The sequence below is a fragment of the Phoenix dactylifera genome, chromosome 2 (genome assembly GCF_051530095.1).
Source record: "Phoenix dactylifera cultivar Ajwa chromosome 2, Ajwa_hap1_PhDact_Kaust_v1.1, whole genome shotgun sequence".
In the NCBI taxonomy this organism is placed as follows: Eukaryota; Viridiplantae; Streptophyta; class Magnoliopsida; order Arecales; family Arecaceae; genus Phoenix; species Phoenix dactylifera.
The window spans coordinates 33,207,128-33,493,831 of NC_143191.1; the positions used below are offsets into that span (position 1 = coordinate 33,207,128).

General features: G+C 38.2%; 18 protein-coding genes, 3 long non-coding RNA genes and 1 other non-coding gene across 59 annotated transcripts in view; 8 read left to right on the forward strand and 14 right to left on the reverse strand.

The window, feature by feature from the left end:
- Positions 1-14,828, forward strand: part of LOC148714696 (pyrophosphate--fructose 6-phosphate 1-phosphotransferase subunit beta) — a 16,780-nt gene extending 1,952 nt beyond the window's left edge. The window contains exons 4-16 of the mRNA XM_088715980.2: positions 1,548-1,601; positions 1,756-1,862; positions 2,008-2,113; positions 6,415-6,478; positions 7,148-7,236; positions 9,674-9,805; positions 9,938-10,108; positions 10,216-10,331; positions 10,561-10,672; positions 13,422-13,506; positions 14,233-14,277; positions 14,381-14,449; positions 14,552-14,828. Of these exons, the coding sequence (XP_088572106.2) occupies positions 1,548-1,601; positions 1,756-1,862; positions 2,008-2,113; positions 6,415-6,478; positions 7,148-7,236; positions 9,674-9,805; positions 9,938-10,108; positions 10,216-10,331; positions 10,561-10,672; positions 13,422-13,506; positions 14,233-14,277; positions 14,381-14,449; positions 14,552-14,628 (1,227 nt within the window). The 3' untranslated portion in view covers positions 14,629-14,828. The remainder of the gene's footprint in view (positions 1-1,547; positions 1,602-1,755; positions 1,863-2,007; positions 2,114-6,414; positions 6,479-7,147; positions 7,237-9,673; positions 9,806-9,937; positions 10,109-10,215; positions 10,332-10,560; positions 10,673-13,421; positions 13,507-14,232; positions 14,278-14,380; positions 14,450-14,551) is intronic.
- Positions 14,829-56,572: 41,744 nt separating this feature from the next.
- Positions 56,573-58,252, reverse strand: LOC103713857 (uncharacterized). Its single transcript, XM_008800901.6, has 3 exons — positions 58,013-58,252; positions 57,845-57,911; positions 56,573-57,685 (listed from the first exon to the last, which is right to left on the reverse strand). The coding sequence occupies exons 1-3, from the start codon at positions 58,070-58,072 to the stop codon at positions 56,850-56,852; spliced, it is 963 nt and encodes a 320-aa protein (XP_008799123.3). The 5' UTR covers positions 58,073-58,252; the 3' UTR covers positions 56,573-56,849.
- A 1,238-nt stretch (positions 58,253-59,490) lies between these two features.
- On the reverse strand, positions 59,491-62,357 carry LOC149768288 (uncharacterized). 10 transcript variants are annotated; one of them, XR_016399243.1, is made up of 5 exons: positions 61,864-62,356; positions 61,124-61,181; positions 60,592-61,003; positions 59,970-60,334; positions 59,491-59,769 (listed from the first exon to the last, which is right to left on the reverse strand). It is a non-coding gene; the product is annotated as an uncharacterized LOC149768288 (long non-coding RNA). The 10 variants fall into 10 exon arrangements; XR_016399241.1 differs by having other exon boundaries at positions 60,592-61,020; XR_016399236.1 differs by having other exon boundaries at positions 60,592-61,338; positions 61,864-62,357.
- LOC149768289 (small nucleolar RNA Z196/R39/R59 family) lies at positions 61,629-61,713 on the reverse strand. The gene has a single exon (XR_016399698.1). It is a non-coding gene; the product is annotated as a small nucleolar RNA Z196/R39/R59 family (small nucleolar RNA).
- Positions 62,358-66,208: 3,851 nt separating the features above from the next.
- Positions 66,209-72,396, forward strand: LOC148714697 (uncharacterized). 4 transcript variants are annotated; one of them, XM_088715984.2, is made up of 6 exons: positions 66,209-66,478; positions 66,831-66,995; positions 69,292-69,449; positions 69,565-69,633; positions 70,034-70,096; positions 71,479-72,396. In XM_088715984.2, exons 2-5 carry the CDS (start codon positions 66,842-66,844, stop codon positions 70,046-70,048), a joined length of 396 nt encoding a protein of 131 aa, XP_088572110.1. In that variant the 5' UTR covers positions 66,209-66,478; positions 66,831-66,841; the 3' UTR covers positions 70,049-70,096; positions 71,479-72,396. The 4 variants fall into 4 exon arrangements, with proteins under 4 accessions (XP_088572110.1, XP_088572107.1, XP_088572109.1 ...); XM_088715981.2 differs by lacking the exon at positions 70,034-70,096 and having other exon boundaries at positions 71,479-72,390; XM_088715982.2 differs by lacking the exons at positions 66,209-66,478; positions 70,034-70,096 and adding an exon at positions 66,503-66,733 and having other exon boundaries at positions 71,479-72,395.
- Positions 72,397-73,928: 1,532 nt separating this feature from the next.
- Positions 73,929-97,865, forward strand: EMB25 (DEAD/DEAH box helicase). Of its 4 annotated transcripts, none has more exons than XM_088715985.2 (16): positions 73,929-74,517; positions 75,924-76,099; positions 78,243-78,356; positions 78,794-78,902; positions 78,994-79,080; positions 81,321-81,439; positions 84,920-85,091; positions 85,266-85,865; positions 85,954-86,232; positions 88,355-88,561; positions 91,671-92,027; positions 92,568-92,804; positions 93,614-93,834; positions 95,001-95,100; positions 95,200-95,346; positions 97,518-97,865. In XM_088715985.2, exons 1-16 carry the CDS (start codon positions 74,032-74,034, stop codon positions 97,614-97,616), a joined length of 3,510 nt encoding a protein of 1,169 aa, XP_088572111.2. In that variant the 5' UTR covers positions 73,929-74,031; the 3' UTR covers positions 97,617-97,865. The 4 variants fall into 4 exon arrangements, with proteins under 4 accessions (XP_088572111.2, XP_088572112.2, XP_088572114.2 ...); XM_088715988.2 differs by lacking the exon at positions 73,929-74,517 and adding an exon at positions 77,663-77,754 and having other exon boundaries at positions 75,958-76,099; XM_088715989.2 differs by lacking the exons at positions 73,929-74,517; positions 75,924-76,099 and adding an exon at positions 77,825-77,946.
- Positions 97,866-103,784: 5,919 nt separating this feature from the next.
- FH8 (formin 8) lies at positions 103,785-107,704 on the reverse strand. Its single transcript, XM_088715990.2, has 2 exons — positions 106,295-107,704; positions 103,785-105,254 (listed from the first exon to the last, which is right to left on the reverse strand). Exons 1-2 carry the CDS (start codon positions 107,536-107,538, stop codon positions 103,913-103,915), a joined length of 2,586 nt encoding a protein of 861 aa, XP_088572116.2. The 5' UTR covers positions 107,539-107,704; the 3' UTR covers positions 103,785-103,912.
- A 17,078-nt stretch (positions 107,705-124,782) lies between these two features.
- On the forward strand, positions 124,783-130,657 carry LOC148714700 (seed maturation-like protein). 2 transcript variants are annotated; one of them, XM_088715991.2, is made up of 5 exons: positions 124,783-125,324; positions 125,420-125,693; positions 127,498-127,596; positions 127,687-127,895; positions 130,316-130,657. In XM_088715991.2, the coding sequence occupies exons 1-5, from the start codon at positions 124,861-124,863 to the stop codon at positions 130,389-130,391; spliced, it is 1,122 nt and encodes a 373-aa protein (XP_088572117.1). In that variant the 5' UTR covers positions 124,783-124,860; the 3' UTR covers positions 130,392-130,657. The 2 variants fall into 2 exon arrangements, with proteins under 2 accessions (XP_088572117.1, XP_088572118.1); XM_088715992.2 differs by lacking the exon at positions 127,498-127,596.
- A 1,739-nt stretch (positions 130,658-132,396) lies between these two features.
- Positions 132,397-134,760, reverse strand: LOC103709999 (putative galacturonosyltransferase-like 6). Its single transcript, XM_008795555.6, has one exon. The coding sequence runs from the start codon at positions 134,612-134,614 to the stop codon at positions 133,499-133,501; it is 1,116 nt and encodes a 371-aa protein (XP_008793777.4). The 5' UTR covers positions 134,615-134,760; the 3' UTR covers positions 132,397-133,498.
- Positions 134,761-142,089: 7,329 nt separating this feature from the next.
- On the reverse strand, positions 142,090-143,458 carry LOC148714701 (uncharacterized). The gene is made up of 3 exons (XR_015975342.1): positions 143,317-143,458; positions 143,093-143,158; positions 142,090-142,363 (listed from the first exon to the last, which is right to left on the reverse strand). It is a non-coding gene; the product is annotated as an uncharacterized LOC148714701 (long non-coding RNA).
- Positions 143,459-143,542: 84 nt separating this feature from the next.
- LOC148714702 (zinc finger BED domain-containing protein RICESLEEPER 2-like) lies at positions 143,543-150,130 on the reverse strand. The gene is made up of 4 exons (XM_088715993.1): positions 149,895-150,130; positions 144,268-145,893; positions 143,860-144,172; positions 143,543-143,783 (listed from the first exon to the last, which is right to left on the reverse strand). The coding sequence occupies exons 2-4, from the start codon at positions 145,867-145,869 to the stop codon at positions 143,674-143,676; spliced, it is 2,025 nt and encodes a 674-aa protein (XP_088572119.1). The 5' UTR covers positions 145,870-145,893; positions 149,895-150,130; the 3' UTR covers positions 143,543-143,673.
- An 8,694-nt stretch (positions 150,131-158,824) lies between these two features.
- Positions 158,825-161,828, forward strand: LOC148714704 (uncharacterized). Its single transcript, XM_088716002.2, has 3 exons — positions 158,825-158,978; positions 159,171-159,259; positions 161,543-161,828. The coding sequence occupies exons 1-3, from the start codon at positions 158,937-158,939 to the stop codon at positions 161,688-161,690; spliced, it is 279 nt and encodes a 92-aa protein (XP_088572128.2). The 5' UTR covers positions 158,825-158,936; the 3' UTR covers positions 161,691-161,828.
- Positions 161,829-162,916: 1,088 nt separating this feature from the next.
- Positions 162,917-166,968, reverse strand: LOC148714705 (E2F transcription factor-like E2FE). Of its 2 annotated transcripts, none has more exons than XM_088716001.2 (10): positions 166,707-166,968; positions 166,493-166,613; positions 166,304-166,381; positions 166,143-166,190; positions 165,904-166,015; positions 165,708-165,781; positions 165,525-165,597; positions 165,360-165,421; positions 164,872-165,274; positions 162,917-163,301 (listed from the first exon to the last, which is right to left on the reverse strand). In XM_088716001.2, exons 1-10 carry the CDS (start codon positions 166,796-166,798, stop codon positions 163,183-163,185), a joined length of 1,182 nt encoding a protein of 393 aa, XP_088572127.1. In that variant the 5' UTR covers positions 166,799-166,968; the 3' UTR covers positions 162,917-163,182. The 2 variants fall into 2 exon arrangements, with proteins under 2 accessions (XP_088572127.1, XP_088572126.1); XM_088716000.2 differs by having other exon boundaries at positions 165,360-165,433; positions 166,707-166,963.
- Positions 166,969-170,390: 3,422 nt separating this feature from the next.
- EMB1030 (Alanyl-tRNA synthetase, class IIc) lies at positions 170,391-186,400 on the reverse strand. 6 transcript variants are annotated; one of them, XM_088715995.2, is made up of 13 exons: positions 185,999-186,400; positions 183,861-183,971; positions 183,554-183,762; positions 180,748-180,926; positions 179,146-179,228; positions 177,258-177,388; positions 177,004-177,153; positions 175,870-175,980; positions 174,833-175,753; positions 172,991-173,263; positions 172,486-172,695; positions 171,057-171,211; positions 170,391-170,981 (listed from the first exon to the last, which is right to left on the reverse strand). In XM_088715995.2, the coding sequence occupies exons 1-13, from the start codon at positions 186,132-186,134 to the stop codon at positions 170,645-170,647; spliced, it is 3,006 nt and encodes a 1,001-aa protein (XP_088572121.2). In that variant the 5' UTR covers positions 186,135-186,400; the 3' UTR covers positions 170,391-170,644. The 6 variants fall into 6 exon arrangements, with proteins under 6 accessions (XP_088572121.2, XP_088572120.2, XP_088572122.2 ...); XM_088715994.2 differs by having other exon boundaries at positions 177,258-177,392; positions 179,150-179,228; positions 185,999-186,399; XM_088715996.2 differs by having other exon boundaries at positions 177,258-177,392; positions 179,150-179,228; positions 186,008-186,398.
- Positions 186,401-187,436: 1,036 nt separating this feature from the next.
- On the forward strand, positions 187,437-197,162 carry LOC148714707 (zinc finger MYND domain protein). 2 transcript variants are annotated; one of them, XR_016399245.1, is made up of 9 exons: positions 187,500-187,932; positions 188,975-189,115; positions 189,203-189,568; positions 189,942-190,184; positions 194,362-194,454; positions 195,367-195,567; positions 196,105-196,358; positions 196,461-196,590; positions 196,775-197,162. XR_016399245.1 is itself a non-coding variant. In XM_088716003.2 (7 exons), exons 1-7 carry the CDS (start codon positions 187,570-187,572, stop codon positions 196,315-196,317), a joined length of 1,620 nt encoding a protein of 539 aa, XP_088572129.2. In that variant the 5' UTR covers positions 187,437-187,569; the 3' UTR covers positions 196,318-196,437. The 2 variants fall into 2 exon arrangements, 1 of the variants encoding a protein (XP_088572129.2); XM_088716003.2 differs by lacking the exons at positions 196,461-196,590; positions 196,775-197,162 and having other exon boundaries at positions 187,437-187,932; positions 196,105-196,437.
- Positions 197,163-198,496: 1,334 nt separating this feature from the next.
- Positions 198,497-209,344, reverse strand: LOC148714709 (betaine aldehyde dehydrogenase 2-like). The gene is made up of 15 exons (XM_088716005.2): positions 209,077-209,344; positions 208,831-208,973; positions 208,286-208,366; positions 208,051-208,199; positions 205,720-205,812; positions 205,522-205,645; positions 205,339-205,404; positions 205,077-205,143; positions 204,712-204,788; positions 200,708-200,821; positions 199,976-200,053; positions 199,749-199,900; positions 199,588-199,648; positions 198,962-199,068; positions 198,497-198,872 (listed from the first exon to the last, which is right to left on the reverse strand). The coding sequence occupies exons 1-15, from the start codon at positions 209,183-209,185 to the stop codon at positions 198,782-198,784; spliced, it is 1,512 nt and encodes a 503-aa protein (XP_088572131.2). The 5' UTR covers positions 209,186-209,344; the 3' UTR covers positions 198,497-198,781.
- LOC148714710 (uncharacterized) lies at positions 201,554-201,937 on the reverse strand. Its single transcript, XR_015975344.1, has 2 exons — positions 201,798-201,937; positions 201,554-201,648 (listed from the first exon to the last, which is right to left on the reverse strand). It is a non-coding gene; the product is annotated as an uncharacterized LOC148714710 (long non-coding RNA).
- Positions 209,345-215,954: 6,610 nt separating the features above from the next.
- LOC148714711 (TORTIFOLIA1-like protein 5) lies at positions 215,955-222,012 on the reverse strand. 3 transcript variants are annotated; one of them, XR_015975345.2, is made up of 5 exons: positions 220,862-221,954; positions 220,637-220,760; positions 219,642-220,213; positions 216,461-217,074; positions 215,955-216,312 (listed from the first exon to the last, which is right to left on the reverse strand). XR_015975345.2 is itself a non-coding variant. In XM_088716006.2 (5 exons), the coding sequence occupies exons 1-5, from the start codon at positions 221,672-221,674 to the stop codon at positions 216,303-216,305; spliced, it is 1,977 nt and encodes a 658-aa protein (XP_088572132.2). In that variant the 5' UTR covers positions 221,675-222,012; the 3' UTR covers positions 215,955-216,302. The 3 variants fall into 3 exon arrangements, 1 of the variants encoding a protein (XP_088572132.2); XR_015975346.2 differs by having other exon boundaries at positions 216,402-217,074; positions 220,862-221,818; XM_088716006.2 differs by having other exon boundaries at positions 216,617-217,074; positions 220,862-222,012.
- A 14,114-nt stretch (positions 222,013-236,126) lies between these two features.
- Positions 236,127-238,310, forward strand: LOC148714712 (B3 domain-containing protein Os03g0212300-like). The gene is made up of 4 exons (XM_088716007.2): positions 236,127-236,251; positions 236,805-237,082; positions 237,209-237,422; positions 237,933-238,310. The coding sequence occupies exons 1-4, from the start codon at positions 236,165-236,167 to the stop codon at positions 238,185-238,187; spliced, it is 834 nt and encodes a 277-aa protein (XP_088572133.2). The 5' UTR covers positions 236,127-236,164; the 3' UTR covers positions 238,188-238,310.
- A 499-nt stretch (positions 238,311-238,809) lies between these two features.
- Positions 238,810-246,417, reverse strand: LOC148714713 (enhanced ethylene response protein 5-like). The gene is made up of 9 exons (XM_089928039.1): positions 246,274-246,417; positions 245,850-245,930; positions 245,744-245,801; positions 243,547-243,650; positions 243,363-243,419; positions 242,461-242,519; positions 242,203-242,290; positions 239,498-239,908; positions 238,810-239,394 (listed from the first exon to the last, which is right to left on the reverse strand). The coding sequence occupies exons 1-8, from the start codon at positions 246,415-246,417 to the stop codon at positions 239,846-239,848; spliced, it is 654 nt and encodes a 217-aa protein (XP_089784165.1). The 3' UTR covers positions 238,810-239,394; positions 239,498-239,845.
- Positions 246,418-250,754: 4,337 nt separating this feature from the next.
- Positions 250,755-266,214, forward strand: LOC148714715 (chromatin remodeling protein EBS-like). 12 transcript variants are annotated; one of them, XR_015975347.2, is made up of 6 exons: positions 250,767-251,148; positions 251,261-251,603; positions 251,715-251,783; positions 255,503-255,760; positions 256,039-256,177; positions 260,521-261,587. XR_015975347.2 is itself a non-coding variant. In XM_088716011.2 (6 exons), exons 1-6 carry the CDS (start codon positions 251,076-251,078, stop codon positions 260,100-260,102), a joined length of 687 nt encoding a protein of 228 aa, XP_088572137.1. In that variant the 5' UTR covers positions 250,767-251,075; the 3' UTR covers positions 260,103-260,227. The 12 variants fall into 12 exon arrangements, 10 of the variants coding, with proteins under 10 accessions (XP_088572136.1, XP_088572137.1, XP_088572139.1 ...); XR_015975348.2 differs by lacking the exon at positions 260,521-261,587 and adding an exon at positions 259,140-259,857; XM_088716011.2 differs by lacking the exons at positions 255,503-255,760; positions 260,521-261,587 and adding exons at positions 259,950-259,972; positions 260,063-260,227.
- An 82-nt stretch (positions 266,215-266,296) lies between these two features.
- On the reverse strand, positions 266,297-283,154 carry LOC148714716 (TAF RNA polymerase I subunit A). 2 transcript variants are annotated; one of them, XR_016399246.1, is made up of 10 exons: positions 282,497-283,154; positions 282,235-282,351; positions 281,362-281,441; positions 278,362-278,798; positions 276,412-276,587; positions 274,515-274,600; positions 272,644-272,777; positions 267,438-267,740; positions 266,567-266,915; positions 266,297-266,476 (listed from the first exon to the last, which is right to left on the reverse strand). XR_016399246.1 is itself a non-coding variant. In XM_088716008.2 (9 exons), the coding sequence occupies exons 1-9, from the start codon at positions 282,878-282,880 to the stop codon at positions 266,710-266,712; spliced, it is 1,923 nt and encodes a 640-aa protein (XP_088572134.2). In that variant the 5' UTR covers positions 282,881-283,154; the 3' UTR covers positions 266,297-266,709. The 2 variants fall into 2 exon arrangements, 1 of the variants encoding a protein (XP_088572134.2); XM_088716008.2 differs by having other exon boundaries at positions 266,297-266,915.
- Positions 283,155-286,704: the final 3,550 nt, after the last annotated feature.

Consider the following 286,704-nt stretch of genomic DNA (forward strand, 5'->3'; position numbering starts at 1 on the left):
CGCGGCCGGGCCCCTATTTCGCCTCCGCTTCTTGCCTGGGCGTCGACCTTCTACGGTCCTCTGCCGGCCCTCTACTGGCTCTCCTCGCGCCCTCCATCCCCTTCTCGTTCTTTCTTTTCCTCTCTTTCCTTCTCCTTCTCCTCCTCCAGCAACGGATTTTGTTTTCGTTGCCGAAACCGTCCCAGTCCGCTGCTGGGATGACTTGGTACGACCGAAACCGTCCGGTTTGGGACGGTTTCGCTGACCCTGCTATGGAGGTTTATGGATTGACAACACACTGAAATAAGTAGAAAATAGAACAAGACTGCAGATTTTTTTGTTACCCACTAGTTGGAAGACTTATTTTGGCATATTGTAATCAAAAGGGATGTGAACGATCACCTTGAGTAGCTTGCTTGACCTGATCCATAAAAGGTTCTAGAAGTCATAAAGCAATCAACAAGACAAGCACAACAGCAAGCCATCAATCAATGGACAACTTTTCTCAAGAAAAATCAACACATTTATGAGCAAGAAAGGTAAAAGGAGCATGATTTGTTAGCCGAAATTATGAATAAGATAAATTACATTTAGTATCATTGAATAAATTAGATTCATATTCCATGATTATACACTTTGGAAAGACTATTCCAAGCAGTATGGCAACCATAACCACAACCATCAAGCCTTGGTCCCATTTTTTTCTGATAGGCTTTGTGAATCCTCATTTGCCAAGCATTTCTATTGAGGACTACCTCTAGATAAATGAAGTGATGCACTTCAATTGCGAATATCAAATTTGGATCCATTTTATGGTTTGAAATTTTTTTGCAACTTGTCGTCAGCCTAATGCAAACCTTTACCTTTTTTAATCAGGGTTTGGGACTGGCCATGATTGTTTTAAGTTGACGTGGAATGTGAGTATTGTTGTGAAAATCAAAGTGGCTAGATAATAAACGGTGAAGACATGTGAATTAATGGGTGCTTTTGGTGGAAAAAAAGGTAACCATGCATTCAGATGGAGATGAAGGGAAAATACTAACCCGTGGATTGGTGAAAGTTATTGTTTGCATAGCAAAGGTCTTTGAGAAGGTAGCATGAAAATTAAACCATTAAGGTGTAATAGAAGGATATTATGTATTCATAGCCAAGGTAAAACTACAAAGTATCAGAATAGCAAATGTTCTCTTGCATTATTCAACAGTCCTTAAATCATAATTGGCCTATCTTAATGTTGCATAACATTAATTGTAGTGATATTGCATATTTGTTCATGTCTATTTGTGCTAGTGGTTCTTATGATACAGCACCATGTGCTACCATGCTACGAATGCTGCTCAGTTATTTCATTGTTTAGATACAGTCTATTTGGTGGCCTATGCATATAACTTTGCCAGGTGTTCTAGGTGGGTGACACCTAGTATGTCCTAATTCTTTTTGCACTTGTTTCATGCAAGCAATTTCTTAAATAGTGATGAACTTTTATGCAGTTTATAATTGCAGCTTTTTTTTTTCATTTGTGAAGTAAATTTTTTGACTTTAATTTTGTGATTTTGACATGAGAACAGGGTGGATTTGATATGATCTGCAGTGGAAGGGACAAAATTGAAACTCCAGAACAGGTGCTTATTGTCTATATGTATCTAAGACTACATCTTAATAATGTGATGCCTATTACGAATCATTTGTTCCCTGTTTATATGATTTTAAATTTATTTTATTCTTCTTGTATCTTTTTCAAAACTGACTGTAGTCTCTTATGTCTATATGCATCAGTTTAAGCAAGCTGAAGAGACAGTCTTGAAACTTGATTTGGATGGACTTGTTGTGATTGGTGGTGATGACTCGAATACCAATGCATGTCTTCTTGCTGAAAACTTCAGGTACAGTCTTAGATATCACATTTCAGTGGACTATGCTATTTCATTCATTTTTCACATGCTTGATTAGTAATATTGGTGTCCTAATTCTCTGTTTTTATTGTTCTTAATGTGAACTTTTGACCATTTTTGTTGTGTGATTAAATAGGGCAAAGAATATGAAAACTCGGGTTATTGGATGCCCAAAGACAATTGACGGAGATCTCAAAAGCAAGGAGGTTCCAACAAGTTTTGGATTTGACACAGCTTGCAAGGTCAATTTCTTTTAACCCTCCCCTTTTTCCTTCTCTCTTTCAATATCTTGATGCTATAAGTTTCTAGTTATCTTCTTCCAATGTGTGTGTTTGAGTGTCCATTCCCTAGTTGCCTGTTATAACCAGCATTTTGAATTGATTGGCATGATGCTTGTGACTGAAGTTGAATATGCTACCAACTTCTGTGGCCTTTCTTCTGTATACAGTTTGATGCTTATAGTCTTATAGTTACTATATATCTATATGTATATCCTTTGATGAGCTGTCTTCTTGTTTTACTCTCATCTGGGGTCCCTACTATTTTGAATAGCATAAGTTGGAGTTCTTAGGTCTGTCATTTCTGCTCTTGGTGCAGTTTTGACTCACCTGCTTATTAGAGAACTTTACTAAATGAGCATATTTTAAATGAGCATAGCTGGAATTAGGTGACTCTACTATTGTCTCCTTCCTTTTTCGTGATTAGAAAATTTTCTAAAGGAGTTAAAAATGGAGTCACAACTTAGCTTTTAGTTCTTTTTTTATTGTTATCAAAAATAAATATTGTCATAATCCATCTTTCCATAAGCATATTTTTCTGTTATTGGAGTCTTTTCCCACCTTGTTTCTACAGCTCAGTAAGTAACACATGCATTAGACCATCCAATTTACTATTTTTTTTTTAAAGTATGAACTGACAAATCTCAGTATCAATGATCTGTACTTGTATGAATTAACTATAGCTACAATACATGAAAAAATATTGCCACTATGATCTAGAACAGATGATGGCATGTGCATGCTACATCTGCTATGATGTGTGAATGATTGCATTTTTTTTTAATAGAAAATCATTTATGCTTTGTCAAAGAATGAACCAAATGCCATCTGATCAGGTGCAATAAGCACTCACCAATTAGTGATAAGAACTAGGTTTTTAGTTTTCTCCACAACTCTAATATGGCTCTAAACCCTGCTAGAGAGGGGAGACTTTAAGTTCCATGGTGGGGCAATGCACAATACATGAAAGACCATCTGTATGAAAGGTGATGGTAATTTTATCATCCTAGGGCCCTGTGTGAATTTCAAAGTCCACCAGGGATTCTGGTCAAGCTAGATTTCTCTGTGCAATGGTCCTAAACCAGACCCTCTCAAAATTGTTTCTAAATGTTTCTCTTTTAGAGTTAATCATAACCAATATTTGTTTTCAAGTTTCAGCCCTAAGAGTGCCAAATATATTCTAGAGTGAGTCATGAGGATTTGTAAGCATCATGAAGTTGTGTTCTAAAAGATCGTAGGAAGAAGAAATATTTTAATGTAAAATTGGCTATCCTAAAATCCAGATCTCGTAGATATTTATAACATATATTACACTTAAATGTTAAGTGCAACAAAAATTCTTTTAACAATTTTTTAGGATATGCCATTTCTAGTATTTCATTTTTCTTTTATTGTTCCATTGTCGAACCTATGAACCAATACACTCAAAGGAGGCAACGTGCACACAATACTACAAAAGAATGCCTCGTTTATTTTCTTGACTTTTCTCTTTCGTCAGTTTATTTTTTTCTAAAGTTTTGACATTTATTTTTTTCTAAATTTCAGCTGGAAGTATGAAAATAAACTACTATATTCGCTGAAGCTGAATTCATTTTGGTCAACTGAAGTTGATGCTAATGCCGATTTCATATCTTAGATAAAATCCATCAATCTATTACAAATTTATGACAACGGACTGTTTTCTTTTTTGGTTGTTTGGGCTATAATATAATTCTCAAATATAGATGCATGTTCCTATATTCAACTTTCTGTTCTCCCTCCAGTTATAGACTCTTTTTAAGTTTAAGAAACTTCAAAGGGTTGCTTCTTAGTTTTATGAGTGCGAATTTCATAATTAACTATTAGACCCTTACTTGCCAACTAGTCTTTTAAGTCTCCTTGTATAATCCTCATTGACAGTTGCGTTGGTTAAGAGTATAAAAATAATTTATATAGGCTTGCACAAGTCTTTGCTGATCACAAAGCATTTGCAAACTAGATTTTATCACAGATGATCGATAATGTGGACTTTGGATAGATGGGATAAAGCTAGTGGCTTGAGGTATCATAGAATGGCCATCAACCAGATGGAAAGTTGTTAAACACATAAAATGAGCTTTGTATTGTCAATATTGAGTTGGCATAATCTATATTTTTTTTGTATAGGGCTGGATCTTCTTAAAAAGGAAATTCGCGTTGTATCATCTTTCAACATTCTTCCAAGCTTTCTCTAGTGTCTTCTTTTTTGATCACCAAGATTAGGGAACCCTCCTCATAGGGACGATTCTGGCCTACATTACGCAGATGTAGACCATCTTTGAGGTTTTTTGCTCTCTTTAATTTTTATCTATGTTATATATTCTTTTTTCAAATTAATTACATATCCACCTCAACATTTTAATCTTGTGCTACATTTACATGCACTCTTTTTTGACCAACTTTGACCAACTTTGGCAGAGTTGTTGGCAGTAGAGCTTTTATAAAAAGCTATTTGTTGTTTGGTAGCTATATTTCTAAAGTACCATGGAACTTTAACATGTGTTTGGTAAATAAATTGAGAAAGTACTTTTGGTATGATAAAATAATCATAAAGGATATTGCATAGCATTATATAACATAACATAATAAAATATAATATGTATTAATACATAAATATATGATATAGTATAATATTACTGTAATGCAATATATTATTGTTATAATATAATAATATAATGTTGTATACTATAGCATAATAATTTAATATATTATTAAATTATTTAACATGACATATCAATGTATTATGATATAATATAATATAATATTATATTTATAGTATAATACAATAATAAAGATATAAAATATTATAATTATCAGTGTAAATTAATTTCTCATAATATAACATAATATTAAATTATTTAACATAACATATTAATGTATTATGATATAATGTAATATAATATTAAATTTATAGTATAATACAATAATAAAGGTATAAAATATTATAATTATTAACATAAATTAATTTTCTATAATATAACATAATATTAAATTATTTAACATAATATATTAATGTATTATGATATAATGTAATATAATATTATATTATAGTATAATACAATAATAAAGGTATAAAATATTTTCATGATTGCAGTATAATATAATATAACATTTTTATGATTATAAAGGGATATTTTATGTAATTATTATATTTTAGTATGGGCATTTTGGTCCAAAAAGAAAAAAATTATAACTCAAAACAACTTTTCGAAGGGCCTAAAAGTACTTTTTCGGAGAAGCTCCAAAATGGAGCTTCTTCCAAAAAGTTGTTTTTATTTTTCTGACAAAACTAAAACAACTTTCCAAAATTTTTACTAAGCACCCCTATTTTATCTAAAAATATTTTTGTAGGGCTAGAAAGTGCTTTTTGGCCCTCCAAAAGGTTCTGCCAAATGGGGCCTGAGGCCCGTTTGGAAGAGCTATTGGCAGTACAACTTTTGGCAGTAGAGCTTTTGGAAGTAGAGCTTTTATAAAAAGTTGTTTGCTGTTTGGTAACTACATTTCTAAAGTGCTGTGGAACTTTAACATGTTTTTGGTAAACAAACTGAGAAAGTACTTTTAATATGACAAAATGACCATAAAGGATATTACATAGTATTATATAGCAGTGCATAATAAAATATAATATGTATTAATACATAAATATATGATATAGTATAATATTAAAGTAATGCAATATAATAATATAATATTGTATACTATAACATAATAATTTAATATAATATTAAAATATTTGACATAACATATCAATATATTATGATATAATGTAATATAATATTATATTTATAGTATAATACAATAATAATATCAACGTTAAGTATTGTCCTCTTTTAAAAAAGGCGTCATGCTCTTAGGAGGTGAATTTGTGTAAGTGAGCATAAAAGGCAGAATCTGCTCAGGAGGCGGATTTGTATAAGTGAGCACACTTCTTTCCACTTCAGCATGCTTTTCATACTTGTTGTATTTGTCTTTGTGATCTTTCTGGTCCTCAGCCTTCCATATTGTTGGTGGCAAATGAACTTAAAGGCATTGACTGCTTTGTTTTTGTCTTCACTTATAGATGCATGAGCATATGCATGTGTTGTCACATAGTTGAAAGTACTGTCTCAAATTCCATCATGATTTACCTTTCATTACTTCAACTCTGCAAAAACAATCCAAGACTCATGGCTGTCTTCTTGTGTTTTAGTCACATTGTTGATGTCTTTACTAACTGCATATTGTGGGGCTTGTTTCTTGCCTTGCAGATATATGCTGAAATGATAGGAAATGTTATGACAGATGCTCGGTCAACTGGAAAATATTACCACTGTAAGCTTCTTGATTATTGATATTTACAAATTAATAATGTGCTTTTCATGCTGCTTTGGTGCTAGCTGCTGAAGCATTATCAAGATATGGCTTACTGCTTGTAGGTGATTTATAGCATTACTGCAGATGGACCTTTCTTGATAGGAATTAATAGCTAGTAACATATGGTCTCATAGTTAGGACTGGTTATGTCTATGTTCTTGATTGTTATTGCTGTACGTACACGTCATATTGAGATGTTTGAGGATAATGATTTTTATACAGCAGAATCATATGAGGTAGAAAATTCCCATTAAGGCTTAAATTAAGTATCCATCTTTCCTTAGCTTGGGCTGATTTGAACTGCTACATGCAGAAGTTATTCAAGGTTTTGGTAACTAGTTAATTAAGCAATTGCGGTGCTTTTTAGCTGCTTATATTAAGCTAGTCTTTTCAGTCTGATATATTTCAAATTCCTCATGCTATTAGTATCTTTTTTGTGCTTATGCCTTAAGACTTTTACTCCATTTAACAATATATTTTCAGCAGTAAAAAACTGCTGAAAGTAGATTTGCTGGATTTTGCAACAGTTTTCATGTTGTCAGGGTTATTTGCAAATGACCGGTTTTCTATGCTGAATATTCGCTAAGCCAGTTATTTTCTTCTTTGAAATTTTTATTCCTTCTGCAGTTGTAAGGCTTATGGGACGTGCTGCTTCTCACATCACATTGGAATGCTCTTTACAAACACATCCAAACATCACTATCATTGGAGAAGAGGTGCTTTTATTGTTTTCTTGCAGATTTATTTTAAGTGAACTATTTGATAATCTTTAACTTTACATCATGATGCTCCTTGAGTAGCTTAAGCATATGCTTCATGAAGTTGGAGAAAACATGCAATCCTTTTCTGTTATTATGCCACAAGTTTTCACCATCGGTATCTAAACTTACATGGGTCCAATCAATGTTTATCTTTGAGGCTGTCTCACCTCATGACCTGATGCAAGGCACTTGTAACTGTTGCTAGATCTTCGGGTTAGGCTGTATGAAGTGAAGCAAATATATAGAAAAAGCTTTCGGAGTTCATAAGCTGTATTTAATGCATGTTGTATATGCATAAAGCTTTGATTACTATTACAACTTGTCTAATGAGCAAGTCTTATTTATTTTTCATGATGTTTTTACATTTATGAAGATACAAAATTTTGCTATTGGGGAATTTGGAGCTGTATGTGTTTCATAAGAATTTTAGAATATTGTGATATTAAACAAGAGGCTACTTTTTGATATACTTCTTAATTTTTGTGGAATTATGTATTGTTGATACAAAAAAAACTTGGTGAATATCCCATCCATGCATATGACCATCATATTTATTATATGTTTTTACTAACCTAAATATTTATCCATGTACATGTTTAAGGCTTATTTGCCACCACCTTTTCGAACATAATTTTGGCTGTGTGGACCAGAGTCGGTAGAACCGTCCCGAACCGGACGGTTCCAGCAGTTTTGAGCTGTACTGGCGGCTCACCGGTATGGTTCCGGCAATAGAAATGAAAACCGTTGCCAGAGCCGGAGAAGGAGAAGGAGAAGGAAAGAAAAAGCGAGCAGGGAGGGAGAGGGAGAGGGAGGCCGGCGGAGGCTGCGGGAGGCAAGGCCGCGGTCGGCCCTTCACCAGCCTCCGCCATCGTTCGTTGGCCTCCTTCTCTCTTCCTCCCTCCCTCTCTCTTCTCTCTCTCTCTTTTTCCTCTCTCCCATGGTTTGCGTGCCCTCTCCTCTGTCGGTATAAGCCCCACACGACGCAGGCCCGTACTGTCTTGCCGCCAGAAAATTGGTGCCCGTTACCGGTTTCGCCGACCTTGGTGTGGACTAAATTATTTAAGTTGAGAATGTTTTCCCCTTTATTTTGTCATACTTGCTAGCAAGCTCTCATCACATAATTTACAATTTAAGCCAAAGCTGTCAATTATTTTAATTCAACTTTCTTAATGTCATGGTTCTTAATTTATTCTTGCTGTATCTCAATTCTTTCTTGATGCCTGATTGGAGTGTTTCTTTTGCCCATGTTTACCTCTTATTCATCCTTTTAATTGATCAGAGATTTAAGCTTTGCTGATATCTCAGATTTCTGGTTCATGACACTTTTGACATTCCTCACCAATTTTATGCTAAACATTGATAGATATTTTATGCACTGGATGTTTCTTTGCAGCCCCTTATTTATAGCATGTATGATGCATGCGATGACTTGGTACCTAGTGTCTGATCTAATAGTGAATTCATGTATTTCAACGAGGGTTTTCTATCTTAACAAGATGGCTTAATCCCTGTGTTTTATGAGACAGTTTATTGAAATTATTTGTTTGTATAACTATTTAATTAGCATTTCCCGAACTCAAAACGAGGGTATTGTAATATGAAATAATATGATAATGTTTAGGTTGGCAAATTTTCTTGTACCAAAATTATTAAAGTCATTCAATCTGTATTAGACCATAATAGTGCAACAGTATCATTTAATTTTTTTGATGTTTCTGTAGCCAATCAATCTAGGGAATTGCATTTCTGGAATAGAATGGAGACAGCTAAATAAAATGAAGTATAATAAGTCACATCCTTTTTGGGACAGCAATGCAAAGTGTCCAATATTCTCTTTTTCCGTCTGCTGAAACTTGATGCCATACTTTTAAAAAATTTGTTTTGGAAAATTTAAGCATGAACAATCAAATGCCCAATATTCTCATTTTCAGGCTTCTGGATATGGCTGGTAAAATCCATTTTCATTATTGATTCTTATGTAGAGCTTTTGACATTGGGCATCTGAGTATCATTATGTGTAATTATTTGTTATTCTACCTTTTTCCCTTCTCAAGGTTTATCTCTTCTAGGATCCTCTATATTGTATATAGATGCCCTAACAAAATCTGTTTTGTGCTCGCTCACTAAATGCTGTTTCAATGACTAATGTGATGCCATCTGTCCAATGAATTCCATTTTTTAACTGTTTTCCATAATTCATTCTGGTTGGTGGTTGCATTAGTACAAAAGTGGCTGCTCATCCTACATGGCTTATGTGATTAATCATTTAAAATATGCACATTTATGGATTTTAAATGTCTGATCATGATTGTCCTGTCAATTATTTTATCAGGCATCTCTTTTTATTTTTTTTTACAATCATATGAACTATGAAGTTTATCATTTGTAACAGGTGGCCGCCAAGAAGCAAACACTGAAAAATGTCACAGACTACATTACTAATATTATCTGCAAGCGTGCAGAGCTTGGTTACAATTATGGAGTCATACTTATTCCAGAAGGTTTGATTGACTTTATTCCAGAGGTATGCCATATTTTACTTTCTTTAGTTTTCTTGAGTCTCAGATTGTCTCCAAAGGCCCCTTGGAGTTGCCTCGCTTTATTAATAGATTGGCAGTTACTACATCAGAGAATGATGGTATTCTGCTATTTTCAGGTTCAGCAACTTATAGCAGAACTAAACGAGATCTTAGCTCATGATGTTGTTGATGAAGAGGGGCTGTGGAAAAAGAAGCTCGGACATCAATCTCAGCTTCTCTTTGAATTTCTACCCCAAGCAATCCAAGAACAACTGTTGTTAGAAAGAGATCCACATGGAAATGTACAGGTACTTGAATTATTTAAGTTTCTTCTTTAGTTTCTCATCCTTGTGAATTGTGTGAATCAAAGAGTCATGCCTATTGTTGACTATGCCTTTTCATTTGAAATGGTTAGGTTGCCAAGATTGAAACTGAAAAAATGCTTATTTCTATGGTTGAAACTGAGTTGGATAAAAGAAAGTCAGAGGGAACATATGCAGGGCAATTTAAAGGCCAATCCCACTTTTTTGGGTAACCATAATACAGTGGCTGTTCCTTTTTTTTTTCTCCAGTTATTATGGCAGTCCATGATAAATATTACAAATATTCTCTTTTATTTTTAACTGTCATGTATCTGATCTTCAAATTTTGTAATGATAGATTTGGAGCTTCTTATCAATTTCTTTCTAAATCCATGTAACAGAAGTGCCTTTGTCCATCTTTCTGCTTCTGATTTTTGGAACGTGAACTTTAATTGCAGTTATGAAGGAAGATGTGGTTTGCCAACAAATTTTGATGCTACATATTGCTATGCATTGGGTTATGCTGCAGGAGCTCTTCTCCACTCCGGAAAGACTGGCCTCATTTCTTCTGTATGTTACATCTGTCACCTATTATTTATTGTTGTTCAGTTTAATAGATTTGCATATAATATTCTTATATTTGTATTCCTTTGCTTCATGCAGCCATCCATATTTTCTGAGACCTGGCTATACCATTTCATGAAAATAGCCATTTTCACTGCACTGTTTGTCTTTATTGGAACAAATTCTTCATCTGTATGTAAGAAGTTAATTAATGAAGAAGAAGTAGTAAATATGAAAATTCTTTTGTAAGCCTACAGTTGGAGAATGTTATGCTGTATCTTGTAGCATGGAAGAATGTACCTTAGTCGCTAGAATTCTATGGTTCCACCTTGGGTGCTGCACCTGCTTAAGGGCTCTCATGAATCTCTCTCATATCTTCCTAGTAGGCTGTTTTTTCCATAAATTATTCTAACTTTGTCATTTTCCCTCCTGCGGCTGAATCCGCTTCCTAAACCTGCTCCCACTTCAGGTAACTAAGCAATGCATGTTCATTCACCATGCTGTCTTCCCTGCATTTGGTTGTAAGATCAATGTGCACAGTATTTGATGTCATAATCAATGTTACCATTTCCTTGCACATAGATGTGGATTAACTTTACAGTGTTGATGGGAGACATATGTTATCAGAAAGTTCAGCTCACTGGATTTCAGACTGCTTGCATCAAAAAAATTTTCTTTGAACTTCTCTTAGCAGGTTGACTTATAAAATAGTGAAGAGGTAGGAATGAAGTATGGCCGTATTAGCTGTCTGAACTTGTGTAATCCTATCATTATTCTCTTTTAGCATTTTTTAGAAATATCATTGCCTTCTAATAATAATTTCATTGTTCTTTATCAGTAGTTTACCATTTTCACTCCATGTATTTGGCGTGATCTAGATTCTACCTTTTATCTTATTTTTGCCACCTGGATGATATCTTTCTCGACCCTCCTTTGAATTCAGTTTCTGATATATTCTGAATAGACTTGGGCATCGGGCCGTGCCGGGCCGGCCCGGCCCAGGCCCACCGGGCCAGGGGTCTAAACGGGCCGTGCCTGGCCCGGCCCGCTTCGTTAGCGGGCCGTGCCGGCACGGCCCGCTCAGCAGAAAACCAAAGCCCGGCCCGGCCCCAGGCCCGTCGATTGGCGGGCCGGTCCCGGCACGGCACGAGACGGGCCGTGCCCGGCACGGCCCGTCTCGGGCGCAAACGGGCCGTGCCTGGCACGGCCCGTCTGGAGAGGGGGGGGAGAAAATAGCCGTTTCCAACAGCTATTTTGGGATTTTTCCAAAAATGCCCCTCCCAACAGTCCAAAAACGGCTAAATTGAGGGGTATTTTGGGCTAAATTGAGGGGTATTTTGGGTATTTTAATGGAGACGGGCCGTGCCTGGCACGGCCCAGGCCCTTATGGGCCGTGCCGGGCTGGCCCGCGGGCCGTGCCGTGCTTGGCCCGCGGGCCAAGAAGCGGGCCGTGCCAGCCCAGGCCCTAATGGGCCGTGCCGGGCTCGGCCCGCGGGCCAGAAAACCGTGACCCAGCACGGCCCGGTACTGTAGCAAGTGGGCCGTGCCTGCACGGCCCGCTTCGTGCCGGGCCGGGCCGTGGGCAGCCCGGCCCAGTGCCCAACTCTAATTCTGAACACTACATATTTTACTTTAATGACCTCTTAGCTTCACTTTCGTAATTTTTTTTCCACTCATTGCTTTATTCTTCTAGTTGCCATTTCCTAGGGCACAATTATGTTCAGTGTTGAATGTTTGCTTGCTATGAAAGATTTCTAGGTTAATTCATTGAAAAGTGAAGTTTGACAATAAGATACAAAACGGGTACCTCAATCTTGTCACAAAGCTTCTTAGCGTATTTTTGCCTATCAAAAATATATTTGGAAATTTGATCCTTGCCTAGAAAACTCAGATCTGATCTTATCCTGGTGTTGACCCAACCTATAGAAGCATATGAGTTAAGTCTCAAGCCCATCCTTGACCTGAAGCCAGACTGCATGAGATCTGGGTTTGGTGACCTGATTTTCTTGCTCTCTAGGCTGGATTTATTATTTGGCCTTGTTTTGCATTCTTGGATTTATTATTTGGACCTGTTAATTTTGATATCTTGGATAAAGGTATTTATTACTTGGTTTTCTATTCTTCCACCAATTTATTATTGCTATTTTCTTGATTTTGTATTATTATGGAATTTATGAGGTATGGGTAATACCGTACAAAACTTGGCTTGATCCAGACACGTCCAACCCATCAAGCGAATGGATTGGTTTTTGATCTGATTTAGGACTTGTAGCCAAGATTGGTGATAGCTTGGGCTTGTTAGATCAAGACTGACTTGCATTTAGGCCAAATCTTTTATGTGGACAATGATGCATACTCTGCAATCATGCCTATTTATTTACATGATCGAGAGACACTTATGATTCTGTTGCGTCACCAATTTAGTTTGCTATATACTTCATATTGTCACATTGTGGCAAGATTAGTCATCTCAGATGTAAACACCTTCTGCTTTTTGGAAACACCTTCGCTCTTTGTAAGCATGACTTGAAGAAGCTCCCAACAACCTTATATTGGATTGCTTTAATATAATTGGAGAAGACTTGTGCTTGAATTATGATGGTGGCATATCTTTATTCACATTTGCAATTTTATCCATGTTAATTGGATAAAGATATTATGTATTTATTCGTAAGAATAATAAGCACTACATATTCAGTGGACATTTTTATAATTTCAGTAATGCTCTCTCCTTTTTTGGCATCATTACTTCTAGGTGGGTAACTTGTGTGCCCCTGTTGAGGAATGGACTGTTGGAGGAACTGCACTGACCTCATTAATGGATGTTGAGAGGAGACATGGTATGTGATAAAATATCCTTATTCCTTTTATTGTTTTGTGAATGTGCGACTTTCTTCCATTTTTATTCTATTGGACTTTTCTTTCTTTTCTTTCTAATTAGGAGTCGGTGAAACAAGTTGGAACACAAGTATTTTTGTTTATGTGGAAGCAGATATTTGGTTTTTGGGAGATCGATAAAATTTACAACTTTCTAATTAGGTCGATGATAACTTTTGTGAGCTTTCATGTTCCAAGTGCTAAAGCAGTTACAAGTAACTGTGGGCTGAACATGCATGGCAAGCATTAATGATTGCCTGTCCAACTCTTTGTACATGGTTTGTGTATAAACTTTCCCTTGAAGTTACCCTCCCTGTGTAAATGCCTTGACTATGATACTGTTGAGTGTATATAGGTACTTAGGCAGTATGCCATAGGAATAGATTTATTTTTTTTCTAATCTATTGAAGCCAACTAAATTTTATTGGGTTTTACTTTGTCTTGCTTTCCACTTTCTTAGGGTGCTATACATGCTAAGAATAAACGGTTAGTTCACATGTTTGAGGTATGAGGTTGCCAAACTCCATGTCATATCTGGTTTGAGAATCCGCTACAGGAATAGATTGTCCGTTAAGTATATATGGCGTGTTTGGTTACATTTAATTATAGAAGCAATTTTAGAATAATGTTTTCAGTGTTTCTGTTTTTCTGTGGACTGTGAGTTACTCGACTTGTGAATTTGTGTACAGGTAAGTTCAAGCCTGTGATAAAGAAGGCAATGGTGGAGCTTGAAGGTAGATGTGCTGCTCATGCCAACACACCCAAGGCGGCTCCAATTGTTTCTCTTTTCCTGGTCTGTTGTTCGGTTCACCAACTCTTTTTGGCTTGATCTTTCAGGTGCACCTTTTAAAAAGTTTGCGTCCTTTCGTGACGAGTGGGCCCTCAAGAACAAGTATATCAGCCCAGGTATGTTATGTTCTTCCTGCTTCCATGATCCAAATCTCTTGCTCCGCGGTGTGATCTGGATTGCTTTAAATTAAATGTCCTTTGTCGTTTATCTCTCCACAGGTCCCATTCAGTTTATTGGCCCTGGATCCGATGACAGCAATCACACTCTACGGCTGGAACTTGGAGCTTGGGCATAGGTATCTCCAATATTGCTAGGCTGCTTTTTATGAGGAAGGAGATAGCTCAGACCGAGTTTGCGTTTCGACTGAGTCCGTATTTTGATCATCATCTTTCAGATTTTGCGAATAATAACATTTTTTCTATTTGTAGAGTCGCGGATTCAAATTGATTTCTTTTGTTGACTGATGTTTTTGCATAAATTATCCCTGTTGCATCATTCATGAAGCAATCTAACCGATGCACAACTCTTGATTTGAAAATCACCCTCCCTCCTCCCCGCGCCCCCACCCGGCTGGCTCAATTACCTGATCCGACCTGATTACCATTGTCTTTAGCCTACCTATAACGGCTGAGCAGCATTACCTATTGTCTACAGCCTATGGCCACACTGCACCATATTGCAATGAATTGCACGGGCTATCTCATTTTAAGATAGCGAAAAGGATTGTCCTTGCCACCAATCCATTTATTGTATCATAAAAAGGGCACTACGTGATTACGTATACATATATCGCTGTCCATGGTGAACTTTCTGCCTGTTCTTTCAAGTATGCTGCAGTTGCTGTATTACCACTAACGACACGGCAGTCTCAAGTGGCGGTATGTACAACCAGGAGACAATCTTTGGTATGCTTCACGTTGCCTCTTGATGCATCAAAAATAAAACGTTTTCTAGGACCCGACAACTCTACCTCCATTGATGCCTGCATTCAGAGGAATCAAAGCTTGACTTTCTACCAATCAGTGGTGGTGAAATTTGTATTGGTTGCAAGGTTGCACGCTAGATTTCAATTGATGGACTACCAGGTCCAGCAGCGATTGGTGAGAGCATTACTTCTGGAACCTTGAGCGTACATCGACCCCCTCCCTAAGCCAATCTGTTATAGGTAAACTGTGGAGAGGAGCATGCCCCGGACTTGAGGACGTGTTTAGTCTCATCAACTGTGCATAAGGACATCTTTAGTACCCACATAGGACCAAGAAATTCATCCCTCTATTTTAGATAACAATGTTAGAATAATGTTAGAATAATCTAGTCAGCAAGTCTTTGATCTTTGGAAATTTTCATCCCTCTCGTTGCTTCAGTTCTTAACATTTCCTTGGGTCATTAGAATTTATAACAACGAGATGCTAAAAACAAAGTCATCAAAATGCACTCCTTCAAGGAGAAAATGTGCAAGCTACCTTATTGAAAATGGAATAGAAGTGGAGAAAGTATTCCATAAACATATTGTTTGCATAAAATGGATTATTGCATGATCATGCCCATGCAGGGATATGATGCTGCCTGCATCTTGGATATGCATTTATCACAGCATGTAATCACATTCTTTTCTGATATCGCATGTAATATAAAGATATAATGGAAATAGATGCTGTTCCCCCTCCCTGGCCTTCCTCCAAGAAAAAACTGTGACAAACAAAAGCTCATCCCTAGCATTAAAATGGAAGGGCTTAAATCCAAGAAATAATTATGGATAAAGGTCCAATGAGACATTACTATGGTTATTAAACGGATGTCATTAAACTACTTGTGACTAAGATGAATCGTAGTTGTCTATCAGAAATTTGTTCGCGCTAGTGTTCAACTAACCAAAAGATGGGCGAGCAGTAGATTGCCAGAAATACTTTCTGACTTGACTATTATTGTACCAAAGAGATGAATTACGGCCCAATCAAAGAACAAATTCATGTTGATTTTAAAATGGTACAAAGAGTATATTTAAAAATATTCCCAATCCGGTTCTTAACTCATGCTTCAGAGCTTTATGATGCTCAACATGAAAGAGATTATTACCTTGGGTCCATTTACTGTTTTCACTTTGATTAGCACCTTCTTGTTTTGGCTCGTTAGAAGCTAGCTACCAACAATCTAATGAGGCAAGACCAATAAGTTAAAACTTAATTCTATATATCCAACATAATATCATTAAAGAAAGGTGTTTTTTTTAGCGTTGCAGTTCCTGAAACATTTTACCAGAACTTTTTTCTTCTCTCTCTCTCTCTGTTTTTTTTTTTTTTTTTTTTTTTTTTTTTTTTTAAGAACTAGGATGTGAGAAATCACAACCAAAATTGGAGTGAGGGTAGGACTCAAACCCAGGTCCCCAGTACCAACCTCAATTCTTACCAACATTTTATTCATGTAGATATCTTATGGGCAGAGCTAGAACATCAATCAAATTCGTGAAACTTTCCAGCTTTATTGGAGGTTGTTAGATCTTGCTACTACCAATACCACTTGTGACTTTTATTCTAAATTAGTGAACCACAATCTCACTTAAATGGCCATTATAACACAACTAGCATGATTTAGGATAATGATGAAAATTGATTTTTCACATACATATAACACTGACACACATGTAAAATATATTATACATCCATATACAAATATTGTGTGCCACTGATAACATTGTTATAACCTGCTGCAAAAATGCTTAGCGAGCCATCAAGTTCGACATCATTTATTACAATCTACAATGTCCAAATGCCTCGAAACCAAAATATAATTCGTCACTGCTTTTTATTCATGCATCAAGTGGTCATAAAATGGACAATTTCCAACAATCATGTAAATGTCCTACGTATACACTTACATAAATTAAATTCCCCAAGGACTTATCTATTACATAACCCTTTGAACATATTTTTATCTGAACAAAATTTTCAAAACTCATAAAGAATCTGAAATCCCATAAACCTAAAATTCTCTATAAAGCTAAATGATTAAAAAATTTAGTTGATCACCTAAGGTTTCAATCATTCTTCTACTCATTGGGTTGTACCATCATGACCCAAACTTATATTTGTTCACTGTCAATTCCTTTCTTGATGAAGTTTTTAAATATTAAAGACCAATCTTCAGATGCAATATCTAATAATTTTCTCGTTACATTTTGTTTCTTTAGTTTAACAACCTTGCTATCTCTTTATGGAGGAGTAAAGAATTGAATTGTGGGTTATCTGCTAAATATATAACACCTGCTACCATATATGAATCTCAACATATTGATATTTCCTTGAACAGAATTACCTTTGTGTGCACCAATGACCAATATTTCAGAAAATAATTAAACATATATTCACATCACATATTGACATACTGTGATAGAGACATGAAGGCCTGTATTCTACCAGGGTGACACACGTTAAAATTTTCATGCCTAGGTTACAGCAGAAGAGTATGAGATATTGATATGTATCTATGAAATATTTGCATAGCATGGTCTAGCAAATAACAAATAATAAAAGGAAATGAAGTATGCTGATAAGTGCTGATCAATTCTTTCCTGCAGCTACAACTTTCCTTCAGCCCTTTGAGAAACGGGAAACATCTTTTTGAGTATGTAATATGTGAAATGGAATTTTTTCAACTCAAATGGCAGGTTCCCCTTCAACATGGGAAAGAATTTTGTACTTTGCTAGGGTTCTATACAGCTTGGACTTGATTGCTCAAATCTTACTGATCCTTTCAATAACATGCATTTTCGAAAAAAACTGTGCTTTACAGCTGCATGATGAAATCTATGCTAAGATTGGATATCTGTTGGTTTCTTTAGTAATCTTAGGTTAAAGAGTTCCACCAAAATATAATTTGGAGTACTGATCATATTATAGTATCAATCAGGATACTCTAAAATTAATAAGAGTTCTAAGTCAAAGAGTTTCAACTTATGAAACTTTAAATATCAATTTTGATACTCTAAGATCAATAAGAGTTGTAAGTTCATGAAGCTCTATACTAAAACACAATCATTATGATACTCTGAAATTACAGAGTCAAAGAGTTTCCGCATATGAAACTCTATTTGGAGTATCAATCATGATACTCTGAAAGTTAGAAGAATTATAGTTCCATGAACCTTTGAACTGAAACAGTATTTTTTGTGAAACACTTGAGTCAGACAATTTCAATTTATGTAGCTCCAAATTCAGAATATTAATTAATAACTCATCACATTCTATACCTGATGGAATTTCAATCTTATGATACTTTAATAAAAGAGCATCACTATGACATCTTTAAGTTGAAGTTTCTCATTTTGCAAAATTCTAAAATGAATCATGTTATTTCAAGAAGCTGATAAAGCTTCAACTTCACAAACTAGAATTGGAGAAGGTTTTAATTTTGATGCTCTCAAAAAAATAATATTCTCAAGAAACTTCCATTCAAGAGTATCAATCATGATATTTATAAAATTAATAATGTTTCGACTTTAATAAACTTTAAATCAAGAATAACAATTATGATACCATGAAGCTAAAGAGCTTATCATCTTGTAAAATACTAAAACAAGTTGTGTTATTTATTATAAAAAAACCTAAAAAACTCCATCTTCATGTAACTTGAATTGGGAAAAAAGGGGTAGTTGCGATACTCTCAAACTAATAATATTCTCAAGAAACTTTCAAGAGTATCAAATACCAATCATAATGCTTATCGAATTAATAAAATTTTGGCATTATGAAACTTTAAACTCAAGAATATCAACTATGATGCTCATGGATTTCAAGATCTTCACTGCATAAAACTCAAAAAATTGAGCTTCAGCCATGATACTCATCAAATAAAACTATTATAGTTTTCAAACTATAAGAAATCTATCATGATGTTCCTGAGTTTAAACAAGTTTCACCACATGGAACTCATTTTAAGAGTCAGACATGATATTTGATTTATCAATAAAATTTAACTAAAAATTCATAGATTAAGAATTTCAGCTTTTGAAATCTCACATGAAACCAAAATTGTAAAAGAGTAAAATGATATTACTTGAATTGATGAAATTTCAAGTTCTATATAATTCTAACTAAAGAGTGTTGATTAGATATTTTGTAAGCTAAAAAAATCTAATATCTAAAACCTGCTATTGAGAAAATAAGTGCAAAACTTGCCATTCATTTCACACTCTCACATGTGCAGACATGCTAGAAGGTAGTAGTTACGTGTATTGAACATATCTATCCATATGCTGGTGTTCATAAATGACTGAAGAGTAGAATGCTACTCTAAGTGGATGATAGAGGTATGAAGGTTACACTCCCGCAGGAGTTGCTCAAGATAATTAAACTTTTACGGAACTTTTTTTAGAAAGTCTTGACACAAAGGCAAAAAATGAAGCACCAATAAAAGCATCATTATTTCATAAGAAAGATTTCAGCAAATCAAATTGATCAGCTTACCACAAGTGGAAAATACAATTAAACATAGAAAGTTGGAAAATTCTTGATAACAGGGTTAATGCACAACAAAGTTGTTGGAAAATTTCATCTTAAAACTAATGTCCAAGTTAATTTCCCAAGTAGTAGTCATAAGGAATCGAACATAGGAAAAGTCACCAACCTGCTCAACAGTGAGGCCCATCAGCCCAATAAATATCACCAGCTGAATATGCTGACAAAAAACCCAACACTTACTGGTGCATGAGGTCTGAGGATAGCTTGGCTAAGAACAATGCAAAAAATTGCAACAATATATGATGAAAAACATGTGGCTCTTCATGATTAAACAAAACTCAAATATATTGACTAAAGAAGATTTGAATAGACATTTATCTATGACCCCAATGGGCTGACAGAAGATGTTTATTCAGACATATAACATCCAAATAGCCTCCATCAATTAATTAGAAATCCCACTTATGATACCTAGTAACATAGTGTGTCACCATAAAACAAACCAAACATTTGAAGCTAACACCTTGAGACTTATAAAAGTCTACATAGCTGGCCCCCCGAGTATAAAGAAAAAACAACTTTAAAACAAGAAGTATTAATAAGTTTTGCTTGATCTACAATTAAACCAAGGAATTTATCCACAACAATATAGGTACTTAACTCCTACTATGCAATAAATAAAAAATATAATGGAAGGACATCATACCTAACTATAGAAAAATGTCCAGATGACATAAACATATCTCAAAAAGAATGATGTGTGTGTGTCTATATATATATAGAGAGAGAGATATTATATAACATGAGCCTGCATTAAGCAGATATCTTTAGTTAAAATATATTATCAAAGAGAGCCACTATATATGTTTAAAGTTATTGGCTTTTACATAAGAAATGATATTTGAGTTTTTCACAATAGATATTACACAAAATAACAAGTAAAAGACAAGCTTTAGTGCAATAAGAAGCTCCAGTCAAGGTGATACAAATAAATAACCATATTTTGTGCTAAAATCATAATTGAATTGAAAAAGGATCTTTCAAACTTTTAAAATAACCACATGTCTGAAATTAAATTCAGCCGGATTGCTACTCATAAATCTCAAACTACTTTTCAAATCTCATGGTAACATTGTAATCATCAAAATCAACTCTTACCTTAGAGTCAAGAAAACAGGATACATAACTGTAGCACATGTGGGTATTACACGAAGTGACAAGAACCTACAAATCATGTGAATTAAACAGTGTTTTAGCTATAAAAGAAGGTAGGATAAGCACCATATAAAAGACGATTAGGGCAGTGCAGTGAATAACTGAAAAAAGCAAAGCATGTGAGCAAAAAGTTGCACCAACTAAAATGAGTTAATAAAATGACACAAATCAAACATAAAGCTGACATGGTAATTGTACCCAAAAAATAAATAAAATGAAGACATGGTACAGTTAATGCTGTTATATATAAGAATTCACGAAACTCATTGCCGTTGTAATATCGACAACATATGATATCATTAAAGAGATGTATGTATCAGGAACCATGATGAAATAATCTGTTTGATTGTGCATGTACAATGAAAAATCACAGAGAAATAACCAATGTAACATCCAAGTGAGAATGGTAGATTGTGTGTGGTAAAAAAGGGTAAAAGAAAAAACACTGTAAAATTGTAGCTGAATATAGGATAACAAGAATCATGTTTATCACAGATTCACTCACTGAACTTTAGACTCCTTGCAGCAATTTTTGATTTATCAGCAAGTAGAGACTGCTGAGAAAGCCACTGATCATTAACCAGTATAAATGCTATGATTGATAATTAAAGTAGTGAAAGTATTTCATGGGGCATGCCCTTTATAAAATGACATAGATTATTGACCTTATTGTAAATAACTCTGATGGAGGAAGACAATCCTAAGTTAATTGAACAAGAGAAACTATTCATCAACCAGACTGAGTAAATAAAATCATATTTATCTTCATTGAGTAATGAATACTTTGTTTAATAAAGCATGTCTCCAAACATAATTATAGAGGTGCACAGCAACATATAAAAGTAGGCATTAACTGTTTGTTCTAATATTTCAGAGTAGTCATTGCACAACAAAAATCGATGCTATATAATAACAACTATATGCACCAATTAGCAAAAATAGAATATCTAAATACCAACCTGATAATTCCCGATTAGAAAAGGGTAAGTTGAATTTGATGTGGAATACAAATGAACTTACATGTTCAAGAAATGAACTTGTGATATGCCAACTTTTTAACCATGTAAGCAGCAAGAGGAAAAACAGGTAGAGTGAGATGTTACTTACAAACATTAAAAGAAATGCCAAGTCAGAAATATGAATATATAAAAACAAGTTGAATATTTGAGTGACGATTCTCAATAAAATCAAAAAAAAATAAGTTAAGATGCATTAACTACACATAAGAAGTGGCTGATCTCTCAGAAATCTTGAACTGAAGAGAAGCCCACTTCCTATTAGTAAATCATACTGCAAAAGAGAAAACAAGAACTCAACATTACTCTAATGGAGCAGAGAAAAATGAGGAAGATAAGAGGATACTTAATTTGGCCAGAACAAGATTTGGAAATTTGGAAAATCTTCATCAAGTTCTCAATAATATTTGCAGTTGACTGCAAGCATAATTACCATACAGAGGTTGTAATCACTAGACTCAGTTGGTCCGGCTACTCTTGCTTCAATCGTTATTCTTCATTCTCCCATGCTCTAGCAATTGCGCTCCCTAGACCACAACCATGTAGTTAGGTAGGAACAATCAATCCATAGTTACAGTAAAAGCTATTGCAGCTATCCATGCAGCAACTTCACTACTACCAAAAAAGTGGCTGGGTGGTCAAAGGTCGGAGCTTTTTTTTGGTGGTATAAGTGCTGCCTAAAAACTTTTGGTCCCAATTATCGAACTGGATCATCCTCCTCTACTTGTTCGACAAAACTACTTGCTTAATCAACTGATAACTTTTGGAACTACCCCGATCTAGCCTCTGCAGGTAATGAATCTCTTGGATCACTCCTACTCACAACTTTTGACACCTATCGTGCTTCATGATTCGGATTAGGAGCTCTAACAACTATGAAGCAATCATTTTTTCTACGACGCTTGTTGGTCGCAATATTTACCACCTTGAATACTTCCACTTGCCTACGCATCTCGCCCTCACTTATTTGCTCTTTAACTCGCTTCACTCACACTACTCGCTGCTCACAGGCGCCTTGTCCGGCTTTGCTATAAATGGCATTAGATAATTAGGATAACATTGTGATTAGATAGGCAATATATCATATGAACAGCAATATATTTCGTCAAGAGGCTTAACAACAGTCAGTAATGACAGTCATGCATCATTAATTTAGTCAAAAGTAATTAGACTCAAGATTTTATAAAAGCACCACCTTCATTTCATACCATCCACTTGGTGATTTTATCAAATCACTACTTGGCCATCAAGAAAAGCCTTAGATCATGCTTCATGACCTGGGCTAACTTGAACATGAATCAGTAAAAAAATAAAATTAATTGATCTGGTAAACAATCATCAATTATTAACTCTTAGACCTGTCATAAATGCTTATTTGATTTCAAGATGTGCCAAAAATTCTATGTATTTTAAGATTTAAGTGTTCCAAATGCTTCTTATCCCTAGTAATCACAATATTTGACTTCAAGTACATAATAAGCTCTTCATATAGGGGGCAGATGCACATAATATCCTGAAACATTTTACCAGAACTTTTTTCTTCTCTCTCTCTCTGTTTTTTTTTTTAAATTTATTTAAAGAACTAGGATGCGAGAAATCACAACCAAAATTGGAGTGAGGGTAGGACTCAAACCCAGGTCCCCAGTACCAACCTCAATTCTTACCAACATTTTATTCATGTAGATATCTTATGGGCAGAGCTAGATCATCAATCAAATTCGTGAAACTTTCCAGCTTTATTGGAGGTTGTTAGATCTTGCTACTACCAATACCACTTGTGACTTTTATTCTAAATTAGTGAACCACAATCTCTTAAATGGCCATTATAACACAACTAGCATGATTTAGGATAATGATGAAAATTGATTTTTCACATACATATAACACTGACACACATGTAAAATATATTATACATCCATATACAAATATTGTGTGCCACTGATAACATTGTTATAACCTGCTGCAAAAATGCTTAGCGAGCCATCAAGTTCGACATCATTTATCACAATCTACAATGTCCAAATGCCTCGAAACCAAAATATAATTCGTTACTGCTTTTTATTCATGCATCAAGTGGTCATAAAATGGACAATTTCCAACAATCATGTAAATGTCCTACATATACACTTACATAAATTAAATTCCCCAAGGACTTATCTATTACATAACCCTTGAACATATTTTTATCTGAACAAAATTTTCAAAACTCCTAAAGAATCTGAAATCCCATAAACCTAAAATTCTATATAAAGCTAAATGATTAAAAAATTTAGTTGATCACCTAAGGTTTCAATCATTCTTCTACTCATTGGGTTGTACCATCATGACCCAAACTTATATTTGTTCACTGTCAATTCCTTTCTTGATGAAGTTTTTAAATATTAAAGACCAAACCTCAGATGCAATATCTAATAATTTTCTTGTTACATTTTGTCTCTTTGGTTTAACAACCTTGCTATCTCTTTATGGAGTAAAGAATTGAATTGTGGGTTATCTGCTAAATATATAACACCTGCTAACATATATGAATCTCAACATATTGATATATCCTCGAACATAATTACCTTTATGTGCACCAATGACCAATATTTCAGAAAATAATTAAATGTATATTCACATCACATATTGACATATTGTGATAGAGACATGAAGGCCTGTATTCTACCAGGGTGACACACGTTAAAATTTTCAGCAGAAGAGTATGAGATATTGATATCTATCTATGAAATATTTGCATAGCATGGTCTAACAAATAACAAATAATAAAAGGAAATGAAGTATGCTGATAAGTGCAGATCAATTCTTTCCTGCAGCTACAACTTTCCTTCAGCCCTTTGATAAATGGGAAACATCTTTTTGAGTACGTAATATGTGAAATGGAATTTTTTCAACTCAAATGGCAGGTTCCCCTTCAAAATTGGAAAGAATTTTGTACTTTGCTAGGTTTCTATACAGCTTGGACTTGATTGCTCAAATCTTACTGATCCTTTCAATAACATGCATTTTCGAAAAGAACTGGCTTTACAGCTGCATGATGAAATCTATGCTAAGATTGGATATTTGTTTGGTTTCTTTAGTAATCTTAGGTTAAAGAGTTCCACCAAAATATAATTTGGAGTACTGATCATATTATAGTATCAATCAGGATACTCTAAAATTAATAAGAGTTCCAAGTCAAAGAGTTTCAACTTATGAAACCTTAAATATCAATTTTGATACTCTAAGATCAATAAGAGTTGTAAATTCATGAAGCTCTATACTAAAACACAAACATTATGATACTCTGAAATTACAGAGTCAAAGAGTTTCCGCATATGAAACTCTATTTGGAGTATCAATCATGATACTCTGAAAGTTAGAAGAATTATAGTTCCATGAACCTTTGAACTGAAACAGTATTTTTTGTGAAACACTTGAGTTAGACAATTTCAATTTATGTAGCTCCAAATTCAGAATATTAATTAATAACTCATCACATTCTATACCTGATGGAATTTCAATCTTATGATACTTTAATAAAAGAGCATCACTATGACATCTTTAAGTTGAAGTTTCTCATTTTGCAAAATTCTAAAATGAATCATGTTATTTCAAGAAGCTGATAAAGCTTCAACTTCACAAACTAGAATTGGAGAAGGTTTTAATTTTGATGCTCTCAAAAAAATAATATTCTCAAGAAACTTCCATTCAAGAGTATCAATCATGATATTTATAAAATTAATAATGTTTCGACTTTAATAAACTTTAAATCAAGAATAACAATTATGATACCATGAAGCTAAAGAGCTTATCATCTTGTAAAATACTAAAACAAGTTGTGTTATTTATTATAAAAAAACCTAAAAAACTCCATCTTCATGTAACTTGAATTGGGAAAAAAGGGGTAGTTGCGATACTCTCAAACTAATAATATTCTCAAGAAACTTTCAAGAGTATCATATACCAATCATAATGCTTATCAAATTAATAAAATTTTGGCATTATGAAACTTTAAACTCAAGAATATCAACTATGATGCTTATGGATTTCAAGATCTTCACTGCATAAAACTCAAAAAATTGAGCTTCAGCCATGATACTCATCAAATAAAACTATTAAAGTTTTCAAATTATAAGAAATCTATCATGATGTTCCTGAGTTTAAACAAGTTTCACCACATGGAACTCATTTTAAGAGTCAGACATGATACTTGATTTATCAATAAAATTTAACTAAAAATTCATAGATTAAGAATTTCAGCTTTTGAAATCTCACATGAAACCAAAATTGTAAAAGAGTAAAATGATATTACTTGAATTGATGAAATTTCAAGTTCTATATAATTCTAACTAAAGAGTGTTGATCATTTTGGGCTTTGCTCTCACCGAAGCTATTGCATCGTTTGCCCCGGTGATGGGGTCTCTGATCTCATTCGTACTCAGATCGCAAAAAGGAAAGAAAAACCAAGTAAAACATGATCTACTCAAAGAAACTGGAGAATGTTGTTACATTTCAAAATCTATTTATTGTCTTTCTTGTTTCACTAGCAAGGCAAGGACAAAATTCTCATATGTCTATTTCGTTATTACAACCTTCTTTTCTTATGTCAAAGACAAAAAGCTACACGCAAATTCTAATTGGATCTCAGAAGGAAAAGTAGTTAAGCACTTGGATTCCACTTTTTATTTATCTGGATCTGGATACTAAAGAACTAATGGCTTATGGATGGTAACGACGTTCTAGCTTCTTATGTCACTATTCAATCACTTTTCACCTCTCGCTTGCTTTATTAACTCGCCTTTTGTCTTAAAGTAATATTAAATGAACTTTTTGCTTGTCATCATGATATTGGATATAGTACAGTTGACGGTTCACTACCGACTTAAACCCTAAGACCAAACTTGTGCTTAGGATATCTTTCTTTATAGTCACCTTGAAGGCATCGATTATTTGTTTCTCGACTGCTTGTCGTGCAAAAAATGGAATAGCTGAGTTAAAAAAGGGAGTCCTTTTAACTTTCTGTTCATCTTCAGTGCCCCAAACCGGTTTTGAAAGGAATGATTTGTCAAATCCACCTGGTAAGGTAGATTAAAAAAATGGGAGAAGGGGGGATTGATAGCTTTCAAGAACCAGGGGAAAGGAAAGAGAGGTCTATGTCAATTTAGGGCAAAAACTTCTCCGTAGGTCATGGACTCGGGTTCTGGTTCTCGTGAACTACTCGTTTCACCAACTTGACCATAAGCAAGGGAGTGGTAGCCCATGATTGTAACCGACTTAGTTAGTTGTCTGACCAAGAACTAGTTCAAATTGTGGTGATTCCAGGTATGCTTGGATGAATTTATAGAGTTTTAAAAAGGAATTGCAGGATGATGTCCTCAAGAAAGAGTAAGAAACACAATTTCCGACTTTCATTTCCTTGTCAGAGAAAGATAAGACTTTAGGTGCCTTCATGAGATTAATCATGGTGTCCAGCATTTGGGGCTCAACCTCTTTGGAAACATGTACCTTTTGAAGGAATTTCAGAAGACAATCACGATGCTTGGAAGATTGTAAGCTAAAAAAATCTAATATCTAAAACCTGCTATTGAGAAAATAAGTGCATAACTTGCCATTCATTTCACACCTTCACATGTGCAGACATGCTAAAAGGTAGTAGTTACGTGTATTGAACATATGTATCCATATGCTGGTGTTCATAAATGACTGAAGAGTAGAATGCTACTCCAAGTGGATGACAAAGGTATGAAGGTTACACTCCCGCAGGAGTTGCTCAAGATAATTAAACTTTTACGGAACCTTTTTTAGAAAGTCTTGACACAAAGGCAAAAAATGAAGCACCAATAAAAGCATCATTATTTCATAAGAAAGATTTCAGCAAATCAAAATGATCAGCTTACCACAAGTGGAAAATGCAATTAAACATAGAAAGTTGGTATTGAAAGCTTCATAACTCTATGGAGAATTCTTGATAACAGGGTTAATGCACAACAAAGTTGTTGGAAAATTTCATCTTAAAACTAATGTCCAAGTTAATTTCCCAAGTAGTAGTCATAAGGAATCGAACATAGGAAAAGTCACCAACCTGCTCAACAGTGAGGCCCATCAGCCCAATAAATATCACCAGCTGAATATGCTGACAAAAAACCCAACACTTACTGGTGCATAAAGTCTGAGGATAGCTTGGCTAAGAACAATGCAAAAAGTTGCAACAATATATGATGAAAAACATGCGGCTCTTCATGATTAAACAAAAATCAAATATATTGACTAAAGAAGATTTGAATAGACATTTATCTATGACGCCAATGGGTTGACAGAAGATGTTTATTCAGACACATAACATCCAAATAGCCTCCATCAATTAATTAGAAATCCCACTTATGATACCTAGTAACATAGTGTGTCACCATAAAACAAACCAAACATTTGAAGCTAACACCTCGAGACTTATAAAAGTCTACATAGCTGGTCGCCGAGTATAAAGAAAAAACAACTTTAAAACAAGAAGTATCAATAAGTTTTGCTTGATCTTCAATTAAGCCAAGGAATTTATCCACAACAATATAGGTACTTAACTCCTACTATGCAATAAATAAAAAATATAATGGAAGGACATCATACCCAACTATTAGAAGAAAAATGTCCAGATGACATAAACATATCTCAAAAAGAATGATGTGTGTGTGTGTGACTATATATATATATATATATAACATAAGCCTGCATTAAGCAGATATCTTTAGTTGAAAAGAGAGCCACCATATATGTTTAAAGTTATTGGCTTTTACATAAGAAATGATATTTGGGTTTTTCACATTAGATATTACACAAAATAACAAGTAAAATACAAGCTTTAGTACACACAAGAAGCTCCAGTCAAGGTGATACAAATAAATAACCATATTTTGTGCTAAAATCATAACTGAATTGAAAAAGGATCTTTCAAGCTTTTAAAATAACCACATGTCTGAAATTAAATTCAGCCGGATTGCTACTCATAAATCTCAAACTACTACTCAAATCTCATGGTAAGTTGGTAACATTGTAATCATCAAAATCACCTCTTACCTTAGAGTCAAAAAAACAGGATACATAACTGTAGCACGTGTGGGTATTACACGAAGTGACAAGAACCGGCAAATCATGTGAATTAAACAGTGTTTAGTTATAAAAGCAGGTAGGATAAGCACCATATAAAAGACGATTAGATCAGTGCAGTGAATAACTGAAAAAAGCAAAGCATGTGAGCAAAAAGTTATACCAACTAAAATGAGTTAATAAAATGACACAAATCAAACATAAAGCTGACATGGTAATTGTACCCAAAAAATAAATAAAATGAAGACATGGTACAGTTAATGCTGTTATATATAAGAATTCACAAAACTCATTGCCGTTGTAATATCGACAACATATGATATCATCAAAGAAATGTATGTATCAGGATCCATGATGAAATAATCTGTTTGATCGTGCATGTACAATGAAGAATCACAGAGAAACAACCAATGCAACATCCAATGAAGAGAGAATGGTAGATTGTGTGTGGTAAAAAAGGGTAAAAGAAAAAACAATGTAAAACTGTAGCAGAATATAGGATAACAAGAATCATGTTTATCATAGATTCACTCACTGAACTTTAGACTCCTTGCAGCAATTTTGATTTATCAGCAAGTAGAGACTGCTGAGAAAGCCACTGATCATTAACCAGTATAAATGCTATGATTGATAATTAAAGAAGTGAAAGTATTTCATGGGGCATGCCCTTTATTAAATGACATAGATTATTGACCTTAGTGTAAATACCTCTGATGGAGGAAGACAATCCTAAGTTAATTGAACAAGAGAAACTATTCATAAACCAGACTGAGTAAATAAAATCATATTTATCTTCATTGAGTAATGAATACTTTGTTTAATAAAGCATGTCTCCAAACATAATTATAGAGGTGCACAGCTACATATAAAAGTAGGCACTAACTGTTTGTTCTAATATTTCAGAGTACTCATTGCACAACAAAAATCAATGCTATATAATAATAACTATGTGCACCAATTAGCAAAAATAGAATATCTAAATACCGACCTGATAATTCCTGATTAGAAAGGATAAGTCGAATTTGATGTGGAATACAATTGAACTTACATGTTCAAGAAATAAACTTGTGATATGCCAACTTTTTAACCACGTAAGCAGCAAGAGGAAAAACAGGTAGAGTGAGATGTTACTTACAAACATTTAAAGAAATGCCAAGTCAGAAAATTGAATATATAAAAACAAGTTGAATATTTGAGTGACGATTCTCAATAAAATCAAGAAAAAATAAGTTAAGATGCATTAACTACAGATAAGAAGTGGCTGATCTCTCAGAAATCTTGAACTGAAGAGAAATCCACTTCCTATTAGTAAATCATACTGCAAAAAAGAAAACAAGAACTCAACATTACTCTAATGGAGCAGAGAAAAATGAGGAAGATAAGAGGATACTTAATTTGGCCAGAACAAGATTTGGAAATTTGGAAAATCTTCATCAAGTTCTCAATAAAATTTGCAGTTGACTGCAAGCATAACTACCATACGGAGGTTGTAATCACTAGACTCAGTTGGTCCGGCTGCTCTTGCTTCAATCGTTATTCTTCATTCTCCCGTGCTCTAGCAATTGCGCTCCCTAGACCACAACCATGTAGTTAGGTAGGGACAATCAATCCATAGTTACAGTAAAAGCTATTGCAGCTATCCATGCAGCAACTTTCGCTACTACCAAAAAAGTGGCTGGGTGGTCAAAGGTTGGAGCTTTTTTTTGGTGGTATAAGCGCTGCCTAAAAACTTTTGGTTCCAATTATCAAACCGGATCAACCTCCTCTACTTGCTCGACAAAACTACTTGCTTAATCAACTGATACTTTTGGAACTACCCCGATCTAGCCTCTGCAGGTAATGAATCTCTTGGATCGCTCCTACTCACGACTTTTGACACCTATCATGCTTCATGATTCGGATTAGGAGCTCTGACAACTATGAAGCAATCATTTATTATACGACGCTTGTTGGTCGCAATATTTACCACCTTGAATACTTCCACTTGCCTACGCATCTCACCCTCCTTATTTGCTCTTTAACTCACTTCACTCACACTACTCGCTGCTCACAGGCTCCTCGTCTGGCTTTGCTATAAATGGCATTAGATAATTAGGATAACATTGTAATTAGATAGGCAATATATCATATGAACAGCAATATATTTCATCAAGAAGCTTAGCAACAGTCAGTAATGACAGTCATGCATCGTTAATTTAGTCAAAAGTAATTAGACTCAAGATTTTATAAAAGCACCACCATCATTCATACCATCCACTTGGTGATTTTATAAAATCACTACTTGGCCATCAAGAAAAGCCTTAGATTATGCTTCATGACCTGGGCTAACTTGAACATGGATCAGTAAAAAAATAAAATTAATTGATCTGGTAAACATTTATCATAAATTATTAACTCTTAGACCTGTCATAAATGCTTATTTGATTTCAAGATGTGCCAAAAATTCTATGTATTTTAAGATCTAAGTGTTCCAAATGCTTCTTATCCCTAGTAATCACAATATTTGATTTCAAGTACATAATAAGCTCTTCATATAGGGGGCAGATGCAGACCCACCAGAACATAATTGACAAACATCCTGAAACATATGTCTCACATAGCCGCATCCTCAAAATCTTGTCAGAGCTCTTCCTTGTGGATCCTCAAATATCAAAACATATAATGCTACTTGCTTGAACCTTTCCATGAATACACTAATTTGGTGCTCCAGCTTATGTTTGATATGCACCTTATTTGTGCAGATTCCACCTTAAAATATATAGCATCTCCTGGCTATTTGCATACAGGGGCACCAATGGCACCAATGCCGATAAGCAACAATTGACAGTATCCCATAGACCAATGGCAAAGGCATGCAAGCAGTTGAGATAGCCTTGACAATTGATGGAGGGGAAAAGAAGGGGGAGATAATAACCAATCTTAAAAAGCAGAGAGAGATAGAGAGGGAATGTAAATTGAATAACCAATAAAACATCACACATGAGGTAAACGTGTAGCTTGGACCATTAAAGCTTCATGTCTTTAACTTTATGTAGAAAACTTAAATGCAAATCCTGTTTCATAGATCCTTATCTTTAAGCACTGCAACTTAAAGAATTTCCATTATAGGACGTTTTTTAGAGGTCTCCAAAAAATATAGTATAGAACTTTTAGAGTTTCATTCGAAAAGAACCTAAGATGCAGCACACTAAAATTTTCAGTGAAGCGAGGCACTATCATTGACATCTTTTAAGTGTATAATTGGAAATTAAGTTTGACCATGAAACTTTTTATCCAAGAAAACACCACATTAGAGCTGCCTCTCTCTCTCAAGTAGATAGAAGGTGATAAAGGGTCTAAAAGAATCAGGAGAATACAATCCCGAATGAGCAGTGCGGCCCTCAGAGTGCAATCCATGATGATGAACATTCAACCAAGAAATCACAGGTTATTGATTCAACGCATGCTGAACAGCAATTGCAATGGTATTTGGCTGACTAATTGGAACTGAAAAGCCTAATGCAGAGAAACAGAAATTCTTTACAGCACTAAAAGAAGAACCCAAATATCCTACCCAAGAAGAAGAAGATGATGAAGGGAGGAAAAAACAACTAACAATATTGCTGTTGATTGTCAGAATAAAACAAGGACCGAATGACCACATTTACCGTAACCGAAGGCTAAAACTCTGCGTGCATGGAGCCGAAGGCCGGTCCACGAAACCCCGACGAACCTCACCGCTCCCTACCCTATCTCCTGAACTCGCCTTCTTCTCCTCACCAAGATCGTTCCCCTCGCGACAACGATCCTTCGGATCGCCATTGCCTATCTCTCCAGCATTAGAATCGCCCTACGACTCCCCGCTCGAGTTCTTGTTGATGGAAGAGCTCGTTCTTGAAGACGAGTCCTGCACCGCCGGCACGACGGCGGAAGACGAGGCCGGCCTCCAGCGGAGATCCGAGGTCTTTGACAGTTCTTGATCCGGAGCTAGGGTTTCTGAATTCTTGGAGAGCGCCGTAGCGGGGGAAGTGGAGACGGAGGTGACGATGGGCGTTGAATGGCAGTGAGGGGGATCTTTAATTCCAGACAGGGCGGTTCCCCTTTTATACAATAGAGATGGGGACCGACTTGCGGGTGGTTCTATATACACCCCCCCTATTGCTAAGGACACCCCCCAAAAACCAAAAAAAAAATACCCAAACTAACCTTTAGGGTAATTACCATATTGCCCTTGAAATTTTCTCAGTACACCCCCCTTCCTCCTCACTGCCGCCTCCTCCTCCTCCTCCTCCGCCTCACTGCCGCCTCCTCCCCTCCCCCTCCTCCTCACTGCCGCCTCCTCCTCCTCCTCCTCCGCCTCCGCCATCACCCCTCCCCCTCCTCCTCCTCCTCCCCATCCCCCACCTCCCCGTCCTCCTCCTCCGCCTCCTCCTCCTCCTCCTCCTCCGCCTCCCCCATCACCCCTCCGCCTCGTCTTCCTCCCCCCCTCCCCCCTGCGCCCACTTCCTCCTCCTCCCCATCCCCCACCTCCCCGTCCTCCTTCCTCCTCCTCCCCATCCCCCACCTCCCCCCCTCCTCCCCTCCACCTCCCCGTCCTCCCCTCCACCTCCCCCTCCTCCTCCTCCGCCTCCCCCCTCCTCCTCCGCCACCTCCTCTCACTCCTCTTCCCCCACCTCCCCGTCGTCCTTCCTCCTCCTCCCCATCCCCCACCTCCCCCTCCGCCTCCCCCCGCCTCCCCGTCCTCCTCCTCCGCCTCCCCCCTCCTCCTCCGCCGGCGAGGTGCTCGTTGCTCGGGAGATGGCCGGGGAGGTGCTTGAGGCGAGGTTTTTTGAGCGGAAGGGAGAAGCCGGCGGGTGTTTTGGAGGGGAAGAGCGGGGTGGGGGGTTTGGGGGGTGTATAGAGCAACTTAGGTGAGGGGGCGGGAAGGGTGGGGGGTAATTTAGGAATTTTCAATTTTTTAGGGGTGTCCTTAGCAATTGGGGGGGGGGGGGGGGGGGGGGGGGGGTTGTAGAGAGTATTTAATTATTTTTTAATTTTTGGGGGGTGTCCTGAGCAATAGGGGGGGGTGTAACAAGGATTCCCTCAAAAACCAAGTCATCCTTTGATTTGAGAGTATTTACGCCGTGAACCAGGAAAGCACGGGTGCGGTCGTCTTTCAAATTAGAGACACGTCACCATATGTGACCGTTAAGGAATAAAATCAGATAATGTACCAAAATAAAAAATAAAAAAATAAAGTCAGATATCTCATAATATTTGAGGGAATGAAGTCTCTAAACTTTTGGATGCCGTATCCCGTTAAAATTATTTTGAATGCATCCCGGTTGCATACTTACACATCGAAGTAGCTAACGTTAATTTGTTAATTGCTCTATTTTTGGCAGCTAGGAGTTAAATTCTAGAATATGTTAATTGCTCTATTTCGGCAGCTAAGGTTATTTGGAATATTTTTTCCCCTTTCATCTCAACAAAATTATACCGTTTAGTTCAATTTTGCAAGGCAATCGCAGAGGAAGATGAGCTTTTTTTGTGAACTGTTATTTGAGAAAATATCTGTTATTTTCATATTATTTATTTGATATTAAAAAAAATTCTTGATGAACTTCTTGGGTTTCTCCCAACAAACTAAACTAAAGATTGCACCAACGGATGCATATGTTCACGATAGGAGTACACAACAAATATAGTGCCAAGCTTTGGAGTCTGTAATATAATATACAAAAAATAATATAGTAGATATTTTTCTAGAAAAAAAAGGTGATCAATATGATGTTAAATAATGGTTAATACAATACCGTGCATGGAAATAATTTTGATACAAGAAATATAGCTAAACAATTGATTCTTTATCAGCTTTTCTAATAAGGCAGCAATCTCAGTAAACTTGACCTACTGACTACGTGATGTTCAAGTTATATGGTTGGTGTTCAAGCTCGCAGGTCTGAGGTCACCCATATATAAAGAGTGCAAATGTGGTGTTGCTAATTTGTCATCTGATGAGTGCCTTCAATGAGTTCAACATGTACTTGGGACAATCATTTTCCAAATATCTATTTTTGAGTTAGTCAAGATGGATAGGAGGCCTTTTTAGTTTTGTAACGTTAGGAATAACAAAAACAACATCAATAACAAAAAGAGAAAAAAATCAGATCATGAATTCCCATCCATTAAAGGAAACATGACAGAATGCAATGAAAACCTGCAAAAGATGAAATAGGGCTTACTCTAATTATCACGCCCCACCGAATAGGAATTAAAAGATTTAGATCTAATTTTTCAATGGTACGTCCACAAAGCTCTAGACCTAGATAATATAATTCGAGTAGATTTTTCTCTTTTTCTCTCTAAAAAAATTCATACCATCAGAGAAAAATTGGCTTGGTTTCGCTTCTTAAACTTCAAAAACCGAAAGCTTTCAGACGGCTCCTAATCACCTTGCACAACCAAATCTCACCATCAGATATCCCCTTGATGTGCTATCAGGCCTTTGTCACACCCCTTTATATATGAAGGCACTTCATTCATAGACCAAAGAACAAGAAGCTATAGTTTCGTGCCTTCATGTAATCTCTCCCAGCATGCCACTATACTTCCAAAATATTCATTTCTTTTTGTGAGCTCTAAACATGCCTCAACCTACTAATCATCTACCAATTATCGATGTCTCAGAGAATCAGGTCTAGTGTTTTTATTTTGCAAATACACATCTAAATTAGATACAAATCTTACAGATTTTTCTCTGATTACAAGGACACGGTTGGGAAATTTGTTCATTGGTGGACCAAGTTGAAAACAGTCTCATTTTCCCATAGTAGAAAGTAGAGTTGCTCTGACATACCTTCAGTTACAAGTACTGCCTCCAGGAGTGCTCTGGGAAATTGTAGCGAGTCACAATCTGCAGTTGCCTGGGAGAATTAACTCCTGTCCAATTCGAATTTCAAAAGACTCTCAAATGTGAAGGAGGCATTTGTCCTAGTTATTCATTCCTATGGGCAGCAATCATCTCCACAGCAGACTTTGCCGCATTGGATCAAGGGCCTAAGACTGAACCAGCAGCATCTGCATCCTTCAACAATCAAGAAGAAACAGTCATGGAAGTTTCCAGAGCAAGTAAACAAACTAAGTACATCAACAATTCGATCTAAATATCCTTCGAAGTAAAGAGCAGACTAGCAGCTTTGTTTGAAGAGGCTCCCAACCTTTAGAGCAGGTGCAGCACCTTAAAAAGAAGGTTTTTTTGGATGAAGTTTAGTGGTTATTAGGCTTTAAACAGTGATATAGAGTGGTCATCTTCTTTTCTTTAAAAAAAAAAAAGCTGTTCTGAGGGCCAAACCAGTAAAGACCAGGCAACGTTGTATATGTACAAGAAAACAAAGGTTGAATACTTACATGTAGTTAAAATGAGGATGCGAATGTAGATGAGTATGTTAGGAGCATCAGAATGAGGATGAGAATGAAGATGAGTGTGTTAGAGGAAGTATGGGACTTGCACGAACAGAGAACAAAATGTGAAAAACAAATAGAGACAGAATGGTGATCCAAGAGAAAAAACTTGTCATACAAGAGGATCATTAGTAATTGCTCAATGTGAAGTCACTGGTATAAATGGATGGCAAAGAATTAAAAATGTTTTCTTGCTTGGTTTGATCTTAAAAAACTTCAAAAATTTAAAGGCTAGCAGAATCTTTTTATAGTTTGCATGTTGCTGTCAATGAAAGCTATAAAGATAAGGTGGTAGTCCAGGAGAGCAACTCGCAACAGCATTACCAATTCACCATCAAATTCTCACACGTAGTTATATTTTATCATCTGCAGATTCCTAGCTTTTTGATTCCTATGGCTTCTGAGCCAATACTATAATACAACGTGAAACTGGTGACTCATCAGCATAACCAATTTACATATTAACAACATTTTCCATGTGCTTGGCTTGTGCCAGAAACATGTTGGACCTGAACTGGAGTTATTCTTTTTTGAGAATATATATTATAAATGACTTAATCAAGCAAGAAAGCAATAATACACAGCCTAGTTGATACAGGAAAAGTTCCTAGTCGGTGGAATTCCTGTGAAGAGTGGAGAAAGTGGATTTGCTGGAGCGTCAATAATGTTCAGTAGATTAGACAACGAAATCCCCAGAGAACTAGATGAGCTGCAAGCCATGAAAGCCTGTTTATTTTCAAGACAAAAGAGGAAGCAATAACATATTGGCAGACCGGTGGATGTGCTCCTTACAGGTATTAAAACTCAGCTGAAAGAAGTTTCTGTACTTCACTCAAATTGACAACCCACCAATAGGGCTGGAAGTGGGCCAGGCCGAGCCGGGCCATGCCCCTACCTGAACTTGGCCTGAATTTTTTCGAGCCAGGCTTAGGCCCAAAAAATTTTGGATAATCTGGGCCCGAGCTCAATTGGGCTGGCCCAATTATCCGTTTGGGCCAAAAATAAGTCTAGCCCAAACTCGATTGAAGTTTAATATTTCATAATATTGCTTCACAAGTAAATAGACCAGCTAAAAATTAGGCTCTCTCCTATAACACAAGTAAATGATACACGATACATTATTCTCAGCTAAACCCATTTTAATTTGTCCTTTACATCCTTATTATTCTCTCTAGATAACAACATATAGAAACAAAATAATTCGGGCTTGAATTCAGGCCTAAATTCGGCTTGATTTCGGGCCTAAATTTGGGCCTTGTTCGAGCTCGCGCCGAGCCAATGACATACCTGAGCCCGGCCCAAAAAAACAGACGGGCTCTACATTTAAACCCAAACCCAATCTAAACTCTTTCAAACTGAGCCTGAAGCCCGGCCCAAAGCCGATCCGGCCCGATGGACCTCGGGCCAGCTCGAGCCCATTTCCAGCCCTACCCACCAACCTGCCACTAAATCTTCCCTCTTATATACTTGTAAAAACGCACCATAAAGGTAAGCTTATTCTTTAGAAAGATAAAGCTTGAACAAGAAAGCTTTGAAACTAAAACTACGCAATTCTCAAGGGAAGCATGTGGTCAGCATCCATGATCTAGTATCTAGACGCTTCTTATAACAGATAAAATGGCTAACTGATCATTTTACAATGTCACGGCCCCCATCAAAAAAATAAAATAGAAATTTCATAACACAATCAAAGCCTCATAAATTGAAGAACAATAAGAATTCCAAATCTGATATAGACAATATAAGGTATATGATAATTTACTTTCATCACCAACAGGGGCGGCTCAATATATTTGTGGGCCTAAGGCGAACTCACTGAAAGAGGCCTTTTTTGATATTAATAAATGTAAAATACTTTAAAAACGGTCGAGATTCAAGAACACCCAGGATGCAAACTATTCAAAAACAATAAGATAAAACTAATAAATCTATAATTTTATATTGAAAGATAAGGATAACAAAAAAATTTAATGTTCCAATTAGTAAACCATGGTAGGAGAAATTTGTTATAATACTTTGTGACTTCTCCCCATGGCAAGGAAACTGAGAGCAAAATGTCAAAATTTCAGCTAGAACCAATCCAAAACTTGTGCTGTTTTCGAATTTCCAAGTAAAACAAACTAATGGGGCTATTCAAACATTCTGTTTTCAAAAAGTATAAAGTTTAATTCTTTAAGCATGATGCCATCAGATATATTAAAATAGTTGAAACTGGATCTAAAACTATCAAACCAATGAGGTGAAATAAGTGATTTTCATATTTAAACAGTAGTGTTTCAATACTAAAAAAATTCTACAATAGACTTTTTTTTGGGGGGGGGGGGAGCGGGGCGGGGAGGTGCGGAAGAAATTGAGATGCTATCTCCAAAGGAAAGATATACAGGAAAATATTGGGTGAATTCAAACAGTCTTATGTTTAGTGGATGAAAGTAATTTTTGCCCCATGAGAGACAATAAATCTCTAAACTCCAATAAAAAAAGACAGAAAAAGGGTGTTCAACTTCTACTTGTTGACAAGGCTAGAGAAAGGAACTTGAGAATTGAGCTCTGCTTCTAATGCTAAGAGCACCAACACAAGGACAATGGCACAATGCAAGATATAAAAAAATAAAACTGAAAGAATCATCCTATCCAACATTCACCCAGAAAAGATAAGGAAGGCTGCTTGTAGATCAAATCAATAAGTACATTAGAAGCAAGGAAGCACCAATTTCAAGCAAGGCTGGACAAATGTTTCGGTGAGTTCCTATGAGGGAGGGGGAACCGGGGAAGCAGCATGATTTCAAGATCGGCATGAACTTGCAAAAGGTAATGCCACTCAAATAAATGCAGAATGTAAGTGCGATTATCAACTTCACGGCGCATGACCGAACTACTGCTGTAAATGGACTGGAGTGACCTCAACGGCTCAACCAATAGACATCTAATGCCAAGACAAACAAACTACGGAATTAGGCACACAAATTTTCATAGGCATTTTCTCAAACATCTTTCTTGTCCATATAGAGAGAGAGACTTACAAGTGCAGCGGGCTGACGTGAAGAAGATGGGAGTCAGGGACTTAGGCCTCAGTGGACGGGAGAGAGGCAAGGAGGTCGCGGGACGGCAGGAGACAGAGGAGACGACCTCGCCGGCTCGCCGGCGTGGCGGCGCCCTTCGGCCCTTGTTGGTCATGACGAAGACGAAGACAGAAGAGGGTGGTCGGTGAAGCAGAGCTGCAGAAGAGGAGCTGAGGAGGACGATGAGGATTGAGGAATGAGGAGTGGAGGACCATGAGGATTTTAAAGAAAGGGACGATGGGCGAATGGCGATGGGATTGCCGGATTGGGATGGCGTCGCTGCAGAAGACTCACCCTCAGTCATCTTGTCGAGGGAGCCGTTGGCTCTACGAGAAGGGGGGAAGGAGTTGTCCGTTGCTTGTCTTGTCGGCTATCCATTGTCGTAGGCAGCTAGGCGCCAGGCGGTAGGTTAGTAGCTACTGCCACAGTGCCACTGCTGTGAAAACTGCGGTGCAGCGCAGCAGCAGGGTCTTCTTTGGGCAGCGACGCAGCGCGGCGCGGTGCGGCGGCAGCAGGGTCTTCTTTGGGCAGCGACGCAGCGCGGTGCGACGGCAGCGGGGGGCCTTCTTTGGGGCCGGGGGCCTTAGGCGACCGCCTCAGTCGCCTAGGGCTCGAGCCGGCCCTGATCACCAAGACTATAAGCATATAATGTGATCCCGTAGATACTGTCATAAATTGTTGCAAACTTTTTGGGTTATTTCGTATTTTAACTAGGTTTACTTTTCCTATTTTTCCTACTTTTCCTATTAGAATTAGGTCAATGGTTATTAATTGCATGTTCCTTTTAGAATTTGGATACCTACTTTGGTTAGGGGTCTATCTCTATATAAGCGTAGATGCCATATGGCTTTTTCATCATTGAATAAAATTTCAAACTCTTGTCTTTTGAAGCTAATCATCCTCGAAGTGATTGTTGGAGGCCCGACCCTTTCGAAGTGGTCATGCCAAAAATTTTCTTCTACAATACAACCTGGTTCGTAATCTGGCACCAAAGCCACAGCCTTGGGGATGCATGCTCAAGTTCAAGCATGAATGGAGAACGAGATTGTCTTTGAAAGAGACAATGGAAAGGTACATGGCGGAGATCCAAGAGATTAGGGAAGCCACTGATAAAAATGCCCGCACCATGGATGATTTGAAGAACTTGATCACAGCCATGGATCTCACAATCAATCTGCAACGAGTGAAACATCAGCAAGTGGTGGAAGATTTGGCTATTCTAATCATAGGGAGGGACTCAACCCCCAATTTGAGTCGGGGGGATTGAACCAACCATGGATTTCACGTATTGAATTTCCTCATTTCGATGGGGAGAGGATCCTGATGGTTGGCTTTATCGAGCTAAGCAATCTTTTCGATTTAACCTAACCCCAGAGGCACAAAAGGTTCCCTTAGCCTCCTTCCACCTCAAGAATGAAAAACTCTAGTGGTACCAGTGGGCTGAAAGAAGCCGAGGTATAGTATCATGGAAAGAGTTCATGAAAGGGCTATGCACCTATTTCGACGCAACCATGTATGAGGATTAAATAGGAGAACTCACCAAGCTCCGATAGACCTCCACTGTATGTGAGTATTAATCCCGTTTTAGGCAACTTGCGCACAACGGGATTAACCAAGGAATTCTTTGTGAGTTGTTTTGTGAGTAGGCTCAAGGAGGAACTAAAGTATGAAGTTCATATATTCCATCCAACCACTATGATGGCGGCTATTGGACTAGCCAGACTTAAGGAACAATTATTCGCTTTATGCAAACAGAAGAAGGTAATTCTGCACCTTTTTCCAATCCTATGCCTAACCCTCGTCCTCCACCTGCAGCAATTAAGTGATTAACACCATCTAAGGTGAAGGCTAGAAGAGAGAAAGGATTGCACTATAATTATGATGAGAAATTTGGTTCCGGTCATAAATGTAAGACCTAACAATCATTTCTTATTGACAGAGATTGGTCATATGATGAGCAAGAAGAGCTTGAAGGAAAGGAGGAAACATTTGGAGACTTGCCGTTGGAAATCTCTATGCATGCTATCACTGGAACCTTGTTTTTTCAAACAAAGAGAATCAAAGCAAAGATCAAGAAGCAACCGATTACCATTCTTATTGACTCTAGGAGCACACACAATTTCATTCATCCTGATCTAGTCAAGCACCTCAACTCACCTCAACTTCCGGTTCTTTGACGACAAAGCTCTTGAAGTCATGGTAGCAAATGGGGAGCGTATAAGAATACAAGGTATATTTGATAATCTTCCTATGTCTATTCAAGGATTTAATTTTACATCCAATTTCTATATGCTTTTACTCCATAGGTGACGTGGTGTTAAGGGGCATATTGGCTTTGCGCCCTAGACCCTATTTTATCATATTTCTTTAGACTTTTGATGCAGTTTAAGGTTCAAATGACAAAAATACACATTGAAAGGCTCTAGAGATCCTCTCACTCAGATTGTTAGCAGCCATGCCATGGAAAAGATGGTAGCCAAGGGAGGAACCACTATATACATGAACCTGTATTCAGTGGAACGCAATGAGCTGAAAGAAGACTTGTTCCAGAATTTGTAGCAATTATTACAAAAAATTGAAGATATTTTTGCTACTCCTACTAGATTCCCACCTAAGTGTTCGCAAAATCATCGTATTCCTCTCTTGCCTGACTACCATCCTAATATCTGGCCTTATTGGTACCCTCACATTCAAAAGGGAGAAATAGAATGTCAATCCAGAGAAATGTTAGAGAGTGGGATTATCCAACCAACCAACAGTCCATACTCATCGCTGGTGTTGCTAAAATGCAGAAACATGATGGCTCATGGCGGATGTGCATTGAGTATAGAGCACTTATAATATCACCATGAAGGACAAGTTTCTAATTCCTACAATTGATGAATTATTGGATGAACTCTATGGTGCTGCTTATTTTTCCAAGTTGGATCTTTGATCAGGCTATCATCAAATTCGTGTCCATGAAGAAGATATTCCAAAGACTGCATTCCGCACTCATGAGGGCCACAATGAATTCTTGGTTATGCCTTTTGGCTTGACTAATGCTCCTACTTTCCAAAGCCTCATAAATACCAATCTTTCGTCCATATTTGCGGAGGTTTATCTTGGTTTTCTCTGATTACATCTTAATATACAACCTAACTTGGAAGTATCATCTTTCTCATTTGGAGGTAATATTTAAAATTCTTTATGAGCATAAACTATTTGTCAAATGATCGAAGTGTATTTTTCGTCAGGTGCAGGTGGAATATTTGGGTCATATTATATCACAGGACAGCACTGCCATGGATCCTTGGAAGGTGACTAGCACGTTGGAATAGCCTACACCAAAGACATTGAGTTCCCTCGGGGGTTTCTTGGAGCAGGCTACTACAGAAATTTTGTCAAGAATTATGGAAAGATCTCTGCACCCATGACTACCTTATTGAAGGACTCGTTCTGGTGGAATAATAATGTTGAGGCAACATTTAATCTTTTCAAGAAAACCATGGCGTCTACCCATGTTTTGGTTCGTTCAGATTGTTATAAGTCAATTGAGGTTGAGTGTGATGCCTGTGGAGTTGGAATTGGAGCAGTCCTTATGGAAAGAGGGAGGCCACTAGCTTTTACTAGTAAGGCACCATCAGAAAAGCATCCAGGGTTCCCCACCTATGAAAAATAGATGTTAGCAATTTTGTATGTAGTTAATAAATAGCAATGCTATTTGATAGGCTGGCATTTCATCATCTGTACAGACCATCGCAGCTTAAAGTATCTAAAGGATCAAAGACTCTACTGAAGTACAACAAAAATGGACGGCGAAACTCATAGGCTATGACTATGAAATCAAGTATAAAAGAAGCTTTGAGAACCCTGCAGCAGACACCTTATCTTGAGAGGAGAGCTATATGCTATTTCATATTTGCTACCCAATTGGGTGGATCAAGTTCGAGCTGAGACAGAGGCGGATGATTCTTTACAGACTATCATGCAGCAAGTTCAAGAGCAACCTAATGATGCTACTCATTACATCTTTGTTGATGGCCTTTTGTGGTACAAAAGCAAGGTGGTGCTAGGAAGTAATTCTAGTGGTGGCATAATATTTTACAGTAACTGCATGACTCTTCAGAAGGTAGACATTCCGAATGTCATAAGACCTACAAAAGAGTGTCTAGAACATTTTATCGGAAAGGGAAAAGGATGAAAAAGAAATCAACATGCGGCAACCTGTGATTAGTCAAAGGAATAAGAGGGAAATCTTTTGCTCCACTTGGTCTTCTCCAACCATTGTCTATTCTTGTGAGCAAAGTCGGCAAAATGCCAGAACCGGTACCAGGCACCGTACCAATTTTCCGGAGGTACGAGTCGGTTTGGGCCTCCGCCGTGCCATGCTAAGCCTATACTGATAGAGGAGAGGGCATGCAAACCATGGGCGAGAGGAAAACAAAGAGAGAAGTGGGAGAGAGGGAGGAAGAGAGGAGGCCGGCAGACAATGGCGGAGGCTGCGGGAGGCAAGGCTGCGGTCAGTTCTCCTATTTCGAATGAAACAAGGGTCCGGCCGCGGCCTAAAAAAATCGTAATTTTTTTAAGCGATTTGCCGACTTCACTTAAAAATCGTAATTTTTTTAGGCAGCGACTAGACCCTTGTTTCATTCAAAACATGAGAACCAGCCGCAACCTCGTCTCTCGCAGCCTCCGTCGGCCTCCCTCTCCCTCTCCCTTCCTCCCCCGCTCGCTCTCTCTTTTCTTCTCCTTCTCCGACTCCGGCAATAGTTTTCGTTTTCGTTGCCGGAATGGTACCGGTGAGCCACCCGTACGGCTCGGAACGGCCGGAACCGCCCAGTTCGGGACGGTTCTGCTAACCCTGCTTGTAAGAGTTTGGACTGATATGCCCCTGAATTTTATTGAGGGCCTTCCTTCTTCTCATGGAAAAAATACCATCATGGTAGTAGCAGATTGGCTTTCTAAGTATGTTCACTTCATCACAATGGCTCACCCTTACATAGCCTCTTGGATCGCCGAGTTGTTTATGAAGAATGTTTTCAACCTACATGGTACGCTTATTCAATTGTTAGCAATCGGGATAAGGTATTCATCAGTAGGTTTTGGAAGGAGCTATTTTGTTTACAGTGGATAGTTGTTTACAAGCTCTTCCTATCATCCACAGGCAGACAATCAATCTAAAGTCGTCAATAGATGCTTAGAGACTTATCTCAAGTATTTTACAGGACAGCAACCAAAAGGGTGGTCTCAGTGGCTTCTATGGGCAGAATGGCAGTATAATATCTCTTTCCATATCTCTACCAAAATGATTCCCTATACGGTTGTATACGGTCAGCCGCCTCCAACCATGCTATCCTATATTCCAGGATCTACTAATGTCCATCCGGTGGATGTTGACTTAAGGGACAAAGACCGAATTCTTCATCTACTAAAGGAGAACCTAGAAGCAGCTCAAAGCCGAATGAAGTATCAAGTTGAAAGGCACAAAACAGAAAGGTCGTTTTTGAAGTTGGCGGCATGTTTACCTGTGGTTGCAGCCATACCAACAAACAACAGTTGCTGTGCAGCAATATGAAGCTTTCTCCTACATTTTATGGTCCTTTTAAAATTTAGGAGAAAATTGGTTCAGTTGCTTATAGACCTGATCTGCTACGAGATCCAAAATTCGTCTTGTTTTTCATACGTCCAAATTGAAGTGGAGAGTGGGTCCTGAAACAGCAGTGCCTACACAAGTACCAGATTTGTAAGAAAATGGTGAGCTCCAAATTCAGCATGTTGCAATTTTAGATCGCAAGATGGTTAAGAAAAATAATCGATGCATGACTATGATGTTGGTCCATTAGTCAAACATTGCCCCTGAAAAAGCTACTTGAGAATATTTATACAAATTGCTAGAAGAGTTTCCGAATTTCCAACCTTGAAGACAAGGTTGATCTCCAGAATGATGAGGTCCCTTAGGTTTACTTTTCTTAACCTAAGGCACCTCATCATAAATTGTTGCAATCTTTTTGAGCTATTTCCTATTTGAACAAGGTTTACATTTCTTACTTTGCCTATAAGAATTAGGTCAATGGTTATTAATTGTATTTTCCTTTTAGAGTTAGGATTCCTACTTTGGTTAGGGTTTGATCCCTATATAAGTGTAGATATATAAGTGTAGATGCCGTATGGCTTTTTCATTGTCGAGTAAAATTTTAGACTCGTCTTTGGAGGCTACTCACCCTCGAATTGATTGTTGGAGGCCCAAACCCCTCAAAGTGGTCATTCCAAAATCTGTTTCTTTTACAATACCACCAGGTTCGTATCTGCATAAAGCCTTTTATAACAAGACTACCAACATAGAAAGCATCATCATTAGACACGTATTTACAATGTGTACTTAGATCAACCATGTACTGAATATTGTAGAGGTGTTAGCACACTCAACCAAAGTGTTCTAAGCAAAGTGATTTAAATGCCTGAATCTCATATAAAGACACAGATTTAGTGTTCATGAAAGCTTCTGAGCATCAATATATCTTAGTTGTGATTTGTCTTCCACAAACATGGCAAAGTTGCAAACCTCTCCCACAGTCATAGCAAATCTTTGAATAACCAAATTAGTTATGACACTTCCTCAGTAAGTGTCTAATCATAACAGTAGTTCAACAGATTGTATCTTTCAATTCCTAACCTGGAAACTATCAAAAGCCTCAAACTCATGCATCATGTCCCCAGTCCACACCAGCTCCAACCAGAACAACTGATAAGGGATAATCACTAAAAATATTTTAAAAAGGGATGAGAAAATGCTAATATAAAATGGAAAAAAAAAAGGCAAAGCTTTTGCTTATGATATTTGATAACTACATAGCTTTGACTGTGGCAATCATAGTATCTAATTCACACATTTCATTAAGGGTAAAGCATGTTACCCTCAAATAACTTGAAAAACTTAAAAACACAAACCAAAAACCAACAAAAGATGGAAAAGTATTGTTATTCACTTGCATGGACAATAAAAAACACATGGACAGATTTAACATGTCCACAACAAAAACTCCATAAGCAGATAAATACGGAAATGCCAGGACGAAAGAAAAAGGAAGAAATCTTGAATAAAACCAACTGACCATAGCTTTTGCTTATGATATTTGATAACCACATAGCTTTGACTGTGGCAATCATAGTATCTAATTCACACATTTCATTAAGGGTAAAGCATGTTACCCTCAAATAACTTGAAAAACTTAAAAACACAAACCAAAAACCAACAAAAGATGGAAAAGTATTGTTATTCACTTGCATGGACAATAAAAAACACATGGACAGATTTAACATGTCCACAACAAAAACTCCATAAGCAGATAAATACGGAAATGCCAGGACGAAAGAAAAAGGAAGAAATCTTGAATAAAACCAACTGACCTGTCTATCAGCAATTATAAGAAGAATATGGTACTGACCACCAGTGCTATCTAAAATGGCCATGGCTTTTTCAAACATTCAATTACTGGTGCAAAGGATGCTGGCCCTGTTTTGCATGAGAATATTAAGAGTTCATTCAGAACAATTGAGAAACTTACATAACTAAATATACGAAAATATATTCATAACACTGACCAGCTAGCCAGACGTGGAACTAGCTCTCTGTACCTGTGTAGTGCTTCTTCCAAGCCATTACATGGTCAGTTATCTGGATAGAAATTGAATACCTCTTGATTGTGGGTGGAGGATACACAGTAAAGACAAAAATGTGCTGCCATCTTATCAATTATAAGTAGATTCAATTTAACTCTAGCTTATAAATTTAATTCAAAATAGGGCATGATACAATAGATTAATAAACAGGTTGTCTGAACCAGAATAAGAGTAACCATCACCAAATCCAAAGCAAGGAATAAGGTTATCCTCATCAAAAGCAGGAGTCCTTCTGATGACATATATTGCCTGCTCATATGGTTTTGGAGTATTTATCGTATCATGCAAAGTTGCAAACACCAGCTATTGAAGAAATTTTACCCTAGAACAACAAGAACCAAGAATAAAGTCAAGGTTCATATCAACATAGAGAAACTAGATATTTGCAAAATATTTTTTTACTCAAATGTCTGTGAATGACTGAGTTATGAGCAAAACCAAGCATTCAGATAACACTTTTACTTCTAAGAAATACCAATGTATAAACCACTTGGTATAATCGATTCTATATTTGGTAAGAAGCACATGCAGCTACATCACAGAAATGGATATGTTTAATATCTAAGTAATCTAGCATCAAGTCATCTAATACACAGAACAGCTCTATGTTCAAGTCTTAGAACATAAGTCGCTAGTATATCACAAGGACTCAAAAAGGAGAAACTTTTTCTTAAGATGTCATGCAGATAGGATCATTAACAATGTTTCACATAGTTCAATAAACGTGCAAGCTATTACTAACAGGAGCCATTGAAAATTGAATACCTCACCCCATCTGTATGGGTTTGGTCAATTCATTAATAATGCAATGTTCAAAAAGCAAATAGTACAGAATTATCGTACAAGTCCGTAAGAATAACCAGAAGATACATCGAATTTTTTAAGCGAACCTGTCCACTCATTGCTCTTTGTGAAATCAAATCCCACAATCAGATTAGAAGATTCAAGACTTGGTTGTGCAAAAGCATCCATCACCTAAAATTAAAGGAGAAATATGTAAATCAGTGTACATTTCACTTGCATTTTAAGATTACGATGACTTTTAAGTTTCAATTCCTGCATGCTTGATGATTTGAGACAATTGACATTGATGATTTGTTTCTTACAATTGAAAGGAGTTAGCACATAAAACTAGAATACAGTAGAATTCACTATAACACTATGAGATAAGCAACAATATTATCCAAATACATTTTTCAACTTATTTGCACAAGCAAGCATAAAATAGCAGCATTTTATCTTTTTTTAATTGATAAATATAAAAAGGTTTCTCGTCATTTATAAGAAGAGGACACCAGGACTCACGTGTCTGGTAACTATAGAAATAAAGAGGTATAACTTGACCATTCCTCCAGTGAAATTAACAAACCAGAGGAAAAAGTGTGAACAAAATAACAATGAGCACTGCCATATGTGAGGGGGAAATGCTGATCAAAGCAAAAATTGAAAACAGCAACTATGCAAATGCTCCTTCAGACGGGGGGACCCAAAAACCCAGGGGGAAAGAAATATAGCAGTATAGACTATGAGAATATATTCATTATTGAAATAGAGAGAGATAATAGACAAATAGACAGACAGACAGACAGACAGACAGATAGACAGACAAAGAAGCATACTAAATAAGAAAAACCACTCAGAGAACAGGATTTGGAAGAAGCAGAAAAAGTTGAGATGGCTGGTAAAAACTTGAAAGAATAGAATGAGAAATAAGCATACTAGAGGAAGTATAGAAGTGATAGAACAAAGTACAGAAAAATGACTGAGACAACATGAACATGTGCAACAGAGATCTAAGGAAGCCCTAGTTGATGATGGTTTAAATACGCGTTGAAGGGTCCTAACTCAAAATAGAGGTGACAGGATCCTAGAATGAACAGATTGTAATAAAAACAAAGTAATTTCATATAGTTGGGAAAAAGCTTGATGGCTGTGGTTACAGTTTTGTTTGTAAATTATGGGGAGAAAGAGAGACTGGGGTGTGGGAGGGCTTAAGCTACAAACCTACCAGCACAGGTTACATGATTGGCCATATAAAGTGAGAACCCATGTTTTTAATCAAATTGCATAATTTCTGAAGTTGTAAGACCCTAAAAACCAAAAAAATCAAATATCATAGCAGTCTCTCTAGCTAGTGTTGGGTGGTCACAGAACAAACGATTTCAACAAGAAGTGATATTCTTTGCATGAAAATCACCCAAATAATTATGACCCACACATCTTGCAAATATAAAACAAAAGTGAGCTACCAAATACTTCTAACCTGAAAAGTGAAACTTAAAATTGAAATCTAGTCATTTTGTGACCAGTCATTGCATATGTAAGAAACCTGTGACAACATTATATTTTGGTTTTAGGCATGTAGATTGGGCAATGATATAGATGATAGTTATTGCATGTAGTGTGTACTGCACAGTGCATGTAGGGTATTCTATTGCTTGGATCACTAACCATTTTCTTTCATGATGCTACTTTGAAAACTTTGAAAAGTCCACAGAACATGAGGAAAAAGCTCAAACCTAATCTCCTTGACCTTCTTGCTCACCCTCACTCTCCCTCTTCCTCAGCAAAATATGCTGGCATCTCTCCCTCTTTATTTCGTTCTTACTCTCCTATTAAAAGCTGCAGCAGCAGCAGCCTACCAGTATGTGATGTTACAACAAGATTTAAGAAAAAGTATGGATTAAGAGATTAAATTTGTCTTATGGAGAGCTAGTAAGATATAATAGAATCTGGTAATAGAATCTGGAGACTTTGGATGTAATAGCAGAGATAATTTAATGAGAATTAAAGAAATAAAAAATATCATTTAAATAAAAAAAAGGATGAAATTGAGATCAAAGTGAAAAAAATAAAAATCATTGCTGGAGACGTTTTCCATAAGGTACAATTGGAGGAGCTAGGAAGCTTGTATAAGAATGTGAGCTTTCTAAGGATGTTATTTTAACTGGGTTTGTTTTATTTTAAATTGGTTTTCTTTGCCAACACAATAGATGATATTGTAAAAATGCTTGCACTTCCACCATGACTATTGGTTATTAGATAAATCTCTCTAAAAGAATTTTCAAATATATCAGTTTAGCAAACAGGACATCTGAGATTTGAGACATTAACATGTCTCCATGGAAGCGGATTTGGAGATCTTGAAAGAGATCTTGAAAAGAATAGCTGCAGTGTTTCCAATCAACAACATCTTTTGTTCTCTGCATACCCTTCAGGAATTTTCTCTTTTCAAAATATATGTCACTCTAGCTGGACTAAGATTTACCTCTACTACAGAAAGTCAACTTCATATCCAACAAGGGCATCTACGAGCTTGCCAAGAACACGGTATGGCATTAAGGCAATAGACCATATTTTTTGTCAAAAACATGCTCATTATTCTTCAATAATGTGTTAAATGCATTCTTTATTTACACCAATCCACATTGACAATTATCAGTATTATCTATTGGTCTATTTATTTAAAATAAGCTAAGTATGTTATTCATTAATCATTATTCATTCGTTAAATGGCTTTGATTCTTAATAGATAACAAATGTTTTAATTCTTAATAGATAACAAAGATAGTTTATCAATGTTCAATAAAAGATGTTCAATGTTTAAATTCTTATAAAAAACATGTTAAATAGAAACAAAAAAGCTTTGCTTAGATCAAATAGTTAAACATGACAATTCAAGCATTTAAATCAATAAATTAAACATCATTTTCAGATAATTTGGCATTGAAACATTGAAAGGCAAAGAGGCATATTGGAGGTCAAAATATGTCTAACCAAGGGTTATGCCGGCCAATACAGTCTTTAATGCAATACATGGAACACAACATACAATACTGACCAAGGACTGGTACCAGTCCTCAAGATCTGAAACCTTGGTTGCATGCTAGATATGTATGAGAACTTCCTTATATAAATCCAAAAGAACTAGATACGAGAATTCAAATTGATAAATTAATAATTTATATATAGTAGTGAAATATGCATATGAAAACAAAAATTAAACTATATTAACATGTCTAGCTCATACAACTATAATAAATCTAACAAGATAGTTCTTCAGTAAAATAATAAGAAGGTTCTTAAATATAGAAAATAACTGTTTCCTCAAATTGATCTAGTAATTTGTTAAGTGCCACATGTTAAGTTAATGTTACAAAATCCATCTAAGCCAAGTTTAATTTTTTAAGAAAAACCTTCAAAAATCTTAGCATGGATTGACAATTAAATAGATGTATTGAAGCCATTATCGTGATTTTGAACCCCACTGAAAAAAGTGATTTTTTTAATGCTAGGTAAAATTTAGCAACAGATCAAAATAATAATACGAATATAGTGGTAAATGATCTAGGTATTGATAGTAATCCATGAGTCAAGTTGAAGTGTCGCAGCCTAAAATCGTTTCATAGAATCCAAGGTCCATATAAAAATTAAAAAGAATAACAATATTGACGAGGACGATTCTAGATAATTCTTTTCTTATTGGAAACAAGGTGGAACTATCTGAATTTATTAAAATCCAAAATGTTTAAATACAAATGAATCCTAAACCCTGACAAAATTGAAAATAATTGTTTAAGAAACAACAATGATCTATGTACATAACATGAATCCTCACACAAAAGAATGATTCAATGTTGCAAGAATAAGAGTCTACCTTGATTTGGTTATACACAACAAGTAAAAAAATAAATAGTTTGAAATTTAGAGCTTGTATGTGTCCGGAGGTTTTACATCGATTCAAAATCATGATGCATATGTGGACAATTTCACTCAAGTGACGCCCCCCAATGCTGCCTAGTGCATTATGTACAAGACCAAGTATCAACTTCACAATAAAACTGCACCCAAATCTCAAATCCTTCAAACACCTTCCTGATTCAGTTCCAATCGTCATGAAATATTGAAAGGTTCGTGAGGAGTGAGCACCAACAAACTACTAAAAATTACCTATGCATAAAGATATTGTGGAAAAAAGAAAAACCACAGGATCCAAACATGTGTCATATTTTCCATATGGTGTTGGGAGTGTACTATTTGATGGGGTTACCCATCCTCCTAAATCCTATACTACGACTCCCACTGACATCCTAGCCTACTAGCACTATGCATCCTTGGACAAACAATCAGGTCAGGTCCACCACAATTGTTGCAAGAGGTCAACCCTCTTTATTAGAACTTAGAAGCAACCCGGAACCATGTCCTTCCAAGAACAGGATACTGGAACAAGCACTTGTTTGGCCAAAAGTGCAGTTGCCTTTGAGAAATGGAATTAGGAATAGATGAATCTGGTTCTTCAAGAGGCATTTTTTTAAAAGCTTCAAAAGGCAATTTGATCATCATGATTAGGAAAATAAAAATGTTAAACTTTCTAGAAGCATGATCACTTTCAGAACCTGGACAGACTAATGAACATGAATAGGGGAAGTTACTATCATGGTGAAAGGGCAGTTGCCAAGAATTCTAATCAGTTTAGAATAGGCACATGTGATCATATGTAGAGATAGAGAGTGATTAGATGGTAAATTTTTTGGTTAAAATTTTAAGGCCGTGATTTCTAATGGACAAAAATATTACTCTTATTTCTATATATAGTATAGATAGTAAGGCTTTAGATACTAGTACCAAACGCTGCACAGTTTTTCATCAATGCCAGTATGGTACTGGCACGGTATTAGTACCGAAGGTACATACCAAGGTAGGCCGAACCGGTACCGGTAGGCATACCAGTTCGGGCCGAACCGAACCGTTACCACTGGTTCGCCCTGGTTTCTGCTTCCGCACGCTTTTTTTTGGAATTCTCTCTCTTTTCCATCTTTTTCTATGAATTTAAATCTAATCTAATATTTTTTTAATTATTTTTTTGATTTTTTCACGTTTTCTGATATTTTTATAATTTTGGTTTAAGCTAGATGAAACATCTTATTGCTTTCAAATAATACAAATCATAAAATGAACAGCATAAAATATTTTCAAATCAAGATATAATCAATTACATACTTTTAAAACACTATCGGATATCTAAAATTGGATCGAATGGCGATGCCTATCGTAGATATCCGGATCATCAGTATAATTAGGAGGCAGATCAACTCACCCCTCTAACCAAGTGGCATTGTAGTCTTGTATGCTCAACCCATGAAGAACGCGCGTCGGATTATAAGCACTCTCGGATCTCTCACTGAAACTCTGACTCTTAGAGGTGTCTTCTGACTGTGGAGAGATCCATTCGAATATGGAAGCGGCAAAATCCGACCCATAAGATGTTCCGGGTTGCATAGGATAGTATACACCGGAAGATGACTCCGACGCACCATATCTATATCCGTATCTGTATGGATCATAGACTGCCTAAGGCCGTGGATAATAGGATCCAGTATACGATTCGAAACCTGATTCGTTTATGGATCCTACTCAACATGCGAGGCTATCTGCAGCTACATCCTATCCTCCTGAACGATCTCGAAGAGCCCGTCTTCAGCCAATATCACACTCTGGAAGTTGGTTTTCCTTGATGGCTCCATTCCTACACGATATTTTTTAATTTTTTTATTCATTTTTATATTTTAAATAATTTTTAGTTCAAAAAAGTTTATTTATTGTAAATAGAAAAAAGAAAGCATACCTTAATTAACCTTTGGTCTTCCTTCTGATAGCCTTTGGCCTGAATCAATTTTTTTCCTCTAGCCTCTGCTAAATCAATTTTATAGAATATTCTCTTCTAAAAAACTAAGCGGTGCCGTTCAGCTTTTATAGCCGAACATTTACGCCCTGTGGCCAAAATGGCCACATGCACGGGGCGACAGTGTGCACACGTTGTCGACCACAGTGCGTGCGCTGTGGCAAAATGATTTCGTACCGGACGAAACTGGGTATCGGCCAGTTTCAGCCCAGTACCCCTTGGTTCCAGCCCCATGAGGGCCAGAACCGTTTTCCACCGCCAAACTGGACGGGTCAGAGACCGAACCAGTTCGGTACGGACCGATTCAGCATACCTTGGTACATTACTAAATTAACAATTTCAAAAAAAATTGAAAAATCATCGGTACTAGCTAGTACCGTCAGTATGGTACAATCGAAATATAATGACCTAGAACCTCATCCAAAAAGGCTAGCTATAAGGTACTTTTTGGATTTCTTGACCCTATATAAGTGCCCAAAATCCTCGATGCACTATCAATGTGGGACTAAACTCACTTGCACAAGTCCTCACCTAATTTCCGTATTTAAGTCTTAGCATCCTTGGTAGGCTAAGGGTTCAAATTCGATAGAGTCTAATTACAAACACCACGATCTATCCGTGGTCAGCCCCAAAAGGGTCATCCTATAATGTCTCTTAACCACATATGGAGCATGGACCAGATCCACTCTGATACCATTTTTAATGACCCAAGACCTCATCAAAAAGGCTAGCGAAAGGTATTGTTTAAGTTTCCTAGTCCTGTATAAATACTCAGGATCTACCTAGTGCAGTACCATTATAGGACTAAACACACTTACACGAAGCCTCACACAGTACATCCTAGGATGGTTAGTACAATAGGTATGTATAAATACAACTGGTTTCAGCATATCGGTACCCATAATTGGTTTGTCATACCGGTTGGTATCGGTGTGTACCAACTGTACTATACTGATGCCGAACTGGTGTATCGTATGGAGGGCATACCGAGCATTGGTACACTGCACTGGCCCCGTACCAGACGTACCAATACAATAATACTGGTATAGGATAATACCGGTATAGGATTCGGTACCGAGACGGCACACCTTGATGCATACCAATGCCCATTTCACATTGGAACGATATAGTACCAATAATACCATCCTAATAGTTTTTGAAACCATGATAGATCGATTTATCTCTCCTTTTAATCATATGGACTTGTAACAAGTCCATGTAATTCAATGCACCATCACTTGGTTTACCGCCAAATTTTGGTTTAAAATCTTAGAAGTGCAAGAAAAAAATCCATAATCTGGTTTGCAAAGTAGAAGCCTATATAGAGGGAAAAGGCAAATAAATTTAGAACAAAACAATAATCTAATTCAAACATGCAGCCAATTAGCCATAAACAATCAAATGATTGCATGGACTTTCAAAGTATATTTCCATTTTCTTCTAACAACTGGAATTAGGATTAAAGACCTACAAGTCTAGAATTGTTTTAAGAATATCTTGTAGTCACACACAATTCTTTTCACGATTTTACAAATAGATTTATTTGATGTGATTTTTAATTATATTGGGTTCTTAGGATAATAAAGGATCTTACTTTATTTAGTTTCAAGATAGAAAATGCAATAAAATATTTATAAGAAAATAAAGCTCTAAAAGTTTATTCCCTTGAATGTTAAGAACACATATGATCCATGCACATTGATTTAGTGGTTTGACATTTTCTTCCACCTTTTCTTATTTTTTCTTTATTTGAGGCACCCGCATGCACGCACTGTTTGAAATCCTATTGCCACAATCAATCATCAATCAAATCTATTTGTTTTTTTGAAAAGATGCATACATGAACATGGATAATTCATACATAGGAAGGTCTATAATCTAATTGTCATGCTGAAAGGTCTAAATGAGTAGAAACGTTGCATAATATTATTAGGTCAGAAAATTCAGAAAGTATATGCATGTAAAAATTCACTTTATCTCAAAGCATGATCAGGAATTTGCTAGTTGGCACAATTATGACACACAAAAATCAATCTAATATAATGCAGCAACTTCTAAGAAAGCTAATCAGATAAACAGTAAAAGGTGTTTACTTTAAGGAGCGATATATACCTTCTTAACCATTCATATGCTCTAACTAGGCAAAGAAAATCACAGGAGGTGCAAGCATAACACTCGAGTCATTTAGGTACCAATAGAAAGAAAGCCACCTGCAGACTGGACTTGATAGGGATAAGTTACATATCAAATTTGAAAAGAACACCTAGCATTCAAAAGAGTGAAACTAAACAAAATAAATAAAAGATCATTCTTTAAGCCAAACAGAAATTTGTTTTATCAAAAAAAGAATCCACAACAACAACACCTCAATTAGTGAGTCAAATACATGTAGAGTCAATAAATAAATCAATCAACAAATATCCACATAAAGTGAGGGAAATAAATAAGAGCATCAAGAATAAACATCAACAGGCTTCACTACCAGAAAGCATAATGAGAATATCATTATTGCATCATATAATTCATTTATAATCCATAAGAATAATATGGGAGTAACAATTGGTCCACTGAAGTTGAAATTATAATCAAACAAACACCTTAATGAGAAAACCAAGAGAAAATGCATAAATGCATAGCAAAAGCTTACATATAGTGCACCAGAACTCATTGTAAGTAGTATTTATATACTTCAAACTATTAACAACCAATTGTCCTCTACAACAACATAAAGATCGCATGTCTTGGAAGAAATGAACTCAAAACACAGACCCAATTTGCTGGAAATTGTCCTATGGAGCCCCTAATTCTATGCTATATTTACAGTACTTTCTTCTAGGATATCAAAATTTGTGCAGTGATTGGACATTTATAACATCTCCCAAATGACTTTATAAGAGCAAGGAAGAGTGATTAAAACTGGAGAACAACTATTCCCTGTTCGAAGATCTCAAACTCATGCTACAAGAACGGGATAACTTTGGCACCCCTCCACTGTCCACACCCAACACCACACCCATTGTGTCATACCGTTTCCTGCACCCAGGACAACGACCATCTGCCTCAAGAATCCTGTTGTGGCAGAAGAGGCAGAGGCGAAAGCCACATGAACAGGGAAGGAAGCTCGAATCCGTGGGGTCCAGGTCCTCGTAGCATATGGGGCACGGGGATGGCAGGGCAAGGATGCCTTTTTGAATGGAATGCCGCTCCATGCTCCCAGGGAAGCTCCTCTGCTTTGAGATACTGGGCAGACTCTGTGGCCGGAACACATCATCCGGTTTCCAAGCTCTGGGAGTTGGCCGAATAGGCTGCAGCGTTGTAGTGGCTCCACAAAGTGCTTCATTTCTGGTGCCAGGGAAAGCAGCGAGCTCGGTGGGGGAGACTACAGGCGGATGGTTGTTATCATTGTCAGCGGACAAGGCATCAGCCACCGCTTCCCAATCATCCAATACAGCATTTTCTTCTTCTCTTCCATCCGGCTCCTCCTCCTCCGTGTCGCTGACGCTTCTTGAGGTGGATTCGATGCTGCTTCCACTGCTGATGCTGTTGGAAGGGCAGCCCTTTCTTGATGAGTTCCCAGATGTGCTTGAAGTGTGGCTGTGGGTCGGGGAGTCCAAATCACTGATGTTGTGCTCTTCCCGCTCCTCCTCCTCCCTCGACCTCGTCTCTGAAACTCTCTTGCCCGACCGAGGGAGGGGTGGATGGGGAGGAGAGGAGACATTGGGGCCGATGCCCATGCTTGGATTTTTGCCATCCTTATTCTTGCCTGCCCCAAGAAAACAAAAGTAAAAAAGATTCAAATTTAACAAAAAAAAAAAAAAACTTAAACAGGAATGATCGAATCAAACAAGACTCCCTATGACTACAAAATTCCGAGATTAAATCAAGAAAACACAAGAATCGCCAAAATCGGAAGGCTTGAAACCTTGAGATAGCCATTGCTCGCGCCTCGCATCAAGCTTGCATTGCTTCAATTTCGCCGACCTGTTGGCCTGCAGAACAAATCAAAGAACGATTTCTTTTTCTCAATCAACCTCTCAAAGATATTCCAATCGATTCCGTTCGATCCCTTCCGATCGGAATCGAATCTTACCCTCTTCTTCTTGCCGGCGTCCCTCGACGCGATGGCGGGCACCGAAGCGTCATCGGCCATGGCGTCGAAACCCACGCTTGACCTCCGTCGTCTTCCACCAAAAACCCTAAGAGAGAATAAAAAGAAAGAAAACAGCAGCAAGCCGAAACGGATAACAGGAAGGATTTGCCTTTCCTCAGTTTTTCCCCTCTCTCTCTAAAATTTGCAGCGGGGAGGAAAGAAGGCAACCCCGGACCCCAAAAATATAAATGCCAGATTACGAAAATACCCCATATCTACGACTTATTTACCGAGTCCACCTGGTTTAAAAATACCGACCGTTATGACGGATTTGGCCCCTCCGGTTACCTTCTAATAACGGTAAAAAAAAATACCGAGTCCCTTGGTACCGTAACCGTCCGTTATAGTACAAATAATAGCCAGCTGACATTTCTTTATAGGATATCTATGGCACTTGAAAAATAGTTATCCATCATATTATATAAAAGGTGATGTAGAAAATAATGTCATTATTTATTACATGTATTATTTTTCATCGCAGCATTACGATAGCTTATGTAACAATTTATTTAATATTAAATAACTTCAAATCCCACGGAATGTGTCAAGTAGGCTGCTATAACAGTTACAACAGTGGTTAGTAACCGTTTCAGTGGCGGGGCGTTACAAAAAGAACGCCGTTATTCTCTTTCCCGTTTTTGCCGGATGAGAATCGGACCACCAATAGGCCATTGTCCCCGATCGAGCCTCGCTAAACGACATCCACCGTTGGATCGATAAACTCCGTTCGAGGCCACTGGCGTTCCGATTCCGGGTGGGCTGAGACGGGGTCACGGGCGTACCGGCCGTTATGTGATACGCCAGCTGGGGACGGGGAGAAAAATTGGAGAAAAGGGAGGGGCTCGGACCAGGACACAAGTAGGGGTGGCAATCGGGTCGGGTCAGGCATAAACAGGTCGGGTCAGATACAGATCGGGTCAGAAAATCATAAACCTGAACCTGACCTGTTTATTAAACAGGTCAGAAATTACAACCTGAACCCGACCTGTTTATTAAACAGGTAACCCGACCCGACCCGTTTAACCTGTTTAATTAACGGGTAACCTGTTTGCCCAACCCGACCCGACCTGTTTAACCTGTTTGCCCAACCGACCCGTTTAAACCTGTTTAACCTGCCCAACCCGACCTGTTTAACCTGCCCAACCCAACCTATTTAACCTGCCCAACCCGACCCGTTTAACCTGTTTGAACCTATTTAACCTGCCCAACCAAACCTGTTTAATAAATAGGTAACCACTAACCAATAACCACTTAGGCTCTTAGCCTTAGACCTTAGCCCAACCCAATCCGATCCAACCTGTTTTATACATTAAGCAGCACAAGAAAAAAAAGAAGGTAAATTTAGAAAACATTACAAAAATCTTGTCCCAACATCATTGACATTAAAAAAGCATTCAATCTTTACAAAAAGCTGAACATAAGGAATACAAGTATTTATTCATTCATCTAATACCAACAATATTCAAAAAATATTTAATCTTTACAAAGATAAGGAATACAAGTCAAATCATCCAAATTTACATATGGAATAGCCCGAAAAGAAAATTTGCTTCACATAGAACAAATATCAATATACATGATGGCCTCTGATGCTAGGAAAGCATGGTACTTCTTAGCAAGCTTTTTGACCAGCTTCTTGTTTTTATTCATTTTTTTAGTGCTTCAACATCCATATAGTCAAGCCCTATTTTCTCTGTCTGCAGAAGACATAATCAAGCATTAGTATAATATTTTGTTGCTGCAAATTGTAATTAATGAAAATGAGCTACTAGATGTTTTCATTTTTCTTCATACATTGTTCATCAACAGATATAATGCAGATGTAGTTTAATGATCTTGTCCCTAAGTTATTTAAATCAATAATATGTATTTCACAGCTTACAAGTGATGAGCTTACCAGTATAGGGCCTATAGGCGAGTGATGAGTCGCAATTCCTCCGGTTCCAAGAATGCTTGTTGAATTTGAGCTCTGGCATGCCTTTTTGTATTAAGAAAGGTCCAAGTTCCTCTGCCTCTCCATAGACAATAGAAGAACAACCAGGCCCTGAATTCAAATGCATTGGACAAGTTATTTGTATGATGTTTGCCATTAAAAATTATATTAGGTAAACATAAGATCTGCTGAAATGCTTATCTTTTGGGGGGTCATAGTTTTTCAGACCAATTTGTAGCTCAATGGTTTCAGTAAAATTGCGCTTCTTCTCTCGAGAATCATTTGCAATCTGAGAGATTGCTTCCCTCAAAACATCACTCTGTAACTTACTGTAGAAATGGTGAAGAGAACAGGTAGTCAGTTTTCAATCACAAGAATATAAACACTGACAAAAATGTGGCTGCTAAAACACGATATTTCTATAACCCAGAAAGCAGCAGCGTATCGTAGAAAAGAGCTTGTATCGCAAAAAAGTTGATTAATACAACTTGATTAATACAAATCAAAGAGCTCGTATCGCAGAAAAGTTGCGATAATAGATGTCAGGAAATTAATGAAAAGATAAGGAGAGAAAAGAGTTTGGTACCTCAATATAAGGGGACAAAAGTTATGTGATCGAACAGATCAAGTACCAGCTGCCTGCACCAACTTCAGATCACAATTTAAGTTCATATCGGGCACAAGAGAGCAATAGCAAAGAGCTGAACAGCATTGCATACAACCAAGAATATCAAGTACCAGTTGCCTGCACCAACTCCATGCATCCCTAACAAACAAAGCCAGGCTAATAGAACTACAACCAAGAATCACAGACCCAGATCATCAGACCAACTGAACACCTAATATCTCCACCTCTTGTCCCTCTAGGGATGGCTATTAGACTATTATTGAATAAAAATAAAAACAGCATTGCATACATCAAGATGAATTTCCTTTTGCTTGGCAATCTCCAGATGAATTTTCTTGCTATCCCAAAGTTACAAACTTACAATAGCAACCTGTGCAAAAAAAGAATCTAGCAAAAGAAACTATCAAATAGCTATATTGAATAACATAAGATTATAAGAATGAAGCTATGTGGAGATAAATCATGAAAAAATCATCATGAAAAAGCACACCATAAATGTTCAGCATCAACATCACCCTCATGTAAAGCAGCTGTCCAAACAAATCAACCTCCACAAATGTTGAAATTAAATGAGAACCCTTTCAAAGTATATCTAATTGCAAGCAGCCAAAGGTAAAGAATAATCATTTGCTAGATTGAGTGGAACAAATCTAGGGGAATAACCATCCTGAAACATTAACATTTAGGCCAATCATCAAAATTTACCTGCAAGAAAAGATTTTTTTCTCAAAATTCTTACTGATTTTGGTTAATTTTCTTCAACACCTCAAACAATTTTCTAAAGGATTCGAACAGAAAGATGTAAGCAGGGTAAAAGTAACAGGAAGCTCATGGAAGAAGAGCAACTAGTGTCGCAAGACCTGTTCGTCTCCTTATCTGTCGCTCTGGCGAGAAGCACAGCCATCGATTAGACTGAGCATCAGATACCTCATGGCATTCATATTTTATCTATCGGACTAACAAATCAAAAATAAAAAAAAATAGCAAAACGTTTATGCAATCTCAGCCGAAAGATGGTGATTAATTTGATGAATAATCATTGCAACTCAGCAATAAACAACAACTTCATCACAGATTGCACAACTATCGACAAAAATCCTTGTAAACGAATTGGAAACACCTTAACAAAAGAACAAGGTCTGACTTTTTTAATTAAGTTCTTTGAGAAAAAGAAAAGAGGAAAGACTGAAACATTAAAGGAAGAAAGAAGAAAAGATAGATCTTTCTTACCTCGGTAGAGCAGAGGATCCGAGCCGCCACGGTCGCCGTCGATGGGGAGGCCGAAGTTGTCGGCACAGGGGAGGAGAGGGCGGAGGCAGAGGTCCGGAGGAGAGGGCTCGGGAGGCGAAGAATCCGAAGGAGAGCAAAGGGGAGAGACTCGAGAAAGACTGAGGGAGGGAATAGAGCTCGGGCGGCACACAAACCCTAACCCTAAGTCCCTAACTAAGGAGAGGTCGCGGATGGTGGAGTGTGGTCCTCAAGCCGCCACGATCGCCGTCGACGGGGAGGCCAAAGTTGTCGGCACAGAGGAGGAGAGGGTGGAGGCGAAGGTCCGAAGGAGAGGGGAGAGGCTCGAGAGAGACTAAGGCCTGACCTGAGGGAGGGAATAGCCAAATGGAGCTCGGGCGGCGCAGCACAAACCCTAAATCCTAACCCTAAGGAGAAGAGTAGGAGACGGGAAGTCGGGAACTCGGGCAATCGATAAGTCACGGACTGTGCCTTGGAGTTGGAGACTGTGCGGACGCGATAAATATTAAATTGGGCCAACGCGGTGTGGTGGGCCGAGGCAACTAAAACGGGCTGAGGCGGGGAGTTGGGCCGGCCCTAGGCTTTGTGGGTTGTGGCCCTTGTCTATCAGCCCAACAATTAAACGGGTTAAACGGGTTACACGGGTCAGACATATAAAACCCGTATCCGACCCAATTAATAAACAGGTTTAACGGGTCAACCTGTTTACGACCCGAACCTGTTTAGGCCAAACCCAAACCTGTTTATGGCGGGTCGAACACGGGTCGGGTTGGCGGGTCGGGCCACATTTTGCCACCCCTAGACACAAGGCAACTTCTAGTTACGCAATGGAAATATCTCTGAAAAAAGTTGCCCTCTACACTACAGGAAGAAGGGATTGGGTGAATGGGATTTGGGAAGGCTCAAATTGAGCGTTCAAATTCATTATATTCTATGGATATTAGGCCCAGATTGAGAGTTCAAATTTAAACTCCATGTTCATATTGTTTTTCCTTCCTTTTTCTTTTTTGAGAACAAGGATGAGAGAATAAGTGGCTGAAAGTCAAGTGAATGCGAGACTTTTACTCCAATCATTGGTACTTGTTGCTGCCGAAAATCGATCCAACCAAGACGCCGAGCTAGCTGGGCTACTAGAGTGCTGAATTGTAAGTTGTTCAGATCACGAAGAATGACTGAAGATCACGACTCGTCTCCACGGCGGTAATTCGATGGTTGCTGTACTTGGGTGATGATAGCTCTGATGCCAGTAGCTCTCGAAGTGGCGTCGAATGGTGGAGATCTTGCTTGAATCTTTGCTCCGACGTGGCATCCGACTTGAAACAACACATATAGGAAAGTCCTCTTGCTCAAGAGTGTCCAATGAGGAATCTTCCGATTCTAAGTCAGTCTAACTCTCAAGGAACAATGGAGGTGTTGTGAAAATAGTAGAGTGGTAACACAAAGAGATAAAGGAGCATGAGAGCACTCACTTGGAGGATCTCTGGGAGTTGTTTATATATACAAAGTTTGACACCCATCGCCAAGGAAATCGGATGCATGGATCCGCTATTTTTGATAACTGATCGCATGTTCCAAAGATCAAGCATGAGCATTTCGCTCACACATCTCGCTCCGTGCATTTTTTTTGTTCGTTGCATGGTTATGGAATACAATTGTGGCTGAGCTATCACCAGTTGTGGGGGAAGTTTGAAATTTGAGGAATTCTCTATGCGCCTCTAGGATCAGCCCCAAGGCAAGCTTTGACTGGTCGACTAGAGGCTTGTGGGAAGCTCTCACTAATCGGCTTGTCATGTCGGTTCTAGTCAATTTTGAGGTGTATTGGTACTAATTCTCACCCTCCTCTCATGTATTATGAAAGAACCTTTCTTAATTTATAATACGAAAAATTACAGAAACAACCTTTTCGAGTTTGGGTTAGTCATACTTAAATCCCCAAAATTTAAAATGTTTCAATTAACCTTCATTACAATATGGCCAAGCCGTCTATTTGGATCCTGACACCATGGATAGAGTGAGAAAAAAAGATAAAAACACCCTTGGTTCAGAGAGTCGGATTGTGGTTTTCACACGATCCCAAAATGCTCTATCCTTTGTCATCCATCCATCTGCATATATCTTAAAGTGTTCCATCATCCATCATCCATCCACTTGCATAGATCCCAAGGCTCTCCATCCGTTGTCATCCATTCACTTGCACATGTCTCAAAGCATTCCATTCTCTATCATTCATCCATCGATATGGATCTCAAAGCACTCCGTCTTCACCCATTCGCCTGTATAAATCTCAAAGTGCTCCATCCTCTATCATATGTTTGTTTGCAAAGATCTTAAAACATTCTATCCTCTATTATTCATCCATCTCCACAGATCTTCAAGTGCTTCATCCTTTATCATTCATCACTTGCATAGATCTCAAAACGTCGTATCCTCTCTCATCATCCACCTATACAGATCTCAAAGCGCCTCATCCTCTATTATCCATCCATCCACACCAATCCCAAAGAACTCCATCCTCTATCATGTATCCACCTGTATGGATCTCAAAGCGCTTATTTGTCCGTCATCCATCCACTTATATAAATCTCAAAGCACTTCATCCTCTATCATCCATCCTCCTATATAGATCTCAAAGCACTCCATATTTTATTCTAAAACATTTTGCTTAAAGGTGAGGAACCGGTCCATATGTTCCCTAGAGAAATTTCAGGCAACCTAACCGCGTTCTGCATACATCTCGCATCTATTTCGAGTAAAATGTCATAGCAAATAAGTGATACCACTTGACCGTCTTTTCAATAAGCAAACTCAGCCTTATTTGCACACAAACCTGGTATAAAAGCTCCTACCTAAGTTCAGAAATGACATCAGTTTCTTGCGAAGGAGAGCCTCCCAAGCTGTTTCTTTTCTTTTTTATCTTTGGATGCATGCGTGTTCGCAAATTGGTTTCCCATCATATTCATTTAACTTGGCCGCAACAGACTGCACCTGTATACAAGACGTGCATGATTTCACGCAGGGCCTCAAAAGAAATTTTAATGGGGCAGACGTGCAACAACCGTGGAAACCTTGGGTTAAGAAAGACAGTAAGGCTTAAATTTCCAACAAAACTTTAGTCATACCTAATGTAGCCTTGTATTCTAATCTAATTTTCATAGAAGATCAATTTCTGATCAGCTTAACTTCTGAAATGTCGCATGTCCTTACTGCGACAACCAAAATCCACACACATCGATGATCAGAGGAATCAATAAGCATTTTCATAATTCAGAGCCAATGTTAAATAAAGAAAATGATCCTTCCAAGTATCAGAAATGAACCATAACACAGCCACGCAAGGAAGAATATCACCTAATATTTCTTCTAGATAATTTGCTTGCTGGAGGCAAAATCTTCATAGAATGTCATTAAAACAGAAACACAATAACAAACAACATCAGGGTGAGTGTTCAAAAAAAAAAGGTACAATGATGACTACATGAGGTGTTATGTACACCCTGAAGAAATTGTTAGCCAATATGGTTTTAGATAAAGATAATAATCTACATATTATATTTATTATAGAATAGCAAAAAGGAGTAAAACTTTGTGCAAGAAAACTGCCCTCTTGATATGTCGTGCCATACATATCTACTTACCTTAATATGTCTTACATATTTGTTTCTTGAAAGAATCATCTTCTCTGGTGCCAACCAAGGTACTTGCATTCAAGTCTTAAGGCTTCTTATTGTTTGTAGTGCATACATATTAACAATTATTCTCATATTATTTTTCACATTATTGTACAGACAATATAAAAAAAGATTTTTAATACCATGCTTCTTGCTGTCTTGTTAAAATGCTATTTTTTTGAAGGTTCTGTATATGTATTTTTTATTTTTTACTATAATATGCGATTCATACTATTTTAATATGAATATATTCAAAAAAAATAGAAAACATCTAATCCTAAAAAATTCTCCGCAAGTGCACCTCACCGGCCCAAAGAATCTCACCAGAATAACCTATCACAGAAGAAGCCATTCAATCCGCTGCACTATTTGTCTTCCTATAAATATGCCTCAAAGAGGATATTTATATTATTTTTTTATTTCAGATCTAAATTATTAAAGAGAAGTTGGACAGGAAGTTTTTCAAAACTAAGGTTTACTAGATTTCTCATTTATCTAATGCTTTCCGAAGGTAACTCTGGTTCGGGCGGGAACGGATTAATTCCGGGTTGGTTCTAATTGCAACCCTAAGTAGGGGCGCGGTGCAGCGCCTCGACGCTATGATCCGGTCCTTCTTTTTTTTTTGGGTAAATAATAGGAGGGAGGGGGGAGGAACCAGTCCACCTGCCTAGTAGCCTTACTATGGAACCTCCTTTCCATCAGGGGATGTTCGATGGAGGTCTAATTGTTTGAGTCAATGACTGGGCCGGCGTAAAATAGAGGAAAAGAGGGAATAAGGTCGGACCGTTGGTTCACAACCCGGTTGGGAAAACAATTCTACTTCGTCTCTCCACCTTAAACCCAACAACCCGAATTCCCTTTCTATCGCCTCCTTCTCGCCCTCCCCTATTTCCCGTCTCAGTCACTGACTTCCATCCAAGCCCCTGGTGGTAAAAATACGGAAACCTTTCCCATTCGCTATTCCAAAAAGTGTTATTGTTCTTTTCCTTTCTCATTTATATTTGCATTCACAAAGTTTTCTAGCATCACCATAGTCATAGAAGCCCTCCTTTCGGCGTTATTTGTGTGCAAAAAGATGGCATTTTTTTTATAATCAGTAGGAATCGCCGCCAACTGCTGTCGAGATATTGGGATGTAATCCTGAAATTTCAATCTGATTAGTGAAATGGCATAAATGGGTTAATGTAATTAATTAATTATTCCACGAGTTTATTGCATGCTGTCATACAATATATTATACGGTTTGAAGCTTGATTTATAATGTGGAAACTTGTGATGCAGACACCTGGTTCATGTTCATGTCCCGGGTTTTTGGGAGAGTGCTGTATGCTGCAGCCAAAGCAGAGTCCTCTGCTGCTTCGGCTTCAGCTAAGAAATTGCACAATCCTCTTGAGGAATTTTTTGAGGTGGATAGAAGAACAGATGAGGAAAAGCCTGTTGTTTATGGTATATCTCTTATCCTCTTTCTTTTAAAAAAAATGGCGATTTCTCATAAATTTTCCCTCACTCTCTCTTAAAAGATTGATGTGGTATTCTCGTTCTATATTGGCACACTTTATCCATGTCATCCCTTATTACACCGCTCTTCCTGTAAAGTTATAAATTGAAAGTACCTGTGGTGGCTAACTTTTATGCGATATGAATCTTAAAAACATTTTTCATCTGTTTGGTGAAAACTATCTGATGGAATATGGAACTGCTTCAATTTTGTGTTTAACCTAGCTTCACATCTATCAAAATGGTCAAATTCTCAAGAATCTGAGTTAGGAGATAAATTTTGATTATTGTTTGCTGGTGTTGGGATTAGCAGAACTCCTGAAGGGATGAAGGATTAGACTTGGTGATCACTGCGATACATAGCATCATAGAAAATTAGAAATTAATGCAGTTTTAGTGATGCTTCCTTATTATGTTGTATTTAATTGTTAGAAGTTAGAACACTTGGATATATTCAGAATTTAAAACAAAAGACATACCAAACTCTTCCAGAGTTAGCAGAGAAGAGGTGATGAGGCCTGATTCTCTATATCATGGATTGTAGTTTCTCCTTGAACTATGATACCAAAAAGGATGAAACTTTTTCGTTTCAGCCTGGACCACCCTGGTTGATATTGGGATCAGTCTGTGTTTTGGTTAAGAATAATTTATGAGGCTAGATTAAGTGTATATGTGTGCTATTTTCATTATTTCTTTGCTCTTATTTTTTGTATTTATTTAAATGTTGGGAAACATTTGTTCTAAGTGAAGCTTACATTATATGAATTTTTGGAAGATACAAGACATGCATTTTTAGGTTTCAAGAGCCAAGTAATATTTTTTTTTAGTTTTCAAAATTTTGACTGTTTTCCTTGAAACCATTGAAAACATACATTCAGAAGTCCCCGAATTAATATAATATCTTTGAAATGATATCTAACTTATTTTCTTGAACCATTTTTTTTGATTTTGCTTAATTTTGGTTGATCCCTTTTTTTATTTTTTATTTTTTATAATTTCAACTAAAGCTAGACCTGAAACCATCAAAATTGCTGAAACAACTGAAATTTAAACTTATTTGGTTCATCCAAAATGGAAACCAAGTTTTGCACCTTGCTCTACATGCTTTGATTGTGTTTTCTTCTTTCTTCTTGGTTCTATGTCTTTCTTGTTTGGGGAATGTGGGATGTGTCACAAAGGTTCTTATTGATTAGATTCAAATGCGACATAATGGGGATGGGATATGAGCCCAACAACCTGGTACAGTTAGCCTAAGCACAGTAAAAGGAAGATATAATGGATCCCCTTGGGTGGCCTATATTTTCTTTTGGCTGTCTCTCAACCGATACTCTAAACTCGATGATATGATTCTCATAAGTTTAGTGGTTGTCTCTCATCCACCCAAACACTAAATTGTTGGTCGACAAATGTAAACATTCTTAATTGTTGGTCTATCATTGGGGTTAGTGGTTGATCAAATATATGTCGATGCAATTTAGCAAACTCATTGTGTTGTTGCAGTGTCCTGGCATGTTCTTTCCTAGTCACGGTCCAAAATGTTTTAGTTTGAAAGCCTGATTTGGAAAATATGTTGAGCTTATCTGCGGTGATTTGCCAGAGCTATATCACTTAGCTGGCTCATTGTTGATTAGAGGCTGTCTTGAATATATAAAACTACAGAGCTTAATGGTATTACATCAGAGGTTTAAAAGCACAGTTTATCGGTTTCTGGGTGCATACTTTTGGTGATAATAACTTTTCTTTTATTTTCTGAAATTTTCTGGCTTCGTGAGGTATGGAATTTTATCTTACCCTCAGAAATAAGAGTGAATGCCATTTTCGTTTTAACTTAATTGCAGGAGTAATTCAATTCTGTTTTCTCTATTGCTTCTCTCTTTCTTTCTTTCTTTCTTTCTTTTTCCACCTTTTTTAAGATATCTTTCTTAAGAAAAACAGGCACTGGGCATTAGCAATAACCAACATATGTAATTCTGTACATCTGTAGGGCTTCTAGTCAACTTTATGTTTTCAGATTTCGTCTTCTTATAAATGCTGGCATCTGATTGCATATAGAAATTGCATAGTACCATTTTATAGTATCAATAGAAATAGTATGATCCTGCCATCTTTCTTACTTGAGCTTACTTGATGTTTGACTTGTGAAATCACTCACTAATTATCTGGTTCATGTATGTATTATGAATTATGAAATGCTCTAGAGAGTTTAGCTAGAAAATTCCATTTCTTATAGGTTTACTCCTTCCAGGTCGTAGCTGGAAAGCTTCTGAATTGCGTCTTAAATCTTGGGATGACCTTCACAAGTTATGGTATGTTCTTTTGAAGGAAAAGAACATGCTGATGACTCAGCGCCAGATGCTTCATGCTCAGAACTTACGTTTTCCTAACCCTGAACGCATTTCCAAGGTATGCTTTGCCTTTTTTTGTTAACTACATTACCTATATGTGGTCTTGTCCTCCTAATGTAACTAAATCATCTGATATGTGGCACATTGATTGTGCATTAACATGGGTGCTTAAGGAGAGTCCTTTTCAAACGGGGGAGCCAAAAGAAATTTTATCTATGGCGATTTTGACACGGGTGCTTAAGGTGAGTCTTTTTCAGCCGGGGGGGGGGGGGGGGCAAAAAGAAATTTTTTATGGCAATTTATTTTTGGTTTATGCTTAAGCAAAGGCAAATTTTGGAACACCTATTTATGGTTTTTTCCCCCCCAAGTTTTGGATGCTTTTTCTCACATTTTTGGTTATGGTCTTTTTTTCTTATGGTGTTTTTCTTTCTCCTCATGCTTAGGATTATTGATTGTAATTACTTAAAAAACATTCCAAACGTGCCTATATAAAGGCATGCCCTATGTTATGTTTTCAAAGAATTTAATTCGAGGTTGAGTGAATTAAGGAATTAAACCTTTGGCTTGTTTTTCTTCTTTTGGGTGTTTTATATCTCTAGACTTTTCTTTGGGTGGTGAGGGTGCTCTTGCTGTGTATCTCAGGAAGATTGTCTGTGAGTGGTGATCACTAAAACTCTGTATCCCTGAGGTGGATTCCTTTGAGTGGTGAGTTTTCTTTTTTATCAAACTCTGTATTTCTTGGGTAGATTCCTTTGGGTGGTGAGTTTTTATTTATCCATTATTCTTGTCCTTAGGGAGTTGGGTTTATCATTATTCTTAGATTTCTGGGTGGTTTTGGTTTGCTCGTTGTGTTTGTCTTCCCTCCTTTTTATTTTTCTGGCATCATGCATGGTCTAATCTTGATTTGAAAGTAACAACATTGTATTTTAAATCTTATAAGAAAGAAATTGACTTTGAAATTCCATATTTATTGAGTGTCTTTTTCTTTCATGAAGTTGTCATGATCTGGTAGCTTTGGTTGTGGGAGCTCCTATACCATTCCAGTGTGTTGATATGCAATCGGCATGCTCTGTTGCATTACTTTACTGACATTTTTTTTTAATGCATGGACCAATTTTAACATCTTTACAAACATGTTCAAGCATGTTTATAAAAGAAAACCTTAATTCTTAAAAGTAGTCAATTGAAACATAGCATTATGAATGATTCTATAGTTTTTGGCTGCCATATAATTTGTGCAACACACAGTTTCAAGTGATGTATCAAAGAAAATAAATTTATAGAGAGTTTTTTTACATTTTAACAACACATATGACATTAGTAAACTTAATGACTGCTTTGGATGCTTGCATAAGCCATTTGTAGGATAACTTCCCACCAGCTGGAAAGCGAGGAGGGGCATATAAGTCAGCAAAGTGAGAGAAGGTCTACATGTTTTTGGAAGATCGAGATTATCTAATTCCTAAATTTTATCGATCAGATAAATCACCTCTTAGAAGGAATGCCAAATTCTGAAAATTTCAAGATGAGGGAATCTTCACAGACTCAAATATCCTACTACCTTGCCTCACATCTCTACAGTCTGTTCTCATTTTTCCACTTATTGATGACTTATCTGATGGATCAGGGAAGCTAGAAAGTTACGTAAGGTTGACATGTAAGTTAAACAACATGATGATAAAGATACATCAATACTACATTGTGTATAAATGTTTTAACAAATGAGCAATTAATACATCATAATATAATAACATGTTTTAATACGAACATACCACACATCAAGATGCTCGATCCCACATAAAATGTCATGGAGGCTTTTAATCTTCATGTCTTTCATGTTCATGTTGTAGGTGATATCTTGAGAAGCTCTTCTGTGAAAAATTAAACGTGTCAGTTAATTGAGTGGATTGGTCATGAAAAAGGCATCCAACATATTTACACATTTAACACCGAGTGTGACTTACAATATTCACTTTGAGATGTTCTTCAGCTTGCATTCTTTTCTTTTTCCCCATTTAATGGATAAAATTCGATGACTACATGATTTATAAGCCTCTCTAATCTAATAGCCTGGATTTAAATTACAGGTAAGGAAGTCAATGGGCCGAATCAAGCATGTCTTGACTGAGAGAGCGATTGCTGATCCTGATCCGAGGGGGTCTGCTGAGATGAAGGGGATGATTAATGCCCTGTGATGCCTTTTTGTTTTCCTTTCACCAAGTTTTAAATCATCTCAAGTGTTGTTCGTAAAGATTCTAGGTTTATTGTTTTTCCTTTCATTAGGGATGCTTTGACATGCTAGAATGAAATTATGTGCTGGATATTTGTACCAATGGATTTAAATAGTATCTTGTATGTGAGAAAACTATGATTTAATGCAATTCAAATATGCCTAGAAACAACAGCTTCATTCCTTGTATTGAATGCTGGTCCCATTTTTTTCATTTCTAAACTAGACAGGGCACTCAAGTGCATATGGTTGCTTTGAACATACAAAACTGCTTGTGTTATTCTAACAATTCCTGATCAAGGAATGCTAGTGATAGAAGGTTGTAAAAATTTTCTTAATCCTTTCATCTGATCTTCACGACTAAGTTGTGTTCTTTCACCAATCGGATTTTTCAGAAATGCTTGAAGAACATTTATTGGATGTGCAAGTCAACTGTGTTATCCTCAATGAAAGCTAAAAACGTTTTGAGCTTACCAAATTTGTCAAATTTGGATGTCCTCCAAATATTTGGGCAAGGAGAAGGTTTATTTCAGTAGATATACGGGCATGAGGGTAAATAATTAATTCCAACACAAAATGATGGGAGTGCTACTTAGACAGAGGTCACAGAGCCGAAGGAGGGAAAAAAGAAAAACCATCAAGAGTTTGACTTGACCATAATATTTAATGGCCTGCCTGGCTACTCACTGGGCCTCAAGACTGAATGGCTTGAGTAAAATGCAAGGCCGTGGAAAGTGCGTAAAATAAATTAAACTCTAGAATAATCAAGTGTGAATTTACTAGAAATTTTGTAAGATCCAAGAACCCTAATTGCGTCGGCCAAGCTCCGGGCTTTGGAATCAAATGTTGCATGACCATAAGGTATGACATAAAACCATCTGTAATCTACACATGAAAATTTTCACAATAAGATATCTTATTGAATTTTGGCATTGTAGATACTAAAGAAACATCAATGCAGAACAAAACATGATTTATAGATGCATAAAACCAAATAAAATGTTGAGAAACAGTCATTGGACTTCGCAGAACAAATCGTTTGATTCTTGGTATGCGATATAAGTGATCCTATCTCGACCCTATCTTACAACCTCGACGAAATCATGTTCAGTGATTCAATATTGATGCTGCATGTCTCCCATGTGCTAGTGTTGAGGAAATGTGCCTCGAAACTCGAAACAACTGCAATTGAATTTAGCTCAAGTTTACTAAAAAAAATTCTATGCCAACTGAATGGAGTCGACCCCTAGTATTTAGGAGTCGACTCATGTGAAGCTTAAGTCGACCCCAGGGATGAGAGGGTCGACTCGCTATGTGCCACAGTGAAGAAACAAAGAGCTGTTTTTTGGGGTTACCTGTAGGAGTCGACTCCAGCCCTGTCGACTCGAGGTTGAAGGAGTCGACTCTCTCAGAAGGATAGAGAGTGCCAGTTTTCGGTGCTGATACTTGGAGTCGACCCGAGGATGTCCGAATCGACTCGAACTTATCAGGAGTCGACCCCTGAAAGTGAAGAGTCAACTCTTGATCACAAGATTGATTCAAACGGTGGCAAGATGGGATTTTGACTTATGGTTTTATTAGGGAAGCCTCCTTATGTTTTGGAAACCTATAAAAGGGGTCTTTTGTGAACCCTAGGTGCGGTAGAGAGTTCCTTTTTGAGTCCTATCTCTCTTGTAAACCCTATAAAGTTTGGATTTTTGTTGTAAGCCCTAGTTCTGCAATCTCCAATGAGAAAGAGAGATCGTTGTAATCCTTGCTGAATATATTGAATCTGTGTATGTGGCCTCTGTGGACGTAATCCGTATTAGGGTGAACCATGTAAAATTGTTGTCTTTGTGATTGTTTTGATTTTATTCTCTACTACTTCTTCTTCTCGATTCATCTTTCTGCAGTTTGGATCCAGAAAAGAAAATAGTACGATCAAAGAAAGGTGAGCGCTTTAATGCGCAACAGCTAGATATAAGCTTCATGTCAAACACGCATGTCAAATATAGAGCGCCAGCATCACAAAAAAGAAAAGGCCATAGCCTAGTAACTAACGTTGGATTAGAGATGATTTATTAGATTTAGATATCATCTCAGCGTATTGCCACCCGTTGGTATAGTAGTGTGACGCTACCTGTTTAAGCCAATCAACTCGTGCCACGTTGCAAGCGAATTATAACGGTCACCTTCTGGGTAATTTAACTGCAAAAGAGAATTGAACATGGAACTGGTTTGCGCCGGACCAGACTGGACACGTTCTGGGTTCAACTAACGGTCGTTTTTTCTTTTCGGCACAGAAGGGGGTTTTGATAACATCGTCAATCGGTCGGACTCGGGAGTTGTGGTGGGACTGGCGATAGCCAGTCCAAGAATTTAAGGCGTTCCTTGCTTCTGCTCTTTCGGCCGCTCCCTCCCTCTCCCTGCCATGCCCTCCCTCGCTCTACCCTCTTCCTCTTCCCCCTTTTCACCTTACGTCCCTCGCCCATTCCCTCCCCCCATCTCTCTCCGGGGCCTCGGAGCCCTAGGGTTTTTCCGACCCACGGCTGCCGGAGCTTCCACGGCGAGGTTTCCTCTTGTCCCCTTCTCCGGGAACCCCCTGCGCTCCGGCTTCCCGACCAAGAAGCAGTTCTCCGACCCCGAGGACGAGGACGAAGACGACGATAACGACGACGAAGAGGCCGCGGAAGAGTACGAGGTTGATGGGTTCTTGGTGGAAACCTCGGAGGAGGACGAAGGAGAGAGGACTGCTCAGCTTGCGGCGGCGGCGGGGGCTACCCCTTCGCCTTGGTCCGAGGAGCACAAGTGGAAGAGGGTGGAGAGGCTGCTCGCCGAGGTGAGGGAGTTTGGTGAGGGAATCATCGATTTTGAGGAGCTCGCGAGCATATATGATTTCCTCATTGACAAATTTCAGGTTCGATTACTTGTTTTCTGAATATTAGAATTGTTTTCTTGGATCATGAGTTTGATGAACTGATGATGGTCCGTTTCTTGAAGTATTACAGAAATATGTGTTTTATGTAAATTGAGCAATAGAATAGTATAATTACCGCTCGAGAGTTATTCTTGAATTTTAAAATAACGAGCTTGGAGAATTAAGCTGTACAAAGAACGAACTAATTGTGTTTGTAGAAATTTTTGACCATGACTAATTCGTCATAGGAGTGTAATGCTGGAAAAGCATTTTTGTTGATGTATTCATATTCAAATTCGGAATGTGCCTGCATGATTATGATGGAACCTCGAGAGATCTTAGAAGGGTAAAATACAGAGCTTCGGAGAGGGTGGAACTTACCTTGCATTCTCATACAATCCATCACAAGATACGTCTAAATTAATAAACATATTCACAAGTCTTCCTTATCTTGCCATCTTGCAGGGGGCTGCGTACAAAACCAACAAGAGCAGGCCTAGGACAACTTGGTTACTCCTGAAACAAGTTACCCAATCCAGCAACGCAACTAGGAACTCTATGATACATGAAACCTTGAAACTCTATACAAATATTACTGCTCATCCCCTAGTTTAAATCAAACATTTTACATATATGGAGACAGTCTGATAGGATTTTTAGCTGTGCAACCTGCTTACTGATGCGAGGGTCAATAATCTGATGAAAAATTTATGAAGTGTTAAGTCTCTCTCTATATTCTTTGGCTTATTTACTTCACCATGTGCTTCTCATCGTAAGATATATTGGATATATGAAACAATGTGTAGTGTGAACCCAGGTTTTATTTTGAGAGCAACCAACCTCCTACTGGGCCTTATCATATTACTTTGGACTTTGAATTCCACTTAATGAATCCTTCTCCAGTCTCCGCACTACGTTCCTTTAAAGGGCCACATGGTAGATGAGGCATTGGGGGTGGTCTGGAATTTTCATCTTTCAGTATGTTTGGAGATTCATGGGTACTTTTTGCTCTCCCTTTCTCCCATATAGGCATCTTACCTGACAGAAGTCTATTAAAACTACTGAACGTTCTAGAGTTTGGGTCATACTAGTAATTGTGTTAAGTCTCTTACTTTTCCCTGATTAATAAGGTTTTCTGAGATCTTGTTATAACCTTGACCTTTGCTACCTCCCCATAAATCTCTATCTTGGCATCTAGTAATCAACAATTGCATGTTAAAAGAGTTGTATTCATATTGATGACCTATGTTATGGTATTAAGTACCATAGAGATATGGTATTGTGGTTCAATTAAAGTCTTTATAACTTAAGGTTTTGATGACATTAACTGTAAGCAAAAATTTTGTTCACAAACTGTACTGATTCCCTTTTCATCTTGCCAACCAATTCTTTTGCATTTTGTGTAGCGTTTGGCTATCCAAGCTTTTTTGAGAGGCTCATCTGTTGTAGTTTCTGCACCAACGAGCAGTGGGAAGACATTAATTGCAGAAGCTGCAGCGCTAGCTACAGTTGCTAGAGGAAGGCGGCTCTTTTACACAACTCCCTTGAAGGCTTTATCAAATCAGAAGTTTCGTGATTTTCGGTATTTGCATTGTCTTTCAGGCCCTGTTTTAAGTGGCCTATGTGCATGCCTAATATGTCGCTAGCTGGCAGGTTCATTCATCATGACATGATTGTGATCATTCAATCAGAAAATGCATGCAAGCAATGGCCTGCTTGAATTATGTTACCTTTTGGTTAAGGCATGTATTTTAGTTCTTGTAAGTGGCATGTGTTAGTCTGGGAGCACCATTCTAATACAGTGGCTGCATAATGCATCAAAACAAGGGAAAAAAAATACTTGTTCTATATGAGCTTTTGTATATTGAACAGAAGCTGGTCTCTAAGTCAAGCAACCAAAACTTTTAGCTTCTTGTTATATGTTATATACGCTTATCTGGAACCATATGCAAAATTACTGACAATTTTCTGGAACCTTTACTCATGGTAACAAAATTCAATTATAATTTTTAATTTAACTTCCTAAGGTCTTTTATTTCAGGTAGCTAGCTAGCCCCTTGTACATCTGTTCCTAGATAATTTTTACCTTCCCATGTTGGAGAAACAAGAGAAATTTAAACTGATTGCATGTCTCCAGTTTTTGACTTGTTTGGAGATCTGTTGATGGTCCAAATCCTGGCTCTGTTGCTGGGGTCAATGCTCATTGTACATGTGGTCTTTTCTAGGTCCAAAGAGATGCCAATTTAGATTGCTGGTTTGGAGGGTAACTTGACCAAACTTGGAAGTAATCTGAAAGCCAACATTATTAAACAAAAACAGCAAAACAGTGGAATTCTGCATTGTCAAGTTGATGAATTGACAAAACAACCAGAGAAGGAAAATGATTGATACATTGTAGGGAAACTTGTACAAAGAAGAGAGGGAGGAGAGGAGAAGACAGCGTTAGATGAAGGTAAAAAGATAAGTGGATGGAATTTAGAGGAGAAAAAGTTGTGGAGGCTAGGTAGGAAATCTTAGGTCCTTTTCTCCATAGGATAACTCGCTGTAAGAAGATGTGGATTCCAGCCCTTAATATGGATGTATGTCATTTAGCCCAAATTTGCCACTGATACATATTGAAATAAAGTCCATTTCCTCCTCCGTTACATCTGCTTCAGATTTGCTGCACACTTGCTTCATATTTTTCCTCAGCTACGAACGAATTTCATTTTTCATTTTCTTCTTTGACTTTTTTTTTGAATTTAATGGAATAAAATCTTGGTAAGCTTCAACTCATAGGATAACTCACTGTAAGCAGATGTGGATTCCATCCCTTAATATGGATTTATGTCATTTAGCCCTAATTTTGCCACTAATACATATAAAAATAAAGTCCATTTCCTCCTCTATTAGATATGCTTCAAATTTGCTGCACACTTGCTTCATATTTTTCCTCAGCTACAAATGAATTTCATTTTGCATTTCTTGTTTTTTTTTTGAATTTAAAGAAATAAAATTTTGGTAAGCTTCAACTCATTGCATCTTGAGACTTTGCTTTTTAGCTTTTACATAGTTACCATGGTTTTAGAATTGTGTCTTCTTGAAAGTAAAAGCCCCTTTCAAGAGTTGATTCCCCCCTCGACTACTAATGGTCCTTGTTCATTAGATTTCACAGGCTTGAGCAGGACCAAGCGGCACAAGTGATTAGGCCAAAGAATTTTGTGTTATCCATACGAGCTGGGGAGTCGGTTAGAAGAGGTGATGATAGATAGTGGGACTTGGGATGGTCCTAAATTTAATATTCATGATGAAATCATTGGTTGGTCTCTTTACTGTTGATGGGACATAGCAGATGGTGTTGTAGATTGACAAGCTAAAGAGCTGTGCCAGCACCAAACCTGAAGTTTTGCTCCCCAGAGTTCAGGTTTAACAGATATATGGTAGTGCAAGGTGCAGCAGACCATCTGCTAATATTCATTTGTCTAAGTACAGTATTCTGGACACAGCCAGGATGTGTTCTGGTGTCTGGTGCAACCTTGCCTGTCAATTGTTTCTTCTCTTCAACTGTGCCAAAAATTCTTCTTTGTATCACATCACATATAAAGATTGTGAAAACAATCAAATTTTATTTTGACATCTAAGATGCATAATAGCAGATTGTTTGCCGCTTATCTGCATAATCTAATATTTTCTTTCATATATGTTTTGATACCAAATATTGCTCAATTTTCCTGCAAATGTTTCAGTAGGACATTTGGTGAAAATAATGTTGGCCTTCTAACTGGAGATTCTGCTGTCAACAAAGATGCCCGGATACTAATCATGACAACAGAGATTTTGCGTAACATGCTGTACCAAAGGTACTTGGTTGAGGCTTTACTTCATGTTTTATGGGGTATGATGTAGCATCAATATGTGCTACATTAAAATCAAGAGATCAAGATGCCTGCTATATTTCTATATGTAGCAAAAATCTTGATCTGCATTATAATTATCATTTAGAATACAAGATCATTGGTGTAGAGAAAAATATGCTTTGAGCAATTCTTTTTTCAAGGAACCATAACATAATTGAAACATTAGAAGTTTAGAACGCCTCCTGCTGGTAGCTAAAATCAAGATTTGTGATATCTGCGATACATAAGGAAATGATGCAGCAGAAATATTGGCTTGGAATAATATTTGATGGATAACTGTTATATCATTTTTAGGACTTTGTTAGCTCAATTATTTCTGCCCCTACACTTTTATGAACAATATGATGATGTAAGTGCTTTCTTATTTCTATTTTTTCCAGTGTTGGTATGATTTCTACTGAGAGTAGGTTGTTTCGTGTTGATGTGATTGTTTTGGATGAAGTGCACTATCTTAGCGACATATCTCGGGGCACTGTTTGGGAAGAGATAGTATGTAAATATTTCATCCTTAGCTCACCTGTCATCAACTGTACTATTAATTATTGGAATAAACTGGCTAACCATCATTCAAATAATTCAGATTATATATTGTCCAAAGGAAGTCCAGCTTATATGTCTTTCAGCAACAGTTGCAAATCCTGACGAGTTGGCAGGTTGGATAGGGAAGGTAATGGATTTTTGTACAGTCAAATTCAGTTTGCCCTAATGGATAACTGATAGTAAGTTGGTGAAATAAGTTTTCCAATGTATGCTATACTTCTGTCCTATGTCTTGTTTGTGCTACAAAATATCTTTGACTCTTTGCTGAGATAAACTTCTCAATTGTTAAGTAATTAGCGAGTTAGTGTGCCATCTGGCTATGTTGGTAAAGTCACTAGTGTTGGATACCAATGACCTGGGCTTGATCCCAGCCTCACCCTGATTTTGGCTGGGCTTCCTCTTGTCTGTTCCCAAAGAAAAAAAATGTGATCAGTGAGTTTCAACCAATGTTCTACTTATGGCGTATTAATGACCTCAATATCCCATTATTCTCACCATTCTTGATTTCTATTGTCCGAAATTAGTTCTTGCTACAAGTTCTAAATATGAAAGAAATGGATTTTGCAAAGAGAAATTTTATTGCTCACCATTGAATAATGGTTAAAGGTTTTTCATTTCATTCCAAAACAGAAGACCTTATAAAATCTCAACAAGTCGTTTCTATTGATTTTCTTCTTTGCTTCTCAAGTACGCTTGATCAAGTATCTAGAGCAGTATGGCAAACCTTTGATGGCCAGACTGATTTGTGCCGATTATTAAAGAGGCATTTGATTCCAACTCTGGACATGATATGAGAGCTATGCTTGTAGATTTTTCACAACTGATGTATATGGAGACTATTAAATAGATAGGTAAATGGAGATACAGATAAATAGATATTTATGTTGTTCATTTAGTTGAGTATCTGCATGGCTAAAAAAACCAAAATGCCTAATTCCAGAAATCAATGATTTGCTCTGAATGGTCACAAAATGAACAAGTGTCAATGACAAATGAATCATGTTACTGATGTATCATTAGAACTTTTTGAGCTCTGCATTGTGGTCTATAGATGTTTCAAAAAGTGCAAACAGAAGGTCATGAGTGTGGATCCTCTATTTCTATACCCCACAATGACTACTGACACCAGAGTTCTAGTACTACCTGTTGTAGACATTTGAAGCATAGGTAAGAGGCCTGCATGGCATTTATACTTTCGTATAAAACATTTTTTTACTTTGTAGATAATTATTAACAGCGTTAGATTCTAAATTTAGATGGTCCACCATGTACTTTTATGTGAGAGGATTTTGGTTTGAGCTCACAATATACTAACAACCAAAACTCTCTCTCTCTATCTCTCTCTCGCATAAGCGTGTTTAAACAAGGCTAGATGGTTATGGTTACTTAAAGTTTAAGGGTAAGATGAGATCTGACAAGTTTGAGTAATTGAGTGATGAATATTGTTGCATCCTTTAGCCCTGAAATAAAAATGTCAATCTCAGCCTACTTCCATGATCTGATGGAGCTTACAGGTTAAATTGGCTCTTTTAGAACACCTGGTCACACCTTGCTGGAATATTGGATGTTTTACAACTTTACATTGGCATCGACCTGCTACATCACCCTTTTGAGACATTGCATGAATGTCGGGCTGGCATAAATGCTCTCTCTCCCTCTCTCTGTTACTCTCTTTTCCTTTATTCTGAATCTTCTTGCACATTTTCAGTTCGAAACTAATCTTTCACAAGTTGTAGCAGGGGCCTTCATGCAAGAACTACCATCTATATTAGTTGTGCTAGGAATGACTATTGTTAACCATGTAAATTAAGATGGAAGGAGGGAACCGTCGTGTTCGTAGAGAAAAGAAAAAAAAAACCAGTGTTGGTAACCTCCAAAACTTACCCATGGAATATGAATTTGTTAATTTTCAGAAGTTATTTCATACAACCGTCTGAAGAAATACTATATCTTGGTGAAAATGTTGTAAAGTTTCCCAGTTTTTATTAATTTATAGGTTTCCTATATTGAGCAATCTATATCAAAAAAAGCAACCCTGCTTTCTTATTCAGAAACCTTTCTCTTCTATTTAACAAAATGATGAAACTCTCAGCCAGTCAACCTGGAACAATGGCTTTACCTTATTTTCCTGTCTGTTACCATAAAACAATTCACTGTACCTTTTCTTCATCAACATTTCCACTTTGTGGAAATAGTCCCTGTTGTGGCTTGATCTAATCTATATGTTCAGTTATATCATGTAAACATGACATTGGAGGAACAATCTATCTTAAAATTTGTTCTTTTTCTTTTCATTTGTTTGGTAGTTTAACATTGTACGCATACTAATTAATCTCACTCTGATCTACTTTTTGTCATTTAATTTAGATTCATGGTAAGACTGAGTTGGTAACATCAACCAAACGACCAGTTCCACTGAATTGGCACTTCTCGCTGAAGAATTCACTGTCACCACTTCTTGATGATAAAGGAACCAGAATGAATAGGTAATTCTTTCATTCTTTCAATACTTTCATCCCATGTCCATGTGATATCCCTGCAAACCTGGGAAAGACCAGGGAGAGTAAAGGCAGGGATAGGGATATGTTGCCCTGGTTGGAGATGGCTGCCTATCATATAGTTAATAGTTCCGAAATTTTTGGCATACTGGATCCTTTTTGAAGGTAAATTCTGATATTCAGTTTGAGGAACAAGTAGCCTCCTTCAACTGCACACTTCTCTCTCTCTCTCTCTCTCTCTCTCTCTCTCTCTCTCTCTCTCTCTGTGTTCTTCCTTCCCTCACCTCTAGTGTACTAAGACTTCCTCTCAGTTTTAGGGGCCCTACATGTATTGTAGAGTTTGGTATATAGACAGCCTTGGTACATTTCAGTATCTCTTGCTAAGATGTTGCCCTGGTTGGAGATGGCTGCCTATCATATAGTTAATAGTTCCAAAATTTTTGGCATACTGCATCCTTTTTGAAGGTAAATTCTGATATTCAGTTTGAGGAACGAGTAGCCTCCTTCAACTGCACGCTTCTCTCTCTCTCTCTCTCTCTCTCTGTGTGTGTGTGTGTGTGTGTGTGTGTGTGTTCTTCCTTCCCTCACCTCTAGTGTACTAAGACTTCCTCTCAGTTTGAGGGGCCCTACATGTATTGTAGAGTTTGGCATATAGACAGCCTTGGTACATTTCAGTATCTCTTGCTAAGATGTCCGTGATAGATGTATATAGTTATTCTAAATTGCATTGAACTTTGTTTCTTATTTTAGTCTTATATCTCACCATATGCTGATATTTAACTTAATCTTTGCTGAATTGTGATTATGTCATGCCATCAACTTGTTCCCATGTTATTTTGAAGCTTTTTCCATTATATATATGTATATTTGTGTGTGCGCACAAACAGTACAGCTTGAATACTTATTCCAAGACAAGGTATTCTTGGTCCTAAGTCCATTTTTTCCTTTTTCTTGTGTTGTAATATGATTTTGAAGTTACATTAAATTGAAGAATATGAGGATAGAGAAAAATTGATTTCTCCTTAATCCAGCATCAGGCTGCTAGCTGAACAAGGAGAAGAATCAAAGGGAGGGAAAAAGGAATCTTGAACAAGAGAAACTTTAAATGAATTGCATGGAAAAATGCATCTGTCAGTTAATGTTATTTCAAGAATGCAACACCATTATCCAATGCATCCACAATTACCAAAACAAGATCCTAATATGTGGGTGGATTGACTAAAATTTTGCATGTTAAAAGACTGTAGAGTTAAGAAGATGAGGGAGAACAGGTCCCATCTAGCGCTGGTGTTACAATTAGCATATTTATAAAAAGGTATGATCTTACTTCCATTAATCAAGACTAAGACTGCAGAAAAAATGCTATAACTAGATGATCTCTTTTTTCCCCACCCATTCTAGGACTATATACAGTTAAACCCTATCTATTTGCAATTTAAATTATAATTATCTGGAGTGTTTTGAAAGTTGATGTGACTTATAAGTCGTGATTAAACCACAAATCATAATTTATATTTCCATTTCTAGGATATTATTTTGAGTAAGGGAATGGTGCACAACTAGAAAAGAGATTATTTCTTCATGATTTGATTGTACTGTAGTCTAAAGGAGATATTGAAAGGTAGTTTATGTTCTAAAAAATTTTCAAGTTAATTGTTTGTTCAGATGATAGTTTTGGAAGAAAGTTAAACTCTAGTCTATTTGTAACGTGAACTTTGTAACAGAATTTGATTTCAAATTTAGATTATTTAACACTTTGTTTTAAATTAGGTTAGGAGGGTAATTAAACAAGCAGAAAGGAAAATAGAAAATGGTTCCAAATCATGTGAGGACTTGTCTAGCTGTGGGTTAAGTTCCACATTGGGTGTCTTGAGTACTTAAGCAGGCCAAGGACCCCAATCGATGACCTTCTGGTGAGCCTTCTTTTTGGGTGAGTTCTTGGATCATTATAAATGGTATGCAGCAACCCAATCTATGACTCTGTGGCTTGAGATACTGCAGGACAGGCCTTTTGGCGTCAACGATGAGTCAGCTGTGGTGTTTGTACTAAAGCTTTCCCTTGGCAAAAAGATCAGGGTTTGGGGGGGGGGAATATATGAGTATCTGTTGAAGTGCATTGAGTTCCATATTAAATGTGTGTTGAGAAGGTCTTGGGTACTTAAGCAAGCCAAGGACCCCAAGCAATAACCTTTTGGCTTGCGGGTTGTTATAGGAAAATATAAAATTCCAAGAAATGGGTGGAGAAATTTGAAAGAAGAGGAACCAAATTACAGAACTTTTATTTATAGAGAAAGAAGCTTCTAGGTTGTGGGTTGTGCGTAATGGCATATATGGTACAAGGGGAGAATGCATGGCAAGACAAATAACCAATAACCGTGTCTATATAAAAAAGGAAGGCCACACTCAGTTATGCCCTCAATAACCTAGGGTCCTAAGAGGGGCAAGCTACGGACAAACCTAATCTTTGACATTTTTCACACAAAATGCTTGCCAGCCCGAGCCTTTACCATTGCACTAGGCAATGGCCTCCTTAACCATGTCTAACTATAAAAATAACATTTTTATGTATCCTTAGGCTTGATTCTGGGCTGATATTTTATTCTTGGAAAACTTGCAACATTTAAAACACTAGTGGCATAACCTATTGATGAGTACAGCTACATTTTCATATCTTTGGATGAGTTTGATCTGACTGATTGGTGGTTTGGCATAAAATACAGTTCCTCATGGGTATAGTCTCTAGTCTCTACACTAAGTGAAAGGGAGGCTGGTCCAAAGAGTGGATCTAAGGAGAAAGGTTTCAATCTTATCTCCACCAAGAAAACAGCCTATTTGTTTCCAAACTTACATTCTACCATCATAACTAATCTACTTGGTATTTTGCACGTAAATACTTGGTATTTTGCATGTAAATCTCCCTCTTTTTTATCAGTTATATTATTTGCAAGGACATCCAACTCCAACTTATAAAGGAAAAAAAAAGATGAAAACGCCACTAAAAGATGGCCATCTTGTATTTTCAAGAGTAAGTAGTGTGAAATGTTCCTTTTATATTTTGAAGTATCAGTTTATGAATATAAACAAAACTGAGTTTGAGCCCATCCTGTAATAATTTATTTGGGTGCTCACAATTTCACATATATTGACTGAAAATGTTCTCCTTGTTATTCAAGCAACTAACTGCAATTACTGTTGAAACTCTTTCGGTTCATAAAAATAAAAAAAACACTTAATTAGATCCTTTCTTCATAATAACTTAGCAATGTGATATCTGTTTGTATACCAGTTGTCATTGTCTTGTTAAATTATATGCCAGGTCATGCATCTGGTTAGCATATCAAACAGATTTAGCTGATCCAGTTGCTTGTGAAATTATTGTGTTAGGTGAATTAAAATAACTTTTCTGTTCATTTTTCTGTAAAGTCCGAATTGAAGCTTAGCTGATTATTCCTGTCTGTGATAACGCAGGAAGCTGTCACTTAAGCATTTACAACCGACTGCCCCAAGAATAGAACCATCCAATGGAAACAAAACAAGGAAGAATAAAATGGGTAAAGTTCAGCAAGGTTTTGGTGTTGCTAGTATATCAAAGCAGACACCATTGTCAAAGAATGATATAAACTCTATACGCCGTTCGCAAGTATAATCTTTATTTTACTTGGATTACCCTTTCTTTTTTAGAATTTTTAGTTTTTCTTTTTAAGTTTGACTGTTGCTTGCAAGGAGTTATAGTCAGTGTAACATTTGCTCAAATTTATTTAAACAAGCAGTGAGGAATATGCTTATTTTCTGTTCCCATGTTTTTATGGTTCAGGTTCCCCAGATCAGAGATACCTTGTGGCACCTTAGGGAGAGGGATATGCTTCCTGCAATTTGGTTTATATTTAGCAGAAGAGGATGTGATGCTGCTGTCCAGTATCTTGAGGATTGCAAGCTTTTAGATGAGTGTGAGGCTAGTGAAGTTGAGCTGGAATTTAAGAGATTCCGTATGCAATATCCTGATGCTGTCAGAGAGGTTGCTGTACAAGGTCTTTTGCAGGGAGTTGCTGCACATCATGCTGGTTGCTTGCCACTATGGAAGTCATTTATTGAAGAGTTATTTCAGCGTGGCCTTGTTAAAGTTGTCTTTGCAACTGAAACTCTTGCTGCTGGAATCAACATGCCTGCTCGAACAGCTATAATCTCTTCTCTCACCAAGAGGACAGAAGCAGGACGAACACTTTTAAGCCCAAATGAGCTATTCCAAATGGCAGGGCGTGCTGGACGGAGAGGTATTGATGAAGTGGGCCATGTTGTTCTTGTTCAGACTCCCTATGAAGGAGCTGAAGAGTGCTGTGAGCTTCTCTTTGCTGGGCTTGAACCTCTTGTCTCACAATTTACTGCTTCATATGGAATGGTTTTGAATCTCCTTGCTGTATGTATAATATCTATATGTTCCCTGCTACAAATATACCAGTTCTTCATGCTTTTTTGTATATAATGTGTTGTTCAACTTTTCACAGGGTGTAAAACTCACTCGTAAACCAAAAGAGCCAGATGCCATGAAAGCTTTACATTCTGGGCGAACTTTAGAAGAAGCTAGGAAACTGGTGGAGCAAAGTTTTGGCAATTATGTTGGTAATAATGTCATGCTTGCTGCCAAAGAAGAGCTTAAGAAGATACAGCAAGAAATTGAATTGCTTTCTTCGGAAATAAGTGATGATGCAATTGATAGAAAGTGCCAAGAGCAGTTATCCATGACAGAATATGCTGAGATTTCTAATCTGCAGGAGGAATTAAGGGTAACCTTGTTTTTGCCATTTGGTTTTCTAATTTCACTGCTTATGAATACCAGTTCAGAATAAATGTATATAAGACATCATTTAGGTTATTTCAATTTGAAATAAATATTACATAAATATATCATCAAAACAAAAACTGGATTGGTCGATTCCAGATTTGATCTCCCTATTTACTAATCCTGTTACAACTCCAATTGCTTAGTTAAATTGCCATCGATCTGCATCTTGGATCAAGTGCCTTCAATGGTGAGACTTCCTCCCCCTTCCCTTTGTCTGTTCTATTGGCAATTTGGCATCACTTGAAACGCTGTTTCCTGAAGTTTGCATGATTATTTCATATTTTTCTGTCAACTGGCTGACAGTACCCTCTTCAAAGTTGATGAGTTGGCAGTTTGTCCTTGTAAATCATCTTTCTTTCAATATTATGCATTCCTAAACTCCAATTGATATTTGACTAATGATAGTATAATGCTCATAACGACAACATGTCACAGTGATGTTTTTAACATATATGACAGAATATTAATGATGACTGTGATGTATAACTGCATGGTAATAACCATGTTATTGACATCATCACCACTTCAAGAGCCTGATACAGGATACTTTATTTTGACTAATGCAAGGTGTTTTTCATGGATTTGATTTTCAGCTGAAAAACCGAAACTGAAACTTGTGAGTGGCAGTTTGAAACTTTGAGTGAATTCAAAATCAGGTTTAGCCCTCTAGCTTCAGCTGAAACTGACTTAGAGCCAAATATAGACAGTTTATGCTTGTCATTTCCTCATTTCTTCGAGTTAAAATAAGCACTTTCTCAAGATTAAAGTTGAATCTGCGGGTTCTAAAAAGCTCTGGAAGCAATATGATGTTGGGTCCTAAAAAATTTAAATTTATTTTTCAAATTTAATAAAGTTTTATGTTTTAACTATTCTGCTGCACAAATCTCAGTCTTGTAGTTTGTCATGTGTTAGGTTGTTATTTAATAGTACAATGACATATCAAACTATAAGATAATGTAAAAGTTATTTTAATCTTTTATTTGAAATTGTTAGTTTTTAAATGTTTCATCAAAAAGCCATCGAATTAATATACCTCAAGGTCCCAAACAAGGACGGCGGAACCGGTACCAGGCATCGTACCACTTGCTCGGCAGGACGAGTCGGTACGGGCCCACGTCGTGCCGTGTTGTGTTCGTACCAGCACATCTTCTACGGCAGGGGAGAGGGAGAATGAAAGAGGGAAAAAAAAGAGAGAGGGCAGGGGAGGGAGGGAGAAAGAGGGCGGCTGGCCGGCCGAAGCTGGGGAGACACGGAGGTGGGGATCCGCCTCCGTGTCTCCCTGACCTCCGCCTCCCCGCGGAGGCTCCTCGGTTGGCCTCTGTTGCTTCCTCTTCGTTCGAAACAAGGCCCGGAGGCGGAGCCCCGCCTCTCTCTCCCTGACCTCCGCCTCCCTGCGGAGGCTCCTCGGTCGGCCTCTCTTGCTTCCTCTCCCTCTCCCTCTCCCTCCCTTCCCCGCGCTCTCTCTCTTTTTTCCTCTTCTCCTTCTTCCCCTCTGGCGAGCCGTCTCGGTATCAATGGTGGAATCGTCCCGCTGCCGATACGGCCTGGGACACCCCAAACTAGGTGGTTCGGGACGGTTTCATAGACCCTGGGACTCCCAAACAACATGATGCATATAAAATGTTTGATAATTTCTGACTTATTTTTTTAAGTTTTTATTCTTTATTTTTGATTCTTTTTTAATTTTTTTGACTGAACATACAAAACTAGAGTGGAATAACTGAGATAATTGAAGCATATTTGACTTGGCCAAAACTGAAACCCAAAACAAGTCTGCGGGCCTTCGTATTCATTGTCCATCCAAAGGTTCACAAATGTGTTGCCTTTTGCTTTAAGAATCTTGTTTTTTGGATTTCCTGATTTTACTATAACATGCCTATATGAAATAGCTAATCTTTCCTTTGATTCCTTTTTTTATCCATTCATTTTTTTTTCATTGCTAATTCTATGAATTTTGCTGTATTTACAGTATGTTGAATGAATTTGAACTTTTGAGTGAAATCAAGCTAGGGCTGGTAACTCACTTTCAAATTTTCATTAAAACTGCATGCGTAATACTTCAGGCAGAGAAACGACTGCGAACTGAACTCAGACGAAAGATGGAACTTAAGCGAATGGCTGCATGGAAACCAGTATTGCAAGATTTTGAAAATGACCACCTTTCATTTATGTGTTTGCAATATAAAGATAAGGAAGCGGTTCAGCACATGGTCCCTGCTGTTTACATTGGAAAGCTCCAGTCCTTTTCTGCTCCAAAGATCATGAATATGGTGAGTCCTTTTCTGTTTACAACATTAGAAATTATAGTCACTCTGCCCGCAATTACCAAAAGTTGCAGATATTTCTTTCTTTCCATACTAAATTAAAGTATAATAGAAAACTATCGACCTTTCTTCTTGAGTGCTCATGTGAAGATAACATTGGCATCAGGGTTTTTAAAAAAGGTATGAAAAATGAAACATGTTAAAAGTAAATCAGAGTAAGAAAAGTGAAAGATCACTTTAAAGATACTCCAATTGGAGCCTGGATTTCTTGAAGGGAAATCAAGGGAAAAACCTTGTAAAGAAAAGAACTAAGTTCTGTCCAGAAAAGTTGTTGTAGATTAATTCTATTGTATTCCTTACATGTCCCTTACAAATCCTTTATATAGACTCCTAAGCAGTCACCTTAATAATGGACTTACATTGGAAATAAAAAGTATTTACTCTAGTCAGCCTAGAAGACACCAACATTAAATACATTCAATTTAGAAGACCAGACACTACATTTTCTATACCTTTCACAGAGAACAAGACTGAATTACTAACTGACTTCCAACTTCCAAGAGCATTAATTTGACTCCAGATTTCTGCTGTAGAACTGATTTAGACAAGTAACAATGACACTAACCCATGATTTTTTTTTTATATTTTTATATTCCCACACCAATACTATTTGCATCACATGTTATGTTATCTAGCAATTCAGAACTAAACCAGTGATCCTAGAAGAGAGACTTTCACAGTTCAGTCAGGTTGTAGCAGAATTTGAGATGATTCCTTTCAATTATTTTGTTGGTTGAAATTTCCTTTCTTGGTTATGCAAATCTTATCTTAAGAACATAATTGTTCAGGTGTGAAACTTACATTGTCCCAGAAAATTTGTTTTTGGTTTTTGAGTAATGGTGATTTGTCGTTTTTTTAATTTATTTTATTTTCTATTTACTTGTAAATGTGCTAATGATATCAGTCTGCTCTCCTTGTGTATATTGCAAGATCATCTATGCCAACATCTCCTCTTTTTTTTCTTTTGGTGTCCTTTTAACTACATTGAACTTTTTCTGTAACTTGCTTTTGCTATTCTCAAACATGCTTTTAAACAATTTTAAGAAATTGTTGGTTCCAAGGAGTAGGTATTATCTGCTTGTGCCATGCTGGTGCAGTACTGGCATAGTTCATGCTCTGCTAATGCTTGGCACAAACTGGCATAGCACATGTATTGGCACATATACGTTAGCATCAACTTGGCATGCAGTTGTGCTGTGTGCTGGTAGGACTGTGAAACAAATGAGCTGTTTATGGGGTGCTCATGTTCAGCTTTCAGCTTCATACATGCCCATTGATTATTAAATGAGTTGAATAAGAGCTAGGATTTTGAGCGAGCAAGCGAGCGAGAGAGAGATCCGAATACAAGCTAGTCTAGGCTTGCTTATATACTGCTGAATATGGCTCAAAATATAAATAAATAATAAATATATTTACTTACCCATGTACCATTTGTAAATACTTTTATATTTATTTTAATACCAAAATGTTTTTGGATTAAGTGTTAACCTTAACTGTCAGATAGTATCCAACAGCTGCAATGTTTACTTACTATATCACAATTGCAGCCATCAGATAAGATATTGTTTAGATCAAGGGAAGAAAGCCTCTGGATCCTGTTCCCAATCTATCACTTCTCAAACCCTTGACAGTGACTGCAGTAGCAGTTCCACCTCCAAGCTCTAATATGTTGGATTTCTGCCTCCTTCAACCTCTGTTTCCTTCTCCATCACCTGAAACTTGCTTCTAATCTCAATCTTGTCTCATCCACCTACATTGTCACTGCCACATTTTCCATGAAATCTCCTTCACCACCATCTTGAGTATCCGAGGCAGGCTGTCAGCTCTACTTTTGCCCTCTTTACGTCTGTCATCCAGGCCTTAAGGTCCCATATCCTCTGCCAAGGTCTGATCTAGTAGAAAAGCTCCTTTGTTCGGTGCCTCACAAAGATCTTGCCCATATAAGCATCAGCCATTGTGGCATCTTTTGGTCATGAACTTTGCTGGCCTCCCATCCCCATTATTTGTGGGGGAGAGAGAAGTAAAGGAGGTGGATAGTTTTGAGAAGAAACCTAAGTTTGAACCTAAGCCAAGGTCAAGCTGTTTCTGCATAAAGGAGCAAAGGCCGAGTTGAGCTGAGAGCTGATTCTTCTCAGGCTGACCATGAGGAGATCTGTGCTGAAGGCTAGCTTACTCACGTTTGGCTTGTTTACAACCTTACATGCTGGTGAGGCACTGGGCACAGTTTGACTGTGCCAGTGCCTAGTCCTATACTTGGTCAGTTTCCAAGGTTAATCTTGTTATAATTTTATGGTGTTTCGAAAAACAAAGCTTATAATATTGCTTTGCATTCTTTTTTTGCAAGAAGTGTGTTAGCTAGTTGGCAGGTTTTATATTTTGGAGGAATGAGATTGTCTGTTCAAGTCCTATTTTATAGGATTCTGCTGGAAAAAATTGGCAATTGATGCTCTTGCACATGCTCCTACATTAAAATTAATGGGGATTTTATCAATGCATCCTGCATGCAAATCTGCATCATCGCCAAGTTACCTTTTCTAATTGCACTATGAGATGACCAAGGTGGAAAGAGACGAGCCAAGAATGTTGGACTTCTTTCATATGAACTCCTTTGCCAGCTCAACTGCAATCGGTTTTGCCTTCCTAACAATAGGCTGAAAACAAATGTTTGGGCATCTATATTTTTCATTATGAACTGCTTGATATTTACCGCCTCCGTGGAAGAGTGATAAATTATTTATCCATATAATGATACTCATGTTACTATTTACCCTATCTGCTGGTGCTTCTATTTTAGATATGGATCATCAAGTTCGATATCTACACTTTAATCTTACTACATAGATATCAAATTCTTTTCTGTGATGTATGATCATCTAATGGTGTTGTGGAAGTTTATCAATTTCATCTGCAATAGGCACTTAAATGCTTGATACCATCAGCACTTTTATGTTGATTTCTATATTGAGTTTTTCTTTTTGTTTGGTCTCATTGCATCTCAGTTGGCCTTTTCCTTTTGAAATCAATTTTTAGTTCTCATATAGTGATGGATACACAGGTTCAGTCAGGTCATTCTGTTGCTGACACTACAGAGATTGATTCTGGAGGTGTGAGGGACCAAAATGATAGCGAGCCAGCTTATTATGTGGCTCTAAGTTCTGATAACTCGTGGTATCTCTTTACAGAAAAATGGGTAAGAATGGTATACAAGACAGGTTTGCCCAATGCCTCTTTAGTTGATGGTGATCTACTACCCCGAGAAACATTGAGGGCACTTCTCATGAAAGAAGAGTTGCAATGGGAAAAGCTTGCAGGTTCTGAATTCGGATCCTTATGGTGCATGGAAGGATCTCTAGATACATGGTCATGGAGTCTCAATGTTCCGATATTGAGTAGCCTTTCAGAAGATGACGAGGTTTATATCCATTTTTGCGTTAAATCTCATTATTTCTTTATTCCAAATAAAGATAATTGGTGATGTTTAAAGTGATTGATTATATATTCAAAGATTAACTGCAGACTCCGAATGCTTGGAGACAGCCCAAACAAGCTATAGTTTTTCATAATAGTAAAGAAATTAGTGTTTCTTAAAGTTTCTCGTTTTCATTTGATATGACTTATGATTTATTATAAGCTACCCAAGGTCTTGTGGTAATTGGAACAACTTTATTATGTCATAAATGGTGATAAAATTTGAATTTTAATGATAAATAGACTTTCTTAAAATTTCTCTTATATAAGTCACCGAGGGCTTTTGTTTTCTCACTCTATTTTAGAATAATCACCTAATCTTTTAGTCTATGAACTATTCAAGTTTGATATGTTTTGGATGTTGCTGATTATCTAGATTTTTATAGATCACTACCTTTTTGTGGAGATTCAGATAAGAATAAATCGAGAAAGATTTGAGCTCTATCTTTGATACTTAGAGAGCTTCCTTATTTGTTGTTTCTAGGTTAGACATTGGTCCCAGGCATATCAAGATGCTGTGGAATGTTACAGGGAGCAAAGAGGCAAAGTTTCACGTCTGAAGAAAAAGTTAACAAATACCAAAGGATTCAAAGAGTTTAAAAAAATCATAGATATGACAAACTATACAAAAGAAAAGATTGAACTCTTGGAGGCTAGATCCAGACGTTTAACTAGGCGAATAGAGCAGATTGAACCAACAGGTTGGAAGGAGTTTCTACAGGTATATCAGCTTATTAACTCTTTGCTTTATTGAATACTGAGTTTGTTGTTTATTATCATTGAAACTCAAATTCATGTAACGAAGGCAAATGCACTATTTCTGGCTGCAACTTGCTTCCAGCACTAGTATCTTCTACATATCAATCAATTTTTTGCAGATATGAGGCAGTTGGGGTTCGAAAACAGAGATCAAAGACTCTGTCCTTGCTTCTTGATTGTTTCATATTGAGGGATTGAAAATCATCCTAGTGACATACTAGTATCTGTACTTTTGTTTAGTGGGTAGCTTCTAAAATGTGTTTAAGTCTTTGCGTGCCTATATATATATATATTTTTTCCAATTCATTTGCAACAACAATCTAGCACATAATGGTTGTGTCAGATATAAGATGTATGATGTATCCATTACTAATATGTGTTGGACTTTCTGGCTAAGTCTGACTTCCATAAGAAATACAACCTCTTCAAGACTCCGAAGTCACTCACATAGTTGCATAATGAGCCACATCAAACTTCAACTGACGTTTGGACATCATGGTTGACAAAGGACTGTATGGGTTGATGGCTGCCCTTCTAGGTGTTGGATTCAAAATTGCCCTTCCACAAGCATCTAGGTGCTCAATGAAAACCAGAATGAATTTAATCTTAAATCATCCAATTTGATTTTAGTTCAGTTCTCACTTGTTATAGAACATAGTTGATGGTTATTATTATCTGGAATTAAAATTTGCTTTGGCAAATGAGTTTGTTTTCTTGGTTCTCTTTATATATGATTTCTAATACTGCATTACTGTTTGTATTATGTATCAGATCAGCCAAGTAATACAAGAAGTGAGAGCATTAGATATCAACACTCATGTGATATACCCTTTAGGTGAAACGGCAGCAGCAATCCGAGGGGAAAATGAACTCTGGCTTGCTATGGTCCTTAGAAATAAGGTCTTGTTAGATCTAAAACCTTCACAACTTGCAGCAGTGTGTGGAAGTCTAGTATCAGAAGGAATTAAAATTCGGCCCTGGAAGAGCAACAGGTATTTTTTTCTGTGCAAAACAAAGCTGAATTGATATTGACTTTCTTTGAGGAGCATGCTTTGTTACATTTAGCATTATGTATTGACAGAAACCCTTAAGTTTCATTATTGAGGTGCAACAATAACTCAGATTTTTTGCAGCAGCTCATGTCATAAAGAATACAAGGCTCAATAGGAAGGTAAATGAATGACAAGATGGTGAGAGTATATAACAAAGATAGAAAGATGTCTAAGGCTTGGATTAGGAAAATCCACGAAGGATATATCGCTTGGGTAGAGGTTGAATATTAGGGATAATCAGTGGCATGCTTTGACAATTGAGGACCCCAAGAAGAGGGATAATAATGCATGAAGCTTTGATCCATAAGAGAACACCAAAAAGGCCCAGGGAAAAGCCTTTTGCATTTATCAATTGGAAAGGAGATAAGAAATAAAGCAAAGCAAGTACAAAAGGTGACTGGACAATAAAAATAACTAGTATACATAAAAGAGCCGCAAGAAGGTAGTCTGGCAAAACAAGATTTATACTCCCACGGGATCATGATAACCTTTTCTTCATCCTTGATGAGAGTTAATGATGGTTGAACGATAATGTAGGTCACAAATTGTCAGGCCAAAAAGAAAAGTTCCAACAACTGAAAACATAAACACCTTCCATCCAACTAATTAAAAAGCTCTTGTAATGTCTGAATAGTGGGAAGACAACCATGTACAATCTTGAGACCAGGGGTTACAAGCTTTCAGCAGTCAGATATATTACAGGGCCAAATTTCATCATGATTTCCGAGAGAAATTCTTTTGCCAGGAGAAAAGAAAAGAAAGCTAGTTAATTAGTTCCAGATCCATTTCTCATGTACTAGAATAATGAAATGAAACTTAGCAATAATCTGCAATAAGCCACCTTCTGGAAAAGTTTGCCCTCAAATACATTAACATCTCCATTTCAAGGAGAAAAACAAAAATGATCATATGCTGACTTGTTGATAATAATTGTTTTGTGATTTTATGTACTTTCTTAAGGGAACAGAGTCATTCATATTTTACATTGTGTATCTGATGTGAATGCTTCCTGCTTGCATGAACTTTAGTCTAATTGTGGTTGATAATTTGAAGAGTACTCATATATTATCATGTTATTAAGCCTGACTATACATCCATGTTTGCAGCTATATATATGAAGCATCTTCTGTTGTAATTGATGTTATCAACCATTTGGAGGAGCAGAGAAACTCTCTTATACAGATACAAGGGAAGTATGGGGTAAAGGTTGGTAAAGAATTTACAATCATTTTTTTTCTTCTTATCACATTTGAGTTAGTTCTTAAAATCTATTAATTTCTTATCCTTTCTGATCATATTTTACAGATACTTTGTGAATTAGACAGCCAATTTTCTGGAATGGTTGAAGCTTGGGCCTCTGGTTTAACTTGGAGAGAAATAACGATGGACTGTGCTATGGATGAGGGAGATCTGGCTCGACTTTTAAGACGTACCATTGATTTACTAGCTCAGGTATGAATATTTTGTTGAAGTTTTCTTTGTGTTTTGATTTTTCAAATTTCCAAGTCAGTTATTTATATATGTAATGACAGGATAGCTGAAATTTACTGGCATTTCAATATATTATTAGTTTTTGATCAAACCGTTCAAATTTCATATAAACTTTTGAGCCGGTAATTATGATGTTGGACCCATTCATAATCTTTTCCTCTCATGATAGGAAGTCAATTATGTTGATGCCTCATTTTCTGATGTTTGATGATCCTAATTACCAGGGTAGTTCCATGCAAGGCCTTAATTACATATATGATGCTGAATCAGTCCATAATGTCAGAGCAAAATTTATAAAAAGTTTCTTTGAGATCACTAGAATTGTCACAGAGTGACAGAACACACCAACTTTCCATTCATCAAAGCCAGATTCTGATATCATCAGAATCTTCACAAATCATACTACTTCCAAGAACCTTCTTAAAAACCTCGAGTCACACCTGAATCATACTGTGTCTAAATGTGCAAATCCCCTCCTGGCTTTTTAAGAAAACAAAAAGCTCTACAGGAAGAACAGATTCGATCCCAGCAACCAGATCTGCTGTAGGAACCCAATCAGATGGCAAGTCCAAGAAACTAATGCAACATATCCACGCACTTTTGGACTTTTAGATTGTCAGCGCTTTTGGATTTTTAGATTGTATCATCATCGCCGCCGCTGCCGCCGCCACTATCATCATCATCCATGCCCCTGTGCATACAGATTTTCATGTATTCACTCTGTTAAATTTACAAACTACATAAGTTATTCTCATAAAATAAGTGTGGCTGCATCCTTATCATCATCTCCCTCTTCATTTGTTGGCATAACCTGACATTGGATTATAACATAGAAATCGTGCTCTCATATGTTATAGCATATATAATGAGAAAGCCCTGAGGCCAGCTTCATATGGCCAGCCTCCAAGGCCTGAAGCTGCAACACTCAAGTTTTACACTCAAGTTTTTCCCTCGAGCTCCTGGTTCTGCATTTCTTTCTGTTTCTCACGAGTACATCTCACCTAGAAGGAGAAAAGAGGGGGAGAAAGAAGACCGGAGGGAGTGGGAGTATATAGCTCACATGCCCTAGCACCCAACTCCCTTTGGGCTTCTCTAGCAAGTGTTCTTTTCCCACCCTCCCTCCAACTCCCTATGGCAAATCACCTTATTTTCTCTTGCCCTCAAGCCCAGGAGGGTAAGGGTAAGAATCCCTGCTCTAATTGGCAAAGATTAAAGCGTCATGAATCGTGCCCATGCTGATTAAGGTTACATGTACCATGTCACAATATATGGAATCTTGGCATGCACCAGGACCAAAAAGACGCTCATAAAAGGCAAGCTAAGGTACACTACATGATTCAATGTTTTATTTAAACATAATCTAAATTGCTATATAGACATGTTTAACACAAATAAGGATTTATGAACTGATGATCAGAAATCTAGGATCAAAAATAATTCTAAATGTCTGTCTTGGTTGATATTTAAAATGTGCGCTAACTATTTTAAGTTTTTTCATCATAAAGTTAACATGACAAAAGTATGTTTATGTATTAGCAATACAAATAAACTCATAATTCATGATAAAATTTATGGCAGATTTGTATCTAGTTTACATCAACAGAGTTGTAAGTAGCACGGACATTTAAAAGTATTTTTGGTTGCTTATACCATGAAATTGTAGGAAGATTATATAAATCAAGATATCTTAGTTCTAACCTCTATAGGATGACAATGTTTGTGGTTAGTGTGTTCGGTGCAGAAATTTGGCGTTCAAATCCTCAAGGAAAACAAGGCAACAAAGCATATACAAACGACCAATATACCTACTTGAGATTTTGGATTTATACATCTTAAAACATATATATAACAAAGCTTTGGATTTTACTACGCAAAGGCATTTATCTTCCATAAAAAACCTCAGCTGTACCAAAACCACATCAACTCCAATAAAGTTTAAAATCCACTTGTACAGAGGTCTGAGGGAAATGTGAAAATTGTACACCCTGATCAGGTGCTGTCCAGCTGCTGCTTATGATCCAGTGACATGTTTTTAAACAATCCTCTTTTAATTTCTTAGTCATCACAATTTGCTTGCCTTTATTATATGCATTACTCTCTGACTTTCGAATTATTTGTACAATCTTTTCCAGATTCCAAAATTGCCTGATATCGATCCACTGCTCCAGAACAATGCGTTACTTGCATCCAATGTCATGGACCGTGCGCCAATAAATGAGCTTGCTGGATGAACTGCATAGTGCATATGCTGCAAATGATATATTAATGTTCTATATATTCTTGGTGCTTTTGTATGTTATACTGTATATAAAAATCTTGCATACCTTAGATAAAGCAGCCAAATTCCTTGTTTCTTTTAGAGCCCAAGGGAGTGTTGGTAGGTTAAAGGGTGCAGTCCTTTTTCTCCACATTCACCATTTTTCCTATATGTTTACAAGTAGGACTCAGAGAAATCAAAATGACAAATATTTTCAGTCTCACTCTGTGTGTGTGTTTGTGTGTTTGGGGAGCTACCATTTCTTGCAACTGCAGTAACAAATCAGCATTCACCTTTCTCATTTTCCAGCTACTGTTGGCAAACGGAAATCTTGATTATGAGCTGTATTTTGTCTGCATTTTACGTTTATTTGCTAGTTCCTTGTAAGAAAAAAGAAATGCAGCTAATATCTGCTCTCAATCACTAGTATCATGCTTGAATCTGTTAAATGAATTCGACTGAATTACCATCATATTCCAAAGGATATACATTTCTTCCATCTCAAAAATAACTCAGACAGGAGATACAAATATCCACATCCACATTCATACCGCATGTTAAGAATGGCACGAATGACCTTTTGGTTATTCCTTCTCACTCTGTTTGCAAGCGAATCTATCTATTGCCGAGGTTTTCTCCTGCGTCAGCCTTTTTGTCGGACATTGGTCACAGCCTCGGGAATTGGAGTATTCTAGAAGAGCAAGCAGGAGAAGGAAATGAGCTCAACTGCCATGGTAGTAGGAGGTAACTCCTGATTGCAACTGACCATCGAGAACTATGAATGAGAAAATATTGCCCTACGTTAATATTTTTGAGGAAATGCTATGACTTCTATAGATGTTATCAAGAAGTATATACATGTCAGTGCAAAATCAATAGTGATTGCATCCAGGTATAAAATTAAGACCCGCAACCAATGGATATGATGATGTCAGAGCACAGAAAACAAAGCTGGCGGATGATCCTCCATCCACGTACCCTTCCAATAGCAGGCCGTTGAAGAGTTAACAGCTACTTCAAGGCAATGACCGAATGCCATGCAGCATAAAGTTCTTGGTGCTGTCCGATATTTAGAGCGAAGAAGCTGACTCAGGGTCTCCAACACTGCTATTTTCTTTTCTTTTTCTGGTGCCCCCATAGCTGCAACCAAAAATGGCATCTAACCATGACATGAGGAGGTCTAAGAAACCAAGTCTATAAAGCAGCCAGCCTGAGGTACACGGTGTTCCTAGCACCATTCAGTTTTTACATACCGAAAGAAAGCGTAGAGGGGGAGGATAGAGAGATGTAGAGGGAGAGGAGAAAGAGATGTAGAGAGAAAGATATGATCTTTTGTTTTCTTTACTTCAAATAGTGTCATAGCCCATCTCTAGTTGAAGGTGGCTATATATACAGCTTATCTACAGCTAATAATATAATTTATATACAGCTAACACATACAAATTTAAGGAAGCTTCCTGCAACTCGAAAGACGGAAATGGTAGCTTGACAGAGAGACTAAACGCGGAAATCGTACACATAACTATTCCATGCTCATTTTTTTGCCACGGCAGTACTGCTTCTTTAAATAAAATAATTAAATCCATCAAGCAGCGAGACGTCTGCTTTAACCTTCGGAGAAGCCATCTCATCATATCTCAACTCGTCTAGAAACCTCTGAAGCTGCTTCTTGGAACCATTAGTGAAGCTGATCTCGCATTCTGAAACATGAAGATCACCAACTGCACCAAATACATGCAATTCAAATCAAACCCACGAACGGAAATAGTTCTCGTGTTATGTTCGAGGCAGTTGAAAGGCCTCTTGCTCCTCCCAGCAATCTTCCGATAGCAGGGCATTGGGAATGAGTCTAGTACTTCTGTAGTCATCTACCTAAAACATGTATCCCCCCTCTTCAATCCCCTTCCTCTCTTATCTCTCTTCCTACCGGGGGCGGCCCAATGCATTTAGGGGCCTAAGACGAACTCATCAAGAAAGGCCTTTTTTTTTGAAAAATAATAATAAAAATTTAATAAGTGCAAAATTTTGAGGAAGTATTTCAATTACTCCATAACATCTACTCATTGTCATAGAGCTAGCTAAAATGGTTCATAGATAAAAAAAATAATTTTTTCAATTTATCTTTTTTGTACATTTAATATATACTTTCTTAAGGTTGTAGATTTGTTGCATGTCTATCCATCGCATGGTATGCAATACTTAACGCCTAGTAGTCAGCCCTTCACGTATGTGTCAAATCTAAGTTAAACCTTACTTTATCGACCAAAAGAACAGCCACAACCACCTTGATATTCCCAAATAATTCTTATCGCACCAACGAAAACTATCAAAGGTAAAAGCTAAAGCACCTAAATCCCATACAATATTTCATAACTATCCCATTTATCCCTATTCCCCTTCTCTACGTGTATATCCTACTGCAAATATCAACTATACCATGTAAGCACCAATGCATGTCAGAAAATTTAAAGAATTAATATGAAGCATATGTTCCATGAAATTATCTTACTTGATGCCACCTTGGCACAGAGTTCCTACGAAGATAGCCACTCAACTCCCATCTCCTTTCTCTTACTTTCCTGAGAGATTGATGCGTCGCCCTCTTTTAGCCCTCCATCGATCTGTCCGAGATGGCCTTCTCCTTCTCCTTCCCTCTCTCTTCTCCTTTCTATCTGAGGCCTACACCCCCTTCTTTGCACGGTGCCCTTGAGAATCTCGCCCTCTTCTTTCTCTATCTTCACTTTTTTTGATATGAGAATTAGAAAAAGTTTCAAAAACCTATTCTCTATTTGGAAAAACATTAGCAAACAACTTGAAGCTTTTTGGAGTTGTCAGTCGTTTAAATTGAAAAATGGCACGAACATCCGCTTTTGGAAGGATAGCAGCAATCAATAGGATTTTCCTAATCCTCCCTTTCCGAAAAGAAGATGTTGAAATTTTTTTTCCTTTCCGCAGGGATCAGGAGATTGGATCTAGCCATAAGAAGAATGCTTGGCTGATAAATAACTCACTTCTTGGTCTTCGACCCCCTCCGTCACTACGAACAACTCTGATCAGTGCAATGGGATGTGTTTATTTATTTATCTCTTGACTCGAAATGGAAATAGGTTGGATTTGAAAAAAGATCTTAGAGTGTCTAGGGTTGGGCTGGCCGGGGCCTTGAGAATCTGGTCCCATGGATCTGGCCCTCCTGGTATTCTTCTCCCTCCCTTTCGCGTTTGCTGGCCCCTCCTCTCCTTCCTTGCTTTTCCTCTCTCTCTCTCTTTCTTTGTGAATGCGCCTCCTTGATCAACCTCTCCTTCCTCTTTACCAGCCCTCGGGACCAAGCCCTCCCCTTCTTTCTCCCTCCCTTTCTCTTTCTTTCTCTTTGGCATAAATACCTCCCGCTGATTTTAGCTTCCCTTCCTAATCCTCTCTCTGCATTCCCTTCCCTCCACTCTCTATGTGTAGGATCGCCGTCAGTAAGACACCATGCTCTACCGTAGTTCGGTATGTTGTCTCTCTTAATATTTTCCGGTAACTTGGTCCTAGTGTGTCATTCCCCTGCAAAACTTCTGGTGTCAAGGTGGATTACTTACTGAAATTTGAAATTTAATTTTCAAAACTTGAATGGTGTTTAACATTGGATGAGGGTGTTTTCAATTTTCAATTTTGAATTTTATAGTTTATGTCGGATGGAAGTACAGAAATTTTTTACTTTTTTTTTTTACATATATTTCTCTTATTATACATTTCATTATCTCAATACAATATAGGATAGGTCTCCTTCTCTTTTCATCGGAATAGATTCCTATATTATCTTCCAATTATTTTCCATTCTCTAAATAGCTTTATATCAGTACTTTCTAGGCATAAAGATTCATCCATAGAATTTACTCCTGAATGATTTTTTTTCTTTTATTTAAAATAGATGTGATGATATTCTCCAAAACTTAACAAGGAGTCATTGACTAGGTATGATTTTTACTCGGCCTTTTGAACCGTTCAAGAATTTGCATATTGTTGTCTCAAAAATAGAATGCACATGTTGGTTAAAGTTTAAAAAAGAGTGGTAAGTAGCTAGAATCCTAAATTATAGATACATGTTCATAATCGGAGATAATGTATAAATAATTTGTTGAAATTTGAAGGATAACAAAATGATGCAAGGTGTTGTCCTGGTCACTTTTAAACCTCACACCTACTCAAGTTGCTTTGCCAATTTGAATTTTGAATTTGATAATCTATGTTAGATAGAAGTATGGAAATATTTTAGTTTTTTTGTACTCTTTTTTCTTATTATAATTTTTTTATCTTAATAAAGTATGGGATAGGTATCCTTTCTTCTTCATCAAAATAGATTCCTACATTATCTTTCAATTATTTTTCATTCTCTAAATAGCTTTATATCTAGGACCGGAAGCGGGTCAGGTTATACTCGACCATATTTGTTTCCATATCAAATTCGGATCGAATTCGAATACTATTTTTTTTGGTCTAATTGGATTCATATATGGATCCAAATAGTCAATTCAAAATCTCCCAAATACGGATACGGATGTAGATATACCTAATTTTTTCGGATCCGGATCCAGATATCCATATAACAAGAGTAAGTGAAAAGAAGAAGTGTAAATTAAGTTAAATCAAGGAACCAATTAAGTGATATACCAAACCTAAACTAAAAAAATCTAAATATCGGATGACATTCATTTAAGACAGTAACTCGTATACAAAATACCAATAAAATTCTTCGAATCACCTCACACGCTTGAAAGGATCAAGCCTTTTGTTCGTATATTTCATCACTCTTTTCTTTTTATTATCTTTAAGCAACTAGAGTTTCAAAAATTTTGTCCACTTCCTAGTTTTCACTTGGCGATTGTAACCGATGACAGCCATGAAACGCTTTAAAGGCGTCATATATCCCATCTACTTTGATGAAGAGTAACCTTGAGCAGTATATTCTTTATAAAATTGTTAATTTTTATTGTTAATAAATGCTTGTTAAAATTATATTTTAATTAATTTTTTTCTTTATGATCATGTCTTTATTGCTAGTTTTCATCATTGAATTTTTTTTCAAATTTGATTAAATATCTAAAAAGATTTCCAATTTATATCTATATTTGAATAAAAAAATATGGATATGTTTAATATCCGATTCATATCTGTATCCATTTATAATAATATGGAAGTGTTTAATATCCGATTCATATCCAAATCCATTTTAAAAAAATATAGATATTAATTTTGATACCTATTTAATATCCGTATCCATATTTGTATTTATTAAAGAATATGAATACAAATATGGTTATATCAATATCCAATTTATTTTCAGCCATAATTATATGGGTACCTTTTAGGCATAAAAATTTGTCCATAGAGTTTACTCACCATCATCCTCGATGATTTTGTTTTTATATTAAATAGATGCGTTTATATTTTTGAAAACTCAACAAGGAGTCATTGACTAGAAATGAATGTACGTGTTGGTTAAAGTTTAAAAAAGAGCGATAAGTAGCTACAATCCCAAATTATAGAGACACGCTGATAATCAAGGATAATAGAGGAATAACTGGCTGCAATTTGCAGGATCCAAATTATTGTCCTGGTCACTTTTAAGGCTCGTTTGGTTCGCGGGAAGTATTTTTCCTCCTAAGAATATGATTCTTGGGAAGCAGATTCTTAGGAAGAGGATGCCTAAGAAAGTACTTTTGGTATGTTTGGTTGACCATGGAAAAGTGACAAATTTCTAAAGTACTTATATTTGGTTGACCATTCATTTTCCTGGAAAAGTTATGTATAATTTCTATTATATCTTTAATAAAAATTAGGTCTTCAATGCCTTTTTAATGCTTTTTTAATGCTGAAGGGCCTTTTTGGAAAAAAATAAAAATAGATTTTTCCATGAAATGTGGGAATCATATTTCCATGGGAATACAACTTTTCCGTCTTTTTTCTTTAAAAATTCCAATCAAACAAGAGGCATCTTATTACTTTTTCGTTGACCACACTTTCCCCCCTTCTTTTTCTGCGGACCAAACGAGTACTTAAACCTCACACCTACTCAAGTTGCTTTGCCAATATTTTATCGGGCAAGGTCAAGTGCATAGCTCGCTCGATTCAATGCACAAAGCAAGAAAATGGGTAAATTTGCTGCTGAGGAATCCCATATATCCATTCGGAATAAAAGAAATGAAACAACAACAAATCAATACACTGTTCATGAGGCCTAAGTATCTTAGGTTTCAAATTACATCCTAACTCCCCATCAATCTCTCTTCATCACCCATCTTCCTCATCGCTGCTAGAATCAGACTTGGAGGAATTATCCGACAAGAAATGGGCCGGCAAGTTGGGGAACCTCATAACTCTCCTCCCCCTCTCCGGCGACGCTGCCGCAGCCCCAGGCGGCGGCGGCAGCTTCTTCTTCTGCAGATTCCTAGCAATATCCACACAGGCCCGATCCACCATCCCTAGGAAATCCCTAACTATTGTAAACAACTGAAGTGCATGAGCTCCTTTATCCTTGGAGGCCCCTGGTTGGTAGTACTCCGTAGTTCGCTTAACCAGCTCCATTACCCCAACCTGCTCCTCTCTCAATACCTCGAGCTCCTCCTCGGCCGCCTCCACGAACCCCCTCATCTCCCGCACGAACCCACCGCTGCCGCAGCTCTCCAGGAACCGCCGAATCTCTTTCACACGCGCTTCAAGCGACGAGCATGTCGCTACGAGCTCGTCGTAGTCTATCCCCGCCGCTTTCTTGACATCGGCAAACTCCACACTGATCCCCCCAACAATGGGCAGCCCAAGCTTCATGTACTCTTTTTCCTTCTCTTCCCTCTTCCCCGCGGGGCTCGTGGCCTCGCCGGAGTAAGCACCGCCTTGATCACTCTTGTTCATGCTGCTGCCGGATCGGCGGAGGCTGTAGTTGCGGTTAACGGCGCAGCGCTTGCCTTCCGACATGACGACCTCCTCCACAACGAAATGGAGCAGCGTCGTGCTCCCGTCGGTGCTCTTCACGTCAGACAGCTTGCAGAGGGCCTTGAGGTTGAAGGCCTGCGCGTTGCCTCGTGCTGTCCCGGCATTCATGCGGTTTCCGGCCTTCAGGACGGCCTCCAGTAGCTTCAAGAAGAGGCCGCGCTTCTTGAGCTCCTTGCAGGCCAGCTCGAGAGTCAGGAGGGACTGCTTGAGGTGGGCCACGTCCGGGCCGTAGTTGGCCCTGAAGAGCATCGCATCGAGGCGGGCGAAGGGGGAGGGGACAGCGCGCAGGAGGTGGAAGAGGAAGGACTCGGCGTCGGCGAGCTTGGAGGGGTTGCCGGAGAAGTCTCGGATCATGTCCTCCTCTTCCTTGCTCGGGGCAAGCCGGGAGAGCTTCTCGAGGCTGTCGGTGCTCAGGCCCCGGCCCTCCAGAAGGGCGTCGAGGATGTCTTGACGGCTGAGGGCCAGCGAGCGGAGGACGATGGCAATGTTCTGGGACTTGCGGGAGTCGAGCAGGCAGATCTGAGTGGCGCCGCCGCCGCCGGCGGTGGGGGAGGGGAAGGGTTTGGAGGTGTTATTGGTTTCTCTGGGGGATTTCCGGCTGGCAAGGGTGCCGAAGAGTGCTTCCATGATGCCTTCATCAACCCTGTATACCAAATGAGCTTTGCATTTAGAACGAATAGTTTTCATTGGAACGATCATTAAATGCTCACATAATAACAGTCAAAAAGCATTGTGAAAGCGAGCGAGGATTTTATTTGAGAGAGACCGCGAGAACGCTTCAGTCAATTTAAAGTCAACCGTAAAGATTTAGCTTGTGGCGATATTGACACTAGGGTTCAGGTTTAAATCAAGCTATAATTAAGATAGAAGTCAACTTGAATTAGGTTGAACCTGTGCTCCAACTATTGAACAAACAAGTTATAAATACTTGAACTCAATTAGATCTTAGAAGGGGTCCATCAGAAGAAGAGATGGAAAATGAAATGTGACAAAAATTTTGAGTTAGAATCAACATTAACTGCAGGAGAAATGAAGTATGGGTAGATTCCCTCCCATCAAACCGAAGCTTTAAATAAGGGGATATGAGTCGGTCGGATACCCAACCGATGGGAGCAGAGTTGACTCAAAGATTTTGCCAGTGGGTGTAAAATTATTAAATGACAGGCAAAAGATAGAATATGTTAAGGACAAAATTAAATATGCTTACCGGAAATTGAATAGGAGAGATTTATAGGTTAGGTTACCAACATCAAAAATTAAGTACATCCACCCAAAAAAAATTAAAATTATAAAAAAAATCAAGTGAGATTTTAGAAACTAGGAATGAGCAAATGAGTTAGTTCATATGTCCAACTCGGCTGAGCCCCAAAATTGGACCGATTCTATGAAAAACCGACGCCGGCCTACCCGCACTCTGACCTACCTTCCTTGCTTAAAAGGCCTACCCAAAAAAGAGATGAAAAAAAAGGCCTCTCCGGGTTTCAGAAATCAAAAATAACCTGTGCATCGAGGGCTATTGATCTTTATATATATATATATATATATATATATATATATATATATAAACTTCCCATTTATTCGGCGTGTAGTGGCCCCGCGGTGAATTAATAGAGGGCGCAATTCTCTTGTGAATTGTGATAGGCTTATCTAGAAGATATGCAAAAATAGTAATGTCCAGCTTACCTAAATGAACCGCTGCTGATCTTGTCCCAGACCATTGAATGATCGGCGTTGCTCGGGTTCACCTTGTCCCAGTGCAATGGTTTCAGCTTCCTGGGCCCGCCGTCCGACGCCTGTGCCGGTGCAGGTGGGGGCCTGAAGGATGAACTGGCGGCCCCGCTGCTGCCACGGGGCGGCGGCGGAGGAGGAGGCGACGCATTTGCCTTCATTACCGGCGGTGGGGGTGGGGGTGGTGGAGCCGGTGCCCTGGGTAGCGCAGGCAACGCATTTGCCTTCATTACCGGCGGCGGCGGCGGCGGCGGTGGAGCTGGTGCCCTGGGTAGCGCAGGCGACGCATTTGCCTTCATCACCGGCGGTGGGGGTGGCAGCGGTCCGGGAGGAAGAGGTGGAGGCCGTGGCGGCGATGGGGTTGGGATATTGGGTGGCGGCGAAGGCGGACTAGGGGAACCGACAGGCCTCGCACGTGCCGCGAAGGAATCGACGGCGACCACCGACAACGTCGACGACGAGCTCTGACTCGAAATCCTCGGCTCATGGAAGATCCGTGAGGAGGAATTGACGGAGCCAGGTGGAAGCAACGGGGCTTCTTGAATTCTACGGTCGTTTCTTGTGCGCGAGCCGGGGTTGCCTTCTTCTTGGCGGCCCGGTGATTCCAGCGCGAGGTTACAGTGACGGCACCTCTTCTGGCCCTCCTTATTGAACTCCCTCCAATAGATAGCGTCGAGGCCATTCTCGTCCACGATCCCGCCCTTGAACGCAAGATTCGCTCTCGACCGCTGCCGATCTGCGCGAAAGCTTTTGCGGGAGTCGATGACTTGTGCCTCGCGGCGCCGCTTGGCAGAGAACCGGTGGAAGGCGAAGAAAAGGAGCCCGCAGACAGCGAAGCTGCCGGCTGCGGTGGCAACGACAGCAGTGGTTACTTTGTTGTCTTGGCTCTTCGGGGGAGGCACGATTGATGGTTGGGAGTTGGGCGGCTGTGGGAATGGCGCAGGTGGCGGCGGCGGCGGCGGCGGTGGAGGTACCAAATTGGGGAAAGCCGGCGAAGGGAGGGAGGGGAAGAATGTCTCAATATTCCTATTTGGAAGAGGAGGAGGAGGAGGAGGAGGAGGCGAGTTGGATTGAAGAAGACGTCTCTGTGGAGACGAGGGAGAGAAAGGATGAGACGCTGACGCTGCTGCGGAGCTTACAAAAGAAGAAGAGAAGAGGAGAAGGGAGAGAAGAAGCCATGTCCCAAGGATCGCAGCCATGAAAAGAAACTGGGACGGCACGGGGGATTTCTTTGAAAAGAAAGAGAAGGGATGACCGCGTCGGGAACTTGATCTTATGTTCTTCTTTGTTTTAGGTGAGGGTGGAGGTTGAGTGTCCTGTTTTCGTCTACTTAACTCGTTTTGGTTGACGGCTTCAACGGCTATAGTGGTTGCTTATCGCCGCTCGTGGTGGGTTGGGTTTATCCCATTTCCTGGCTGCGTCCTTTGTTTAAAAGACCAAATACTCCTTATTCCGAACCCATTATTCCAGATAGAGACACTAATGCTGGAATTGAAATTTATGTCAATTTGTGAGATCCATGCAATAGACGGTTGGGATTTAAGATAAATCACCAACCCTGCAATGGAGATATTATTATATCATCAGGTTGAACGCCAAAGAGAATCTGTCATATAGCAAGCACCACGCTTGCATGATAAGGTTTCTACCAAGAGAGAGTGGGGGAAAAAGCGCAATCATAAAGTCAACTTCACCCGTTCTTTCCCTCGAAGCCGCTGACTTGATCTTTTGCTACTCTTCTAGATCTAAAGGTAAAACCAAGGACTCGTTAAAAGCGTTTGTCGGTTAGGTACGTACGAGGCATTATTAAAAAGCTTAGAATGTTTCACCTTTCTTCTTCTTGCGAGAGCCTCCATGACGTAAAAATTTCGAGGCTGCTATCCCGCGCTTCGCATGTTGAACTCTTCAGATATTCAGATTTCTTATGACTTTTTAGATGTAAACCGTTGCCTTAATCATGACTTGGTAAAATATGCAACAACAGATTATAGTTTAGTGGCACATTGCACCCATGGTTGCAAACATGCTCCAAATATTCATGGACACACTTTACCTTATTCTGAAATTGCTACCTTTTTTTTTAATGAAGAGGAAGGCTAAGTCACCCGGCCTTTATTAAAAAAGAAAAATTTACATAAACTATTTGTAAAAGATTTGCAAGAAAGAAAAATATAAAAGAGCAATAAAAATCTTTTATAAAAGATAGCGGTATGTAAGTTGAGCTGTTGAACTATTCAGCAAGCGGATTAATCTTCTATGTGATTTGAAAGATCTCTGTATTTTCGGTGTACAATTATATAAGCTCTGTATTCTGATATGAGTTAGGTTTCTTCTAAAAGATAGATCAATATCTCTCAATATGCGGCGCCAATGTTGTGAGATTATTTCAAAGTTGTAGATAAAGATCAAGCATTAAGTAACATTCAACCAAAAATAATTTCATGGAAAATAGCCATGCTCTTTCACCACTTTAACCCCGCCAAAAACATACCTAGGATGCCATCCATCGGCAATGTCACAATTGATGCATCGAGAAAGTTATTGGCAAAACAATTATCTATATTAGTACTATGTTGGAACTCTTCAACTACAATCCAAAACATTTTTTTTTACTTTTGAGCAAAGACTATGATAACTTGCACCCATGTTCTCTCCAATTGCTTAATCTGCCTTTGTTGTACACAACTTTCTTATCATTACGATGCATTGCCGCTTTATCTCTCTGTTTAGGAAATCAGAATGGTGATTTTTTGAGGGGAAGGGGGCGGGTAGAACTAGTTATGTACTCTCAGACTAAATCAACATCTAAATATTAATCCATACTTGTATAACAAGCAAATTAGTCATGCACAAGGATAAATGGGTAATCTTCAGATAAATGGTTTGCACTCCTCTAATTAGATTCTAAACTACTTGATTAAAGGATCCTGACCAGAAACTTGTTTCTAGAGGGGAAAAGAGAAAGCAAAATGGATGAGAATTCGAATGCAGGTAAAGACTTTGGACCACCGACAGCAAATGCATGGAAATATCGATGTTATGAATATATACAACCAAATGCCTTTCAAGTATAAAATGAGGTCCGTTGGAAAGTAACAAATTGAAGTATCAAGCACTTTTTCAACCAAAAAGAAATATGCAGCACTTTAGCATAGAACTGGCAAAAGAACTGGCAAAAGAAAATTATATTATATGGCATTCTCACCTTTCAACTAGGATCCGAATTGGAAAATAGTAACAGTGGCTCAAATGGGCAAAACAGATCAGTAGACAAGCACTTTCATTAATAAAAATGATACAGAACCAGTACTGACATAAGTCTGCATGCAAAATGGTCTCAGTTGGAGCTGCTATCGAACAGATAACTGGCCACAAATCCAGTTATTTTATTATATAATAGAAGAAACATGTCATTCATACATAAAAGAATACCAAAAAATATGCATTAAAAAAGAAACTAATTTAATCCGCGCTTAAAATATTATGAGAAGCAAAAATAGCTCTTGCAAAAACATAACATGGTAGATTCTAAGATAGGAGAATGTATAAAAATAAAGCATGATAAATAGATTAGATAACGAAAAAAAACATCCATCACTAGTTTAGGGGACACTGGAAATAAATTTCTTCTTCTCATTATCTAACAATGTAACCAGAGAGAGTTACTTCAAATTCAGCAAGCTAGAACACCCACCTCAGCTCAGATGAATGGCCTCATGCTTAAATTTATCATGCAAAACCCACATAATGAAATCACAATGTTGCTTTGGAAACATATACAACTGATGGGTACTTAAATTGACTGAACCAGATATCATCCATCAGAAAAAAGTGCAAGTCTGATAAGACATACCATATCACACTTAACTCTTAGACCTCCATTTTTTTTGCATTTGCCAAGTTCTTTATGACAAAAGAACTTGGGCCAGTTGGACCCTCCATGGAAGGAACCACTAGAGCATTAGGGGTAGCTGGAGTTCTAGTTTAGTCTAGATTAGTTTGAACAATTTATTTTATTTGAATTAGTTAGCATATTTTGACTTGTGTTATCTTGGAACAATTGATTATGAGAATAATTTTATTTAGATCTTGATTAAATCAGTTTTCGAGACTGAAAGAATTATTATTATTGCTTGTGTTTATTATGATTTGATTTGTAGCCTTGTAAGCTAACATGATCCGTCCTATTGGAAAAATTAAATACGCACACAGCTTTTTGGGCCGCATGTGCGTTTGCCGCTGGAAATTACGTGAGTTAGCGCCTGCGCTTAATTACCGCGGATGCATCCGTGCCTTCCACGGAGGCATCCGCAAAAAGACCAATAAGCCTTGGTAATCACCTCTATATATATACCCTTCAATTTCATGCTATTTGGTACACGAAAAATTAAAGAAAAATACCAAAAAAATTCTAAAAAAAGTTCTTCCTCTTAGCCACTTTTGATTTTTATTTTTGTAATTCTATTTAATTTATTTATTTTTTTATTTCGTTCTTCGCTGGATCTGTAAGTTCGATCGGATTCGATTTGGCTTCTTCCGAGACGTACCGAAGAAGAAGTTTAGGATCGTCGTATCTCTGAGAAAGATTGCCAGGAGACCTGTACGTAGGGGCAAACACTTCTTTGGGACAACGTCTACGCGCTTCGACCTATCTTCAATCAGGCTATTTTCTTTTACTTTTGTTTTAAATTTAATATTAGTGAATCTATAGGATTTGCAAATTTATAATTTAAATATATCAAATGAATAGATTTATTTTGTGTTAGAATAAATTTCTTTTGTGATAAAGTAGATTTGTTTTGATGCCAAAGAATATATATATATATATATATATATATATATATATATATATATGTATATATATATATATATATGTATATATATATATTCTTTCTTTTAAGAATTTCTATTAATTGTGATTATAGATTTATTTGCTTATTTAGGTGATATATTGCTAACAATCCAAAGAAGTGATTGTTTATTTTTTTTGTTAGTAATATATAATTCAATAAATCATTCTAAAAAGGTAATAATTTTGTTTAACCTCCAAGAGATTTATCATACCTCTATTTGGACTCTTCAAGAAGTAATTTTCAGATCCCATTCAAACGAAAAATTCGAAAATTAGTTAATACATAATAATTAATTCATTGAATTGACTTATTAGATCTCAATCAATTATTCTAATAAGGTAATAAATTATATAATTCATTATATTGACATTTTAAATCTCAATTACAATAATGGATTTGCTACCACAAAATTAGTAATTAATTATTCTAATAAGATAATAAATCATATAATTCATTGAATTGATATTTTAGATCTTAATTACAATAATTGATTTGCTGGCACAAAATTAGTAATCAATTATTCTAATAAGATAATAAATCTTATAATTAATTAAATTAGCATTTTAGATTTCAATTACAATAATTGATTTGCTAGTACAAAATTAGTAATCAATTATTCTAATAAGGCAATAAATCAATTTTAATATATAATTCATTGAATTGACATATTAGATTTCAATTACAATAATTGTCTAGCTAGCACTAAATTAATAATTAATTATTACTAATTCGGAAAATTAAAATAGAAAATTTGGAAATTGATTAATCCCTAATAACAAATTTAAGTTTGTATTTAGGCTTTTATAAAAATTGAATTTGTGTGATTTCTAGTGATTATATCCACTAACTAATAGTATTAAAGAATAGTTTGTCAAAAAGGCATACGTGCCTAAGAAAGGCTGGTACTTAAGTGAGCCTAGTGCTCCACTACCGATCTGGAGCTAATCTGACTATTATTTTTTGGATATATCAACTAGACATTCAAAATTCAATACAAATTTTAGGGTAATCTTTTGACATAAATTTTTGGTTTCATTCAGGTTTCTGTCCATTCTCTATAACCTTGAACCTATGGCCTCTAATACTAGTAATCACCTTAGTGCCAAACCTAAAAAATTTGATGGCCATACTTTAGAAGGTAGCAGAACCAAATGCGGTTCTGGCTCACCACATTAGGGTTGATCTCGGCCATAGATGAGAGCACTACTAAAGTTGATAACAAATCCAATCCAACTACTTCACGACCTGCTACTTGCCAAAACCCAAACCCAAATTGGAGTTCATCCTCCTCCAAACTGAACCTTCTGTCTCCACCAGTATATCCTCTAGGACACCTGATGAGATAGACTATCATTGCATCTATATAATTCTAGGTGCCCTTTCTGAGAGGCTGTATAACATTTATTAACTCTACCACTCCAGAAATCCTAACCACCACAATGGAAAACCAATCCAATTCCAAGAACAGAAAAAGAAGAAAGAGGAAGGCGGTGTTCATTTCTGTTATGTGTGTGGTCGGACCAACCATCTAGCTCCCCAGTACTTCTATAATAAGACTGCACCTCTTCAATCCAAGAAGAAATGTCTACATACAACCAGTGCTTAAGTCAATATGGTGACTTCTGGCGCAGGCTCTTCGAGACTTCTTTCAGGTCTATTTTCTTCACTCCTGAAGTTAACATGACTTTACAAACACTTGATTGATGGATTGATACTGGAGCTGGTATTCACATTTGTTCGGATCGCTCCTGATTTTCTTCTTACCAGATCTCAAGTGGAGGAACTGTGATAATGGTAAATAGCTCGGAGGCGCGTGTGCTAGGAGTGGGACGTGTAGACTTAAAGCTTACCTCTGAAAAAGTTCTGTCCTTGCACGACGTCCAACATGTTACAATTATTAGGAAAAACCTCATTAGTGGTTCCTTGCTTGTCCAGCAAGGCTTTCATCTTATTTTTGAGTCCAATAAAGTTATAATTTCTCATAGTGTAATATTTATTGGAAAAGAATTCCTAAGTGAAGGATTGTTTAAGTTGAATGTAATAATTCCTTCAATAAACGAAAATCTTTTGATCATGAATATAGAACCTTTTTTTATTTGGATTCAGATCTATTAGAGTTGATTCATAGTGATGTTTGTGACTTAGATCAGATCGGGAGGTGAATAAACATCTAATGAGATAACTCAATTTTGTGAAGATCATGGAATCATTCATGAAGTGACTGATCCCTATTCTCCCCAATCAAATGGAGTAGCAGAAAGAAAGAATAGGACTTTAATAGATATGGTTAACTCCATGCTTATAAACTCAGGAGTACCAAAAAATTTGTGGGGGAAAGCTCTAGTTTTAACTTGTTATATCCTCAATAGGATTTTCTCCAAAAATAATGATCTAACCCTATATAAAGTTTGGAAATATAAAGAACCTAATCTTAGCTATTTAAAAGTGTGGGGGTTCTTCGCAAAAGTAAAAATACCTAATTTTAAGAGAAAAAAAATAGAACCCAAAATAGTAGATGCCATATTCATAGGATATGCAACCAATAGATTTCTGGTAATTAATTCAGAAAAAATGATATTAGTAACAATACTATTATAGAAGCCAGAGATGTAATATATTTTGAAGACACCTTTTCACTTAGGACTAGAGTAGATAGTGGTATAGGTAGTAGCTCTAGTAGAATAAAGACAAGAGAAATAGAAATAGAAGCAGAATCTAGGAGTAAGAGATCCAGAATAGAGAAAACTTTTGGAGATGGCTTCTATACCTTTCTTATAGAGGACTCTCCAACTACTTTTGAGGACGCAATGAAATCCTTGGATTCACTTTTTTAGAGGGAAGCTGTAGACAATGAGATGCAGTCAATTATTCAAAATAATACTTGGGTATTGACTTATCTTCCTTATAAATGTAAAACTATAAGGTACAAATGGATCTTTAAGAAGAAACTTAGGCTTGATGGCCCTGTAGATAAATTTAAGGCTAGATTAGTTGCCAAGAGTTTTACACAAAGACCTAGGATAGATTTCTTTGATATCTATGCACCTGTAGCTAGGATTACTACTATTAGGGTCCTGATAATATTAGTCTCAATCCATAAATTAGTGATTCATCAGATAGATGTGAAAACAACTTTTCTAAATGGAGACTTAAATAAGAAATTTATATGGACCAACTAGAGAGATTTATAATTCTAGGCTAAGAAAATAAAGTTTGCAGACTAGTCAGATCTCTCTATAGTCTTAAATAAGGACCCAAGCAATAGCACTTGAAATTTGATGAAATCATACTAATATTTGGATTTGAAATCAATAGTAAAGACGAATGTATATACCATAAGAGAATTGGAAATAAATTTGTGATCTTGTGCCTCTGTGTAGATGACATACTGATCTTTGAGACAGATCTTTAGATAGTTGATGAAGTAAAGCAATTCTTAAGTCATTATGTTGATAAGATTCTCAATAAATTTAATTATACCAATTGTTAGCATGTCTCTACTCTTTTTGATCCCTCTACATACCTTAAGAAGAACTGAGGAACTCCTATCCTTCAAGGCCTATATGCTCAAATTATAGGCTCACTAGGATTCCTAACAAACTACACCAGGCTAGACCAAGCATATGCTGTGAATAGACTTAGCAGATATACTGTTAATACAAATAGAGATCATTGGACAACATTAGAGAGGATCTTTAGGTATCTTAAGGGTAACAAGTTCCTATAGTTTGCACTTTAGTGGGTTTTCTGTTGTTCTAGAAAGCTATAGTGATGCCAACTGGATCAGCGATACCTTAGATGTTAAATCTACCATAGGATATGTCTTTCTCCTAGGAGATGCTGCTGTGTCTTGAAAATCTACTAAACAAACCTTGATATCTAGGAGTACCATGGAGTCTGAACTGATAGCTTTAGACACCACTAGCACTGAGGCTGAGTGGCTCAGAGATCTACTAATAGCCTTCTTGTAGATGAGTTACCTTTACTACCTATCTCCTTACATTGTGACTATAAATCTGCAATAGATAAGTGCAACAAAAAAAATGCCAATGTAAAAATGAACAGACACTTAAAAGTATGTAATAAATTATTAAGATATAAATTGAAAAATAATATTATTGCTTTGAATTTTGTAAAATCAAAAAATAATTTGGCTGATCAGCTTATAAAAGGTTTGTCTAGAACAGTAGTTCTAGAGTCGTTGAGGGGGATGGGGCTTAGCCTATAAAGATAGATCACCATGGTGGAAACCTAACCTTAAAAAGTTCAATAGGTAGAAACAAACCGGAGTGTGACTAAGAGGAGCTTTGTTTCATGTTTTCCTCATCCCTATGGCTTAGTGCTCATAAAAGCAAGCGGTAGGATGAAGTTGTTTGTATAACTCTTAATGAGTCTGAGACTCAAGAGGCAGGAGCTTTCTTGCTAGTTTTTTTATTAGAACTCACCTATATGTACTGTCGTGAGGCTGCGATTGTAGGAAATAGGTGATTTCCTAAAAAGCACATGAAAGATACCTGCGCATGGCCATATTAGTGCAACCCGCTTAGAACCCAGATCAGACTATATTATGTGTGCTGTTGATTTAATCTGAGCCATGAATCGAGGTTCAAGGTTAAGACCACCTTGGCTCCACAGATGTAATCAATTGTCACCAAGTAAAGGTTTAAATCGAAAAGTACCTACACCTATTACATAATATAAGATATCCAACATTTTGTTTTGATTTTAAAATTATTTAAAAATTAATTTTTGTGGGGGATTGTAAAAATTAAATGCGCACGCGGCTTTTAGGGTCGCGTGCGCGTTTGCCACTGGAAATTACGTGAGCCAACACCCGTGTTTAATTACCGCGGATGCGTCCACAAAAAGACCAATAAGCCCCTGTAATCACCCTTATATATACCCCTCAATTTCATCCTCTTCGGTACACACGAGAAATTAGAGAAAAATATCAAAAAAATTCTAGAGAAAGTTCTTCCTCTTAGCTACTTCTGATTTATATTTTTGCAATTCTATTCAGTTTATTTTATTCTTTTTATTTCATTCTTCACTAGATCTATAAGTTTGATCGGGTTCGATTTGGCTTATTCTGAGACATACCAAAGAAGAAGTTTAGGATCGTCGTATCTCTGATGAGGATTGCCGGGAGACCCATACATAGGGGCAAACACTTCTTTGGGACAACGTCTACGCGCTTCGACCTACCTTCAATCAGGCTGTTTTCTCTTACTCTTGTTTTAAATTTAATATTAGTAGATCTATAGGATTTGTAAATTTATGATTTAAATATATTAAATGAATATATTTATTTTGATGTCAAAGAATATATATATATATATATATATATATATATATATATATATATATATTCTTTTAAGAATTTCTATTAATTGTGATTATAGATTTATTTGCTTATTTAGATGATATATTGCTAACACGTCCTACACTCGGGTTCGGAGTGTAACACAATGGACATTAGGATACCACTCAAACGCCACAAGATGGATAAATACTACTGCAAACGTTGGAAGCTTTTCCGTGCTTGCTCTATATATAGAAAGATAGGGAGGAGTTAGGGTTTAATGAGATGAAGGGGGAATTTGAACAAAGAATGGAGTTGAGTAAGGTTTCAGATTGGGAACTGTTACCTGCTTCCTGAGCAGAAGAGGCCAAGTTGAAGCGATGGCTTCGAAGAGAGATTCAGAGAGAGGGGTCAATCGCTATGGATTCGAATCGAGGAGAAACAAGGGGGAAGGAGGAGGATTAGAGAGACCGGAGCCCCGTTGTTCTCGTTCCCAACCTCCTATATATTGGAGGAGAAAAAGATAAAACTAATTTTACCCTATAAATTTTAGTTGGCTTTAATATTTTATTATTTTTTAGATATGTGCAAATAAAATTTATTGTATAAAAAAATTCTTCCTACGAGGCTTAAATTACCCTTGGAGGGTTTGGCCGAGCCAAAATTTTGTATCTTGAGAACAAAATCATCATAAATCCGCACGTAGAGAGCAAATCGCATTCTTAGGACAGTGTATGTCATATACTTCTATCAAAGCAAAGTCTTTTTAATTTTTAATTTTTTATTTTTTATAATATTATTTTTTTAAAAAATATAAATAATATATAAATTAGCAATATAGCAATTTCTATATGTATATTCTGTTAATATAAATTATACCTTATACCGAATGCACCAACATGGTCATGCACCTCGCCAATTACCGTTTCTTCTTCTTGTGCAAAAAGAAAACAACTAAACATGACAATTTATGACTTGATCCGTCGATCCAACTCATAAACAACCAGTTTTAAGTAGGTTCGGATTTGACATAAATAAATTTGAGTTACAAATCGGTCAACCTATTTAAATATATTTATTAAATTTGGATTCAGATTTAGATCTTTAACCTATTTAACAAGTTTAAAATCTGCTTAACCTATTTTCGTCTGGTTTAACTCAACCCACTTAACTTATTTAACCCATTTAAATCTATTTAATCTGTTAAAAATCTATTTAATCTGTTTAATCTATTTAACCTGACTTAATCTGTTTAATAAATGGATTATGCAGGTTGGGTCAAATTACCTATTTAATAAACAGATTGGGTTCATATCTGAATTGCTGACTTATGTAATAAATATGTTAGATTCGGATTGATGAATTTTTGACCTGACTTATATCTAACCTGACTCGTACTCGAGCTGACCCAAACTAATTGCCACTCTAGAGACGTCATGTTGGTGCACACATTGTAGGGTATGATTTCCCGTCGGATATATCGGAAGTTAAAATTGAAAATGACTTGAATGTCTGAAGGAATTAAAGAAATTCGTCAAATTTTAAAAATAATTAAAGAGGTCCAAATACGCCGCTCCGCCCTCCTCTTCTCGCAAACATCCTCGTCCCGGAGAAATCATATCCAGCACCCGGTGCACCTGTTCAGCATTATATCGAGTTAATAAAATTTCACCACATCCGTTGAGATTGTTACTGAATTAAATAATAATAATAATAATAATAATAATAATAATAATAAATAATGAATTAATAAATAAAAGAGTGAGCTGTCGAGGACCTGAGTGCAAGCTCTATGGATTTTTTAGAATAAATCATGGGTTCCCTTCTTTAGGTAGCAAAGCGACTTTCCTTTTCCCACTTGAGGGGGGCTTTTTTTTGGAGATCTTTAAAATAATAATAATAATAATAATAATATTACTTTGTCCATGGCGATGAATCATAGGATGATTTGGAACTTTCAAAACTATACATTAGCTGAGGGCAGTTTAGGATGGTCTCAGCTACAGAGGGAGCTTCTTGAGGGCTGGATCCAGAGGCAGGTTGGTACTATAGCGTTAAACTTTTTGATTCAGAACATTTCGCGTCAGACAGGTGGTTGCTATGCCTTTATAGTAAGGCATGTTTACTGAGCGATGAATAATGTGGCGGACTGAATGACCTCATTTGCTGCGGATCATTCAGAAGAGTTTTTTGGGTCTTTGGAGGCTCAGGTACTCAAAGCATTTAGAGATATTTTATTTTTTGATTTTCGTGGCTATATACAAATGATATGGTGGGCACCACATTGGGAGTTGGCATGTGAATGGAACAAGACCAATAATACAAGCACTTCCATCCGTTCAATTACATAAGTTGTAGCTGTATATACAATAAATTGTTCCATAAATCCACAGACTCCGGACAACCATGGACCACCATATGATCACAGATGGCTATAAATTTGGAGACGGACATCTTAAGTCCAATCCCGAATTGGAGAGGATTAACAACTGGGTTTCAAGTCCTCCCCGTTACAAATGACGTAATGAAACTCCATTACATCCCTCAATTGCCATCTTATCATAGATATATTTATTTTTTTTAAAAATTAAATTTTAGTTATTCAAAAACCTTCTACATTACAAGATCCCTGGGATAGTCATAAAGTGGTTTTGCATTCACTATATAAATCAACAAAACTATTTAATTGAATGGTGATCCCTATGTTTGAAGATTTATATTGTATAGAGGGACTGCAAAATAATTTTCTATGTTGCTGTACAAATTTTGTAGACTTGATAGAGTAGTTGATTATGAGCTTGCTTAAAGTTGTTAGGTGTTGGAGCTCTTTATCTTACAAGATCCATATAACAATCATGAAATGGTTATGTGGGCACTATTTGGATCATTAGACAATTGAAATTAAATAGAAAATTAAAATTTTAAGTAATATTTTAATTGCTTAATGGCCTTGTATTAGATCTATATAGTGACTGCATAACAAATTTGTGGTTGTTACAAAATCACTTTCTTGGTTAGAACTTCTATCATGTATGAAATCAATAAAGTAAGTTCTAATTTATATGAAATATGTATATGGAAGATACATCTAAAAATGGATTTTTAATGATATCTAGCTCCAGTTCACAAGTCCAATGAATTAGACCTAATAATAATAGATTTCCAATAAAGGAACATATCACATGATATGATAGTATATATGAATGCAATAATAGATTCTGAATTAAATTTTTTTTTTATCAAATTATATAAATTATTGTCCATCAATACCGAGAATATACAACCATCAAAAATATGACTAGAAAATGGTGTTTTAGGTATTATATCGGATGCATCGACCATTTTCCTAACACATTGTAGGTCCATTGTGCTTACTTTTTGAACATCTCCAAAATTAATATGGAAAAGATTTTGTTCTAAACACAGTCATGACATGTAATTTATTTTGTCAACTCCTAATCCAATGCGACTCCTTTTGCAAAGCCCTCGCAAGATGGGAAAATTATCCTTCTTTTCTATCTAATCATCAATGGAGGTGTTGTGGTTCAAATCTGGCCCGAGGGTGACCACGCCGGAGGTGTCGAAGGAGCTGCCGGAGTGTGAAAGGAGAGGACGGGGGCCACCTCCTGTGCGGCGATGTACCTGCACAAAGCGTCACCAGTGGGGTTCCGGTAAGGGCCCTCCGACGCTCAAGTTAGAGTGGGATGAATTTGATCTAGCCAAAAGTCCTTTAGGCGTTACCTGATGGAGCTATTTATAGTCCCCGTAGAGGTGCCCAGGTAGCAGAGGTATGGCTTATCCTCATCATAGGAGGAGATAGCTTTTAGCTAGAGGTGCGTAGCTAGAGCTTGCTTGAGGCACACGACGTAGGCCGTTCTTATGAACGGTAAGGCGTTGGTAGATACGACAGGGCATGGCTGGGGAAGCAGGGCATGCTCCCTGGCTAATATGTCGTGGCATGGCCAGCAAATAAAGCATGATGCGGTGAGGCTGCTATAGGGCATGGCCGTAGCATGTGGACGACGAGGTTGGCCTTCTAAGGTCGGCCTTCTGGAGTTGGCCTTCTGAGCTTGACCTTCTGAGATAGGCCTTTTGAGCTCGGCCTTCTAAGGTCGGCCTTCTGGGGTCGGCCTTCTAGGCTCGGCCTTCTGAGGTCGGCCTTGGCCTTTCAGAATTGGATGACTTCATACCAAAAAATAGGACGATCCATTTGCCCCCCATCATTGCCCTCCGACTTTCGAGTTCGAGTGGTTTGTTGGATCGAGCGAAGGAAGTAGCCGAGTCGTTGATCGTCCTATAATTCAGTCAAATATTTGTGAAGATATATGTGCCAAGTAAGATGTACCTCTCATGTCGTTGAAGCTAACGGTTTTAGGCCGAGCTTTCTGAGCCGAGCTAAGCGACTCTAGTCTGAGGTCGACTTCGGCGGTCTTTTTTGACTCGTGGTCGACTCAGTAGGGTGCCCCCACTCAGATCGGGGTGCTTCGTCGCAGAAGGCATCGAATTGGCATCGAAATGACGTCGAAGTAGCATCGAAATGGTGTCGATCACTTAGATGAGCTCGAGAGTAGAAGAGCTCGAGCACTTAGATGAGCTCGAGTGTAGAAGAGCTCGAGCACTTAGATGAGCTCGAGTGTAGAAGAGCTCGAGCACTTAGATGAGCTCGAGAATAGAATCCAGCTCGGAGGTAAGCACCAACCCGAGAATATAGATGAGGGGGGGCGACGTTGGAGATGGAGATACCCGTAGGTCGGCTTTTGCATTCTTCGACTTTGAAATATGTAAAATATTAAAATTATTTAAAGTTGAAGTGGCGTCCCATACTTTTTGGAGATATTTTGACGGCTTCCGAGCTTCGAGGTCTCTCAGGACTTGGCTCAGCATCGACTGGGAGTCGTTGGAGGCCGTTAAGCGGCAGGCGTTGAGCTTTGGGCCACGCTGCTGCCCTCCGAGGTTGAGGAGCCATGATCATGCAGGATCCATGGCTACCCAAGAGCATTTTCTTTTGCCAGGCCGAATCCGATCTCGTTGTTGCCTTGGTTGGCCAAGAATAGCATTGTAGACCGAGCTGACCCTTTGAAAGGCATTACAAAATAAGGCGTCATCCGAGCTTCCATTGTATACTAAAACCCTTTTTACATCAAACCTTGCAATGATGAGGAAAATAGCTACAACGTCCTCATAAAAGGGGCTCAACACCCTTTTGGTCTTCATCGGAAAAGGAGATGACTTCCGCAGTGCACGGATGCTTTGAGGAAGCTCCTTCTCCCGAGCTCGATGCTTCAGGTGCCTTTACTCGCCCACCCTCTGATGGTATTGATGATACCTGCAAGAGGTCGGTTGTCATTCCGCTTCTCACGCGGCATTGGATTTTGTTCCTCGGGCTCTCTCCTGTAGGCCTGATTACGGACAAAACAACTCAATCGACCTCGGTGGACAAGTACCTCAATCTCATCACGGAGCTCATAGCAATCATCTGTATCATGGCTGCGATCTCAGTGAAAGTGGCAATACATTTTCGAGCGCTTCCGCGACTCTGTTGGTCGCATCCTCAATGGAGGTCGGAGGTAGCCCTGATCCTCAATCTCCATGAGGATCTCTACTCGGATGGATGTGAGAGGAGTGTATGTCTGAAACTTTTGGAGGAGTGACGTCGAGCGAGCTAAGCTCTTGGGCCAAGGAGGATCTTTCTCGCGCTAGGAGAATCTGTTGCTTGGTTGGGAGCACTCCTCGTGGCGCTTCTTCTGCATGTTGGCAGGTCGTTTGACTACCTCCCGCTGAGAGGCCATAGCTTCCTCAGCCTTGGCGTACTTGCAAGCTCGGGCCAATATTTCAGCAAAGTCGGTGGAAAAGCTCTTCTCGATGGAGAAGAGAAATTTGTAGGACCGAGCTCCAGTCTTTAATGCCAACATGGTGATTGACTGGTCGAGATCACGAACTTCCCATTTGGCCGAGGTAAAACGATCGATGTAGTCTTTTAAGGATTCTCTTTCCTTCTGCTTGATGGTGAAGAGGGAGTCTGAGGTCCGGCGCTGACACCGGCTGGCGGCAAAATGGATGGCGAACTGCCTGCCTAGCTACTCGAAAGAGAGAATCGAGCTGGGCTGTAGCCCGAAGAACCAAAGACGAACTGCCTTATGGAGAGTCACTAGGAAGGCTCTGCAGAGTAGGGCGTCTGTGGCCCCTTGGAATGTCATAAGGGCCTTGTAGCTCTCCAAATGATCTAGAGGATCAGATGAGCCATCATATGGCTCAATCTGCGGTATCTTGAACCTCTGGGGGATCGGCTCATCCACGATCCGTTGAGAGAATAGAGACTCAGTTGTAAAGTCGAGGTCGGCATCTCGCTTCAGGGCTCGATCTCGGAGCGTCTGTATCTGCCGCTCCAAGTCCTGACTTTTCTGCCGAGCTCGAGCAGGGCTTCCGTTGCAGCTCGGCATGGGGCAGACCCCACCTCAGATGGTTGCTTTCATGCTCGAGGCGTTAGACTTTGGCGCGAGCTCTCAGGATAATGGCTATGCGACAAGCCCTCCCAGCTTGGAGACCGAGCTCGGTGAGAGCTTCGGTGATGGCGATGCTCTGCAGGAGAGCAACATCGCGAGCGCCGTCCTGAGCACTTGCACCCATGAGGAGGGAGTGCAGGATGTGCTCCTGCCCGCTGCAGGGCTTGAACGGCCATAGTGAGTGCTTGGACTTGCTGGACAAATAGACTAAACTGTTTCAGCTGGACCTGAGGAGTTCGGTCCGCCGGTTATGCAGGGGGTGGACTTTGGAGGGAGCTGCCGGGAGTTGGTACCCAGCATCTCGATGCGTTTGAAGCTCCTTGACCCATCAACTTCATGATCACGACTCAGGCCCTTTCTCTAGCGCCAAAAATGTTGTGGTTCAAATCTGGCTCAACGGTGACCACGTCGGAGGTGTCAGAAGAGCTGCCAGAGTGTGGAAGGAGAGGATGGGGGCTACCTCCTGCGCGGCAATGTACCTGCACAAAGCCTCACCGGTGGGGTTTCGGTGAGGGCCCTCCGACGCTCAAGTTAGAGTGGGATGAATTTGATCCAGCCAAAAGTCCTTTAAGCGTTACCTGATGGGGCTATTTATAGTCCCCATAGAGGTGCCGAGGTAGCGAAGGTATGACCTATCCTCCTCATGGGAAGAGATAGCTTTTAGCTAGACGGCACGCAGCTAGAGCTTGCTTGAGGCATACGGCATAGGCCGTTCTTATGAACGGTAATGCGTTGGTAGATATGATGGGGCATGGCTGGGGAAGCATGGCATCCTCCCTGGTTGATATGTTGTGGCGTGGCCAGCAAGCAAAGCATGGTACGGTGAGGTTGCTACAGGGCATGGTCGCAGCATGTGGATGACGAGGTGGGCCTTCTGAGGTCTGCCTTCTAGGGTCGGCTCAGCCTTCTGAGGTCGGCCTTCTGGGGTTGGCCTTCTGAGCTCGGCCTTCTGAGATGGGCCTTCGGAGCTCAGCCTTCTGGGGTTGACCTTCTGAGCTCGGCCTTCTGAGGTTGGTCTTCTGGGTTCGGCCTTCTGAGGTTGGCCTTGGTCTTCCGCACTCGGCCTTCTGAGCTCGGCCTTCCAGAATTGGGTGACTTCATGCCAAAAATAGGACGATCCATTTTGCCCCCCATCAGGAGGGAAGAGCGAGAAACCCATGTCCAACTCCTCTCTCTCACACACTTATCCCTATGTGTTTATATCTTTTATTTCATTTTTAGGACATGATATTATTCCTAAGAATCATGCTTAATTGAACCACAATCATTTATCCATCAAGTATTCTATTTTGGTCCAGATATATCACCATCAAGTCTTCACTCTCTGTAACCTTCCATACATATAACAGAGCTACTTGCTAGGTAAATAGGTAGAACAAGTTAGACCTTCAAGTTTGAGGACCACAAGATAGTCATTTAAGATAAGATTTTAAAGAATGCTGATATTTGCTGGTATGACATTACGGCCATAATTGTCTCACTTGTTATATTGAAGATAACAGACATTGCTTATAATTTTGACCTTTACTTCTTATAATTTTGACCTTTAAGACAACATGCAATAGTGGAAGAGAAAATCATCAACTGCTCAAGCCATTATCTTTTAAACTAGCATGGAGATTTAAATTTGTATAAATATTATTTTTATTCAAATGATTTAAATTAATCCAATCTCATCAAGATTCGAAAAAAACTAATCGACCAACACTTGAACCCAACCACTGAACCGGAGTCGACCGGCTTCGGCTCAATCTCTAGTCTGCTCTCCTGCGTCGGCGATGGTTGGTGGTAGACGCGCACCCGTCAAAAACAAGCACGGAAACACCACGAGTCCAATCTGAGTGCCTCCCTCTCTCTCGGCCCATGGCGGCCTCCCCCAGAGCTCTCCTGCTCTCCCGTTTCCGCCACCTCTCTGCCTCCTCCTCCTCCTACCCACCAACTCCAAACTCCCTTGTTCTTTCCTCCCGCCATCTCCTCCTTCTCCGCCGGAGGCGGGAATCTCACCTCCTCTCCTCCGCCGTCGCCCTTCCTCCCGCTGTCGTCTGCTGTCTCGTCTCCGGATTCGACAGCGGCGGCGTCGCCGACGACTTCGTCTCCACCCGGCGGTCCGGCCGCCACAAGTTCTCGGCCCTGGCCAACGTGCTCCGCCATATCGAGCCCCTCGACACCGCCGTCATCGGGAAGGGTGTCTCCTCCCCCGCCAAGGACTCTATGAAGCGGACCATCTCCACCATGCTCGGATTGCTCCCCTCCGACCAGTTCGACGTCTCGATTAGGGTTTCCAAGCAGCCCCTTCACCATCTCCTCCTCTCTTCCATCATCACCGGGTACTCCCAAGTCCCATCTTTGTTTCCCGGGATGAAATTTCGGAGAAATTCGGCCCAATTTGGATCTAATTTTTCTTTCTCTTTGCTCCGTGAAGGTACACGTTGTGGAATGCAGAGTATCGGTTGTCGTTGATGAGGAATTTCGACAGTTCTCCAGGGAGTAGGGAAGTGCTGGTGGCTTCCCGTGGTGGGTTTGAGGTGTTGGGGGAGGGCAGCAAAGAAAGTGAAGGCATGGGTGAGGATGAGGATGAGCTGCGAGGAATTGATGGTGGCAAAGAGAGAATTGCTCCAGAGAGTCTCGAGAATTTGTCTCCTGCTGCTTTGAGCTACATACAAGAGCTGGAGTCAGAATTGGCATCTGCTCAGAAGGTGAATATCTCTTTTCCTTTTGCTTGTTCAGTGGTGCATTGTCGTAATTTTCAATTTATATTCTTGAATTTTTCATGCAAACACCTCTATTTCTGGATGTGCAAGGAGATTTTGCCTCCCTTCATCTGCTAGAGAGAATATCTTGTACGTGGCTTTTTTTTTTTTGGTCCTTTATTAGCAAGTTTTATCTTCATGATATACTGCAGTTAATTTCCTCATGGCAAATGGTATAGGCCTTCAATGAATCAACAAGAATATGGATTTTTCAATAAGCCCTGCTCTTATTTGAAGGGGGCTAATAGTTCCCACCCTGTTTCAGTCCATCCATCTTATACAACTGTGGATAAGGATCCATCAGCTACATATCTGTAGGAATCCCTGTGGTCTTATCTAATGCAATTCATCACGGTTGTTTGATCCTTATCCAACGGGGAATGAAATGAACAGAGTGCGACTTCCAGTCTGCTTGAGGGTATGGGATCATTTCCCTTTTGTATCATTTCGATATGGCGTGATTGTCTGAACTTGTTATTTGTTTTTCTAGAAATTAAAGAATGATTTGGGCTTGTTATGTACCTTACTAGGTCGTGAAGAATACACTGCCAACTTCAATTCCTACTGCCCAAGGCACATATTTCCTCATTAGAAAAAATATATATATAACCACAATTATATTGATATCATATTTGATGATAAATCTAACCATAATCATGGTAATATCCTTATTTCTGGATGTATACTTCTAACCATACTCAACACCAGCAAGCTCGAGTAGTATGTGAAATCGATACACGTGCACCTAGATCTTGAAATAGATTGCAAGAAATGAAGAGGTGATAAGATGTAAAGTGAAGGTTGCTTTGGTGTGAATATATGGATGAGACACTAGAAAATTGTGAACATGCAACAGATAAATTGGAGAAGGCAACTCTATGGATGAGCATGAAATATGCTTTCATGTAGATGGCGTTTGAGCAAAAGTCAGTAAAATAACCTACAAAGTTGCGTACGCATTAAACTGCATACATGCTTGTTACATTTATTTTTTTTTCTGTTCTTATGGGAGTCTATATGTGGAACCGTATGTTTTGTATTATAGTGTTAACATGTTTTTCATGAGTGCACGCAGTAGTATGTTGTCCTACTCTGTGAAATGCAAGTTCTATATGACCATGTATGTATGCGCAATTGAGATTATAATTCACTCTAGCATGTACTCCATAGAAATGGTATTAGAGTTCAGGATCACTGTTTTATGACCATTGCAAGAACTGAAAAGCCTAGTATGTTAGATTGGCTTGTTATTTCAAATGATCACTCTTTTTCTGGGTTGATGCTTTTGCCTACTAAAGCACTTGTTATTTGTCAATCTTGCCAGCTTGATCACCGTGTTTAGATTTTTTTGCACCTAAATCATTGCCTGCAGCTTAATGTTTGTTAATATCACATATTATTTTGTGAAATATGTGGTAGTCTGCCAGGTCACATGCTTTCCATTCATACATTATGATGCAACAGCATTCATCAATTTCCTGAAGTTCCCGAATTTCAATAAAAGCTTAATAGGTGTCTCATTGTATCCTCTGATTCCAATAGTGCAATGTGGGGACATGCATGTTTCTACTACTCTGGCATTTTTATGGTTAGAAGCTATCTGTAATATCGTGCAATATGTTTATTTCTGCTCAAATCCAAATGGTTATAACATTATTTCTTGCAGAAGAATTTATTGCAATTTAAGATAATATATTTGTTCATTGTCGTGTATGGCATAACATTTCATGAGAGTTATATATAATCTCAGGAACTGGATGCAGAAAGGCAGGATAAATTTTACCTGGAACACAGCAAAGAAAACAACAATGACCTTTTAAATTACCTGAGGTCTTTAGAACCAGCTATAGTAAGCTTTTGAATCTGGAGAAAAAAATCTCTAAATTATTTTACTTTTTTTCTCTAAACCTCAATTTGCTGACCAAAATTCCTCTGGCAGGTGTGCGAATTATCTCAACCATCATCATCGGAGGTGGAAGGAATCATTAAACAACTTGTTCAGGACATATATATCAGAATATTAAACGGAAACACTCCTAGCTTGTTAGAAGATTCATCAGAGACAACAATTGGTGCTCACCCTAAAAATGATGTCAATCAGTGCGAGACTATTACTACCCGGGATTATCTAGCAAAGTTACTCTTTTGGTGCATCTCTTTTCCTGAGTCTGAAATTCATTTTGTTCATTAACTTGCTAGCATGTTGTTATTGTCCTAGTTTCTCCATGAACCAAAATGGATGTGCAATTTAGGTAGGGATCTATATGAGTTGCTAGTTTGTGTAGTCCAACTCTTGGAGAATATATAAAATTTTTAGCAGCAACAGAGAAAACCAGATCATATCCAAAAGGAAGAAAAAAGTTTAAGTGGCAATCCGTGAGAGCACATATACATAAATACATTTGATTGTTTGCCACAGACTGCAAATGCTCAGAGGTAAAAAGGAAAATGCCCTTGTTAGTCCAGTGAGGCATAAAATTAGGAATAGACTATTCTGCTTGCATGCATAAAATGCTTATGGATGGAAAAATCTTTAGGATAGGAGCTGACTTATTAGAAATCTCAATTTTAATGAACAGCTGACTTCACCATGATGATTACAGAAAAAGAGAACAGCAAAAGAACAAAATGTTTGAGACAAAAATGTTGCCTGGGGTTCCGTTAACAAAATGAGTAAAAATGTAGAATCAATGCAAAGAGGGAGGAAGATGATAGCTAATTAACCAAAGGGGTCATGCATTTTTTCAAATCTTCTCTGCTTTATAGATGAGAGGGTCAGAATAAACCGTAGAAGAGTACAATATAGAAAACCCTGACTGCCTTGTTGTGGATAGTGTATCTTGTTGTTAACCTCTCCAAAACTTCAGTTTGACCTCATTAATATATTGAACTGAACCAATGAGAAGACCTTCATATGTGAAGGAAAGAAATAGATCTGTTAAATGAGTTTGAGATGGCCATAGATGGTTTTGAGGTAGATTTGCAGTCTGTCTGTGTATGGAATTTCTGTATTTAAGTTCATCTTATGGTAGGACCGTGTCCTTTGTGATGATTTCTTACTTGCTGAACTTCACACCCACCCACCCACAGACACACATACACACACATATATATTGATTAACTTTGTTTTGTTTTCTTGTTTGGATTTGCATTCTTGATCTTGAACTCAAGCATATTACAGAACTCTTCTCCTGCATGCAACTCAGAAACCTGTAGCCCGTTACAGAGTATGCTGTAAATATAGACAACCTTCCCATAAAAAAACGTAGCTGCCTAAAAGCAAAAATTTTGGTTCAGTGATAGGGTAAATCTTTCAATCTTACTATAAGTTATTAGTAAAATTTTGGCCTTCTGAGTAGTTATTAGTAAAATTTTGGCCTAAAAGCATATATTCGGCAGGAGTGGCCTATAAATAGTTGGCAGGTTGCACAAGGTCGAAAGTAATGGAAAATGTCCTGATGCAATTTGGCCAGAAATTTTCTTTCACAAGTGTAAAAATTTGGTTGAATTACCACCTGAATTAAAATTATGCATTTCATGGGTGAGTTTCTCATGTTAAGATTCTTTATTGTTCCCTTTGAAACAAAATTCCTGTTTGAATAATAAAGTTGTCAATTGCTGGTTCTATATTGGTTTTCCAAGAAAATAATTTCTATACAGGACTTGTGAAAAAAGAAACAAGGAGGCAAAAGTAGCCTTTTAAGCCCCTGAACCACCTCTAGCTTTCCAACCTAATGAAATAGCCTATTTCGAGAAATGACACCGAGCTGATAAGATGGTTAAGATTAAAAAAAAGACTGTCAGAAACTATAAGCTTAGTCTCAGAGGTTTTTGTTTTTTTCTTTTCCTTTTTTCTTTTTTTTTTTTGGGGGGGGGGGGGGGGGGTGGGGGGGCAGGGGCGGGCATTATAGTATCTAATGCTTCCTCTGTTATGTTTTTTTCATGGTATACTCGTCCAAAGGGTCCTGCTATTCCCCTGATTTATTGGTTTTGGAAGTCAAAGCATGTCCTGTCTGCTTTGAAGTCTAAACTGGATTCACCATATTACATACTCAATATTGGCTTTGAAAAAAATGATTCATGTAATGAGAGATTGCCACCTTAGGGGAGAAAAGTACCAATCTCAAGTTCCTTCACTTGAAAAAATTGGAATCCCTGGGATACCTACTCTTGCTGCTCCTAGTAGAGTTTTGTAACTGAGGTAGTTAGCAATATAATTAATTTTACTCTTGTTCCACACGATGCAAGAAATTAGGAACAGAGTTGGGTTTTTACATGTCTGCCAGATATCTACATTCTTTTAGTAAGAAATGGTTGGAATCATAAGACTAGAAATGTGTAAGCAATTGTGTTTTTTATCTGTTCTTGAACTAATTACAATAGCCCTCCTGGTTATGCAAGTCTAACCCTGAGTAGTGTATGTTACCTATTCAAGCTTATTGTTCCTGATTTTTAGCAGTAACTTAGTTTATTGTCTTTTACAGTTCTTTGAGTTGCCCTGAAATTGATTTACAATCTAAACTTGCTGACATGATTCCCTCTTCTTTTTTCCCTTCTGCCAATTGCAGGTGTATGCTGTTGGGTCATCACTTGAGAGGCTTAGAGTACAGGTTGCACCTGAGCTGGGCTGTTGGGTCAATATAAGAAGGAATGAAGTTAAAGAAGCGTGCATCAACATTGTTGCTCATATTAGTTGTATTTTGTTTTTCTTGTCTGGAAACCACCACCTTCCCTTTGATAGCTTCTCCCCCCGCTACATGTATAATTTTACATGTGCCTTACATTTTTAAAATCATGCCATAATTTTCCTTTCTCCCCTTTAAATCTGAAAGATATATGTTCAGAAATTTGCCAAATTCTTGAGCTGATGTTCAAATAATGCAGATTAACACTACATGGTTCCAACCTGAGCTTAGCATTGGTATGTATCCTTAAACTTTGCCAACAAATTTTGATTGTGATACCTTTCCCACGTTGTTGAACGTTATAAAATGTGTTCATTATTATTGTGCTCCAACTCAATTATTATTATATGAAGGTGTGTCTTTATGCATATTTCTTTAATTTGAGCATATACTTGGTAGATCGAAATCTGAATTTGGAAAACCGAATCATCAAGAGGACCTCGAGTTGTAATTTTTATGGATGCTGGAAAACAGACCTTTGCTTATTTTATTTTGGAAAATTTTGTTCCATGGTAACTAGGCACGAATTATTATAGGTAAATAACTGGGAAAAGATGCAAAAAATGATTCAGAAACAAACAGAATTCCATCAGTAGAGGATCATAAAGACTGAGGTTGCATCTGGAAATGTAGTTATTCATATAGAGAGCACAACTTTCTTATTTACTTGTTTCTGCAGGGGGCGCTGAAGTAAACCAATACATTAATGTGAAACATCACTGATTTTTGATCCTGTCAGGCAGCATAAAATCTTTTGATCCTTTTAAAATCTGTTGTTAATTGCATTTGAGGCTGAACTGTTTGAGTTATAAGTAATGGCTCGAGCTCATGTCCATATGTGATAACTCAGGCTGACCTTGGTACCATATTTTGATTCTGATATTGCAGCATGCCTATAACGTGCAACTGGCTTAACGAAGAGACTGGTTACAGCTGTGTTTTTTTTTTTGTTGTGATTGTCACCCAGTAATCCTGATATAAGTTTCTTTCCCTGCAAACTCATTAGATAATTCATTCTATTGCCTTGCCCTTAAGTAACTTCCAATTTTAGAAGATATCAGGTATACAGTTTAAAATGAGGGAATGCATAAATTGTTTTGGGGGGTGTTTTAATTTTCATTTTATTGTCCAAACTAGTAAGCCCCCGAGTGGTCAGAAATAAATAAAGATTTGGGAGTCAGTGATTCATGCTGACCTTGCCTTCTTCCAAAACATTCGAATTTTAAAGTGCATATTCTGGATAAGAACTATCCTGTGTTGAGTATACGCATTGAATTGTAACCTCCTTTCCCATGCTAAAAAAACAGAACCTTTTAGTAGACAGACTCCCGATTTGAAATACAGACTCACAAATCATAATCATTAGTGGAAACTTTCATGAATTAAAGATGACTCAGCAGATGATGTTTGCGTCTTTTTCCAGTTAGCCGTGCAAGATAAGGTGATTCGATTTGGAATGATATAAAGGGAACAAAGGAGTGATTCAAGTTTGATGCAAAAATGTGGTAGACTTCATTGCTCCTGATCCTTTGTGGTAATGATCATAAGCTCAACTTTCTTGGTCTTCATGTTCTCCATGGATATCCTCTATTACCTTGAACATCTTAGGAAAAATATGATTTATAAATAAAAGCTAAGAAAAGCAAGACTGGGGCCATGAGTCTTCTGAAGTCTCAAAATATAGAATGGTGATTTTTGATGCTTTTCAGGAGCCTAGCAAAACAGGGACAGCTCTTATGCTTAGCATGTCAAGCTTGCGTAAGAGGATAGTTTTTCAGCCATTGGAAGGGGTCAAACTTCATCAAGATTATCGTGGCTTTCAATATATGGATGTATTACGAAATTGTGATATTTTACTCTTATTTTAAATATAAGTCAGAAATTTATAATAGAGATCTCTATCGTGCAATGAAACTTCATGAAATTAAGTTCAAGACATCAAATTGGAAAATTTTCAACATCTAATATAATTTGTAAATTTTTATTCTTTTCTTATCACGTTGTGTTCTCTCTGCCTTTTCTTTTTGAGAGAAAGAGGAGGGTACAGCACATCCCTGATTGAAAAACATAATCACAATTTTAAAATTAAAAACTTCTGAGCGCAGAGCAATGCACCTTTTTTATCACAACGGCATTTAGGTATCTCAGAAGTCTCATTCGCTCTCTCTCTCTCTCTTACTTCCGAATGTATTCCTTCTGTTATCTTTTTCAGAAAGAACTCGTGATTTGTCCCGAGAATAGCTGATTTAGCAGCACTAAATGATATTCCTCCACGTACGCTATCCGCTGTAAACATAAGCCATAGCCAGCTCTTCCTATACCCTCAGTAACAGCTTGGATACACTAAAACAACAGTAGATCACCTAAATGCCGCCACCATCCATCCTCGTTGGTCGCGTCTCATATGGCGACACTTCCGCTTCACTTTTTTATCCAATCCGGCAGAGCACTTGCTGCGTCCAGCTCGTATAACGAGTCAGGCATCTCTGGAATCCAACGAGAACTTTCCAGATTATGAAACCAAGACTTCTTTTTTTTCTTCATGAAGAAGAAAACGAAAAGAATCCGAAAAAAAATGATGCAGCAAAAAAAAAAAAAAAATGCAATTCGATTATTCCATTATTATTATTATTATTATTATTCTAGCTCTTCGGATCCATCATCATTATTCGAATGCAACAAAATAATTTGCTAACGTTGGTTGGCGAACATCAAATTCCACCCTCCCTTGAATCATCAGAACATGAAAAGAGTTCCTCGAAAAAAAATCAAGTATTCAACGAAAGAAAATTAAGAAACTCTGGAATTTCTATCGACAAGAAAACGATGGAATGAATCCCTCGAAAGAAGAGAGAAAAAAATGAACGAAATAGCGAGCAATGTCTGTGGAGATCCAAATCAAAAAAAAATCCGTAATCGAACGAACGAGATCAATGCCCGGTCTCTGCATCCATCCGAATAAACTACTCCTCTGCGGCTGTCGCTTTCTCTGCTGTACAGCGCCGGCGGTGGTGACGGGATCACCCCATAAAAAAAAAAAAAAAGAACAGAATCTATGACCATAGTCTACAAAGAAACGACAGTGGCGGCGGAGGAATCGGAGTCGGAGTCGGAGGCGGAGGACGAGTGCGGCGGAAGGAAGAGATCGTATGGCGCCCAGAGGTCATCGAGAGGGCAGGGCTTGCCGGCGTCGAGGCGGGCCCAGGGCTTGCCCTTGCCGCTCCAGTGCATCAGGCTCACCGGCCCCGGGTGGAGCGGCCGGCAGTCCCCGGACAAGTTGTCGCCACCGAGGCCGTGCTGGTTCCAGCGATGGTCCACCCCCTCCACCTCGCCGGCGAACACCAGCAGGAACGGCGGCAGCGATCCCAGCTCGTAGATCCGCCTCATCCGCTGCACCTTCATCCAGTGCTCGATCTTCTGGCGGTACTCCCCGGCCCGCCACCGCGCCAGGTCCATCACCATCACCCCGGTATTAAAGTAGCACGGGGGCCGCCGCCGGCCGTAGAAAACCCTCTGCCCGTCCCATCTCTCCCAGAAATCCTCCGCGAAGTACCGGGTGAAGTTGGCGTGGCAGTACTCCGGCGCGGCAATCACCGCCGGCTCCGTGATGCGCGTGTCCCAGAGGCGGCGGATGTCGTCGACGACGATGACATCGGAGTCGAGGTACATGACCCGGTCGACGCAGGGCTCGAGGAGGTCCGCGAGGTAGTTGCGAGCGTAGTTGAGGGGGTTCTCCAGGGCCTCCCGGACGGAGGCGGATATGAGGCCGCGGACCAATTTCTCCCGGAAGGGATAGATCTTGAAGCGGAGAGAAGGGAAGACGGAGCGGACGGTGCGGTGGAGGTCGGAGGAGGAGGGGCCGGCGGAGGCAACGAAGTGGAAGAAAATAGATTCGGGGCACGACGCGTGTTTGAGGATGGAGAAGACGGCGGCGACGGTGCCGCGGAGGTAGTGGGAATCGAGGGTCATTGCGATGTGGACGTAGGAGGAGTCGCAGGCGGCGACACCACCGTGGAAAGGGGAGGCCGGGCACGCATCGCCGTTCCGGAACTGGGGCGCCTCCACGAACCGGTCGACGCCGGCGGGGAAGGAGCGGACCGCCTCGGAGGGAGAAGGGAGGAGGAGGAGGAGGACGGCGAGGAGGAGAGAAAAAGGCATGGACGCTGCGTTCTTTCGGTTCATCTTTTTTGCCGACGGAGAGATTCAGAGATGGAAGCCGAGACGGGTGGGTTAAAGGAGGGAAGGGAAAGAGCCCAAGAGGGAACGGGGAGCGGCAGGGTGGGGTGGGACGCGTACGAATCGCTGTCCTTGGCTGCTTCAAGCCCGCAGCGTATAAATTTTTGTCGTAGCCTACCCTCGGGCTCGCCTCGATGGACAATTGGACACGACTCAACCGTCGCGCGTCGGGTTAGTGACGAGGAAACGCGAGCTGGAGGGATGGAGTCAACCGGGGTTTGAGATTGATGCGTTCTCACATCAATAGGTTTTCTCTGTCCGACCTGGCCGCTTTTTTTTCACCCTGATATGGATTTCTTTTGTGCGACAAGGCGGCAGGCCGTAGTTATGGCTGGGTGATATTTTATTGGTTATATATTGTGTCGGACTACTATATAATTATAGTAATAACTAGTGGATCGGTGGCCAACTGGATTAGCAGCTGGGGCTGCCAATTATTTGACTGATAGTGATGGTTGATGGAGGAAAAGTGATGGAGGACCGGCTGAGTCCTAAAGTTGAGTAAGAATAGCCCTTAAGCATGGCATGATTTTTTTAAAAAAATGGCTGTAATAAACTCTGTTTTATTATAAAAAAATAGAAAATTCGAATATTTTCCCTAATAGCTTTTTATAAAGAGTGATAATTTTATTATTTCCTGAACAGCCTAAAATATCTTGCATAAGGCATTTTACAGCCAAAGATTAACTTGGAATTGAAAAGAAAGGAATGGAATAGAAAGAAAAGTTAAAAATTTTGGCGTTTAGAAGTTTTTTAGAAAAAGAAAAGGAGGAAATAGGAGGAAAAATTTTGGTCTCCAATTTTTTCCTTTCTTTCCTCCCATAAATGAGAAGATTTGGAGAGAAAAGAATTGAAACTTAATAAACTTTTTATAATACCTATTTTACCCTCTACTCATAAGCATGCTCCTTTTCTTTCCAAACTCCAAAATAAGATAAAAAAAAGTACTTTCTTTTTTCTTCTAAAACTTCCAAACAAAACAAGATGAGAGAAAAGTCTATTCTATTCCATTCTTTTCTTTTCCCTCCTCATTAAAGTTTTTTTTTCTTTTCTTTTTTCTCCAAAACTTTCAAACAGAGGCTGAGTATTTTTAGTCAGCGTAGGAGCACTCTTTCTAAATCTTATGAAGTTAACTTTGTTGTCTGCTGTTATTACTCCCATATTAGAACAGTTCGTACTATCTTTCCTAATTGCAAGAGTTATGATCTTTCTTGAGTCTGCTTTTTAGGATAACATCAAGAACTTCAACATTAGTGCAAAAGTGCTTCCATACGTTCGGTTGAATCGACATTTGACAAAGCTTCTACAAGCTCTCCTTTATGATTTCTAATGGTTAGCCCCAATACCAGCTGTTCCATCTTGTGTATACTAGCTTCATCTGGTGGCCAGTGCTTTAATATGTTTAGGTCAAACAACATCTCTCTCTGCAAACACTGAAATTACCTTGAAAGCCAGGTGTTGGTAACTCTCTCTCCCAACGTGTAATGACTCGCCATTTCCTACTTGCCACCGAGCTCCTGCAGCCTCCAAAATATCCTTATGTTTCTTGATGAGTAGGGTGGATGATGTGCCAATAGAGCTTCTAAGATGGAGCAGCTAAACTATTGCTGCTTCTAAGATGGAAGTGCATTGCCTTCTAGTGCCTGTAAAATATTGTGCTCTGCATTTGAAGGAGCCTCCAACCTTGATTTGCCAATAAAGCTTTATTGAAAATTTCCAAGTCTCTAAATCCCACGCTGCCTTCGTTCTTCGTCTTGCAGAATCCAGTTGGATCTTCCTCTCATTTTTCATATGCCCCGCCAAACTTTTCCTATTAAGCTATTCAGCTCGTCCCATCAAGCTGTTGGCAATTTTAATCAGTGCTTGGGCCACTGATTAGTACATCTTTGCCTGCTTGAAGTATTAATTTTTCCTTCCATCCTTCTGGCTTTCTTTTTACTCGTTCCAATACCTCCCCAGAGGCTTTCTTCTTGGATCTACCGAGAATAGTTGGAAGACTCATGGTACTTTATATTGTCCAAATGTGGTATGCTTGTGATTTGATCATGAACTCTTCTTGGGGCGTTGGTGCTGAAAGTAAGAGCTGAAATCTTCAATATTAACCACATATCTGTGGGTTGGCTTTTGCTGCTTTGCAAAAAGGAGGCAGCTGTCTGCCAAAAAAAGAGATGATAGATCCTTGGTTCATTTCTGGACATAGACACTCCCATGTATGGCTTGCATGGTTCTCTTTCACATAGACACTCCCATGTATGGCTTGGTTCTCTTTCACCCTTCCCCTAAGCGCTGTAGAAACAAATATGGAGAAGGTGGGGTGTCCTTGTCGAAGCCCCCTCGAGGGCTACTTTAAAATGACCCTTGGGTTCACTATTGGTCATGACAGAATAAGAAACAGTAGACACGGGTCATTATAAGAGAAATCCATCTGTCAGCAAGGCCTAGAATTCTCGTCATATTCTCAAGAAAAAGAAAGGTCATTCTAATATTAAGTTTTAGGGCCAAGAGGCCTTCCCCGACCGACTCTCATTTTTTTTTTTCAAAAAAAAAATAATGAACCATTTCAAAAGCTACCAAGATGCTATTAGCAATCGATTTGCCCGGAACAAAAGCACTTTGATTTTCTAAAATGATTTCACCCTATATTCTTTTGAGCCAATTAGCCAATACTTTGAAAATGAATTTGTAGAACTTACTGCACAGGCTAATAGGTCTATATTAGAAATGTTTTAAGGAATTTTATTTTATAATTTACATTGGGAACAAGAACAATACGAGTATAATCGATTTGGGAAAAAACTAATAATTATTAAGTGTTGCCGCTGAGAGCCAGTCTATCTCAGGCGCCGAGTGGGAGAGATGCTGGAGTGCTTGGCGACGAGCTATTTCGATCGTACAAGGCCACAATTCAGAATGAAGAGCTGCCATTGAAGTTTTGGCCTGCGGTCAACCTCCGATTTGAAATAGTAAGGACAAAAAAGTCCTCGTATCGAAGTGGTTCGGTGGAGACTCTCCAATGCCTAAGTCAGGACGATGCTTTGGGAGCATAGGAAAATTTTGGTGGTCCTTCAGGGCACGCGAGCACTTATTTGGAAGATCCCCCGAGGAATGAATTGTATAGGCGGAGGCGAGAACCTGTAGCCCCAAAATTTGGGCATGTAAGTCGGCCATGTTTGGCAGGCCTCCACCCGTTCCAAGAATCAGGCATGGGTGTTTCGCATGTGGATTGCGTCTTGCCCGTTTGGCTGGCGAGTTCTCAGAGGTCGCTCGAGATTTCAGGTGAGGTGTCGCCAGTTGTAGGAACTTTTTGAAATTTAAAGTCAGCTATGCACTTCTGGGTTTGCCACATGGTTGGCTTTAACTGGCAATTCAAAGGTTTCATGTTGAGCTTTGGTTGGCCGGCTCTTTATATGAGATGTGGTCGGTTCTAAGACCTATCACTTACCCTCCACTTTCATAGCCGATACGAGCTTGCTAGCTAGGGTTGCGGAAGTAGTCTCTTCGGTAGGGCCAACCAGTGAAGATTGCCCACAAAGCCGAATAATTGTCATGTCTCTTTTTAATATCGACGCATAGATTTTCCAGATTCCATATTTATGAGAGGCATGGTCGTTCTTGTCGTAATTATGAAGAGGATGTTTGGAGGCCGAATGGATGCTTGAGGTATGATGGCGATCCGAAAAATCACTCGAGGGCAAACGTCTAGGCAACACATGGCCAGGGTTGGTGATGTGTCGTACCAACATGGGTCACCCATGTCTTCTATAAATAAGGTGGTTGGTTGCCACAATCCTTCTATCTTGTCCCTTCCTGCTCCCGCAACTTAGGGCTCGTTTGGTTCGCGGGAAGCATTTTTCCTCCTAGGAATATGATTCCTAGGAAACAAATTCCTAGGAAGAGAATGCCTAGGAAAGTACTTTTGGCATGTTTGGTTGACTATGGGAAAGTGACAAATTTCTAAAGTGCTTATGTTTGGTTGGCCATCCACTTTCCTAGGAAAGTTATGTATAATTCCTATTATGCCCTTAATAAAAATTAGGTTTTTAATGCCTCTTTAATGCTTCTTTAATGCTGAAGGGACTTTTTGGGAAAAAGTAAAAATGGAGTGATTCCCGCTTCATGGGAAAGTAACTTTCCCATGTTTCTTATGGGAAAGACTTTCCCATGAAATGTGGGAATCATATTCTCATGGGAATACAACTTTCCCTTCCTCTCCTTTGAAAACTCCAACCAAACAAGAAGCATCTCATTACTTTTCCGTTGACCACACTTTCCCCTCTTTTTTTCTCGCGAACCAAACGAGCCCTTAGAGAGAAAGAGGGCAGGCATAGGGTTTGCGCAGCCACTTTCTTTATGTCTCTGTGTTGAGATCCATCTTCATCATCCTTTGTTTGGGCTTTTCTCCCGTTCTCGGTGGGTAGTTATGCACTTTTGGCTAATTTTGAGTCTTCTTCTTTTCCTTGCCTCCTTTTATCCTTCTTTGTTGTGCTCATGGATTCACCCGCCGTGGGCTGGTCTTCAATGCTTGAGGTCCGATGGATATTCAACTTGTATGTCATTGTCCGATCGCCTTCCATTTCATCCTACTATAGCTGTCGAAATTAACAAAGCAGCCCCATAGACTAGTTTTTTGGATTTGTACTAGTCAGGTAACGTTCTACACTAGTGTAATATAATAGCTAAACACCAATTCTAGTTTATACCTTCACAAAGACATTATTCATTGACTTGAGAAAATGGTCCATGGTATTTTTGGGCCACGACCAGTTGTGCAAACACAGCATGCAAGTGATGGTTGATGAATTGGATTCAGCGACCTCGTGTTTTTTCCTGGTCAAAACTGAACGGGGCAGCAGCGAAATGCAGCCTAGAATACGAGCGGCGCAAGAATATATGGTTCGCATGCACCTAGAAAAAACTTTTGTTTCGATGCATTACCGTTGACCAGTGACCAGTTTTTTTACATAAAGGAAGCGGAGATTAATCGTTACGCAAGAACACTGACCTCCCTCTTTGCCTTACTTCGCAGCAATGTTATAGCTAACAGCAGCTCTAAGTTATACATACATTCATTACAGCATTGATTTCTATCATCGAAATCATATTTGTTACAAGAAAATGGTCCGTACTTGTTTCGAACTATGACTTGCTGCAGCCATGACGGGGTCAATAGAAGCATGAGGCATGCAACTGATGGCTGATCTCTTGGATTTAGCGAACGCATGCTGTTTTTTTTTGGTTAAAGTAGAACCACAGCCTAGAAGAGTCCTTTGTCTCCGTGCGTTGCCATTTGACCGAGCATTACGTTACGTAAAAGAATTTCAGATGGTTACTCATGAAAACGAACCTCGTTATTCTAGATGTTCCTCGAAGCTCCGTCGGTGGGGGAGGGGGAGGATTCGTGAGCAAGTTGGCATAATACTTTTCGTGGCAATACGTGGACTGCATGGATGGTTCGGGCTACCGAAACCAGTAAAAGGAGCTTGCTTTCGTTGACCAACCTCGTGCGACCATCCACATCTCTGAAGAATCTTTTTGCTTCGTTTATTAGCATTCCCTGACAGTGTGCCACAGTAGCTTATGAACTGCTCTAATTTGTGGCCAACGTTAACACTATTGCCGCAATCATGATGTTCTTAGCATTGACCTTTTTTTTTTTTTTCTTTTTGAACCATGGACATATAAAATGGCATATAAATATTAGAAATGAGTTGTGAATATTATGTGACAGCATCCTTACGGAAAAAAATTATAAAGGTTCTGTGCTGAATGCCCACTCTGCCAGCCGTTTCGGATTGGCAGTGTAATTGTCTAACATCTTAGATCAACACTTTATATTGATGCCTATACTCCCATTGCCAACTTTTTTTTTACTTCATTACGATATTGAGTAATTCTTAGGACAATTTATAGCTATCATTGATCAGTTACTGTTAATTGCAAGCAATTATATACCTTGCTGGCTAATCAACCTTCCTTGAAAGTTAGGCCTTTAGGCTGCAAGAGTGTAACATTTCAAGTGTAAGTAACCACACAGTTAGCTTATTCAGCAGATTAGCCAGAAGGGAGAGGAGATACGGATGAATGATGGGATTTCAATGGACGAGTAAGTATCTACTTTTCTGTCATGATGACTACTTCCATTATGTCTATGTATGATTTACATATACATGCATATACACATCGTATGCATGCACACAGACATATATTGCCCATGTCTTGTTTACTAATCGACCAGCCAATGCTGATCGCATGTGGGATTTGTCTGAGCTAAGCCTTTTTGCACATGAGAATGCAGCGATGCTTGTTTGAAAAAGTGTAGTTTTCTACCCGCAATATATATATTGCCCCTGAGGGACCTCTCCATGACTTGGGACATAAGGTATAGGTCCACAACTCCATCAGGAAGTTCAGAAAAAAGCACGAAAATAACAGGACACCATTTTCTACGAAAAGAACAAAGTGTTTGTGGAATAATTAGCTATTTTACCATTGAACCGAGGTTGAGAGCTGAGGCCTGGGCATGATTGCATGTGTTAACAATGAAAAACTACAAGGTTTTATATTGAAATATACTACTCAGCCAGGGTCTAAAAAAAAATTTACAGCATATACTAGTTTTAATGGTGTTGCCCAGACTTTATATTGAAAAACTACAAGGTTTTATATTGAAATATACTACTCAGCCATTAAACGCATATCCAATTACAGCATATGTACTTCTATTATTTTTATGTTAAAGAAAAAAATTAACAAGTATGATATATTTATTAAGGATAGGAATGGTATTGAGGATCAGATTAAGCATAACTCACAAAGCTTGATTGATACAGTAAAAAAGTTTCAATTTAATAAATAACCATAAGAAAATATGGAGTCATATTAGGAATGCATTTGATAATTTGTTAAATTTAAATTTCAAATATTAATCTTATAAATAGTGATCAATTTAATCATATTGATATATTCTTTACTTGTGTGTCAAATAATTTACTAAAGACGTAGATATATTGTTTATATGAAAGAATATCAAACGTGTACAAAATTGATAAAAGATGATTGCTTTTATGAAGCTGTGTTTTACAAGTTGACAGACAACTCTAGTCAGGCATAAAAATACTTACTGAATTAAATCAATATTCCTCCCATTCATTACATTTTTTACATTTACTTGGATTCATAAATTATTAAAAATATTAATTTTTTTCATGAATCCAAGACACTAAATAAATTTCTTTACAAATCACTATTTTTATATTTGATAGTAGATTATTATTTTTAATAAGCAATTATTTTTATGTTTTAGACATGCAATGCATGCGTCCCTACACTAGTTTATACTACGAATAAGTGAGATAGGACCGATATCAGTGAAGTTCTTCGGAAAAGTCACCAAATTTAAAGCATGGATAAACTTTCAGGCATGCCATGAAAATGTAATAATTATGCAATGCTGACAATTTTATCAGCATGAATTTCAGCAAAACATGTCTTTGGTAGCGATGACCTCTAACAAACAAAATTTAGCATTCTTTGAATAGAGGACACTCAGATTTAACAGAATCCTAACCATCCATCATTTTTTTTGCCTGAACATTAGTGAGTCAGTTCCTTGCAGAAGTACAGAGTGTTTGATAATGTTCTTGTAGTGCTTCATGGAAGAACAGCTTTCACCTCCTTCCTATCTGCACCAAACACCTATAACATAACAAGTTCAGTTTAATCATAATGTACCAATAGTTCTTCGCATAACACACCAATCAATATTCCTCCTGACCCACTACCTCATTCAACCTAGGAGGAAAACCTCCAGGCTCCAATCATACTGACCCCATAACAAGCTTGATGTAGGAAAAGGCCCGCACAAGTTCATCCATGCACTAATACAATCTATGAGGAAGAACCAGATGGCTTATACTAGGGTTTTCCATTAAGCTGTCAGACTGCCTAGGCAGCCCAAGACAAGGAACCGTTCAACAGCAGCTTGACACCTAGGTGGGTGCTGGGATGCGCAGATTTCATTCTTAGCAATATCGGACATGTATCTAAACTATTAGCACAGCTGACCCACTATTCTTCTAATATACTTCAGACCAAATTTGAGCCTCCATGACAAACATGAAGGCTTGAAAATCATCATGACAGCATTAAGGAATTGAAATGTTTCAAAAGGCCATGCTCTCTTGCCCAAAGAAACATGCTCTAAAGTATAATAGTAACAACAGGGAGGGAAGAGGGGTGGAGAGATGCTCTAAAGTATAATTATAACAACAGGGAGAGAGAGAAAGAGAGGAATTATCAGATGCTGCTTCAAAAAATTTTCATTTTAAGGAAAAAAGTAGAAAAAGAAGACGAGAATTAATACAGAATTAAAAGATTTTCTTTAAAGGGAAAAGTAGAAAAAGATGAATAGAGAAATTCATTTACCTCGACACCAAAACCTTTTACGTAAACATTTGTGAAGAGCTCAGATGGATCAAGCAACGGACTTTCCTGCAAATGGTGAATGAGAAAACTTGTGACGAACATAAGCATCATGATGAGATTAGAGAGCAAGACAGAATGAAATGTTGAAAATAATAAACATGATGAGCTTAATGAGAAAGACATGAAAAAATGTTGAAAAGAATAAATCCCAGTGCAGTATTAACCTTCGCTTGTTTGATGGCTTCATCTACCTCTTTTCTGATTTCTTTCTCAATATCCTACAGATATAAAATGGTCAGTGAAAATGTGTCTAAAGGAACTCACATGTCACAATTGATGCAGATAATTATAACCAGGTAACCTCTTAGGCCTTAGCCCAACCCAACCCGACTCCAACCTGTTTTATACATTAAGCAGCAAAAGAAAAAAAGAAAGTAAATGTAGAAAACATTACAAAAATCTTGTCCCAATATCATTGACATTAAAAAAGCATTCAATCTTTACAAGAAGTCCCAAACTATAACAACATCCATATTTAAACCAAAACCAAAAAGGAGTATCCATGATCATGATTCATCTCACTATGAATTGGATTCAACATTGGCCGAGCATTGAGTTGATTGAGTTTCATTGTAGGAACTTGAGTTTATGACATCTTCTACAATCTCATCTAACTCGGCCTCCTCAACATCTACATTGAAATATTGCAATAATTAATAATAAATTCATTCAAAAAATAATAGAAATATAATTAATAAAACAAATACCTTTCTTTTCAAACACCCAATCTCGAGTACAAATCAAAGCCTCGGCAATATCCGGTTTAAGTGCACTACGATAATTATCAAGTACTCGCCCACCGATACTAAAAGCAGATTCAGAGGCGACCGTAGATATTGGAATAGTTAGAATATCACGTGCCATAAGAGAAAGTTGAGGATATTGAAACTGATTGGCTTTCCAAAAATCAAGGATATCCAAATTGGACTTTCTATCAACTCTAGGCTCATCCAAATATAATTCCAATTGAGACTTCTGTGCAGTAGTCACAAAATCAAAACTTTCAAATGTATCAAAATCCTACATTATTGAAAAAATGGAATGAGTTATTTATAAGAAACAATACCATATACAAGCACAATACATTTATTTTAGATAAAAAAGTTTTATATTACCTTAAAAGGATCTGCTTTTCTACATGCCTTAGAAGTTTCTGAAGAAGTACCAGTCTCCATATCTCCATGAGTTGATGTGCTAGTAGTTAGAGTTTTAGAAGAAGCAAGCATATACTGATTAAAGAGAGAAAACATACAATCACGGATGCGCATGCTCTCAGTAGAACCATACCCATTCAACTTCTTATAACAATACTCCACAAACTGAAATTTGTACCGAGGATCCAAAACAACTGCCATGGCCAAGATTAAGCTATGATCCGACCAATACTTTTCAAATTTTTCATACATCTGCCGTGTCATTCTTTGTATGAAAGCATCTGCACTCTGCATCTCTTGCCTTAAAGTAAGCTCAATCAAAAAAACTTGAGGAAAATACAAGTTTGATGTAGGATATTTAGCTCTGGAGAATACTAAAGTAGCATCATAGAATACACTCAACAACTTGCTAATCTTCTCAACTTTACCCCACTCCTCTTCAGATGGACAATGCTTGTAATTAGAGTCACTTAGTTTCAAATGAAGAAAGGCACGACGGTAAAAGAGAGCACTCTCTAGCATCAAAAAAGTTGAATTCCATCTTGTAGGAACATCTTGCCTTAAGCCTTTTTTACTTTCCAAAGAAACTTGTCTAACACATTCCAAAAATTTTTGTTTCCGAACTTGTGAACCTCTCACATATTTAATACTTTCACGAACTTTGAAGATGGGTTCATCTATCTCCTTTAATCCCTCTTGTACAATTAAGTTAAGAATATGAGCACAACATTGGACATGAAAGAACTCACCATCCGAGTAAAGTGCATTATTCAAATTAAGTTGGATCTTTAGCATGTCAACAAAAACATCATCTATCGATGCATTATCCAAAGTCATGCAACACAATTTCTCTTCAATCCTCCAATCAAGCAACAAACCATAAATTATTTCACATAAAGATATGTCATTATGTGGAGGAGGCACGACACGAAAGTTAAGAACTTTCTTTTGTAACACCCATTCTTCATCAATAAAATGGGCAGTTAAACATAAATACCCATCGGTAGTAATGGAGGTCCACAAATCCAAAGTTAAGCTTATCCTAGAAGGAATTGAATGTAGCCACAATACTAATTTTTCCTTCTCTTTTTTATATAATTTCAACAAATCAGCCTTTACAGTATTCCTTGATACTAACTTGGCCTCCTCACAAACATAAGCAAATAAAGATCTAATGCCTTCATACTCAACAAATTGAAATGGTAGATCATGCTTAATAATTGCAAGTGCTAGCAATTCACGGAATTTGTCGGGATTAAACTTGGTAGAACGCATTGATATGGACCCTTGAGATTGTGATAATATCATCTGTCCTATGTCACGGTTCTTTCTGCAATTCTCTAATTGACGTTTCAGATTTTCGGTCCCAACCTTACTACCAAATGAATATTCTGCACTACACTTTATACACTTGCATTTTTCAGTTGCTTCATTTATATGAAAATATTGATAAACAGGGGAAGTCAACTTTCTTTTACGTTTGCCATGTGTGCAATCACGTACTGTATTAGAACCTAAGGGCGTCGATTCATTTGCCCTATCATCATCACTCTCTAACTCCATATTCACGACGAGCTGTTTATCCACCTATATCATATAATTTAAAATTATATCAGAATACCAATTTAGAAAAAAAAAGATTAGCTAAAAGAAGGAAAATAATATAATTCACTCTTCTATTAGAATCACAAAATGTTAGACCTAAAAATAAGTAACCATGCTAAAGAAATTAAAGGAAAATCTAAAAGTCTGAATCAGCAAAATTGATGGAATATAACTAAGGAAACTGACTCGTCGAACTTTGGTATGTTTCTCCTGGTTCCACCTTCAAATGCAAGTACAGGTAAATATGCCAAAGTTGGTCCCTTTATGTCAACCAGAAATTTCTGAAAACAGAATAATATGTCTGAAAACCATGTACCAAGAATGCGATCTCAGAAACAGTAACCAATAAGTGAAAAGATGAATTTAGATTTGAAAAATATCTGTCAGCAGAGTATGAGGGGATGCTGCACACCTGCCCACCTCTGGAAGGATATCAAAGAAAATACAGCATTTAAGCCTTTTCAAATGTACTAGTAAAAGATACTTACATCTGGTTTACTATCTACAACAATACCAAGAACCGTATCTTCCACACATGGTACATGCTGCAGGAATACAATACCTAAAATAGAAGGGAGAAAAGAGGATAAAATAGAAGAATCTGAAAAAAGCATCAATAATGAATTATGCTCAGGATCTGGGATTTCGTGCTAATTAGGCTAAATGTGCATATAGCATGCCAATGAAGAGAGCATAAAGAAAAGCCAGCACACATCACCTAAGTGTGAATGTAACTAGTAAATAAAAATAATAATAAAGAGAGCAGCAAATTAACCAGGATTTTAGAAGATTGATAAACATATGAAACATCATCTAAAACATCTAGCAAATGAAAGTAATATCAAATTCCCATAAAAATTCAGGATAATCAATTATAACAGTAAGAACTTAAGAAAATTTCCTACTCGTACTTGATCTCATTGACATTCCAATCACTACTTTTGATGACATTACAGATAAGAGCAAAAAAAATTCAAAAAAACATGGTAGATTATCAAGTTATACATAACTATATATTTGCACCAAATGCTTTTGATTTATGTACTAGTCATTGCACTTAACTTATTGTTTTGCCTTCTTAAGAAGCCTATTAAATAAAGCATCAGGTACAATATGCCACCAAACTTAAAAGGAAACAAGCATCAGTTTTATAATTTAATAATACCTCTGCACAGTAAACCCCGTCTACACATGATATAGTAATAACTCTTATAGTCTCCTTCCGGCAAATCATACAATCTCTTGAAACCTGACTTCCAGAGTCACCTGCTTAGCAAGACAAAGTTCGCTTCTTTGATCCTCTGATGCCAATATCTATGATGATTTATAGAGTTTCAGGATCGCTGCCTCTTATTTGGCTGATAGCATCTCAATTCACAAGCATAATCCAGTAAACATATAACCAACAATAGTATTACATCCATCAGGTCATGCCAAAAAAAAAGAAAAAAAGAGAAGGAAAATCCCAATAAAATCCTAACGCCTTATACAACCAGTCCCTTTTCAGATCTATTCTTTTTAACCATCCCATAACCTCCACAAATTCCAAATCTCACTTTTCACATTTTCCTACTAACAATTCCATCCTCCCAAAGAAATCAATTCAGGATAACATCTATATATTAACGTAACCAAACCCCCAATTCCACTCCTCTAATCCATTCTATTCCTCCAAAAAAAAGTTGTCTTATTATACATATTATTTTTCATAACATGTGGTTGTAAGACTGCACTAGAATTCTAAATTTGAAATCATTTCCAAAATTTCTCACCTTCATGATTCTGTACTCCCGCATCAAGTTTTCAAACCAAAAAACAACAGTGATGGAAAACAGCAGTGATGGAGAAAAAGCATTCTTAAACAGTAGATGACAGTAAAACCGAGCATCAGTCAGCATCGAAAGAATAAAAATCACACGACCATGTCAATGCCACGGAAAGTGACAAAGAAAAAGAAAACTATTACCAAAGAAAACCCACACCAACAGAATTTGAAACTCAGATCTCAACGCCACAGCCCCCAATTCTTATAAAGGCAAAGAAGACCAAAATTAAGAGGCAAGAATCTAAAATCCACCATCATAACAACAATCCACTTCAAATGCTTCAGGAGAACGCCAAATCGGGGGAAAGTAGCATCCAAAAAGCGGGAATCGCCCGCAACAGGTCGCGATCGAAACAAAAATCCTAACAAATCCACACTTCTAGGACTCTCTCATCGAGATCTGATGGAAAATCACAACAGAAATGCAGAACAAGACGAAATGTAGGCACGAAAAGCGTAGATCTAGAGTTAGGGTTTCATACCTCTCAGTCTTCGGATCCGATCCGGAGAGTGAGAAAAGGCCGGGGAAGGAATGGGAACCCAAGCGAAGGTGTGGCCTTCTTTTTCCCACTATATATAGTGGTCGAGGCCAAAAGTCGCGATGGGCCTTATGCGCTCTGGCCCTTATCTATCAGCCCAACAGTTAAACAGGTTATACGGATAAACGGTTATTTGATCCAACCCGACCCATATATTAAACGGATTAAATGGATTAAACGGGTCAGACATTGAAAATATGTATCCGACCCAATTAATAAACAGGTTAAACAGGTCAACCTGTTTACGATCCAAACATGTTTAGGCCAAACCCAAACCTGTTTACGGCGTGTCGAACATAGGTCGGGTTGGCGGATCAGATCATATTTTGCCACCCCTAAATCTTGAGCCTACATTACTGCAACGAAGTACTGCAACGAAGTACACTTGTAACTTCAGCCATGTTTTCATTGCTATCCATCATAGACATTAACCTATTTTGCATAGAATTCAATAAAGATGTATAAGCATGAAATGCAACTTTATACGATGAAAACAAAAAAAAAATAACAAGAACAATAAAAGAAAAATGATTGCCCCAACATATACCAGCCCCCTTGAACCCATCTCTTCATCCCATTCTTTTAATACAAATTAATGAGATAGCAAGAGAAAAGGCAGATACATAATATCCCATTTTAATGGACCAGAAAGAAAACTTTTAACCTATAATAAGTATGTTATAAGGGAGCATAAAGCACAAACATGTGTGCACATATGGCTTGGTTAATGTTAGTGTTAGTTTAGAAGCAAGAAGTTGCTTATATGAATGACAGCAAGAAATACAAAAGAGTGCAATAGACAAGATGAAACGAATAAAGAACAACCTCAGCCCAAAATTGCACGGCATAAAGATAAAGCTGATGATATCCAAGTATGATTTTTTTTTTTTTTGGAGCTTGGGGGGGGGCGATGCTTGGGGAGGCTCATTAAATACAAGGAACCAACTATGAACATAAAAATAATAAATTCTGCATGCACTTAGCAAAGAAGAGCAGCAATTATTAACTAAAATACGAGCTAGAATAAGAGCCACATACCACAACTCATATATATGCAGCCAAGATGGCTTACAGGGCATGTTAAAAGATTTAATGGATGCAAAAGCGAATAAACTCGCCTTAGACAAATTCAAACTCTCCTAAACTTCAGGCGCATCCCTTTGTCCAGAAGAATAAGAAGGCATACTGTGGTTCATAAAAACCATAATACCTCTAAAGCTCAGAATTTTTTTATAGCAAATATTAGCAAGCGGCTTTAGTTGACAGTTGAGTATAGATCACATAACCACATTTTGAGGGAGTTGACACCAGGTAACTTTAACAGAAAGAGGTGACATGAATTCAGTGCTTCTTAGTTGAAAGATTTATGCAATATATAAAACAAAAGAAGAAAAATTACACAAACTATCGTTGAAGGGCCAAAATTCAGTCACTTGTTACTTGTTAGTCACTCCATGGTTACTAATATAAAATCAAAGAATAAACCAGCCAAGAAGCAAACAGTAATCATGGTTACAGAAACATTTGGAATACACTTCAGATTTGGACTCGGATCATGCTTCACAGCTTCAGAAAAAATAAATCACTGTAAACACGAAAAAAAATAAAAAGAATCGAACCTCTGTCGGGAGTAGCGAAGTCGGAGTCGGGAGGAGGCGCTCGGAGGAAGAGAAGCTCGGAGCCGGAGGAGGCCCTCGGAGGAGGAGGCGGCGCTCGGAGGAGGCCTTCGGAGGAGGAGGCCCTGGAAGGAGGCGCTCGGAGGAGGCGGCGCCCGGAGGAGGGGCTCGGAGGAGGCGGCGCTCGGAGGATGAAGAATGGCGGTAGGGATTCAGGACTCGGGAGAAGAAAACTGAAAACCCTAGCACAGTAGCGCTGTGATTTCAATTTACACCGCTCCATTTCGGGTCGGGTCGGCTCTTCGGGTCGGTCCGGGTCAGGATCGGGTCCAGATTCAGTAAACTCGAAATAGACCCAAAAAAAATAATGGGTCGGAGCGGGCCGGATCGGGTCCAGATTTAGTAAATCCAGACCCAATCCAAAAAATGGTTCGCATCCAATTTTAGGATCCAATCCAGACTCGCATGTCCTAAAATTTGGATGGAGGCGTGGTGGGGCGGATCAGGGGTCCATCCAACCCATTTCCAGTGTCAATATAGAACTGAAATATCAATTAACACGGGGAACAAGAAGCAGTAACATGCACGTCTATCTCAAAGAGTTAGGCAGATACAAAGCCTTTTTTTTTCTCTTTTTCTTGGGAAGAAATTTTTTTACATAAATACTCTTTTAAAAATCAAATTTTATATAAATATTTTCTTAAAATTAATATTTATATATATACCTTCATAAAATATTTGTTTTACTATTTTATTTTTGAATATGTATCCACATCATTTAACGCTATTAAAAAATTAATAATTTTAAATTAAAATGACTAAAATACTATTAATGGTAGGTGTAAAAAAATATTTATAAGATGATAGTAAAATTTTATTTTATTTTTAATTAAAATAAATATAATTTTTGTTAACGGTGTTAGAACAACCGAGTATTTGTTAAAAAATAATATTTTATAAAAATAAAAAATAAATATAAATTTTTTAAAAAATATTTATATAGATTTAAATTTTTAAAAAGATATTTATGAAAAAAAAATCCTTCCCGGAAAGATACGGAGCCTCCACCCGTGTTACTCGCCGAGACCACGGGCTGCTCCCGCCAACCGCACGCCGAAAAGTTGGCTTCTGGGCCATCACTCGGCCCACCGAAATGAACGAACGGAAGGACTTGCTCGCCATTTGGTCCAATTACCCGGGGCAACATCGGCATATCATCTCCATTAATAAGTCGAAGGCGGCTCTCCGTCGGGTGGTTCTATATACACCCCCCCTATTGCTCAGGACACCCCCCAAAAATTAAAAAAAAAATTAAATACTCTCTACACCCCCCCATTTGCTAAGGACACCCCTAAAAAATTAAAAATTCCTAAATTACCCCCCACCCTCCCCACCCCCTCACCTAAATTGCTCTCTACACCCCCCAAACACCCCCCCCCCACCCCGCTCTTCCCCTCCAAAACACCCGCCGGCTTCTCCCTTCCGCCCAAAAAACCTCGCCTCAAGCACCTCGCCGGCGGCCAAACCCCCTCCGTCTCCCCCTTCTCCCTCTCGTCGCCGGTCGGTGCATTGCACCTCGCCAACGCCCAAAACCCCCCCGTTCCCCCTTCTCCCTCTCGTCGCCGGCATTCTCCCGATCTCCGACCACCTCGCCGGCTTCTCCCGGAACCACCTCCCCGGCCATCTCCCGAGCAACGAGCACCTCGCCGGCGCCTCCACGACCACCTCGAGGTAGCTCCCCCCCCCCCCCCCCCCCCCGCCTCCAGTGCTCCGTTCGGCACTGGATCGCCGAACAGAACCCTTCTGTTCGGCTGAACAGTGCCGAACAGAAGCCTTCTGTTCGGCTGCACAGTGCCGAACAGAAGCCTTCTGTTCGGCTGCACAGTGCCGAACAGAAGGGTTTTGTCCGGCTCTGTGCAGCCGAACAGAATCCTTCTGTTCGGCACTGTGCAGCCGAACAGAAGGCTTCTGGTGCCAAATCGCGTGCCGTGCTGAATTTTGTGCCGAACATTTATGTATGCAATTGAATTATTTTCTTTGATATAGCCTAACATTGAATTTCTATATTTTCAGACATGGATCCCCGTCCCGCCAGAGTTAGACCTACGGCGTCAGCTAGGAGACGTCGTGCTAGGATTGCTTCTCCCGAGCCTGCTCATATGCCATCGGACTCTCCTGAGTCAGAGCATGATGATATGCCCGCTAGGGGCGAAGACGATGAGTCCGTTGGACCATGTCCAGGAGGTCCAGAGGATGAGTCCGTCCTGATCAGTTTCAGGACGCATATAGCAGCTTCCATCTGGAGGCAACAGGTATTGTTTATTTGTTATAGCATTATATTTTGTTTATTGATGTTTTATAAAGTAGTAGTAATTATACATTTATATTACAGGAACGAGCTCCACTAAAGTGCATGAACCATACTGCCAAGGTTGGTGAATGGAAGTGGTGGTCTTTAAACCAACCAAATACCAGGTTCAGAGCACTATTGAGGCAGTCGGGCCTCGTAGAGTTAGTACAGTGCTCTTATCGATTCATCGATAAGATTCTGATTTCGGGCTTCGTAGAGAGATGGCAGCCCGAGACGAACACCTTCCATATACCATTTGGCGAGATCACTATCACGTTGGATGATGTATCCGCCATTTTAGGGATTCCTGTTGCAGGTGCCTCAGTAGCAGTTTCTCCTGAGAGGATGAGTGATCGGGATGCTGAGGAGCTACTTGTGGAGTTGTTGGGGGTGTCAGCTGGAGACGCGCGTCAGGAGGTACTGTCATCGCGCGGTCAGTCTGTGAGGATGGAGTGGCTGAGGACTCAGTTTCACTCTGTATCTGATAGAGACAGCCAGCAGAGGATAGAGTGTGCAGCACGAGCCTATTTGTTATTTTTGTTAGGCTGCACACTCTTTGCTGATAAGAGTGGGACCAGGGTGCCTATAGCGTATCTGTGTTTACTGCGGGATCTGGATAGGGTGAGCACATATGCCTGAGGTACAGCTGCCTTAGCATATTTGTATCGGCAGTTGGGGATTGCGTCGAGGTCATCAGTGAGACAGATCAGTGGTTATATGACGCTTCTGCAGGCATGGATTTATGAGCATTTTCCAGCACTCAGTCCTCACCCGTCGCTCGAGTATACTGATGCCAGTCCCCGCGTGCACCGCTGGATGCCCGGTACTCCATCCCGTACCACGATGGACCATTTAGTGGTTCTACGTGAGTCATTGGACCTTTTGAGCATCGATGAGGTACGTATCATATTACCATTTGCTTGTGTTTGTCAGTACTTTTAATATGCGATATAGTATAAAACTGAAATGGACCTTTTGTTTTGCAGGTTATTTGGGATCCCCATCATCGGCTTCGGGGAGATCGTCCATATATTGATATCGCATTTTTTAGTGGCTCCATCAAGTGCCTTGATATCGTAGAACCCTATCATCCAGAAAGGGTTCTTAGACAGTTTGGTCGTATTCAGACCATCCCTCGAGCGCCACTAGCCCCTACGCGAGCCAACAGAGGTTCCACAGCAGGCTCGTACCGGATACATTACTCCTATATGGATCAGCTTTGGGAGCGGTGGGAGGACCACGTGCTGAGCCAGGCGAGCAGGAGCCACCCAGTTACCCGGCCATCAGACAGCGTACCGGGATACATGGAGTGGTATCTCCGTATCACGCACGTTGCAGTTCAGCCTCCTCATCTGCGCTCGAGTACTCATTCTGGAGCTAGGGGAGGTCATGATGATGCTGACATGCACCGGCGGCGTAATGCAGCTGCACTCGGTATCAGTACCGACATTGTACGGATGGGTCCCTCAGAGGCTACGTCACTAGGTGCCGGGCACCTATTTGATGCTATTTCTCAGATGCATCAGGTACTTCTGGGTGATGAGCCTGGCCCGAGTACAACACCCTCTCATTTGGATCCAGCACCCTCTCATTCGGACTACAGCAGTACACGCGTCGACGATGGCGTCATAGGGATTGATGATGGAGCCTTTGTAATCTTTGTAAAGCCTTTGATATTAATGAAAAATATATATTTTTGGTACATTTACGTGTAATCTTTGTAAAGCGTGGCCCGTTCTATTTTACACAAATATAACAGTGCACATAACAATCAATCTAACAATGCGAAGACAGATATTTTTTGATTTATATTGATGATGGAGTTTCACAGAGAACATCCTCATGATCTTTCAACATTTTAAATACATAGCTAACATAACTGTTGCTTATCAGAAAATCCGCCTCAATCATCAAAGGCAAACATTTAAAAGATGCTCTACCACCCCCTTAATTTCTCACTCCCCCAAATAAAGCGCGCAGCCTATTTGCGCTTCGCTCACCTGACCAAGAACATCACAGAGCCCTCTTTTCCAACAAAAGAAATGATAATGCCTGCTCAACTTTTCCTTCAGAAATGATGATGCCTGCTGTAACGTACCCTGATGTAACATACAACTAGATTCACTGACCCAAAAACAAGAAAGTGAGATGGTGCAATCAGAAGTTCTTCCCCATGATACACTTCACAAGGTCTAAGATGCGAAAATAATCATAAACAAGAGATGAATGTTTACCCTCCAGCCCATCACGACTATAGCGGTTGCTACCTGAAAGATTATTACATGGACTTCCACCAATAACCAGATCAAACCCACCAAATGTGTTAATCATCTGCTCAAGCTTGTCACCGTTAAGTTCTTGTACATCAGAAAGGTCTATTAGTTCCCCTGTGTGCTAGGATTGCTCCCACCAGCTCTTAAGTATGTTTCTGTTTACATCTGAAATCTCAACGGAAACAACAGTCTTCATATGTATTCCCAGCTGATGGAGAGCCACCTCAGCACCCCCAATACCCGAAAAATGCGAAGACAGATATTTTTTGATTTATATTGATGATGGAGTTTCACAGTACATGACTCTAAGAGCCCAAAAAAATTTACAACTTTCAAAAATTGTACATATATAAAGAATCAATCTAACTCTACTGTCTCGCTAGTTATAACATTAGGTGAGATGCTCTCTTTGAACTGTTGAATCCGTGCTTCATATGAATTTTCCCATCTGGTAGCACAAGGAAGATGATATTTTCGCCAGTTGGTCACTACTGGCGGAACGGGATGTCCCGGCAACAAGAACACCTTCAAAATTAGAAATAAGAAAATATTAATAGCTACAAAATTATAAATAAGCAAAATTAAATAAGCAAAATTAAATATTCGCAAGTGTTGTGAACGTAGTACCTCAACAAAATGATTTCCATTTATGAATCCGATAGCGATATCTTTGCGGGATAGAAGAGGTACTGGCACAGAACGGAGAGGTAGGAAGGTCAGACATTGTTGCAACGAGAGATGGTATAGGACAACATTATAGCAGGATGCTATAAGATGACCCATGTCCGGCATAGTCATCCATCTGTCATATGGTGGACAATCATCATAATATGATAATGCATGAGTGATCTCAGCAATCGTCCCTTCCACACCATATAATGTGCGATAGTGGTCCAAATGACATTGCAACTCTTGCAATAAATCCTTCCTAACACGCACCCAGTCATCTTCTCCAAATCCCAGTAAGTCAGCTATTGCCCTAAATCCGCAATTCCCATCAGCTTTTACATCCTTGATATGCTGGATGTATGGTCTCAAGGCAGAAGGAATAGCATCAATATAGATAATGGGCGTATGTGACTGGGCTCTAGTACGAAAAACCTGCAAATAATATCAAATGATAGAAAATATGTAACAATGGCAGAAATATCCAAATAGTTATCCGTCTCAGCACTTCCCGTACCGGCACGGCATGGCACGTCCCGACATGTCCCGTATCGGCACATCTCGGCACGGCACGTACCGACATGTCCCGTATTGGCACATCTCGGCACGGCACGTACCGACATGTCCCGTATCGGCACATCTCGGCACGGCACGTCCCGACATGTCCCGTATCGGCACATCTCGGCACGGCACGTCCCGACATGTCCCGTATCGGCACATCACATACCGGCACGGCACGGACCGTCCCGTAGACGTTGTGATACCTATTGTAAGGAAATAAATATTTGGTACTTACCTTTTGCTTGGGCCGCCTCTTTTGAATCTGAGTAGATGGATTGCGGATGGTAACTTTCTCAACACCAGGTGAATAACTATCCTGTCCAGATAGAACCAACTCAAACGCAGACGGGTCACGTCGAGTAGACGTATCAACCTTCATTGAAGCGCGCCCACGTGAACCAGTCTTCCGTTTTGCAGGCTCTAAAAGAGGTGTACTATCTGGACTTGCAATCTCTCGTAACTTCTTGATCATCTGCAATTGAGAAGCCCCATCTAACTTCTTGAATCGTAGCGCAATCAAATCTAACTCTGCATCACAACTCAACTGAATTGGCTGCACGGGGGGGGGGGGGGGGGGTAGGCAGAATATCAAGTTTCCTCCAATGAGGATCTATGCAGTCGAGAGGAATGGGCCGACCTTCCACCCTGTACCGCGCAATCTGGTGAGCACATGGTATACCATGTGTGCGTCGAATAGCGCACCCACAATTTGAATCATCAAACCCAACTGAATTGGCTCGTTTCGATTGGGCGAGGACATGATTTAACGCACTTATAGATATGAAACCTCGCAACTCTTTGAATTCAGCTGGCTTGAAGTTGTGCTGCACTACCAATAAACTCTTCTCCAATGAGGCTTTAACGGAGCTGTGCTGCAACTCAATCAATCCATGTATTCTAGTCCAAGATGACTCGAAACTTCCTTGGCTTGATCCAAGCTGCTTTTTGAGCTTTGCATGTGCACTCTCGACCCTAGTAAACAAATGAAAGTTAGATATAAGAATTGAGGCAAATTAAAATTAAATGAGTCTTTATTTGTGATATCTATTTGTCGTCACATTTCCGTAGTGCCTGCATGTATCCGTCCACGCCGCAACAAATCTTTCCTTGTATTTGCTCAGCCAAGTATCTGACACATACTGTAGTGCATCTGGATAGGTACCGAACTCTCTCTGCAGTGCACTCCAGCGATCATTATACTCGTCTTCCGTGGAGGACAGCACTAGTACATTCCAACTCATAATAAATTTATCCCATTTCTCCTTCAATTCGAAAATTTTTTTGCACTTGGCCAAAACATTCCTACTAATATGCCATCTACATAATAAATGTCTAGCAGTAGGAAATACTCTATGAATTGCATTCATCAAAGCCAAGTCTCTATCTGTAACAATCAACTCAGGCAAAACATCATCAGCTATGACACTGCGCAATCTCTCTAATGCCCAAGTATAGCTTTCTTCCCCCTCAGAATTTAAGTATACAAAAGCAACTGAAAATGTCATGTCAGTAGATGTCACCCCCACAATCTCTAAGAGCGGAAGACGATACCTATTCGTCTTGTACGTGCAATCCATTATCAACACACGGGGAAATGCACGGAACAAATCAATGCTGCCAGGGTGTGCCCAAAATAAGTCATGCACAACATCCGTATTAGTACAATTCCTATGCCACTCAATATATTTAGCCTCTGATAATTTACCTAATAGATGTTGCATTTCAGACCTCCCGGCTTTCTCTGCAACCTTAAACCGTTGACGTACATTGTAGATAGTCTTGATAGTCGTAACATTGAGGGCATCTCTTTCCTTCAATGTGGATAATATGTCCTTTGGACGAACCAAACTCTTCGACATATCCACTAACAATTCCGTCTCCTGCTCAGATAATCTCCCTGCATATGAGTGCCCCTCCAGATTCTCTGCAGCGGGATGATTGTGCACTCCACATACGACCAGTAATATCCAATCATCCGCAGTATCCAATTTCTTTCCTCTTAATGCAAAAGGGCATCCACACTTCTTTGTCCCACAGGCAGTCTTTATTCGCTTTTCTTTTTTGGTTCAGTACGTCCCACCCCTCTCACAACCTAACGTAATTCTGGGTTTCTTAGAAATGGTACCTGCATCGGATGATTTGATTACAACAACAAAACCATTTCGCCTCCCAGCTTCACGACACCAATTACACAAGTCCTCTCTACTCTTGAAGATCTATACATTAAACAATTTATGTAAGTACACAGTTGTAAAAATAGCTCGCTAAACTATTACAAAATTGCACAATACATTATAATACCTCATAAGTTGTAAATTCGCATGTGTAATCCAGTACAAATTCTGATCCAATTATACTCGATTCGGTTGTAGCATAGCCCTACATATAAAATAATTTATCACCAAGAATTAATGAATCAGAGGATCTGTTCGGCACAAAATTCAGCACGGCACGCGATTTGGCACCAGAAGGCTTCTGTTCGGCACAAAATTCAGCACGGCACGCGATTTGGCACCAGAAGGCTTCTGTTCGGCTGAACAGTGCCGAACAGAAGCCTTCTGTTCGGCAACCCTCAACCGAGCAGAAGCCTTCTGTTCGGCTGCACAGTGCCGAACAGAAGCCTTCTGTTCGGCACTGTGCAGCCGAACAGAAGGCTTCTGCTCGGTTGAGGGTTGCCGAACAGAAGGCTTCTGTTCGGCACTGTGCAGCCGAACAGAAGCCTTTTGTTCGGCAATCCAGTGCCGAACGGAGTACGAACCGTGAAAAAAAAAAATTTCGAAACAAGGTGGAACACGTACCTTTGCGGCCGATTCTTCGTCCCAAATCACTAGTTGCTTGTCCATGCTTCGAATGGGGCTTAAATCTCCTTCAAAGATCGCCTAAACGATGTAAATGGATCGAGGGGTTTAAGAGGGGTTTGAGGGGGGTTTTTTTTTCCTTTTCAAAACGAAACGGAGGAGGAGGAAGGGGGGGTGTATGAGAAAATTTCAAGGGCAATATGGTAATTACACTAAAGGTTAGTTTGGGTATTTTTTTTTGGTTTTTGGGGGGTGTCCTGAGCAATAGGGGGGGTGTATATAGAACTACCCCTCTCCGTCCTTCCCTCTTCTTCCTCTTGCGCCCACCGACCCATCGTCTTCTCCCTCCGTTGCCGCTGCAGCCTCGCCCTCTCCGTCGGTCCGTTACTCATCTTCCATGGCGTCTGCTTCGACCGTTAACCGATGGCTGAGGCCCGAAGTGAGCCTCCTCATCCTCCTATCCTTTCCTTTTTTCCCCCTCTTCTTTATTTCTCTTTTATTCTCTTTCCCTTTTTTTTTACTGTAGTCTGCTTGAGTTGTGGATCTGGATCCAAAACTCCATCGGCTGTCTTCATCTCTCCGCAGACTCTGATTTAAAATTTATTTTTTTTGTTTTTAATCCTTTGTGTAGGTGTATCCGCTGTTTGCAGCGGTAGGGGTAGCGGTGGGAATTTGTGGTTTCCAGCTGGTCCGCAACATTTGCATCAACCCTGAAGTCAGGCAAGTTATTGATTGATCTATTAATTTATCGACATTTGCTATCTAAAATAGCTTAAATTGGCAAATAAGATTGGTTCAAACTTGTGTGACTAGTTACAAATTGGTTTGAAATAAGGTTGGAAACATGATAGATCAAAAATCTGTCAACCCGAACTCGATGCATTTATTAAATAGGTCAAAAATTCAAATCCAAATCTGACCATTTTGTTGAACAGATAATTTAGCTTTATCTACAACAAGTTGAAATAAGCTAAACGGCTAAAGATTAAGCATTGCCACCTCTAATTTCACGAAGCACTAGAAATGATATTAATTAACCACCAAATATGTTTAGTTAACCAAGAACTTTGCTATTAAAAGATTTCAAGCTATCTCCTTGGTAATCGCCCCCTAGAAGGCCACAAATATTTTCCAAGCTTTGAAGCTATTAATACCCAGGGTTTTTTTGGTACAATTAATACCCAGGGTTTTTTTGGTACAAACCCAGGTTAGAATCAACGCCGTCCTCTTTGTCGATGCCAAGGCTAACATCTGTGCATGTTGGGTGTGTATTGAGATTTGGTGTGCCATTTTCTTGCCCTCCCGCTAGAATAGAATGCCGCCATCAACATAGAATTATTGTCAACATCGATTATATTAAAACTAAGAAACATAAATGCAACAACAACTAACAAAAAAAATCTGATAATCCAAATCTGATTTCTAGAAAAAAATTGAGCGAGATCCCAGAGGCAGGAGGGGGGGGGGGGGTATTGTTTAAGAATTAATCCATAGGAAAGTTCCCTACCAATTCATTTCATTTCAGCCATCAACGATTGCTCCACACTTCCCGGTAAGCTTGTTGGATCAAGTATAAATACACAGGTCGATATAAATCAATAATCCAATGAGTAATCCAAAAATAGGTTATGCATATGAAAACATAAATAAGCGTCATGCATCCATGGTTATTTCATATAGTCAACATATGCATTTTCTCAATGTGCTGGTTTATTCTAAATTCATTTTTAGTTTGGATACAAAACAACAATACATAAATAATCAACCAGTATTTGTATAAAAAACTATTAGGATTTGTCCATACCAGTATTTGTCACATATTGACCTAACCCATTTGCAGCCGTAGAAACAAGAACCAAATGCTCTCCCTAGCAAGGCTTCTAACAAAATTCAAAAATAGGCATGAAAATATCATCTACACGCAAGCAAAAAAACCTCGATGTAGGATGAGTTTAATTTCAGCTCCATCTATATCAATCCTATAAAGCCCTTATCTACCATTTAGGAATATTCTGGGCCATCCTTGGAGAGTGGATTCCGATCCCATAAGCAAACCAGGCCAAAAAAGTTGGTGGATGTTTGGCCTCTCTTTCTTTCTTTCTTGTTCACTCAGAAACCCTATTATCATCGCCAAAATTTTGACAGTTTGGTGGGCTGGCTGGGTTGGCCGAAAGGTGGGTAGCTAGATGAAGCTTGAAATTGGTTCTTTGGAGTGGAGGGGTGGCTAATAGTTGGAAATCATGGTCGAGTGAGATGGTGGTAGGGAGGAGAAGGGGAAGGGGGGGCTGCCGAAATGTTGCAGTCTTTAGTTGCATTTCTATAGAATTAAAATTTCAACACTAAAGGTAAAAGAAATCCAGGCTCTTAGAATTAAAATTGGTTCTTAGAGGATTGACACTCACCAGTGCCAACTGCCAACAATTGCATTGTATGTCCACAGAATGTTCGAGATGTTCATTAAGGTGTTGGGTGTTATTTCTTGAAACAGGCTTGGGATTCCATTGCCTCATGTAAATGCCCAGTGTATTGGATTGCAAGAGTTCTCTCGAGGAAGTTACTTGTTGGGGTCAGAACATGCGGACATGCATGTCTATTTATGAACTCTCAGAAATCAACACTACATTAACAAATTTCAAGAATTAAATCTGGATTTCAGGCATAAATTGAGTACAGCAAGAAAAGCACAAGAATCGAAGGCTTAGGATACCAACTCTGGAGTCATTAGTTAGTATTACTTTCATTTCCTTTCCATCTTGAGGTATAAGAGATGTCCTTAAAGTTGGGAACAGTACATGTCCTTTTTCTTTCCTGCAAGGGAACATGCAGTTTAATGTTGGTGATAAATAAATGTAACTTTATCACATTTTCATATCATTCAGCTTATCTTGGTTCTTATTCAGCCTGAGATGTGATGCATTTAGTAAAATTCATTTCTTATCGCATCCAGTCCCCGGTCGGTTATGAATTAGTCATCATTCATGCTTCGCTGGTTGACTTCTACAGGGTCAGTAAGGAAGGCAGGGCTGCAGGTGTGCTGGAAAACTATGCTGAGGGGGAGACGTATGCGGAACATGGTCTCAGGAAATTCCTTCGCACAAGAACCCCTGAGATCATGCCATCTATTAATAGGTTCTTTGCTGATCCAAAATAAAGTGTGTGGATCTGAGTTACCTGAATTTTCATGAACCTCCTCTTTCTATTCTGCATGCTTAATTGGTGAATGACTTTATTTGCCTAAATAAGATGTACCTCAAGGAGATTTATGATCGTCAATATGTCTGTTTGTTTATGTGGTTTCTTCAAGAAGGATTAATCTGCCACTCTTGCAACCTTCTGATTTTGCGAGTGTTCTATGAAGCTAGCAGCCATGATATCTTTTTTGCCTTCTAAAGCAAGTGTTTGTTCTGAGAAACCCCTGGATCATAATTCGCTTGACTTATGGAGCCTAGTTATGGTTCCTGACATACTTTCGAACTGACTGTAGATGAAAAACTCATCACATTTTACTATCCCGATAAATGAATTTCCTTGGTGTCTACAGAAACAGAGATACACTGGTTGGGCATTAAAACAAGGCCATAAGCAATGTTTCTGAAGAGCTCTTAAAAGTTAAGATCCAACATTTTAGATTTTGGGAAATTTTCACTGCTATAAGTCATTGATCTTTATTACACTAGCCTCAGTATTAACTGGACTTATAAATGATCTGAGATAACTTGGCATACTAGGCAATTGACAATGGCTTGTGTTTGCACCCGATCATTGACCTTGCTTAGCTATTTCTTGAATTCCAATCCATGGGTCAATTATTTCACCTAGGTAAGACGGGAATTTTACTCAGTCATGCAGAAAACTTTGAATTTGAAATCAAGCATTTTATAAATGTCACCGATTATTTGAAAAACCATTGCATTATATAGGGATTATCCAGCTATCAAAAATTTTACCACATTGGGTTTTAAAAAATTCTAAAATCAATGAATTCCATGAAAGCACTTTAGCTTTTCATAAAAGTCGTTTTGGAAAAATTGGCAAGCCATAAAACCTGAAAAATAAGTTCCACGACAAGCATATCTTCCCCGCAGAACTCATTTTCATAAGACCAGGCTTGATGATTATAAAAGTCGCAAACAAAAAGGCCCGTAGGGTTCCATATCCACATTGCTCAGTAAGTTCTTTTTTTGTTTGGAAAACAAAAAGACTTAAATAAGAATCACACCACAACAGAAAGAAACAAATAAAATGTGGATTCCTTTAGTGATAAACATTAGCAAGAGGCAATTCAGAGTACTGCAAGAGAAAGAAAGATAATATACCTATAGAGACTTTCCAACATTTATATAGCTGATGCTTCGATCATATGAGAACCAGAACTCATATACTGAAAAAGTCTGGTAGCTATTCAAGTGTAAGAATTAAGAAGTTTGATTAAGTTACAAGAGCAGACTGATATAATCCATAAGTAGAACCACCAAAAATGAACTGTAAATAAATTGTAGTGACAGCATTCTGGGTTCCTGTATCGAGAGAATACTAAGCAACCCAAAGCCATCGACCCACAGCTTGTATTCATGAAACAATAATCATTGTACAGGTTAATGGGTTATGTGAGCATGAACATAGCAGCAGGGGTCAGCATTGTTTTACAAATGTTGATTAATGACTGACTTGCATGGCTGTTGTAAGTTGCTGCTGCCTTGAGCTACTTCTACATACCATGACTTCCATGCCTCCATGTAATGTGCAAAAAGTTCACTCAGTGCTGCAAACGAAGCATGCGACAAATGGTCAGACCAATGCAATCCCAAGATTGAAAGTTTCTACTATTTCAGAATTGAGAACATTGCTATTACAACAAGAAATGATAAATGGTCCGAATAAGCAGATTATAGGTCTCACCCTCGCTCTATGTTGACACTCATATAAATGAATATCAAGAGCATTGTTTAACCATTCTGTTCTTTATAATTGCCATGAAAGGTTCATGCTGTGGTTTTCTTTTCATATTTAGGTTTTCTTCCTGTTAGCCCACAATAAAGGGAAGCCCTCGTAACTAATCTAAACAAGCAGACTGTTCGAAAAGCAAGTAAAGGGGGATTGTCCTTTTACAAAGAGGTGAAAACCTGATGCTCCGAAGAGATGGATAAATTGGGGGTTTTCTGTTTCATCATAGGAACTCCCGGAAAAAAATTCAAGCCATGAGTCAGTTCAGTTTCTGACCAATCAGCACTAAACAATAGCTGTTAACCCTCCAAGGAAAAGAGGAAAGCGTCAAATGAATCAGACTTATTCTTTCACCTTAAGAAGCACTACTAACAATTGCATTCGCACTAACATCTTTCAACTAAACAATAAAGGAACTAAATCTCATTGAGTTAGTGGGTGTGGATGAGATTATAAACACAAAAGTAAAGGTAAAATATATTCAAAAGGATAGAATCATGAGTGCAGTTTATTAAATAAATAACATAATACTCATGAATAAACTTCTGACAAGTTGCAAGGGGTTAAAGCCCAGCGCACATAGACTACGTGTAACTAGGAGAAAAGTTATTGACACCAGAATCAGAGTACTTTCAAGAATAGCATAACACTGAAAGAGGTTTTATTGAAGACAGCTCGTCAATATCAGCCTATATGTATCTGTGATGACAGCACTCCGATCTCTTTAAATTTTTTTGCCATGAAAAATCCTAAGATTAGGTTTTTGTTTGGAGAAAAGCTCTGTGGGCCACGAAGAATTTGAGAATGACTGCAACAATCAATACCCACTTAAGACATGAAGATGATTGAATTACAGGGGAAAAAAGGTTGCAAACATCAAGAACATGAAAACAGATATGCAAATGTGTGCATTTGCACTCTATTTCATAGGTGTTAACAAGAAAACTGGACCAACTAAGAAAATTTTTCTAAAGTTCCTGGAACCAAGTACAGTTAGGAGAATGTAAATTTATAAGCACCAGAAGAGTGCTAAGTTCAGCTCCAAAGTGGAGAGCTTAAAGGAACTGACACGATTAGGACCCATCAGGACACAAAAATTGTTGCATAGAACAATTGAATTGAGATGAAGAATACAGAGAAATAACAGCAGTTTCATTTCATTATGTAACCAATCCAATAAGCACAAACATCATAAATAAAAGAAAAATTCCCAGACTTTTCCCCAGGAAGAACAAGCAAGATATAAACTTCTAATAAGGAAACAATATTATTTATAGAGAGTAAGCACATGTAATCGGAAAACTGTAACAGAACAAGATTGACAATTCAGAGTGAACAAGACAAGGGAGCAAAGTCAACTTAAATCATCGAGGAATTATTGAGCAAACCTTGGTTGTGATATTGTGGTCTGAAGGAAGAGGCCAGGCTCTCCCAGTCCTGAACTTTGTTCCCACCTTTCTCCTCAACTTCACCAATTCTTTTAGTCACTCCAGCTGGCCGGAAAGGCCCAAAAACATAACCGCCCTTGGAACTCTGTAATTGCTTCTGTGCTGTCAGATTGCATTCCTTCAAATCATCACTTCTCAAGCATGCTTTACTGGGCTTCTTATCAACCGGGGGATTCAACTTGCTCCTCTTAAGGTCCACATTGGTAATGTCATTTCCGAAAGCTCTCTTGTTCCACTGCTTTGTACCTTGGGGTACAGCAACTGTGACACCATTATCTGCCTTTGGTTTCCCCTTAGTTCCCAACCATCGGAATGCTGGCTTCCTTGTATCCAATTGCTGTGTCTGAACCCAATTTAACAAAGGGAAAGATATGTAAGAATTATATTTTATTTTACCTGATCTTACTTAGTGTAGCTGTTTATAGTACCTTTTCGATGAGATTCATGGAAGAAAGAACATTTGCGATGTCATACAGACGCCGGACTTTAGCTGCATTGTTATCTTAAGATGAGACGATCAGTCACCGAAGTTAGAAGAGTTGGAAATTAAAAGAGAAATAAACAGTTAAAGCCAGAACAGAAAGGTTTAGTACTTCTCATCTGAGATGAGTCGTGGCCATCACCAAGCAGCAGCCTTGCAGCTTCGTCAAGCGAGACTGTGTCTGCCTGTTAAAAGGATGGGTTGTTAGTCAATTACTGAGATTAAAGATCAATAAGGCACAAAGGCATTCCAAGAGTTCTATAAATATGTGGAATAGAGGCGGTGGTAGGCTTACATCTGTGGTAAGGAAGAGCTTGACAAAATTCTGGGTTAGCAGGCCCAGCGATTTCTCCCTTCTATTGTCTGTGACTGGCATTCACATCAGATCCGAAGCAGAATAAGATTGTCAGATCTCAGAGACAATCCAAGGACACGGTCTTTATAAAATCATATATTAAATAAAAGGATCGAAGTACTATAAGGAATCATACCAGATCTCGCCTTGCAAGCAAGGTTGCACGAAGACGGAGCAGCACCAACAGCAGCTGGGCTCACTTTGTAGTCACCAAAATTTCCATTATGATCTTCTTCATCCTCCAAAACCTTCCTTTCCCCAAGGAAAAGAGAATAAATAGAAATAAATCGATGAGAATCGTGAGGATCACCAAAAGCCAATCTAAATTTGTTGATGTCATGGACTACCAACAAAAGAAAAGAATAGCTGACCTACTTTTACACATTGGCCATCTGTGCCAGACATTTCCTTTAATGCCTCCTCCTAATACAGATCAAGAAAAAAAAACTCCAATTTTTGGGCACAGTTCAAGAATTTGGCACCAGCTTGAATAATCTAAAAGAATGGGAAGATTATAGGGGCATAGACGAGCAAACCTTGAGGTCATCCAAGGCCTTCGGGATCCCTGAAAACCCTATCCAAGAATACCGATTCTTGGCCTTCCTCGCAAGAACCTAATCAGATCAAAAGCAATTCTTTTACTAAATTCCAACCAGAAAACCAAAAATATAGGATCAACATGTCTTCTTGTTTCAAAGAAAACAAGAAGGAAATCCAGATCTCACCCCCACACTCTCCAATACATTGACGATATCATAGATCCGCCTCCTCTCAACGCCCAGCCGTCTTGCCGCATCATCCAGACCCACCGACTCCACATCATCCCGATCATACAAGCTCACGAAACTACAAGAATCCACCCAGGAAAATTCAGGAAAAATGTTTAAAAAATCAAAAAAGAAGCAGAATCATGGGAAAGACTTTTCAAGGAAAGACTACTTGGAGCACAAGAGGCCCAATGATTTCTGCTTCCTGCTGTAGGTGTGATGCCTGCATCCCGACTCCAAGAAGGGTGAAGGAAGGGAAGCCATCCCTGCTTTCCTTTTTCTTCTTGAGAAGAAGGAAGAAAGAGAGAAGGATCAAAAAGATTTGAGATCAGGAAGAAGAGAGGAATAGGACCCGATCTGAGGCTTCGATCTATAAATCAAGGAGGAGGGGGAGGGAATAACGACCGTTAAAATGCTAGGGCTTTGGCGGGTTGGGCGATTTGGAATTTTTTCAAAACAATTGCTCTCCGCTCCGAGTTCGGGCGCTCGGCTCGCTGGGTTGGGGGGCCCGCAGGGGGACGCGGGGATTCAAATTTTCCGCTTCCCGGCGCGCCAACAAATTTTTCGGACTATAATAACCCTGTTCTTTCCGGAAATTACGACGGATGATTATTTTGTTGCCAAGGATGAGGTGATGGGCTTAGGGGTTCAATGGTCACTTCAGAAATTGGAAACGGCGAGCCTTTCAAGGGAATCTGTGGGGAATTGCCGCGGCACGTGATTGGCTCCAAGCCGTTGGTTGCCCGCGCTATTTTTTTTCCCTCAAACGATATTTAATCTAGTCCGTCCGATCAGGTGGATGACTCAAGGGTAAAGCTCCATTTAATTCTGGGGATCAGTAGTAGATATCCTACGATGAATAAATATAGTAGGGATTTACATCCGCACAGAGAGAGAGATTTACTAACGAGTATTGTTATATATTATTGATCAATTCACCAGTCTCACGTAGCAATCAAAAACTGGTGCAGTATAGAAGAAGAGGTCGACATCAGGCAAGATTCTCATAGGATTTATTCAATCAACTACTATATAAAACAAGCGCACGTGATAATAAGAATGTCGACCTTCCTCATAGGGAGATACGAAGGGTGACATGAAACACTATATATTAGCTTGCAACTTTCCTATATTGCTGAGGAACGAGAAATATCTCACATCAAGTTGGGTTCAACATATCATTCGCGTCGGGTAAGATATGGATCGGGTTGAAAACATGATAGATCAAAAATTTGTTAACCCAAATTCGATATATTCAAAAAATGAGACTTTTTTGAAGGTAGCCATGTGTAGGCCTTTTCCGAATGGGTCTTCGTAAGTTTCTATGGCATAGACTCCCTCTGGATTGGAAATTTGTCTTCACTCAGAGCTGTGCATCCTATCTGTCTGCCATATCTTTCCCCAAGATCCGTTCCTATTAAATAGGTCGAAAATTTATCCAAATCTAATCATTTTGTTAAACAGATAATTTAGCTTGATCTACAACAAGTTGAAATAAGCTAAACGGTTAAAAGTTAAGCATTGCCATCTCTAATTTTACGAAGCACTAGAAATGATATTAGTTAACCACCAAATATGTTTAGTCAACCAAGAACTTTGCTATTAAAAAATTTCAAGCTATGCCCTTGGTAATTGCCCCCTAGAAGGCCACAAATATTTTCTAAGCTTTGAAGCTATTAATGCCTACAGTTTTTTTGGTATGGACAACGTATGCATTTTGTCAATGTGGTGGTTTATTCTAAATTCATTTTTAGTTTGGATACAAAACAACAATACATAAATAATCAACCAATATTTGTATAAAAAGCTATTAGCATTTGTCTATAGCAATTAGAAACCCCTTAACACCGCAAAATATAAACAACTTGATAGATCAGCAGCTCCAACATGGTATGATTATTACATATCAAAAATATAAGATTTGAAAGGAGAGGTGTATTAATACATAGAGTACTTAAAGAAACTTATGAAAATTATTACAAAATTTATGAAGAATATTCGATCATGGATCCTAACCTTTTTTGAACGGGATATGAAGAATTTGAAACTAAATTATCTTATTAAGTTTGGATTCAGATCTTGCCTCGATCAGACCTAGATCTAACCTATTCAGATCCACATTTTTTGGAAGATTCACAGCCATTGACGCTAAGGTCTAAATCAATTATCTTCATAATCTACATTTTTGTTTGGTTATCATTCTTAATGGATGTTTAAATCCATCTTACTAAAATAAAAGAGTAAATTACAAAATCTCTTTTAGGTTTACATTTATTATACTTACATCCAATAGTTTGTAAAACCTACACATAAACTCAGTTAAATAAACAGTATCAGTGAGTTCGTTTACATTATATGAAAAGTCAAAATTACCCCTGAGTGATGAGTAAATTACAAAAAATCTTTAAGATTAGGAGTAAATTATACTTACATCTAATAGTTTGAAAAACCTACACTTATCCCTCTGAGATTTATTTTTATGCAATACTTTAATCCATAACTTAACAAAATGTTAGCCAAGTCGTTAACTTAAATGAAACCTAAATGCCACATCAGAAAAAAATAGAAACTAACCAAACTAGCCTTTAGTGATATAACATTCACCTGAGGAGGAGAACAACCATGAAGCGCCATAGCTTTGGAGCTTGATCATAATGAATCATCAGAAAAGAATTATGTTCTAAGAAAAAGCAATCTAAATCTTTCAGAAAAGTAGATGCCTTTAAAATTTTCTAATGCGGAAAACTAGTATCAAAAGTTTTGTCGCTTGAACTAGCCTGTTGATCATTGATGGTCTAAGTCAGGTTAGAAAACTGCAATTGATGCACCCTCCAAAAAGAAGAGTTCTCATGCACGTACTAATTCGAATTCTTTTGATGATATACTATTAGAGCTATCATAATTCTATATATAGATATGAGAATCTTCATTTACAGCAATAATGTTAAGGAATCAGTCTACAGTATTAAAAAGTATAACTTAAAAGACGCTTAAAGATGTTCATAGTCGGATACCGATTAAGAAGGAAGCTTGTCGTCGGTTGCTTGTTGAAAAGAGACGCTCATGGCGGGGTGGCAAAGCGAGAAAGAAACTTTAGCCACTCAACCTCAGGGAGAAGAAGACTCTTAAAGATGGAAAACTTTGAAGATATCGAAGAGTTGAAAAACTAAAAGATGAGACTTATTTTTTCATAGGGATGATTTTGACTTTTTGCAATAAATAAACAGTTTCACTAATGCTGTTAATTTAACTTGATATAACTGTAGATTTTACAAAATATTGAATGTACGTGTAATAAATACAAATCATAGAAAGATTTTTATAAAATTATTTTAATCGTTTTAACTTTTTTTTGACGTGGCATTTAAATTCTATAACAAGTTAACAGTTTGACTAACATTCTGTTGAATTATGAGTTAAAGTATTGAATAAAAATAAACCTTAGAAGGGTAAGCAAAAAATTTTCATACTATTGGGTATAAATATAATTTACTCCTAATCTAAGAGAAATTTTTGTAATTTACTCAAAATAAAACAACATTAGCACCAAATAATTAGCTATCGATATTGAAGACAACAAAAGTGAAAATCATAAAGGTAAGATATATCAAAATGATAGTTGATTATCATATACATATATCTCCTTTTTTTTTTTGTAAATTTTAATGCAGGAACAATTTGATAGGAAGGTTTCACAATAATCTGATATTCTGTAACTTAGCTATAGAATACATAGCCATCCATTAACAGCCAGATGGAAAATAACATAGAAAGAGAGAGCCTTTTTTCTCAGTGATAGCGATACATATCTATTGTTTTTTCCATTGTTGTACAGTTCCATACATAACTCACAACAAAAGGAAAACAGATTTTGTATTTACAAAATCGGAGGAATGGTGGAGGTGGACAATTCACTGATGAACAGAATTACATTCACCGGCATTCCAATAACCTGTATCTGGCAGCAAATCAGCACTGGAAATTTATATAAGCATCTGCTGCAAAACCTCATAGGAAGCAATCGAATCTTTTGAAGGCAACTGTTTGTGTTAGATTTTGATTCATTGAGAAGGACTATGTCTGAAACCAAAATGTTTTTCACGTTGCAGTTTAGCTTACATTTTCAGTCAAAGCCTTGATGAGTTCAGCTCGAGCTTTCTCCAGGGCATCTAACAGTTTCTCAGGCTTCCTCCCACCAGCTTGGGCAAAATTAGGCTTGCCACCACCTCCTCCACCACAAAGTTTAGCTATACCTCCTATAAATTTCCCTGCCTGAATTCCCATTCCAACAACTCCAGGACTAAATGCAGCTACCAAGCTTACCTTTCCATCTCCTGGGCATGACCCTAGAACCACAGCTGCAGGATCATTCAACAAACCCACAAGAAATTCAGCAGCACTTTTCAGAGCATCAGCATCCAAGTCATCCATACTCTCAACGACCACCCTAGAGAACAATTTATTTTTGCTCTGTCAGATTAGTGATGATAGAAAGCAAGAGATGATGGGAAGTTAGCAGTACCTGACATTTGAGCTTCCAATTAGAAACGCTTTATTTGCAATAATTGATGCTTTCAGTACTGCAATTCTATTGCGCAGAGATGAAACTTCATTCCTAGCCATCCTTAGCTCCTCCAAGATGTTTTCCACTCGACCAGTGACATCTTCTGCTTTTACCTTGAAAAAGAAAATGATGAAATGTAACTCATGAACCAGAGCAAGTAGACTTTGTACTCTTTAACAGAAATCCACGAGACCATATAACAACACTAGAGATGCAGTAGCACTTGTATCTTTTCAAACAAAACCATAAGGATTAAATTCATCGATTTGATTTGAGTGTCTCAGCTGTAGTCAATGGTATATCCACATCTCAACCAACCATTTTTAGCTAGGAGTATGATCATATGAAGAATATAGGAAAAAGAAGTTGGGGGGATTGTAAGAGTCCATAGTGCCCTCAATTTCACATTGGGATAGCAGAAATCACCATTTTAGATGAAACCCCGCATCTCACAATCTCAACTTTCCAGGAACAACATCCTCCACGGGTTCTTCCTCCTCTCTTTTCCTTTCACAGCAACTCCCACACAAAAGGATACCTCATGGTTAGGGTGATTGCACATTGAAACATGCCCCTAATTTACAACCAATGCTGCTCATTGAGACGAAGTTACTTTCTATATTAGTATCATATCGAGACAAAGTTGCTTTCTATGTTAGTATCACACTATTTAACGAGAAGGAAAATAAACATCATGAAGATCACCCCAAGCATCACAAAGGAGAGCCCTTTCCCATCAAAATGGGGACTGCTATGGGTACAGCTCTAAGTTGGGAAGGAACCATGGAAAAATTGAGCGGAAGCAAGGTTTACTGACCTATACCAGCTGATACAAGAGGCAACATACAGACCTGGTACAGGCTGGTAGATACAGAGGCTTAGTATGTCCCCATACTGACACATGGTACAGGTACTATGCTACTCCAACAGCATACCATGCATCGGTATAGGGGCATACTTTAGAATACTGACCTGTACCAATAAGGTATCAGCATAGGGTCCAATTGCAAGACTCAAAACATTAGGCAGAATATTATAACCATCAACTAACATCAACTCCTTAAGATTGGCTTCAAATTCTTGGAAAGACAATATTAGGCACGAGATTGGCCCATCATTAAACCTAAAAAATCATATCAGTAGGAGATCGAATTCAATGGTTGCATCTTATGCTTATCCAACAGGGGAACAGCCTTCTAAAATTTCCCTAAATTTGGAAAGTCCAGTCAAAGAAGGAATATCACAAGGTCTGTTAGAAGGAACTGCATGTGTCAGAGGCACATATGAAAAATTGGGCAGAACACAGCTCTGCAGATGGTACAAAAAAAAAAAAAAAAGAAAAAAAAATTACGAGATGAGCTAATGGAGACCTTGAGCGAAAACATACTTTAAGTATGGAGCACAAATGTCTCATATGGTTGTCTCGAGCGGTGACATATTCAATAAAAGCTTCACCAGCAACAGCTTCAATGCGCCTGATTCCAGATGCAATTCCCTGTTCTGAAATTATTTTAAAGCCACGAATCTCTGAAGAATTACTCACATGTGTCCCACCACAAAGCTCCATTGATACACCAGGGACCTCTACAACTCTCACCTACAAAACACCACATTGCACTTCAGGAGCCAAAAAAAAATAAAAGAGATGACAACCCCCTTCCCCCCCAAGCTCATAACACAAATCAGTTAAGGCAGATCATCATGAGCAAAAAGCCATTTACATATAACAGAATGATTTCATGCAATGCTTGAGCAAAAAACTAATTTATAGAAGAACTCCATTGAATCTGACTGGCCCCTTTTTCATCATAGTAAAGTTTTCATGACATCATCTTGGCTTCTTTATTTTTAACAGTGAGTGTAGAATTCAACAGTGGATAAGAAATTCAGACCTGTTCTCCATATTTTTCACCAAACATTGCAATTGCACCTGCTTTCTTTGCATCAGATAGAGGCATAACTTTTGTTTGAAGCTGTGTTGCATTGCTAATCCACTGATTTATCAGTACTTCAATGTCCATTATTTCATGTTCAGAGAGTGGACGATGGAAGTTAAAATCAAATCGAAGTCGGTCAAAGGCTACCAGGGAACCGGCTTGTGATGTTTCCTTGCCAACGACACTTTTAAGGGCAGCTTGAAGTAGATGTGTTGCAGTATGGTGGACCTAAAAGATAAGAAAAGTTGATATAAGAAAAGAGATATAAGTTAATGAACTAATGTAATATTGCTAAGTAACACCTAGATAACATACCCAATCTCTTAATTACACCAGGATAAAAATGTGTAAATACCATTTGATTCATACCCTAGTTTAGATGGAGCTTGATAATGGGATAATTCAGTCAATTTTAGTTAATGTTATCAAAAGTGAGGATTTTATGTTGTTCAGTCAATCATCTAGACAAGTTATAATAGACCATTCAAGACCCACTTTGAAAGTGCTAGGAGCCTAGGACCATATAAGATGTTTAGATTTAAAGAGACATTTAGATTTAAATAACTAGAATGATATAAAATGCAAACTGATATAATGGAGATTTGTGAACTTTAGCATCTTTGTAAATTATGACAGAAACAAAGTACCATGTATCATGTCCTCACCAACCACTGACTGGTACTAGACACTCTACATAAAATGCACCATACCATGTAACAGTTGGCCCAAACCAGCTTAGAAAATTTGATAGGAGATAAATAGATAGTGCACTAAAATTAATTATAAATTCTTGATATAGTTTTATTTTGATCGCTTTTCTGTTGAGAGGAAAATATGTTTTTTACATGCATAACCCAAAATAAATCTTGCACCAACATCACCTAAACATAAAAACATAATTAAACAAGTTCAAAAACATCAAGCAGAGTCATCATGGCAGATGTTACATCAAGGAACAAATAGCTCCATGCTCTAGGTATTTCTACCAGGGCCTTGAGAAATGTTATTCTAGAGTTGTAAACAATTAAGGAAGATAATTATTTTAAACTCATTTCAAGTAAATTCACACTTATTGCCCAAGTTTGTATAAGTTAGAAAATCCTTTATCTTATCATAAATCCAGCATCACAATCTACTGCAGTCTCCTAGGACAAGAACTCCACTCTAGCAATATCTGTAATGGACATCTGATATTAGTGATCAATGCATCTGAAAAGATGGAATGTGGGCAAGAGTTTAGTGGTTTGATATGGAAATTTGAAAACTTGAGATCAAGAACCAGCTCAGCATATTGTAACTATCAAGGATGATATATGCAGCATGGAGAAATTGATCTTCCTTTCCCCTGCCTGGCAACCAAATTTGAAGTACTAGGTCAAGTAAAACATCTCCATCTTAGTGGGCTACGGTGAAAATTGCCGGATACTGGAACTACATCAAAAGAAATTGCAAAGTTAATTACAGGAATTAAACTAAAGAAACAGAATTGTTTAGAACATATAATCAAAGATGAAAGATGCACAAATCAACAGATAGAAGGAATCTGTAACTACTATAATGATGCAATTACTAAATGGGTATTAACAAATGAACATACAGCAGAATAAACTTAAGAAACAAAGGCATCATGTAGAAGAACAATTCTTTGACCATTCTACCTTTGTAATTTTCAACCTGATTTTATATCATAAGCAGCATATTGAAATATGCACACCCCCCCCCTCTCAAGGACACAATGTGGCATGTCAGAAAAATTATGCTAAAAATAAAGATAATTCTAAGAATTTGAACTCATACTTTAGCCCTCTGCCTCAATTTTGCATCAACTGCTGCATCCACTTCTAAGCCGACTTCTAATGTCCCCTCCTTTATTGTACCTTTATGAACGAATATATTTCCAAGACTTTTTTGGACGTCCTTTATTTCCACGATTGTCTTCTGTTTTCTATTTTCATCTCCTATGTAGTATAAGTAACCATTATCTCCTATTTGACCACCTGATTCAGCATAAAATGGTGTCCTGTTCAACATAATTTCTACATCCCTGCCTTCAGAAACATGTGTAACTGGATCACCATTCACCAAAAGACCCTTTACTATGGCACTAGCAGAAAGGGTGTCATATCCCAAAAATTCAGTGTCAGGAACACTATTCGCAAGCTCCAATTCATTTCCAACTGAAAGTTTGACCACGTTGTGAGCAGCTTGAGATTGTCGTCTTTGATTTTCCATTTCAATATCAAATCCCTCCATATCAATGCTAACTCCTCGTTCTTCAGCAACTTCAGCTGTTATCTCTATTGGAAAACCATAGGTGTCGTACAAAAGGAATGCATCTTTCCCAGACAGACAAGGCCTATTACCATTTTCACCTTCATTTGATAAAGCATTAGACAGAAATTGATCCAGCAGCTTTTCTCCTCTCTCTAAAGTCTGCACAAACCGCAGTTCTTCTCTCCTTAACTCATCAAGAATAAGGGTCATCCTTGATTTCACATCTGGGTCAATGTGGGTGCTAAGTTCTATCACTGTCCCAGCGAGTACTGGTAAAAAAGCTCCTTCAACATCCCCCTGACCATTGCCTTTTATACCTAGCAACCTACCAATTCGAACAACTCTTCTTATGAGTCTTCGAACTACATAACCTCTGCCAATATTTGATGGAAACACCCCATCTGATATCAGATAAACAATAGCGCGCATATGATCTCCAATAATCTGGACAGAATGAGGAAAATGAGAAGGATAATCATAAGATAATGAAGGGGAATGGATTAAGGGATTGACATATGATAATAAAATGAATAAATAAAAACTCCTGAATGAAATCATACTTTAAGATTGGTCTTTGTAACATTATCTGCTTTAGCATATGAGTTCTTTGCCAAATTTGCAGCTTTCTCTATAATCGGAAAGATCAAGTCAGTCTCATAATTGTTTGGAACCTGCTACATATGGAGATGAATTAGATGATAGTTGAAGGTGTAGAAATAAAAATTCACAAGAAATAAGACAATTATAATAAATGAAGCATACTTCTATTCTAATTTATTATATAGCATGATTTCCTTTTATAACATTCGACAAAAGAAGAAAGAGTAAAAAGGTGTCCATGTTCCTTCCATTAGATATGAAGCTCATAATGCTACCAAAGATATTAGGACATCACCTTGCCCCCTCACTACGAGGTGTGTAGCATGTAAGAACACATTGATGAAACTGTACCAAAGTCCTAATTAATTCAATATTAAATGGTACTATTGCAGATACATCTACTTCATGATACCATAGGGAGATTCATTTAATTTTCAAAACCTTTGCATTTGGACTTGATTGAAAAAGCAGTATATTAGTCAGTTGGCAGATGCAGATCTTGTTGCTAATAGCATCTTCATAGTTAATGCTTCCAAACAGCCTGTAAAATCTCAGATCATCTTACTGGTATATTTTGTAGTGCACTATATCTAATGAGTATCAGGTAGTCAATCAAAGAGATACAGTATTGAGAATTTCTTCAAATTCATGTTCACAAATGTGGAGAACCTTCAAGACATAAAGCTAGTGACAACACCCCGGGTTCTCATATCAATAGGTTCATAACTAGTGGAGGATGGAACAACTTCACCTTTGCGCAACAACTCATATTCACTCTTCTTCAATCTCCTCTTCTAAAGTGATAAAAGCAAGCTATTGATGATTCAATAGAATAGTCATGGTAGATAACCACAGGTCGAGTTGAATCTTCTTCAAACAGTGTTTAACAGAGACAACAAAATAGTGAAAAATATTACAAACTAAGAGTGCAATTGTATATATCGGTTACCACAGGCTGAAGGAAAAATTGGAAAGAAATGGAGTAGGAAACACTCTAACAGAAGTAGAGTTGGGGAGAGGAGTTACCAGGAGTTTGTTTTTAGTGCTATAAATAGCAAATCATGATTTTTCAGGATAATGGTGTATGACGTTACCTTCTGAAGGATCCGCGCCATACGCTCGAGGCCCATGCCTGTATCTATATTCTTTTGTTTTAAGGGTTCAAGGGATCCATCCTCCTTTTTGTTATATTGCATGAAGACCAGATTGTAAAACTCTATAAATCTGCTATCATCATCCAAATTCTGCATGCAAGTTTATAAAATTGCTAATTCATTTGTGTAAGTAAACAAACATTAGGAAAAATGATAAAAAAAATTCTCGGTTATTGAATTAAAATAAAACATACGGCATTAGAATATCCCCTCTCAGGATGGAAATCATAATATATCTCAGAGCAAGGGCCACATGGACCGGTGACTCCACTGGTCCAAAAGTTGTCATCTTCACCCATCCTCTTAATGCGCTCCTTCGGTACACCTACCTGAAGAGTGATTAAAAAGCTAGGTAAGATATGAAAATTGTTGCCATAAATAATAGTTACAAATGAAATTCTCAATCAAAATATGTTGTCAACCCTCTTTATAGTCCTTTACTACAATGACACATTTAATCAAGGTAGTGCTTCTATCCATTTAATCACAGTCAACCACTTGCACATTTCGTTAATTGCAGGAATGATATTATATGTGGCTCAAAATTATTTGAAGTTTCAATCAGGGTTTTAAGTCTCGGCGGGATGGAGTGCATTCCGGACGTCCCAACCCATTCCTATAAGAAAACAGGACCGGAACAAGATCGGGACTCTGAAACCCATCAACGCGGGGAGAGAAGAAGAAACATGAAAGAAAGAGAGGAAGGAAAGATGAGGAAAAGGAAAAGGTGAAAGGAAAGATGAAGAAGAGGAAAAGGTGAAAGGAAAGATGAAGAAGAGGAAAAGGTGAAAGGAAAGATGAAGAAGAGGAAAAGGTGAAAGAAAAGATGAAGAAGAGGAAAAGGTGAAAGGAAAGATGAAGAAAGGGAGAAAGTGAAAGGAAGGAAAGAAGAAGAAGAAGAAGAATAAAAGAAAGGAGGGAAGGGAGAAGGAAAAGACAGAAAGGAAAGAAAGAAGGAAGAAAGGAAAGAGAAAGAAAAAGAAAAAAAGAAATGAAGGAAAGAATACAAGAAAGAAAATGAAAGGAAAGAAAGAAAGGTAGAAGAAGAAGAAAGCAAAGAAGGAAGGAACGAAATAAGAGAAAAAAAAGAAAGAGAAAGAAAGGAAAGAACAAGGGGAGAGAGAAGGAGGATATCTACCGGGATGCATGATTGGAACTGCTGCCGGGATGGGTTGGGACAACGGGGCATCCCGTTCCATGGAGAAACAAGGACACCCTGTCTCACGGGATTTAAAACCTTGGTTTCAATCATAGCGTCGTTCTAAAAAGCAGTCCTAGGTGTTCTACTTAACCCCCAAGGCCTGACTCTCCTAGGCAACTGCTTCAACAGTAACAAGAGAGGTAAAGGAAAAGAGGAGAAAATGAAAAATTAGAGAAAGATGGGAGAAGGGAAATGCTGAAAAATTTCATCACAACAATCTAGCAATTTGTAGAAGTCAACAGCTAATTGTTCACTATGTACAACTCTATGAATCATTTTTCGTACATATTCTATTCTGTAATAGTTCCTGATTTTCTAAATCTCGATCTAAATTTAATCTTTTATTTTCCATAAAACCATAAATCTAGGAACTCAACTAGTTCTTTGGTTTTGTGCATAGGAACCTCCCTGGTTGCCTCCTAGCATGAGAACATTGTGCAATCAGCCACCACATCTCTGACTACATGCTAGCCACATATCCATAACATTCAATTTTTCTATCTTCGATAAGTTTAACTGTCTGCTTCATTAAGAGAGCTTCTAAAAATTGATTCACTTTTCAAACTACTGACAGTTTCATGATGTGTTTGCCACATGCTTCTAATATCGCTGCATGTTCATAGATACTTGATTATTTTTTGTTAATATCTCTTAGAATCCTATGCATTAAGCAACATGCCAACAGTAGCTCATTGCATAATCTACAAGTATAGATATATGGTAGTCATGGTAAATTCTAGTTCCATGGTGTACAACTGCCTTATGAGTAGAACTTCAAAATGTAGTGAATGTTAAACAAGATAAGAGCATTGTATTGATGATTTATTAAATCTAGTGAATGTTAAAGAATATAACAGCATTGTAATGATAATTTATGCAACTTGCCTCATTAAGCCATAAAGAGAAGGCTTCATCATCATCTTCAAAAACACTAACCCACAGTCTCTCTGGAGGTAATCCAAACCTATAAGAAAGAGAATGTCACATTACAGCTAAGAAAGCATTATGACAGTAGAAACTCATGAACTGAGTTTTTTTTTTTTTTTAATAAGAAAAGGTCACTGATGACATCTGAATAACAAATTTGGCAAAATAATGTCAACTCAAAACCAAATGTTACAAAGAATGCACAGCTATTTAGCCTAAACAAGTAAACATGGTTAGAGTTTCATGAAATGTGACAGTTCTAAACATGATTGTTGCGACAGACCACAATATACTGTCATATTTGACAGGCACATAAGCACAAAACTAAGTGATAATATACATTGCTATGGAGCCTCTACATGATTCATAAGCATAGCACACAAGCACAAAATTAAGTGATAATATATATTGCTATAGAGCCTCTACAGGATTCATAAGAATACCTTAGACTGTAGGTCTTTATTCAGGTGCCACCTCACACACACAATCATGTAATATTTAAGTATGATATGGATAATCAATGCAAATGTCTATAACAGAAATCATATACCAGTAGCTTGAACATTCCATCCCACACACGCGCGCGCGCATGTGTCTATAACAGAAATCATATACCAATATCTCTAACATTCCCTCTCAACTACGATCTACCGTGCACACGCTTAAAATCTAATTTGACTAGCAGAAATCATATGATATGGATAAGTAATGCACAAATATGTCTAACAGAAATCATATACCCATATCTCTGACATTCCCTCCCAACTATGATCTATCACCCACCTAGACCAGAAAGCAGTAAAAGCATGCAATAGTATGAGTTCTCATTAATTCCAGATGAGTTACTTGGTAGACTGTTTGCAAGTAATAAGCAGCATGATAAAAGTGCCCAATTGAACTTGATGGTGTAAATTGCCAGATTTGAATAGAGATCCAGTTTTTACAAGTAATGAGTAGCACTAGTAGCAAATATGGTCCTCATTTCCAAGAGAAGATAAGGAAACCAAATGACAGCACTTATTGTAAGTCTTGCATACTGTTGAAAACTGAAGTGCAAAGGCAAATGTTTTAATTCATGCTATCAGAAGAATACTGAGGAGAAATAGTGATACACGCCAGACAGGAAACACAACTTCAATAGCCAGTATCAAGAAGAAGTCTGAGTATCATTCCAACACTCAAAGAAACTTGAATAAAGGAACCAAAAATGTTATTGCAAAACTTAAAGAAACTCAAAAAAATGGAATCAACAACTCAAATAAAGGTTATACAAGTAATGGTCCATGTAAAGTAATTAGCTCCATACATGTCATTAAGGCTCAACTTAGCAAGTTCTGTTCTGTTGATTGTGATGATTAATCATAACTTTTAGAAGCTTTTACAGACTGATTATCTATATGGAGCTCCAAACTACCATAAGGTTGACAATGGTAAGCGATGTTTGTTCTCTAGAAAGTGCAAATATGCTGTATAGACAAATGCTTTTCCTTCAATTAAACTACTTAAATTTACCAATATAGAGTTCATGGCCCATCGAGAATTAAATTTATGCATACTCCTTGGTCGTAAGCTCCCATGCCCAAATAATGGCTTCCTTCTTAAAGTAATCGCCGAAGCTGAAGTTTCCAAGCATCTCAAAAAAGGTATGGTGTCGAGCAGTTTGACCCACATTCTCAACATCATTAGTTCGTATGCATCTTTGGGCAGTTGTAGCACATGGTACACGTCTAGGTTCCTACATAATGTGTATTGACATTCATGTGTCAAAAAAACTCAAAACAATCGGAAAATTCTAAAGGTGCGTTGTGCTTGATGTCACATAATCATACAAAAACTAAAGCATTATCCTTATACATCTAGCTCAATAATCATAATTAATTTTATAGAAATGTTCATATTGTGCAAGAATCAAAATAAAAAAAAAAATTTATTCATCACATGATGCAGGAAAAGCAAAGAAAATTCCATTTTCCAATGGTGATAAATCAAAAAGAAAAACAAATGCAGGCCTTTTCTCCTTTTCTCAAACAAAAAAGAAAAAGAAAAAGAAAAACACAAACAAAGAACTTCTAATGAAAAGTTGAAAGGGGGAATGCTAGTTGAGGGGATTTATATAATAGTGAGGGGATTTGTATAATAGTGATATGGTAACTTAGATGCATCTATAGTGGCACACATGGGTGGAACATTGACATACTTCGTATTTGGTTAAGAAGCTTAGTATTGATAAAATACACCAGTTAAGAAGCTTAGTATTGATAAAGTGGATATATTTCATGTCTAGATTGATACCGATTAAAAGATTAAAGGCTTTCGTTACTGTCTCTTTAACCTTTTAAAAATGTTTTAAATCCTGTTGCAGCTAAAAGAAACTCATTCTTGATGATAGGAAAGAAATGGAAATGGGCTAGCAAACACAGATACCCATTTTGCTTCCCAGTATTTCTCAATCACATAGTGCTCTCAAGCGTGGTCATTGAAAGTAGATTTAAACTTTAAATTACTTTGTCAATTTTGATAACTACATTTTCTGTGCACAAAGGTTCAGACTGCCTAGCAAAATTTTGATGTTCTACTTCTACTCATGAAAAGGTGAAGATAGTTTACAACTACATCTTCACTACTACTACTTGGTTCCCTTAGAGTTGGTTCCTTTGGCCACCTTAGTCGGTTCCTTTGGGGGGTCATGTCCCAACTCTCATGCGTCAAAAATTTAATTGCCTCTACTGTGATTGCAATCTTCTTTGAAATGTTTTTATGAAGACATTCTTTAATTTCAAATGCTATATGTGGAGCAGTCTACTAGAAAGAAATGAAAGGAATTTATGTGCTCAATCATCCTTAAGATACTTGAATTAAAAAATGTGGTAACTAGGTTATAAGCTCTGGATAGAGAAAAACTTCATGTATGTCAATGAGCCATAGCTGGGTGGATGAGGTTAAGATATGCTTGTAGGATCTTGTCAAACTTATGCCTTAACAACTTATAAGAACATAAAAAGATCCATAATTATGGTCTACCGTACCGATCGGTACGGATTGGTACAGCCCAGTATGTACCGGTATCAGACGGAATCGGTACGGTACAACTATATTTTTCGGTTCCGACTATTCGCAACCAGTACCGCCCCGTACCGGCCCGTACCGACCCGGCTCGTACTGACCTCAAATTTATTTTGACTTTTGGCCCAAACCAACCGAACCGGTACAGTACTGATTCGGTTCGGTATGGTACCGGTACCGTACCAGTACCGGTGCCCATCGGTATGTCGGTATGGTCAGTACAGCGGACTTTGCCTATAATGTTGTGTTTTTGGGAATGTAGGCATACAAAAAGACCAAAATAAACGGGATAAACTCTGCATCATGGTCTGCCGTACCGGTCGGTACGGGCCGGTATGTACCGGTACCGGATGGAACCGGTACAGTACAGCTATATTTTTCGGTTCCGACCATTCGCAACTGGTATCGGCCCGAGCCGACCGGTCCGTACCGGCTCCAATTTTTTTTGGCTTTGGCCCGAACCGGTACGGTACCGGTTCGGTTCGATACCGTACCGGTACCGGTGCCCACCAGTACATCGGTACGGTCAATACGGCGAACCTTGTCTGCATAAATAAAAACCTTCACATCGATTTTTTAATATGGGAAGGATGAGGTAAGGAAAGGGTATTAAATTGAGGACTGATAGCGAACCAATTCACATCGTATGGGCATGCATGAGAAAGATCTATGAAGACCCAGGTACGGAGAGGCATTCTAGTCTATATCTGAAGGTTGGAATGAGGGGAAGACATGATCTTGCATGGACAGAAGTTGTGTGAAAGGATTTTTGAAAGCTTCAATAATATATAAGGTCACATTTCTCAGGACCCACCGGTGAACAAGGATTCATATGGACAGTCCCCAAGAGGAGACAAAGCTTCATGGTTATGTAATTTTTTTCCAATCTAACAATAATTATAGCACACAAATTTTGGAATCAACCAAAGATCACATTGGAAATGGATAATAAAATTAAACTTACAGGAAGTGAGCATATGTCCAGATGAATTATTTCTTTTTCCCACTAAAATTCTGAAGTCCAAAAAAAAATTCCAATGTCATAGATGAATATCATATCTTGCTCAAACCGTCACCCACCCATAGCTAAGATCTTTCTTTGGGTTACAACCTTCCTTGCTGAATGTGTGGGATCAGGGTGAGTTAATGTATCCACAATCTTTGATTTTAGGTTAGCCCGATTATATTAAGAAGCAATATTTGCAAGCCTGACCATTGACTAACAAAGTTAAATTTTCTTCTTTTTTTCCCCCAACTTTATCATTCCACAGGATAAAAGAAAATTTTCATGTAGCGCACCTTGCCAAGAAAAATAGGCTTGAACTGAAGCATTCCAGCAATTGTAAGCAAAACTGTAGGGTCATCCGGTACAAGTGATGCGCTTGGGAGTATCTTGTGACCTCGTGAAGCATAAAAGTTAAGAAAACGATGTCGTATTTCATCCCCACTCATAGAGTAATCTTTAGGTATGCCTTCAACCATTTCTTGAGTCACAGGTTCTATTGAAGCTGAAGAGTTTGGCAATTGTAGACTTGAGAATTATGATATCTGAAAGACATGATAAAGTTCTAACCAGAACAATCAAGAAAAGGGCAAACTGACGTACTTCTTATACTGAAAATTATTTTCTTTTGAGATTTAGAGTTGCACATATGACTTGAATGAACCCAAAAATATGTTCTCCCCGCAGCACTGACATATCCCGAGCCATAGCAGCCTATAACCAAAATTAGTATATGAAAAGAGATATGACACATATTCATTTACTACAATGCAGGTAAAGATCATACATTTACATGGATGATTTAAGATGCATAGTCATTTCTATGATCATAGCATAAGTAGAAGCAGAACTAGCTAATAGGGAAAGAAAAGGTAAGAGTGTAGATTTAAGCTAAACATGAATGGTGTTCACATCGAGAAGTTACTCCACAAACCAGTTGAATCACATCAAATTTTTAATGAAAAGTTCATTAAAAGTATATGCCATAGGAGACATAAGGATGGAATGCAGGAGTAGTAGCAATGATGGCATGGGAGTTGGTCTTTTTTGGTTGTGATTTACCATCACAGCAAGGGGACCTTGGAGTAGCTTAATTTGCACAGAAAATAACCTAGGTCTTTCAACTTGTCACCTTAACTTTTAGGCCTCACACCAAGCTCCTCACCAATCAGAAAAGGCATTGGCTCATCAAATTGATAATTGACTCATGCTTCCTATCTTCTGTCTTGTTGTAGTATTTGTAAAGAAGTTCCACAGAATCTTACAATTTGCAAATTAGTTTATGACCTGATCCAATCGATCCTGCCTATAATTCACAATTTGATCCTGATCTTGGCTCAGCATTTATACTGCTAAAAGATTTATATTTGGTATCGTGCCAGATAAAACTTCTTTTTCAACATCTAGGCAATTTAAGATTGTTTCATGATGATGATAGACATGCTATGAACAATCAAATATAAATATTTACCCATCTAAACAAATGTAACTTCTACGTGACAATAAAGATGTGTCAATTGTTGGTAAACATTACCTATATAAGCGACAATATAGATGTTTCATTAACTTCAAGCATGTGTTGACAAATGTAACTTCTAAGTGACAATACTTCTATGACAATCAGAAATTCAAACTTTAAGTTTAATTAGACCATGTAATTGCTTAAAGATACTAAGAAACAATTTGATGAGTATTAACATGCATGAAAGACACAATCTATGAATATATGACACAAAGCAAGCTGAGTATAAAAGGCAAGCAACACTGCACATGGTCATAAACTCATACTTTAGTACAAGACTTGCACTGGTATGCTGCAATACAAACCAAAATTATGCAATACGGGCCAATGCCATCAAGACATGATATCAGTCCCTTGTGCAAATTCTTTATATCATACTTCTAGAAACAAATAGGTCTTGCAAGGATTATCAAGGTCACTTGACAGGAATCTACTATGAAATCCTAAATCTCCAAATGCAAGGACCATTTTCTATGAACAATAAGAGTCTGTTGAAAGGAGAGAACAAAAGAGATATGTATGCGTGTGTCTCTGAGAGAGAGAGTTTGGGGTCTACTTTCCTCCATCAATCATTTATGAAATCATTTTCATGGATGCCCATGTATCTGGATATCAAAGTCATTTTTTTATTTCCCCCGTTTCCTTTGTTAAGATTTTTTTCCACGGACACGGACTTCTATAAGATTCATAGTTGTTACCTTTTAATAAATAATGGTTAGATAAGAAATTTGTAGGCACCACGTTTGAAAAAATTACAGGGTCCTCTTCTCTTTCTTTCCTTCACTTCATTCTCTTCCTACCTCCATGACTCCGAGAATAGCAGAATTTGTAGATTACCTCCTTTGTTCTCGTTTTTTTAATTTCTAGCTAACCCCTACATTTTTTTTGAAAAAAAAAAACATGACTCCGAAAACCTCTGCCTCGACCATGTCTCCAAGCACTGTCGTTCTCCAACCATGAGGAGATTAATTCTGAAATCAGAACTTCCATCACCACCACACACATAATGCTACCGCCGTCAATAAAATCAATCGTGCCCTAAGCAACCCAGCCCTCCCCGAAAATTAACAGCGTTCAAGAACCAAACAAACAACTACTTCGGCTATTGCTACGTATAAATAATGCTATTCGAAGTAGATTGATTAAAAAAAGCAGCCAAAGAATCAAGAAAAGAACAAAAAAGAATATAAAGAACAGAAAGGAGGGATTAGCGGAAGACCCGGGATACCAGGAAAGGGACGGAGACTGCAAATCGACGTCGCCGGAGGGCGGCGACGGCCGCGGGGGCCGGCGCCGGAAGCGGCGGAGACGAGAGGAAGGGCTTTCGGGGCGTCCACTAACTTCAGTCCCTCCATCGAGCCTCGAGGTGTGCGTTTCTTGGCTCCACGCTTCCGTTATCTTGAAGCGCTTATATAGTTGTCCTGTTATCCGGTTAAGAGTGGGTTCAAATTTGTGTGGATGTGGCTGGGAGAGAAGGGGGAGCCGTTGGATTCCCGTGCGGGGACCTGGGATGCCGGCAATACTGTAGATCGTGGCCGTCCGACGACTGACTTCTGAGGTTGTCCTCCGTTCGGACGAAACTGGGCTTTAACTTGTTTGGATGACTCCCAACCCAAAAATTATATAGAAAAGTAAAAAATCTGTTTGTTACATTGGATTATAGAATGTATAATCCGGGGAAAATCCACGACAGCAAGGAAAGGGCTTTAAAAAAAATCACAATTACTGTCAAGAAAAAAAGGGGAGACATTTTTGACAAAATAGAGTTGCAGAATCAAGTTTATATAATTTTAGAAATAAGATAATTTTTTTATTAAATTAATTAATTTATTATTTTTTATGAATAAAATAAAATTTCAAGTTCTTAAGGGATGATCTTAAGAGTCTAAGTAGAATTGAACTGCAATCCATTTGACCAGGTGATAAGGACGATATTGCCAGAGTATGAGCTCGGTGATTCATTTAGATTAAGTTGATTAAAAATGATTCACTGTTTCTCAAGTTTTTTTCTAAAAACGAGGGAGGCTTTATGGGACGATTTTTTTTTCCTTCTTTGCTTCATGTTTTTCGAAGAGATTTTGACTATTTATGAATAATTCAAGAGTTGTGAGATGCTTGTAGTTCACAAAATTGTTGTCTTTTTTTGATAGTGATGCCAATATTGTTGGCATCGTTTGATATTGTAATTTTCATTTTCTTATTTTTTTTTATTCGGGAGTCAGTAATAAAAATATGTTAATAAACTATAATTTTTATTTCTTTCAAATAGTTTTAAAGATCCCCCCCAAAAAAAATTATTTGGATCAAATGAACAACTCACACTATTTTTTTAAAGAAAAAGGACTGCCAATATTGTCCACGAGACTTACGTGGATGAGTTTGGTTGCGTGGTGTTCCCTTTCCTGTTACGCACCCTACACTCTCGAGGTGTGGACAACCGTTGCTTCGGATTTTTGTTTTCGGCCGTTGCATTCAAGGTGACTGATCACGAAAGGACGTGCTGCACGGCCCGCACGTGGACCCGCGATTTAATTACCACGTGGCCTACCCCGGTCCTGAAGTCGTTGGAAACTTTTTAAATTTGTTCCCCACCTCGTGGCGTTCAGCGAACACTCCTTGATCCGGATCCGACTTAACATCCCTCGTCCCTGCGAAATAGATCAGTTCGAAAACCGATCCACGCCGTCGAATGCGAAAAAGACACTGGAAACAGAAGCCAATCCCATAAATAAAGAAGGAAAGAAAGAGAAAGAGAGAGGGGGGGAGAGAGAGAGAGAGCGTGACCGACCGATGAACCCCATGGTCTTCCTCTCGCCTCCTGGTCCTGGGGGCGTGCGGCTCCTCTGGCTTCTGTGGATTCTAGGGTTAGGGTTCGGATGGGGTTACTTCTCCTCTTCCTCTCAGGTCCACGCTCTCAAGGTGCCCTTCCGCGTGAAGGACGTACTCCCCATCCTCCCGCGCCAGATCTCCTGGCCCGTCCTGAACAATCTTCACAGCGCCGTCGATCTCCTGCCGGCATTCGTCGGCGCCGTCGTGCCGGAGGGTGGATCCATCGAGTGGAAGGGGTCCTGCTTCTTCGAGAACGAGGCTAGGTTTGAATTCACCAACACCAGCGATGAGGCTGGTCTTCTCGGCGGACTTCTCCGACTCAAGGCAAATTCTTCTTATTTTTCTTCTTCTTTTTTTTATTCTGAACGACAATTCGGGTAGATTGTTTAGAATTTCTGTTAAGCACTGTAATGTGGTTTAGCAAGAACTAGTGATTGTTTGGTAGCTATCTTTTCTGCCAGTGTGATGTGCTATGTGGTTAATTCTGCTAGCTTGAGTGATCGTGTCAATTAATTTATGATGCGTTACCTGGAGTGCAAAGTATAGTGTTTCAGGCGTTCAGCACGTTGAATCCCTAAATACCATAACTGTAACCATGACCACCCAGCTCAGTACCAACTATTTGGGGGTGGGCTATTGAAGTCTAAATACCCAGCACAATTTGATGTGATTGTTATATATTCCTTATGCAAAGGAGGGTGGGAAGAAGCTTAACAAATAACACAAAGTATTGCTAGTCAGTGTGGTCTGACCTGTACTTAGGGAATCTTGACTTTGTAAGTTTCAACACTCTATATGTTTCATTGCCAGATTTGTTAAGTAGCTTATGATGGCATATGTGCTAGGGTAGTGCAAGAGTTACTCAGAGTGCTAAGTATTTAGTGTCATAAAAATTTAACAGGTGGACTATTTTTTTTTTGCACAAATTAATGCTATTTTATGTCCCAATACGAGACATCTTTGATGCATTGCAAATATAAAGGAAGGCAAGAAAGAAGTTTGCGCCCCCCCCCCCCCCCCCCCCCCAAAAAAAAAAAGGTTGGTTTAATTTGGCCCATATTAAAAAAAATATAGTTTTGTAAGTTTGAACGATGTAGGTCATCCACTGCAATATTATTAGTCCATGAACATGAATAGATCAAGTTGAATATTTTCATAATTCAATATTCTCACGCATGTCTATCATCAAATGGGCCTTAATCTCTTCGAGAATATATATTATTATTTTTGTTGAAACTGACTTATGGTGCCATATCAATGTCACATCTTTGGCCACATTTGTTTTGAGGGTCACGTATGTTTGAGAAATGAATACCTTTATTTGTCCATCTGTTTAGATTCTTCTCACCATTGTTTTCTCTTGCAGACTGATGCACCACACAGTTGGACATGTATGGATCTTTACGTATTTGCAACACCATACAGGATTATGTGGGATTACTACTTCACTGCCCGAGAACACACCCTAGAGATAAAGTCTTGGCAAGAGCCAGCAGAAATGGAATATGTCCGTCTTGATTTGTTGTGTACTTATTTCTACATTTTGTTGCAAATTTCAATTCCAGAATGTTGAAATTTTCATTTGTGCAAACAGGTAAAACAACATGGAATATCCGTATTTCTCATGCCATCAGGGATGCTTGGGACATTCTTATCTCTGCTTGATGTCTTGCCGTTATTTTCAAACTCTGGCTGGGGTCAGAAGGCCAACTTAGCCTTTCTTAAGAAGCACATGGGGGCCTCATTTGTGAGACGCTCACAACCATGGCGTGCAACCATTAGAGCGGAAGATGTTCATTCTGGTGATTTTTTAGCATTGTCGAAGATCCGTGGTCGTTGGGGTGGATTTGAGACATTAGAGAAATGGGTAACTGGTGCATTTGCTGGGCATACGGCAGTCTGCTTGAAGGATGAGATGGGTAATCTCTGGGTTGGGGAGTCAGGGCATGAAAATGAAAAGGTATTTCAAAGATCCATGATGACTGTTTGTCTGGAAAGCAAGAATTAACAGGTTCATAACAACATCTTAAGAAGAATGTCCTTATATATATATATATAACCTTTTAAGAAGGATGTCCGTATGCACACATGTGCATGTGCACACAGAGAGAGAGAGATACAGTTCTCATAAAACATGTATTTTAACATGTTAATTTCTATAGACCACTTGTGTATTAATATTTTTTTCTTTTTTTTTCTAATGACATGGCACGAGGATATCTTGATTTCTGAAATGAATATTTGTAATAGCTAAATGGTACCAATCCATAAGATGCCCTTGTTGTGATTTGTCAACATATTTTATCTAATTGAATAAATGATAATGTTTGCAGGGAGAGGAGATTATCGCGGTGATTCCATGGGATGAATGGTGGGAGATGGCGCTTGAGGATAACTCTAATCCTCATATAGCTCTGCTACCTTTGCACCCTGATCTGCGTGCAAAATTTAATGCCACTGCAGCTTGGGCTTATGCTCGGAGCATGTCAGGAAAGCCTTATGGTTATCATAACATGATATTTAGCTGGATAGATACAATAGCCAACAATTATCCACCCCCTCTTGATGCTAACTTGGTATCAACTTTTAGAAGCACTTAATTCTGATAGTAAATTCAAATTACTATTTTTTAAAAATTTCCTGTTTTGGATAACTTCATTGCTGCCCTAGTGTAAATGGACAATGAGAGCTGCTAGATCATAAGTGATGGCATGTGCTGTGAACCAGAAATAGCCCCTTTATAATGTGGGCCCTAACATCTCATCTATCGGGCCCAAGATTTAAGGGGGAAAGATTATGGTTCACATACTCGCATACTTATTATTTATCTTGGGCAAAATTTTAATATTGCTACGGTTCTTTAATTTATATTTCATAATTTGATTTTTATTACTGTTGGAAAAAATGTTGCGCTATGTTACTTTAAAAAGGTTTTTTGATACATATCATTTTTCTGCTTACTTTCTAATATTTGTTACATATATGGTAAAAGGAATAATGAGTTTATTTTGACCATCAAAAAGTTAGATGCCCACGCACATAGATGAAAATTGGTATAATCTTGGAACAGTAATTAATTCTTACAAATAATCTGTAATCCAAATCTTGGTTATTAAATTAATTGAGCGATAGTCATGGACCTAGACTATAACAAAAGTGATTGCCAAGCTGTCTTTGCAATTGCCTATGCAACTGATTAGTACAGACAAGCAGTATTTGGTTCATCTGCTTCATTTATGGCATTAGTTTTTTATACCATTTTCAATGCATTTTGACATGCCTCAAGGCAAATATACTGAGCATAAAATATACTAAGTTGATAAATAAAACATAAGAAAAATAAAAACAAATAAAATTGTTGTCTTAGTTCAGATGTTAGATACTGTTGAGCTTCCTTTGTCTTCCGACTTGTTAGAGGTTGAAGCTCGGATTTGGGTTTGTGTCCATATGTTTTGTTCAACTTGTCAGAGGCCTCTCTCTCTCTCTCTCTCTCTCTCTGTGCGTGCGCGCGACATGTGTAAGGACACGTATATAAATACATAAACATTATCCATCCATCCATGTGATGATGTGTGTAATTAATCTCACCTCAAGTTGGTGTAGTAACTTACAAAGCAAAGTAATATAAAGCTGAAATTCTTCCAAGATTTATTGCTTTCTGTGCCTAACAAATGTACAAGAAGTAACAAACTGTTTGGGAGCATCTTTATCTAGACATTGGTCAAGTTCTTAAATGGCCTAAAGGGAAAGAGATGGGAAGAAGTTTAGCATAACAATTTTTCCCTTCAACTATTGCATGTCGAATGTGGATCACTTTGAAAAATAGAAACAAGCCAGTGTTTTCAGCTGACCCGGAAAACTCAGCAAAAAAAAAAAAACACAAAATGTGCTGTAAAACGAACAAGATAGTAGATAACAATATTTATGAAAACATAGTTCATGCATTGGAGGTAGCTATAAATTGTTCTACTGTGGATTTGGACTTGCAAATGGAACTAACTACAGTAAAATGGAAACCCCTTAATGGTGATACACAGAAGCAAACGCATATTACTCTTTCAAGTTGAGTTTTATTAGGGCAGAATTGGACTAGTTAGAATCTCAAATGAAAAGCTAATTATTCTATTTGTCGAACCATGCCATGCCAAGTCAGCAAGTGAAATAGAGGCAGGAAGTCTATTGAATGGCTTGGAATTCCTTCTACTAGAAAGACAACATGTGGTTATTGTTCCCATGGGCTCAGAGTTTTTGTTCCAAATGATCAAAGGCGAAAATTATATTCCATGAGCCAATAGGAAAATGATGTAGAGAATCAAGAAAAGCAAGTCTAGAGCATACCTGCAAAGGAACAACCTAAGTGGCGAATTTCCTTGCTAACATGGGTATTATTAATGTGCAAAACAAGTTATTATTAAACAGCCTTATTTGGTCTACATCATACACTAAAGTGCCAGTTGGAACGCTTTAATATTGCACAGTATGTACCATGCGACTGGCATGGAATCGCATGTCAGTGATTGACATGCAGTGGTGCCAGTGTGCCAATAACTGGTACTATTATGATGCTTATTGGGGGCGTTTGGTAACCCCAACAGGATCACCACGGTGATCTAAGATCCCTGGTGATTCGAATGCTGGGATGATTTGATCCCCGGTGATCTAAGATCAATGTGTTTGGTAGGCCATGGTCCAGTGATTAAAAATTTTTGGATATCCATGAGTAATTTGTTTGGTATGGTACGGAGATCCAAGATCACTATCTACATAATACCACAAATACCCTTGATATATCTTAGATGGATTTTTTATGTATTTTTAATTCTCATGAATTAAAAATATAAGTCAATATACTAATTCCTATAATAACTTCATAATTTTGTCACATATTCTACTTTTAGTAGCCCTTATCATATATTTATTAATCATATAAAATATATTAAAATAAAATATTAATATATTTATCAATATATTAATTATTAATATATTCTATAAAAATATATTTATTACTCCTATAAATTATTAATCTTATAAAAATATGTTATTTTTCATTATAGAATTAATATTTTTATTTATACTTATAATAGATTTTTTAATAATAATAATTATTTTGATTAGAAAAATAAGGTAAATAGGAGTAATATAGTAATATATTAAATATTTTCATTATATAAATATAAAATATAATAATATATTCCTACTACAATTTAAAATTATCCTTCAATAATAATAGGATAATAATATGATTGGTAATATATTATAATATAATATATATCATTAATATAATATATAATATCAACATAATAATAATTATATATATATATAATATTGACATAATTTATTGATGGTATATTGATATATCAATTTTTTTGCTAACTTGAGAGTATTTTTGTCTTTAACTTTCAACTCATGATCATTGCCCTGGGGTGATCTTGAATTTTCGACCTCAAGGACAGGTATCCCATCACCGAGTTGGGGGGTGAATTGAGGAGTGGAGGTGATTTAAGATCACCGCCACGTAGTATCACCGTGGTGCAACCAAACGCGGTGATCTCATCACCTCCACCCACATCATCCTTGATCCTAGGATGATCACCGCATACCAAACGCCCCCATTATGCTGTGCCAGGCTGGCTTGCCATTAGCATAAAATTCCTAATCCATGGTCTGCATTAATACTAGATTTAGTCAACTTGCTATAACAAGTTCTTACTCCCATGATCTTTGAAAGGTGAATCGAATTGCTTAGGGGCCACTTCCAGTCCCATGATCTTTACCCCAGCCCATACATCTAAAGGGAAAAAAGAAACAAAAAAACTGTGTCGACCGGATGGTAGCCTTGCCATGTTTATAGTATCATCTGTATCAATATGAAGTTTCTAAAAATAGTGAAACATATTTGATGAGAACTTGAAGCCTAGGCAAGTATGAGTTGGAGGAAAATCTTGGTGATTCCAATCTATTAGAAAAGTCAAAAGAAAAAATATTGCAACTGCAGAGACCACAAATTAGTTGTGCGCTAAAATGTTTGGAGGTAGTATATTATTATACAACAAGACAAAGTACTATTAAGTAAATCGGCTTTATTTTTAAGTTTAGGGCCTCTTTGGTATCGCTTTTGTTTTTTGTTTTTGATCTTAAAAACCCAATAAGAAAATGAACTAGATATGAACAACATGTGATGAAACCCTTTTTTTTAAATTATTGTTTGTAATTCTTTTAGAGCTTTCTGAAGCAAAGAGTTATTGCTTTGAAAAAAAGAGTGAAATAGGAGCAAGGGATAGCAGAAGTTTTGTGCATATGCTATCCTCAACATCAATCTTCATATGATATTTCATTAATTTGGTGCAATAGATGTTAACCAAGAAAATTTCTGAATATTTATGCTTGATGGCTGGTAAAGTGGCTCGGACCCAAAATATTAAGTTGATGGAGTTGAGAGATCATGTGTGAAAAGCTTGTAATGTCACTAAATGTTGCTTCTGATAGGAATAATTGGTGGAAAAAGATTATAAACAGATAGGATAATGTTTGATGGTTATGATCTTACTGATTTTTTGTTCTGATGTTGGCAATAAAATTTCTTCGTGTTCTGGGCCACTTTAAAATATATTCATAATTGTGAATACTGGTTTCCAAATTTTTTCATTTATTTCATTCCCAAATATAAGTGGTTTTAATTTTAAGTCAATCACATGTGGGAGTTCAGTGCAATTCGCACATATTAATTCTTCCGACTGGCATTATGTGTTTCAGGTAATGTCTATTATGTCAATGTGGACAAGGCTGCAACCTGCATATGCTGCTAATATGTGGAATGAAGCCCTTAACAAGCGGCTGGGGACGGAGGTACACTGAATTACTGCAGTGCTTAATTGCCGTTGTTGTGCTTTAAGACATGTTGAATTATCAGTCATAGATATACTGCAAGTAGACTCTATGTATACATGAAGGATTTACATATCTTGCAAGAAAATAGGCTAAAATTGCTAGAATAGTGTAATTGCATTTCTCCCCAAGAACTTACTGCACAGATGATCCCAGAAAACACTCAGTGGATATGTACATGTGTCAACGATTATCCATCAGTTATCATTGACTGGCAAGCCATGCAACATATTTATATGTGGAGGAATTTATCTCCTTTACCTTGAAAACAATGTACCTGACCATTCAAAAATTGATAAAGATAATGCAAATAGCTGATCTTGATCTACTGGGAATAATTATTATCAGTATTCCTCTGGCCTTTTTTTTTTTTTTTTGCAGCACTTGGTTTTATGGGTACTGCATGAGTACTGATGAATACGTAGATGAGATGGTATTTTGACTCTGTCACGGTTGATATGATATATTTTTTTTATGTTTTTTTTTTGGCCTCGAAGTGTGTATATGTGCCCTCTACACATGCTTGCCTGCATGCCTTTGCTCGCCTTTTTTAGACTTTTTATCAGGTCTAATAGACTGACCCAACTGCAACATTAGTTTAATCCTGTGAATCACATGAATGCGACAGAAGACCTTTTGACTTGGGTGTTAAGATGCTGATGATGGAGCATAGTCTTTTTGTATCATGATACTCCCTGTTCTCATATGTGTCACGTTATTCTTAATGAAAAAACTGTTTGGGTGAATTTGCAGAGTTATTCTATATTTTAGGAGTGAGTGCATGAAATGCATCAGCATAGGTGCCTGTTTTCTAGTAGCAGGTTACACTGGTCAAATTTATATTCATGACATTACTTTTAATTTTTGTATCAGGGTTTGGACTTGCATGACATTATTATTGAGACTGAAAGGCGTGGAATGACTTTTGATCAGTTGCTCACCATTCCTGAGCAAGATGAGTGGGAGTATAGTGATGGCAAATCAACAACTTGTGTCGCCTTCATTCTAGAAATGTACAAAGAGGCTGGTATATTTGGGCCTATTGCCAACTCAATTCAGGTTACCGAATTCACTGTAAGTATAAGAAGTTCCAACATGGTCAAGTGGAATCGAAACTTCTTCTTTTTATGCTAGGAATATTGCTGTTATCAATCCCATTGTTTGCAGTGTATCCCCATAGGTCCTACAATCTGAGCATTAGTATAAGCTTCGGTGGATGTGCTTATTTTATTTAGATAAAAAAGTGTGTCCCAATGCACAAGGCTCCCGCAATTGTAGGGTTATGTACGCAGCTTTACACCTGCATGTGGAGTGATAGTGAAGCAACTTTACGGTTGTGCCAAGACCTGCGCTCTGTGATTACCTTATTAGATGGCCCTCACAAATATACTTTTTATTTTGTTGGCTGCTGATAAGAGTCACACATACATGGAAGGCTTGGATTATCTTTGCCACGTGATGTTTAGTTTCTTACTGTGACCTGAATGTGAGCTGCAGTCAGTGGCATTAACATTCGATAGAGCCTCCTTGGGTAGTCTTAGAGATCATAAGAGCACATATTTCCTCGGTGTATTATGCTACGATACTAATCTAACAATTGCTGCATTACAGATTCGGGATGCATACATGCTCAAGATCTTTGAGAATAACAGGACACGACTGCCAAGCTGGTGCAATGCTGATGAAGAGAAGCTTCCCTTCTGCCAGATACTCGGAGACTATCAGATGGAGTTGCCAGATTACAACACCATAGAGCCTTATGCACATATGAATGAGAACTGCCCCTCCTTGCCACCAACCTATGAGAGACCTGTAATTTGTTGATCATAAGCATGGGTGCAGTTGATCATCGGTCGACAGTATATGTTTGTATTCTCGTTCTTGTCACGAAAAATGCCATTCCTGCATAATTAATAATGCATTTATATGAATCTACTTTAATCATGTTATTTTGATGAACGATGTAGAGCTGGGTTGGTGCAGCGTGTAAGCTGTAAACAGCAATTGCCTTACTTTCCAATAAGGTAATTGCCTTAAAACACTTGAGCTGATGTGGTGCTGCTCAACTCGTCCCAGTCGGACATCATAGGGCAACAGGTATGACCCTCCTAGACTGACAAACAGGAAAGGTAGTACATAAGCTCACTTATATGTAACTCGCAGACCCTATGCATTGCATATTACCACTTGTCTCTGACTTCTGCGTCTCCTTAAGAAGCCTTGATGCAACTCGAGCCACTCGTAACTTTATGATATTAAAATTGTGTTTGCTTGCATTCAGCTGGCCCGCCTGAATGATGGAGCCTTCATATTGTGGGTCTGATGGTGCCAATTATTAATAAGAGGAGTCCCCGTAATGTATATTGACATAATGAATTATGGGAGCTTTTCAAGCTGGGTTAGCTGCTGCTTATCAGAGAATTTTTGGCATTGGATGAAAACTGAATTAAAATGGGATATTCTTCTGGTTGGTTGTTCTAAAGATCGCATTATCCTTCTCATTAATGATGTCAAGCTTCCAGCATTGTTGGTGCCAACTTTCCAGATGATCAAAAGTGTTGTTTTTTGTTCCACTGTTTCGTCTTATTTCCTTTTCATTTTGTATGGTGCCTGTACGCATCAAAATCCTTATTCAAGCTTACTGAATGCTCAAGGTGGTCCTTCCGATAGTTACAGCCTTATTCTATTAAAATGACAATGATAGTAGATCAGGACTCTTAAGGCTAAAGAAGAAAATCGGTAGAGAAGCAATTTACAGGTTTCTGAATCTTAAGATTGGTGGTGCAGCATGTGAAACTCTGTTGGGATGTCGATTGTTGGTTGGTCTTTAAATCATCTCGGGAGCATTTTCTTTGTTTTTGTTTTTTTTTTTTTTGATTTCTTTCGAAAAAGCTCTTGTAGCATTTATGCGATTTACTTTACAAAATCTGCTCTTACATAACAAAGAGGTGCTGATGATTATCTTAATCTGTGATGGAATGCTGGTAAGTTTTACATTGACCATTAAAGATTTATTAAAGTCGCAGGCTTTTCTGTTTGCAGACATGCTTGTCTACACCAAGCCCAAGAGTTGGCTCCAAAGTGGGTCACAGCCCTTCTAACTCCGGGTTCCCCGGCCAAATGCACCGTCCCTCGATCCACCTTTACTGCATCAAAGGCGAAGCCTCTCCTGAACACGCGCAGACGCATAATAAAGTAGCATATCTGCAAGGTGTTCCAACCCCAAAGGTTTTTTTTGGAGGGACGAATGCGTGCTCCCTATCTCCTTCCGTTCTCCTTTTGTCCGCCTCCTCTTTTCTTCTGCTGCATTTCTTCCTCTTCACCACCCTTCGATTCTCCTTTCTCTGCCTTCCTGCTGTATCCGTCACCTACTACTAGTGAAATACAAAATCATCTACAAAGCACATAATCGAAAAAACGGAAAAGCAACGAGTTTGATTCACCATGCAGCGTGGAAAATTCAACTGCAGGCTTTGCCAGATGGGAGGCTGGAGGGGGTCTCATCGGAAAAGGGAGCTGCACATCTCTCGATGGCTGTCAACTATTAATTTGAAGGGCGCTAGGCTACGTCGACATGGAAAGAACGAAACTGGAAAGGGAGTTCCCGGAAAACAAACGAGAAACTTGTTCTACCATCTGCAAGTTGCAAATTTCACTTCTTCTTAGCATCATAAATATTGCTTCTTTATTTCTCAAAAGATTCACATCCACGCTTTCTGATTCGCCCAATTTTACAATTGTTCCTTAGGGAGCAATTTTAGCCAAGGGTAGACTTCCTGGATCAGAGGGAGCTAATTTATTTGGAGCACCACCTACTGCAACTTGCTAAAATTGCTTTCAGAAGAGAGGATCAAGATTACGGATTCATCATTTATAATTTTGCCACACGGATTTGGGTAGCAATACACTGCAGATACCTGGATATGGATATAAACTTCGATTGGATGATGGTCTCCCGAATAATGCCTAGAAGTTCAGGCTTTCAACCTCTGTTCAAGTCCAGTTCAGGGGAATCAAGTTATTTGATAGATGGCTTATTTTCAGTACTCATCGAGATAAGCCTCGATCAAGCTAGACCATATAGGATAACAGTATTTTAACTGCACAAAGACTACATGTACCAGAGCATGCATCTAGCAGCATTTTAAGTGCAATTTGCTCCTCCTGCCATGTATTTCCAGCAGCAATCTGCCTCACATTCACGCTATGCTAAAAACTTATAATGGATGTCCAAACCTTGATGATATTTGCCCACACTGATCATCACTGCTTCAAGCGGATAACATGTCTACAGCTTGGCGGGAGCTGGATACCATGCCCAAGGTTCGTCTGAGATGTACTCAGTCACTTGCTTCACACTTAAGTAGTTCTCGAGCCCCCTACAGAGAAAGAAAGAAGGCAGATAAAAGATGACGTCAAAGATACAGAGACTAAAAATGCTCAGTTCTCCATGTTTTAGAGTACCCACCATTCCCCAAGTTCACGACCAAAACCACTGCGCTTGTTCCCTCCCCAAGGAGCTTGACAAAAGCAGGGCTGTGAGCAGTTTATCCATATAATTCCAGCTTGAATTTCCTGCAGAGCAACATCAAAAATCCTTCTAATATCAATTGATTATGAATTCCATTCTAATGACCACGTTCAGTATAAAGATAAATATCCAGACTAAATGAGTAAAAGTAAAGCGAGAAAATAATTATTTGGGAAAGTGGCCATAGATGAGTATGAAATAGGTGCTGCTAGCTTGCCTTCCTATTCCAGGTTGTATGGCAGACCTCCGTTTTATAGCTTATAGCTGCCTTGACCAAGCACTCTTAACATTGTTTGGTAGGTCAATGTCAGCTGGAGTGGTGGCCATAATATGTTTCCAAATTATGATAAACTAGTCATTTGATTCATACTAGTGCAGTGTGAGCAGCCGTTGTATCAAAAACAAAAAAAAAAATCATACTAGTTTAGATGAGATGAACTAAATCTACATTGTTTAAGAATGATTCTTTTGCTTTTCCCCTCCATTGACTGCAGAGCATTAAGCCTAGGTCCTTGCCAAACTTTGTAAGGCGCATGACAGTGCATGCATAAATCTAGGTATACCTCACATATACGGTTGCACCGCTCTGGATCCTTTGAAATAACAGCACCTGCCAAGCCAAAACTAGAAAAGCAGAAGTACAATAAAAATCATGGGTTGTCTCAATAACTTCTGCAATTCTGATCTTAAATCTGTTCAACATAAAATTTGAAAAGTAAGTTACTGAGTATCATTTGCAAGTTCAACAGCTTCTTCCTCAGTGCTGAATGTTTTAACACAAAGAACAGGCCCGAAAACCTCCTCTCTCCAAATTTGCATGGATGTGTCCACATCTGTAATGATTGTTGGTTCAATAAAGAACCCTTTTTCTAGATGCTGGCAGTTACTGAGAGTGTCAGTAGATCCACATCAAACAAAAATATGCAGATTAAGGATGAGAGTAAGACTAACCTGGGGGCGTCCTCCTCCACACAAAAAGGTAGCACCTTCACTCTTCGCAGTCAAAATGAACTTTTTGATCTTCTCATACTGAAATAAATGGCAGACTATTTAGTAGAACCCAATCATATTGTTACCGCAACTATTAGAACATATAAGTGACAGTTGCATTGGATCCATAAGATAAATGATAAACTTATGCATATAAAACATAAGTCTGGGGAACAATCAGAAAGATGGAATTGCCAAAAAATCCACTAGGCTTGCCAATGATATTCTACAACTACAGATAAGCATGACCAAATTATTTGCAACATAATATAGAGAAGGCAGCTAGATGAGCCTTGGTGCAACAGTAAAGTTGCTCTATAGTGACTTAGAGGTCACGGGTTCGAAGCACAAAAACAGCCTCTCTGAATGCAGAGATAGGCTGTGTACATTTGACCTTCCCAAACCGCGAAATGGCAGGAACCTCATGCACTGGGCTGGCTTTATATAGTGAAGGCAGCATATCGATGATAAGCAGCATTCACTTCCTTCTCTCAAATTTATGTGCTAGTTCAAGCTAAATAGAGCTCAAGTAGGAAAACTGGAGAAAAAAAGGTGTTTTCTGAACCAGAAGGGTGACCAACCTAACCCAACCTGATTTAGGCCAAGTATTTTGTCATGTAATTACGAAGGCAAAAAGTTTATTAAGATTGTATGTTCTATTCTCTCATAATATTGTCATTAACAGTCTTATACCTGCCCTTCACTGACAACAGGTCCAAGCCTGCAACCTTCTTCAAGTGGATTGGAGATTTTGATGTTTTTGGCCCAAGCAACAAGTCTCTCCATGAATTCTTTTGAGATGCTTTCCTGAAACATTTTTTATTCCCATTCATGAGAGATGAATTAAATATTGGAATTATAATAATAATAATAATAAGGTGCTTAAGTGCTGCTAGAAGAATCTAGACATACAATCACAGCAGAATGATCATCTGAGTAAAACTCAATATCATATTGATAAAAAGAGAGTCAAACTTCAAGACACAGAAATACATTAATTCTTAAAAGAAATGCTTTGAATTTGAATTGTACAACACATGACAAATACCAGAAATGTAACCAGGTTGCTAGTTTTTTGAAGTAAACCTCACTTCCTTGCTTTGTTCTATCAGTCTCTACTACCTTCTAAAGCAGCCTCCCAGGTCTTTATTTCACATATTTCACTGCATGCTTCACTGCACACACATATTTCACATATTTCAACGCACGCACGCACACAGAGCCCCATAAAAATCAATCTAACATGCACACCACTAAAATGGAGGCTCTGTTTCAGCAGAGCTCTCAGTTCGCCACCCGTACAGATATTAGGGCTCTCCATTCACCATGTGTTCAAACAATATTTCTATGTGAAGTCAAAGTAGGGGTATTAGGCGAAGTTAAGGGACATCGCTTCTTTATCACCTTTAATTAATGGACATGACTCCACATACACTATAAACAGTGGCAGGATCAAGCACCGAGAAGCATGCTTCAAATTCCCAAAATGCTTCGGTTATGTGAACTACCCGATATGTCTCTTCTTAGGTTCTTTTGGCGTTAAATTCCTTTCTTCATTGAGAAGAATTTTGAGTTCCTTTCTTCTCTTCTGCTCCTCCTAGCCCTCCTCCCCTCTTCATTCTTCTTCTCCTTCACTTCAATCAAAGTGGAAAGAAAAGTCAAGAAGTGACTACGTAGAACCACTTAATGGGTATGTTGTGACAGAATTATGTGCCAAGAGGAAGTGAATGGAGGCATTAGCAATATATAAGAAGTTAACTAACTATTTATGTTCTTTCTTTACATTGTTTGGATACAGAGGTGGACGAAACGGTTAGGCCTGGAAGTGAAGGTGGTGGCAAGGTAAAGCTGCCACCGGACCTGTTGGATTTAGAGTTCTCTTTGTCTCTCAAGGACATATTTAACAAATTGCTTTACAAGCACCAGGTCTGACCCTGCCCTTTGTTCGTCAACCTCCTTTTTTTGGGGGGGTCCCGCCATTATAATACAAAAAGGTGGATGTTTTTTTTTTCTTTTTTAGTACATACTACAAAGTCTATGGTAAATTGTTGAGCAATGCATTCATAAATGTTTTCATTTAATGAAGTCAAGCACATGGGGATGGACTGGGTTGAACTTGAATAACGTTAAATTTGCATTGTTTTAAAACTTTGAGTCTCAAGCTACTAAAAGTTTGTATTCATGTTAGGGGATTGTCATGTAGATGGTGTATTTGGTCTTTTGCACTTAGGAGAAAAAAAGCAATTTCCTGGATGCATCATTTGTATGATAAATTGTTTCTCATCTGGTAAAAACACCCAGGAGAATCTATCCGCACAATTTAGTAAAAAACTTCATAATACATTAAATTAGAAACATTTCTAATGTTCCTTAAACAACCAAATGGCACAGAAGGCACAATCTAACCCTAAACTATACCCTAATTATTTATATATTCATTTTCTTTTCCTAGCTCCTGCACGCATTTGTTTCTTCTGAGAATAATGCATATAATCCCAAATTTAAGGGTGCAAATGGGTCGGGTCGGGTCGGGTCCTGGGTGACCCCGATCCGACCCGGTTTTTTGTTCGGGTCCTAATTTTGGACCCAGACCCGACCCGGTTGAAGATCGGGTCGGGTCGGGTCGGGTCCGAGTCGGGTTCGGGTCCGAATCGGGTTCAATTTTTTTATATTTTTGGGAAAGAATTTGGGCAAATCTAATTTGGTCATATCATAATTATGAGGTGTTGGGTGACCCATGACTTGAAAGACTTGCAATTGATCTCCAGTAAGAACAGATGACCCTGACTTACTAACTAAGTCGGTCTACAAGCCAAATTTCATATCACACTATTTTTTGTCCATATGACAGATTGGACGGAACTTGGTCTCTCCCAGCTCCCCTCTCATGAGGACAGAAAAAATCCCAGACCTTCTTCCAAAATCCAATTCCATTGCAGAAAACTGGCACATGACCCATATTCAGTTCAGTGTTCCCTCACTTCCTCCCTGTAAAAGTTAAAAAAAACAGAAGCCAAAAAACCGAAGAAAAAAAAAAAGAAAAGCCAGCTACCGAGACACCAGTGGTATCAACAGTGTAATAGACCGAGAAAGGATCATAACGGACCAATAGTGCCACAACCCACACAAAAAAAAGAAAAAAAAAACTCTCTTTTGCTTTTTTCCCCTCTCTCTTTCTCTCTTCGGGTCCATTCGGGTCGGGTCGGGTCCGTTCAGTAAACCCAGACCCGACCCAGAAAATGATTCGGATCCAATTTTAGGACCCGACCCGGACCCGCGGATCCTAAAATTCGGGGTTGGGTCGGATCTACGCGGGTCGGGTCTCGGGTCAACCCGACCCATTTGCAGCCTTAATCCCAATACCATAACCCTATTATTTTTCATATTGAAACTTTTTAATCAAAAAATAAATTATTTTAGTTTTACAGCTCTCCATTCACCACATGTACAACCTACAACATTCACTACATGTACAGAGTGTATTTACTTCCACAGCTTACAACATCCATCATGTTTACAGATATTATTTAATTCCACAGCTTACAATTATAATTTCGCTACATGTATAAACATTATTTAATTACAGAGCTTACACAGCTTATATTAGCCTGAGCTTTAACTTAGGTATGGTGAGGGCAAGATTCCAATGGTCTGATCGGTCAAGTGATACACCAGATGCATTAGACTGCCAAACCGTGAAGAGATTATTAACAAAACTAATAATATTTTAATATAAATATTAATATAAATCAATAATATTTTAATACATGAATTGAAACTAATAATATTCTTAGTAAAAATAGCAAAATTAACAATATTAATACTAATAGTGTTTTAATAAGACTAATATATTTTAGTAAAAATAATATTTTTTATAAATAATATTTTTTAAAAAAATATTAGTAATGTTTACTAATATACTAACACACTAACAAAAGTATATTTTATTTAAAACAAATAAAAGTGATTATGAATAAAATAAAGATTTTATATATTAATAAAAATAGGTTATTTTCTAAATAACTGTGTGATTGATAAAAAATAATATTTTAGGAGTGGTATATGTTCTAAAATAAAAAAAAGGTACCCTCACATCGTCCAGGTTATATGCTAGTTTTATACGATGATGGAATCAAGAATCAAGATACTTATTACCTGCTAAAGAACAACGTGGAGATTTTAAATTCTTGTAAAGACAAAAAAGAAAGAGGTAGAAGGAACCAAGAAGAAAGATAAATGAGGGAGACAGGTTAATGCCTTACTACTTGCATTTTAATAAGGAACACCATCAGCTTTTTTTTTTTAGTATCCAATTTCAAACTATAATTTAACATTGTTGACCCTCATAATTGCAGCCCAATTACAATAGAAAAGTAAATCAAATATAGTAGTAGTCTAGCACATATATCATGTATAAAGATGAAAACACAAGATTTGTTGCACCAGAGAATTCAAGATATGCAAATATTCCAAAAAAATGGCATAACACAATGTCCAAGGATGACGAGCAAAAACATCTAAAGTCCACAAAAAATGAAAATATTTTCTTAACTGATATTTTTAAGCTCTGATATAGATAGCTTATTGGTAATATTAGAAAACATAAATAAAATGATTGGACAACAGAGATTTTATGATGATTTAATCATATCTTATAACACGATAAAAGGAGGGATCCTGCCTGAGCGGCGACTTACATGTACAAGAAGACGGGAAGTTGCACTGCATATTTGACCATTTGTCCAAAAGCACCCAAAAAGAGCCCATTCGACAGCTGTTTAAAAATTGTAGACAAACTTCAATATATGGTCTTTTACTGATGAAGACTTACAACTACCAAGCAATATTCAACGTAAACACACAAGTGTCACTTTTATTTCATAAAACACAATCTTCAGCTGCTACTTCTTAGATTACCAAGTAACTGTATGTAACTGCCCAGAGTACAATTTGGACATAAAATTGCTTCTAGTAAATATTTTCCAGTTTCCACCATCATAAACAAAGTATAAGAGAGAGAACTTTCTACAACTGAGAGAAGTGCGTGATACTCAAGACATACCTTTCTCGATGTCCACATCTTCAAATACAATAATGGGACTTTTACCACCAAGTTCCAATGAAACAGGCTGACCAAAAAAAGAAAGAGAAGAGAGAGAGAGAGATAAGAAATAAAGTATACAGACCCTTACATCAAAAGAAATGAGATAAGGATAAACAAATCATAAATTAACAAATACGAGAAAATGCAGGAGAGCACAGTAGGAGACCTACTCAAGACAACCTAAATGATTACAGAGGTAATCTTCAACTTTTTAACAAACCTTGACTGTTTGTGCAGCAGAAGTCATAATCCTTCGACCAGTTTCTGTACTTCCAGTAAATGCAATCTACCATAACAGATGAATTAATTTTTCAAGTGAGGCATCAAAGTTGATGAAGAAAGAATTTATGATAGCACTACTGCACTATTCAGAATATACAAACATCAGGAAAGATAACTGAACCTTATCCACATGAGGATGGGATGCTAAAGGAGCGCCGGCTTCAGGACCAAACCCAGTCACTATGTTTAGGACACCCGGAGGGAGTCCAACTTCCTTGCACACGTCAGCAAGCTCTAAACATGTTCTGATGATAAAATAATTTTAGACTCTGCCTGGTATGTTTTAAGATGAAGAGAATTAAATCATCATAAGCCTTACACAGAAGCCAACTCAGATGGCTTTAGTACAGCTGTACAACCAGCAGCCAAGGCAGGAGCAACCTTCCATACAGCCATTAATAGAGGATAGTTCCTTCATCAAAAAATTAATATATAGAGTTATATTTCCATCTGTCAGTTACATCATTTTTAGCCCTAACCCATTAGTGTAAAATACATGATGGGGCGTTAAAAATAAAACCCACAATGTTAAGCAAATTCTAAAGTATTGAAAACACATAAAAGACCAAAAAATGAAATGTTAGGAAGATTTCTTAATTATACATTAGGTAGTCATAAATCAGAAAATTTAGTGGCATGAGACAATGTTTTAATTTGATTCATGGTTCAGATGCATCCACATATGCTGAGTCTGAGCCTCTGGATACTATTAGATGCCTATCATATCAATAACAATTCTGAATTCATATGGTTTACCATATATTTTAGCACTCCATATCTGTCGTGGCATCTATTTTTGTTTGATTGATGGATAGGCAAGAGGCCTCCAATACATTTTTTTTGCTGAATTTAGACTTCATAATTCACTTTCACAATTTTGTGGAGGAACATGTTGTATCAAGATAGAAGGGTGTTCAGCTATGCCTGACAATAAATGCAAGCATTACTCGACCATTCACATTGTGCTTACACAATGACAAAACTAGTTTCAAGTGTTGGTAGTGCTATTTAACAATTGGTGAACCATTCATGATACCCCCCCCCCCCCCAACACACACACACACAAAAAAAAAAACCTACCATGAGATCATTATGATGCTTATGCTTAAGTCTTCACCTCACATTAACCCTTGTATGCTATGTGTAAGCCTCACTTTGTGGAATCTCATGTGAAAGTATCGTCCTGAGGCATGAAGCCTAGTAAGCCTCACATGGATTTTTCCTTTAATGATGCTTTTATACCCTCTATTGTAATAATATACCCATAATAGGCCTCTTCCTTCTACAAACCCACGTAATACGTCGATCTTGCAAGTATTACATTTTAAGATCGTAGTCACTTAAGTTGTTTCTTTCCTTCTTTTGCGTTTCAGCTCCAAGTCATATTATTGTGACAAATTAAACTCTTTTAGGTTCTCTTGAATCAACAACCATGATCTCCTACCAAGCATCCCACCATGTTCATGGCATTACTCTCCTCAAAACCTTAGACAGAGTAGACCAAAATGTTGCAGTAAGATTCACAATCTCAGTAGTGGACCCCATATTGGTATCATGTTGGTGCATTATCAGTACTCCGGATATGAGGGTAGGTTCGGTGTGCCGACACTTGATACAACCCCCATAACAAGTATTGATTTGATACTAGTATGATATGGTATGCCTGATATTGCATATTCTTACTCCAAAAGATCATATGAACAAAAGATATTTGACACCAATGATGATAAGGAAAAGGATCAATCATAAGAACCATGGAGGGTATTACGAGGACTCCAAAGAAGAGGGTCTCTACTCCTTTCAACTCTAAAATCAATAATAGACCATCCAAATCAAAGATCTATATAGTTGAATATGATCTATACCACTAAAAATACCTAGAAACCAAGAATCACGTGTTTTGATGATCTCTAACCTATGCATCATGTGGACATAAAAATGAGTGGTTAAAGTAGCATGAGACAATGCTTGCTATAATAAGTAATAACATCTATTGATTTTCAATCTATATATATATATATATATATATATATATATATATATATATATATATATATATATATATATATATATATATATATATATATATATATATATATATATATTAACATATGTAGATCATGATCGATAAGATCGATTCTCAATTTAAATGCTTATCATGTATTCGAGCACACTAACACCATTGAAACTGTCCATTTTTGTATCCACATGATACATAGGTTAGAGACCATCAAAATACAAGATTTTTGATTTCTAGAAATTTTTAGTATATAGATCATAATCAACAGTGTGAATCTTCAATTTGGATGCCCTATCATTGATTCTGGAGTTAAAAGAAATAGATACCCTCTCCCTTTTGAGAGGAGCAAAGTCCATCTTATGTATTATATTTCTTTAAGGGGCTGCATATTTGTAAATCTAAAATTATGTACAGCAATTAATAACAACTTGACAAACAACACAGTCATTAAAAAAACTTTTTCCATTCTACTTAGGAGTTGCCTGTTGGATCCTGCTGTATGAAATATTTCAAGAGTATAATATGATGCACAAAAGAACATAGCTCAAACACCAGGTAGAACATGCAAAAAGATCATGAAAAAGAAGATGATAGCAGGAAGTTAAACAAACACTATGTATGATCATATACCATGGAGTGATCAAGCCAACAACTCCAATAGGCTCTTTAAGAACATAAGATTTAAATGTTTCCATAGGAAGAGATACAGGGGCTCTTTGTTTTCCATCCAAGGCCTCTGCAAGATCTGCATAATACTCAAAACACCCAGCAACATCATCCTGGATAAAAGGAAAAGCAGGTAAGAAGCAGATGTATGGATGCTCATTGTTCAAAAAATGAACCCTTCAAGAATCAGCAAATATACCATGTCCCATGCTGCCTCATCCAGAGGCTTCCCGCAGTCTAGTGTCTCTAGCTTAGCCAGCTCAGATTTCCTCTCGGTTATCTGCATCAAATCGAGGGTGAAAAATTAGTCAATGGAAGGACAAAGATTGGGAACACGATAAACAGAAAAGGAACCACTTTCTGAAAGGTAAGCATAAGGAAATTATTCATCCAATTCAGTTTCAACGCATAAAGTTGCTAGCCAAGGCTTATCTCAATAAGCAGTGTGAAAATGGGAGAAAAGTTAATCTAACAAGTTATGCTGGAGTTCGCATGCAAGATCGGCATATTTCATCTGCCATCAAAACGAACAACTCGCTGCACATTCCATTCACAAAGAAAACCCAAAAAGGGAATAAGAGGGAAAAGAAACCTCAGCCATGTCTATGTTACAAAACAAGAATCATAATAACTAGCTTCAGATTCCAAGAGAAATATATAAAGATCCGACAAATCCGGGATATAGAGATACATCCAGGTACCACGATCAAATAATTGGGGGGATAGATCGGATAGAAGGGATACCTTGGCGGCGATCGCACGGAGATATTTGGCACGAGCAGCACCGGAGGTGCGGGCCCAGTCCTTGCCCCGATTCCTGGTGAGAGCCCTCCGGGCGGCGGCCACCGCCACCTCCACGTCCTCCGACGTCGCCGCGGGTATGTCCCCTGGAAAACCCCAAAACTCCATCAGCATCCTACTATCCTAGTGTTCGACACGAGGTCTCGATAAAATAATGGAAGGATGGGGAAAGAAAGGCCAGGAAGCGACCGATGGGCTCCTCGGTGGCTGGATTGATGACCGGGATTCGCTTCTGGCGGACGGGCTCTCTCCATTCGCCGTCGATGAAGAGCTGGCGGCGAGGGATCGCAACCGACATGCTTCTCGCTTGCAGAGACTTGCAGCTGACGGAGAGAGAGAAAGAGGAGTGAGTGAGTGCCGGACCGGAGGTAGAGGGCTACAAAAGTTGACGGAAGTGATGGTGTCGTACGAACACACGCATAGAGAGTTCTATGCTAAAAAACGCACACACCCGCACATTTGCCCAGGAAAGCTGGATCTGAGGCATGGCAACGCACCCGAGTCAACAAAGAAAACGTATCATATTCGAAAAGTATTCAAACTCGTATTAAAAAGTATCATTATACGTGGCTGGTATATAACTAGCCAGGTCATAATTCAAGATGACAACTATTGAGGATCATATATGAAACCATTTGCTTCTAACTACAGTCTACAGATATATCTTAATTAATATCCATAGCCAAAGCCTCCACACTGGGAGACATACAAATCCAAACATTCATCACATGAGAGAGAGAGAGAGAGAGAGAGAGAGAGAGAGGGGTAATCACATGGGAGTCTCTTATCCTTCGGTTTGCAAACTCGCACCCCAACACTATCTAGATTTGATAGAAAATAGCTTCCATTTTTTTTCTTAGATAATAGATATATAGTTAACTATGCATAAAAATTATGATATTTTTAACAATATAAATATAATAATTCGGATGATTGTTATCTGCATAAGCTAATCATCAGTACTAATAACAATAGTTGTTTGGTAACCTTCAACCTTGTAATTAATATGAGAAGGTGGGTCATCTACAAATGAAAAAAATACAAAATTAAAAATTGAAAAGTTGTAAAGCACTAGTATATGATAAATTTTATGGATGTTTTAGAAGTTGAACCTACATGATGAGGTATGGTGTTTTGAAGACAATCTTGTGTGCATATCAATGTCTCAACTATATTCTGATAGATTACTACGAATAGCACCCTGCATTACCTTCAACCTGTCTTTCACAATCATATTAAGAATATGTGCATAGTAATGCACATGAAAGAACTGACCGTCCAAAAGTAAGTCCCTTCTAAATTGTCTTTGAAGTTCCATGGCCATAATTGTATTTGCTAACAAATTATCAAGGGTGTTTGAACCCAACATTTTCTCAATATTTCGAGATAAAATGCAGCTAGCTATGCAATCACTAATGACTAAGCTCATATGTGGTGAAGGAACCATCTTAAAATTGATAATATGCTTTTTAAGTTTTCAATCATTAGTGATGTAATGTGTAGTGAGACACATATATTCCAATGTCTAATTTGATGTCTACATATCATATGTTGAGCTGATTCTTTCACAGTTTGCTTTAAACAAATCAAGTCATCTTTTTTTCTTTTCATATGCTTTAAAGCAATCAGATGCCCATGTTGTCCTTGAAACAACATGAAATTAAGGTCTAAGGTTTCTAACAAATTTCCAAAAGGTTGGGTGCTCAACTGTTATAAATGGCAACTCTTGCAAAATTACTATTCTTGCAAGATCCTCACGGCTTCTCTCTTCATCAAATGAATAGGGAATCATCTCATTTAATGCAACACCATCTTTTGAAGTCACATTACCCATTAACTGTTTCTATCTCCTATCAAGACTTTTTTTGGACTTACAATTCTTTATAAGTTTGTGAAGGTGACTTAATCCCATTTTTAGGATCGATTGAAAAAATAAAATGGCAATAATTGCATTTAGTCTTGTCTTTTTGGTTTTTTACCTCATTATAATGATTCCATATCTTGGACCTTCTTTTTGTCTCTCTTCTTCCTTCCCCCTCCTTGGTAACAAATGGCAGCAGTGGTGGCTCAGCTACCCACCTAATGGCGGCCTCGAGTGGCCGGCCGGCCGCAACCCTAGCCAAACTCGGCGGTCGATGGTGGCTAATCATAATGAAAGAAGACCGAAAAAGGGGTGGTATGTTTCGGATGAAACTCTAGTAACTGCTGGCTCAAATCTAAGGGAACAAAGGCCCAAAACACTGAGGCAGAAAGAGGAGATGATGAAGAACTCATACCTTGGTTCGGCTAGGCATTCCGGCGACTCTTTCCGGCGGACATCAGAAGAAGAATCTCGAGAAAGTAGCTTGAAATCGCAAGAAATCTAGCCCTATTCTTTGATAGATCTCGGAGGAGAAGGATGGGGATCTTAAATAGGCAAAAATCTCAAGTTTTTCAATGCTTGGATCGCCTTGAAACCTAGGATTTTAAGTGCGATTGCAATCGGATGAGGAAAGAGACTTCACACCGAAGTCTTCCTCCTTCTTTCACTCAATGCTGAGGTGTTGGGCTGGCCTTATACGCGGCCTGTTGGGCCGGCTTCTTAGGGCCGGTGCAAAGGCCCAATTTATGTGCGGGCGGTCAATGGATCCGTCCCTCATAGATATTGTGCTTATCGGTAGCCATTAGAGAAAGATAAAGCTCAAGGTGATGGGGAAAGGATGCTAGTAGGAGACGTGGTGGCCTGAAGGATCGTTTCAAAAGCTCTAATGCGCCATATTAAGAATTAAAGTAGGGGAATGCAATATCTTATTCACATCATAACATGTGACATATATTATAAATCGATATGATCCCATCAATGATAGGAATACATATGGTCTCTCACCCTCGTAAGATTGATGGGCTATACATGATATGCGATCTTAGAAGATTCCATGAGCGATAGGACGTATATAATTAATGTGCTTTCTCATAAAATTGACTATATTTCTAAGATATGTGATCCCTCAAATATTTATATAATTGGGTGGAACTGGATTACAAAAATAATATTATCTATTCTTATTGGTAATGAATTTTCCAATAGCTTTCATGTGGAAAAGCTAACCAAGAAATATTGACCAAATTTATTCTTGATTTACTCCAGAGTGAGAAAAAAAAAACATATTCTTCTAGAAATTTTTCCGGAATCCACCTTCTCCTACCATGCGGCATCAAAAACTTACGTACGTGCTTCCAGTTTTCCCAGCGCCCGAGTCATCTCTTCTAGATTACAAGTAACTATCGGGATCGGTTGTAGAGGCTGCTATAAGTATGATGGTGGCTTAGGCACAACTCATGCTCCTCAACCTACCAATGGCTGGTGCTGGTCTACTGCCAAAACCAGTGACGGTAGTTGGCGTGGAAGCCGCGAACGTTTGAAGGGCTATCAAGATGTTAAAGGCGTCGTCCGGCAAGATGCGCGCATCGCCGAAGCCATCGACCTGGGAGGGACTTGAAGAAGCCCATCTTTCAAACCTTCTGAGGGAGCCCGGAGTTCATCAGAGACAGCAGAGGCTCGCAATATATGGAGTGCATCCTTCTTGTAAGAAAAACATGACCATGTTCCGCTGCTGAAGCCAACCCATGCAATCGAGTTCGATGCTTGAGAAGGATTGGCTGCAGGGTACCTAATTGAAGAGAAGTGTAGAGAAAACGAGAGCATGGAAAGGTTCCTATATTAACCTTGACAGCCTTGAAAGTGCTTAGCAGCAAGAAGAATGGCTGATTGCACCGATGCTGCGGGCGGGTCAAGCTTCTTCTAGCTTGTCTCCAAGTGTTCGACGCGAGCCAGTCGAAATATTCCCGGCTAAAAGAATGCGGGGTACCTCCGCTGCCGCTGCACCAATGCCCCATCGGAGGATCAGGGGCTTGTTTACCACCAATGGCGGTCGCCAAGCGGGGAGAATCTGGGGATCAGGGAGGGGCCACCGTCGATGGGGGGCGGGTGGCCGCCGGAGATATCGCTTCCGTCATGGGCTTGCCATTGAAACTGCGGAGACTGATGCAAAGAGATAGATCAGATACAGAAATTCCCAGTAACCTGTAAAATACTTGATATACATGGATTTGTTACCAAAGTACTGGATACGGATATCTTCCATTGGATGCGGGTAAGGGGAGTCCACTGTCTCTCTAGATGGACATTTAGCAAGTAGCAAACCATATGTTTCACAAAGGTCATTTAAATGGAAGAGATAAACAAATATCTTTGCATATGTTGAACGTCCCACTAGTGCCGAAATCATTAATTGGAGATGCCTCTATGCTTAAACAAAAGGAATATACTATGTGATTGTTGAAAGTTGCATTTTCTTCGTAGCAACGATGGCAGTGGAAAATGATGTCTTTCAGCTTCAATGAAGATAATTTAGCATATATATGCAACCTGCAATCACAATAAAATCATAAAAGAGTTCGATCATGCAAATGAAAATCTTGCCATATTATGCTATTCAAGTTATTCTTGATCGTTCAACATAATCTCGATTGTGAATAGTATGATACAACTGGATATAACCCATATGAAGCACAGGAAGTGGTTTTTCTCCTTTTTCTAATTGTTTCCAAAATACAATATAGAATAGATACAATAGAATACATAACAGAAATAATATAAAATATGATAGATATAAAATTCCGATTATTTTCTAAAATAAATTTTTAACATTAGTATTACAATATACTATTACTATACAAAATTCTAAAAATATATGTATATCTATTGATGTAGTAAAATAATATATTATTGGAAAATAATGAGATCACGATCTAATCTGCAAATAATAAGAAATTAAAAAGTATTCCATCCTAGTGATACTTAAATTCATATAATGGAGTTATTGGTGGTTGTATTTTTTACTTTTAAGTAAGATCGTAATCATACAAATCTAATAAAAACTAATAAAATATTAGTGTAATCTAGTGTCTTACGCGAGATATGGATTGAGTACAGTAATAATAAAAAAATATTTTTCATAAATATCAGCATACATTGAGCAAATATGATTATTAATAATATCATTAAGTTATGTATTAATTTAGTAGTACTAATAAATTTTTTTTTATTTAATACATTTTAATAAGCTAATAAGCTTCTTATAAATAATATTATATTGTTACATTTTTGATAAAAAAATTGTATTAAATAAGAGCCTTATTTATTATCTAAAATAAAGAGCTCTATTAATAATATTATTATACGAGCATACACGTAGCGAATGAAGAGCTTGGCACAAGTAGAACCTCCATTTTAATATATATATATATATATATATATATATGACAATATTCCTATGTATATAACAACTGAGACCCCCCATACATGCATGTATTGCATGTTGTCCTTGAAATCCATCTTTCTTTCTCAATTCAAAGTCATGTATATATATCACATTTAATTATAAATACAAAGAATTTATAGATAACGTCTACATATACTAATATACGCTAAAAATTGCACTTCTATTATGGAGAAGTAGGAAGAGATCCAAAGCAAGAATCCAAGAGGAATGCGGGAGCTAGAGTTACCCTTGAAATGCATTCCATCTTTTTTTCCTTTTTTTTTTTTTTTGTTAGGACAGCTACATTAACAAGCCCTCATATAAATAAAACCACTCGCTTCAGTCGTCAAGATATCCAAAAGATGCCTAGTAATAGCAGGTGTGGACTCCCATAGAATAGGTTGGCTAAATAAGTGGTGATCAAGTCAGCTACGTTGTTCACCTCCTTATAGACATGATTGGCTTCAAAGGAGGTGAGTAACAAGATGGAGCCTCCGGATATCCATTAACAATATCCACCTTCTGATCTGCCTGGTTATTAGTCCAAGATATTATTGTTTTATAATCCCCTTCAAAGATTATGTTGTTTGCCTTCAGGATGGTAGCAGCATAAATTAGTCCCTTCCACGTAGCTCTTATCTCAGCCAAAAGAATCGCAGCATCATAGAGAGAAGTCCCCCCCACAGCTACTGAGGAGTTGAAATTTCAAATAGGAAATCCTGCATCATTCAGCTCTTGTCCTTCACACTGCTATCTTTATTCATTTGCGGATGTAAGCTTTTACTAACAAGTTAATTCCATGTCCATTCTTTAACTTTTATTCAGAGAGAGAGAGAGAGAGAGAGAAGAGGATTTATTTTTGCCTTGGAGGGCCTCCGTCACGCGGGGCAAATGCTAAGGGCCAGCTTAATTATCTTGAAAGGTGACTCGGCCACGGTGATTTGTTGAATCTAGAGGGGCTTGAAGGGTAGTGGCATGGACCACCCCTTACTCCGAGATATATGGATGATGGTTAGGGATGGAGAGGTCTTTCAGGTCAAGCTTGTATTTAGAGAGGCGAATGGAGCTGCGGACTGAGTGGCTGCCTACATAGCCAATCATTCCGAAAGTACCATGCGGGCCGGAGAGGGGGAGTTGCCTCGGGCACTCTGCGATTTTTTGTTTTCTGATTTTATTGGATGTATTTGTAGGGGGAGGAATGTCCAGTGCACCATGAACTTCTTACGCTTGTGACGCTCCCCATTCACGTCACTTCTCCATGAAGATATATCACAACACAAGACCTTGCGTCGAATTGGGATCTTTTCTACCAAATCTGCCCTCATAAGCAGCGAGTGAGGGTTCAAGCATTGCAAACACCATTTAGAAAATGAAATCGCTCTCTGGGCCCGCTGACTGTTTCCATAAAGCCTCATTCGGCTGCGTGAACAAAGAACCAAGGCCATAATAACTCTCTTTGATATCAATTCTGGATGAGAACCATTCGAAATCCAGAGTTTTGATGGATGGATGCACGATCTAAGAAAATGAGTACACGAAGTTTCCCTCGTGGGACATGGAAACCTACGGTGCCCCGCTGGAGACATCAAAATGCACTAATGCTGAAATTTTGTGTTTCAGAAGTTGGTAGTCCGTCCAGAACATGCGCCCCATGGAGGCAGACCATTTTTTTCACCGTCAACTACCCCACTTGAAAAATTGTCAATCTTCTTTTATGGGAAGGCAATAAACGACGTCTCTTTTGATGAATATTTACAGCTCTCATTTATGAAGAATGCCAAACTTTATTACCTTGTGGGAAACACAATACAATTATAAACTGCAATATTTCAGTATATACATGATCACAACAATAAGAGGAATAAAAGGATCATTGCAATCATAGTGTCTACAGCCAGGCATTCATAACGGTCTGATCGATGAGACTATCTGGATGTCAAGGCATCGAATGCAGAAAATATGATCTCTGCTAAATGCAGGATGGCTTAGTGAGTCCTCTAATCTCCACTTTCAATTTCCTGCAAGGGCTCCATATATCCAGCTTTGAGTTCTTGAGGAGGAATTCTACTAACTGCTCCGCTCTCAACTCATCACCAAATTCTGTATGTGCAACTATGCAGATCTGAAATGGATAAAAGGAATAGGTTACACAAATTTTAGGAGTCCTCGAACAGAAGGCAGAAAACATGAGATGTGATGAAGATAATATACGGAGATAACTATAGAGTGCGATAAATCTTTAAACCAGCTGCTTTGGTTTTTCAACTTGCCAAAAGTAGTCTCACTGTTGATGATTCTCAGGGTGAAGGTACCCACAGGTGTTGATTGCCCTTATCATTTATTTGTTCTGGCGCAATTGTTCATGCAGAACACCACAAGAAAAAGGTAATATCAGGTGTGAACAGAATGAGAATTCGATTAGTTACCTAATGTTTTGTGAAACCTCATCTTGCTTCTTGCCATGTTGGTTGTGTCTCATTCCAGTATCATGAATCGTGCTCTTTAGAATCTTTTGTGAAGTAACCTCTGTACTCCCTCCTGACTGAGGGTTAATCTCTGCTAATGGATTGACAACAAATCCACCCTGAAGTCCAAAACGTTGCTTACCCCACTTATATGGCCCCCTACCTTCCTTCTCAGCTAGGTTCTGCATTTCAGAAATGGGTAACCTAGAGGAATATCTGCCTTCAGTTCTTCTCCAAAACTTTGAGCTTAGGAATTCAGCACCAGGTAATCTGCAGCACGTATTTACTTCAGGATCATTGTTTGATATCCTTCCAGAAGAAAGTGCTAAATTGTGAGAAATCTCATCCAGTGCCATCTCTAGGCCATGCACACGAGTCTCCAGAGAATGTATGCCATTCTGAGAGCTCCCAATGAACCTCTATGAAAACCAAAAATAAAGTAGCATGTGAATTTTTGCATTTACAATTCAAGGTCAAATTAGGCAGGAATTAATATTTCTTCAAAATTAAAAAGCATGACAAAGTCGGTTTAGACTTTTTAGGCCTGCAGAATATCAAAAGAAGAGGCAACGACAACCAAGTGACCAAAAATTTTAGATAGAAGACAAAAAAAAATCAAGGTTTGAAAAAGGAAACTGTAGCATTAAGAAATTTAAAGCAATGTTCCATTAACTACCGTACATACCATTTCTGTGCTACCTGTCAGTGTCATTTTAGCTATAGTAGTCAAATGCTAATGAAATAATTATAATGAACTGAATCGAGTGACCAAACAAACAATCAGAAGGTGAAGGTCTCATCATAATGGTGATTGGCAAAAGAAGCAACCCTTTTCCCAGATGCAGTTTCTTGTTCATCGGCATGAAAAATGAAATACTCGGTCCTATCATAAATGCAACAAGTTTCAGGTTTGTCTCTCCATGTTGCCACTGTACAAGACCTTAGACTCCCAAAAAAGTTTTCCAGAATATATATATATATATATAGATATAGATATATATATATATATATATATATATATAGATAGATAGATAGATAGAAGAGCTTCAGAATATATCAGGTACTGGTCAAAAATTCTCATCGGAATTCCAACATAACTCATTCTGCATTATAGACGCAAAAATTTTGTTCATGTTTTGGAATTTTTTTTTTTTTTTGAGATAAGTTTTGGATAACAAATTGCAGAAAGTTATCTGCCACTCGTACAAACAAGCTACAAGCTATGACAGCCATGGCATTTCACAGAAACTGGATTGAACACTCCTGGTGGAAGTCACTTGGTTCCAGAAAAAGGATATTGTATACTTGGAGTTGCAAAAATAATATTATAATCAAATAGGAAATTTTGTTTCACATTCTGATTTGGATAATTTGATTATATTAGAAATTAATTAGGAAATATTACCCCAAATCATAATAGAATAATGGAACCCTCCAGGGAGCTGTTATCTGGTAATTAATTCTCTTACTAATCCTTGTGGATTAAATGAAAGCTTTATACCAGGACGTGTTACATCCTGCGTGTCACCTCTCCTCTGACTAGATATCGATGTTTGTTTTGTGTATGCTGGACTCATCTCCAAAAGTAGATCTTTCTATTAGTATACTAACTCTCATAGCAAGATACTAAATCTCTGCTACAAGCTGACAAGCATACTATATATGCAAGAATATCTTATCCAATCTAGTAGAACTAGATCAGTACTGTCAGCACAAAATTTCTTATGCCGCTTTTTTGTCCCCAACTTATTTATTTTAGAATCTCTTACATTTTCATTCGGTTTATATACTTTTACCCTCCTCAATTCAAATAAGAAAATAGGGTTTATTTTTTCAAATTCCTTCATTTTTTGTTTTATAACTAGAACTATTTTGATAACCCATCTTTAACATTGCAATGTAGCCATTAGCTTACCAGCATGTCACACCCTGTTGTTAAAGAAAATTTCTCCAATTTTTTTAACAGACTTCACGTTGCAGCATGGTGGTGGGTTAAACTTTAAGAGAACATCCCAAAGCACAGCCTAGAAAAAGAAAATGTAATGAATTCTTTCATGCAGGTACATGTCAATCGACATGTTTAAATCATTTAATGATGGAAAATTTGGATCATGTGGACTTTGATCAAGAGCTCTGTCTCTCTCTCCCCTTCTCTTTGTGTGTTGCAAGGGGGTGTCCAAAGATATTTAACTGCTGATTTATTTCTCAAGAAATAGTAACATAAAAATATAATACATATTAAGCCATGATATTACAAGGCTAAATCATGAAGAAAATTGTTTTCTAAGCACATTGTATACATCAAGTTTTGAACTTATACGAATCCTAAGTCAAGACCACCTATGTCTTAGAACTACATTCCAGGTCCTAGAAATAATAGAGGGAAAAACGTAAGTTTGGATTCTCTAAGATCTGGTCCATAAGACTCTCGGTTTCTTTAAAGTTGCCAGGTAATAATATGAATATTGTAGAAACATGCCTCTTCAATGTCAAAAACTGTGGTAGATTAACAGGATCAGCTGAAATGTGTCTCATACCAATCAAACTCAACACGTCAACTCTCAACCAGGCAGACACAAAATTCTGTACGAGCAATGTGCTTTCAGCAGCAAACCAAGGTATGGCTACAAACTTGGTTTGGATAGTGTTCATATGGAATGAGATGCTTATGGAGAAGTCAAAAAAATGCTGGAAAGTTCGCTACAGCCTCAAAACTATCTAGCGGCATATAAATCAGAAAAGCATGGACTTAATGCTGGGTAATCATTAAAATCAGCTTGCCAAATAACCAACAATAGCAAAGAAGATTTGTGTTACCATTTCATATCCATCAAAATATTCGTCAACATATAGTTTATACAATTATGGAAAATATATAATAACTATGATTTTAATACACTTTCAATGATATACAAAAAATAATAATAATAATAATAATAATAATGTTGTTGGCAGGAAAACCATTTGCCATGTCAAGAGAAGTTACCTGGAGAAGGTCTAACAGACTGGACTGTTGGTTCTCAATCTGAACCAACTGCCTGCGAATCAAAGACAAATCACTATCCTTGTGTGCTGCACTAAGATCATCAGTAGTATTGTCAGCCCCTGCAGTTGATTTGAAGCTGCCAGCATCCTGAAATGGAACCACGCATGATGCAGACTTCAACCCAGCCAACTTGTTTCCCTTATCTTCACCGTTCTTTTCAAAAAGCATCCTTCTCGCTTCTAACCTGGATCTCACATTGCCCTCTATCCCTCCTTGTTCCTGAACTTTCATAATTGTATCTTCATTCACAACTTTAACCGAAGGAGTGTTGGGAATGGCAATTTCAACTCTCCAATCAGAGATCTGTTTGCTGCCTGTTTTACGGAACAATGGAGGGGACAATTTCTTATTCCTAATAGGAGGAGTATTCTTTCTAGCGGTAGGAATGGGTGAGGCAGCGGGCGGAGGCGATCTGCTGGATGAGAATCTGCTCTTCCTTGCAATAAAAGAAGCAGATTGGACAGAACTAGAACTTACTGAAGCTGTTGAGTATCTCCCATCGCTTGCAATTTCTGTCCCATCCAAAATCACAAGCAGAGAAGAAATATTCAGAAATCCCATTATCTGATATCAGAAATTGATTTATCTCATGTAATTAGTTTACCAAAATTTCACATGGAGTGAGATTAAAAATTAAGATCCATGCATTCATTTGATCTAGAATATTTACATATCAAATGCGATCCAATCTCTCGATATTATCATAGTAACAGAACCAGCTAATATTCTGAAAATTAATAGAAATTAAGAGTAAAAATTGAGAATCTACACATTCATTTGATCTGGAATATATACATATCAGATGTAGGAAAATTTTTCAAAAACTATAATTGTCAGGGATGCGGGTAATCTTTAATTGCCCCACCTGGAAAAGATGGGGATAGACTGAAAGAGAAAGAGAAGTAGAATTATGAAGAAAAAGACTCATTCATCACCTCTGGGCAAGGGGTTGGATTTCGAGTGGGTTGCCGGCAGGGCATTAGAATCAGCATCAAGAGCTGCTGGAATATTCTTCCAAAGATCCAGCATCCGATTCATTGAATCGCGAACGATCTTCACCTGCATTGCCAAAATTTGAAACAGAACGGGAAGAACACTAACAGATCTACAGATCCAATTGAAAGTTGGATAAGATGGCAAGATCTTGGAGCAGAGCCGACCTTGTCGAACCTCCGGTTCTCGAAGGACGGGAGGCAGGAGGCCTTGAATCCAGCTAGCCGATCCTTCTCGGAGACGGCGAGGAGGGAGAGAGCCTCGGCGGCGGCTTTCCGGGCAGCCCAGTCTTCGCTGGCGAGGAATTCGGCGAGGCAAGGGACGAGGAGGCCGAGGAGGGCCGGGGTGGAGGCCCCACCGGCGCCAGCGACGCTGCCAAGGAGGGAGATCAGGGAGGGCTTGGCCTTGAAGGCGTTGCTCCGGAGGAGCTTCACGAGACGGGGGAGCAGGCGCTGGAGGTGGTGGACGAGATCCGGGGCGGCAGGGGCGGCCGCGTCGACGGCGGCAGCGAGGCAGAGGGCGGAGGCGATCTGGGCGCAGTGGTCCTGCTCGTGGAGGAGAGCGTCAGCGAGGGGGCGGAGGAGGACGGGCGCCGCGGCGGCCGGGTGGGAAGCGGCCATGGAGCGGACTGCGTCGACGCAGGCGGCGCGGACGGAGGAGTCCGGGTCCCTGAGGCGGCGGAGCGCGGCGGCGAGCATGCGGGGGAGGTGCGGCGCGAGAGACGAAGCCGGGTGAGAATTAGAAAGCAGCGAGATGAGGCGGAGCGAGTGGCGGCGGAGCGGGGTCTTGTCAGTGGGGCGGGTGTCGGCAATGGCAGAGAGAAAAGGCGAGAAAGAATCCGGAGTCAGCGACTTGGCGATGGACTCAAGCTCGGAGGCCGCCATGGCCTCAGTGTCGCGGTCGGACAGCTTGGTGAGACACCTGTTCACCCGCTGCCTCATGCCGTCGCCGCTGCCGGCGGTGTGTGCTTTGGACGCCATGAGGAGTGACTGAATGACCGACCGACTCCAGGGGCAGGGCTTCCGGGAGCAGGGAAAAAGAAAGCCAGAAACCAAGAGCTTTTCTTTGTTCTTTATCTCCCTCTTTTTCTTCTTGTTTTGTTGTCTACTGATGCATTGGCGCCACCTGGTTCGCTTCACTCTGTTGTTATTAATGAACGCAGTACGTCGAGAACATGATGATGACGGTGGGAGTGGGAGGGGGGAGGGATAGAAGAGAAGGCATTTGGGAAAGAGGCATTCGCGGCGCCGTTGTAGGCGGTGGTGTAGCTGGAGAGAGCTGCTTTAACTACTAAATAGGTTTTTAGTAGGTGGTGGATGGGACTTGCGAGAATGGGGGAAGGAAAGCTTTATTGGAGGGAGGGAAGGAGGAGTGCCGGCTCTTGGATCGGCCTTGCAGCTACGTAACGTTGTAGCTTGAAGCTTGGGAAGGAGGGGTGACAAATTGAGGGTTCTCCTAATTAAATATTATTGCTACATATCCTCTTTTTAAACTTCATATAAAAACAGAGCACATGGAAAGGCATGTGAGCATGAAGTTGGATCTATAAGATGAAAGGAATTGATGATGAATTACCAAAAATAATAATAATAAGGGAGTTGATAATGAATGCACTTAAGTGTTGCTTGAACGCAAAACCTATTTGTTATTGGTTTCTACATTGACAAATCCTCCGGATTGGAAATGTTTGATCGGATACGTGCAGATTAATAGGTGTTAGGCCGGTTAGGGGACAAGAGGTTGATGTCTCAACAACAAAAAAGACTTCATACTTTTCAATAAAAATACAAGTTAGATAAATTTAACAAATAAGTGAGAAATAAAAGATAGGCAAGATGCATGCATAGCCCAAAGAAGTTCGTCGAATTTTCTTCTCTTGATATTTTGTTTTCATGATGAAATTATACTAAATTATAGAGGTTATGCAGTCCGAAGAAAATGCACAAGATAATTATAGAGGATCAAAAAATAGAAATTTGGTATAGTAATGCCATGGGGAAGACGTGTCACCTCACTCTCTACCTTTAAAAAGAGGCATCCTGTAGGCTGATAGTCAATGGTCCCTCCTACTAGCAGTGACATTTTGTTCCTAACATGAATAGAGTTAATTCTACGTAGATCGCGATACCTCATCTTGCTTGTGACGATTTGGACGCGAGAGCCGCGAGGATCGTTCCACTAAAATTGCTCGGCCCACTTGGTAAAACTAGTTCTCGAGAGGCAAACAAAGGAAGTCTACGAACATGAAAAGAAAACTGCAGCTATCATAAGCTTTGTACGGTATCAGTGTTCATCACAACTTATTGCTCTGGATACAAGAAAAAAAAAGTCTAATCCACAGCTACAATCCTCTTCATTTTTTATCAATAACAGCTAGGTTGCTGTTCAACGGGTTACTCATAGTCATATATGGTAGTTAAAGGAATGAAGGATAAATAAGTTTCCAGAGTCGCTTTTGTTTTTTTCTTTTTCGTCTTTTGACCCATCATGTGAGGGCGAGGCTTGGCTTCAACGACGGTTGGTAAGCTGCCCGTGGGCTGAAAGCAACGGCCCCAGGCTCAGGGGGACGGTGGGGTTGTTGGTCTTCCCGAGTCTTGTGGGGCTCTCAAGTCTCAACCAATGCATCCGGCTCACAAACTCGTATCCCAAGCCACCCACCCCTGTCAACCTTCTATGACCGCAGGAGAATGGAGGAGCCTTATATAGTCGCTCTACCTTTCTTCTTCTTTTTTTCTTTTTTTTTTAAAAAAAAACGGATGTATCATAATACGATAGGGTTACAACCAAAAAAGCCTAAATACAATAGCTTCCGGATCTCCCATCCATAGGGCTCATTTGGTTCGCGGAAAGCATTTTTTCTCATAGAAATATAATTCTTGAGAAGCAGATTCTTGGGAAAATACTTTTGGCATGTTTGGTTGATCATGAAAAAGTGGCAGATTTCCAGAGTGCTTATGTTTGGTTAACCATCCACTTTTCTGGAAAAGTTATGTATAATTTCTATTGTACCCTAAATAAAAATTAGATCTTTAATGCTTTGGATCAAATAAGCATCCTTGATTTGATGCTGAAAGGTCTTTTTAGGAACTAATAAAAATATTTCGATTCTTGACTCACGAAAAAATAACTTTCTCATGTTTCTTATGGAAAAGACTTTTTCATGAAATATGGAAATCATTTTCCACGGAAATATAACTTTTTCGTCTCTTTGCTTTGAAAACTCCAACCAAGGCATCTTTTTACTTTTCCGTTGACCACACTTTCCTTCCTTTTCCCGTGAACCAAACGAGCTCATAGAGTATCCTGGAGTGGTTGGCCACATACGATATCACCCAATTTGCAGCTCCGTTGGCTATTCTGTACACATGCTCTGCCTAAAAAGTCATCACATCACAAACTATGGCCTGGATGTCTCTAAGCAGCGAGTGGTAGTCACCTACATCCTCCGGGCTCTGCTGAATCCATCTAATAACTGTCGTCAAATTGCCCTCAAACAGAATAGCTCTAGCTTGCTGTGAGGATCCGTGCGAGCATGTGTTTAGTCCCACATCGGTTATTCGCTGGATAGATTTTGGGTACTTATACAGGATCAAGGAACTCAAATAATACCTTTCAGCTAGCCATTTTGGGTGAGGTCCTGGGTTGTTATACTTGCAGTGCCCATCAAGTATAACTCAAACCGATCCAGACTGCCCTCAACTAAAGTCGCCTTACATTATTTGACATAGCATTTAAGATGCGGATAAATGCTGAGTTATATAACAAAAACGTCCCCCCGCCTTGAAACTGGACGGCAGATTCCACCGAGCAGAAAGCGTGACTCCATTCAATAAGATTAAGGGCTATAAATGGGGTATCCTGTGGCTTTATTTCGTTCTGCTCCCCTTCCCCCACTGGGCATACCAAAAAAGGCCGACTTCCCCAAGAGCTGGATGAGCTGTGTCTCCTCCAAACCTAGAGGGCAATCATTCCTAGCTCTCGCCTTGCCAAGGTGGTCATTGATGATTTTGGAGTGTTTGGGAGGGGACCAAGATCTGTGTCACGAACATACTAAATTTCTGACAAGTAAGCAGGCAGTCACATGAATAGTTTATCAAAAAAAAAGAGATTTTATTGAGTCAAACGCAAGGTACACTGGGCATGCATGGCGTTAAATGACTTAAATCAATGCCATAACTGATCTATTGGACATCGTTTAGCAGTTTGATACCCCGCGTTTGCAGGCTTTCCATATATGGTTGGGATCATCATGACATGCATTAGGAATACGGATAACATTCACGACCAAAGATTGGAGGCAATAGCAACATGCATTCCTATGCAATATGCATCATCAAGAATATGATGGAGAGGACCATGCCTAAAAATGATGTACTAAGTCTCGCCTGAATTGTCTTAGGCTCCGTTTGGAAAGCTTTTGGAGAATCAAAAAGTAATTTCTACTTTTTCAAAAGTACTAAAAAAGGTATTTGGTAAAAATTTCGGAAAACTGTTTTAGCTTTTCCAGAAAGCTCAAAACAGCTTTTTGGGAGAAGCTCTATTTTGGAGCTTTCTGAAAAAGCTGTTTTGAGCTTTGTCGGAAAGCTATTTTTTGATCAAAATACCAATATTAAAATATAACAATTACATACTTTGTTTCTTTATAAACCTAAAAATCTGTTGGAGCCCTAACAAAAGTACTTTCTCAGTTTATTTACCAAATACATGGTAAAGTGTTACATCACTTTAGAAATATAGTTACCAAACAGCAAACAACTTTTTATAAAAGCTCTACTTCAGAAAGCTCTATTTTCAAAAGCTTTACTGCCAACGGCTTTCCCAAACAGAGCCTTATGAAGAAGCCAAATTGGAGCTTTGGACTTCATCTGATTTAATCCCATCAACATGTAACCCACGCTAGTATATGCTGGGATATGTTTTGTGGCAGCTGCTATGAGCTATAATTTCTATGTGACTCTATTGAAGATAACACCCATCTTAATCTCTATATCGGATTCGGTCTCGGACTTAAATCATTTGAGTGTATTTATGAGATTCTCCTCATTGAGATTACTCGAAGCCAGAGTATGGAAACTAAGACAATACTCGTAGCTCATAGGTGGCGAAAAGTAAATCCTGTTCTTCTTCTTATGTTGCAGCAGGGCTAGCATCAAACAATGCATCAATAATTTCGACGTAAATAATCCTCTTGCCCCACAGTTTAATTCGAGCTACTTGTTTTACAAGAATTATTTTGAGAATAAAAGAGTCTTTGTTAAGCCGATCAATAGGAAACACCCCTTCTTATGAGGGCATTCTTTATTACTTATAAGCTATGTAGGCCTCCGTCGTTTAATTTTCTCTTTTTATGCGAACCTCTCTACCTCAAGAATTAAAAACTGAGATATCTTGATTATTTGGTAGGTGGTTGACATCAAGACAAAGATCTTAATTACTTTCACATGTATTGAATCAATATGGTGACATTGATCATTGATTGAAATTTTAAGATATTGACTTTAATAAATCAATAATTAATAAATGTGTTTCATATTGTAAAAGTTTGATATAAAAATCTTGGCAAATATAGCGATATTGCATTTGCCATTATTTCTGGGATATATTGATCCATATCCGTCATGATAATAACGATTATGATTTTAGACGCATTGTATCAGCAAACACTTGATATTGAAAAGAAGAAAAACATCAGCCAACACAGGCCAGGATAAAAACCTTGCTGTGTCTATCAGGTAACTTCTTTTAATTTTTTTGGTAAATGTTATTGGCTGGAATGCGAACCAGACTTCTCTGAACTAAATTGCTTGTTGGATCCACTAATTGATCACTTGCTACTTTGAACTAAAGTGCAACAACATAAATTTTGCCCCCTCCTTGACCATCCAATGATCTATCTCAATGACAAACTTCAAGAAGCATGGATGTTAACTGGACTAGAGTTCAGGGTTCAAGCATGGATTTCAGCACTATTGAGAATGTCCAAAATTTCTGAAAAAAATGACAAGCTTCAAGAAGCATGCTGCACTTGAAACTCTTGTATATGCAAAAGGGAATTCAACACCAACCCATATATAAAAAATATGAGGGCTCAAATATGATAAGATGGTAATGTGTTCAACCTTTTACAAATCATGTGAAGGATGTAGGAAACAACTGCTGCAGTCTGCCCATAGTTCAGTTTTTAGACATTGCTAATAGTGAAAGATGCTGGCTTTGCTCAACAATGAATATATTTCCTGATAGAATCATGCTTTGCTTCGACACTCCTGATTAAATCTAAAAGAAAAGAAATCCATTCGGAAGGAGTGAGAACTTTCATAGAAATTTTATATTAATTCATAATTTGCATGATGCCTATTCTATTAAATATGTAATAGTCAATTATTGCGGCCGGTAAGATAGACTATTAGGTTTTGAAAATTAACCGTTATTGATGAGTAGCAACATTGTTTGAATCTGGGAAAAGGAGCTCGTTTATATGGCTATTTGGTTCTCCACATAGCAAGTAGGAGAGTTTAACTCGTAAATTTCCCAGGTTGCTTTTGGAATATTGGCTGATTTACATGTAAGGTGGGGACCTAAGTTGTTTTTTTTTACTTTTGGTAGTTAAGCTGAGTTGAATTTCAATGATGAAAATAATGCTAAGAAGATGCCAACAGGACTATGTTTTTTTGTTTTTTCTAGTGGTTGGCACCCCTCTATGTTTGTGAGAGGTTATGGGTTCAAACAAGGAGGTTGAGAGGTGTTAGGTTCAAACTAGGAGCAGTTGGAGAAATCATAAGGACTCGTTTGGTTCACGAGACGAAGTTTATCTTACTGGAACATATTTTTTTGAAAAGCTGATACCTATTTATATGATACCTAAAAAAATAATTTTTTGCATTTGTGGTTAAGCATGAAAAATGACATAAAAAATATATTTTTTAAAGTGACGTATATTTAGTTGAGCATCTATTTTTCTGAAAAGTTATATAAAATATCTATTATGCCCTTAATAAAGTTGTGTAAAATACATATAAAACATCACATGTATAACTTTTAATAGCTATTTTTAAATATTTTAAATATTAAAATATTTTAAAAAAATTAGATAACTTCTTTATTTCATAGTAATTTTCTAGTAGTTATTAATATATTCTATGTTAAAATTAATGTAACTTTTTATATCTTTTATATATTTTTTCATGAAATGTGAATTTTTTTTCTTCAAAATCTTCAACTAAAAATAATATATTTTATTTTTTTTCTACTGATCATATTTTCTCTCTTGTTTTCGTGCGACCCTAAGATCATCCGTTTCTACAGTCACTGACACAAGGGTCTTTGCTTTGCGTTTGTTGTTCCCTCGTGTCATACTCAACTCTTTCGTCTCCTATTGCGCCGCTGTCTTCTAATGGTACATTATGCCTAATTGGTAAGTAAATGGGATGTACAATGTCTGCGGACCCACTGCTAGTTGCCTTGTAGGGCGACTTGAGAGGGGGACCGGACTATTAAAAAAAAAAAATGACTTGCTTAGAAACAAAGTCTCCCCAAAATCTTTTTGATTTGACAGTAATTCTTAATGGCAAACTTCACATTTGGAGGATGAAATTAGAAAAGAACACATCCTTCCCTAGTATTTGTCGCCATATAAATGGAGATCACCATGCTGGCCAAAGCGGTTACCAGTGGCATCACAATTCCGCAATCAAACAAAAAAATTAGGACTAATTAAAAGCAATGCTCCATGGCATCTACTGTGACAACCACCAAGTTCACATCCTCGATTGATGGACGCTTGCATGAGCTAATCATAAAAATTACATATTCGGTAGATTCTTATAGTTTTATTGAGTAGGCTTTTTATTTTGGTCATCATGAATCCACCCAAGTCCATTGGAACAACTAGTAAGTGACAGCCATGGCAGGTCCTGTGAGTCTGCAAGCGGCCAAGTGCCCAAGAAGCACCAAAGTAGCTAGCCCTGTACATCATGATGCACCGCGAAGATTCGGAAGGACATTGGATTCTTGCAATGCGGCCGCCTAAGCCTTATCCTTTGCATGTACGTTGTGATATTGTTGGAACCAGGAATGGAGAGCTACTGAGTCCGTTATCCGGAAGGAATTCGTTGTACCTGGGTACCGCTGCATGTGCCGCTGCCTTCCCCCATTACTACCGCTCGTGCTGCGCCCACTTGCTTAATTCCCCTTTCTCTTGCTTTCTTTCCCTTTACCTTTCTTGCGGACCCCGCCACGGGAATGCAATATCCTATGTGCGACCTTCCTTCCAAGGTCGCCGGATGGGGTGAAACTAGAGTGCTCGACGTGAGATTGAGAGGAGGAATTCTACTCAAAAAGAGATGGGAAGGAGGAATCAATCGGTGGGGTCCCAAGGTCGGAATGGTTCATCAAAAACTTTTTGGTGCAGACGGTGGGGCGTCACGAGGCTTGGAAATGAAGGGAGGGAGAGAGAGAGAGAGAGAGAGAGAGAGAGAGGAAAGGGGAGGGTGCATGCGGCTCTTTTGTTTTGGTTCGGTTGGTGGCTCATGTGGGATGGCTGGTACCTGGGGAGCTGGGTCACGATCGATGATACGCGGAGGAGGAGGGGGGGAAACTGTTAGGTGGCATTTGATTAGTTCGGCGCGTAATAATCTCCACATGGGATGGATGCAATCATGGGTGCCCATTGGGAGCACATGCGCCCCATGGCCCCTCTTCGACCAACTTCGACCAATGGCACCTTGTCTCCACTCGAAAATGGTCCACTGACTATTATTCCTCACCTTGTTGCCCTGGTGTCCCATAAGATTCATTACTATTGTCCTATCACTTTCTTAGTGCATTATAATTAATTACTAGAAAAATTTATTGTCCTATCATATATTTATATAATAAAGATTGTCCTCATAAGATTGTTTTTACTTTTTAAAAAATAGGATGAGTTCAAATCAGCTGATGTCGTGTCTAAACAGAGGTAGGAGTGTAGCTCGGATGGCCCTGAGGTCGGTTGGAGACGGGTTGAGCAGGCTAGTTGAGATGTTGGGCGTTAGACTCCTTCGTTGGTTGGCCTGAAAGAAGCCCACTTGTCGAAATTTTTTTTTCGACAGGGACCATCCGATATCGAAGTAAAAACAACGAGACAATAGTATGAAAGAAAGAGATTTTAGCAGAGTGGAGGCTCTATGAGAAAGATAGCGTAGTATCTTTATGTTGCCTTTCTGAGATTCCTCGAGTTGCTCCTCTTATATAGAAAAGCTAATTTGTCGTTACTTGGGCCGACGTGGCGTGCAATACTGACTAAGCAGGCCGGTGGTATGGCTGCGCACGTGGGTACTAGTCCACGTGACCGACAGAATGTACTAGTAGGGCGCAAGATGTGATACCACCACAACTGTAGACTGCCAGGGCTGCCAGTCCTTGTCGACGCGTGCCAATTGTTCTTTGTAGCTGGCGACTCCGCGGTCAAAACCAAAGTCATTTACCTAACTAAAGTCGTTCACCTCGATTTACTTTCGAGGACAGAGAGGCCGATCAGGCTTGAGGTCGGGATGTCCGGTACTTCTCCCATCAAAATCTATGTATGAAGACAAAATACTCTACTATTTTTTACTTAGCCGCCTGATACTCCCACTTTTGTTTTCGAAACCTAGTGAAATAATCTCAATGTGGACCGCAAGTTATCTTCATCCATGCTATAAATTGGTTACGGTACGTAGGTGGCCAAGGACCAGAACTTGTGAAAGTTATTCGATAGACTGTACAATCATGGTGAGCTGCAGCGCAAGCTTCTTTCGCAATTAGACATTCATCTTAAAAAAAAAATTAAATCGTCACTTATTTTCAGCGTACATATTTATATTACACTATAGCGATATCATACCAACTAAATTATTATTGGACTTCAGATGATTAATTTATATGATTTTGAAAGATCCTTTATATATAATATCAATGTCCTTTGCAACATAGTTTGAGGACTATGGGAAATTACTTCTTTCCTCGTTTCGTGTGACCGCTACTTTGACAGACAAATGCATTCCCGACAGTATTGATTAGTTCCTATGTTGTATTGAGTGGATATGAGAAAAGATATAAGTGCATTTAGAACAGAGCATGATTATATATATATATATATATAAACAAGCGATGCCTTTGTATGAGCGATGAAATCACCAAGCAAAGAAAGGCCATGGACTAACAATAGAATGCCAGTTAAAATGGATTGAGAGTCGATTTTATGAGCCATTATTGGGAGCACTAGGCTTGATGAGACCCTCTCGAAGCGCTAAGATTAAAGTTCTACCTCCAACATAACTCGGGCCATGCGCATATATCATATAGCTGAGTTTTTATCAGCACTATACTTCCTTTCTAAGTAGTTTAGACTACCTGAGTTATCACAGAGCATATAAAAATGAATAGCATTATCCTTATTTTTGGAGGATGAAAATCCTGCTCCTGGAGCGCCTCGCCCGATGCTCTTCACCTAGGAGCTCCCACCCCCGAGCTTCTTCAGGATTAATTTTGACGGATGTATATTGGATGACAGTAGCAGGGGGAGCGGGCTTCGTCATTAGGGGTCCAAACTCTAGGATGATTACGGCTGGTGGTTGCTAGATTTTCGATACCTCTGTCCAGGGGTGGAGTTAAGGGCTGCTTGAACCGGCCTAAGATATGCCTAACGTGTTTTGCTAGCTAGTACTTTAGTGCTTGAGGGCGACTCGGCTACTGTCATTGGTTGGATCTAGCAGAGTGTGGGAGGAGTAAGTAATTACCATCCGCTCCTTAGGGATATTCGGAAGATGGTGAGGGGTGGAATGGCCTTACAGGCCAAGCATATGTATCAAGAGATCCTGTGGCTAAGGAAAAGAGGACTATTCGGTACATTCCGAGACTTGTTATTTTTTAATTTCTTTGGTTCTATTCATATCCGATACACTCTCTCTCTCTCTCTCTCTCTCTCTCTCTCTCTCTCTCTCTCTCTATATATATATATATATATATATATATATATATATATATATATATATATATATATATATATATATATATATATATATATATATATATATGAATATGATACATTCGTTTTAGCCAAAAAAAAAAAAAAAAAAAAAAAAGAAGAAGACTGGTTTGAGAAAACAAATATCTTTGTCCGGTAGTGTGAGGTGTGCTCTTTATTAGATGGATATATAATATACTAGTTGCTGAATGTCACACCATTGTGCTAATGCAGTATCTCTTTTTCTAATGGTTTGGTATATACCATTTAGCTACTTAAACACTTACTAAAGATGACAGTCATATTTATTAGGTAAGCGGCCGGCTGAAGCTTTGTCCCTTTTTTTTTGCTGAGGGGAGAGGCTAGGGTGATTTCATGGATTGAGGAGTAGATGAGAACTCAGCATTTAATGATTGAAGGCTAAATACTATCTATTAATGTATTGGAAAAAAGAATTTTTAATCTTCAGCAGATATTATGTCTCGTTACACCACAATTCAACCACCATAACAGAGGAAGAAAGGACACGCATTGTGAGTTCAACAGTTCTAGTTACCTCATATCCTACAGCAATCTGATATAGATATTGGTTATTCGGCAAAAGGGCAAATATATATATATATATATATATATAAAATTAAAATCTCGCCTTCAGCAGATCATGCGTCCTTTCACAAGGCAATAATTCAACCATTCAACCACCGCAGGAGGAGAAGAAAGCATCAGATGTAGGTTACAAGGAATTATTAAATCACTACTATGTTCACGAAGGAGAATGCCGATCCTTTCAGGGGTCCGACGATGAGGACTGGGGAGCCTCAATTTAAAGTGGCAGTTCGCACACACTTTTATTCGCTACAGATCACGCTGTCAGGATTGATGGGGACCTGCTCCTTGGTTCAAAGAAAACACCTGTAGATGCTGCAACCTTTGTCACTGTTATCCGTATCTAGTGATGACGGATGTTCAGATTCCTCTCGAGACAAGGGTAGTACCAGCAATGATACATACCATACGTGAACAGTGACTTCTAAAAGTATACGGCGCTTATGGCCCTGACCTTATTCATTCTCAACAAAATATTTTCTCTATACGTCAGTAAAAATATATATATCATTTTCATACATCTAAATCTTATAAAAACATAGATGGTTGTGATTGAAACTTTGCTGCTGTGGCGCGGCGGTCACGCACGCCTAGAACTTGCATATAGGCCTATCTGAGACTTGTATCCCGGTCTGCGAGGTCGCGCGTCCGATACAATAGGGTGATATCAGTTTAGTGAACTTTAGAGAATCCCACTTGGCAGCAACAGCATGGAAGGATTGTGGATGGTGGATCGCCAATGCTACGTGTATCATCATCTATGAAACATCAATGCTTGGAGGAGCCATTCACTTCGAATAGTTGATTTGATGAAAGATTTCTGCAAGATTTCTGTCCCATTAGCCCTCCCAAAATATTTCTCCCTGAAATGTTCTCAAAGCTTGTGGTAACCAAGGTTCAATTGATTTTGTGTGGGAATTCACTGCAAGTAGGTCAAGTTAGATCCTGCTCTAGCTCTGCATTCATTTAGCTGGAATTGAACTTAGACCCCCATTCACTTGGAAATTGTGCGATGCCTCCTTTAGGCTGAATGTGACTACGAGTCGAGTTTGTTTTCCATTCTATGTCCATGTTGATCATCCTAAGTTCTCCAATTTTGTGATTTCCACTATCCAAGCTAGCTGGAGCTTCGCTCTCGAGTTGAAGCCATAATAGCCGGATTCCAGCTATAGATCTCGACTTTGCGTATGGTCAGGTCCAGATTAGGTTGAGTATGAATTCAGGTTTGGGTTAGCAAAACCAACTTAGATCCCTATCTAAGATCGTCTGCAATATTAATTAAGGCAGTCTTCCTATTTGATGCTCATCCATGATCCATGAATCTCTCCCTCCCTCTCTCTCCCTCTCTTTCTCTCTATTTGATAGAGATCCTTTGTTTTTGGTGAACATGTAATGGAGATCTAAATCATCAGTTCATTTCCAAGTTGCTGGGGCCAATGCTACATGAAAAATGGAACCTGGCGTGCTTGTTGATGTGCATATATACATATAAACACACATCCAACACATGGTGGAGATGACATGATGGAAGGTTTTGTTCTTTTATGTCAGGGTTGCAATACCATGTGCTGATGGAGATGCATGCTGGGGTCATCCAAATAATTAGATGGTTTAGGATCTAGATGAGCCAGGCCTATCATTTTGGAGAGTTGTTTCTTGTCTACTATTGTTTGGTTAGTCTAATTTTTCCCTCAAAACAACATTGTCTTTATCATTGTTGGTGTCTTCTGGAATAGAGGAGCCAAGGGATTGCCTTGGCCTTTCGCAGTGGTGGCTACTGAAATTATTGAGGGGATGTCTCATTTCTCTCATTTTTCATTTTCATGCGAAGCATTATGCGCAATCCGTTTCACCCTGTTTTTGGGAATTTCAAACAATTGGCCACCAGGTGGAACGTTTAACAACTCCAAGCAAAATTTGTAATCTTGGTACCACATCCCATATGCCGATACTATATCGGTACAATATTAGTACATCCAGTGGGGATCGATTTTGATGTGCTAACATTTAGTATGCTCCTCACATCGAATATCGATTTGGTACTAATATGGTACAGTATGTCTAATATAGACAGTACATTACCAATAGTTCAAACCTTGATCCTAGAAATTTATACCAGTTAACTCAAAAATATTATATATGTATGTATGTATGTATATGTATACCCACAATGGGTGTAATTGAGCTAATTAAAATAAAGTGTGCCGAGCATTATTTAAGCTTTTGGCTTGAAGAATAATCCAGCTTAGCTCAGGTTCAACACAGTTTGTTTTGAAAACCACAATAATGGCTTGGTGAAAACTACAATAATAACCGCAAGTTTCGAACATGTTTTAAAGAGATGTTTTGAGTTGATAATTTGTTTTCAACACGTGCCGACAGTGTCACCGTCATTTTCATCAAAAAGATACAAAAGAGTCGGTTTAGGGTAACAAAGTGGAGGAGCATCGGAGATAAAAGTTGATCATGGGCTAGATTTGGACATAAGACATGTTAAATTTTCAATAAACCTAGCCTAAAGCCTACCAAAAAATGAACAGAGTATAGGCCCGAGGCTAGCCCATAATTAGCTCTATTCGGAGGTATCATTGGGCAGGAGCAGCACCGCCTTGGCCCAAGGCTCACAATCCAAGAGATGGTATTCGGCCCATTGACGGCCCAAATTGCAGTAACCTAGATATTTGAACTTGATTGTATAGATATCGGACAGCAAGGTAATGAGTTACATATTTTTTTCATCAACTGGATATTTAAGATCGAGAAAATCAAACATGTGCGAGCCGGGCAATTGTCAAGCTTGACACGCTTATAAATCAAGTTAGCCTGAAATTGGAGCCTATGGGCTGTTGAAAGGCCCGCTCAATTGGATGCCTAGATGTTCCTTCAAGCTCAAATTAATTTCTAAAACTAAAAGCTACAAGCAAGATAGAGTTCAGTAAATCTCTGACAATGACACTGCGATCTGTTTAAAAGATTAATCTCAAAATATTTTAAAAAATGATTTTTAGCAAACTTATTGCAAAATTTCGCTGGCAGGTCACCTAAAGACTAAAATTAGGTTATGTTATCTACACCAATTGGGTTCTCGTTTAGACTCTACGGTCGCTGTGCCCATGACATAGCCAGACGGATTTTTTTACTAGGTTTGGATCCTTTCTGAACTAGTTTATAGGGATGAAAGTGAACCAAATAATATCCGTCAAAATTTATTTTAGTATTCAAATATAAATAAAAATTTGAGCATCCGACAAATACCAGCATCCATATTTATATCCGTCAAATAAAAAAACATATATAATATGAATAAATAACAATACTTCGATTCTATTTATAATCTTATTTAATTTTATATAATATTCATGATTTCTTTTAAAAAATACATAACTATATTGATATACTGTTAAATTTTGAAATTACAAAAATTAATTATCCAGCTTATATTTATATTTATATCTATTTATAATAAATATAAATTTTTATATTTAACTAATATTTATATTTATTAAATAAAATAAATATGAATATATATCATGTTCATTAAGGATTTGGCCGGGGCTCACGCGGCGTAGTTGCGGGTGGAGGACTTACGAAGACCGCACGATGGTGGCCAGCGGGGGTTTCGAGATCTGTGATGATGATCCCCACTTTGACGACATGACAAATTACTGTTTCGCACCAGCGGAAACTTTTGTCCGATGGACGACGTGACATGGCGAGCCCATCCCTCGGAGCAAATGAATTTGTTGGGAAATTAAAAAAAATAAATCAACGACTGATCTAAGTTCTAATGGGCAGTGTAAAATATTCTCACTGTCCTCCCCAGTCTCCACCATTCATTGCTCTCTCCCATTCCTTCACCTATCTACCTACCACCGCGCAAATGTCTAATAATAAGAAGCCGAAGCAAGAGGGTCAGAATAGAATGGAGTTCTTTAAGATCCTGCTCCCCGGATTCCTCGACAGACTCGTATGGCTTCTCTTCCTTCCTACTCACCTGCTCTTTCCTATTTAACTTTCTGCTTTCATGATTTGGTAGCTAGAAGGAAAGAAGCTTGCTTTAGGTTGGTAGCTAAGCTTACTCCACTCTTATCCATGCACTGATGGTCTGATGCCACTGGTTGTTCCTGTGGTTCCCCACAGTACCTAGACTTCTTCCTCCATGGTTTTTTCTTGGTTTGTTCTGAGAAGAGCGAGTTTGCGGGAAGTAAATAGTTTTATATGCCCCTACTTGACGATTTCCGAGTAACTCTTTCTCATACTGGTGCTCTGGCCTTGGTCGACCAAAATCTCTGTTTTGCTGCAGGGGTTACATTTTAGAGCCAGCATTTTGATGAGCTCGTTTGCTCATGGCTCTATTTCAAGGAGGCATGATCTTCATTGCACATTATTTTTATAACATATAGAATTCCCCACTGAAGTGTGAGACACACTGCAAAATAAAATTTTAGTAGTTACAGTTTTCCTGGCCGAACAGTATTTTCGAGAGACTTGACTATGAAATAATAATGTCTCTTTTGCAGCATATACCTCACGACTTTATGAGATATGTCATCAGGGAGAGGGTGGAGAAGGCCAACAATGCAGTCTTGAGGAGCCCTCTGGGCAAATCATGGGATGTAAAAGTTCATGGAAGTTTTAAAGACATGTATTTTGGAGAGGGCTGGCAGGACTTTGCTGTAGCCCATGATTTAAGTGTGGGATTCCTTTTGGTGTTCAAGTATAAAGGCAACATGGAATTTAAAGTCACCATATTTGATTTGAGTGCCTGCAAGAAGGAGTATAATCACTTCCACGCAAAGTATGTCTTTATCAGAAAGTTAATTGTTAAGTTAATACTCTCCATTTCATAACTCATTAACAATTTTTTTTCTTTTTTCTGCTTCCTCATCGGCATGTATGTATGCGGTTGGATGCATATTCGCAGCTGTAGTTCAGATATTGGCAGGAGACACATCCCTGGTCCTTCCGAGCAATTGATTGCCGAGCAAAAGAAGTTTATAGCGTACTTGAACAAACAAGTGGCGATCGGAGATTTGAAACCTGTAAAGAAAGTGTACGAAACTAGAAGCTGTTGCTCACTCGGACCGCATTTCAAGGCCATTATAAAGCATTATAACCTTAAGTTAAAACCCTACCTGGTAAGTGGTATTATTTGCGTTATAACTATTTAAATCTAATCTGGTACAATTGTATTTAGGACTGTAAATGGGCTGGATCGGATCAACGAATTTAATTTTAGAAACCGCGGAACCGGTTCGGATCCTAAATTTGAACCCATTCTATTTTTCGGATCGGATCGAATCCACCCAATCTCGACCCGATTCGATCCATATTTTTTGCTTGATGTTATTTACTATTATATAGTGAAATTTTGAATATAAAAATATATAGATTCGGATCGGATTTGAATCTAATTCGATCTGAATCAAAATTTGTAGGCATGGATCTGATCTGGATCGATTTTCAATCGGATCGGGTCTGAGTCTAAAATTAAGACTTAGAGCAAAAAATCAGAACGGATCGGAGTCACTCAGAATCCGACCCGACCCATTTGCAGCCCTATTTGTATGAGAGCTCGTAGCTTTTTTTTGTTGGTTTTTTTTTTTACCCTCACCATATCAACTTGAGTAATTTTTGAATGGGTGAAGAATGTTCCAAGTATATTTCAAGCATCCTACAGCCTCTCAAGCAAACGGCAGGTGATACTGAGGGATCCACAGTGGCAGTTGTGGCCGGTGAGGCTTTATCACAGAAGGCGGAACGCCACGGTGCAGACTCATTTTGGCTCCGGTTGGCGGGAATTTCATGTGTACAACAATCTCAAAGAAGGCGACACATGCATCTTTGAGATCATACCGGAAGAGCAAAATGACATCATGCATGTCCACATATTCCGAAAATGAGGGATGCCAATTGCCAAGGCAGCAACTGCCCTGTAACAAATGTTTTATGTTACTTTCGGTTGGGCAGAACATTATGTTATATATCTAATGAAATATAATTACTACGAAAAATTTTGTGTGTAATGTGTGGGTGTGTGTGTGTGTGTGTATATATATATATATATATATATATATGATGCAAAAACCATTGGCGACCAAGTAAAAAGTTGCTGAAAGTGTCAGTTTATCAGGTTGTTGGTGGTTGTAAGACGGATTCAGTTCCCGTTATCACTAGGATTTGGGAGTTTGGTAAAATTTGGAGAGCTACCCATTATTTATGCCCAATAATCTATGTGCCTCTTCTGCCACCATACAATGGAAAATTACAGGAAAAAAAAAAGAGAGGAGACAATTGCTTAGTTCTTTTAGCGATAACTTCATGATAAGCCTCAAAAAGAGGCCTTCTAGTCTTTGTAGCCTGTAGGTCATTCACATTGATAAGCCTCAAGAGAGACTTTTAGTCTTTATAGACCGTTCAGTCGGCCGACTGTTTATTTATGATAAATTTTTATATTGCATAGGTCATTGGTGCCTTGAAGCCCCGGACCCACCTGACAAGCCGAGTAGGTGGAGGTTTCATATTGGCCACTATTTCGCCCACATGGATACAGAATTTTATTGATTCTCTCTCCTGAGAATTACAAAAGCGTGGCAATTCAAGAAAGATTTCCCTATAAATTCGCCGTACATAATATCTATAAAAACATGTAGCAAACCAGGAATAAAATCATATGGATAATTCCCAGCTGAGCTGTAGCAGCAACAAGTTGCACTTCTCGCCCCGTCGCACCATGTTAACTAACAATATGGAAGAATTTGAGCCAAAAAAGGTGAGCCATCTTCCCAATAAATGGGCCACCCTCGTAGAATGAGTCGTACACTTGTACACTACCAGGTGCTGAATAACTGAACCTGTAATATATCTCGTACAAATTATTTGCATGAAAATTTAAAAAAAGTTACGGAAAAGGGATGAAAACTTGTTAAGTTTCCAATAAACTACAAGCCTTTTAATCCAAGAAATAGAAAACTGAACTGAACGATTTCCAGGTTTGCCATTCAATCTGGGGAAGGGATCTTGTTTGATGAGGACGATCACTTTGCTTTTGTGAGCAAAGTAACCTTTAATTGGGTTCCTATAAATGAGAATGGCCATATTACACTCCACCTGAAATAGTCAAAGAAGGAACAGATTATCTTTACATATAAAGTGTGGAAACCACAGGTTTGAACAAAAAGATTAAGGTAGACATTGCAATCAACAAAATTACCTCATCGACATCCATGTCCATTTCGGGCCATTTCGATGCTTTTACCAGCACTTCCAACTTCACTTGATGTGCTTTGCTAGGGTCCTTTTGTTGTCGAATGATATACCTGGTCAAAAGAAATCACATGGTATTTCTTGAGTTCCGAACAAAGCTGGTAGAAAAGTTGGTTATTCGGTATGTCATAAAACTTGGCTTCTACCAAAACTTTGGTAAAATTGGCGCTCCAGCTTCTCCAAAACAAGGCAAACACCTGATTTCAAGATTCTAATGGTCCAGAAGTGTCGCAAATGGAAATCTTAAATCTTGCTTTATTCATGGTGGTAAGAGAACATACTGCTCTTCATGTTCTCACAGGGCTTGCCTAAGAAGTCTGAGATCTCCCCTTTTAAGTGCCTTTACAACATCTCTATACTGAAAAAGAAAAGATATCACACCTAAAGATCTAAAACCTTATGAAATGACAAAATTTATAAATACTGAATGTCAAGTTTGGAATTTGAAAGAGCAAATCCCAAATTACAAGATCATTCTCTGCCATGCAGAGAGCTAATGCCTTCTTGGCAGGCCAGAGTGGGACCCTTTAAGCTCATTTAGAATCAATACCACTTCCAACAATCCACACTAGTCTGCATGGCAGCATGCCTTGTTTGGGCTCTTATAGTCTTAACTTGAGGCAGAACCCCATTATCTAACTGAACACACGATATGATGATAAAAAACAGTTGTCATCTAAAAAAAAAAAAAGACATAAGAGGAAATCACTAAATCTGTACTTATAAAGACATGGAAAACTGAGGGGGAAAAACAAAGGCACTGAACCACTGAATACATATTCTGTGGATTAGATGACAGTAAAACTGCTCCTTAAAATGCTGACGTCACCAAACCTGTACAAACTAGTATAAATGCCTACGTACTGAAGGTGGTTGGGAAGGCAAAGTCCTGGGTGAGTACTACCAACTGAACAAGCAGGAAATGGTGAAATTATTGTTTGTGGGTCCTTGTATAAGTTATTACCAAGAAGCGAACCTTGAATACAAATTAAACGAAGTTCAAAACATTTGTCTGAAAGGAAACCATTAAGTAAAAAGGTAAATTCCAGACAACATTATTCTCAGAAACTTAAATTGGACAGTAACTTGTTAACAAAATCTAACATGGAAAATGCCTTCATACAATAGTATAAGATAAGGAATGTTGTTAAAATCCAACTTAAAAGCTTAAGTTAGTAAGTTGATGGGCTCACGAGTATACAAGCACCACTGGAGTCCCTAACTTATCCAATGTAGGACTATTTCTCAGCAACCACTCTCACGCATAGAGCTTGAGGGAACCCTAGATGGATGGAACCCAAAGCAAGGGGCGACACATGGATTAGTAATCAGAAACATGGAGATACTGACAGGTAGGAAGGATCGTGGCCTCTGATATCATGTTAAAAGCCAATCCAAAAACTTAAGCTAGTAAGTGGATGGGCCCATGAGTATATAACCACTACTACAATCCTCAACCTATCCAATTTGGGACAATTCCTCAACATATGCAACTAATATTCTGCTCGGAATCCAGCACCGAAGAAAGCATGTTAATTGACCTAGACTGCTCAAGCAGTTTGCTACCTCTTGGACAGGCAACAGCCTCAAAGTCAAGGCAAGACAATGCTACCCATCCAGCCACCTACGAAAGTACAGGTAATGATATATCAAGCGAAGACACATCGAAAGACCCCTTGGAGTCTCCACAGGGTAGGCTGGGCATGGTTATCTGGGTGGAATTTGGGAAAATGGTAGGAATTGCGGCTTGGCTACAGTCCGGCTTGCAGCAAGGTGGGATCACAGTTGCCCTGTCCAGGCAGGGCCAACAGTCCTTTTCAGTCTAATCTTGCAAAAAAGCATCCTGGTGACTCAATATATCACCCATAAGCAGCCTATATATGTGTGTCTGTGTCTATTTACGTATATACATATAAAAAGCTATTAGCTTTTACTAAGTTTAGGCCAAAAATATCAGTTTAAGATGAAACCAGCAGAACTGACCAGAAATTGGATCAAAATTGACTGAAACTATCAAAACTTCAGCAGTTTCAGGCTTCAACCTTGGCTCATTATATCTGGTAAGCTTCTTGACATGTGCCTCGACCTATCACAAATAAATCAGGATTTTTTGTTAACTTAAGAGGCCATTGTATAATAGGATAGATTGTCATTTCAGTTACAAGATTGTTGAGATTTCAGTTTGCATTCAGTCTTATAAACAATGTCACTATTTCAGTTTGTTATCGTTGCTAGAATAAGAAGGACCAACATGTTGCTGTCCAGCTATATGCCTAAAAGGATGCTATATTGATTTATTAGCTTAAATCAATCAAACAAGGTGGAAAAAAATGATACAAGTGAAACTGACACAAGCATTTCTCTATATAAACTTTCTTGGAAAATTTTAGAGAATAGGCTCTCTCACCAAAGAAAAATAAAGTGCCTTAACTACCTTTGGAACATTAATCATAAGAATATTTATATAGACATCTCAAACAATAATTAGAAAAGTTATCTAGGTTGATTTATGTCCTTTTTAAACACAACAAAAATGTGGTTGGAAAAAAAAGGACATTTCAAGCTTTCCAAATTCAAAGTCTTCTCCAAACACAAGCAGATAACTCATTTAATAACACACATGGGAAAAAATTGGACAATGAAAGATCATACCTCGACCAGATTATACTTCTTGAGAAGCCACATTTTAGGCAAGACACCTATTGAAAGCTTTATGGGAATGAGATACTTCAGAATCATCCTGTTTCCAGTAAATCAGACAAATTAGTTTATGAATTTGACAAAATATTTTTAGGTATTAAAGCTTATTCCAACACAGTCATGTTACTTACAGATATGCTTGATCAAAGATGGCACTTAAAGGCAAATAACAAAGGGCACAGAATATGTCACCAGGTATGATAGATATACCTTATGTTAGCTTTGCTCCAAGGATTGCAATTACTAGGGCACATTAATTTCTGATCAGCCTGTCCTATCACAATAGGAAAAATTCTCTATGTTTTAACCACTTCTTCTACAGAATAATTACTTCCAAAGAGAGTATTGGTGACAAATCTAGATGCAGCCTAATATTTGATAGAGGACGCAGGATAGCCCAAATAGAGATCTCATTGACTATATAAGTGCCTCAAATGTTACAACATGCATGCGCTGAGAGATATACATGTATACATATGCATATGTATGCATGTATTTATGAACTAAAAATTTATACAAAAAATGCCAAAAAAGAGAATAATAATAAGAAGAAGAAGACGGAGAAGAAAACATTGGATAAACTATATACAAAGGCAATTGATCCAAGGTTCGTAAAACCAATACGTACTATACTTCACTGGTACAAAACTGATACTTGGCATAAAGAGCATACCGAATGTCGGTACATCAAACCAACCTCGATACTGTGCATATCGGCACCGTACAATATGGTATACATATAGGGTCTGATACCAAGATTGCAAACCTTAATTGATTTCATCTTTCCTATTGACATGAACAAGAGGGATGCCAATTACAGCACAAGCTTCTCTCACATGCAGCGATCACAGCTATCCCCGATTCCACCCAACATCAGCACAGCCATGCACGCTTCCTCTCATGTGCATTGCACATGCCAAATACTAGTTTAAGGGTACTAAACAACTACAAATCTCACTTTAGTTTAAATATCATGCACACATTTTGATTAGGGTTAAAGCAAACATAACATTCATCTTAAAAATCACATGCCACAAGTTTGGTCATAAAAGCAATAAAGGAAATGGAATGGAAATAAAAGAGAAAAGAGTTAAATATTAGACTTTACTTACAGGAAGAAAATTTTCATAAAGGATTTCCAAGCATCTTGTATAATACATGTAGGTGACCTGTTGAAGAATTGAGATAAAAGTGGATGGAGTTATGAGAGCAGCAATTTCAAGTCAAAAGCAAGCAAACATAATGAACTTCTTAACTAATCTTATCCGCAAATATTGTAAAATGGTTCTATCTGACCTTGTCTTCATCTGGAAATTCCTCAAAGTCAAATATTTGAGCAGTTTCAATACTTCTTACGACATTGCGACAAAGATGCACTGTGCCAAGCTGCAAAATTTTGACTTTCAAAAATTAGCATGGAATTGATGCACATGTGCATGCACAAGCGCACACAAGCAATGTCCCAAAAGAATAGAATCAGAATAAGGACTCAGAAAACTAAGTAAAGATAAGAAGCAACCTTGAAGTATATTTTGAATAATAAATGGGTAACATATAAAGCTCCAAAGAGTACACTAAAGGAAGTAAAGGAACATAAAGATCAAACTATGAACAGATAGAAGCTTGTGATGACCAAAGAGTAAAAAAGCTGAAATTTGAGGATCATAATTAAAATAACAAAAAATGCAGTCAAAATCAATGTGTGAATGCATCCATCTTCACAAGCAACCAAGAAGAAGTAAATAAAAAAGTAAAGGATCATAGGAGATGAAATAATTAACATGTAAGTGTCCATGAAGGTAAAAATAATAAAGTGTCTATCTGATTAAAAAAACTGAACATATGAAGATGTCAGTCAAGCCAGAAAGACACTTGCAAGATAAATTCATTGATCTAAGGTACGTCTTTAACATCACTCAGATGTGGTTAGTTCTGCATTGGAGAAATAAGGATGTAAGTTTTTCTTATTTCTTTCCTTCTTTAACTGAAAGAAATTACTTCTGCTGTTTCTTCCAACCCCCCTCTTTCTCCCTCTCCCTTTCACCCAACCTTCTTGTGTGTTTTTTTTTTTTTTAATTCTTAGGCTAACAACTTTCAGACAGTGTTGGATCACAACCTCCACTAATTGTTCCATTCCTGTTTGTAGTTTACCAAAAAAAAAAATGAAGATTTAAGATCTAGGCATGCAAAAATTAGATCTGAACCCTGTGAAACACATCTAGGGTTACCTAGACACCCTTCACCTTCCTCCCAAATATGTGACCCTCAGAAAAAAAAATATGACCCCACATAAGAAGGATATTGATTAAGTTCCTCCATATGCAGAATTTCGCAGAAGGGAAGCATTGAACTGTCACAAATTTCTTATTGAAAAGTTTGCAACGTCTCAAACTTATGTCATTGTGCACTTCCCAATTATTACATTAAGCCCATACCTATGTTAAACCTTGTAAGTGAAGAAAAAGAGCAAATGGGATACTGGTTCATGCCAACTCCAAAGCAAACTTACCAATCAAAAGATCAACATAGGAAACTCACCCAACGACATGTGCAGATCAGTCGAACGTATTGCCCTAACCAAACCAAAAGAAATTTGTCTCCAGTCTGGGTCTCTACAGGGTTCACCAAACTGGACACTGAAAAAGTATTATCTTTGTTCTTTCCAAGCCTGCACCTCATCATCACAATGAGACATTGCAACCGTTTTATGTTCGATTCCCATCTCTCTTCCATAGGAAGACAAGAATTCACTTTGATCCATTTATGCCCTCTAAATCGCATGCCATTCCACTCAAGTTCCCACAATGACAAATGAGACAGATTTGCCGGCCAACCAAACTATCAATCACTTTACTGAAACCGTGATACTTCTCCCTTGCACTAGGTGCGCCTCATGTGAAACACCTGAAACTACATTCTCTCTGGTGCCCAAGAAAGTTCTGAAAGAGTCAAAGATGAAAGCTTTACACAGTACATGCTCTCTAGTTTCAGCCGATCTTAACAAGGTTTCTAGTGGGCTGAAGCAATCTCATAAAGAGACAGGTAAAAAAAAACCCTCCCTGATCTATGATATGGAGGGCTTCGTTTCTAACATTTCAAAGTAATTCGATCACATAAATATGTAATTAAATATTGTGATAGTAAAAGCAATTATCCTATCCATGCAACAACAAGTATACTGTCAATTCACTGGATACAAAGAATAGAATATTCTTATTACTATATTACTACTACTATTATTACCATTACTATTACTACTATTATTACGACTAGTAATCTTATTATTATTGTTACTGTTACAATTTTGTTATTATTGTTGTTGTTGTTGTTGTTATTATTATTACTACTACTACTACTACTACTACTACTATTCAAGAAAGAAGTTCGAAATTTAGATAAATGGGATTGCAGAACCTTCAGAAAGAGCCCCAAAGACCTTCGCCTTCACCACGAAGGAGCCGCCCCCCCTGCAGCTTCTCCGGATTCTACCCACTCGACGCCAGCTCTCTGTCAGCCTGAAACAAAAGAACCCAAAATCCATAAGCTACAGCCTACAAGTCCCCAAAGAGAAAAGGGTAGGCAGCAATCAAAGCGCACACCCTCTCGGCAAGAGGCCGTATCTCGAGAGCCACGGCGCGCATCGCTTCCATCGCCCACCCCGTGTCCCAGTTCCGAAACTCCTGCAGAAACGCACGGAAACTCCAACATCATGCAGTGATCTGGATAATGAAATCTGCCTTCGAAAAAAAAAAAAACAGTATCCAGATTGCAAGAAGTAAAAGAAGAAAAGAGCGAGAGAGAGCACTTTGCGGCCTTCTCGAAGGCAACGTAGGCGTCGATCACGGTAGCTCCGAAGGCATCGGTTGTGAGGGATGAGGATCTCTCCGAGCTGGGAGTAATTGTCGGTCTGATTCACTAATCTGCTCTAGTCCTGTTGACCAGCAACCAATTTTAGCTCTTAATTGGAGGAGAGCCATCAGTAGCACGCAAGAAGGGTTAAGAGATGAGGGGGAGAGAGAAGACATTGAGGCCGTCGGCGAGGTAGAGGAGGTAGGGGGAGTTGGAGGAGACGGCAAGGAGGGGCTTCAGGACGGAGCCGTCCGGGGAGGAGACGACGTGGGAGAAGGGAGAGAGACAGTCGGTGATGCGGCGGTGGGCTTCGCCCATGCGTTGGCGGAGTCCCACCTTATGTGAGGTGGGGCCCAGCAATTTAAATTAAAAAAAAAAAGAAAAAGAGAAAAGCGGGGTTAGGGTTTACTATTCTATTATAAGATGGATGAGAAGAAAAAAAAGAGGGCAGCCATCTTGATGAAGTGCTTGTGGAATCCATCTCAAGAAGGAGGTGAAGATCTTATTCAAGGCATCTCAAGAGGAAGAAGAATCTTATGCAAATCTACACTCGGTGAGATTGTTCTCATTTTATTATTGGAGCCTAAACTCTTTTTCATATAAACTCTTTGTTTGTAATCCAAAGAAGAGATTCTTAATGTATGTGATCCTCTAGCTTAGCCTAGAGAAGATACTTTGTAAGCCCATTATTGTTGATAGTGGAGGTTTGTGGTGGACTTAGGTCCAAGGGTTTTTTTCCCTCATATTGGAGGGTTTTCCACCTAAAAATTCTTGTCTCTTTCTTACGGTTTGATTTTTTGGTAGTTCTTACATTGATTAATTATTGTGGTATTCTCATTCTACTCACACAAAGATAGGAAAGTTTTCATCTAGTGAAGGGGTCTTTCTTAACATCATGCTCAGGTGTAGCGCCGTGGCTGGACAGACGAGTCGGCGTCGCTCTGGCTGTCGCAGCGGTGAGGGTATGGTGCCGGCGAGATAGTAGAAGGTCATCTTCTAAATCAGGCCCGAATCAGAAGCGGCCCTCGAACTAAGCCCCGGCTTCGGCGGCAGTCGCCGACAGTGATCTTGTACGATTTCATACGGCCCGGATGGCAAAAGGATTTGCCAACTTTGCCCATGATCCCGCTGCGTACAGAATATCTGCACTTCGGATGGCGGATTTGTGAGAAATGTTCTTGGGGAATTAATGCAACACATGAGTTCATGAAAAATACTATTTCATGAAGAAAAATATTGTCTTCAAAAAGGAATATAAATTCACATGTAATATTCAACCAGAGTAGCACCTACTACAAAAAAAAAAGATAGGAGAGGACCTCGGAGAGGGCATACTAGAGAGAGAGACAAATTGATTTGTCGAGGTTTTTTTTTTTTTTTTCAAGAGATGGGAACATATTGTATTGAAAAAAAATATAGATATAGGTTTGGTGGTCTTTTTTAGAGAGCAAAAACACTGCATCCATGGCACCAGGCATATTTAGTACATGCTTCTTCTAGATGCTTCATTCATTGAGTTTAACTTTGTGTTGAAAATTCAAGGAGCTTCCATCATATGCATTAGATAAAAAAATAGATATACATTCCTAAAGTTGGGTATTAGTATTACATGTAATTTCTCATCCTTTCCTTTTTCAAGTTAATATAAAATTTCTTGTCTAGGTCCCGAGACCTAATGTTTTGATGGGTGATTTTAATCATGGATAATATTGTTATTGCAAGCAAATAGCATTTCGTGGTTACAAAAAATGCTAAATACCAAATCATGTTTCCTTTATTATTTAAGCTAAGCAAATTAAGCCCAGTAATACTCCAATACTAGGATAATTATAGCTTTTGGTTTTGACATGAAAATATAGTTATTGCTCTAATAGTTATTGGGAATATGATGACAAGCGGCATGTTGTTCTAATTAAGGTGATTTTTTTTAAAAAAGTACCTAGATGGCTCATGCAGTACCAACTAATTTTAGTTTCCTATAGATAGTTGAGCTTTGATGGTATGGTAAAATGTTGTTTTAAGAAGTAAGATTTTTAAGCTCTTAAAACCACTTGTTGATCAAAGAAAGACATAGTATCTAATAAAATATTGATTCATACAAGGTCATCATTGACTCAACTAGAGCATAATGGTTAGGCATATGTTAATTTATGCCACGTAAGTTATAATTGTTAATCCTATTTCTCCAAACTGCAAATAGAATGCCAATTTCTTTAAACTAAAGTGTCTTAGAAGTTGAAAATACAAAATCACATGAAAGAAGCTAAATATTGGTACCCAAATTCTAGAAATAAAGGCGCTTCTATATAAGCATTTGTCATACATAAATAAATTTATTGTGATTATTTAATTTTAATCCTCTATAATGACTAATAAAGGTCATTATACTTTGTTTAAGAGCTATATATGGTAGAGCAATTGTTTTTCTTTGAATATCAATAACATTAGATTCAGAGGGCCTACTTTTACTTGTGACCCTTCAAAATAAAGTATTATTTAATTTTGAAATTTAAATTCTACATATCAATTTTTTTCTTCGCAAGATATATTTGTCCACTATGCAACATTATTATTTTTGCATTATTAACATTTTTTATCGTTATGATATCATTAAATAGTCATTATTCTAACATTAAGAAATTTGATGTGTTATATTTTGAGAAACAAGAACTATTATAACATTTAATGATAATCTCAATGGGATCAAACTTACTGCTTAAAAAAGGATACCATCCTAGCCAAACCAAAAGCTTGTCTAGGATGAGTTCTCAAATAGTGATTTTGGTGAAAGTCCTCTAGAACAAAATAAGATCATTTTTTTTATTTTAAAAATCCCATCCCAACATGATGGAAAACCTAGTTTTAGGATGAGAAAATTGAAGATTTGTAGGCATTAAAAATAAAAAAAAGATGGAGAGAAGAGAAAAAAAGATAAATTATGGAACGGAGCAAACTAGAATTATGTTTTGGATGAGACAGGGGAGAAGAAAAAATGATTTGATATCATATTTGGTAATTTAGCTTTTAAAATTTTTTAAAATAATATTATTATTTTATAATACGATAAAATAATAAAAATAAAATACCATAACTTTTAACTTGATCTTATATTGCTAGCTACAATATAGGATGGGCAATTGATCGGGTAGGTTAGGCTTATGCAACTATTCAATCAAATAAAAACGTCTATCAAATCTAGGCAATTTTGATAATATCATGGTGTCAATTGAAGCTAATCAAGCAATTGTATATCTATACTATATATTTAGATAAACTAGTCTTGACTTAAGAGATAAGTCGCATATGATGGATCACGAGACAAAAGAAAGTAAGTTGCATACGATGATGAGAAGAGGATAAAGAAATAATACAACATTTTTAGGATTTAACATTGCATATTCACCAAAGTTGCATAAATATTTAACTATTGGAATCATTATATAGCGATAATCGCAGTGTACATTGTTTATTTAGTTGACACTCAAAAAAAAGGGATTCAATAGCTTTAATCACCCATAGTTGTTTTAACTTCAAATAAATAGTTACTCAAAACCAATGATAGTTAATCTATATAGTAATACAGTTGAGAGTCCTAATGCTTCCCTTTTAAATTTTCTTCAAGAAAAAGTAACTCAATGCAATTTAGTTAGTTCAAGCTTGGATATTGGATTATGTCAAAATCGCCAACTTGGATGTCTTATATTTCATGCCTTATTTATCCCATCATATGATGTGCCCTATTTATCCTATTATAAAACATGAATGTCCACGAGGTTGTATTTATAAAAATCCTTAGAAGAATCAAAAGAATTTGATATATTTCCTTTTCAATACATGCACCATGATCAAAAAAGACCGAAGACTAAGAGAAAAAATTTTGATTTTCATTTAAAGAAATTCAAGCATTGCATTTATCTTTCCAATTAAAAAATAGTCCAAACCATGTCAAAGTTAAGAAGTATCTTTATCTTCGAGATCTTGCCCATTCCTTTATAAACTCATCTATCTAACAATCCAATACATCAATGATGCTATATCAATTCGATGCCCTTATTTCCAAATTTAAAAATGGCTATATTACTTTCTAAATTACGAAGTACAATTAATTGATTTCATGTTTTTTTTGGACAAACACTTACATAATTTGTACTTTCGAATATCTCAATCATCTCGTGCAATGGCAAGGTTACTGATAATCCGACCCTTCTTAAATTCTGCAATAGCATGAATCTTGCTCGCCGCCATCTTTTTTAAATATCTCAGTCATTCTACTAAATCAAGTAGTATCTTATTTTAGACTCAGAACTACTATGAAATCATATATTTTGAAGGTCTTGATGTAGGTTGCTACCTTCCAAGAACTCAGCATATTCACTTGTAATTCAACGTTCGGGTTAACGGAAAACCCGAACGCGGTGGCACATTAGCATGCACACGTACGGACATCATCACCGCCGGGGGTGGGTGGGGGGCCGCATCATGTGATGATCAGGAGGTGGTATAGATATGATGCCTCCGGAACGATCCCACTCATGACTCATAATCATCATGGAGCGTATGGATGCGATCATCCGATGATCCGACGGACGGATGGATGCCGACCGGATGTACATGCGACGCCAATTCTAACTACATGGCCCCATTCCATCAGCATTAGGCTAAATCCCATTCCCAGCGACCCTCTCCTGACCGCCCCTTGTCGGAAGCCACCCTCACACACCTGTCTCTCTCTCTCTCTCTCTCTACCCTCGAGCCTCAGCCTAGGGTTTCCGTTTTCCAGGCCACCGCCCTCCTCTCTCTCATCCCTCCTCCCCCAACCCATTCCAGAGTTCGAAGAGAAAACGGAATGCAGGCATCTATTTAACCAGTAGTATTACCCACATCTCTCTCCCATTCCTCGTCTTCTCTCTCTCTCTCCAGAAACATCGGTCACCAGTGCTTCATAGAGATAAGAGGCACAGAGAGGAAGGTAGGCGATGGCCAAGACCAAGCCCGGCAAGAAGGACCTCGATTCCTACACCATTAAAGGCACCAACAAGGTCGTCAAAGGTACCTTCTCATCGTCATCGCCCCATCCCATCCCATCCGTCTATCTGACCCTCTTTTTTGTTTCTTCTCCTCGTTGTATGGGACTGAAAACTTTTTGTGGGGGAGAACGCAGTGGGGGACTGCGTGCTGATGAGGCCGTCGGACTCGGAGAAGCCGCCGTACGTGGCGCGGGTGGAGAAGATCGAGGCGGACCACCGGAGCAACGTGAGAGTGCGGGTGAGGTGGTACTACCGGCCGGAGGAGTCGATCGGGGGGCGGCGACAGTTCCATGGGGCCAAGGAGCTCTTCCTCTCCGACCACTACGACGTCCAGAGCGCGCACACCATCGAGGGAAAGTGCACCGTTCACTCCTTCAAGAACTACACCAAGCTCGAGAACGTCGGCGCCGAGGACTACTTCTGCCGCTTCGAGTACAAGGCCGCCACTGGAGGCTTCACCCCCGACCGCGTCGCAGTGTATATATTTGCTCCCCAACTCTCGTTTACTTCTCGATAACGATGATGTCATAACAATGGTTCTGCGGATTAGATTAATCTCCGCAAATTGTTCCTCTTAAAATTCTGAAGGTATTGCAAGTGCGAGATGCCTTACAACCCGGACGATCTCATGGTCCAGTGCGAAGGATGCAAGGACTGGTAAACCACCTCGATGATGCTCTTCTTCTTCTCTTTTTTATTCCCATGGTTGTGGAGTCTTTTCTTTTTCTTCGCCTCTCCCTAAATATTGATCTCTGCTTTTGTTTACTATCGATCATATCCATTTATTAGCGCGCCAAAGAGTTGATGAACTGGTAGAGTTGGATGAGAGGCATTAGCTTGTGCGTTCTGTTGCTTTCCCCTTAAAAGGGGAGGGAAATGCATCCTGCCGAGCATTTTGATCTATTCACTTGGTTTCCTGTTCACCATTCTCGTGGCGGTGGAACTGATATGCTGTGGGGCTGGCTCTGTTTTCTTCGTGCCTCCCTTTTAATTGCTGCAAGAAATAAGCATCTGTTTCAAAATCTTTTTCATGGTTCTCTTTCCTCCGTATCTCGGCATCCTTTGAATGCACTGGAAATCAGAGTTTTCTTGGCGGGTTACTAGGTTTGAGGCATACTTTTTAATGTTGAGAATGACATGGCAAGCTAAAGTTCGCAGCCGTTCTATGATGTCAGCATGCTGTTTTTTTATAGATTTCGAGTTTGAGCAGACACTTGTATTAATTTTGAAGTGATTCACGATTTCTTATTTCTAACTAGTTGTAACTGTTATCTCCTCATACAATTTAGTGCTGGAAGTAGCTTCTATACAGTTCTATGTAAGGCAGAGAGGTCAAATGGAGATAGAGAACAGTATGAAGTCTCACCTGTTTATCTTTTTGTTGTGAATATTGCCTATAAATTCTTTATAAATTCTTTTGCTAATACTGCCTATAATTTATATGCAGTATTAAAGAGAGAAAGTTCCACCATACCATGGTGGCCCTAATTTTCTCATCAACTGGTTCAGTCCTAATAGTTACTTTGTGCTGTTCTTTCTTACTCTGGTATTTCTCAAGGTAGTGATTGTAGCACACTGCAACCTTTAAAAGAGGATGTTTTAATCCAACCATCTATCTTCCAATTAACCAATTAAAGCCCCAGTTGTCAGTAAGAGAATCATATTACCAGTCTTGCTTGAAAGAAGGTGCATATCTAAAGATTACAGAAAACCAAATATCGAGGGTGTTGTACACCAAAGTTTTCGCTCCACATAATAAGTTCCAGTTCAGAATGCTTACGTAATGAAGAATTGAGGAATTTTTCTTATCAACATATGCCTTAGAATGACATTTCTCAGATTTTTCACATTGCAAGTATATTGTGTTTATTCAAGGTTGTATTGAGGTTGACATGCAGCTTTTTGGTCTACATGAGTTTATATATCTTGAATTTAGCATGCCAAATAATTAGATAGATTTCTTAGGCAGTTATACTAACTATAGCTTAAGCTTCTATTTTGTATCATTGTGTTATTTAATTAAATTCTTATTCTGACAATTGAAATTAGTGCCAGTTTTAGTAGCATCATGAGGAATCTCAGCTTTCTGCCTACATGTCTCACTGTTGGCAGGTGAAGTTACTTTTCAGTACTATGGTTGGCTCTAGTCAATAGGTTCGACCCACACTTCAGCTGTTGACAAGAAAAAAAATGCAAGCTTTGACATTAAGAAAATGAATTAGGCTTACTAAATGAAAAAGAAAATCGGCTTTATGCCTTTGTAGTATTTTTCTATCTTTTGCAATCATCCTCTTCTGATTTGAATGGTCACTATTGTGGTCTGGGTACTCAAATTATTCTGTTGTGGAGGTCTCTCTCTCTCTCTGTCTCTCAATGTTGTTTCTTGTCTTCAGTAGTTTACTGAAGTTGGGAAGGTTAAAAAAATTGCACCATTCTATCCCATGTATAAAGAATGTTTTATAACCCCCTTGGGAGTAGACTAGAAGTAGAAGATATTTTCTTCATCTATGGGAAATTCCATGCATCTCGGTGGTTTTTGGTCTAGTATTATGTGGTCTTCTGATAATTTTGTGGTAATGTTCATGGTCAAGAAATATCAGCAGTGGTCTGCTTTAACGAGAGCTAGTTTGTCTTGTATGTCTTTAAGTTTGATGCCATGAATTTCTTGACATCTGAAAACAGTTCTACTGCTTATTACTTTCATTTTTACTTCTTTAATATCATCTGATATCTATTTTCCATATATTGCTATTTTTTTATCCAAGAAATTATTTATGTTTGAATGGATTTGCAAAAGTCGATAGAATTATTTAGCAGTCTTGCAATTGTGGATATTGGTATCAAGCTAGGAAGAGTCATATTAAACCTATATAAATCGAACTGTTACCATGAGGTGGTTAATAAAGTTGAATTACTTGGGCAATTATGATAAATGTCTTGGCCAAAGAGACCTACTTAAAAGGTAAAAATCAAGGATTGGAGTTGTGCATACCAATTCCACTGGGAACAGCTAAGTCAATGAGATGATTGTTGTCTAAAGTGACATCTATCATCATGATCAACAAGCCATGTGGGTAGGCTAGCATTATAAACATCTTCAAGTTCTTTGCTCCATACACCAAACCTTAGTGGCCTCTTATCCTATCTTGCAGGCTCTCTATCACTCTAGAATAATAAGATTTAAAACAAGGTTTGTCATTTCGATACAGACCTCGTACTGGTACCATTCTGTTACTGTGTCGTTACGCCCGGTATGGGGGGTGGTCCAGCATATCGACACTCGGTACATCTTGCATACTATGTATCGGTGTGGTACAGATACAATATGGCACAGTCGGTATGCATTGGTATGGACCCGTACGACAAACCATGATTTAAAAGGATTAACAGGTTTGATTATTAGAATGATCAGACATTTTTGTTGCCTCTATAGAAAGTTGTCACCTTGCTAAGGAATATATATACCGAAAACTTACAGTCAATGATTTCTATTCGGCTTGATTTTACTAACTCCGACAAATTCCTAATAGGATGGCACATGCCCTTTGCTTCTAGTTTAGGGCATGGATGTCTGATGTCATGCTTCTGGGCTGTGAATGGTTCTTACAGAAAATGCATTTGACGACATTTAAATTTTACATATTGGCTACTGACTTCATTTGTTAATATCCTTATATTACAAATTCATGATTACTTCTATAGAGATATCTTGTGCTGTTAACATAATAGTATGAGCTCCAATGCTCAATGCCAATGCTGATTAGACTCTAGTCCTAGAACTATATTTCAGGAACATAATTATGTATATCTAGTTCTGCATTAAAAAATATACAAGAAAATAGTGTTTATGTTTTCAAAAAAGATATGGGAATAATAAAAATACATTACCATTTATCCAAGTAGAAACAGACATAGTCTACTCAAAAAAAGAACATGTTTTACGAACAAAATTATTATATCATATTAGAAAACCATGGTACTCTTCTTATGTGCATATTGTAACTATTCTTGTCCCATTTTTCCATATTCTATTTCTTGGACATGTCTTAGTAGTGATACAAGAGTTGCAGGAAAATGGAACAAGGTATTGGATTTTGTTTTGATGTATAATTTATAGGCTTTGTGATTCTTTTCTATACAACTATATTTTTTATTTAGAAGATTAATGAATAATCCAATGATACTGGCTTCAACTTGCTTTTGATGTCAGTAGCACATAAGTGCTGAATATTATTCGTAATTTAAGTAAACATTATATCTATTGCTCCTAAATGGAAACTAGATAAATATTAACTGCAGCTTGAGGCAGCCAAATTTCCTGCTTTCGTTAGCTATATTTTACTACTTCACCCTTACTAAATTGTTTGATGAATAAGGATTTCTGAAGTCAATCCCACGTGGCTGGATCAGCATTTGTTGTCGCTGGTTATTGTTATTCTCTGTGGCTTTCTAGATGCTTCCTGCTGGTCTGCCATGTATTTGTTGCTGGTGCTGCATCCATAGACGTCTCTACCTGATGCATTTTCTACGTTTGTTTGAGCTATCATATCTGAGCAATTCAAGTAGAGACATATGGGCAGTGATTGATTTGGGAAAAGAGTGCATGGCAGGTTGTCTATAAACATTTCTATGAGGTCTGTTCAGAAATAATGACTGCATTTGTTTTGTGCAATTTTAGGTGCTTCGAGAATAGTTAGTTATTTTACGTTGCCTATTTAAAAGGCGAACTGTTTAATTGATATACATAACATTTACTTGAATATATTTGCATAAACTGCATGATGATCGGATTGAGAACTTGAAAATGATTGCTTATTTTGTTTGTAACATAGCCTTTTTTTAATGCTTTGGTACTGTTTTGGTTTATTTCTTTGATGTATGATGTTCTCTGCATGCATCATTGCCCATGCAGGTTTCATCCATCTTGTATGGGCATGACTATCGAACAGGCAAAAAAATTAGATCACTTCCTCTGTTCAGATTGTACCTCTGAAGATGACGCAAAGAGATCTCTGAATGGCTATCCCGCCTCACCAATCTCTGAGCCTAAGGTGAGTTTGATGTTAGTTATTCCTTATACCTATTTAATTTATATTTGTATCATCTCTTCTATGTAGGATCATTATCTGCAATTTTTCATGTCATGGTGTATGAAGTTGATTGTTGTGGGACCCTCTTCAGTCACTTCTGATTTAGTTCTTAAAGTTTAATATCTGTCCGTCACTAAGTTCAAAAAAAAAAAAAAAAAAAAACTTCCTATCACTTATTTTTCCTTCCTATCTTCTGACATATTGGTTATGCTGTTTTCATTGGTCTTATGATTTATAAAATTATTATCTCACTCATGAAAGTATTGAATCCACTACGTCTGTATTAGGTTAACAAGACCTTGAAAGATTGTTTGGAAATACTATTTGATCTTTATTCTCTGAGACACAGGTTCACACAAGAGCTGTATGATAGAACATCAATAAGACCTGCAAAGGAATGTGTTTCTGGGTATGTTTGCACTATTACACTTGTTATGTGTCTTAGATAGAGCCATTTTTGTAATGTAATAAAGTGAATATGCTTTCCCATTAGAGCATATAGTAACATAAGAAAGATAATGCAGTAAAATTTGCATAAATGAAGCCTGTATATGAAGCTGATGGGAGATGTGCCATGCATAGAGAGAAAGATAACCAAGTCTTATGGCATAGTTTTTGGAGGTGATAGATCAAGGTTAGAGAAGGTATGGGCATTCAAAATTTAAGCAAATGGTCTTGAAGTTGTGAGGGGTAAATTACATGCTTTTCATTAGGGGTAAAAATTGCAGTCATAATAAAGAGCTCAGTGGACTGGGATATCAAATCAGAAAGGACTAACTTAAGCAAGAATATCTAGAGGACCCAAAATCATGTTATAGGAACCTTGGATCCTAAGCAAGGAAGACATGGAAGGCCAAAGTTGTAATTAAGATAACAATATCCAGCAAGATAACAGGAGATGGCTACCTACAGGATGAAATGACTAAAGGCAGAAGATCAAGGCTTAAAAACCTATGGAGGACATCTTATGGAACTAGAAAGCAGTAAGTTAGAAGAAACAGACAAATACTTAATGTTGAAGATCATTTAAGAATTTATGTATAATTTGCATCCGAGGTGTTTAACGAAGCAATAGAAAGGACGTACAAATCTAGAAATAATAGTTGAAAGGTCCAAATCTAAGAGAAGCTTTGGATGACAAAGTGACAAGAGCCTAGCATAAAGATGTGGATATTAGGATTTCAGTTCCACGAAAATCTTACCCTGTAAGGTAGATTAGTATCGGCTATATGAGGAAGCTGCTAGGAAAAGGTCACAAATAGTGAAATACAGGTGGATTCTAAAGTGATCTATTTGTGTAAGTTGTTAATAACATGTGGTATCTGAAGGCACTTCAAAAAGGAGAGAGAAGAAAAGCCCTAGAGCAGCCATCTATCAAACAATTCAATGGCCTACAGTGAAGAGACCATAGTGCTTTCAAAAAGATGAAAATGGGACCAATTAAGGTTATATTTGGATCTTGTTGAGTCTTAAATAAATTTTTATGCTAGAAGGATCTAATAGATGAATGGGAGATTGGAGAAAGAACTACAATTTAATAATAAAATTAAATTGGCGACCAAAATCAGGACCTATAGGAGCTGGAGTCTTATGCAAGAAGGTGAACCATCGTTTGGTTTACAGGTTGCCAAGATGAAACAATCGTGTTATTTCAGCTTGAGCCAGATCAGGGGGAATTGAAAGAGGCTGACTAGCAGAAGCAACAATGTGATCTCCTAAATCAGAAATAACTATGGGTCAAGTGTCTCTGGCTGAGCAGCTAAATGTTTTCACCGTCACAACCCCACAACTCTGCATGAATACGTTAGTGATAACTTTGATTCCCAAGTTTGACAAATAGGAGAACACATTTAGGCTAGATAAATCGGAAATTTGGGGTCTCTTAGAGGCCTGTGCGAATCTTAGCAATTATTTCCTTTCTTGAATTCTATGGAGGATGAACTTATTTGCATTTCAATGATAGTTTCATCTTGATTCATGTTAATTGAAAGTTTTATTATGAACAGCAAAGGTTCAAGTTATGGAGATTCCCCTCTTCTTAACCATATCACGGAAGTCTCTGTCTGGGCTGTGGAATAGTAGTGAAAAAATGTTGTGAACACTTCATAGGTACTATTCATTGCCTGATTTTGGAAAGCTCCAGCTATTGTGCCGGTTGGTTCACCTATTGAGGCTATAGATGGAAATAGATTGGAGACATTGCCAAAAGGAAGTCTTGGTTGGCTAACTTTTTTCAGCTGGCATGTGAAGAGTCGTCAAATTCTGTTCTATATAACTGATACTGGAGTTCCATGGATACAATGATTTTAGCTACTTGCATAGATGTTCACAAAAACTGCCAATATCCCATGGTAGTTTTTGGCATTTTCTGTGAAGTACATGTTTAGGATAATATGTGGCCTATGATGTTGTGAAACTGGAAAGCAAGTGGAGCTAGTGCCCCCTCATTAGGGCATAAAGCTGCATGTATGCAATTACAAAGTTTTAACACATGAGCATGACGCACACAAAGGGGTGCTTGTTTATATACAATGCAGAAACTGCATAATAAACTGTATAAACAAACATACTCTTCTGCTTATATGAGATAAGAGTCTTAATTTTGAGCTCTAATCCTATCCATGTAAAATCAAAGATGGGGAATCTGCCTTCTGCATCGAGGAGACACAATACACGCTTTTGATATTACAATTTGTCCTTATAATTTGATTTGCGATCTAGAGGCATGTATACCTACTGGACTCTAATTTTACATCATGATCTATATTTTGGATCCTCAATTTAAATGGCTTATCATAGATATTGTTCATTTTGTGTTCACACAAACTTTTAAGTTAATAAAATGTTATTTTGTGTTAGAGTTTGATATAAGGCTAATGATTTTTGTGTGTTTGTTTGTTGTTGTTGCTGGAATGAACTGAAGAAGATGACATGCATTGTAATAAAAGCCATTGGAGGCTGTTTTTGACTTGTCATCGTAGTGGCTGATCGTTGGATGTTTGGTTGGATCGGGGTTGTATCTTTCACGCGAAAGAAGGATTCATCACCCTTCGTGCGAAGCCAACGTTGGATCCTTCTTTAGCAGATCACAAAGCGCTATGAACTCCATCATTCATCCACATGCACAGTTCTCAAAGCAACCAGTGGATGATCCAGTGGTGGATCTGCATGAAGGAAGGTAAATCCTTCTTTCATGTGAAAGATACAACCCCATCTCTGTTTGGTTTTGGGTGTTCATCTGAGCTTTTTAAATTTATTAAGGATCAGGCATTCTTTGACTGGAAAAGGGGCCACTGTTTTAGCTCCAGTTTATGTGGTTGTAAGTTTGTAACCTAACTACATTCTCCCATAAGATAGAAAAGAGCATTTGAATTCATAGATCCTACGACACATCATGGAAGATTTTAGTTCCAAAATCTGTACCTGTTTTACCCCAAATGGGGAAAGGTAGACATCTGGGAAGAGATGATATAGTGGCAAATATTCCAACCCACGACAATAATTTTCTTGCGTGCAAAGGAAACACCATAGCCTGGTGGTCCCACCTGCTGAATTTGTTTAAAATGAGGAACTGGGATGATTAAAATATTTGTCATTGTCATAGCATCTCTTTGAGAAATACTATATGATGTCTCGAGGAACCCTGCTACTGAGATTGCTTACTGTTAGTTACTCCGATGCGTTTTAGTTCATCGATGGTTTGTTGGTGTATTTTTCTTGTTTGTGTTTCTAGGTTGAACCAAAGAGGCGGAAGAGGTGAGTTGATGCTGTAGTCTCTCTCATGAGTTACGCATTTAATGGCACGGTAGCCCTTTTCTTCATTGTTGGTGACATGAAAATGTACAGTGCAGGGAACAGACTGCTTGCAGAATCTAGAGTCAGTTAATTTATGTTAAAACCGTCATGAATGTAAATTTGTTACGTGCCGAGTCTTGATGTGGCGTGCAAGATCTTGTTCACTCTTGCGTATGAGAAACCAAAAGGACAAATGCCAAAGTGCTGTTGCTTGTATTGTGCTCTCTGTCACCATATATATATATATATATATATATATATATATATATATATATATATATATATATATATTAGTTAATATCCGTGCCATGACTGAATGGTGGTTTTGGTATGGAAAGTATGAACTCTGTTTAGATTAGATACAACAAGAAGCTGGTAGTTTCTATGTTGGAAAGGCAAGATATGACAATACGAGCCTATGACTATGAGCATCAGCTTTGATGCTTATGGAAACCTACAGCAAAAGTTTTTACATTGGGGCTTTCTAATGCGTCTTATTTTGATTGCAGTTCATGGTCCACCGATTCTTTGGATTGGTTTGCCTCATTTGTTGCACGCGTAACTTGAACAGGCTTTTAGAAGTGAAGGATCCGGTTCTGTAAAATAATTGTGCAATGTCTTTAGTTTTCAGATTAATACCAAAAATGTTGTGGAGACAGCATAGGGCTCTACTTGATAGGAACGTGGAGATGAGCCTCGGTCAGCATTTAGTCGATATTTCTAAATTGAGGGCTTACTGGAGTTATAACTCCCAATATTATTCTTTGGATGGTAATGCTGATGTTCTCACATTACAAACTTTGGGAGCTTATTTTTGACTTATCTTCTTTATGCGTGTTAGTTATGCCAGATAATGGTGAGAAATTCAAGATATAATTCAAGACCAAGAAGCATTTTATGCAAGCCTAGAAGCAGGCAAGTATCTTTTATCTTTTCATGCAGGCGAGACAATCCAATCAAGCCAACGAGTCCGGTCACTTCAATCGGAATCAAGCCAATAGGCTGTCGGTAGTATTGAAAATTTTCATACCTCGCCATTGCTGTTAGCTTTCATGATTAGGATATGGAGGTGCATTTGACGGCATGGGGCTTTCATCCTTTTTTTTTCCCCCAAAAAGACGTGTTGCCGGTAAAGGTGGCGAGGTGGTCTCCTTGAGGCCGAGCTGGTCAAATAGAGGCGATTGATTGGCCGTCCAGAACTCAAGCCTGCTTATTGTTCGCACGATTTTGACATTTTCTACAAATATTCAAGTCACAACCGCTTCTTGAAATAAGCTGGCAATAACAAAGCTTTTGAGATTGAGTTGGGTCTGGTTCACCTTTCTAATTCGAACCTTGGCTTACTTTTTTGACAATTTACCCACGTCTCCTCCATCCACATAAGAAGAGCACAGGCATACCGTCCGGATCAAGTTTGCAGCCTTTTACAGGCTGGCGTCTGTGTTAGAATAATTTCAAAATATGGGCTTACACTGATTCCGTATTTTTGTTTTATAAAACGGATTAGATGTATGGCTCAGAATTGTAGAATGGTACTATGGTTAAGCCCAATATGATGTGTGATCATTTTGTTTTATGGCCTTTGTGTATCTTGGATGTATAGAATTGAGTCCTATTTATTGTGGTAATTTTGGTATGTAGGCCAGGAGACTCAATTAGGATTTTGGAGCCTTTAATGGGAAGGCTTCTTTATGTTTTCTATAGTTAGGTCCCCCTCTTCTCTCCATATGGTTGATAGCTTGCTCCATTGATGGCTATTTTTTGTGAGGAGTAAGGAAGGGAAGATCTAGCCGCTGTTATTCCAAATGATTGAAGAATCATATTCAATATGTCTTCCGCATGTATATCTCTTAAACTTGAATATACTATTGTTGTGATTCTAAATCTTAGCATGTTATTATTCTGATTAACAATTAGTATCAGAGCCTCCATGCCAAGATTAGAATCCTTTATACACAATTATAATTTCATCTGGACTTACGAATTAATTTTATGCATTGGTGAATGGATCTTTTGCATAAATATGCATACACAGATTTTTAATTGATAATCAAATATCTGATTTGATTTTAATTCAGATTTGCCAGTAATATGATTATATATTATTTTCGGATTAAAAAAAAACTCCATGTTTCTTTCATCTTCTTCCGCCTTTCCGTTTCAAATCCCCTTATAGATCTAAACATGGAGGATGATGAAACAAAAAAAAAAGGAGGAAGGGGAGGCAAGGCCTCCCTAGACTCGTGTCCGGCCTCCCCAAGAGGCGGACGACATGGTCCCCCAACTGGGAAGCCGTAGACGCGTCCTGAACCACCCCACGGCCGGCCGCAGGTCGTGGGCGTCGCTCGGGACGTCGCCAGGCTCGGCCATGGGGGCCTTCTCCCGGCCACCCCACGGTCGGCCGCGCGTCTCATGGCGACACGGTAGCCCGGGGAGCCTCGCCGGCCACTCGCAGTTCCCGGCGTGGGTGGCGGCCGCGGGCTGCCACCATGGGGCAGCGATGGGTAGCAGCCACGGGCTGCTTCCCAAATTAAAAAAAAAGGAATAGTGGCGGCACTGGGAAGAAGGAAAATAGGGAGGAATAATTTAGGATTTTTTGGCCTACTAAGCCCAATCTGAATAGGTCCATAATTGCAAGTTGGGCCCTTTTATTTAGTCAGCCCATGTTTATTTTATTTGCATTGCATCCTAATGGACCAAATGGGTTTTGGGCCTCGAGCTAAGAATTAGTAACCCATTTAATTTAAATATTGAATAATCTGAATCAAGGCCCTCATGCATATTAATTATTGAGATGTTATATTAATAAATTGCTAAATTTTGGACATTTCTTACTGCCATGTACATTCTAAACAGGATTTCTAGTAAAGCTGTTGAGAAAACTCCATTTGAATTGTGGACAGGTCGTAAACCCAGTTTAGCACATTTTAGAATTTGGGGTTGCCCAGCTGAGGTTAGGATTTATAATCCTTCTGAAAAAAATTAGATCCCAAATCCACACCTGGTTTTTTCACTGGGTATCCAGATAGATCAAAAGGCTATAAGTTCTATTGTCCTAAGCATGGCACCAGAATTGTTGAGTTCATTACGGCGAAATTTTTGGAAAATGATGTTGGTAATAGTGAGAGTTCTGTGTTAAATACAATTTTTGCTGAATCGGATCAAGTTGTGGTTCCAATTCCTGTTACACAAGAAAGAGTTATTTTTCAGCCAATTGCAACAGTTAATGAAGAACCTGAGCATGAAGAAGAACTTTACGTTCCTCCAGCAGCAGCTGAGTCATTTTCTGAACCACAAGTTAGGAGATCACAAAGGGAAAGAAGGTCTGTCTTGCCTAATGACTATATTGTTTACTTACTGGAGAGTGATTTTAATATTGAGCATAATATTGATCCTGTCTCTTTTAATGAAACATTAACAAGTCCTGACTCAGATAAATGGTTGAATGTCATGGAAGATGAAATGCTTTCTATGAAGAGAAATAGAGTTTGGAAACTTATTGAATTATCACCACATGTTAAGGCCATAGGTTGCAAATGGGTTTATAAATCCAAGTTAGACTCAAAAGGGGATGTTGAACGACAAAAGGCTAGACTGGTTGCCAAAGGGTTCACTCAGCAAGAAGGCATTGACTATAATGAGACTTTTTTCACCGATTTCATCCAAGGATTCCTTTAGAATTATCATGGCACTTGTAGCACACTATAATTTAGAGCTTCATCAAATCGATGTTAAGATAGCATTTTTAAATGGAGATCTCTGTGAAGAAGTTTACATGAGGCAACCTGAAGGTTTTGTCAAAGAGGAAAAGAAAAATTTGGTGTGTAAGTTGAACAAATCCATATATGGGCTCAAGCAAGCATCCTGACAATGGTATTTGAAATTTGATGAAGTTGTGACCTCTCTTGGTTTTGTTGAAAATACAGTGAACCAATGCATTTATCTCAAGATCAGTGGGAGAAAATTCATTTTTCTTATTTTGTATGTAGATGATATTTTACTTGCCAGTAGTGACTTAGGGTTACTTTATGAGACAAAAAAAATATTATCTGCTAATTTTGAAATGAAAGATCTTGGGGAAGCTTTCTTTGTACTTGGAATTGAGATACAGCATGATAGAGACCGTGGCTTGTTGGGACTTTCACAGAAGACATACATACGACGCATCCTAGAAAGGTTCAATATGCAAAACTGTGCACCCGGTGATGTACCTATAGTAAAAGGGGATAAGTTTAGCAAAGCCTAGTGTCCAAGAAATGAACTTGAAAGAGAATCTTTGAAGAACATATCCTATGCAAGTGCTGTAGGGAGCCTGATGTATGCTCAAGTTTGCACTAGATCTGACATAGCCTATGCAGTGAGCGTCCTTAGTAGATTTCAATCGAATCCAGGATAAGAGCATTGGAAAGCAGCTAGAAAAGTTATGAGATATTTGAAAAAGACTGAAGATTATATGCTTACCTTTCAGCATACAGATCATCTTGAGGTGGTAGGCTACTCAGATTCTGATTTTGCAAGATGTCAAGATGATCTGAAGCCAACTTCAGGTTATGTTTTTGTGATGGCTGGTGGTGCTATTTCTTGGAAAAGCGTTAAGCAAACTGTAGTGGCTTTTTCTACTATGCAGGCTGAATTTGTGGCATGTTATGGAGCTACGGTCCAAGCCATTTGGTTGAGAAATTTTATTTCTGGACTAAAAGTTGTTGATTCCATCTCAAGACCAATTACCATGCAACGGTGTTCTTTTCAAAGAATAACAAGAGTTCTGGTGCCTCTAAGCATATAGACATCAAGAACTTGGTGGTTAGAAATAAAGTTAAAGAAAGTTAGACAAAAATAGAGCATATAAATACAGAGGCAATGATTGCAAACCCATTGACTAAAGGAATCGCACCGAAAGTCTTTAAGATACATGTTGCCAATATGGGCATTGTGGAAACCTTTGATATTTTTGGTTAGTGGGAGTTATTTATGTAAAAGAACTACGTTTTGGCTTGATCCTCTTTACGAGGTACGTAGGCAACCCATATGCTTCGGGTACAGCCTCTTCCAATAATAATAATATTTATCTTCCTATTTATAATTCTGTAATTTGTGCACAGAAATTATAATTATGTTTGAGCATACATTTCACATATGTCTTTTATTATGATATCATTTTGATCTCGAGATATAATGCATGAAGACATGATATGAGTCTTTTTTGAGACATGTGGCTTCTTTTGAAGCATTTATAAGGACCGATATGAATTAGCACACCTTTGATCATATTTTGGTGCTAAGTTCATACTACATACTACCACATTAGTTGGAGGATGGGGATCCATGTCGATAAGGACGTTAGCATTTGTAGCTGTGGAGTGGTCTTATATCGATTAAATGGTGTAACGACTTCCATGTTCAATATTGATGTTCTTGTTGGACCGGATCATGTATCCAAGGTTATTATCATTTGAGCTATATATGTGGCCATTTTTGTAGTCTAACCCGAGAGTCGTTTTCAAAACAAAGTTTTTAAATTAATATGACAATTTGTCTTCGCCCAAGTGGGAGAATGTTAGAATAATTTCAAAATATGGGCTTATACTGATTGCGTATTTTTGTTTTATAGAACGGGTTAGACATATAGCTCAGAATGGTACTATAGTTAAACCCAATATAATGCGTGATCATTTTGTTTTATGAGCTTTGATGCACTTTGGATGCATAGGATTGAATCCTATTTATTGTGGTAATTTTGGTATGTAGGCTAGAAAACTCAATTAGGATTTTGGAGCCTCTAATGGGAAAGCTCTTTTATGTTTCCTATATAAAGGTTAGGTCCCCCTCTCTTCTTCATATAGTTGATAGCTTGCTCCATTGACAACTATCTTTCGTGAGGAGCAAAAAAGAAAAGATCCAACCGCTACTATTCTAGATAATTGAAGAATCGTAATCAGGTATATCTCTCAAATTTGAATATACTATTGTTGTGATTCTAAATCTTAACATATTATTATTTTGATTAACAGGCTGCGCATCCGTGCAAAATAAGGCTGGTTGGACTGCATGACATGCAATGCCCTTGAAGAGGGTTGCTCGTTCATACCTGCTTTACTCGGAGTCCGAGAATAGTTTCTGAAGCTAAGACTATAATTCCTCCACGAAAAAAAAAATCTTTGAAAGCTAGCGAATCCCATGGACTCTGATGGAGGAAAGGGCAGAGACGAAGATGAAAGATAAAAGAAATGATCTGCTTTCACTATATATAAACCACCATAATACAATAATGGCCTTACATTCCCGTTTGCTTGGATACTTTTAATCTTTCTATATTTTATTTCATATATTGGTCATACTGTCAACGGCCACCCTAGCACATGCCCGATAGCTGGAAGGGTGACAAAACAAAACAAAACAAAACAAAAGGAACAACCAGAACAATGACCCCCTTACCCTACCAAAATTGATGAGAGACAGCGATACCTACACCACGAAGACATCTCTCATGAACGTGCGAGCATAATAGCGCACAAAGAAAAATGAAGGATGAAAAGAGAAAAAGAACCAGAGTACCGAAAGTGTCAGCTGTGGCATCGAACTCCATCCAGACCTGCACTCACAAGGAAAATGAAACCATGGAAAGGAAAATAGAGAACCAAGAAGATGAACCACCAAATATGTCAGCCAAGGCATCATCAACCTGTTTCCAGAACCACCTAATGAAAACCATCTCTTTGTGAAGCTGCCTTACTCAGAAACCCATGCAACTTCATAGGGTTTTGCAAGTGCGCTTGCAGAAATGTGATCCGATCATTATCTCCTCCCTCCTGCAAACTTCTAAGAACAGCTCTTACATAATCATTTTCTGGCCCATAGAGATGAGATGCACATGCAGCCTTGGAGGTTAGCAGCTCCCAATCACCTGTTGAAATAAAGAATATTTTATTCAGTCTACTGCCACATAAGAGCTATGAATTACTTATCACTTGCAAAAAATGTTCTCCTTTTTCACTTAAAATTTATTTCTGATGTAAAAAGAGAAATGAGTAGACGGGGGCCAACAATTGAGCTGCTGCTTGTGCATGATTATCAAAATTACACCAGTTTTTTGGGTGGGGTTTCAAAATACCATGTTCTTTCGAGAAGAAATTTCGAGGTGAGGTCATATTACGATTACAAAAACGGACATGTTTGGATACTCGATCACTCTGGGTGAGAAAATTCCCGATGCGTGTGAACTTCCAAGTAGACAAAGAGAAGTTGAGGAAATAGCAGAGGATGTTGCTCCCCCAAAATCATGATTTCAGAGATACCAGAATCTATCCTAAAAGGCTCCCAGGAACTCTCCATACTGTCTGCCTATGCAGGAATTATCACACAACCAACCTAGTTAGACATGCAAACAGTCCCACTAAGCTCAGTATAACAGGGAATGCCAACATACCAGCTTGCATTTCTAAAAGATAGGCGTTCTTGCTGAAGTGCCGTGTCAACCACCATCTACAACGAACCTTCCATGTCTTTGTTGCCTGACCCTTGGTGAAAGCTGTTGGAATTTTGCTAGAAGATATGATGCTTGTTGGATCTCTTCGTACATTTGCTGAGATACAATCTTCGTAATCAGATGCCGTGGCAGTCAAAAGTTTTAGGAAAGATGAAGCAAGCTCTCCCCATATCCTAGACTTCCCATCAGCAGCATCCAGATGCAAAGTTATCATCTCCAACAGTAGCATAGTACTGTAATTTCCTGTAAAAGATAACATATTTAACACTAGGATAACCAGAAATCTGCTAGTGTCACTATATACCTTAAGTACGAGGGAAACCAGTTCAGATGGTAAGCTAGCTTCCTGGCTCAGCATGAAGTCTTGAATCATGATCTTGGCATTATTGGGATACAGATTTTCTCAAGGGAAACAAATCAGATCATTTATGAGAGTCGTTCCCAACGATCTTGTACTAGGCACAACTACATATATTTCCACGAACAGCACAGAATAATAAATGAAGCAAGCAAGCACATGCAAGCACACAAACGAAAAACTCTAGCCATGTTTACTACATTAACTTCTGCCCTTGAACATAAAATGATATATCGACATTGTAATCCTCTGAAGTGGTCATCTATTATTCATTTTATATCTATGTCAATATTTATAAAAAGGAACTTAAAGATCTGAGCTTGAACAGCTTTCTTTGTAGATGTTTCACTGACTGCTCGACCGTAATTGGCTTGATGAAGCATATAGGCAACAACTAAATCGTGCAAGAGAAACTCATGCAAAGGAGGAGAAGGATGAGGAAAAGAAAAGGTTTCCAATAGGCGGCCTCAATTTGTTAAAAGGATAAAGCTAAGAAAATCGGGAACCTAACTGCCAATCTGGAACTAGAAAATTTACTTGATTATAACGTTGCACAAAATAGACAAATCTTTAACAATGCCAATGGCAAAAAACTTGACATGCCTCTCTCTTTTTTTTTTTGGGTAAAGTGACATGCCTCCTTTAAGCTAAAGAGGAATTTCATATCAATTTTCAAACTTAATATTTCACTAAGACGCATTAGAAACATAAATTTTGGCCACCTAATGAAATTCAAGGCTTGGTTTAGTCAAAATTCCCAGCCACAACTGAATGCTAAACATCACGACAAGTTAAACACATGCTGATTTTTCCTAAAAGACCGTTAGGATTTGACCATCGAATTAAGCCCAAATAAACATGTCCTCATTGAGCCCAGCAAAAGAATATAAAAATGTCTGCAAGGACATGTCCACAATTTCTGCCCAATAACTTGTCCCACTAATTCTAGCAGATCTGAAACTAGCATGATGGCTGATAACACTAGAACGAATACCGGTAAACGTTGTGATTGTCACCTTCTGGAAATAGTGTCTCCAGACACATATCCTAGATCTTTCAGTCATGATGACCTGAAATAAAAGGCATAGAACTGATGTTTGTCATCAATTAAGCAAACTATAAACAACAACAAAAACACCAGATTCCATGTTTACCCGCGCCTAGTAAGTTTTACCTTAATATTTAATTCTTGCTAATCATTATGAGCCTTCACACCTAAATCACCTTTAAAATGAAGCCAAATCACCTCTAATCAATGATAGGCAATGTTAGGGACCATGACCAGCATAACAAATTTCAGTTCAAACTCAAGTTAATTGACACATCCATGGCCTCGATATTCAGTAATAATCTACAATCTAGCCCGAATAAATGAAACCTACTCCATAGCTACAAATGCCAGCTGTTACAATGACATATGGCACCACAATGGATTTGAAAGACCTACATAACATTCTAAATATACGCAATAACCCATAAATAATGTTTTTATATGCAGTATGACCATTATAACAAGGTCATGTAAGGGCCAACAATTATTTTCACATTCACTGTTTAAGAATTTAATGAACATTTTTATATCAACATTGTTAAAATATACCAATAGTACAATTATTTAAAAAAATATTGCTTTTTAATGTTTTTGTATTAGCATTCAGGCAGTTATAACCCAGTAGCAAAATAATTCAAAAATTGACTCATTCAGAATATCGATTCACTAAATAGTACAATAACATCCTGTGACAATTTTAGGCCATGGCTGTTATACAGTTATAACAGGATTGTTAAATTCATGATCTACCCAAGAGTACACAAACAACAATAAATACACCATGCAATCCGCAAAAAGGTGGCATATTATATTGTTCTTTTTGATCCTATATTGAAAGTTATCACCATGTACATACTCATCATGTCTTAATTAGAAAACATGAAATTTAAAGATGAAAATTCTGCTTTTGGAAGAAACAACATTTCCCAACCTGCTACGATCAATAGGTCCACCAACTGATTAGTTATAGGAAACAACAGATGTGTCAATCTGCCATAACCAAGATTTTTCTTTTAGAGTGAGAGAGATGGAGGCAAACCCAGCTATACTATAATTGCCAAAGTCCAAATACTTGGGGATACACTTCCCAAGAATGGAACGAGAACCTCTGGTTCACATAACTAAGATCAATCTATAGTCCTAACTCCTAAGGCTCAGTTTGCTTAGCTATTGGATCATCTTCCACCAATAGTTCCTTAGACCTAGCTCCCCTAGTTATGTAAGACTGACAGTGAGCACTTTGGTTGAGTGCTAGCTGCACATACTGCAACCTTCACTAAATCATCATGCACATATTCTCTTGGACCTGATTCAATAGTTTGGTTCTGGTAGGGGATTCAGGATTTGTAAATAGATCATGATCCAAATATGACCAACAAACTTACCCGATGTGACTTGATTATTGAAATAATTATATTATGATTTCTAGGCCAACTAATTGATTGTTTTAGCAAATACAGATCTGACAATCTGCCACAACATGGATCAATCTACGGTCCAAGAGAATATGTGATAAGCCATTATTGCATCATCTGATAAGCCATTATTGCATCATCTTCCGCCAAGACTTCCATACAACTAGCTGCCCTAGTAATGTAGGATTTTCACTGCAAGCACTTTTGTTAAGTACTCACTGCACATCACTGTGACCTTCACTAAATCATCATGGACGTATTCTCTTCCACAGGGCTGTCTAAGGATAGGATCTGATTCAATAGTTTGGCTCTGGTAAGGTATTCATGAACCAAATATGCCTAACAGCATAACTAAAATAGGACCCCCTCAACACTGACCCCATCTGGCCCAACTACCCCTCAACTCTCTCTCTCTCTCTCTCTCTCTGCGCGCGCGCGCGCGTGCATGCACTTGCATGCATGCATGTCCATGCATTCTGACTCTGTGCTACATTGGGAGTTTCCAAAGGTGTATTCCCGGTTACAACAGGTTAAATTTACACAGGCAAATTCTCTGCTCCGCTCCTAACTCTCTCAACCTAGCATCCTCAGGCAGCATTCCCAGGTCAGATCACCCACATGTTCAAGGCTTCTGGCGCTATTGTGACAGCAGTGGTGAACTTCAAGAAGTCAACTAGAGGGAGGAGGGTTCAGGGGGCATGAAAAAGGTGGGGTCAAATGTAAGTCAGATAGCATGGGCTGGGTTGTCAGATAGCACTTCTGCTTTTTTAACAGATTCAGGTTCATATCAGAATTTCAATGATCCAGCAGATTATTAAGTCAGATCAAATTAAAAATTTAAGGCAAACAGACCAGACCTGAATCCCTCAATCCCATCCGAATCCAGTTTGCTGACAGATAGTCTTGAATCACCACTTTCCTACTACTATTGCCATCTTCACTACAGTAAAGATTCATTGTATATCCCTTTACAGACTAGAGGCGTGGAAATTTGAATTTTACAAGGAGAGATTCTAAATTTACTGCCAGACTCTGAATTAGAATGTAATAGAAGACAGATTAAAAATGTAAGGTATGGTTGGACCTAAGGATCAGACACTATTGCTTCAATTGCGCTTTGAGATTTTCTAGGATCCTCTCCCTGTTTCAGATTTACAGGTATCTATTTCAGATTAAAATTGGGTTAGACTATGAAATAATGGAGAAGTATTATGTTTGATTAAGAATTTAAGACAGAAGGAAAATTTGAAGAACAAGAAAAGAGAGAAAGGGAAGGTAAAGCAGTAGCCTGCGACCCAATTAAGTATTTGTTTCACCTAGATCTAAAGTTTCTAAGTCATAATCAGACCATGAAGAAGAAAGAAGACAATGCTTTATTGCTCAGCATAAGCGAATGATAATTGAAGTCAAGGTCTCAAGTACTAGAACCGACATTTATGCCGATAGGCCAGCAGTATGGTACGGTACGATACCGCGCGGTCCCATCCCGATGTGTACTGAAAAAGAAAAATCAGAGGGGTAGAGGGAGAAGGAGAGAGAGGAAAAGAGAGAAAGAAAGAGAGAGAGAGAGAGAGAGAGAGGGAGGGAGGGAGGGGGGAGAGAGGTGCTGGAAGAGGGAGAGAGAGGGGGCACAGAAGCCCTCCTCTTCTTTTCTACTCGTCCGCATATTGGGTGGAGCCTGTTTCATAAATAGGGCTCGGTCTGTTTTTTTTCCCCACTTCTTTAAGTGAAGTCGGCACATGAGAGGGGGCTCGGACGCCCTCCTCTCCTCCATCGATCATCCGCACATTGGGCGGAGCCCTGTTTCGTTCCAAATAAGGCTCGGGTTGTTTTTTTTTTTTTACTTTTTGGCTTCTTTAAATGAAGTTGGCACATGTTCCCCTCTCCTTGGTTAGAGAAATAGGGCCAGAGAAAGCCCTCTCTTCGGCCCTCCTCTGCCTCTCTCGCTCTCCACTGTTGTCTCCCTCTCTCCTTCCCTTTCTCCCCTCCCTCTTCCTCCCTCTTTCTTTTCCTTCTCCTTCTCCCTCTCCCTTGCCAATTTCTCGATGTGAAGGCCGAAACTGTTCCGATTCGCCTCCAGTATGGCTCAGTATGCCCCGAACTGGACTGTTCAACACAGTACCACCGGCCTTGCTATGCATAGAGTTCTAAAATAAAATTATCAATTCTAAATATTACAAAAAATTAAAAGCTATGTCAACAATTAGGTAGCAACGCTTATCTGCAATCATGTAACAGTGGCATGGATCTGACAAATCCAAGATCTGTATAAGATAACAAAAAAATCATATTTCAAAATATTTTTTTAGGATAAGTTCAAACCACTTTTATGCATTTTGATTAGTCCTTCCAAGGAGAGGTTGCACGTTGAATCCCTTTTAAGAGCTTCTTCATAGCAACTAGAGATTATGGCGGCAGGGCTGCTATGAAAGGACTCAAGAAGTCTAGCTCTTAATCTGCAAAATGAAAGATGCATTATACCATAAGCTCTACTCTATCTAAATAAAACTTCACAATTGCAAATACAAATCAAAGGAAACACATGAAATATTCCAACAAGTTTGAATCGTCCCTTAGATATGTTCTAAATGGTGGATTAACATGAAAGACAATTAACTTTCCTTAAAACAGGAGGAGAAAACCAAAGCAATATTGAAAAGAAGTAAAGGTTCAATTAAACATGAATAATCTCTCTCTCTCACACACACTCACTCTCTCTCTCACAAACGGGAATTACAAATCTAGGCTAGTTAACTTGTATGTCAATATGGGACAGTGAAGTGCATCAATTACGGATCTTCATTGACATATAGAAATTTAAAAAACCATGAGATTTCAGTTAAGATTTTAAAAGACAAACTATAAGCTCATCTGTTCTCTCATCCTTCATTCTCGCCCCTACATGCGAAGCTGAGAAACCATAATTCACCTTCAATAGTTCACTAGAAAAGAGCTGGAGATCCTTCATTAACCTCTAGATGCTTCCTTCAATTTTTTTGCTAGTTCAATAAAATCATTCTTAACATTCTCATTCATAAGAACCGAACAATTATCCTGACATATCCTCGTAAATTTAACTCAAGAACAATGCAAGTTTATGACCAAGCTTGTCAATCATTCAATGACAGTTGAAAACCATGAAGTTGGCAGGTTTCTCCCAACTTCTGTTTTGTCTATTCCAAATGATGGCAAAGCCAATCTTTCTTCTTTAGTTCTAACCGGGAAAGAAATGTGCAATACACTTCATAGGGTACAAAAAATCAGGTAGAAGAGAGAAGAAAAAATAATGGATATCAAAAAAGAAAGGACCTTATTTATCACATGCTCATACAGAATTATTCTTTTTTAAATGATAAATAAGGCATATGTGCAATGATTGTGCTTATAAATTCCCAAAGCCACTGCAATTAACAACCTCCATTAATTATGGAAAAGCAACATAAGGGTAAATTGGCTATGTTGTCATTAACATGCACCGAACATCTTTCACTCAGACTATTTGGTTTTATTTGATTTTATTAATATCTAGTCCATTCTTGGGCCTGATATAATCATAAATTGAATATGAATTCAACCTAAGTAGAGTAGGTATCACTATTTAGAGATTCTTGTGGCATTTCAAATAGTTCATTTGAAATGAACAGTAGCAATTAATTCAAATAATGTATGACATATAATTTGAGAATCTGCATCATAGGTCATACTCTACACATCTCAAAATATGAATGAAGTATGAACCAAAATTCACTGGCTATGAATCACATTGAGGTATTGTTTTTCTGATAAAAACTGTATATGTTTTCACTTGACATGTGCATAAGGGACCTCCAAAAATATGACTTCCTGTTTCTAGGCATTTTACTGTATCATGATAATCATGGATCTTCACTTCTCATAACCCCCCCCCCCCCCCCCAAAACACACACTCACACAAAAAAAAAAACATGCGCACACACATAGAAAGAGATATATATGCATGTCCACCTGCATCAGTATGTTGAAAATCAGGCATATGCATCAAGAATCAACACATATATTTATGAATGTGAGGGCAAAAAAGCGAACAGATAAAACATTCCTTTTGCAAAACATTAGTGTAAAACTTAACCATCTCATAAAGTCAGTAAGCTAGCCAACTGAACTACAAAGGTAAGATGAAAAATAACATTATCAAGGAAATCAGTTTAAATAACCTGAAAGGAAGTGCTGCATCAAAATTATTGCAGGATTTCTCAAGCTCATCAAGTGCTTCCCCCACACGATCACCAAGAAGTAAAAGCTGGTATATAACAAAATAAGGACTAGACGGAACAGGTCAAAAAGGGTAAACTAGAAAACAATGTTCTTTGACATAAAGAAATGAAACATATGAAGACACAAGTTCATAGAGTTCCCAAAAAGATACTTCAGCAATATAGACTAACAGATTACTAAAGGTTTGTAGATTCACCAGTGGATTTTTAAAAGCTTGCAGATTTATTTTAGAAAATAAACATTTAACATTCAAAAATAAACATTTGCTATTCTTATGCAAACTATGTATTCTAAAAAAAGAACAATCCAAGTCGCCTTCAATCAATATTCTTACCAATTATTTGATATCATATATGCAAAATGTTAACAGATTAATACAGACGTTAAGTCAATTAAAAATACACTATCTTTGCCTAGGACTGCACAAATGCCAAAAAATATCCCAGATCTTCAATACAATTGAATAAATACTTTCATACATGGTATGCTGTACCGGTCGGTTACGGCGAACCTTGCTTTCATACATAGACAAAAATTGTTCCAAATAAAAAGTATAAAAGTTAAAAAATCGGCTTTAATTAACAAGTCACTCTCAGCTCTCATTCCCTACACAAGATAATAAGATTTTTCTGCAAACTTTTATGGCAAGAGAACAGACGTATTTTGGTACCTCTTCTACATAGCAAATGATATCTTTATTTCCTATATGATAATAGTGAGGTGGAAAGACAGTGGTTGCACTCTCAGGGGGACTATGTTAAACAAGGAGGTAGGTACTGGTAAGCAAGATTGTAAGATGCCTATTTGACACCTCAATGGTACAAGGAATTTATACTGTTATATTATCCATAATTAGTTTCAGTGAGTTTAACCTACGCTGGCTTAAACTATCAAAACCTGTTTGTTTCAGCAAGAATTGGTTCAAACCAGGAACTGAGTGAACTGAGTCTGTTTTTAGCTTGGTCATGGCCGAAAAAGCAATCCATTTCAGTTGAAATGGAGTGACTAGAAACTTGAAACCTTGCTCATTTCTCCACAGACACTTCTTGCTTTTCCAATCTCCCTCCCACTCTATTCTCTTTGATGTATTCTAAATTTTGTTAAGCACCAACAACCCTGCTGATCTGCACAAGAAGTACACAAGCCATGCTCTTGGTATGCCCCAGCACTCCGCCCCCACTACTTGTTCTCCCATGTTTTCCTCCTCAGCCTTTGAGCCACGGCCCTCCCCTCCAACAAATGTAGGAAACCACCTCTAACCCATGCTTGAGTAGGTAAACAACAGCCGAGATCAGCCAATTAGACCTTGGAATTTATTCTTGGTAAGGCCTGGGCTTCAAATTTCAAGACCAAGGTCAAGCTAAGCTCAGGCCAACATTTTTTTTGGCATGATGTTGGACTATGAGATAGCCTGAACCATGCCCAGCCAATGCCTAACTGAACCCACACTACCCAACCCTAATGGTTTTCCAAGATCCTCAATTTAACTTGCAACTTGAATAGGATTTTTTGAACTGAACATACTAAACATAGGCTAAAAGATACTATCAACCCAATCACAGAAACATTCAAAACCACCAAAAGTTCCCATATATCACTTACAACTCTTCAAAGACCTTCCTAGATTTATCTCATCTTAATAGTTTCAAAATAGAAAAATAGAAAAATATAAATGAACATTTTAAGACTTCTAGATCATGAATTATTTTGTTCATGACTTGCTCACAAATCAGATATGCCTCTGTGTAAGTTCTCCTTTTACTTTCATTAATATTAAAAAGATTAATCAATTAACCTGCAAACACTGAATATACATTATATAATCAATAAAAATACCTGTATAAGGGGCAACAAGGATGCTAATAAGGGCGGCATTGAATAAAGAGCAAGGCGCAAATGTTTTACTGCATCTTCATACTGATCATTTGCCAACCTCCTATACGAATATATGGATTGCTCCAGGTCCCCAGCCATATGCTTCAATCGTATGGGCAGCAAGCTTGCGTCCATGCCTTGATTGGCAAACCATAGTATAAGCACAATTCCATGACCACATTTCAAGATAGAAATTTTTAAACAATAACAATGCAATTACAGTACAGTGAGAATCATTTATAATGTTTCAAAAAGAAATTTATTCTTAACAGGTGGAAGCAGGCCAAAGAGAAGCAAAAATTAAATTATTAACAAATGGAGATGCATGTGCAAGAAAAATAACACAGTCCATCTTAGGAATTATATAGCGCCACAAAATGCTTACCATTGATCCTTGACAGATAGAGATACTTCCACCTTCATATGGTAGATAAGTGCACATAGGTTTACACAAGACAATCCACTGCCTCTATGTGTGTACCTTGCAGTTTCTAGTGACATGCTTAAAATAGAGAAAATCATATATGTACAGGCAAGTGACCTAACAAATATATTAATTCTTTGTTGTTCTCCAGGTAATAAAAAGACAGCCTAATGCACAAAGCTCCCACCCCTATGGGGTCTAGGGAGGGTCAACTGTACACAACCTTATTCTCGCATTTGGAGAGGCTGTTTTCATGATTCAAATCCATGACACTTAGGTCATAATGGAGCAACCTAACCATTGTACCAAGGCTCACCCTCAAAATCAGATCTGCTGTGGTCATCTCTTGTCATCATCCTTGCCAGTAAAAAGAATCCAATAGAAGGTCTAACTGCTAGATCCTTTCTTTGTTGTGAGAGTTTCCGTAATACCTTTTCTGGCATTTGTATAAATTAGGGTATGCCGTACCGGCCGGTATGAACTGGTCCGGGCAGGGACTGGTACCGGATCAGCATGCGATCCGATACCGGAAGCTTTTCATTGAAAAACTGGCCGGTACGACTGTCGTACCGGTACGGGACCGGTACGTACCGGTCGGGCCGCCACCAGTACGCCGACCGGTACCGATACTGCAGACCTTACTATAAATGCTATCCACTAATTGTTAGAAGTTTGCTAAAGTGCAAGATTTTCTAGAGGGTTTTGATCAGCATTTTGAGTGCTTTAACTTGATTATGTAATGAGATCACTCTTTTTTGAAACAAAATAGGGTTTGTTTCAAGCTTTTTGTTTCATTTCAACTAATAGCAATTGTAATAGTGGCATGGTTTAGAGAAAGCCTCTCTAAACTGAATATTTAACTAGAGGTTTCATTTATATTGCCTCTAAGGATGACGTCCCACTTCTCTGATACTTTTAAACTTCATAGTCCTATTTGCAGTTGTCAACCATCAGAGAGACTCACTTATTGCACTTGTGGAACCGTTCGTATCTAGGGCTACTTTTGATATTATTTCAAGCTTCATATCCTTTCTCACAACTTCCCCTCCTTTTCTTACATCATTCAATAGGAAAAGCAACCCTCCTTACTAGAGCCCCTCAGGTCTTCATAACACATGCCTATACCATCTTGACCGGTTCTCAAATACCTTGTCCTTAACTTGTACATCGAACATCGAATCTGGATCCATTTTACAAGTTGACATCCTTTTCACGATTGGCTGCCAAACAAATCGTCAGCGCTCCACCTTCTTTATTCAAGCTTAGAACTAGCATTAACGATGTTTTAAGTCCTCTGTGATTGTACTATTATTAACAGCTACAAGTTTAACTAATACATGCACTAATGGACTCTTCCACGATAAAGCTAACCAAAAAGAATTTGAACAATTAATCAACACTAATTTACTTCAATACATGCATATTTTGAGCTGTAATGATCCAAAAGAAAGCATGAAAATAGAGTGGAAAGAGAAGGCCAAACTAACCATGCGCAAAAAAAATGGAACTATGTTCGAAATGGCTACGGAGATTTGGAGGAGTTGGTCTTCCTTCATTTGCTTCTGATCCACTAAGGTAAAATTCATGTGCAGGACGGACATCGCTGGAGTGTTCTGTTGGCATCTCATTTTTGCATTCCATAAAGATATTCTTCTCATTGCCAACAGAGCTTTCTGAAGCACATCGTGAAGAATAATTGGCATCCACAATAGCAACGGCATTATGATCATTTGAACTTTCTAACATTTCAAATTCTTCAAAACCATCATCAACGGCCATATCATATGTCCCTGATGGCATATGGATGCCAAAATCATTTATTTGCATCTCTTTGGGGAGACCAGAATACCAAAGCTGATATAATATCATCCCATGGAGCAGGTTTATGGTTGGCTCACTAGCAGAATCATGGTCTCGAACAAGACTGAAAAGAAACATGAAAATTTTAACTAAAAAAGGCACAACCTTTCATGAATTAACCAACCACAACAACTCATATCCAACCCCCAAAGAAAAACGAAAGCAGCAACTTCTATGAATTGGTCTCCTACCGCATGCGAAAATACCAAAATATTAAAGTAACACATCAGCTCTTAAATACTAATCTCTTTCATCTAAAGAACTTTGCAAATAGAAAATCAACGTGACAAAATACAAAGAGAAAATTTTGACAATGACCATGTTGTGCCGTAGAGTAGGACGAATATTATAATCTATACTCCAATATTTTTCATACCAACATGGATATCTCTGAAAAACTCTGCTAGTGGCAAATGGCATGTTGTTCAAGGAAGATAAATCCACTTTTAATATGAAAAAGACATGACACCAACACAAAAGAATGACAAGTAAATGACAAAACAATACACCCAATGATTTCAGCTAAAAGAACATATAACACTTGCTTTTCTCCACATTATGCCTTTAATAATCTTAGTATATTTTTTTATGAGTTTAGCGAGGTTCAACTGTATCTTTTTAACTTGATTTCGTAATTCTTTCTTATTTGGCCTTTGTTGCAGATACACATAATGTGAGTCTTTATTACTACGATTTATGATTTCTCTTGTGTTTTGGATCTCCAATGTGGCAGGCACACATAATGTGGGTCTTTGTTATTACAATTTATGATTTCTATTGTGTTTCAGATCTTGTTAGATTCACCAATCAAGTGAATTGTAGCATGTATTCAGCAGCTACCTCATCAAGCATTGCTTAGTAATGTGGCGACTCCAGGACGCTCTAATCTTGGAAATGTGAATATCTTCTAAATGTGTAGCCTTTCCCCTTTCTCCTTCATCTTTCTCTATTTTCTTCCTTTTACTATCTTTCAATAATAAAGTTATATCTATCCTTCATCCTATCCACATTAATTATTTCTTACTTCACTCTTTTATGTTTGCACGTATGGGTTTATTAAGTCCTCATGATCTTAACCTTTACAGTTTCTGGCATGGGGGGATTAAGTCACTGTATAGTATCAGAATATCCAGAAGGCTGATTCTTCTCTTCTTGCGAAATTATCTTCCTTTTTCTCATGTAAGCAGTTCATAATAAATATATAGGCACCAATTAGGTATGTTCTTATCATTCAGATTTCTTTTCGTTTGTTGAATGACATCATAGAAGTAGATCCCTGCATATCAGTGACCATCATGTCACACTAAATTGTACATAACACTATGTCTCAATAAGATGCAGATGATCTACTATTCATGTCTGTGCATAATGGTCTACAAGTTGGGGATTTGCATGGTCGTACTCTCGCCTTCATCAAGTGAGCATTTGGTGTGTTGCTCCATCAAATACATTACTAACACAGTCATGTAGTGTTTTAAGCACCAAAATTTAAAACTTATGTCTGATTTAGTCTGTGGATCATATAAATCAACTAAATTAAAGCTACTTAAAATATTCACCAGTTGTTTTCTTTAGCTAGAAAACTTTTTAAGTTTCTGCTGAAATCTAGCTAATACTGACCCCAAAAGTTCAGTCTATTGGTTTGAGGTAGTTGCTGCAGTACCAGTGGTTTTGGCCAATTCCAGATGAAACGAAGTATGATGCCTGTCTATACTACCTTGAAACCTAGTGTCATAAATTTTTTCATTTCTTTAGTATATTGTAAGAAAAAAGTTTCAATTTTTGGTCATATTTTCTTGTTTAATTAAATGAAAGAGATATTAACTCATGAATGACATATCTAATCAACAAGGAATATATTTTTTAAGATCAAAAATAATTTTTAATGAAAACAGGAAGCATTGGGGATTTGTTTTTAGGAAATTCAAGAGAAAGACAGCTTTTCCTCATATAAGACCTTTTTGCTTTCTAAGGGATTTTTTTTTTAAAGTAAAACAGAGAAACTGGGTCAATTTAGTAGACCGAGCCTCTAAGTAGCGGATTTCCAAAAAAGTAGGAACAGATTTATCATATCCTAGCTCAAATTTTGTAAATGTTTAGATGAAATAAGTTGTCAATGCACATGTTTTTAGTAAAATATTTGCAAGGTGAATGAATCAACCCTATTAGTTTCTAGCAATAGAAAGTTATGGGTTGGGAGCACAGCGTCCCATAGTCGTCAGAATTGAGTTTCAGTAGTTTAAGTCATTATGCAGGGATTCGAATTTTATAACCTGAATTCTGTTTTGATTTTGTATCACCACAATCATTGGTTTAATTGGACTAATTTTCCTTCACCACCTAGAAGTATTGTCCTTTTAGATGGATTTGATCACAAAACCAACAACCAATAAAAAAAAAAGATCGCTACTCCTAAAATCTTCAACTGTAGAGGAACATTGATTCTCATCAAATGCTAGCAAAGTGAATACATGCCATGGTGATCTAAAAATTTAAGCAAAATTATATATATGTAAACCAACATGATTTAGAATAAACTCACTATCAGAGGTCATGTATATGTCTTCAAAATGAATGCAGTTTTTCTGGGCATAAGACCCAGATAACATAATAAGTAAGAAACGTACAATTTCATAATATTGTGTGCCTCTTGGATGTTCCCTTGTGAAAGGTAGAAAAGAGCTAGCTCCAGCTGAACTGTGTACCTCTGCTCAATAATTAATACATAGAGAGAAGTAAACCATACAAACAATCAAATATGTTAGTATCAGCATTATAACTCATTATTTCTACTTAAAAAGGAAGCATGTTGTCAACAGAAGAGGAAAGCTTGTACTAAATATTATTTACATAGGCATGCTATTCTAGAATGCCATGTTCCACAAGACCACAAAAATTTGTAAATATAAGCATTTAGTTATGTTGCATTGACAATACAGCAAGATGGAGAATATATGTTTTACAGTACGAAACAATCAAGCGAATCACCCAAGTTTACATGGTGATGAGCAATAAAGAAAGATCTTAACCTCAAAAAATGTGGTTTTCAAATCAAAATGCCCCTCTTTCATAGCTGCAATGTATATCTTAACATCATTAGAGAAATAATATATAAAAGATACGATGTCAATGCCAAGATTTCTCAGAAGAACTCTACATTGGTAAAAGAGTTAGACTATGGGCACCTAAAGAGAAATTTCAGTGAAAAACCTAAGGATATGATCACCACACAGTTAGGTGACAATGGTTTAAAAAAATGAGTATGAACTATGAAGCAAAAAAATGTCATATTTAAGGCCAGCACTCACGTTCCTTCTTTAAGGTGTCCACAGCATCGAGTCCTTATTATCCTTGCCAAAGTTAAAGAAGGAAATAACTTATTGCCGTGATCAATTTCTTACGGAAATTCAAGACCTCGAGATTTCTAGACTACCACCGAATTGCATCAGAAGCCGCAATGTGAGAAATAAAAAAAAAAAGGAGGGAAAAATCATGGGTACCTTCTTTGGGTTCCTCTGCATCCATGCGAGCTTGCTCATCCAAATCTCATACATCTTCTTGATCTTTGTCTGGTAACTATTCGTATCCCCGAGTCGCTTATGAATTTCCATTGCGACCTATCAACAAACACCTCGACTACATGAGACGAAGAGCGACACCTTTCGGCCACTGCAAGCTATACAGCACGATAGCTCGCACCTGCCACCTCAAACGAAACAAACTCAAGAGTTCTTCACGAGGTTCGGTTCTCGAATTGCTTACCAAGAAATTCCTGCGATCCTCCGCAAAGGAGCTCGCGCGAGGCGTCCCCCTCAAGAGGACGCTCAAGACGCCGCTCGCTTCCTTCCAGTTGTGAGCCCTCGCGAGCTTCTTGAGAAGTCCGCTCAGCCTTCGCCGGTTCACGGATAGTACGGTCTTCGGCGCAGGGCGCCTCATCAGGCCTTTGGAGGGGCCGGGCGTTAACTTCGTGGCCTTTTCGGCCATGGCATCGGTCCCGGACGAAGGCCCGTCTTCTTCGGTCTTCGGAGAGTTAATAGAACTGTAATCACCGCCGTTCTCTTCATGGTGCTCCTCTTTTATCTTAATCTTCGCTGCGGTTGTGCGCTTGCTCGTGGCGACCATCGGGTGTACTCCGCAAGGGTGCATAAAAGAGAAGGCAAAAGAAAGGAGTCTTTGGTCTCCTTCTCGACTTCTTGGAAAGGACTAGGTCTTCTTACGGCTCGAAAAGATCGATTTCTTTTTCCGAGCGCGGCCTCCGGTGTGGAGACGAAAGGAGGAGGGACCAGGGCTTTTGTCTATCGGCCGTGCGTGTGGCGGTGCGCTCCGCCTTATATAGATATCTCGGGCCGCACGTGATGGCGTCGCGCGGGCGCTTCGTCACCGCCTCTTGGCGAGGGCGTTTCATTTCCCGCACTCGTTCACGGAACCGTGGGCTGTGGATTAGGATATAAGTATGACGTCTTGTTTTTTAATAGTCGGACTCGGACTCGTTTGGTTCGCGGGAAAAGAAGGGGGAAAGTGTGGTCAACGGGAAAGTAATGAAATGCCTCTTGTTTGGTTGGAGTTTTCAAAGAAGAGAGAAGGAAAAGTTGTATTCCCATGGGAATGTGATTCACACATTTCGGGCTCGTTTGGTTCGCGGGAAAAGAAGGGGGGAAAGTGTGGTCAACGGGAAAGTAATGAGATGCCTCTTGTTTGGTTGGAGTTTTCAAAGGAGAGAGAAGGGAAAGTTGTATTCCCATGGGAATGTGATTCCCACATTTCATGGGAAAGTCTTTCCCATGAGAAACATGGGAAAGTTACTTTCCCATGAGGCGGGAATCACTCCATTTTTACTTTTTCCCAAAAAGTCCCTTCAGCATTAAAGAAGCATTAAAGAGGCATTAAAAACTTAATTTTTATTAAGGGCATAATAGGAATTATATATAACTTTCCTAGAAAGTGGATGGCCAACCAAACATAAGCACCTTGGAAATTTGTTACTTTTCCATGGTCAACTAAACATGCCAAAAGTACTTTCCTAGGCATCCTCTTCCTAGGAATTTGTTTCCCAGGAATCATATTCCTAGGAAGGAAAATGCTTCCCGCGAACCAAACGAGCCCTTCATGGGAAAGTCTTTCCCATGAGAAACATGGGAAAGTTACTTTCCCATGAGGCGGGAATCGCTCCATTTTTACTTTTTCCCAAAAAGTCACTTCAGCATTAAAGAAGCATTAAAGAGACATTAAAAACCTAATTTTTATTAAGGGCATAATAGGAATTATATATAACTTTCCTAGGAAAGTGGATGGCCAACCAAACATAAGCATCTTGGAAATTTGTCACTTTTCCATGGTCAACCAAACATGCCAAAAGTACTTTCCTAGGCATCCTCTTCCTAGGAATTTGTTTTCCAGGAATCATATTCCTAGGAAGGAAAATGCTTCCCGCGAACCAAACGAGCCCTATGTGGATACAATAGTTTGCCTGATATGAACATTGTTGTTGCCTTGTTTGACGGCATATGGAGTGCTTTGGGATGGCAACAGGTAGAGGTGGGCAATGGGCCGTGCCGGGCCGGCCCGGCCCAGGCCCCCCGGGCCCAAAAACTAAACGGGCCGTGCCTGGCACGGCCCGTCCAGCACGGAAGGCCAGCCCGGCCCGGCCCCAGGCCCACTCTATTGGTGGGCCGGGCCGGGCACGGCACGCCACGGGCCGTGCCAGGCACGGCCCGTAACGGGCGCAAACGGGCCGTGCCAGGCACGGCCCGCAACGTCTCCAAACGGGCCGTGCCTGGCAGGGCCCGTAACGGCTCCAGACGGGCCGTGCCAGGCACGGCCCGTCTGGAGAGGGGGGAGGAAAATAGCCGTTTCCAACGGCTATTTTCGTGAAAATGACCCTTTTACCCCTCCCAACAGTCCAATAACGGCTGAATTGAGGGGTATTTTGGAAAAAAAATTTTTTTGGGCTTCTATAAATAGCCCATTCTTCCCTCATTCTCACCACACCAAACCTCTCATTCTCTCCTTCTCTACTGCTATTATTTCTCTCTTCTAAAGTGCTCTTCTAGCAATTTAATTTTTAGTTTGTTCAAGTGCTACACAAGAGGAGGTTCCTGTTGAGAAGAGAAGGTCGCTTCTGTTGAGAGCACAAGAGGAAGCTCGGAATCTCGGCTCTGCCTCTGCCCTCCGACCCTCTACTCAATTCCTCCTTGCGGTTAGTTTTTATTTTTTGAATTAATCATAGATATGTCATCTTTTGAGGAAAGTCAGTTTGGCATTCCTGTTTCTGAGGGAGAAGAAACTAATCCCCAACCCCCTGTTCCTAGTTCCTCTAGAACTGGTGAACCGAGTGAAGGTTAAACCTCTTCTCGTAAGAGGACTAGTACTGTATGGAATGAATTTGATAGAGTTATGGTTGAGGGAGTCTGGAAAGCTAAATGTAAAAAATGTGCCAAACTTTATAGTTGTAGTAGTAGTGGGGGAACAGGGCATTTAAAAAGACATCAAGAGAGTCATAGGATGCATGATTCTCATGCTCAAACTCAAAGTACCCTTAATATACAAGGGGGATTACTTGTAGGTAATTTTGCATATAATCATGAAAATCAAAGAAAAGCACTTGTAAAATGGATAGTTAAGGATGAATTACCTTTTAGTTTATGTGAATCTTTTAATTTTGAAGAATATGTTCAATTAAACCTACAACCTGCTTACAAAAGAACTAGTAGGCGTACATTTAGAAGAGTAGCTATGACCAATTTTTTAGCAATGAAACAAAATTTAATTGAAACACTTTCTACTTTAAATGTAAAAATTTCATTAACTTCTGATATTTGGTCAGCATCTGTAGGTAGTAATTGTTTTATTGCCATTACTGCTCATTATATTGATAATGATTGGCAATTAAATAAACGTATTCTTGCTTTTCGTGCTTTTGATTTTCCACATTCTGGGCAACAAATTTCAAATATAATTTATCAAACTGCATGTTCATATAATATTAATGATAAAATTATGTCTATTACTTTGGATAATGCATCTAATAATAATTCTGCTGTTGTATTATTAAAAGACTCATTGCATCCCATATTAGATGGAAATTTACTGCATATTAGATGTGCATGTCATATCTTAAATCTTTCTGTTCAAGCTGGCATGGGCATGATTCAAGATGTGATTTTAAAAATTAGAAATGCAGTTTCTTTTATTCATGCTTCTAGATCAAGACTTCAAGAATTTAAGGAATTATGCATAAATCATGGTAAACGTTTTAAAAAATTTAAACTTGATGTAATTACTCGTTGGAACTCCACATATAGCATGATACATGATGCATACCCATATAAAAATTTATTAAGTGCATATATTAATGATCGTGGATTAGGATTTACATTGACTGAAACTGATTAGAATAAAGAAAAAATTTTGGAAGATTTTTTGCTTAGTTTTTATAATGCTACCAATGTTCTTTCTGGTATTTATTACCCTACTTCATGTTCATTTTTACAACAAGCATATATAATTAGTCAAAAATTTGCAGAACATAGATATGATGATGTTTTAATGCCTATTATTGACCTAATGGAATCTAAATGGAATGAGTATTGGGACAGGATATGTCCTATGCATAACTTAGCTGCTGTATTTGATCCTAGAGTTAAATTAAATGGTGTGCTAATTTTACTTGATGCATACTCTGAAAATATGAATCAAGATGCTGAATCTGCTAAAGATGAGGTAAAAAAACTTCTTTATGATATTTATGCTATATATGATGAAAAAATTCGTGGATCTAGAACACAAATACAAACCTCTATTTCTCCTTCTAGTAGTTCTCGTTCGTCATCTATTTTTTCATTCATTGCACAGAGAAGACACACACATGCTTCAAGTTCCTCTTCATCTTCTTCATCTTTAAGTAGTGAACTAGAATTTTATTTACGAAATGATCTTCATTCTGCATATGATGAAAATCAAATAGAGAATCT

What these genes read in the sequence shown, in the direction of transcription:
- LOC148714716 (XM_088716008.2), bottom strand. Translation starts at nt 282,880, where the DNA reads ATGCACCCTTGCGGAGTACACCCGATGGTCGCCACGAGCAAGCGCACA. An exon ending in GATGCAGCACTTCCTTTCAG is followed by an intron (nt 272,778 to 274,514) that starts GTTATTTAAACT and finishes TTCATTTTGCAG; the next exon opens with ATTAAGAGCTAGACTTCTTG. An exon ending in TCTTTTAGAAATGCAAGCTG is followed by an intron (nt 266,916 to 267,437) that starts GTATGTTGGCAT and finishes TTATTTCAACAG; the next exon opens with GTGATTGGGAGCTGCTAACC.
- LOC148714705 (XM_088716000.2), bottom strand. Translation starts at nt 166,798, where the DNA reads ATGGCTTCCCTTCCTTCACCCTTCTTGGAGTCGGGATGCAGGCATCAC. An exon ending in TTGGGCCTCTTGTGCTCCAA is followed by an intron (nt 166,614 to 166,706) that starts GTAGTCTTTCCT and finishes GGATTCTTGTAG; the next exon opens with TTTCGTGAGCTTGTATGATC. An exon ending in AGGCCTTGGATGACCTCAAG is followed by an intron (nt 166,191 to 166,303) that starts GTTTGCTCGTCT and finishes GATCTGTATTAG; the next exon opens with GAGGAGGCATTAAAGGAAAT.
- LOC103713857 (XM_008800901.6), bottom strand. Translation starts at nt 58,072, where the DNA reads ATGGCCGATGACGCTTCGGTGCCCGCCATCGCGTCGAGGGACGCCGGC. An exon ending in ACGCCGGCAAGAAGAAGAGG is followed by an intron (nt 57,912 to 58,012) that starts GTAAGATTCGAT and finishes TTTGTTCTGCAG; the next exon opens with GCCAACAGGTCGGCGAAATT. An exon ending in CGAGCAATGGCTATCTCAAG is followed by an intron (nt 57,686 to 57,844) that starts GTTTCAAGCCTT and finishes TTCTTGGGGCAG; the next exon opens with GCAAGAATAAGGATGGCAAA.
- LOC148714700 (XM_088715991.2), top strand. Translation starts at nt 124,861, where the DNA reads ATGGCGGCCTCCCCCAGAGCTCTCCTGCTCTCCCGTTTCCGCCACCTC. An exon ending in CTCTCTTCCATCATCACCGG is followed by an intron (nt 125,325 to 125,419) that starts GTACTCCCAAGT and finishes TGCTCCGTGAAG; the next exon opens with GTACACGTTGTGGAATGCAG. An exon ending in GGTCTTTAGAACCAGCTATA is followed by an intron (nt 127,597 to 127,686) that starts GTAAGCTTTTGA and finishes TTCCTCTGGCAG; the next exon opens with GTGTGCGAATTATCTCAACC.
- LOC148714707 (XM_088716003.2), top strand. Translation starts at nt 187,570, where the DNA reads ATGAACCCCATGGTCTTCCTCTCGCCTCCTGGTCCTGGGGGCGTGCGG. An exon ending in GCGGACTTCTCCGACTCAAG is followed by an intron (nt 187,933 to 188,974) that starts GCAAATTCTTCT and finishes TTTCTCTTGCAG; the next exon opens with ACTGATGCACCACACAGTTG. An exon ending in AGCCAGCAGAAATGGAATAT is followed by an intron (nt 189,116 to 189,202) that starts GTCCGTCTTGAT and finishes TTGTGCAAACAG; the next exon opens with GTAAAACAACATGGAATATC.
- LOC148714709 (XM_088716005.2), bottom strand. Translation starts at nt 209,185, where the DNA reads ATGTCGGTTGCGATCCCTCGCCGCCAGCTCTTCATCGACGGCGAATGG. An exon ending in GTTGGCTTGATCACTCCATG is followed by an intron (nt 205,813 to 208,050) that starts GTATATGATCAT and finishes TTTTTGATGAAG; the next exon opens with GAACTATCCTCTATTAATGG. An exon ending in GGTCGTGAACTTGGGGAATG is followed by an intron (nt 198,873 to 198,961) that starts GTGGGTACTCTA and finishes CTTTCTCTGTAG; the next exon opens with GGGGCTCGAGAACTACTTAA.
- EMB1030 (XM_088715995.2), bottom strand. Translation starts at nt 186,134, where the DNA reads ATGGAGGGACTGAAGTTAGTGGACGCCCCGAAAGCCCTTCCTCTCGTC. An exon ending in TGGGAGCTTACGACCAAGGA is followed by an intron (nt 179,229 to 180,747) that starts GTATGCATAAAT and finishes TCTTTCTTATAG; the next exon opens with GTTTGGATTACCTCCAGAGA. An exon ending in TGGCGCGGATCCTTCAGAAG is followed by an intron (nt 175,981 to 177,003) that starts GTAACGTCATAC and finishes CATATGTAGCAG; the next exon opens with GTTCCAAACAATTATGAGAC.
- LOC148714715 (XM_088716009.2), top strand. Translation starts at nt 251,076, where the DNA reads ATGGCCAAGACCAAGCCCGGCAAGAAGGACCTCGATTCCTACACCATT. An exon ending in TGCGAAGGATGCAAGGACTG is followed by an intron (nt 251,784 to 256,038) that starts GTAAACCACCTC and finishes TTGCCCATGCAG; the next exon opens with GTTTCATCCATCTTGTATGG. An exon ending in CACCAATCTCTGAGCCTAAG is followed by an intron (nt 256,178 to 260,852) that starts GTGAGTTTGATG and finishes TATGCGTGTTAG; the next exon opens with TTATGCCAGATAATGGTGAG.
- LOC148714711 (XM_088716006.2), bottom strand. Translation starts at nt 221,674, where the DNA reads ATGGCGTCCAAAGCACACACCGCCGGCAGCGGCGACGGCATGAGGCAG. An exon ending in AGAACCGGAGGTTCGACAAG is followed by an intron (nt 220,761 to 220,861) that starts GTCGGCTCTGCT and finishes TTGGCAATGCAG; the next exon opens with GTGAAGATCGTTCGCGATTC. An exon ending in GTCTGTTAGACCTTCTCCAG is followed by an intron (nt 217,075 to 219,641) that starts GTAACTTCTCTT and finishes TGGTTTTCATAG; the next exon opens with AGGTTCATTGGGAGCTCTCA.
- LOC148714704 (XM_088716002.2), top strand. Translation starts at nt 158,937, where the DNA reads ATGGCGTCTGCTTCGACCGTTAACCGATGGCTGAGGCCCGAA. An exon ending in ACCGATGGCTGAGGCCCGAA is followed by an intron (nt 158,979 to 159,170) that starts GTGAGCCTCCTC and finishes TCCTTTGTGTAG; the next exon opens with GTGTATCCGCTGTTTGCAGC. An exon ending in TGCATCAACCCTGAAGTCAG is followed by an intron (nt 159,260 to 161,542) that starts GCAAGTTATTGA and finishes TGACTTCTACAG; the next exon opens with GGTCAGTAAGGAAGGCAGGG.
- FH8 (XM_088715990.2), bottom strand. Translation starts at nt 107,538, where the DNA reads ATGGCTGCGATCCTTGGGACATGGCTTCTTCTCTCCCTTCTCCTCTTC. An exon ending in ATCAGCAGCGGTTCATTTAG is followed by an intron (nt 105,255 to 106,294) that starts GTAAGCTGGACA and finishes TTTGGTATACAG; the next exon opens with GGTTGATGAAGGCATCATGG.
- LOC103709999 (XM_008795555.6), bottom strand. Translation starts at nt 134,614, where the DNA reads ATGAACCGAAAGAACGCAGCGTCCATGCCTTTTTCTCTCCTCCTCGCC.
- LOC148714713 (XM_089928039.1), bottom strand. Translation starts at nt 246,417, where the DNA reads ATGGGCGAAGCCCACCGCCGCATCACCGACTGTCTCTCTCCCTTCTCC. An exon ending in TACGGCCTCTTGCCGAGAGG is followed by an intron (nt 245,802 to 245,849) that starts GTGTGCGCTTTG and finishes GGGGACTTGTAG; the next exon opens with GCTGTAGCTTATGGATTTTG. An exon ending in TGGAGCAAAGCTAACATAAG is followed by an intron (nt 242,291 to 242,460) that starts GTATATCTATCA and finishes TACTGGAAACAG; the next exon opens with GATGATTCTGAAGTATCTCA.
- LOC148714697 (XM_088715981.2), top strand. Translation starts at nt 66,842, where the DNA reads ATGTTCATGTCCCGGGTTTTTGGGAGAGTGCTGTATGCTGCAGCCAAA. An exon ending in GGAAAAGCCTGTTGTTTATG is followed by an intron (nt 66,996 to 69,291) that starts GTATATCTCTTA and finishes TACTCCTTCCAG; the next exon opens with GTCGTAGCTGGAAAGCTTCT. An exon ending in ACCCTGAACGCATTTCCAAG is followed by an intron (nt 69,450 to 69,564) that starts GTATGCTTTGCC and finishes TGGGTGCTTAAG; the next exon opens with GAGAGTCCTTTTCAAACGGG.
- EMB25 (XM_088715985.2), top strand. Translation starts at nt 74,032, where the DNA reads ATGCCCTCCCTCGCTCTACCCTCTTCCTCTTCCCCCTTTTCACCTTAC. An exon ending in GCCTTTCAGAAGATGACGAG is followed by an intron (nt 92,028 to 92,567) that starts GTTTATATCCAT and finishes TGTTGTTTCTAG; the next exon opens with GTTAGACATTGGTCCCAGGC. An exon ending in AAGGGAAGTATGGGGTAAAG is followed by an intron (nt 95,101 to 95,199) that starts GTTGGTAAAGAA and finishes CATATTTTACAG; the next exon opens with ATACTTTGTGAATTAGACAG.
- LOC148714702 (XM_088715993.1), bottom strand. Translation starts at nt 145,869, where the DNA reads ATGGAGTTAGAGAGTGATGATGATAGGGCAAATGAATCGACGCCCTTA. An exon ending in GAAAAGCAGATCCTTTTAAG is followed by an intron (nt 144,173 to 144,267) that starts GTAATATAAAAC and finishes TCAATAATGTAG; the next exon opens with GATTTTGATACATTTGAAAG. An exon ending in TTGGGTGTTTGAAAAGAAAG is followed by an intron (nt 143,784 to 143,859) that starts GTATTTGTTTTA and finishes ATTTCAATGTAG; the next exon opens with ATGTTGAGGAGGCCGAGTTA.
- LOC148714712 (XM_088716007.2), top strand. Translation starts at nt 236,165, where the DNA reads ATGTCTAATAATAAGAAGCCGAAGCAAGAGGGTCAGAATAGAATGGAG. An exon ending in CCGGATTCCTCGACAGACTC is followed by an intron (nt 236,252 to 236,804) that starts GTATGGCTTCTC and finishes TCTCTTTTGCAG; the next exon opens with CATATACCTCACGACTTTAT. An exon ending in TATAATCACTTCCACGCAAA is followed by an intron (nt 237,083 to 237,208) that starts GTATGTCTTTAT and finishes GCATATTCGCAG; the next exon opens with CTGTAGTTCAGATATTGGCA.